This window comes from Strix uralensis, chromosome 26 (genome assembly GCF_047716275.1).
Source record: "Strix uralensis isolate ZFMK-TIS-50842 chromosome 26, bStrUra1, whole genome shotgun sequence".
NCBI lineage: Eukaryota > Metazoa > Chordata > Aves > Strigiformes > Strigidae > Strix > Strix uralensis.
In genome coordinates this window covers 2,627,687-2,903,255 of record NC_133997.1, presented here as the reverse complement: position 1 = coordinate 2,903,255, position 275,569 = coordinate 2,627,687, and the positions used below count along the sequence as shown (strand labels likewise).

At 53.1% G+C, this 275,569-nt stretch overlaps 14 protein-coding genes across 27 annotated transcripts; 7 read left to right on the top strand and 7 right to left on the bottom strand.

Moving 5' to 3' along the window:
- The first annotated feature begins 89,719 nt into the window (after positions 1-89,719).
- On the top strand, positions 89,720-106,823 carry THY1 (Thy-1 cell surface antigen). 2 transcript variants are annotated; one of them, XM_074851020.1, is made up of 4 exons: positions 89,720-89,740; positions 103,416-103,497; positions 103,631-103,966; positions 104,630-106,823. In XM_074851020.1, exons 1-4 carry the CDS (start codon positions 89,738-89,740, stop codon positions 104,740-104,742), a joined length of 534 nt encoding a protein of 177 aa, XP_074707121.1. In that variant the 5' UTR covers positions 89,720-89,737; the 3' UTR covers positions 104,743-106,823. The 2 variants fall into 2 exon arrangements, with proteins under 2 accessions (XP_074707121.1, XP_074707122.1); XM_074851021.1 differs by lacking the exon at positions 89,720-89,740 and adding an exon at positions 100,978-101,074.
- Positions 106,824-108,312: 1,489 nt separating this feature from the next.
- USP2 (ubiquitin specific peptidase 2) lies at positions 108,313-123,909 on the top strand. 2 transcript variants are annotated; one of them, XM_074851095.1, is made up of 13 exons: positions 108,313-108,594; positions 112,963-113,732; positions 121,099-121,149; positions 121,443-121,566; positions 121,883-121,994; positions 122,075-122,185; positions 122,352-122,416; positions 122,510-122,613; positions 122,687-122,767; positions 122,922-123,000; positions 123,113-123,220; positions 123,441-123,561; positions 123,679-123,909. In XM_074851095.1, exons 2-13 carry the CDS (start codon positions 113,004-113,006, stop codon positions 123,764-123,766), a joined length of 1,773 nt encoding a protein of 590 aa, XP_074707196.1. In that variant the 5' UTR covers positions 108,313-108,594; positions 112,963-113,003; the 3' UTR covers positions 123,767-123,909. The 2 variants fall into 2 exon arrangements, with proteins under 2 accessions (XP_074707196.1, XP_074707197.1); XM_074851096.1 differs by lacking the exons at positions 108,313-108,594; positions 112,963-113,732 and adding an exon at positions 118,292-118,684.
- A 2,125-nt stretch (positions 123,910-126,034) lies between these two features.
- MFRP (membrane frizzled-related protein) lies at positions 126,035-130,695 on the top strand. 2 transcript variants are annotated; one of them, XM_074850997.1, is made up of 13 exons: positions 126,035-126,149; positions 126,252-126,363; positions 126,609-126,737; positions 127,079-127,240; positions 127,321-127,564; positions 127,658-127,788; positions 127,947-128,072; positions 128,213-128,289; positions 128,434-128,582; positions 128,775-128,905; positions 129,415-129,549; positions 129,693-129,820; positions 129,899-130,695. In XM_074850997.1, the coding sequence occupies exons 1-13, from the start codon at positions 126,096-126,098 to the stop codon at positions 130,121-130,123; spliced, it is 1,803 nt and encodes a 600-aa protein (XP_074707098.1). In that variant the 5' UTR covers positions 126,035-126,095; the 3' UTR covers positions 130,124-130,695. The 2 variants fall into 2 exon arrangements, with proteins under 2 accessions (XP_074707098.1, XP_074707099.1); XM_074850998.1 differs by lacking the exon at positions 126,252-126,363 and having other exon boundaries at positions 126,085-126,149.
- Positions 130,696-132,203: 1,508 nt separating this feature from the next.
- On the top strand, positions 132,204-135,105 carry C1QTNF5 (C1q and TNF related 5). The gene is made up of 3 exons (XM_074894954.1): positions 132,204-132,303; positions 133,166-133,398; positions 134,008-135,105. The coding sequence occupies exons 2-3, from the start codon at positions 133,185-133,187 to the stop codon at positions 134,523-134,525; spliced, it is 732 nt and encodes a 243-aa protein (XP_074751055.1). The 5' UTR covers positions 132,204-132,303; positions 133,166-133,184; the 3' UTR covers positions 134,526-135,105.
- A 6,092-nt stretch (positions 135,106-141,197) lies between these two features.
- RNF26 (ring finger protein 26) lies at positions 141,198-145,081 on the bottom strand. Its single transcript, XM_074851062.1, has one exon. The coding sequence runs from the start codon at positions 144,987-144,989 to the stop codon at positions 143,562-143,564; it is 1,428 nt and encodes a 475-aa protein (XP_074707163.1). The 5' UTR covers positions 144,990-145,081; the 3' UTR covers positions 141,198-143,561.
- Positions 145,082-155,120: 10,039 nt separating this feature from the next.
- Positions 155,121-166,382, top strand: MCAM (melanoma cell adhesion molecule). 2 transcript variants are annotated; one of them, XM_074851073.1, is made up of 15 exons: positions 155,121-155,230; positions 159,747-159,874; positions 159,985-160,195; positions 160,299-160,369; positions 160,473-160,560; positions 160,760-160,939; positions 161,023-161,150; positions 161,314-161,476; positions 161,566-161,687; positions 162,006-162,144; positions 162,261-162,382; positions 162,470-162,605; positions 163,345-163,489; positions 163,936-164,053; positions 164,958-166,382. In XM_074851073.1, the coding sequence occupies exons 1-15, from the start codon at positions 155,161-155,163 to the stop codon at positions 164,985-164,987; spliced, it is 1,851 nt and encodes a 616-aa protein (XP_074707174.1). In that variant the 5' UTR covers positions 155,121-155,160; the 3' UTR covers positions 164,988-166,382. The 2 variants fall into 2 exon arrangements, with proteins under 2 accessions (XP_074707174.1, XP_074707175.1); XM_074851074.1 differs by lacking the exon at positions 163,936-164,053.
- A 4,522-nt stretch (positions 166,383-170,904) lies between these two features.
- On the bottom strand, positions 170,905-215,208 carry CBL (Cbl proto-oncogene). Of its 2 annotated transcripts, XM_074851243.1 has the most exons (16): positions 214,995-215,208; positions 207,288-207,535; positions 190,687-190,833; positions 189,195-189,351; positions 187,532-187,653; positions 186,359-186,496; positions 185,476-185,563; positions 184,799-184,930; positions 184,180-184,383; positions 182,545-182,676; positions 181,088-181,465; positions 180,040-180,134; positions 179,363-179,518; positions 178,763-178,866; positions 178,115-178,297; positions 170,905-175,557 (listed from the first exon to the last, which is right to left on the bottom strand). In XM_074851243.1, exons 1-16 carry the CDS (start codon positions 215,139-215,141, stop codon positions 175,277-175,279), a joined length of 2,712 nt encoding a protein of 903 aa, XP_074707344.1. In that variant the 5' UTR covers positions 215,142-215,208; the 3' UTR covers positions 170,905-175,276. The 2 variants fall into 2 exon arrangements, with proteins under 2 accessions (XP_074707344.1, XP_074707345.1); XM_074851244.1 differs by lacking the exons at positions 207,288-207,535; positions 214,995-215,208 and adding an exon at positions 198,078-200,088.
- A 4,129-nt stretch (positions 215,209-219,337) lies between these two features.
- On the top strand, positions 219,338-222,276 carry DRC12 (dynein regulatory complex subunit 12 homolog). Its single transcript, XM_074851036.1, has 7 exons — positions 219,338-219,410; positions 219,926-219,969; positions 220,086-220,104; positions 220,743-220,862; positions 221,489-221,581; positions 221,940-222,070; positions 222,148-222,276. The coding sequence occupies exons 1-7, from the start codon at positions 219,338-219,340 to the stop codon at positions 222,274-222,276; spliced, it is 609 nt and encodes a 202-aa protein (XP_074707137.1).
- A 391-nt stretch (positions 222,277-222,667) lies between these two features.
- On the bottom strand, positions 222,668-227,504 carry NHERF4 (NHERF family PDZ scaffold protein 4). Its single transcript, XM_074894782.1, has 10 exons — positions 227,325-227,504; positions 226,003-226,030; positions 225,600-225,664; positions 225,177-225,388; positions 224,834-225,020; positions 224,609-224,745; positions 224,329-224,533; positions 223,972-224,168; positions 223,623-223,793; positions 222,668-223,370 (listed from the first exon to the last, which is right to left on the bottom strand). Exons 1-10 carry the CDS (start codon positions 227,365-227,367, stop codon positions 223,326-223,328), a joined length of 1,290 nt encoding a protein of 429 aa, XP_074750883.1. The 5' UTR covers positions 227,368-227,504; the 3' UTR covers positions 222,668-223,325.
- NLRX1 (NLR family member X1) lies at positions 227,093-234,805 on the bottom strand. Of its 5 annotated transcripts, XM_074894774.1 has the most exons (11): positions 234,518-234,639; positions 233,987-234,112; positions 233,337-233,481; positions 232,709-232,836; positions 232,460-232,520; positions 231,938-232,035; positions 231,111-231,727; positions 229,229-230,643; positions 228,303-228,389; positions 227,943-228,194; positions 227,093-227,789 (listed from the first exon to the last, which is right to left on the bottom strand). In XM_074894774.1, exons 4-11 carry the CDS (start codon positions 232,827-232,829, stop codon positions 227,471-227,473), a joined length of 2,970 nt encoding a protein of 989 aa, XP_074750875.1. In that variant the 5' UTR covers positions 232,830-232,836; positions 233,337-233,481; positions 233,987-234,112; positions 234,518-234,639; the 3' UTR covers positions 227,093-227,470. The 5 variants fall into 5 exon arrangements, with proteins under 5 accessions (XP_074750875.1, XP_074750877.1, XP_074750876.1 ...); XM_074894776.1 differs by lacking the exons at positions 233,987-234,112; positions 234,518-234,639 and adding an exon at positions 234,648-234,787; XM_074894775.1 differs by lacking the exon at positions 233,337-233,481.
- Positions 234,806-237,872: 3,067 nt separating this feature from the next.
- Positions 237,873-249,767, bottom strand: ABCG4 (ATP binding cassette subfamily G member 4). 3 transcript variants are annotated; one of them, XM_074894779.1, is made up of 15 exons: positions 249,298-249,767; positions 247,425-247,662; positions 244,835-244,952; positions 244,618-244,750; positions 244,309-244,359; positions 243,980-244,125; positions 243,524-243,647; positions 243,162-243,276; positions 242,727-242,866; positions 242,297-242,395; positions 241,934-242,102; positions 241,279-241,379; positions 240,924-241,082; positions 240,641-240,759; positions 237,873-240,529 (listed from the first exon to the last, which is right to left on the bottom strand). In XM_074894779.1, exons 2-15 carry the CDS (start codon positions 247,651-247,653, stop codon positions 240,304-240,306), a joined length of 1,929 nt encoding a protein of 642 aa, XP_074750880.1. In that variant the 5' UTR covers positions 247,654-247,662; positions 249,298-249,767; the 3' UTR covers positions 237,873-240,303. The 3 variants fall into 3 exon arrangements, with proteins under 3 accessions (XP_074750880.1, XP_074750882.1, XP_074750881.1); XM_074894781.1 differs by lacking the exon at positions 249,298-249,767 and adding an exon at positions 248,727-248,932; XM_074894780.1 differs by lacking the exon at positions 249,298-249,767 and adding an exon at positions 248,430-248,445.
- Positions 249,768-250,438: 671 nt separating this feature from the next.
- On the bottom strand, positions 250,439-254,053 carry LOC141954915 (complement receptor type 2-like). 3 transcript variants are annotated; one of them, XM_074894964.1, is made up of 5 exons: positions 252,572-254,053; positions 252,099-252,233; positions 251,637-251,804; positions 251,241-251,474; positions 250,439-251,144 (listed from the first exon to the last, which is right to left on the bottom strand). In XM_074894964.1, the coding sequence occupies exons 1-5, from the start codon at positions 252,633-252,635 to the stop codon at positions 251,131-251,133; spliced, it is 615 nt and encodes a 204-aa protein (XP_074751065.1). In that variant the 5' UTR covers positions 252,636-254,053; the 3' UTR covers positions 250,439-251,130. The 3 variants fall into 3 exon arrangements, with proteins under 3 accessions (XP_074751065.1, XP_074751066.1, XP_074751067.1); XM_074894965.1 differs by having other exon boundaries at positions 251,271-251,474; XM_074894966.1 differs by lacking the exon at positions 252,099-252,233.
- Positions 254,054-254,140: 87 nt separating this feature from the next.
- HINFP (histone H4 transcription factor) lies at positions 254,141-259,578 on the bottom strand. The gene is made up of 9 exons (XM_074894963.1): positions 259,178-259,578; positions 258,715-258,941; positions 258,393-258,504; positions 257,748-257,900; positions 257,076-257,153; positions 256,865-256,985; positions 256,613-256,751; positions 256,190-256,314; positions 254,141-255,483 (listed from the first exon to the last, which is right to left on the bottom strand). Exons 1-9 carry the CDS (start codon positions 259,338-259,340, stop codon positions 254,961-254,963), a joined length of 1,641 nt encoding a protein of 546 aa, XP_074751064.1. The 5' UTR covers positions 259,341-259,578; the 3' UTR covers positions 254,141-254,960.
- Positions 259,579-261,734: 2,156 nt separating this feature from the next.
- On the top strand, positions 261,735-271,890 carry POU2AF2 (POU class 2 homeobox associating factor 2). The gene is made up of 10 exons (XM_074851035.1): positions 261,735-261,756; positions 262,060-262,138; positions 262,686-262,738; positions 263,622-263,672; positions 264,426-264,529; positions 264,916-264,968; positions 265,400-265,559; positions 269,810-269,855; positions 270,600-270,898; positions 271,489-271,890. Exons 1-10 carry the CDS (start codon positions 261,735-261,737, stop codon positions 271,888-271,890), a joined length of 1,269 nt encoding a protein of 422 aa, XP_074707136.1.
- The last annotated feature ends 3,679 nt before the right edge of the window (positions 271,891-275,569 follow it).

Genomic DNA, 275,569 nt, shown 5'->3' with positions numbered 1-275,569 from the left:
CCACAAACACCCCCAAGTCCTTCTCCTTGGGGCTGCTCTCCAGCCACTCCTCGCCCAGCCTGTGTTTGTGCTTGGGATTGCCCCAGCCCATGGGCAGGACCTTGCACTTGGCCTTGTTGAACTCCATGAGGTTTGCACAGTCCCACCTCTCCAGCCTGTCCAGGTCCCTCTGGATGGATCCCTTCCCTCAGCGTGTCAGCCTCACCACACAGCTCGGTGTCGTTGGTGAACTTGCTGGGGGTGCACTCAGTCCCACTGTCCATGTCACCAACAAAGGTGTTAAACAACACCAGTCCCAACACTGACCCTTAAGGAACGTCCTTATTTACAAACCCTGCTCGGGCACATGCTCCCCTGAATGGTAAAATACTTCTTCACTTAGGGATCTTCAGGAACACGGAGATGAGTCAAATCCAGATGTGAAACCAATATGCGTAAATTAAAGGGGGTAGCTGTTCTTATGCAGGAGTGAAGTGGGTGAAGATACACAAAGCTGAGCTCCCCCTTGTCTTTTGCACAAGATGCACTTTGTGGAAGCAGGGAGAGCACAGCTTTGTGTCTCTGCTGCAGCAAAGCCATGTGTATTGGGAGAAAAGCAAACGGAGTGCAGCACAGAAAGGGAAGATTCTAGCAGCCCTCCTCTGCTTCTCCTTAGCACAAATAGAGGCCTCAGAATCTGCCTTAGGGAGAGGGTGAAGGAATGAGAGGCAGAGATGGCGATCTTGGAACAATAGTGGTTATTTATAAGGCTTTTTTTGTGCATTGCAGATTATAGCCAAGAGGCATCTGCCTGAGGTCTGAATTAGTCAGAATGGGGTTGGGAGGGGAGGTGGGCAGCTGCCTGAAATCACCAGTCTCCAAGTCACTATTTTTTTCTCCTCGGGGTAGCTGGCATTGTCAATGATGGTTTAACCTACTTACAATATTAATCCCTGTAATAAAGGCATTTTTAAAAATCTCATAGCCCAAATGCGTGGAGAGGTATGGGAGCTGCTGTGCGGGAAGGCTCTCTGTGTGGCTTGCCAGTGGTGAGCCAGCTATTTGCTGTCATTTCGCTAATACACTCCCGGCCCACTACCCCCTACAAGGCAAGAGATTTCCTTTCCAGGAAGGGACTTGGCAGGGACTGTCCCTTACCCCCAAAAAAAGATCTCTTCCCTGTGGATTAAGGCATTTCACATCTGGAGTGATATTAGATCATCTAGGTTTCCGATGCATTCTGAAAAATCAAATGCCTCTAATCCTGCCCACCATCTGGCCCAAACCCCTCACCAGCTGGTAGGTTCCCCTTTGCACACCCAGCCGTCTCTGTGCCAAGATGCATGCCCCGCTGTCACAGGGACTGTAGCTGCGTACAACAACGTGTCTGAGGCAGGAGCTGTTGGCGCCAATGCAGGCAGATGCAGTTGCAAAGGTGTTGCAAAGGAGCCCAGCTGCTCTGCAGGTTCATCAGCCTGACCATGAGGCAAGTCCCTGAGGCGGGCAGGTTCCTGAGCAAGCAGAAACCATTCTGCCCCTGGGACCGAGAGCAGTAAAGCTGCATCAACACAGCAGCAGTACTAAGTTCTCTGGGACAGCTACACTGCTTTGGGACCAAGCTCTACAAACATTCGGGTGGTTGCAGACCTGAGCAGGTTTTGCCAGTGCCATCCTGAGTAGAAGGAGCAAAGCCTGCAAGTCTCCCAGCTGTCTGAATTGCACAGAGATCCTTTAGAGGCCATGGATAGAGACGGCCTTGCTATTTCCCCCCCCTCCCTCTGCTTTCAAGACTTTTCCTTCTGCAGAACATGAATGTCCAGCAGCCTGTAGCTCTCCGTCACACTTCCTAACTCCACTTAATGAGGTACAGACCTCACTGTTTCTCTGACTCCAGCTTTGATAAGGTCTTGGCTAAATCCTTCCCTGCTCACGCGCTTGAGAATATGTGGTTGCTGAACTCAGCTCGGTGTGGTGGCTGGCACGTTGGCCGGCCAGGCGAGGAGGTGTCAGAACGAGTGGGCTGGAAACTGCTCTCCCAGAGCTTTTCCCCAGGCTCTGGGTAACGTGGGGAGACAAGAGCTTTTTGTGTATTTACCAGATATCTGCTTACTGAGTCACTGAGAACAGCTTGACACGAGTTGTACTGGATGTGCACTGAACAGCGGGATAGAAAAATAGGGCTGGCAGCGAATGGCAAAGAAAGATAGCAAGATTGTGCATGGCTGTAGGTAGGTAGTCAGGGGAAGGACTGTGGTCTGTATTATTTCCTCCATCTGCCTGCTTGCATGAGCTCCCTGTGCCTCAGCATGCCATTAAGAGCAGTATTGACAGTGCTTCCTGGGTCTCACATAGACTTCTCCCCGGGGTTGCCTCAGCTGGCAGGGACACCCTAAAGCACTAAGGTGGAGTTGCCATTTCCTGTAAGTGACATTGTTACTGGATAGATTTACCCCCTTATGTCTGGGTCCACGGTGCTGGGGACTTTGCACACAGCGAGTTGGGAAGGACAGGGCTCACGCAGAAGCCAAGAGGCTGTGGGGAAAATCTCGTTTATCCCTGTGTGCTGGGTGAAACTTTGACGTACAAAACCATCATGAAGGCAACAGCTTTAGGCTGGAACGCCAGACAGATAAAGTCCCCTCAGCCAAGAGACAATGGCAGCCGAGGGGCTGTGCCTGGTCTCCTCCCCAGACAGATCATTTCCATACTGAGTAGTGTTATTCATGAGGGTGCCTGGGGGCCCCAGTGGTGCTCAGAGATTTTTATAGAGCTGCAAATCCCAGCTGCTCCAACCAGGGAATAAACAGCTGTGAGTGCGAGAGATTTACCAGTGCCGGGGCTGTGGAGCAGCAGCTTGCAGAGCTTCCATGGGATTAATGGAGAGGAAGGTGACTGCATCTGTACGGATGAGTCCTGGGAGGGAATGAGAGCCTGTCTTTAACATCCTGTGGCTTGTTGTGGTCATTTGTTCTTCCACCATGGAGAGAGGCAGGAAGGAGGGCTGAGGTGCAGGCTGGAAGGTACTCGGAGGTATAAGCGATGGTTTAGAGCTTGCACCCTTGGCTGGAGGTACTCTACCCAGCAGCATGCTTGGTTGCAGAGCTGAGCTAGATTTAGCTGATTGCTGCCTTCTCACAAAGCAAGTATGGCTTCCAGAGGAATGACTGGACACTTGTCACAGGCACTGTCCTGACTGTGGAGAAGGATAGTCTAGCAGGTAGCACAGGACCTGGCAGACAGGGTCTTCTGTGTGGTACCCGTGAGGGATGGAGGATGACCTACTGGTTCGGACAGGAGAGGAGGAGCCTTCATCTCCATCACTGGTGAGGGATGCTGAAGTACAAAGCAATTGTTTTCTTACTCTGGAGGGCCATGAGGAAGAGTTTTTTTTGAAGTCTATGTGGGTGGGAAACAGTAGCTCTGGCCAGTCCAGCTAATGGTGTCAGTCCTCTAAGCAGGGAAGAGAAGAGAGGGCAGAGTGCAGTATGTGTGCGTGATAAGCAGTCGCTTTGTGAACGCTATGGAGCCTGCTCAGGCTAATGCAGGGTTTTTATTCTAAACCATCCATGAAACATAGCTTGAAAATCGCACTTGCTATTGCTACCTCAGCCACTACAATCAAAACTGAAGAAATATGCAGCTCAGAGAGCTGTGAGAAGCAGCTAAAAATAAGGCAGGTCAAAAGGGAAAATGAGGGAGAGCAGAGCTGAGCAGCAGAGTGACTGCTTCAGCAACAGAGCAGGGCAGCATGCCCCTGCTGCCAGGGATAGGGCTAGCAGGTGTAAAGTGGCTCCCTAGGTCTGGGGAGCCGGAGAGGGCTAATCCCCTCCCTGCTGCATCGTCTCAGCATCAGAGGGAAAAAGAGTTATAATCAGGTCCAAAATAAGAGGCAAGAGCAAATATGCCTTTACTTGCATGGTGAGAGAACAATTTTTGGGATCCTGTTAATCCTATGTAGATCACATTAACACTCATAAAATACTTAGAGAGTTCTCTCTGTAAAAATGTCAACATTTATTAAGTGCTGTAGTACAAGCAGCTGGATCTCATCATTGTCTTTTTGTCTGGGATTTTGGAGGGGAGAGGGGAGGTGTTTGCTTTTAACGTTATTTTGCGGAGACACGATTGTGTCCAAAAAGGGTGAGATATGGTGACTCTAGAAATGTCTAGACTTGTAACGGGATCTTCCACATGCTGTTGTTACCTGAATTTCTTGCAGCCAGGAGGTTTTATATCCAGACTGTGCTCTCAGCTTTGCCATATGTGTCTCCTTACTCCCTTTCTTTTCATCCCAGTCAGCTGCAGTGCGCACTGCTGAGCTACTGTGAGCTGTAGCTGCCCTCCATGGAGTCAGTGTGCAGGGTCTGTCTAGTGACCAAGGAGTTCATACCTTTGCCTCCTGGATGCACTGTGCCAAATCCAGTGTCTGTGGGAAGGGCCAAGGAAAATGAACAGCCTTAGAGACTAACTCTCTGGCCCTGCAACTGCAGGGAGAGTTGTCAGGTTCAGATCTGAATCCATCTTCTGGAAGACAGTTGCAGGATGAATTACTCCCAGCTCTGCCCTCAGTCTGGAGAGAGAGATAACAGACTGGTTTTGTGTCACAGACCACATGGCCTGCCTTTCCATCCTTTGCATCCCTAGGTTCCTTCTATTTATACAACCTCACTGGCTACCAGGCAGATCTGAGGTATTAAAAAACAGTACCTAAAGAAATCCAGGAAAGACTTTGCTATCTCAGGCTCACAGCAGAACAAGATATGAAGCTGAAGGAGCATCTATCACCTCACACAGGACCCAAAGCATCCCCCCGAAGAGCAGTGCATACTGAGCATCTGACAAGCAGCAGCCGTGGTCATAGCCACCCTCTACCGAGACTTATCTAAGGTGAAGCAAAACATCTGTGGCACAGCAAGAATGTTGCATGTCTTTCACTCACTTTTCACATGCTGGGCTACAGCTTTCTCTTCATAGGATGGCCCAACTAACAGCATGCAGCTACAAGGACTTCTGAAAAATACAGCTGAAGTAGATATGGTGGTCATATACCCCAGCACCTATGGGGTAAAGGCATGATGGATGTTGTTGATCTTCCTGTGCAACACTGAATTGCCTTTTTAGATGGGAGTTATCAATTGTGCTGCCATAGCAACCCCAGAAGTCACCTAGAGGACAGCCTGTCTGGGAGAGCAGAGATGGTTTATGTATAAGATTAGGGGGAGTCAGGGTTTCTGGGACTCTGGGCCCAGGTTGGAGGGTGTGAGACTCCAAGGGCCGTAGCAGGGGCAGGTTGGGTTTCCCCAGGCAATGTGCCACTGACCCCAAGGCTCTTTCCTCATCAGAACAGAGTAATCAGCCCTGAAAATGGGTGCCGGTGTTTAATGTCACAATGCAGGTGCTTCCCCAACATCTTTTCTACATGACCTCCCTCGTGCACAAACCTGTGTAGAGCTAATAACACTGAGACCCACTATCCCTTTTGAAGCCTGCCAAAGGGCTCAAGAGTCGTAGGAGGGGACAGAAAAGCAATTGCCTTTTCTCACACGTACCATATGTGGTGTGATTTCATAAGCTCTCTTTCCTTAGAAAACCAGGCTAAAACCGGTATACTTCAACCATTTTGATTCTTTTCTATAAATGTTTTCAAAACCAGAAGTTTAGCAAAACTGCCCTTTTCAATGCAAAGGGCTTCAATTTAGCTGAATTGTTATTCAACCAAAGATTTCACTGAAAAATTCCCAGACGGTTGTATTCAGCAGCTCAGAAAAAACAGGGTTTCCTTCCTTCTTTCTAACGTTCGTATACAATACTGCACATTTTAAGCATGTTTCTGTCTGTCCCTAAGCTGATGTTGGCTTCTTATTCCTACCAAGTCTTTTAAGTGTATCAATTTTGTTGAAAGACATTGTCAAACCTGCATCTGTGTTTGCATCTAAGATGCTAGCTCTGAAAAGCACATTTTGTTTTCAGTCTGACCCACTGAACACTGATTTCAAGCAACAATTTCTTTTGCTTTCCCATCATCTCCGCGACGCCCTCCTTTTTGTTTGGAGTTTATGGTCACTGACTCTGGATTGTGCCATTATTTGTCTTTGTTCCGTGTTTTAACCTTTGTTAGAGACTCAGCCATTGTGCAATTTCTGTTCAGTGACCTAAAATACCCTAATTCAGTTGGCATTTTGATCATGGATTCCTGACGAACAATCCATTATATGCAATGTTTCTTTCCCTTTCTGTTTTCATCATTTCCTCACTCTTTCACTCCCTCCTACCTTTAAAAAGGTCTCATGTGTGTTTCCTTACCCTCTTCACTCTCCACTCTCCCTCTCCTTAGGTTGTCTTTCACTCACTGTTTCTCTCTGTCTTTCTTTCTTCCAAATCAGCTTCTGCTCTCACCCCTGCTTCTCTCTAAATCCCTGCCCCATGTCATGTCACCAAGAGGTACTGCAATGAAAGAAGGCATCTGTTCATCCTCTCAGGATGAGTCTGATAAGGAAACTGCTTTTCTGCTGAGGCTGGAAAATTTGCCAGAGCAAGAAATGTTGGTGGATGAGATAATGACCATAAAAACAAGCTTTGGGGACTAAAGCCCATGTATCTCCTGAGGACCAGCAGCAAGTGCATGCATGTGGTCTTCACCATCACAAGAGGGAGTTGCTACTGCTCGTTTGCATGTTGTTACCAGAGACTGAGACAAAGGAGACTGACTAAGCAGCATTCTGGCTAGCTCCTGGCACTGGAGCCCTTCTCTGGATTGCCACTTTATAGCAGTAAAGGGAGGAACGTGTATAGTGCATCACATCTTTCCAACCCCATTTCAGGATCCACTCCCAGCACAGTCTGGAAGGAGCAAACTCAGCCTTGCTGTGCTCAGCTAGTGCTCCTGCCCCTAAGGACAAAGAGCTCTTCATTTCCTTGCCTGCCTGTCCCAGGATCCCTGGTGGCTGAGATCAGCTGTGATGTTCAACAGCCATGACAACATCGGGCAGTGTTGTTTTGGAGTCTGTATGCTCAGAGCAGAATATCTCCCTCTCCCCTCCCCCTGTCCCCATTGGCTTTGATTTACTCTCTGATGTATTCCTCACTCAGGAGACCCCAGCTGGGAGCTGCTCGTGGGGGAACGTGCTCACATTTCCTCTGGCCACAGGGACATGAATATTGCAAGGCCTGGGAGACAGCGGCCGAACCAGGAGGGCTGTTTATGCTAATTTCCATCTGTAACACAATGCCTAACAACATCAGGCTCCTTGTCGCTGGTGCAGATAAGTCACGAGATGTTGGTCTTGATCAGGCAGCATGGAAAACACCTTAACTATGGGACAGCATCAGGCCTAGATGGGAAGATGGATGGAAACTCAGTGCCTTGCTTTTTCAGTCTGGCAAAAGCAAAAGGAACCAGTGTTGTTCAATGGTTGGACTGGATGAACTTCAAGGTCTTTTCCAACCTAGACAATTCTGTGATTCTGTGTTGTTCATCTTCTGCAACGTGGCCTGAGATCTGCGGTGCAATTGCTCGAGATAATTAGTTTATAGAGGAGGTAAAACAGGTAAATAATTTAGAAATGGGTGGGGTCCTCTAATTACGATAGCTGTTTGCTTGCCTTTGTATGGTTAGGGCCGTGTTCACCAACCCTAATGGGGCAGCAGCCCCGTACATGCCCGCGAGGGCTTGCCACGTGTCAGGTGGTTGGCAGCCCTGTGTCTGTGCAGCCCCCTACTTTCTCCCCTACTTGCATCCAGGCAGCCAGCTAAAATAAGGAGCCTGGGGAGTCACACTCAGCCGCGGTGCAAGCCCGGGAATGCTCCAGTTCTGCAGAAGCCACATTTTGTCCAGCATGCACACGCTCAGGGGGAAAGACATGGGCAGAAAAAGGCCCGGTGGCTCTTTTGGCAGCTCCTGAATCTCTCCTTTTCTATCACCGCGGTGGCATTGTAATGAGAACATGAAAGAGGAAGATAACACTGAAGGGAAGAAAATAAGGCCTGTTTTTTTCTCTCTCTCTCTCTCCTGTTTAGAACGAAAGGCAAACTGTGGCACGCAGGCCTATCAGATCTGTCAGCACAACAACTGGCAATGGGAGGGAAGGGGGAAATGCTATTGTACGCACCATTCTGCTTGGCGGACTCCTCTTGCTGGCTCGGGGAAGGAGAGAGAAAACAGAGGGAAAACAAGATGCGGGTGTTCAACGGGGAGCCAGAGACATTTGTTATCAAAATGGAAATGCGCCTCTTTGTTGATGAAGGTGTATCTGCTTCCCATTGTCTCTCGTGCCAGCCCAGCGAAAGGCTCCTTTGATGGCTCCGTGTTTGTGCACCGGCTATGAAATTGCTTTAGAAGACAAAGGGAGTGCGTGCTTATTGGTAATGAAAAGGAGGTGAGGGCTACGTTTCTCTAACCCCGGCTCACCACACGACTGCAATTTCCCCAGGAGCAGCTGTCAAAGGCTTGCAGAGAAAATTGGAAGGCTGAGACTGGCTGGGGGGCCAGTGATGAACAGGGAGAGTTGCTGCTCTTTTGCAGGGCTAATGTGGCCATCTGCTCTGATTTAACGGGCCTGCTCCAGTCCAAGCGTCTCAGAGCCCTCCAGGCCACTTGTTCCCTCCTCCCCAGTACACTGGCTTGCATTAGCAGTGAGGACAGGGTGGGGGGCACACGCTGCCTGCCAAATAGTGCCACTGTCCAGGCAATGAGATGGGACCTTCCCTGGCTGGGGAAAGGAGAGGGGGAATCCATAGCTGGAAGAGCCTGAGGGTGGTACATCTCTCCCCTTTCTTCTCGCCCTGTTGATCAGCAGTGATCTTAGCCGGGGAGTGCACCAGGGATAGAAGTGCACATAAAACAGCATCAAAAGTGCAGGGATAACACCCTCAGGAAACACACCAGGTAGTGTAACGCCACCCAGCAAAGCCATCAAAGTTTCAGTACCCAAGGCAAAAATCCCTCACAGCCGAGCTCAGCCAGTCGCTCCATCAGGCAGCAGCAGCACTGCTCTGTTATCCAGCCACTGCGGGGTCCACTCCTCTGGCACTGCTGCACGCCTGTCCTCACAAACACAGCTGAATGTGCCCAAATGTGGTTTGCACCTGGACTGCTCTCTATTTACCGGCTTCTCACACTCAGTTTCTTGCACACATCTCCAAGCCCACCTGTGTTGTATGATGCTTGCACCGCCCCTACTCCCTCCACTGCCCATCCTGCCTTTCCACCTCCGTTCTGCTCCGCTCTCACACACAACCTGGGGCCAGGTGTGGCTGTGTGTGTGCAAATACTGTATCACTGCACACACACACACTTGCTCATTAACTAATAGTGGCTTTAATAGGAATGTGTTTCTTTCTTCACCTCTCCTTTCTCGGATGGAAAGTTTAATCGCACAGTCATGCTCAGCCAGCCTCGCTCCTTTATCTGTGCAATAAAGAAATGGTTTATGGCAGATCGACGCCTCGGACCAAGCTGCCAATTTCACACAGGCCCTTATCAGCGCTCACACATGGTGTAAGGCCGTCGGAAATTAGACGCGGGATTCGCATGTCTAACAAGCGGGGTTAAATGCTTTTTTTTTCCCCCCTGCTTTTCCCCTCGACTGCTCCTTCTTCCCCCCTCCCTCCTTCTTCTCACTGGTTACAACACTGACAATGGCTTTAAAAGGACAGTCTTGCCTGGCTCCTGGTAAAAAGATGTTAATTTATTGTAGTCTGTTCTTTATTTGATTATTGGTTTATTAAAACCGCCCGAGGTGATAGCATTTCTTCTAGAACAAATCCTCTGCTCTCTTCTTTAATCTGTTACCAGTTCTATTGGCAAGACAAAGGCAAGTGGCTATGGCTTGTTTGGGGGATCATGTCCCCTTCCAGCAGGAGGAGAGGCAAGAGGAGATGGGAGCACAGCTGGGTTTCAGTGGTGCAGCCAAGCCACAGTCCCATGCCCTCCAACACAGAGGAGCTGTCTGCCAGGAAGGGGTATCTCTGAAAGCAGATGTAGTTGTCAGGTTCTCTTCTGTCTTGGACATACTCGATTTCCATTTGTTGAGCTCACCTGAACCCTGAAGAGCTCTTCTGCAGCGTGTACTGAGTGCCTGGGGATGCACTCTAGTGCAGCCCCGACTCTCAGCCCTGCCTAGCTGGGACCCTCCGCCTTCTGCACAACAAAGGGCCACTACGCCCCCGTTGCACTCTCCTTTGCTCCAGCTCCTTCAGTCCAATCTTGGTGCACCCCCAGCACCACTTCCCTGCTCCAACAGGCCTCTCCTGTCCTGTGAGTCCCCTAGGATGGGAGTCCTCCTCGACCCTGCTCTCTCCTGCTCCTTGGCAGCATTCCTTCTGTCCTCAAATTCAAGTGCCCAACACCCAGTTACACTCCTTAATCCAGAATTTTGCTGGAAGTCACCACAGGTGTACTATTGCTGTCCAACTGCAGGAAAAGATGTGACTGACTTTTCTGAGGCCGTCCACACAGCAACAAAGTACATTTGTATTCAGAGAGCCAACCCTCCTGTGTTTGCACTCAGGGATGGAGTTATTGCAGCAAACTCCTGCAGGAAGCACTGCCTGGTGCAGCGCCAGCCCTGCCGAAGCTGCATCCAGCCTTGCCTCTTCCCCACACCTCTGCCAACCCCTGCAAAGCATCAGCCCCCTTCATCCCTCTCAGCAGCTGCAAATGCCTGTTCCCCTTCTCCTGATCTGCCCTCCAGCTCAGCCACAAATATACAGGAATATTTTTACAGTGACAGTAGCTTGTTATAGACTGCAGTGCCTGCCACATAAAAGTCAGCAGCAACATAGAGGAGCGATTAATGATAATGGTTGACATTTTATACAGAGCCTTCCAGCCTAAGTGTTGCAGGGTACTTAGCAGGTTGCATCAAAATACAGCCCCTTGTTTCTTCCAGAACCAGAAAAATAGTCCCCTGGGGAGTGCAACATGAAAGCTGGGTTAATGGCATGTGGCAAGTGTTGTCCAGGAACCTGGGTGGGCAGGCAGAGGGGAAGGTTGACTCCCTTCCTTCTGAACTGGAACAGGGCATCCAAATCTTTCAAATAGCTTCCAAAAGCCTCACTTGCATGTCTAACAATGACCAGATTTCAGTGGTTTTTTTTAAGACACTACTATTGTAATTCCTGGAGGCTTTGAGGCAAGGCTTGGGGCAGATTCACATGTGCCTGAGGGGAGAAATAGCCCCCTACACTATTGCTGGACCTGCAACTTGAAGTCCAGGATGTGGGACAGGAGAGGTGGAAGCCTTCCAAGACCTGCTGAACTCCCTCCTCTTCTACCCTAGCTGCCTGCAGGCCTTTTGAAAAGAAAGCTGCCTTTAGCACTGATGATTGTTGCAGGACAGGGCATCTGTGGCTTGAATTGAGGCAGGTTTCATCCTTCCTGGGGAATCTGCATATTGCCAAGGCTAATGTCTCCCACACTCAGTGATGTTTCTGAAACATCTTCATCACAACCGAGGCCTGTCTCGGCTGACCTGTAATTTAATTTTCTTCCTTTCTGTCGTAGACACATACAGCTGGGAGGGACCTCAGGAGAACATTGCATCCCTCCCTCTTTCACTGAAGCAGAATCATATAGATCCAGAATGTCCTTGCCAGATGCTGGCAAATCCCACCTTTATAATCTCTGAGGGAGGAGATTCAATGACTCTCACACATAACTTGCTCCCATGCCTCACTCCTCTCATAATTAGAAAGCTTTTCCTTATACCTCACCTGAATTGTCTTATTGCATTTTTTCCTCTCCTATTCACTACAAATAAGGAAAAAGCTTTTAAAAAGTTAAACAAACAAACAAACAAACAAACAAAACCCCCAAGCAGTTTTCCTGCCTACCTTGCTCAGTAAGAACTTCTGACATGAGCCATAGGGAATGAGCCCCACCCAGAACTTAATTTTTTGTTCCCAAGCAGGAGGCACTTCAGATTAAGGCCTGAGACCTGGAGAAAATTGATTTGCACAAGTAAGAGGCATTTATGCAATATGTTGATTATAAACCAGCACCCCAGGATTCGTACTCCCACAATGAATGTGGTGCCTCAGGGCATTAAGCTCTTGACTCACATGTCAGTGTTACAGGCAGAGATGGCTGAATAATTAATCAATAATCCTAAAAATTTGGCTTCCATTCCTGTCTGTGAGCTCTCTGCATGAAGATGTCTCTCCCAGAATCTGTTAATTAGGTGAGGTTACTCATAAAAATGACAGAGGGACTCTGGGTGTGAAACCCTGGTCCTAGTGGAAGTTTTGAATTTGCTTTGCTTTGCAGCAGGAATTAGTTGCAAAAATTCATGACTTGAAACGAGAGCTGTTTCAGATTGGCTATGCTGCTCACATGGCTTTGTGTCTGTCTCCTGAGTAGCTGAACTCAACCCCTGGAATGAGTTTCCAGGGTGCATAAGAATATCACATTTGATTTCCATTAATGTGCTATAACGTTGCTTAAAATTCACTTCTCTCGGTCAGACTGATCTATCTATCTATCTGTCTATCTGGATAATATTTCTAGAGCACCTATCACTGCACCATCTAATTATTAATTCGTCCACTAGAGTGTTTGCTGCAAGCTCACATCAAAGGCACGTAGATACAACTAGAGTAAATCATTGGAAAACGCAGACAGATACTGTCTGAAACCTGCTGGCCAAGACATTTCCCTATATTTAATCCCAGTTTTCCAGGCCCCTTTAAACTGCCAAACAACATTCACAAATCCAGAAAGAAGTGGGGGGGGGGGAGGGGGTTGGGGGCGCGGATGAAAATAGATGAAAGTTTACATTTGCTCAGGAGTGACAAAGTTCCACTGGGAATGGCAAAATCTGATGTAAGGGAGAAGAGTATGATTATTATTTGTACTGCAGGAGAGGCTGGGACCCCCCGGCCAAGTGTCAGGACACTGCCTACAAGCAGCCAAGGAAAGACTAGAATGGCTCGACAGCAGCTTTCCAGTAGGCAGGAGGCGGTGATAATACCGTGAGACGGGGCACAAAATCACATTTTGAGAAATATAAAGGAAACCAGTACAGAGAAAGAATTACTGGGATTGTTTAGGGAATGGCAGGCCTTGAAGAGAAGGGGCTGGCATTTTTGTCTAACAAAAGTGGAGGCTGAAAGGGATTCTGATGTCTGTGGCTAAAAACAGCAGAGGAAAAAGGAGGGAACTTCAGTCCTCCAGCCCAACAGTAACAAAGAAGGGGGCGAACAGTGAAAAACATTTGTGGCTACAGTTAGGCCAGAAAGAAGGAGGTTCTTTGCCATCAGGGCAACCAGACCCACTGGTATTCGCGAAGTCAAACAGTAACCAAACTGAAGATGCTCTCCATGCTAGAGGAGGTCACGGCCCACGGAGAGGACCAAACTGGTTGCACCAGCTGTAGGCCAGTGGCACAGGGGCTGCCTGCATCCCCGGCCACTCATTCCCCAGCCGTGCTGGAGCACTCCTCATCTGCACCAGGCTGATGCTGGCCAGCCAGCCAGCATCCAGTACCAGTCTCCTTTAGCCCACCAGCACCAAACCTCAGCCTGCGCTTTGCTTCGGCACACAGACTTTTACGGAAGTGGAAGAAATAAGCGCAAATTTCCCCGTCAATAATCCCATGGACCTTAAACCTTCCCCAGCTCGAAGGGAGGGAAAAACAAAGCACACTGCTGTCGGCAAACGTGACATGAATGAGGCGTGCTCCCCTCACCCTGGTTCCCCGCCGTCCCCACCAGGTGACACTTCATGTGGGAGGATAAATATAAATAAAGAGAAGGAAGCTGAAGCATTTTGATGACTCATGTAATATTCATTTTGAATTAATTTGTACATGATTCTATAAAAAAGATACATTCCATAAGATTATTTTTGCGAGCTCTAATTTGCTGCTGGCAAGGAGCAGCGTTTGGGTCTTTTATGGGTATTAGTTCCATAGTGTATAGCAGGAGGCAGAGGAAGTTTAATTATGATTCACTGAGCCACATTGTGGGTATGTTTTAAAGCCACTTAATTAGTGTAGAAATATACAGCTGTAATTATCCTGAAATATGGCCTAATTAACCTATGGAAAACCCATACACACGGCTCAGGAAACTTGGAAGCATTAATAGTCTATTAATATACCGGAGCTGACAGCCCATCATGCTCACATTTGGGAACAGGAAGGCAGAACCTCCTTAAGCGTGATCTCCCATTGAGAATAGCTACCTGTGGAAGGTAAGCTCTGACCTTCCCCTGTGCTGGGAAGGGCAGTGGCAGGTCTGGTGCACCTCCCACCACAATCTGTGGTTTTGAGCTGGAGTGAAGTTGCTGTGGTCCGACTCTTCTTCTGCTTGTCCCAGCCCCTCTCCTCCGTTCTGTCCTGTTCTTCAATCCTGAAGTGCACCTCCCTACGTCTTCTGTCCCACATCCCTCCCACTCGCTGCAGCCCTCACTACACATTTGTGGAGGCTCAGGAAACACACAGGTTGTCCTCAGCCACTTGAGCCCTGCTCTGTCATTTCCCCCTCTCTAGAACTAGAAACCATTAAATGCTGCAATGGACCGTTCTCTCGTGGATGAATTCCCAGCCCTGGAACAGAAAGTAGATGATCAGGGAGATAGCTAAAGCATAGCTAAAGCGAAAATGTGATGGCAAAAGGTCTTGTGTTTATTCCTGGATGTAAAAGCTGATAAAAACAGGAAGAACCAATTATCACTTCAAAGACACCTTGATGTCACAGGGTTTCCCAAAACATCTTGCAGACCCAAGAAATCAGGTTTGCGTTTTGCCCTTGGAACACTGCATATAGGAGCCTTTACAAAGCAGAACAGCAAATTAATGCCCTGTCCCTTGGCCCCATCACTTTATAAATGAGGAAACCGATGCACACACCTAGAAATTAAATTCCCTGACTTTGCTTTCCTTATGCCCTGCTCTAACAATCAGCTCATGCTGCCTCTTAACTGGGAAAACATCCTGATTTTAATAGAGCTTCATGTTTCGGGAAGGGGCATTTACTTCCACTCGAGCTAAAGAAGCAGCAGAAAGACAATCTCTGAATTGGCAGGGATGGCTGATGGGGGCTGAAAGGAGTGAGGTGGAGAGAGAAGACAGGAAGGCAGCAGCTGGTGTGGGGTTCTTCTTTAGGCAGAGCACATAACCAAATATTCAAGCAGCATCTTCATCCTTTGGTGATCAAAGCAACAGAAATTGAATCCGGCTGTAATCATCCAAAGGGTAGTTTGCTTAAAATTCCCCTAATTATGGAAGTGCAGAAAATTACTGCTCCATGATGATCTGAATAGGAAATTGAAGGCTCCCACAACCCAACTACTGCCACTGCAGCTTAAAGAAAAACGACAAGCGAAGTTCAGAGAAAAGAAGAGACAAAGAAATAGATGTGAAAGTGGCAGGATGTGTGAGCAGGGGACCAGGGAGAGGAGAGGAAGACTTAGAAAGAAAGGTAATTCTCTCTCCCACTGCCGGGGAGGCCACCAGTTTTGGAGAACTGTGAGCTAAAGAGAGCACTGAGAGAAATACAGGCCTCACTAAGCTGGCCCTTCCACTTTGCCAGCAATTCCACTGTGACACACTGGACACTGAACCACAAGAAATATTTTATCCAGAGCCTCTGGTTGAAACTCAGAGGACTCTTCTAAATACCATTCTGTCTGATATGTGAGGGTGGGGGATCTCTGTATATAAATAATCTGAATTATTGCATCCCAGAGTGTTCTTCCAGTGGCAGTTTCTCATGGCAGATGACAGCAGGTACGCAGAAGGCTCAGCCACCCAGCTGAGCCACTTAGGAACAAAGGGCTGGAAGAGAGTATTTTGTGTTAAGAAGAGATTTTGTCTTTAAATAATACCTATCCCTTAGGGTGGTTCTCACACCTGCTCAGAGAAAACCCTCCCCTCATCCTCTTCAGACAAGCTGCTGTGATGGGTGGACCCCAGATCAGCCCCTCCCTGCTACCAGGCGGGGCGGTCTGAGTAAAGCTGTACAGGGCTTGTGGGTACCTTCCTCCATCTGCTGCGGCTGAGTCTGCCCAAGGCTCCTGTTACCCAGCGACGTCTTAAGGGGACATTCTGTTTTCTGTGGTTCTTCTGTTCTATTTCAGCAGGCAGCATCCTTCAGTGTCTCTGGGGTCCCTCCTCTGGACAAACATTTGCTGCACTGTGGTTCCCTCAGAGAGACTCAGAGCACACTTACCCGCTCCAGATGTTTCATATCAGGTGTGAGAGAGAAGCTGGCTCCGTCTCTCTCAGGAGCACACACAGTCTGTGATTAAGCAGAACATTTTGCTTACTTAATATCTGTGTCACTTCAAAAGGCCTATGTTCACTTAGAATGAATGAGATCAACAGTGCAGTGCAGAGTGTGTGCTTTCCCCAGTCACAGGTGGCTGTTTTGGCTCCAGCTTCCTTCTCCCAGAAATGTGTGCTACGGTACATCAAAAGCTATTTACAGGAGTCAAATAATCCTCCAGGGAATACCACACCCGCTAGAAACCAGTGCTGGGGCGGGAAGACACCACAGACAAGTGTAATTCATCCCACCAGCATGTTTCTACTCAAATAAATCCTCCACTTCTTTTAAAATAAACAACAACAAAAAATAACCAGTGACCCCAAAATGTGTATTTTTGCAACTCCATCTGCAGAGGTGTGGCGCCCGTGAGCAATCTTCAGCTGAGGACGTAGTACCTGTGATCACAGGAGAGTTCAGGTGGGAAGAGACACCAGGGGGTCTCTAGCCCAACCTCCTGCTCCAAGCAGGGCTACCTGTGAGTTCAGAGCAGGTCACTCAGCACTTGATCCACTTTGGTCCTGAAAACTTCCAAGGATGGAGATGGCACAGCCTGGGCAATGATGATAATGAGTGGCTTATGGGCTTAGCAAACATCAGTGGAAGAGGAGGAAAAAACTGAGACTTGGGGAACAATATGGCAGAGCAACAGAGGGGCTTTTGCAGGAGAATGTTTTGTTCTCCTTCAGTCATAAACACTGGCTCCCCTTTGCCGTCACAGTCACTAACTCCAGCAATAACATGAGAGAGTTGTCTGCCTTCCCAAGGTACCCCCAGCGCCGAGCCAGCTTGCCAGCCGGCCGTGAGTCTCAGGTCTGTCTTTGCACACATCCTGGCTCCAGTCTGAACGGAGGTGCCTGCAGATCCTGGTAATAACATGGGACATTAGTCTGCTGATGACTTTGCATAACAAGAGGATTGCAATTAACGTGATGATCCTTTCTTGTGTTTGAGCACGTTGGCATGGGTCATGAAGTTGGTGTAGCAAAATGATCTAACGGGAGTTATTTATCTAGCTGTAAAGGGGCTGTGTTCCTGCAGAAGCAAGAACGCCAGTGTCAGGTAGCTGCTTACGTCCACACGTGTCAGTCATTGCTTGCCTCTGCTCGGGTGGCACCGAGGGGACACCTCACGCTTACAGGTACCTGTGCCTGGGGTCTGACAGTGACCCCGTGCCCAGGGGAGGGCTGGCGTCCCCAGCTTGAAACACACCCCGAAGCCTGCCAATACTCTCATGTCCTGTGCTCCCTGCCTGGAAAAGCCAGATCGCTGCCTTTTGCAGAAATGTCTGGCCCTGACAGTTGAGTTCAAGGGATAGATCTATTTCGATGCTTCAGGTTAGAGAGGAGAGAGACCCGGGGCAGTTAGAAGACCGTGCGTTAGGCTCTTGGCTGTGCTCCAGCTCCTCCTGGCCAACTCCAGACGCCATGTCCTAGGCCACTGAACCGCAAACACCCATACCACGCTCTCACCCATGGAGGCATTCCCCTTCTTTCCCTTCTCTCTGAAAGTGCCAGTATTGATTTCCCAAGGCAACACATCCCGTAAAAGCCTCTCAAGTCTATGTCTGAACAAATCAACATCTGCTCCAGTCGTTATCTGTGCAAAGACCTGCATGCCCAGGCACACACAAGCAGCAGACTGCGTTTGATGATCTGCCATCTTCCTGCGATGGGAATAGATGTCTCTCCACTCTCTTTGCCTCCACCTCTCCTGCTGCTGCTGTAATCACTGGCCAGTAACAAATGAGAGGGATTTATGATTACTCTGCGGTTAACCAGCTTATGGTAATTAATGGAGAAGCACCTGAAAGTTTGCTGGCAAGTCCCCAGCGATCCCACTGCGTTGGAGGAGAAGTGAGGGCCTGTAAGAGAGAGAGAGAGGCTCTCTCACTTGGACAGCTTCGTGAGAGATGCATCTCTCCCTGGTTAAATTAATTTTCTCTGATGAAGTGATAGGCTGATGAAGTGATGAAGTGATCAGGAGGGTTCTTTCATTAGAGATGTGTGGCAGGGAGCTTGCATGGTTGAGAGGGCTTCCACTCTCGCCTCACTCCCTGTAAAAGCGCTACAGGGTCCCAGTCCTGGATCATCTGCAGGGGTTGGGATGGCAGCCCTGTTTTGGGGCACATGCCAGTGGGAGGGACAGAGTGTCCCTATGGGATTCAAGCTTTGCTGATAGGGCCTCCCTGTCCTGTCCTACCTTGACAAAGTGCCCGTCACAGTGCTCTTTATCTAAGCGATGTCAGGACATATGTTTTCAGCCTGTTTGCCACCACATTTCCTAAGGCCTCTCCACGTTGTCCTACAGAGAAACGCCTCCAAAACCAAACCCCCTTTTCCTCTGTCAGCACCAACCAGCACTCAGGCTTGCTCCACCACTCCAGCTGGCTGGTTCCCAGCATCTACCCGCAGCAGCCCAGCTGGAAGAGCGGCGCAAATGTGGGAGAAGGGCAGCACCTCTGGAAACCTTCCCACCAGCGCTCATGCAGACACACAGCTGGTTGATTCTGGTCCATTCAGGCCAATCTCTCACAATCCCATTTGGATGCAGAACAGTATGGTGCCAGCTGTACGTAGTGAGGGTGGATTTCAGCCAGAAAGTCTCAGCCTGTTATGGACAGCCGTGGGACTTGAGCTGCAACACAGAGCTTTCCCCTTCCACTGAGCAGGAATAATGGTCTCCCTCAGGCTGTGCATCTCCCACCCTGCAAGCTGTGCTAGAGTAAGTCCAAAGGGCTGAGCAGACCAGTTGCACACACACTACTGGAGGGAACAGACTGAAATGGGACCGGTCCTACCCTTCTTTGCATTCCTGTGCTGTCCTGATGGGAGCCAGACCACAGCCAGTATGGACAAGGGGTGCACCCCGGGAGTTTGGGGTGCAGAGAGGGTGCCCCAGGTGTTGCTTTGGAGGGCGGAAACCATGAGGACTGGATTCCATGAATGTGGAGTCTAAAGCCTAGGCTCAGGGAGGCAGAAGGTCGGGAGCTTGCAAGCATCTCACACCAACTTGTTTCCTATCAGACTTCACCCACTTTTTCAGATTACACGAAGTCTTCCATTCTCTCCCCTCCTCCCCGTCAGAGCTTTATTAAAGTCCTGTGTCATTCCTGTCACTTGAAAGGACCATCCTTCCCATTCCCTTTTCCCTGCAAGCGTTATTAACAATTCTAAGCAAGCTTTCCCAAAAATGAAGTTTCAATCTCTGCAGCATCTTTTTGGGGTCCTTAAACACTTATAAGAAGCAAGTAAAGTATTAACCGTGTGAGAACTGCTCTTTCTCAAAGAGGATGTAAAGCTCTGCAATGGAGCAGAGTCTGGATGTCCAAATTAGCTATCCTCCCTCGCACTTCAGATGTAACATGCACAGTCAGTGTCTCTTTTGTATGTATCTCATTGTAAAGCCAGATGAATACAGGGGTTTAAAGGCACTTATCACATGCTGTGCACAGTACTATCTTTCTATTTCTTCAGCCTGGGTTTTTTTGCCCCTCAAGCTGTGCATTTCATAGTCAACTTCCAACACCATTTGTACCTTGTTTTGCATAACTCTAAATCATTTCATTAATGAAAATACCAAGCCATTATAAAACAAATATACAAAATATGAACTGCTAATCTTTCCCTTATATTGCAAGGATTAAATAAACAGAAATATCAGCAGAAAGTATTCTAGACACGTTGGACTGCCATAAAATTTAGTAGGTGAACAGTTAATTTACATATTCCCAAAATGCAATAGGGTGACACTTTTGAAATTAAAAACTGATGATACAAATGGCATTTAAAGTTCATTTAATATTATTTGTTAAAATTCCACTGACAAATCTGTCATATGTATAGCAGATCCTATTACGAGAAGAAGAAAAAAAAAGCAATTGAAATCAAAACCCACCCCAACACTGAAGGGTCTATTAAGGCAGTAGATGAGAATTTGCATTATCAAATAATCCTAACAGGAGATTTTGTAAATGGAAATGTAAACTGTAGAGGGTTTTAAATGTTAATTTATACCAGTAACTAGTTTTATAAACAGACTTGACTATGTTTCTACTAGAGACAATATGAAAATGTATCCCTGGGGGATTGGGAGTACCCAAACAGCAGCAGTTGTATTTCTGAATAACAAATCTGCAACCACCTGGGATTAGGTTGAAGAACTGCAGTTGAACAGATCGTGCAGTGCATGGTCTGTCAGTACAGCGGGTCTATCACTGGCCCTGCTTTTTGCTTCCTCTGTGACTCTGAGGATGGCCCTTTCCCACCCATTTCTGTCCTGTAGGTCTTGCTTCCCACAGGTCTGTACAGCACCACTCACAGGAAAAGCTCCGTCTCAGGCTATCTTGTCCCTACAATAATACTCTCAACCCTTCAATGATGCTACAGCAGCAAATTCTCTTTCTCCCTGATTTAATGCCCGGCATGGGAGCTCATCCATTGTAAGGAGCCCTATCCTGCAGGGCCTGCAGTTGTGTCTCCCAAAAAATCCCCCTGGGCCTCTGGATCCTAAAAACCAGGCAAATTGTGAATCTCTACTGCCAGGTAGCAATATGGAGCTAGTGATCCCCATGCTGACGTAGGAAATGGCTGCAGAACATCAAAAGGGAAATCATGCCTTGGCCTGAAGCTTGGAAAATTATTCCCACTGTCCAAAAAGACGCAGAGGAAGACCCTTTCTGTACAAAATGAAGCATCCTGATTTAAATGCCAGATGGCTCATGCACCATCTAAAAGAATCTAGGTATTTGGATTTCTTTTTGTTTGTTTGTTTATTTCCCCCTTACATAAATATGGAAGGAAAGCATTGCAGGTGAAATGGTGCATGGAAATTAATCTGGTTCATAGTCCTCATAAATATTAACAGGCTGGTAAATATGTAACCTATTTCTTTTTGCCTCTGCTCTCATCTCTTCCAAGTTATTTTCACCAGGGAAGGTTAAGTAGTTGGGGCGGTTGTGTTGGTAAATGACACCATGGCAGAAGGGAAGGTTTTCATCCAGACCCAGTACCTGCAGTGGCGTGATCAAAGCAGTGCTACCTACGTGAAAAGTGATTCTGCACCATCACAGGGCTCCTCATTGTGTGGCTGCAGAGCGTGGCCTGAGGAAGGTTCTGCCCCACCAGCTTCGTTGGCCACAGGGGTAAATTAATGCACCAAGGGGCGATGCAGCTCACCCCCAAGTCTGGCGGCGACAGGTCCTGGTGCTCTGACCTTGCCAGCAGCCAGGACATGCTCTGGATCTGCCCTGAGGCATCTCAGAAATAAACTCCCCAGGGCTGGTCCAGTATTGGTCTAAAGCAGCGTTCCCACCCCGTGCCCCACAAGGCATTCACCTCCCTGCTTCTCCCTCCATGTCCCACCTTGTGCCTGGAGCTGCACAGAGAGGAGGGCTCACAGCCAGTCCACCTGCACTTCCCAGACAGTATTTGATTGTGAGGAAAGCAAGTTCAAATGCCTGGTTTTCTCCTCCCCTTCCATCACAGCTCAAACCATGAGCCTCCAGTCCCTTGCTGCCAGAAAAAGAAATACCAACAGTCTTGGTTTCTTTCTTTAATTCAAGAGAGCATCTATCTGTTCTCTCCCCTTCCAACAATTTCACCAGATAAACAACTGAGTAAGAAATTAATAGACACTTTCGTTTGCACTGTAATAAAGTGTGTGCATGTGAAGGTGAAACAGTGGAGGAAAACTTTAATCCACAGATTAAAGCAACAGGCCTTGTCTCTAACGAATTCGCTTAGGGCCTTGGAGGATAGTGATACATGCCTTGAGCTAGATGAGAGCTTTGTGCCAGAGAGTGACTTGAGTGAAAAGGGCTCTGTGGCATGAAATGCAGAAGTAGGTTTATAGCACTAGGATTTATCTGTGACTCTGAGCACTCACAATATTACTAATATGACTATTAGAAAAGCAAATGGATTGAACCATTAGGCCATATAATCCCTCAGAGTCTGGCTGCAGCTATAAAAAGTGAGTATTTATGAGCAGGGCTCTTAAGTGAACTCAGGCGATGGATGCCCTGAGTGGGACCAGGGAGAGATGGGGACAGGGAAGGGTCAGTGCTCCTCCCTGAGCAGCAAAGGAGGGGTGAGAAGAAGAACATTCTCCTCGGTGAGGAAAGGGTCTGCTGAGTCCCTCCGACCTGCAGGGGCTTAGAGGTGAGCAGCTGTGCACAGCACCGTGAAACTGGCTGCTTTCTCTGCTTAGCCACGCTCCTTGGAGAGCATGCTAGTGTCACTTCCAACCTCTGCTGCAAAAAGCTGCTGAGGCTGGAGAAACTTGCAGGGTTTCCATTTCATGCTAAGCTTCTGGGTCACAGGGGGACATTCTCCTCACGTGGTCCCAGTCGTGACCAGGGAGGGGGATCCTGCAGCACCCCGCAGCCAGCATACGAGTCTTATGCAGCTTCTCAGGAGAGAAGTGCCTGCACTGCTGCTGTACTAGGTGCACCCCTTTGGCAACTACTGGTGTCAGGGGAAGCAAATCAGCACGACAGAAAGCTTGTTCTCACTTGTCCCTGGGCCACAGCTCTCCTGAGCTAAGCCAGTGCTTTCCTCAAGGCTAATTCCATGCCTCAAACTGCAAGCTGTTTGGAGTTCCCCTTGCTCCACACACCTCCCTGCTAGTGCCCATCTGTGCCACTCTGCAACATGGAGCAAAAACCCCCACATTTCAAGAAGACGAATGTCTTTTCCAAGGCACCCTGCCTCCTCAGATAGCCCAGGGCTGATGCAGTCAGAGAGCTGGCAGCTGGGCTTGCTTATTGAACAAAGCAAACCCTCTGCCAGGGAGCCTGAGTTGCCTCCTGTCACGTGCAAACCAGCACGGAAAGATCTGTCAGACCTCCAGATACGGGCAAGGTCCTTCCCCATCAGTCTGATCCTCTCGCAGCAGAGATTAAACACCACGGAGGTGCAAATTGCAGGACCCCTTCCCCCAAGCTTCTCAGTCTCCGTCCTGCCTTGCTATTGGTGCAGCAACTCCTTCTATTGCCTCTAAAGACACCTGTCCCTCCAGCAGTGGCACCGAGGCTGTGCAAAGCCTTGTGATGCTGACAAGCAGTATGTGACTAGCAAAAAGATCTGAAGCAGCAGGCTTGATAGCATCTCTTCTTTCCAATTCCTGCGGGTCTGGGCCAGGCCGTGATGTGGTGTCCTCCACACCAAGCACCAGCAGAAAAACACCTGTGTGGTTTATGAGCCAAAAGAGAGAGCAAGGGAGGCAGAGACTTACAGAGACACGCACTTTCAGGAAAGGATTGTTTCTCTAGTAATTAACACTTGTGTCTTGCTGGTTTTATTTCATGTGACCATATTTTTCCATGCAACAGTGCAAATGATGTAGGTTTCAAAGCAATCATGCCATTTTCTGTTAGCTGATCTTTTAATGCCTAGATTTGTGAAAGATGGCACCCTATATTTTTGTGTTTACATGGATCATTGCTGAATTGGAACTTATCCTGCTTTCATGAAAGGATTCCTCCCTTTTTGGCAGAGAAAATTAGTTTGTTTTCAAATCTAGCCTATGTGAAAGATCACGTGGCCATGAAGAAAATCTTGAATCAGTTCCAAATGGTGAATATCATGAAGGCAGATTTGTACCAAAACCTCTAACACTTGCAGTTTCAGATATTTTCAGCAGGGAAAACCCTCGGCTTGGCGAAATTTCACAGAGAAGACATATTTCACTGGCATGAGTTTTCCTGAAAGACAAAATTGTGAATCATATACAAAAGAAGAAGAAGAAGGAAAAAAGCTGCTGAGACTTTATACAATATTGCCATATTTACATCCTTGAGCAGCTTCCCTGAAAAGCAGCCATCACTGGAGAGGAGCAGAGTGGAGCGCCAAAAGTCTACAGAAATACATCAGGTAAGGATGCAGATGGGTACTTGGAAAGTTATTCAAAATGAGGGAAGTAGAGGAGGAAGATGAAAATGGTGGCAGAATTGGACCGTGGACCTAGATTTTGTACAAGCTACCAGGTGTAATCAGATATCGGAGATAACATCTCTCTGAAATCAAACCACTCATCTTTCTCAGTGGAGATGGATTCCACAACCCAGCAGCTGTTCTCTGCCCCCGCCGTGTGACACAACCTCGATTCTGTCCCTCCATGCCCCCACATTTCCTTTAATCACTCTTGGGCAATCCATTCCCTTTCTGTTCTGAAGCTGCCGGGCCTCTTCAGAAGCGTGGAGCTTGGGCAGTAATTGTTCTGTCGCAGACTGACATCTCCAGAGAGGCAGCTCAGGTCTTAGCAACAGAAAATCCAGAGGCAAAGCTGGAAAGCTATTAATGTTTAACACACAGGGAAGCTGCTGTCTGTCAGATGCTCCGATCACCCTGAACTTGGCAGGCAGAACGTGTTAGCACATCTGAAGCTGCTGAAGGATTTTATCAGCCTGACAGGACAAGGCATACCCGTCTCCCCTTCTGCGGAATATCTAGCACAGACATAAAGAAGGGACCCTATGGAACAGACACAACCAGGCCCACATGTAGCTTTGACACATCAGCTCCCGGCAGCCTCAGGGGAGGACTGAGTTTGCATGGAAGGTTTGAGATGGAGAGAGATCTTTTGGCCAGGCCCAGCTGGGTCTGCGGCACGTGGCAAAATACAGGACAAAATGCTCCTCGCTGCTCCCAGTGATGGTGTTCCCAGCAGAGTCAGGCTGGGACCAGTCCTGAAGGGAGATCAGGGGACTTACTTGTGACCCAAGACTGAGACAATGACAGAAGAAAGTTTCCCAACTCGAATGAATTGAATTTGCTTTGTTAGCGCAGGCAAAACTGTGGATTTGAGCCTGGGGTGAACGGCTCCTGCTTCTGAAATAGCCATGGGACAACGGGAGGAGTCTGAGGAGGGTCCTGGTCCCTTTCTTAGGGCACAATCAGGACAGCATGAGCTGCAGTGCTGAACGACCAGCTGCTTGCAGCAGACCTGCTATTTTCAGGAGCAGCTCGAGGCTACTTCACCTGGCTCAGAAGAAGGACTGGCATGGGACACAAAGTCTGGGCCTCTTGAGGAGAATCTAGCCTAGAAGAAATACAAAAACCTTAAAATTAAACCGCCTAAAAAGCCCTCCTGCATTATCCTCGTGTTTGAGTACTTAGCCTCAGTCACATACTGAGCTTCCAGTCTTTTCTTTATTTCTGATCCTGTTAAGTTTCCCATGGAGGAAGAGTTTTTCTGACCCCTGAAGACCTCAGTTAAGCCTGCTGACAACAAGTTGGCTTTTCTTAGTTTCTTTTGCAGCTCCTTAGATATAATCTGTTGACCCCCACCAATCTTCAAAATGCAGGTTGAAAACCACTGACCTGTAGCGTTTTGGTGTCTGCCACCTCAGCAACTAGCTTAAAACTGCTTCCCAACACTAGGGGACTGAAAAATGTGTTATGGATCCAGATTCCTGTATAGTATTACCCACCATGTGTGAAAGTGGTTCAGACAAAAAACAGGGAGTCGGAAGGCTGAGACCTGGATTTGGTGGTGCTGATGGCTCTCTGATGACTGTCTAAACAACCCCGTTTAGCTGTGGGGATGGTGGCTGTGTCTGTATCTGAGGAAGATCATGCTGTTGTGCCTCAGAAAAGTGTTTTATGAGCTCTGCTGGAAGATAGTCTAGTGCTAGGCTAGTGCAGAGTGATTGTTTTGATAGCGCCCTGTCTCGATGGAAAACCTTGTGTTTTTCCATGTAGGAGGAAATATTTCTCTAGTAGCCCACAAAATAACACGTTACTTCACCCCCTGACTTTTGACGCCCATCAAAATGTGCACGAGCAGAGGTACAATCAGCACCAGCTCCTTCAGGCGTTCACTGCACGAGGCGGGGCTCTCACAGGACTCACTGCCATCACCCATAGCTGTCCCTTCCTCCCAGCACACCTGGCTCCTGCCACCTCCCACCCCGCCTCGCTGCAGCAGAGGGAAGGAGACATCTGGAGAGGTTGGGGGGCAGGTTGGGACTGTTGGAGCACAGTCGGGTGCAATAGTGGTGTAGGTACAAGATGTGTACCTAACCTCTCCTCTTTTGACTCCACTCCAGGCCACCCCTTTGCTACGCCCACCAGCCTCTGTTAGGTAGAGCCAGGAAAGGCCCCCTTCCCTTTCTCCAGCTTCTGGTCCCTCCCCCACCTCTGCTGCCTTTGATCCTCCTTGCTTTCAATTTGCAAATCTTCCCATGTTCTCCCTGCCTCCTGCCAGGAAAGCCTGAAACCTTTGAACCTAAGGCAGATTGCGTCCAGCCAGCCTGTACTTGAGTCCCCCTTACCTTGTGGAATAACTATTGCAGCTGCAAATATGCTCCCTGCTCTGCTATACCTGGGAAAGTTTTCCGACTGTGTTCAGGGTCTAACAGGTGCCAGCAGACCCATTCTGGCATGCCCTCCAGCCGCCCTTGGTCAGTGCCTAGCTCTCCTCACCTCTCTGCCTGAACCAGCAAGTTCTCCAATTCCTCACCCCTAAAGCAGTTTTTTGATGCATCATCTGACGATGGAAACACTGAAGAGAGTGCACAGGGTGGTTGGGATCAAGGCTTTGCTTCAACCACTGGTTCCTTTTGTGAGCCTGGAAACATACCTACTCATAAACTCAGGTGAATGTGCCTTTCCAGCTCCGTAGCAGGTAAGGAGGAACTGTATTTTGTTGCACCTGGTGCAGTTGGAAATGTAGTTTTTAGTTGCTCTGGTGAGTGCTTTCAGGCATTTGCTAGCTCAGGAGAGAATCCAGGAAATGAAGTTAAAAGGTTAAGTCATCACTATGGAGACAGAGGCTGTGAATACTCTGTTATCAGCCAGAGGATCCCTAAAACTGCTACAGAAATGGGGCTGCATATTGCACAAGCCCCTTGCAGACTATCTTCTAGAATATCTGAAACACTGCTCAAACCACACTTAGAGCTGGCACTTCTCAAGACCCAAGCTGCGTGATGCCTCTGGTGTAGCTTTTCCAGATTCTATGGGCCAGGCCATTCTGGGAGACACGAATGTAGCAGAGCTATCCTGCCTCCACAAAGTTTTAAGCATCCAAACTTCTGGCAAGAGAGGGTGCAAAATAAAAGGGGCTGGGCAGGGGCTGTGAAGTGCACAGACCTTCCCCTAGACTGCACCTCCTCTCTTGGCTCCACGAACACAGATGCCGGGCCAGAAGGAACCATTGATCGGCATGACTAATGGGGACTTTAAGGAGGAAAGTGTGCCAGATCAATATGCAATCCACAGTACATGAATCACTCCAGCTTTTCCAATTTATTCAGCTCCAAATCAAATGAACGAACAAAAGATAAATATATAGCCATGGGGAGGATGGGGATGGGGGGGTGAGGAAGGCAGGTGGGGAGGCAGACTCTCATAAGGAATAATTAACTAGCTTTTATCATTCTAACAAAGCATTAAGCCAGTAAATCTATGAAAATGGGAATACTCCAGAGAGTCGTTACTGGCATAAAGGAGAGATTCCAGAGTCCTGCTTCTCTCCTCCACGTTGTTTGGGTTGAGGAGGGGGAAGGCAGAGCTGCCCATGGGGCCTGACACAGCCCCTACAGCCAACCAGGACTGCAGCGTCCCTGCCTTTCCAAGCGGCCGGTATGCTGAAGCTTCAGCCTCCCCACTGCACTCTCAGACCTCCTGCAGGTTGGGGGAAAGCATCTTGCTGGTCAGAGGTGCATAAAAACTGGGTTGGTTTAAATCAGTAGAGGAGAAATGGGAGAAAACACATATTCTGGAAATGAGACAGAGAAACCGATTATTTCCGCTTTGGGTCAACTTGGAAGTTCCTTATGTTCAAGTCAGAATATTTAAGTTGGCTTTGGGGACTACCCTGTGAATGGTTTACCCTTTTCCTCTGCCACTTTCGTTGGGGTGAAGGCTATTATTAGATGACAAAATGTGGTTTTAAAATCAGAGACAGTAAAGTTTTGTCTGATAGAAGTAAATGCCAGTTCAGTCTTTTACAAAAGAAAGAATGTAATGCTTAAATATGTAGACGTGCCACATGGTTTCATTACCCCCCAGACCTTCATTTTAGGCATTAATTTGATATTTCCTCAAAAACAATAAAATTGCTGAGAGATCACATGCCCCTGCAAGTTATTTTCCAGCTTGTCCCTCTCCATGTGCCCCCATCTTACCCTTCTCCTGACTTGGCCAGGGCTGAGGTTCAGCTTCACTCCCGCCTCTTCTCTGGCTGCAGTGCTGGGCCAGGGAGGCTCACGGAAACAGAGACCCACTCTCATCACAACCAGGCTGTGGTGGGGCTTTCCCAGAAAAGCAGCAGGACAACATGGCCTAAAACTCCCAGCAGCTGAAATTAGCTGCTTCTGTGCAATAGTGTCTCCTTGCCATTGCCTGTGCTCATCTCTCTTTGCAGCATCCCCTCCTTCTTTTTGTCTTATGCCCCCCCCGCCAAGTGCCATAGGACCTGAACCACATCTCTTTTTCAGTCTCAGAGCAGTGGTCAGGAGGTTTGTCCAACACATGTTTCCCATAAGCAGGGACCACTCTCAAGAAACTCGGCTGAACATCCCTTGTCTCTCTGACCTGTTTTCTTCTCACTGTCCATCACTAACCATCCAGGCAGGTGACTACACTTGCTTTCCTCATACCACCCTTCCCAGGCCTTCCCATCCCCCTGTGCTGTGGGGTTTCTCAGCAGAGATCTCTGGCTTTGTAAAAATGAATGCTGTTCCACTGCTCCAGCCTCCTGATTAATTACTTATGCAACAGGATTTGCTCTGCTTATTATCAGCTTCATTAACAGAATAGTGATGGGGACGGGGATACCTTCAAGGAGGGGAGCCAGGCATCCCAGGCAACAAATTTTATTTGGTTTAGTATGGTAATATTTGGATGAAGCTTGTGTTAGCTTCTTTCAGGCTCTGCCAATATCTTCTGTTCCTTCTCCTCTATTTCTATTCCGGCTTCAGGTAGTTCCTCCCCTCATGGGTCCTGTGGCACTGCTTCACCCAGAACTGGTGGTAACCCCCCACACCTTCTGTGGCTGTACCTTCATCCCATGGCTTCCACTACCTCTCACACCTTCCACTCTTCCCTCATGCACCCTCAGCCTCACAGCAGCTCTCTCCCACCCATTGTGAGTTTCCTGCCTCTGCTGCGTGCAGTTTTCACACACCTCTGATGAGATGTCCTGCTCAGGAGCACAAGTGACTCCTGCAGAAGAAAGAAATGAGGTTGCAAAGGAGAGGGGGAAGGGAAGACAAAGAGCAGGAAAAAAAACCTCACAGTTTCTGAAAAATATTGGGTTTTGATTCTGAGCACTTTCTCTCCCCCAGGCCCACATAGGCAGAAAAGTAAGTTTAATTAAAACTGCAATAATTCTTCTCATATTGAGCCGATGGGCCTCCTGGAGCCATCTGTCTCTGACAAAACCATGTGTGTGATGTGGTGTTCCTTCTGTTCCAACCAACAACCAGCATTACAGAGCTATGAAATAAAGTTTTTCTCATCATGAGGTAGGAAGCAGCCCCATCCCACACAGCAGAGACAGTGCCCAGCCCGGCATGGCCGGCACGGTGAGAGAGACTCCTCCTAGAGCTGGGCACTGGGCACAGAGACTGCAGGGTCCCCGCATAGCCAAGTACTGCAGACATACCCCTTGGTGTGCTCCTGTCGCACCATGCAGAGAGAAAAAAGGATGAGGCGGGAAACAATTTTTTTTTACTGACAGAAATCAATCTCAGATTGAGGAAAGAAGTCAATGTATTGTCAATTTTCCCAAGAAGACCAGTAGAAATACAGTTTAGATTGGGTCACTCCACAGTTTACTCCAATAACTTTAGATTGTTCCATTTTGATTTTGAGCTTTTGGGTATTTTAAAACATACAAGTTTAAACTTCAAGTAAAATGGTAAATTCCAACTAAGACTCTCCCAGACTTTGTGCCTTGATTATATGAGACTAGAGTGCCTTGACAATTTTCAAACTATGTTTGTCCAACCCGGAAAATTCATCATGAATGCTTCCAAATCTTGAATAGTTCTGTTGCAGCAAATCAGCACTTTCCAGTGAAGGACAAAAATGCATCTCTGAAAAAATTGCCAGTGTGTCTGCCTGTCAGAGGCAATCTCATGCTCACCATTCTCCTTCCACTTCTCTCATTCCCTCTTAATCACCCCTCGTCCCCAACCGTAGCACATAACAACTTCCGTACAAACACACAGTTCGCTGTGTGCCCGGCTAAAGAGAGACTGTATTTGGAGAGCTGGAATGGGAAGGGCAGAAAAGCCATTGTTTGCTCTAAAGGCTCAGCCTAAAGTCACGGGGACAATCACAGGTGCAACTCGGCCTTCCCTAATGGCTGTGAGATCCAGTTGTTTTTTCTAGGCTCCCCTCCTGTACAGAAGGAGTTCCTCCCTTTCCCAATGCCTCAGGGTGTCACTCACTGGCATATCCCCTCTCGCTTGCTGTCCTCTTTACTATTCCTGCTGGGAACTTCTGTGCTGCCCAGCAACGTGCTGAGGAGGGAAGAGGGGCTTTGTTGCCATGTCAAGATTTTTAATTTCCCCATGCAGCGATGGTATCATGGCCCTGACAATGTACTAAACACATGTCTTATCTCTCTGCCCGTGGAAAAGCAATATCAATTTTGTGGCGTTAAGGGCTGGAGCAAGAACAATGCACTGTGCATTGTTAAACAAGCCACCAGCCCTGTGCTGTACAAGCGGAACAAGTGTAATCGGTGATACAGACTTTCAACATAATTACAGCTCACTAGTAAGCACAAAAACCTTCCCTGTCCTCCCCCCCTCGCCTTGAGTATTCTATATTGCAACAGCCCTTGAGATTAGCCTCACACCTTGCTAGAGGGAGACTCTCCCTTTGCCACCTCTGCACTTCAGTCAACCACACGTTCAAGCGAAGCTCATGCCAAATTTCAGATGTAGTTTGTTCATGAGTCCCCCTGTGACATCCCTCCCCGCAGGATGTGTGCTAGTGAGCCAGCAACCCTAATCACGTCAGTATGCTTTGGCATCTCTGGAAGGATCCATGTGAAACAGGTTGCCCATCTCCAGTTCCACTAGCCAGGACACACAGCCTGGGAAAGGCACAGGGCCCTCCAGCTATCAGTTTTCCTCTCCATCTTCACACCGTGGTGGTGCACACTTAGGGCAGCCACCCTGCCTGCACGCATGTCAGCAAAGCCTCTGATCTGGTTTTGGCAGCAGAGTGTTTGAAAGGGAGGCCTTGAAGACTGAACTCTGCTCTGACAAATAGCAACAGGCATGAATGTATTAAACCTGTGCACCTGGTGCTGCCCCCATCACCTATTTGATGCACGAAGGCCCCCAGCAGAGCAAAGCCCTTAAGCATGTGTTGAGCTTCAAACACTCAAGTTGTCCTACTGAGTTCATTGGGAACGAGGCCAGTGGGAGCCGGGCCCTGGTGAGAACTGTCAATCTGAGCCTGTTGTTTGAGCACTGCGTTTACTTAGTGCTGGTGTTAGAGTTTAAAGGGATAAATTTCTGCCAGGCAAAAGCCCAGCATGAAACAGGTTTTATCATTAAACATCCCTCCAGCAGAAAAATATGACTTCTGTCACACCAGAGCCCCTCCAGTAGCCCCCAGATTGTGCTGGGGATACACCACTCTTGCACAGGTTGCAAACTGCCTTCACAATAGGGAGCCCTAAAGAAGCCATGCTTCTGTCTATCTCCACCTCGGAGCCTCGCAGTCCTTCATAGATCCTCACAGTGAGGTGATGAGATCTGACATACGATGAGCCAATGCACAGGAGGAAACGACCGTGGCTGTTAGTTAAAGCATGCTACCGTGGCTTTAACACAGCAAGGAGCTGTGTGCAGCAGGCTGATCTTGCTGAGGGAACCGAGGATGTTGATGAGGAGAGCCTGGAAGAGTCTATAGGATTTGTTCTAGTGTCTCACTCCCTCACCAACTGGTCTCACCGTTTGAGATTGGCACTGCAAACTCCCATCCCACTGAGCAACCCATAGAACCACATTGTCACCCTGTCTTCAACTGGTTTGAAGTGGGGAAGGGTCATTGCCTGGACTCTCAATGACAGCACAAGGCACCCTGTGTGTTCCCCCAGAGCTCTCCCACCGAGACAGAGAGGGAACTGCCCCCATCCTCCCACCTGTATGTGCTCTTTTTTTAAAAAGGCAGATCGTAATGCTCTGAAGTCTAATTGCTTCTCTTAGCAGACAGATTCACATAATGACTATAGTGTTTTGAAATGTTGAATAGCAGCTGTGTATCGGTAATATCTCTGGAGCAAGGTCAACTGCTCTGCAGTAAAACTCTATCCTGCCTTTCATATCCTATCAGCACAATCAGCGAATTGGACTCCTCTCCGAATACTAAATGCAGCAGCAAACTCCAGAATGAGCTTCCTTTGAGAGTGATGGGCTCTGCTTTGTGAGCCACGACTGGATGCATGTTCTGGATGCTGCCTTGCTGCGGCTGCTGCCTTCCCCAGTCCCTGCTCAGGTTGTTTCCAGCCCCTGTTATTGCCAGGTCAGCAACATGCTCAATAGCAGCACTGACCAATACGGCCAGGTGGGCTGAAAGCTCACAGTGACCCAAAGATGTACAGGAATTGATGGCAAAGCCCATCTCCCCACAGCTCTTTACCCTGGTCCCCGAAACCACAATCCCCCTCCATCCATAACCTCTCCAAGCCTTGGGTCTGCTACCACCTTCCCAGACAGCAGCAGCCATGGCCCACCTGAATCTGCCTTTTTTTGTCACCCTTGATTGCAGAGAGGGTCCCTCTGTTCCCTGCTGCTGCTCGCCATGGCAGACAGTGAACAAACACTGCAAGGTCTGCAAGGGACAGACATGCAAAACTGCACCTTTTCTCGAGGTGAAGGTTAATGGAGCAGGCAGGGGAGAGTACACGAAGCTAGAGGAAAGCCCAGCTTTTCTGCTAGAGCCCTGTGCGTAATGCAACGCTTCCAGTACTCATAGTGCTTGAGAGGAAGAACACTCCTAGGAGAGAGTCTGACCCAGGCTGGCAAACTTCTTTCCCTGTTCACCACTGCGGAGGCCAGATGTGGCCAGCTGAAGTGTGCCTGAGCCTGTCAAACCAATCTTTTCCCTTGACACGATGGGTACCTTTAGCTTCTGCTTTCATGTCTCTTTAAAAAGGAAAGGAAAACAGGAGAAAAATCAGTTTCAATAGGTTTTCATTTCCTCCTCCCCCCTTCTCAGACAGATATTCATAAAACCCGTGCCTGTTTTCCCATGGCTAATTAGCAGTGCAGATAATAAGCTGGTTTCATGGAGTTAGCATGCATCAATGTCTCTGTTAACTGGGTTAATTACACAGTGGATGGGCATTTGTTTCCTGTGAAGACAGACTGATGATGAGAACGTGTCTTGGTTTCCCAGCAGACACCGCAGTGCTTGGGAACATGCAGCACTGAATAGACTGACCGTGTCTGATGGGAGGATCTGCAGACTTCACCAGTGGTGTTCCTGGGTCTCAGTGTGTGGTGGGGGGTTGTTAATCAGTCTGCCTAAGAAAATCATGATCTGTCTTTCACTTGTGATCTGGAAAATGGGCTCCAAACACCGAGCACTTGTTCATGCTTCCTGCCAGTATCCATGGGCAAGGAGGGGGAGAGGATGAGAGAAAGGGGAGGCCAGATCTGCTCAGTGGCACTGAACCACCAAGATCCCAACAAGCAGAGAACTTGTTCAGCAGAGCCAGGGGAATACACTTTCTCTCCTTTCTGTGCCAGTATTTTGTCCCACATGCTTCTAGAGATACGCAGCAAACCACTGATCTGCAGCCAACAAGCTGAACACCATCTCAGCTTGCTCCATTCAGCCGGTCCTGCTGGGTCTCGGAGCTGCTCTTGGGGGCAGCGAATGGTGCAACAGGACAAGGAGAGGAGCAAAGTAGTGTGAATATAATTGCTCTCCGGAGCAGAAGCACCCTGAGCAAAATACCCCTCATCAAAGAGCGAGGCCTGCAGGTCTGCGTGAGTATTTCGCCAGGAGAGCTCCCATCAGAGTCCCTCTCTGCCAGGAGACACCCACCAGCTTGGGGCACGCAGAGCACACGGCTGTCAGCGCAGACTCCAGCAGCCGAGGAGATGGGCAGAGCTGTGCCTGCAGCATTGGTGCAGCCAGCACCTCCATGGCACAAGACACCTCCAGGTCAGGCGCTGGGCGTTTTGCAGAGTTTGAGCAGGGAACTGGAGGCACCATTGCTGAAATCAAACCCGCACCTTCCCAGCCACAAGTCACCCACTGTCCCTGCTGCTCCGTGCAGTATTTTAACATTCAGCCTTGCTTTTCCCATTCCCTCTTATCTCTGACAGCTGGATGATGCCTGTGAACCCCAGCACCATCGCAGCAATGCTGTGTGCTGCTTCTCCACACGGGCCAGTCCTGGGGAGTGAGGGGGGGCCAAGGAGCTCACTGGAGCCATGCCATTGCCATCCCAACCCCATCCCCTCTCTGCTGCATCCTGCAGGGTGTCCTGCCTCCCTGACTTGCTCTGGAAGGTTCTCCTCCCTTTCTGGGAGATGGACAAGGGTTACAGCAATAACATCTCTGATGGGGAGTGGGGAGGGAAGGCAGAAAGGCCTGCATTTTCCCTTCAGAGGATGCATATAGTTAGTTCAGCTAGGGAAGAAAATTCCCACCCTGGGCCCCAGAGGCAAGCTCTAGGCGTGAGCTAAGGGATGGAGCTACACTGGGTAGAAATCCGTTTCATTTCTCCAGTACCTATGGCAAGGCAGTGCAGTGTGCCTGAGTCCCGGCTGCACTCATTCCCCAATTGCGGTCCGACCTCCAACAAGAGGAAGTGATACAAATAAAACTGAAAAGCATTTCTGTATGTCATGGGGCTGGATAACTACATAGGAAGAAAATCTGGGTTCATTCTTAAAATGCCCCGGGAGATTGTTTGTCTGCATGCTTGGGTTTACCTGCACATACCCACACAAGACAGTGCAGCGCGCACATACATGGAGAGAGACCAAAAGCAAGTGTGACTACATGGACAACCTTCAAAGGGTTAAGAGCAACATCTCTGTTGGCAGAGGAGAGAACAGAGAGATGAATTCACAGGCTCCAGAGCAATTTCAGAATCCACTCAAGCTTCATGCCACTCTGTGAAATCTCAGTGCACCTCAACTAGATCAGAAATTGGTTTACATTCCCTTCTATGTGTTTATGAGTTTATAAAAGCTGATTTATTTTATTCCATTGCTACTCCAGGATATTATAGCAAAGGCATCTATTGGGAGAAGAGCTAGGATTCATTATAAAGTTGCTTAAACAAAGTCACTGCTATCAGAATTGCTGGATCGGATAGTATTATATTTTATTGCACTGCAAGGAAATACCTTGGCAGCAATGCTAACTTTGGCCCAGCATCTGATGGGGGATGGTGGAACTGTGGTCAGATGCAGTCAGTAGAAAAATTACTTTTCACTTCTCAGAGGACACAATTTCACCTGGAGGGTTTCATTTCTTACTAGGTTCCACACTTGCACGATGGCTGCGATTCCCCTTTTTCTATCACTGTTGGAGAAAAGACGCCAGGCTAAACGGATGCTGGGTCTGTCCCAAACAACTAGACTTATTTTAACCATAATGTGTAGGCAGGTGTTATAGGTGCAAAGACATTGGCCTTCCTGTAGCACTTTGCATTCTCTCTAACCCTGTGCCAGGCCCTGCATGTGTTAGGCTCTGCACAGGCAGGGCAGCAGCAACACTTGTGGCACAGCACACGAGCTGCTTCTCTCTGAAAGATTAAGGAACCGTCCCTTCTGCTGTGACCCGTGAGCTTCTGTTGAAAACAGCATCTTTCGTTCTTCCTTCCATCTCTTCAGTCTCCCCAGTCTCAACCTCTTGGCCTCCTTTCTGCTCCCTCTTTCCCAAATGCTTTTCTCACGGCAGTCTTGCCTTGCTCAATCAAGAGGTTCACAAGCAAAACCCAATTGTAAAACAATTTGACAGCAATTTTGCAGCTGCCTCATGATAAGAGGCAGAGCTGGTATCAGGGATGTTTGTTTTAGAACCACGATACACAGAAATAATTATCTCAGCTCATGAAGAGAGAGAGAGAAGGAAAAAGAGAAAAAACGTACGCAGCACATGCCCAGATGGTCTGGCTGGGTCCTGCCTGGATCTCTGAGTCTCCATCCAATCATCTTGCCTGCTGGTGTTTTCCCCAGGACACATCTGGAGAAAGTTTTCCCTTAAGAAACAGATGCTATAAACTACCCCATGCACAAGTTCTCTACACTGGTTTGCCTGCTGCACAGATGTGGCCCAATAACTTCTTTGACACTAGACCAGCTTCACTCAGCTGATCTAAGTGATGTATTTACACCCTCGGATCAGAAGGAGGTGAATTAGAAAAAAGTGGTATTACATCCACCCATCGTTGTGGTTCATTACTCACTGGATAATTCCCCCAGTTATTCTTTATGTTTGTTAGCATATCTGAGCTCTCTGGGGAGGGACTGTGTGCTTCATGCCTGTGCAGTGCATAGCACAACTAGTCTCTGGTCTCAGCTTGCTTCAGTTGATGCTACAATAATAGAACTGAGTCATTAAAAACTGCCGTGACATATTGAAAACTTTGAAACTAAAATAAAAATAACACTCTTCTCCCCCAAAGCTAAACCCAAATGCAGCCACTTCTAAAACTTTCACTATAACTTTCCGATCCAGATCTGAAAATTGCCTGTCAAATCAAGCCAACAAATCACAGCATTGCCCTTCCTCCGCTAATTCTGTGCCAAGATCAGCATTCCTGCCCGAGCTGCAGAAGGAACTGAATGAATAAACAGTGTTTGCCTTCAAACTCTGCACCTTTTCCTCCAAAGATGACAGCAGATAATCGCACACACTCTTGATTTAATAGCTGATTCTGGAGAAGATTAAAGCTGAAAGGAATAGGCCACATATGAGGAACTTTTAGCCGTAGCTGGGCAGCCTTACAAGAGCAGCCACGCAGTCTGAAAGAGCGGACAGAGGTTTCCTCTGTCACCTGAGAAAAAGTGCTTTCTTATAGGAGGTATGTCTCAAAACCCTAAGGAAGCAAAAGAAGAAGAAATTCCCTGGACCAGAGGCCAGCAAATGACCGAGCCCTCTAAGTCCCCACAACGCAACAGTCTTCAGCATAAGGCATGCCCCAAATGCCTGGACACACAGCTCCAGAGACACTGTCGTGCCTTAACACGCCCTGCTTCAGAAGTACTCGCAGATCAACTTCCAGTTCAGAAATGTGCAGGTGGTAAACAGCCCATGCCAGGGAGCAGCTTTCTCCCACAAAAACCCAACACAAGAGCTGTTCTCCTTATTTTTTTTTTTTTTTTCTGAATCTGAATTCCACAGGCATTCCCACTTAGCAGTATTTACTTGTGCCTGGTCACTGCCCAGTTACTTTCAATGATCTAAGAGGCCTTCCCCAAATGTCCAAGGCAGAGCTCTACACAAAAGGAGGATGTGGTGTAGAATGCACTTAAGGATGAAATGCAACCTGGAAGCTGGTAGCACAGTCCCTTAAAAAGCAGTGGGGTGGTATCACTTGCATGAGAAATTCTGCCCTTCCTAAGGAGAAGTGATTGAAATCTTAGAAATAGTAAAATTGGGTTGGGTAGATGGAATTACTAATAGAATCTCAGCAGTCAGGAAAGTGAGCTGTTCCTCACACAGCTCCCTCAAAAACTCTTCCCCAGCATCTGACTGGGGAATGTGCCACCTTCATTTGTATGCAGCCCATGGACTTCAGTCAAATACCTTGCGCAGTCTTTCATTATTGCTGTTATACTTGGGGATGAATTCAAACAACTCCAGTTGGCAACTGTGAGCAGAAAGCCAGACAGAAAAGGAGAAGCACATACCTGTCTAGGGACTGACCTCCTCCCTCCCCAAGCTGTCTGACACTGGAAGTGGCCCTGACAGAGGAACATCCTGAGCAGAGCCCCAGTTACAGGCAGGACCAGCAGATTACCTGCCCATCCCTACAGGATAACAGCAGCCCTGACAGTGCCCTGTGGTGTTGGAAAGGAGAGAGCCATCCAGGCACATTCAGGATTCCTAAAATACAAAATCTAGCCCTACTTGTAGTAACTCTGGAAATTAGCACAGATGCTTCAGAGCTGGTCCTAAGTCTGGACTTTTCCTCAGAAATGAGACATTCTACCTGCCTCAAATCATGGCTTGCTAAAGGTCATCCTCAGATGGAGGATATTATTCAGATTGCTCTTTGGGCAAAATCCTGATTTAAGAAGTCCAGACCCTCGACTGGCAAAAAAAAAAAAAAGCCAGAGTGGACGCCAGTACTCTGTTAGTGGCACGTTGAATGGAGTCCTGTGTTGGGTTTGAGTTGGGTGGGCACTGCGTCTGGGTTCCCCAGCACCTCCCTGATCCTCTTGTTGGGTCAAATGGTTTCTGCAGCTTTTTGAAACTCCAAATCCCTACAGACAACTCCTCCTGAAGAGACAGAATATGCCTAAACTCACTATCCAAGTGCCTGTTCCAAGCCCTGAGCTGTAATACAAAAAAGACAAACTGTCCACCTATTAGCACCACATCAATATCATTTAAAGCCCCATTCTGAGGAGGGCCTGGCAGCCCTATTAATGCATTTAATTTCCCTGCGTCTCTGAATGGACATAAATAATTGTGCAGTGCTGGCCCTTCCCGCTCCATCCTCTCCAGCCAGATGGATTATCTCTTGTTCTTTCCCTAGATTTGGCTTCAGGATGCAAACACCATTTATGGTCACTGATTGTTCAAAAGGCCAAGTGTATAATGTACCATAAAATGAGATTTTAATACTCAGTGGGAGATTAGAGCAGCTCTGTTTTGTTAAAGCAGCCTGTGTTCCCACACTTCAATGATCCACCAGCTCCTATAGCTTGCCATTGGGTTCAGGAGAACCTGGTGTGGGGAGAACACACACGGACTCAGATGGATTTAGCTTAAATGATTCTGTCTTCTGTGGTTGCTTTTACCACTTTGTCTTCAGATTTTTGCCTTGCAAGGCTGCTCTTGATGCTAATGCTTTGGAGATGGAAGAGTTACAGGGGGGGATTTGGGAGTAGCCAGCAGGTCAGGTCCCAGCTCAGGGGAAGAGGAGGGTGTGTGGTTCATGGGTGCAGGGTGGTACTCTGGTGCCTGGAGGCCATTGCTTTAGCCCTGCATGCGGCTTGCATATGGGCTTGCCCATGGGCAAGAGGTGGTTCAGTGACCCCCAGCAGAGAGATGTGCCAGTGGAGGCCTTGTCCTGGACAGGCCAGCTTTCTCCTGGCCATTTCTGCAGAGGAGAGGCACTGGTGGAAGCTCTACGAATAGGGATGGCAGGCTCAGCACCTCACAGCTCTGGAACATCTTTCCCATGAAACAAAGCTGAAGGATCAGTATTACTCTCTGTGTAACCCAAAGGTTGGGAAATTAGCAAAGCCGAGTCTGGGGAACAGACTGCAAGCAAGGGAGAGAAAAATCTATCATGAATTAATCACAATAGGGCATCTTTCCTTAGACTTCTATAAAACTCCAGTGTGATAATTTAGCGGTGAGAATATCCTCTAATGAGCTTCGAGGAAACTGCAGTCATCTTAATGGGCTTCTTAATGAAGAATCATTTAGGTTTTTATTAACACTGAGGAAAAACACACGGTGTTTGGTAGCTATTCGGAGCTGGATGAACATGAGTAATTGCTTCAAATGTTCAAACACAAGCGCTCTAATGGGCCCCTATTTGGTGCTTGAAGGGATATCACAATTTTGGTCTTCAGGAAGTATATCCAGAAAGATTTTATTTTGGTTCCTAAAAAGAATTTCCAGCACATCAAGCTCTGTGGCAAATGCCATCAGCACCATACGGTTCCCAGATGTTCTCACAACTAAGACAGTTTGAAGATCCAGTGGAAACTACCGGTGGATCTCAGCTTTCAGTCTTGTACTGGGTTTGCTTTAGGTTCAGTCAATCAATGCTCACTGACAACAGTGTGTGCCAAGTCATTCCAATTTCTCATTCTGCTCCTACCTGTTATTTTCCATTTTAATCCTTTCACACAACATCTAGTCAAATAATCCCGACACAACATCTAGTCAAATGAAGGAAAGTATCCCTTTGGCTTCAAAGGGCTGTGGCCCAGCCTCATAATCAACAGAGGCTGTGAAGTCTCTGATTTTTGTCATTCCTGATTCTACTTCAGATTCTAAAACTTCATGTATGATGTAAGCTGTCTGTTGACAACAAGGGAAAAAGCAAGATCACAACACACCAGTTGAGATGGACTGGGAGAACTGGGAGAGGAGGAGGGAACTTGTTGTCATTTTCGATCACAATTTACCTAGCTAATGGGCAATCTATTCTGTGGGCATCACAAGTCTAATATCAGCAAAGAAGTTTGAGTTAATAAAGCCAAGAGTTTCATGCTCTGCGCAGTCATGTGGGGTTTGTTCATTGTCTCACACAGTTGCAGCCCTCAAAGACACGTGGCTCATCTTGCCTGTAAACCTCAGTTCCAAATGTCAGCAGCTCATGGGAAATCTGTCTTTACAGTAATGAGAATGGCTTCAGATAATTACATCTAAGGGTATAGCAGTCACGCAGTTATACAAGCACAGATACTGCAAGAGGCAAAAGAGGTGCTAAGACAGGGAGTAGAAGAGGTTATTTTTTTCTTTCCTTTGGCCTAGATTCGCGGCAGAAGTTTTCTCCCAACGTTCTCGGATCACCTTCCTCCAGCCCTATTCACTGTATTTCCTACGACTGGTGTGAGCACCAGGCATCTTCTTGCCTCTGCACAGCCCAATGCCTTCACCTCCATCAGCAAGGATGACTGGTGAGCATTGCTATGACGGGCACTGAAGCCACCCTCCAAACTCTGCTCTTTTCCTGTAACACTGTCACATCAGTATGGTCCTGGCCAGGGAAAGGCTGCCTGGGCTCCCATCCCTCTGATTTGAGTGCCATGCTGATGAGACAGGGGAGCAGAATAATGTTTCCTGACTCCCACCCCCTACCTGGTTAGATGGAGCAGAGCTCAGGAGAAATTACAGCTGCCTTCCCCCTCACCCTGATCATTCCTGCAGTCACTCTCTCTCCCATGAAGGCCATTCAGGTGGGCTGGATCAGCCTCAGGAGGTGTTTATCCTTTCCTCTGTATTGCAGAGGAAGGAAGGGGACAACACTCCTAACATGGCACCTGATAAATGAATCGGACCTTTCCTCACCATCTGCCTCTGTTTCCCCAGCCTGGCTGTTCACATCACAAGCTGTAAGAGACAGGGATCCTCTGTCATGTGGCCCTGGTGCTGCTGAGCCTTGAGCTGGAAGCTCCAGCTCCCTTCCTTGCACCGTTAACAACTGGGTCAATAGCCACGTGCAGGGGTTCTGGCCCTGGCCCCCCTGCATACACCAATCTCCCCCTAGTCTGAGTGAGAGGCTTTGCCTAATCATAAGCTTCGCAAGGGACATCCGAATTTGTCCCTAAGAGACCAGCAGACAGGAAAGACAGAAATAACCATGAAATTACTGTCTTAATCTATCTGCTGCTTACTGCGCAATCAGAAGGCCAGCAGTTACCATACAATTATGGAGTTAATTAAATGGGTATCTGTGCTCTTAAACATAAAACACTACCAGGAGGTACCTGCTGCATGTTGGATTTCAGAGAAATAAACAAGGCTAAAGAAGGGGGAACAGAAACAAGCTATTTTAGATTAAGGAGGAGGAAGGAAAGGGTGTTCATCATTTTCTTTTCTGATGTTCCAGTTTGCTAGATGCCAGAACTTGAACTCTTGTTTAAACAAGATCTTGTTTTTCCGAGATCTGTGCCTCAGCTCAGTGGAAGCAGCAAGGGAGGGCTTTTGCCAAATTCAATAGAATTAGTCAATAATATTTTATTAATACAGAGGCCATATCACAAGCTTTTAAGTGTGGACACAGTAATCACAATTTATTTTCAAGCTAGATTTATTGTCCCCTGTACAGCTGGCAGTAAAATAAATGGTAATATTACCATTATAATTAATCTCTAACCTTGAAATTTTAGTAATGGCTGAGAAAAGGAAGCTATTATTAAGGAGGAACATTCGAGGGGGGGGGGGGGGTATTAGATACAGGTGGATTTATTCAACTCCCAATTAAAAGACTAACACTTCTGTTACTCTATCAATCAGCTTTGATTTGCCAGCATCTTTCTCTAGTTTTACTGCAAGCAGAAATTAGGTTCCTCTGTTTCTAATGGAGCCAACACCAGATTAAAAGTGTATTTACCCAAGTAGTTCTTGAGTGATTTGGGCTTCATTTGAATGGCTCCTAATTTAGACCAATTTGAGGATAGCGTTTCCAGCAGTTTGTTTGGATTCTCCTTTGAGATAGCCCAGCATGACCAGCTCCCATCCCTTTGTGATCTGATCCACTCAGTTTATGTACAAATCATCCTGGGGTCATCAGTCGAATTTCTCCTTAAAATGATGACTTAAGGACTTTCTGATCTGAGGTCCTAAAACTTTCACCCTTGAGCATTCCTTGAACCTGAATAAGAGAGCACAACTTTCTGGTAGCCTCTGAGCATTTTTGAACCAAGCTGTGCAGGTCTCAGCCCAGCAAGTGACTGTCCATTCTTTAGGATCTGCTACCTCTGTGGAATAAATTGACCGCTTTCTCAGTCAAGGAAAAACTGAGCATGTGAGGGGCTGAATTCCCTCTTATTAACAAGTCAAAGCTGCAGTGAAAAGCAGGAGCTTCTTACCCTCACTGCCTGGTGTTTCTGCCTGTTTATCTACTTCCATTGCTTTCACACCTCCCCAGTGCTCTAACAGGCTTTTCCTTCCTCCCAGCAGAGTTTCCTGGGCTTCTCCATAAAACTACATGTAATTCTTGTCAGTGCTTGCAGAAGTTATTCCCAAAGGACAAGTAAATTACTTGCAATTTCTCTCCCTCCTATAACATTTCTTCCTCTCGCTTGCGATAAGGAGTCTACAAGCTAGCACTTTCCAGCATTCAAGCATCCCATCTCCAAACACACTGTAAGTTAACATGCAAGTCTAAAACTGGCAGGTTCCTACCACAGAGGGGCTGTGGATCTTGCATGGCTGATTACCACCCCTTTTGTCTGCTTCAAGGGCCCTCCTCAACAAATTAACAATTACCATTTAGCAAAGGTAAGCTCAGGAGATTTTCCAGCCACGGGAGATCCATCTGCTGCACTACAGCCTGTGGGTAAACTACATAATGCAATCAAGTCTGTGTCTACTACACAGAGAGGTCTAACAGGCTGAGATTAGTGCAGATTAAAGAAATCTTTTAAAAAAATCATACCTGATCTCCTGAAAAACAGGGTGAAAAAAAATCATGAGCTGTCCAAGGCACATGGTAAGGTTTGAATTATGCTCTATGCCGGAAAGAGAACTTGGAGTCTTGAGAGTGATAGAGACAGTTTTTAGATTAGGCGACTAGACGTTATTCAAACTTCCACCTTCTCTATTGCTAATTAATCTGGACTCCCACTCCTATACTGAGATTCAGTGTGAAATTTTCTCTCTGCTCCTCCTTGAGTTTCCAAGGGAGATTCCCCCATCCACTGGGGTGCAATAACTTGATTCATTTTTGGCTCACTTTCCTGTCACGCTTAAGTGATGGACAATGTGTCTGGAAGCCAGTATCGAATAATAACATTAACTCTGTTTCTAGCAAACAGGCTAAACTTAAGAGAATGTTGCCAAAGAAACCCTGAGGAAGAGAAAGTGATGAAAATATAAATGATCAGAAAGAGATAAGAGACAAAGAATCTAAACCTGTCCAGGGAGAGAGGAAATGAAAGCGGAAAAGTGGTATTCAGTGGGTTTAAATCAATTCACTGATTATCACAGATTGACACCAGCTGAAGATCTGCTTCCCTGGACACTGCTGGGAGGAGCTCAGCCCTAACACTCTGCAGGCAGAACCCTACAAGCTTTTTCCAGCACAAAGATTTTGGAACCTGAGTTTGTTGTTGCACTCTTGCATCAGCATGTGTTGATCTCTAATGCAGTCCCTTTGTATCCCCTCTTCAGATGCAGGCAAAAGAGGAAGGAACAGAATTTGGAAAGGCCCAGATGATTTTTGGTCCTGTGCTCTCCCAGTTTACAGGCTGTAGTGCCAGTTTACATCCGAGACACACACTCTTCCCTCTTTCCCTAATAAACACACGCAGCACAATGTTATCAGTGCAAGACCAGTGCTCGGTTTACTTCACCCTGGCATTTCAGTGTCCTCTATAAAAGTTCTTCCTCAGGATGATCCAACTTGCAGCCTTCGTTCCTGGGCTCACCCTTGCCTCTCCTGCATCTAGGACCCGACACTAAGTGTCCCCTCTTTCTCAGCGCAGTCTCTTTGCTCAGTTTGGTCAGTCCATCCTGGAGGATGGCTCAGATGTGGTTATGATCAGATTTGCAAACATACGTGTGTGCTTGTGCAATTAAAAGTTTCCCTTAGAAGCACTTTCCTTAGTCATGGACAGGTTCCCCCATCCTAGAAGGGAGAATTTATGGAATTTGGAAAAGTTGTTTTAAATTATTCAATATAAATGTAAATAGGAGAAAGGGTTCCTCTGAATAAATTGTGTTATTTATGCTTAGCCCTGGAAAAATGGGCAGCAGGTTAGGATGTGCTTGCAAATCGAAGGCATTTGTTTTCCTGGTGGTTGATGCAAATAACATAAATATGCTTTACATTTTAGAAGGAAGCTTATGAAATATTAAAGCCAAATTCCCAGGTCCATCTCCTGTTGAAATGGAGTGCTCTTGAGGGACACTCGAGGATATTGTGGTGGTAGAGCACAGGAAGGCTGAGGTGTGTGTGTGTACAAGACAGAGAAAGCGAAGTATGGAAAGGGATGGCTGGGAAGACAGTTGTGTTTATACAAAGGAAGCGATGGCTAGGGGGATGGATGGATGGATGGATGGATGGATGGATGGATGGATGGATGGATGAAAAGAGAAAGGAGTGTGTGAAACATTTTTGTCTCCCAGGAGGGTCTCCCCCTCTCCCATTCCCCATGTATGTGCATGGTGGGGTCTATGTCTGTGTGTTGGGGGGTGGGTTCTCCCAAGGGACAATAACAAAAAAGGAGCAGCACACGGAAGTCCCTTGAATTATTCAGTACTCATAAATTAGCACTCGTTGTTGCTTCTTTGTCTGGAGGACATGTTTTCATTTCAGGGGAGAGCTGAAGAGATGGCATACGACCATGAGCCCTGACAGTGTGCATGTCATTCAGGCAGGATACCGAGAACTGGGCAGGAAAAGAGAACTGAGAACACAGCTTTTCACATTTCACCATATTTCCATAGCATGAGACTTATTTCTTCTCATCTAGAGTATCCAATTCACCACAAACAAGTAAAAAGTGAAGGGCAACTCTCTAGCAAAGAGTGGGAAAAACAGATGTTCTGTTTCTCTGAGCTCCACATATCCTTCACACCCTGCACATCTCTTCCTTCACACTGTAAAGTCCCACAGCCCCAGGGATGTCCTGCAATATTCCAGAGACTCCTTACCGCATACCAGGAATGAAGCAGTTCAAGAGGCTATTTTCCTACCCCATAACCAGGAACAGCCCATTGCAGCGTTAGTTCACTACAGCAAAGGCACATTCCTGGGTGCTACACAATGCTTTGTCTCATCTTTAACATATGAGCTCTAAGAAGCCCTACACCACATGCCAACAGATGCAGAAGCTGTGCCTCTCTGCTGTGCTGCCCAGGAGGGATTTCTGGAGTTCCTGAGCCGGCTGACCAGGAGCAAGGCCAAGAGACTCACATGAGCACCACTGCCTTCACTTTAGCAGTCCTGCCATGCCTTCAGGCTCTCCCGTAACTCCAGGGCAGAGCTTCGGTTCTTAGAGTCCCCCCGGGCAGGTTTCCGCAGAGCTCTGCCCAGGCTCTGAGGAAACAATGCAACAGTCCCTACATGGCTAACTGCGCCGTCTCCTACCTTCCCTCCTCGCAAAGGCATCTATCATCACCTACCAGCAAGTCAAACAGGGCACAGAGGGAGAGGGGTATCTTCTGGCAGACATTTACATGGGGGCATTTTGCAGCACTGGCTCTAGAGCACCAGAAACTGCCCTACCTCATCTTCCTGCTGACTGTTAAAAACTCCACTCTAAGGAAAGCAGGATTGCTACCTCACTGCTTTCAAGGTTGAGGCCTTCAAACGCGGGGAACTATTTCACACAGCAGACTCTTGCAAAGCTGTTTTAAGAGAACACCCCTTCTACCCTTTTGTATTTCTCCATCGCGTGGTCCTCTCGCAGAGCAGAGCTGGTAAGAGGAGGGCTTGCCTTACTATCATGGCCACCACCCCCTGCTGAACTGCTGCAAGAGGACAGGATGGAAAAGGCAGAGTTTATAATCACAGGATGAATAACACCATTGGTGGCTGCATCCCAGCCATACACCAGAGCCCTTTCCTCCCCTCTGCTCAAAGATGGACACGGCCCCATCCGCCTTCTCCTAACACTTAATCAGAGAGCCTGCGTGAGCAGAGGTGATAGACCACCTGCCAATTAAATCTGTGGCTAGTGACCAACAGGGTGGCAGTTGTCAGGGCTTGTTGCAGGGAAAGGAGGGTAATTATCAGCTGTAGTAGGGAGCAGAGGCAATCGCCTGGTTTGGTGCTGTTTGATTAGCAGGCTGCACTGCCTCTGAAGAGCAGGCCCATGAAAAATGCAGGAGAGTGGATGTGTGCGCGACTCAGTAAACATCATTACTGCAACAGGAGAGGGGAAAGGCCTGTTTGTGCAAGAGGCTGCAAGCTGCCCTGCCAGAGCAAAGCAACTAGCAGTGATTCAGAGAGCAGTGACACCAAGGAGCATGGGGGAAAGGCTCGGGGAAACAGGCAGCCCCTGGCTGTTTGAAGCATCCCATTGTATTGCTCCAGCTTGTACCCATAATGGAGGGTTGGATTATATGGGACAGACACATGTGCATGGGGAGAGATATAGCTATATATGTGTAGTATACACGTGTGTGCTGCACACTGGCAGACTCTAAGGCCTGCATGGACTTCTCCTATACATAAGCCAGCCAGTGGTCTGTGAGTGAAATGCATATGATGCAGGTCTCTGTCTTTAGTGGCCCCAGACAGTGGAAGCTGGCTGTCCCCAACAGGCATCTGACACATGGGAGCAAGGAATAGATATTAGCCATGGCACTACCCTGCAGCTGAGGCAGAAGGCCATACACACACTTCTTTAACATGCTTTAAGCAAACAATCCAGCTTCTATTTTGTCTGATTTATTTTCTTCCTTCCCTCTTGAGATAGACAGCATGGCCACTTCAGATATTTCTGGGGCTAAATAAGGAATACAGTAAGAAGCAAGCAAAATCAGGGTTTAAAACATCTGCCTCCCTAGGCTGGATAGGTCCAAGGAATCTGAAAACTCCAGGCATTCCTTTGAAAGACAGGTTATGATTTCCATCATTACAGTAAAAGCAGGATGTTCTTTAGCAGGTCACCTTTCTGCCAGGAGATCCGATTTCCAGAGTTTTTACATTTCTGAAACACTTTCTATTTTTGATTGAATGCACTTCTCATCTATAGCACTGCCAGTGCCAACCCTGAAGACAGCAGAAAGGAGGGAAAGAAAAAAGGGCATTATTTAACTTCTGATTAGGGAGTCTGTCAGTCTAAATAGGGACCTGCAACTTGTAGTGAACATTTTTATAACATACAGCACTTCTGCAGCATTTTAAGTAGGACCCCAAAAAAAGACATCAGTTTGAACTCCTTGACTTGATGACTGATTGGGTCATTGCCTGTGTCTGGAAGCTGTATTTGTATTTACCAACAGAGTTTGAGATTCCAGCAATGCAATCATTTGCTTGAGTTCCCCAGGCAATGGTGTATAATACGTGGCTGTAAACAGTAATGGATATAGAAGTATTAGTGTGGAGTCTAACTAGCAGAGAAAACACACAGCAACCAGCGGAGCTCCAGGAAGGGCGGTGAATCCCAGCAGGACGTGCTGCTTCCTTGCAGAGGAGCAAAGGGGAGGACTCACCTGGAATCGTAGCTGCCCTCTGTCAGAACAGCACAGCTGGGCATGTACATGTTTATGTGCAGGCTGCCTGGCCAGTGCTAGCCTGGTGGCAGCTCAGTGGGAGACTGGCAACACTTCCACCAAGGTTCAAGAGCACTCTGTCTGCAGAGACTGAGCGTGTTTGCCTCGCCTGTGGGACACATCCCAGCACTGTGCTGGCTGACCAGTGAGTACTGGCACAACCAGAGGCACATCCTTCATTATGGAAAGGTAAACAGCCTTGTGGACCAGAAGTACCACAATAAAAACAATCCCTCAACACACACCCGCTTTAGAGCCTGACTAACGAGGCTCCTTCCCCAGCATGAGGGATGGCCAACAATTCACCCACCCAGCTCTCATTTCCATGCTCCTTTCCTCCCTTGTTGTGATCTGCAGCTGGAGCAAAGGTTGTCCAGAAATCACCCAGCCCTCAGGCATGAGGTGTCCCCCTTATTCCTGTAGAAGAGCACATGTCTCTTGCCATCCTCCATCCTTGCAGTGTGCAGCCACAGTTCCCTACCATGAGGCACACTCTGTAAATTCCGGGTTAACCTTAGTGAAAACAAAACGCCTGATAAAATGAAAAAGGAAACCTCAAAGAAATTGTAATGGCTTCTTGTACCCTGCACTTAGAGCAGGAAAGCACGTATTTCCACCTGGGGGGAAAGGGCTTTTTCCCCCCGCCCCTCTCCCTTTTTTCTTTAGGGTGGAGCAGCACCCTAAGTCATGCAGCCCTGTCTGCATGCCTGGGATATGCTGTACCAGCCCCAGTGCATGGCTGGATGCTAGCAGTGGATCACGCAGGCTCCTCCTGCCAGCTGGATGCTGGTGTTGCCACCGGCTCAGCACCAATTATTTATGAAAGGAAATAGAAACAAAACTGCTTGACATTTGAAAAGAAATCATTACCACGCACTTGTGGCGAATCAGAACTGGAGTGTTTTAAAGTTCCGTCATCCCAGCGCTTAATTAGAGACCAGGCAGCTTATGTTTAGCTCTCATGAAAAATTTAACCCCCAGATGCTTTGCCTGATTCCTGCCAAACCCTGCTTCTGGCCCACCCCCTTCCACTTCATCAGGGTGCTGGGCTCATCCCCTCTGCCCAGACATCGACCCTAGCTGGAAGCAGCCTTGGGACTGCTCAGGATAAGTTGTTTCAGCAGAGCTCCTGACTCTGCACGGATGATTCGGCAGTTGAATCCATTAGGACAGGACCTTGGTACCATCTCTGGGAATTTCAGCAAAGCCATTGGAGCCTTTCCCTTTCTCCCCATGCCAGGAGAACACTTGGGGCGCTGGCTCTGTGGAGTCATCGTCTTCCCCAGGGCAGGATCAGCTTTGGCTAAACCTGGCCCGTTTTATTCCTTGTTTTAACAACACACACCTCCATGGATAGCTGAGCAAGAGAGACTTTTTTTCCTCTCCCTGAAAGGCCTTAGTGGTTGCATGGGGTAGTAATTAGAGCCTAGTCCCCATTTCAGGGGTCTGGTCTCAGCTGCTCTGCTCCCTCTGGATGACACTGCTCGCCTCCATCCCTCATCTATAAAATGGGTGTAGCAGGTGTAGTATGAAGATAAATAGACTGAGTAGCACAAACTGCTCAGATAATGGGATCTATATAAGCTTCCACAGTAAATGATCATTGTAGCTACAGCTGAATTTCCTTAATCTAGACAAGCCCCTGCTCTCCCGTCCTTCAACTAGCAGTTTAATTTGCATTAAAAAAATCTTTCCAAGATGATGTGGATTACACTTTTTTCCCCTCCATGCTTTACAAGATATAAACATTGCATCGTCTTTTTTAAATGTAGCCTCTGGGTAGGGATTCCTGTGAAATTGAGAGGCAGGCCATTTTTCAGATAAATGATTTATACAGAAGATGCTATGGATGACCTGACACTGACCTGTTTGAATTAATTCCAGCATTTGAGCTTCCATTTCTATTAAAACTCCATTTACCAGGGAAGTGAAAAGGTAATTATCGTCCCCAGCTTTAAATCACTCTGCTGCTGAATTATTAAAGGGAAGAATTAAAAATAATCAGGCTTTTTCATTATACTTCATAGAGAGGAAATTAAAGGTGTAAGAATGTATTTTTTGCTTGAATTTAAGTATTCATTTCTGAGATTTATGTAGAAATTGAAATTATTCTCTCTGCGTGCCCAGCTCATTCTCTTTATGAAAGACACACAGACACACGCATGGGGGGAAGGAAAAAAGTAAAAAAACCTCTTGTAGAATTAAAAAAAAGAATAGAAAGAAGAAGGAATTTAACATGAAAAAGTATAGGAGAGTGTTTTGCATTTTAATACCCTTTTTTCTGCACAATTACACCTCTGAGTGATCCAGCAGAGGGAGATTAAGCTGCTACTAATTTCAGATATACAGTTGTAAAATGCTAGGTTAGTTCTTATCAGGAGAGGTAAGAAAATCTAATGCTGTCAGGCAGTAGGAGATAGCTGATTGCTTCTGATGTCTGGAAACTCACAGGAGAAGCGTTACAGCAGGGACTGACACTGGATCACAGCATTACGGTAACATGCCTCCTCCCAGGGAAAGGTACCAGCTACTTTACACAAAACCACAGAATTTTCCTCACTTAATAAATCCTAGCCCTCTTGCCAAGTAGGCAATGGTTTGTACCTTTGCAGACCGAAACTAGGACAGAGATAGTTGATCAGGTGGATGGATACACACAATAAGATCTGCCATACCTCTGGAAGTGCTCAGTACCTCCAAAACCAGGTTGTTTTACATGAGTCTTGGTCAGTATTTCACCTCACTTCATATCTTGAGGCAGCGAGCTCTAAGGATAGAGCACGCCTACAAGCTCGCCATGCTACAGCGTGGTTGTAGCTATTCCTTCGTGCCAGTTTAATAGCACTTTGCCATGCCCTGAAGCAGAAAGACCCTTCTTAAAGGATTTTTCTCCTGTGAATTCAGTGGGAACAAGCCTAGCAGATGATAAATCTGGTCTCAAAGCATGAACAAGCATCTTTGGGGCCGGTGTAATCTTTGGGGAGATCCACTCATATGTGTGGAAATAGGAAAAGTTGCAGCCCAGAAGGGAAAACCCCTTTGTTCCATTCCAGAGTCAAAAGCAAGTCCCAAAACACTGGGCTCCTTGCATGATTGCCTGGGCCACCACCTCCTGCTACAGATACAGCCACCCCCTCTCTGCAGCCTCACACGGTCTCTCCTGCAGCGCATGGAGGCAATACCACTGCTTAGCTCCATGCTGCCCAGTCCAGAGGAGTCAGTATGGGACACCAGGCCAACCAGGTGCAACATCAAGGTGACAGGAATATTTATTTAATACTGGTTACTATCACCACTTCAGTCAGTCACTGGCCATCAGAGGTAACAAGAAAAAAGTCAAGCTACAACCTTTTGTACCATCTGTCAGCAGGGTCACTGGATGTAAGTGCATTATCAGGCCAGTATTAACTGTGTTAGAGTCTGTGAAAGAGATACAGTAGTAATGAGGTACATTTGGGCCAGAAGAATCTTTGTGCAAAGTCATTTGGGAGTTGGTTACAAATGACAGAAGCAGGACTTAAAGGTCCTACCCAATACACATCACCAGGAGCGTTTGCAGTGGGTGCTTGGATGCTTCCATTCCACAGCAGAGGTGGGGCTTCCCAACCTGAACAGGGTCAACCAGCTAAACGTGGTCCTGCATCAGCTCCCACTTCAGGTATTTTCCTGGGACTCCCTTTCCCCAGTTCTTCAGGGATGAGTCTTGCCAAGATCAGCGTTACAGATACGCTAAGGTGCAAGCATATGCCTTGGGTAAGATCCCAGCGACAGTGGAAAAAGGCAAAGGGAAGTCCACAGCAAATAGCCAAAGCGAGAGATAAGCTTTTTCCCCTGCCCCTTACATTTATACAAAGTGGTCGCTCTCTTTTCCCCCCCAGCCATGCTCTCCTGTACTTTAGAGCTCACACCTATCCAGTTCCCCGAAAAAGGAAGGAAACCATAGATGGTGCCTGCATTTCACCACTACCACAAGACTGAACCAGGGAATCTAGGCCAGTCAACATCTGTCCCTGGTAAAGTAATCAGAAAAGTTGATATATGATTCAATTGATAAAGAATTAAAGGACAGAAATATAATTAACATCAGTCAACATGGTTTTATGGAAAATAGGTCTTGTCAGACAAATCTGATTTCATTCTTTGATGAGATTACAAGTTTGGTTGATAAGGGTAACTGCAAAGATGTAATATATTTAGCTCTTGTAAGATGTTTGACTTTGTATCTCACAACCTTCTGATTAAAAAATTAGTGCTATATGATATCAGTAAAGCACGTGTTAAATGGATTAAGAATCAGCTTTCTGGCAGTTCCTCAGAAAGGGGCTGTCAATGGAGGAGTATCACTGAACGAGGGAGAGGGGCACAAGTGGTGCTTTAACACACTTCTAGGCTTGGACTCAATTTTCCTCAATAATCTTGATATGAAGAATTAAATTAATACTAATGAAATCTGCAGAACGCCCAAAGATCTAAGGAGAGGTATATGACAATAAAGGGAGAAAATTGCTCAGGAAGAGATCTGGATCACTTGGGAAGCTGGGCCTATTCCAGCTTCACAGGACAAGGTCTGTGGCTCCAGAGCAAGCAGGGACAGGAGGCAGATGAGTAACTCAGCAGCTGGTGCCCGCTGTTCCTGGCTGCACAAACAGCAGCGGAGCAGAAGGGCTATTCCTCCACTGGATACAGCTCGGACGAGAGCAATCAAACACTGCTTCCCACCCTGCTCTCCAAAGGATGCTGCAAACCTGGAGCCACACAAATGGCCTGCCTGGGAGAACATGTAGGCTAGCAAGCATCCATATAGCAGGAATTCACTGAAGCAGGGCTGGTGTCTGGACAACTGCTTTCCCCGGTGAAGACCAAAGGCAGATGCAGAGCATGGCGAGAGCACTGATCCATTGCTCCCTGGAGGGTGACATAAAGAGCTCAATCCGTTTAGTTTATCAAACAGAGATTGAGAAGTTACTTGACTAGAACAGATAAAAACCTTTGTGGGGAGACAATAGCAGGTAATAAAGACCTCATTAATCTGGAGGAAAAAAAAAAAGACATAAGAACAACCCAATGACTGCAAGATGAAGCCAAAGAGATTCAAATGAGAAATTATGCCCAAATATCTGACTACAAGGTGATTAAACACTAATAAACTGCTAGGGGAATAGCACATTCTGAAGCTCCAGACACATTTAGTGTTTTATGAAAGGGTTGCTTTAACCAACAACAAAAATCATCAGTGGGCACACCTTTTGCTAGAATGAAAACAGAGAATTAGAAAGAGCTTCTTCAAGTGCTCCCTTCCTTTAATGCCACCTAGGGAAAAATTGCTGGACATAGCTCTGCTATCAAGCTATCCTGACTGTCCACGCACTTATCTGTCCCCTTTCCAAGCTGCACAACCCCATCCTTGGGGAGGGAATTGAGAGTCAGACCATCCCCTAGACATGCACACACACACTGTGACCCTTCTCAGACTCTCCTTCAATCCCACCGACTTTAACCCAGAACCAAGATAACCCTCAACTTGATAACCCTGGCTATACTGCCCTTCTGCTCAGTATCAATCCTTAAAAGCTCCTGGTCTCCAGCAGTCTTACCTTTTTACCATATTCTGCACAGAACTTATACTACCAGATCTCCTGGGCAATGAATTTATTATCCCTTTAACTGCCTGAAAAGAACTTACAGCCCTTATAATAATACTTTACATGTCTCCAGGGTTTTCCCTTTAAGGATCTCAAAGAGCCGTGCAAATAACTATTATTCCTTATGTTCCCACACGTGGTATTCCCTTCCATCACACAGATATGGAAATAGAGGCTGAGATGACATGATTTGCTCTGTGTCATACACAGTGTCAGGGAAAAGCGGGCAGGAGGATTAGCTGCCAGCACTCTTCGCCAGATTGCGTGGCCTCTCCAAGAAGCTGCAATGAACTTGCAAAAACCTGCTGTTGGCTGAGATGTTCAAGGCAGCCCACAAGAAAGATGGGAGTCTGGGGGAGATATTAACATTACAGGGCTTAAGAGTAAGCTTAGTTTTTTCTGCATTAACAGAAATAACAGAACACAACTGCCCTTTGAAGAGTCCTCTCTCTCCACTCACTGTAGCAGGAATTTAGTCTCTACTGTGTCTGAAGTCAGATAATGCAAATAATCACACAGCAGCACCTTATATTACTAATTTGACCAATGCACTGTCACTGCTGCCACCAACTCAAACTCTCTGACAAGTCTTATCTCTCTTACTCTCTATGAAACCAAAACCACATAGACATGTCATGTACTGTCCCACATGGCACTTATCTGGAGTGTCATTTTAGGCCAGACACATCAGAATCCACACACACATCCTTCACACCAAAGCGTAAGCTTTGCTTTCTGATACTAGGCTGCATCATGCAGATGAGGACACGGTGACATTTTCCATGCTTGCTGTACTGCTTTTTCCTCCAACATCCATACATCCATCAGTTGGGAAGAAATTTTGGTTAAAAAAATAGGTAGAGATGCCTTTCTATAAAGCAGAAACATAGTTTTGACATTGTTAGAAAGGAACGCCTTCATTTTTCATTTTAAGACCTGCCATGTCAGAACATGGCTTTTATACCATTATCTTTTCAAGGCACAATTGAAAAGAAATATTGCAGTTGGTTCAAAACAATGTTTCTTTCAAAAAATTGTATTTCACAGGAAAGACTAACATTGGATTCTAATTCAGAACAGAAAGTAGACATCCTCATCCCCTTTGGATGGATATTGCAGACAGAGGAATAGACAGACAAGTTAGCAAATAGGTGAATAGGTAAACAAGAGATGGATGGGTATTGTAGATGGATGAATAGATAAATACGTAACTAGAAGAGGCAGAGGTAAGCAGGTGGATGCTCAGATGAACATACAGCAACTGTGAGCGGAAGGCTGGACACAGAGTCAGAAAGATCAGCAGGTAGTTTCTTGGGGATGCTCACTTGGGCTTTGCGTCCCCAAGTGTAGCCGTTGCTGTTGGCACCAACTGCCCTTGTGGAACCAGCACAGGCTCTTGTGCTGCTGCAGCAGCTCCTCGTTCCTTGTCTCTCTGGTTTTGGTATCCACCAGCTGTTTTACATTTCCCTGCTGTGTGCATTGGGTTGATTTCGACTCTTCTCCCTCAGGGTTCCAAGAAACCATTCTCACTAGCATTTCTCTTTTGTGCTCCTGCTCCTTCCACCCCCGCTACCACCTCCTGTTCTCCAGTCACTTCACACCACAGCCTGATTAGCGTAAATACTGCCACCAAAACAGAAACTGCCTGAACAGACACCTTTCCATTTATCTCCCCTCCCTTCCCACCACGTGAGTCTGTAATGAATTAGGAGAAAATGCTGCTGTGAGGTGTCAGAACAATTTCTATTAAACATAATTTTCTAATGAAAAGGTTATAAGCAACTGTGTCGGAGCTAATCAAAATTCAATCCCCCAGCCACTGCGCAGCACAGTCCTCTTCCAGCAAGTCTAACTTGGATGGTTGCAAGCCCACTACAGCATGTCGAAGTGGGGTCCCCATGCCAGAGCTTGCTTTTGCAATGCCATCCTTTGGCATTAAGTAGGAGTTAAGCACCTCCAGCTCTGGTGAGGGAGAAACTAGTGAAATTGTTGCAGTTTCCAGTGACTTGCAAATTGATCCTCTCCTGGCTTCTCACCAGAGCACGGCCTGCTCTCCAGCCCCTGGACCAGAAAAGGAGTTTGCTCTTTAGCTAGCCAGCAAGTCATCTTCTCTCAGGGACAACTTTTTCCTTGCCTCCAGCACTGCCGGAAATTCACCCCTCTCTTTAATTACTGTCCCTCCTTCCCTCCCACCCTTCCTCTCATCTGTGTCTTTCCCAAGCCACTAGAGAGGATTGGAGACAGGATTACTTATTGATAGCAACAGCCACCATCCTAAATCCAGTCAGGGATGGTGGCTAATCCCTTTAATGAGTTGCTTTAGCTCTGGCAGCTGAGCTAACCTGCATGTTAACTCACCAGCTCTCCTCTCCTCCCCCACAAGCTCTTGCCTTCACCTCCTCCCAGAGAGACACAGCTACTGATCAGAGGTTGCAGACCAAGAGATTGCCCTCAGCAGTGGGAAAGAAGCCCTAAGGTATTTTGTTATTCCTTTAGCACTGAGGAAACAGTCTCCGAGATCCCCAAGCACACTACATGTGTCAGGCAATCTCTCTAGCACCCCAGAGCTGGAATAATGGCCTGAGCCCATCAGCACCATGAAGGTTACATGTGTGATGGGACAGGGGTAAAGAAATGCTTTCCACCAGCAAAACAGGGGAGACATTTGTAAAACTCAAAACACTCACCACCAAAACAGAAGCATCAATACACAGGTCACAGCTTGATCTGACACTTCCTTCAGTGCTGAGCTCCCCTCTGGGCATCTCAGGGCCCAGTCTCAGATCACACAGTGACTGTGCTCCCAGGCAGAGGAACTTCTTTGGCAAACACAAGGCAGCATCTTCCCCACAGCAAACAGAAATAGGGGTGGAATGACCCTGGGCTATTTATGCACATTAAGCTAAACTGAAGTGCTCTCTCTAAATCAGGCTTTGTGCAAGGGCTAAAACCTCTCACTGATTCAGTCTGTCATTCAATCCCAAGGCTCACTGGAGCTAACTGCCCTTCCTTCACTACAGCAGGTGCCTGCTGGGCTGGGAAGGGCTTTGGGCTGGTGTAGGAGAGCAGAGCACCCCAGCCCAGCCCCACCACTCCGTGGGCAGTGCCAAAGTACCGCTTCTGCTGTCTCTGAAAGGGGATGCTTTCATCAAGTCCTCACTAACCTGCTATTGTTCACAGTTCGGAGTCATTCAGTACAGCACAGACAGAAAACCCATCTCCCCTGCAGCACTCATGTTAAGATAGGATGGGAGAGGTGGGAAGATCCACTTACCTCTCCATGGAGTACATTTGGGAAATGCTACTACAGCACCCAAGGAGACAGGCTGGAAAGGTGTTGCCCGTTTCCTACCCAGCTTGCATTTCCCTGCCAGCAAGGATGACCAGGACACATTCTTCTCTCAGTCTCAAGGCAAAATTGTCTGCATGGGTAATACATGGCAGACAGCATTACAGTGGCCTCATCCAGCCTCTAAGGCTGGTTCTTTATCATTTTGCACAGGTGCTACATTTTGCAATGGTGCAAAAGAACAGTGTAAGTCAGGGAGGCATCAATAAGGGAGGATTACTGCTTCAGGAGCCTCTGACTGCCCCACATTGGCAGGTTTAATTGCTTTCACAGGGACCAGGCCAAATCAGACTCAAATTCTGAGCATCAAGGCATACAAGCAGTCATTGATTAAACTTGTTTCTCCCCTGCTCTGGTCATAGCACTGCTACAGTGTTAGTGAGCAGGACGCCTACCCACAAGGTCTGATGCTTTGTATTTCCCCCTCTGTTTTTTAGAGGGAGTCCTCACTCCGATAGAAAGGCACTAGTCAAACTTGACTAAAAGTATTACAGCGCGATCCTACCTGCTTCCCATTTGCTCCACAAGAACGGCCCTGTGGCTGGCAGCACATCCCTCTTGTCCTTCATTTACAGGTGTTTATGCTCACAGCCACAGCTTGGAATAAAGCTGCTGCCAGTGCTGCACTGCCTTTCCTTCTAATGAGGTCTTCCCTCTCTGCAGAACACGTGCCGGCTGGATTTTTCCCTCGGTTTCCTTATTAAGATAAAGCTGTCATCAGCTTCCCCATTCCACTGGTTTGTTGGGACTTTCAAAGCCTGGAACTGTATTAAATATTCAGTCTACTCCTTTGGGCTATATTTCAGAGCCTGTATCCCTCCCTTTAATTGCTCCGTCAAGAATAGATGAAAGTTTGATATTGAGGCTTTGACTGGGACCAACTCAAACACTTTGGGCTCTGCTGATTTATTTATTTAAAGAGAAAATATCTGGATTATTCTGCTTAAATTAGGCCCTATGCAATTGCTAAAGACCTCTTTTTCATTTGTTCTTTCACTCATTCATGCATCCTTCCATTAATTCGCTCTTTTCCCTGCTATTTTTGGTTATGCTAAATTATATGCATGCTCTTTCCTTTATCCCTTTCTTTCTGTCTCTCTTCTGTCACCAAGTGTACATCTCCTCAAACACCTTTTCTAGAACAGCACTGTGCCCTATACTCTCACGGGAAGGCAGATGGAGATTTCCATCCAAGAAGATACCTCCCTGGGGCATTGCTCCACCAGCAAGGTAGCAGAAATCAGAATTTGGAGAGAACTTGGCTGGCAAAGAAGAAACAACCACAGCATCCTCTGCATAGCTTCAAAAGCTGGTTCTGATTTATATGCACCCAACAGAAGCTCATTAATCTGCACCCCATCAATTCACTACCTGGCCCACCTTGCCTAACAGGCTGAGCTCTCAGCCATGTCTCCAGGGCCCTTCCCCTCTTTTTACCTCTCCTGAGCATCCTTGTTCTTGCTCTGAATACTGCTTACTTCCCCCACAGGCAGGCAGAGGCCAGCTTTGCCTGTCTCCCCAGCACAAGGAGGCAGTTTTCCATGCATAAATTCAGCTCCCTCCTTCTATTGCAGGCTGCAGATGGAAGGAGACTTTGTTTGGGGCTTTTTCCTTTGCTTTGTCCTTATCTAACCATAGTTAAATCTCAGCTGCTTTTCACTGAAGTCTGGAGTCTGTGGGTGAGCACATCTGTGCCGGGATCAGGGGAACAAGGTCAGCCCCAATCACAGGGTGGCATGCAGCAGCCACTCCAGCTGCACTGCCCTCCTGGTTCCTTTGATGTAATTAACATCCCTTTGTTATTGTCTGCAATCACGTCTGTCTCTGCTTTAATCATCATCTCCCAGCAATGAGCATTCCTTCTCATTAGGGTCTTAAAAACCTCCATTATAAACATGTAAATGGGATGCAGTGAGGAGGGAAATATTTTACTACTCCAATTTCCTGTTGTACCACTGCCAGCAAGTCGTGATATTATTACTAAGCGTCTCCAATCAGCACCAGCATCTACAGAACCAGACCTACATTGTACTTGCAACCAGCATCTAACAACACACTAGTGCCCATTGGTATCAAGGTTTCCAGCCTTCAATGGAAAATGGAGATTTTTTCCTTTGAGGAAAGGGTGGCGATGAGGCAGTAGACTCTGAAAGCAAAGGAGAACCTGATCCACTCTCTTGAGATCCAGCTTTCAATTGGCAGCACATTCTCAAGGTAAAACCAGCAAACTGCCCCATCTTTATAATACAGAAAGTAACATCTCAGTCTCTGGCAACATCATTTAAGGCTTTTGACTTCTTCAGACTTTCCTGCGTTGGTACCAGCTGAGCAGGTCTCCTGACCTGCTGGTATGCCCAGACTAGCCACAGGCACTCATTGCATGGACCGTTTGCTTCTGCCAACTTCCTTCTCAGCTAACTGCAGAGCTGCTCGAGTTCCCCCTTCTCACTTTCAGCAGCAGCAGCAAGCAAGAGTCTAAGCACCAGCTTTGCAAGAAGAGCTCTGTCCAAGCATTTTCTCCCCTTCTTTCAGAAAGGGCAAGGTCTTACGTTCCAGAGGGACACTGACCTCCCCTTCCCCTCTTCACACATTCCTGTCCAGCAGGCATTTCACACAAGACCTGTCTCCCCAGAAGCGCTTCAGCAGCAGCATGCCAGCCAGATACTACCCAGGCCCCTTTCAACCCAATAACATTTACAATGCAAATATCAGTTCTGTTTGCAAGCATACCAGGCTTAGAGGAAAGTGCACGGGAGAACTTGTCCATCTGCAAAAAGATGCTGGGAAGCGCGTCAAGCCAGATGCTGGTCACAGAGGTGAGAGGCTCTGTTCCACTCTACAGCAGCTCCCACAGAAGCAGATCTCCCGGGGAGCCTCTCCTACTCTTTACAAAAGGCCTTTTGCCAGGCAGCCACTGCTCGGGCCACATGTGGAGAACACAGTAGCTGTAGCACCTCTTCCACCACCGTAACCTCTAGGCTGCCTGGCCCTGCTCTGTTCTCAGAGGTCGGTCAGGGCCTGCCTGCCACAGTGGTAGGTCAGCTCTCCATCGCTCGAGGCCCAGACACCATCTCCCATTGCACAGAGGCCCTAGAGGCTTTGCACACAGCTGTCTTGCTCCTCTGGCAAAACTTCTGTGCCAAGCCCTCCCAGTTCCTCTAAGAGCACCCTTAAGCAGTTGAAGCTTCAGGATTCAACCTTCCTATGCCTGAAGCCCATGTTACAATTTTTTGTCCTTTTCCCTCTTCTCTTTTTTGTTTGTAGTAGGGTACAAGGGATACTTGATCTGATCTCTCCAGACAGGTTTTCTGCCTTATGTATACTAAGGCCTCTGCAAGCAGAACCCCCTGAATACATATAAAATATTTCTCACCCAAGGTGCCTAACAAACCCCTAAAGGCAGAAATTGCAGCCAAGGTGCAGAGAAGAGATAGCAAATCAGGCACTACAGTGCTTTCAACTCCAATCTCCTTGTCCTACCTCCTGATAAAATGTTGCTGAGACTTCTTCCATCTCTCAGTTCCTCTCTAGCACATGGATTTGGCACCCATGAACTTTTTAATTTCATAAACCACCAGTGCTTTGCCTTCCCTTTTGCACCCCTGTGCCTTCTTGGAGCTCTCTAAGCCAGGTGCAACCACCTGATAATTCCCTGTAATGTGATCACATCCGCTGGAGTAGGGCCTCTGTGCCAGAACTGAACTGTGCTGAACTATAGCCTCAACTCAAGAAGACCACTGCTAGAAAAAGAGCAGGGCAGCTGGGAACTCAAACTCCCCTCAGCTTTAAGTACATCACACAAACCACTTTATTTTGTTGAACCCCAACACCGCTCCTCACATTAACATCTGCAGCATCCTCCTTTATAACAAAACACACCAAGGCTACTCACCTTCATTTCCCAGGCTTCATGCATCTCATCTCCAATAGGAATAATCCAAAAATGACAGAGCCTTCGCTTTCTGATGAGTGGTTTATATCCTCTGTGCACCTGAGGAAAGGGCACACACTACTGGTGCCTCAGTTAAAAAAAAATCCCCCACACCTTTTTGCTCTCAAGTCATCAAGACAAGAACAAGGTGACTGTGCTCACCCAGTTAAAGGGGTAAAGGCAGGAAAGTTAAAAGAGGTTAAACGGACATACAAACACTCTCAGTCTTTTGTGCAAGACCCTGTGCTTAGGGGCAACCCCATCAGATTTAATCCTCTTTAAGAAATGCACTGGTTTTTCTCCTGAACCTTTCTGTGCGTTCCCTTGGAGACAAGCCCTGAAAGCTTCTCTAACAGCCCTAACTGAGTGCTCACGTTTACTGCCTTAGCTGATGTCTGCTCTGACCAGGCCTTAGCTTTCCTTCGCCCAAGCTGTGGATGGACAGGGCAGCATAAAACAAGGCAATTGCCTTCTGCAGCAGAAATACCCCTATACCAGCTGTATTAAATTTTAATAAGTTGCTTAAAATTGTACTAAGTTGTAGCGGCTAAAATAATTCACATATCACAATGTTCTTTCTTTCTGCAGGGCAGGGGCTGTTTATTTTCTTTAATATCTCTTTCTCTCTCTTTTTCTCTCTTCTTACAGTAATACATACTCATACAATAGTACATACTTTTGCTTTCATCCAAGCTCTTACTTCATAATAAGCAAATCAGCAACCAGACAGTCATCAATACTCTTCTCCCACAAACAGTTCCATACCACACAGGCAGTCTCGGTGCTGCCATCTTCTTCACACTAGCACAGCTCAGTATCTCTCTTCCAAGGTCTGCTTCTCCTCCAAGCCTTGCTGCTTCTCTGGGCCTCTCCGGGCCTACACAGATCTCCCAAGGCCTGCTTCTCCTCCAAGCCTTGCTGCTTCTCCAGGCCTACACAGATCTCCCAAGGCCTGCTTCTCCTCCAAGCCTTGCTGCTTCTCCAGACCTACACAGATCTCCCAAGGCCTGCTTCTCCTCCAAGGCTTGCTGCTTCTCCAGGCCTATGCAGATCTCCCAAGGCCTGCTTCTCCACCATCACCAAGCTCGCTCTCTGACTGAGATGCGCTCTCTGACTGAGCTGCACTGTCTCACTGAGCTCTCTCTCCAAGCTGACCGGCCGATGTCCATTTGGCTCTTAAGTACTGAATCTCCCACAGGTGCACAGAGCTGACACTCCCACAACCAGCAGCTTCCATCTTGTTTCATATGCTCCATCCCACTCGTCCTTGTACCAAGCTACTGCCACGGCTCGTCAGAGCATCGCTGTCGAGGGCAAAAGTGTAACTTGGATGTGCACTGACTGCTCAGGAGCCCAGACACTGGACCCACTTGCAGGGAATGTTTTGTAGTGAAGTGGAATTTATAGGCAAACACATCCACATGTCCAGAGACCCACTGCAAAACTGACTCATCCATCCTCTTCCAAACACTGCTCAGCCAGAATTTAATACTTACACTTTCCTATTTATGTCCCCATCCTGTGGTCTCAAAGCGTAACCAGCCTTTTTGCAATGAGTTCCCATTGACTTCAGGGGAAAATCCATGCCTGCTTTTAAACACAGGAACAACCTTCCTAGCTGTCTTCCCCAAATAACTTCCCTTTCTCAATCAGATATTGAAGCTCTATGCAACATAATGAAGCACATCTCACTCCTCATTGACGCTCACTGAGCTGCTAAAAGGTTAGTTTAAAAACAATGGAGGCCCAGTGTGTGGTGCTGGCAGAGTAGTAGCTCTCTCTTCCTCTGGCTTCAGCTCAGGCTAGGGCAGGGGTTATGAGTTATGATCCAGCATTAGGAATATTTAAAAATGAGAAGATTTGAACCAGTTGTAGAAATAAGGCATCAAAATTACAGTGCTAATAAGGGTTTTAAGGGAGGCTTGCTCTTAAATGGTCATGAATGAATGGGGAGTGAATGAGGGCGGAGTAGATAGATGTGTAGATGAGTGGGAATTAATAGTTGTAAAGATGAAATTTGGCTTTCTGTTGTGGTTAGGACTGGGATATGACAAGACTGCCATCAAAGTCTGGATGATTTCAGCCTTTGCTCTGTATGACTAGCCAATATTCTAAATTCCCCTTTGTCTCACTTATTTGGGAGAAGATGCATCTATGGATGCAGAGATTAAAATGGCTTTTTTCCTTGTCAGTTTGGGTGCTGATTTTAATCAGGGTTTTTTTTTTTTTTCTTTTCACAGCTCCGTTTCTAAAGAAAAAGAACAGCTCAGAGAGAAATTGGAGCTGCTCCCAGGACAAATGGGCCTGACTGGCAGTGCATAAAATTACCACTGTCTCTTCACCTTGCTTTCTGCAATCCCTTTATTAACTAACTGAATCTGCAGTCATTCTCTCTTTCCTAGCTCATTCATTCTCTTTCTTTCTCCCTCTCTCTACTCCCAGCTAAAAGGTTCATTATCACATGCACGTGGACTAGTAATGCACCCATATCATGGAGGAGTGCAATTACATGTCCTACAAACGTCACTAACCCAAGCTGGCGGCAGGAGGCCAGTCTGGCCCTGTGGGAAATGCTGGGTCTGGACCTGGGAGCTGCTTTCTCCAGTGCTGCAGGTGCTGCTGTGGCAGAGAGGTGCTGCGATTCCCTGTGCATGGTGTTATGCATCTGGCTGGGTCTAAGGGCAATTTATTTCTAGGATAAAGAGGAATCCTGCCCTCCCATGACTCTGACAATGGGAAGCAGGAAGAGGAAATTAATGTAAGTATGACAAAAGACTCAGAATTTTGCCTCTAGCTGGGCCACAAGCCAATGAGAAAGCCCACAAGCTGCTGGTAGGGTGTAGCAAGCTCCTTGCTCCTGCCCTTTGCAGCTACCAGTGAACCTGCCTTCCGTGAACTGTTGTCTCACCCCTTCTCAGAGCCGTCACAGAGCCCTGCCATCACCTGTCCTCATGACTGAAAATGCCACAATTAACAGCCAACCTCCATAAGTGTAAACAGGCCAGTGTGACTTTGGCCTCTGCATGGTTTTTTTCTGGGGCAGGGCTGAGGCATATCAGAAACCACGTTGGGGTGATTACACCCAGCAAACTGTGGGACTCCACTGTGCAGTGCTGTCAAGCCGGTTCTCACTTCAGCTCCTAAAAAAAGGATTCAGACACAACCTCCAGCTGTCAATCAAAGCACACATCCAGGTTGAAGTTCCAGGAGGGTAATTAATTTCCATCCAAAGATCGGAGGAGGAGTGTATTTGTTTAATGAACGCATTAACAATTTGTTCTTCTGCTCCGTATGTGTTCTGGCATTTTATTAAGACTTTTTTTTTTTACTGGGGGTGGGGAACAAAGACTAATAAAATGTGTTAATGACAAATACCAACTGCGTGAAGAGAACACATAAAAGGGACAAGATGATTTGTGGGCTGGATTGAAAGAGACTCTGTACTCAGTCCACAAACTGGGATGAGGAAGAGCTGACATCATGCTCACTTGAAAAAGGTGGTGGGTTTCTGGCACTTTTAAATCTTGTTTACTATGTCTATCTGTGGTGTGATTGTGTCTGAAGGAGTCCAGCCCTCTCCCAGTAGGTGCTGTCTGCCACCTTACCTGTTCTGCAAGACACCTTCCTTTCACTCATGCTGCCTCCAGATCCCTACAAACCTCACAGAAGTGCCCATGACCCTCAGGAGAACCATTATCCCACCTATGGGCAGCTGGGACCCCCCAGGTTACCAGCACTGTGGCTTTGTCCTTGGCACAATAAAGGAAAGACTGCACAGGGCTCCTCACCCCGCTGCCCCTCAAGTGTTGCTGTAGCGGTTGGGTGCCAAGGGTGCAGCAGAGCCCAAGGGTGCAGGTGCTGTCAGGTGCTGAAACCTGCCACCGGACAGCCCTGCAGTTCCCACGGCTGCTTCAGCAAACCTTCCCTGACCTCCTCATCACCTCCCTGGAGCTCTCTTCCTGGCTCCCACACCCTCATGCTGCCAGGGAAAGGTCCCAGCTACCTCAAACTACACCCAGCCATGTTGATCCTTCACTATTGTGACCAGAGCCGGAGAAAAATCCTACTTCTGGAAAGCTGCTGGAAAATTGCTCTCTGCCTTGCTATGGAGACTCTGTCTTCATTGCTCCAGCTTGCTGCTAGGCCATGTTTCCCTGTCCTGATCAGCTCGGTGGATGGGATCTAACACCAAGAGTGTGGATGGGGATCCCATCTTGAGCATCTCATCTGATTGTTCCCAAGACATGACAAGAAGGGACAAGCTCAAGAAAAACTCTTGAACAAAGCCCAGCTTTGTCTGGTGAGGTGTTGTGTCTTCTTGCATGGGGTGCCCAACTGGTCCCCGTGCCTAGCGGTTTGCAGCGTGGGCAAGGCACACAACAGCTGTCTTTTCATCATCATCTTTGCAAGGCACCCAATGCCACCAGTTGCGTGATAACACAGAACAAAATGCAGAAATTAGCCACAAGGACACCCTGTCTCAGAACAAGTGAGGAAAACAAGTGGAAGCAATTAGCAAAGAGCTGGGGTAAACTGAACAATTTTATTTTCATTTTCTAAAGAAATCTATTTCCTCATTTGGCCCTGGCACCTTTCTGTCCTCCCTGGACAAGCTTCAAGTGGAGAGAAGGGACCAGCCCCATGTTTTCTCATTTGGAGACTCTTTTCCTCAGAACTTGCCCTGGACTTAGCTGCTTGCTTTCTCCACAGGACTGTGCAGGGAAGGATGTAGCCATGGGTGGAGGCAATGGAAGGGGTACCCAGGTCTGGCCACCTTCTTCCTGCTCTATCCCTTGTGTCACAAACCTTTTCTTTCCACGTGACTCCATCCAGCAATGACTCCTTTCAGTATGTGGCTGGCTTTCTAAGCTGTCTGCTCTCCCCATCCCTGCTTGCTTGTGCATTCAAGTATGGTGCTCCAGGGCAGTCTTGTTCTCTCGGCCACTAGACTACATCCAGGGTAAATTATAATTTTTTATTTTCTTAATATTTTGTAGCTGACACGACAATAAATAACTAAAATATCCATGCCTTCGTTGCAGCAAATATTGTTTTACAGGAGATGAAGGCAGATATGACCCTCGATATACTGCCCTTCACTGTAGTATTTTCTCTTCTATTTTTTGAAGTTTTCTAGAACCATTTGTACTTTTCTGTATGTCACTTTAAAATCAGAAAGAGCTTTAAGAAGAAAATTGCATTTTTCTCTCATTGCAGAGTCTTAGCTTTCTTATTACTCTTCTCTTTGATTTTTCTTTTTCCCAAAGTAAATAAACAACAGACTTTTTTATACAGCACTCTCAAAAGGTTATATTCTGGTCATTTCTCATGTTTTTTTTCCAGTGTGCAGTGACAATTATTACAAAAAAATAACCTTTTTTTCCAGCCAAGACCTAGAATGGGAGCAGTCATGTAAACCACAGTTTCTAAAGGATGAAGCAAGCTGGTTGGATCCACCTGTTACAGAAATCCTGGGAGCCCCAGTGACCTTGGGTGCACTAAGCAGATTTGCACTGGCTGAAGAGATCTTGTGTTCTTTAACTTCTGCATCCCCTGACACCCCCAGCACTTTCTTAACTTGTACCTGGTACACACAGAAGCTACTAAGAAACAGTGTGCACATAACACCTACCTTTCTAGCACTTCTCACTGTTTGGAGGTGTTACCATCTTCCTCAGTGGTCGTTCAGCCGGACCCTTGTCCATATCAGCAGCAGGATGTTGCTGCAGGTTGCTGACCAGAGAGATCAGCCTCAGAAAAAGGAGGGCTGGGGTGTCACTGCCCCTGTGCTCAGTCTCCTCGTGCCTCAGCTGGCAGGACACCTGGGGAGCGAGCCGGCGTTTCTCCTGCTGATCCTGCAGAGAAGCTGGTCGCAGCAGCAGGCAACCTGTCATTTTCTCAGCATAATCCAAAGCAGGATGAGACCTAGAGAGCAGCTCATCTTTCCTGTCTGGAGGCAGCCCAAAGTCCTGTCTAAAGGAAAGATTGTCCCTTTGGTATCCTCCCCTCATCTCTCATTTCCTCTAAGTTGCTCCTTCCATCTGTTCACACATACAGGGGTTTTATTTTAACTGGAAGTTCTTCACTGTTAAAGGAAGGAGTCTGCCCCATGATACATGTAGCACGGCCCAGGCAACACCTCTGCTTTGATTAATGACTCCTGCAGATTCTAAGTGTGTCCCCATCTGTCATCAGCTCCATCTTCTCACAATGAAAACAGATCACCCAGCTGCATTTAATCACTCAGAACCAAAACAAGTGGTGCAAAGCAGAAAGGCTGGTCAGGAGGCAAAGCACTGCTCAGCAGCATTCTCTCACCGTGCTTTGTGCCTTGGGATCCACTGAGAACGCGGACAGAAGGGTTTCAGGGACAAAATGCTATTCAATGAGCTCTTTTCTGCCTGCTCTAAAGAATGCCAAGCAGGGGAAAGCAGGGCACGGAATAGCAACAGGTCAGGGTACAGCTTGTCCACTTAAAAACCACTTGGTTTTCAAAGGAAGAAACATCAAAAATCTGTCTTGCTCACTTGGCGATGTCAGTTCCCAAAGGAGACAGGAGAAAACATTTTCTTACATGACTACAGGTGTCCACATCGTGAATTCAGATGAAAACAAAGTGTGGTCATACAGGACAGTGACTGTTCATGTGTGGACACTTCTGTCCTCTCCCAGTACAAGAGGAAGATGTTCCTTTCAAAGTGGGAGAAGGTGGCCAGCAAACAGGGGCTCTTGGTTCTGCACTAAAGGGTGGTCAGAGTTTGTCAAAAGCAATTCACCAGGAATCACACTGTGAAGACAAGCTCTGAAGTCTTTCTTGCTTTCTCTCGGTCTGGTCTGAGTTTCTAATGATCGCCCCATTACTGCTGGTGACAGGCTTGTGATAACATTGCCATTTCATTAGCTGAGTATTGTTCAGGAGATTGATGGCTGGCAAGCTAAGAAAAATTGCATCTCCCTCTGCAGCCGCCTGTCCCATAGACAGCATTCATCACAGAGAGAAGGGAAGTGAAGAAAAACATACAGGGGTAGGAACCAGATGCATTGGCATCCCACCGAAGTCAAATGTCTATCTGCAAGCATGTGTGAGGATCCTGGAGTCCAGGCATCTTCCCTTCACAGCTCCAACCCCAGGAGAACGTCTTCCAGAGAAAGTAGAGAAGACATGAGTGCCAGAACCACCCTCCCCAGCCTGAGCTCACAGAGCTTGTCCCAGAGGCCTCACCTTTCCTCTGTGCTCAAGAATTATAATTAAACAGACAGTTCCAAAGGAAAGCAAATATTGACATTAAGCAAGAAAGTAAATGCCATTTTGCTCCTGGGTGCTTGAAGAGCGTAGAGAAGAGACAATGTAGAGCAGAAGGAAATGAGGCTCTGGAAAGTTTTAGAGAGACTTAGGCCTGCTCCCCAGCCCCTCTCAACATTTACACACTCTCCTTTTGCTGGAAGAGTGAGCTGGGGCTTTCTGATGGAGACAACAAGACTGCAGATGCAAAGGAAGGCAGCAAAGGTAGAAAACAAGCAGAGAAAAGGATGAAAGTAATACCAAAAAGATGTTTGCACGGTTGTGTCTAACACTCCATCTTTCTTGACTGGCTTTTGCAAGTTTCTTCTAATATTGCTGACTGGTTCTCAGGCTGGATGAAGCCAGCTGTCCGATTTCCAGAAGAATTTCTCCCATGCTAAGCACCTCCCTCCATGCTTTCAACACCTCTACTGAGCTGAGAGGGGGTCTATGTGATTTCCTACTAGTATTTGCATGGTGTGTGATCCTAGGAATCTTGCATCTCTTTGTCACTATTGCTGAGGACAAGTTTTCCTAGGTCACTCATTGCCCAGCAGTACGTTGTTCTGCAACCAGGACGTTTCCTGGCTGCTAGGAGGGGCACACTCTAGTGCCATGTGTTTGTGACAAATAACCCCAGCTCATATTAAAGCTGCAACCTATCCTGCCACTTCTGGAATATCATCCCAGTTTTGTCTGGCCCTTTCCATCCTTTTGAAGGCAGTTTCTGACGTGGGAGGCCTCAGAGAGCTCCTGACGCGATGAATAAAAACCACCTCGCAACTGTACACAAAAAATTAAAACCTCATTTGTGTCTGCTGAGCGAACAAACCACAGCTAATTAAATCCCATAACAATAGGACATTATACAAATGAGTACCGCCTCCTTAAAAGCACAGCTGGGGACAAGTACAGTTATTCGTGCTGTGCCCCTCCAGAGTCACGGGCTGACAAGCCTTTCATGGCCAGGCTGTGCAGCAAAAGCGGGAGCTCACTCGTGCCCTGACAGATGAGCCAAGAAAGATTTTATTTTTTTTTTTGCCAGGGAGCAAACACACAGAGACACACACAGATAAACAGCATGAATGCTCTCCCGCTGCCTCCCTGGGGAGCACTTGAGCTCTCAGCAGTGGCTCCTGCTGAGGGACGGGGAGCTCCCTTCGTGCTCACAGGAGGCTCTGATGGCAGCACCTCATGCCATGGCAGCACGGCAAGACCTGAACCACGGGGAGCGGAGGCCCAGGCAGGGCACAGTCGCACTGCTGAGCACGGCCATGGGCTCTGTCCTGCTCTCTGTCTCATATAAAGCGCAGAAGCCTGACATGGAGAATTTATTATTGTCTAACATCTGTGCCAGTGCAACCATATCCATCTCCAAGGCTTAAATATCCTCTTTTGCTATTGTATAGGAACTCCTCACTAGCTTCACACATCCTTATCACACGCCTAGAGGAGGGGGGGCATGAGTTGCTTTTCTCCCTGTTTTCCAGACAGGGAGATGAGAAGCAGAGAGAAATCTAAATGACAAAACCAGGGCCAAAAACCAAATCTGCATCAGTGCCAACATCTGCATCCAAATCTGATGCTCCATGACTGCCCCCTACCAGCCTTCTTCCTTCACGCCCTGTGCCATCAGCCTGGCTGGGCCAGCATCCAGCATAGGACGCTGTGCCCCTACCCAAAGACCTTGGCTTGAGCACAGCCATGCCCCACACAGAGGGAAAGGTCCCCACCCTGCTGGGGACCAGAGTACTAGGTGTCTCACAATTGAGGCCCCACTTTCCATACTGTTTATTTTTCAACCTATTATCTGGTGTAATGTGCAAAATGTGTAACCTGCCTGCTCACAGCACTGGCTTTGCAGTGAACGGTATTTAAAAGTCTAAGGGTGGAATGGAAAAAGACCTGCTTTGTAATAAAAGGATGAAGTTCATTCAGCTGAGCTCAGTCTGAACTCCTTGAGCAGGAGGAGGACAAGGGCTCCTTCACTATCTACACCCATACAAGCTCAGCCTTTGTGATCTTTTTTGTAATACCAGTTAACTTTCATTTCTGAACAAAATGGTGTCTTCTAATGTAAAGTGGCAATTTTTTTCCATTTTGGAAATGCTGAAATGTGATGATTCGCCTGTATCTTTCATTCTCTCCCACAGATACATTTGTTATCACATTTCTTGTAAGAATTGACTTATTTACAAAAGTGTTTTCTGCAAAGAATTTCAGTTTCATTAAAGCAGTTTTCTGATGAGGTAGCAGATAATCAGAGAATATCTGACCTTACCTAGTTATAGTTCATCTTCCATCATTAGAACTGAGGAGTTTTTCTGACAGTCTGCCAGCTGCAGAAGTGTTGGATTTCTATGTTAACCATGATCCTGGACCAGGCATGTCGGGGAATCGATCAGGGAGACAGAACCCCGGTCTAGGACAGGCAGGAAGCAATGAGAAATTTAGCTCCTTTCACCCTGACTCTCCTCTGCTGGCGGTGTTGGCAGCATCACTTCTCTCATTTTGCAGTGGCTTGCATGAGACTTTTTGATCCCTGGGGGAACAAATGTCACTCCTTTCAAGCCTGTAGTTTGAAAGAGTCTAGAAGCGCAAAGAGAAAATTAAAACAGAATACAAGACTTCATCTGGTTCTGATGCGAAGTCAAACCAAGCCACTAATGCTTTTTAGTTTCTATCAGCAACTGTGACTTTGGCCACAGCCCCCTGAAACAAAATCCACAAGCCCTGAAGCCCAGGTGAGTGTGTTACCAGTGTACCTGCTCCATAGAAGTCCTGGAATACGCTGAGGCATAAATGCTGGGCCTTCTAATACTGCCCCTTGTATCCACACGGTGCCTTCCCTTAATGCTTTCCCTAGGACCATTCCTAAAGCCAGAAGTCTGGCAAAAAAGGAGAGGAACAAAACTGAGGAACCAAGTGAATGCAGAAGGCAACCAACAATGGCTGCGGGGAGATGAGGGAGGCAGAGGCTCAAATGTCTGAATTTACTCTCAGCACCACCTGCTCTGCATTGGCTCACGTTGGAAGGGGATGTTTCGTGTAGTTTTGCTTTGAGGACTCAGGGAGTGTTGGTAGGTTTTTAAGGTTTTCATCCTGATTTTACACCAGTTCTGCAGTTTCCAGACTGGCTGATTTGTGGCAGAATCCCCAGTGGCCATGCAGAACTGTCTCTCCTCCCCCAACTTCTCTTGCTCCTGAGGGCAACTTAACTAACTCACCTGAAAGAATATTTATTTGGCAGTAAAAGCCACAAATAAAACACAGCTGCCTAATGAAGACAGCTTGGTAAGTCTGGTCCATTTTTAATTTTAATGTTGCATGCAATCTCCATTCTCGTCTATGGACTTGTCAGTGGTTTTACAACTTCTGATTATACGAGTGCAGCAGGCGGAGACAGCTCAGTGGAAGAGCTGGGAGAACAGCATTAACAAGTGCCTCTGGGGAATCCAGCCAAAGAAGCCAAGGATTTGTCTACACCGTCATTGCAATGACGGAAAGCAGAGGCTGAGCAAGCACTCTGTTGTGGTGTCCTTTTCACAACCTACCTGTCTACTTATTTATAGGTAGTCAAGTAGCTCTGGGCCCTAAACATAAGGCAAGAGGAGACTTCTGCTTCACCATCAGTGGAGAGAGAGGGACACTTCACCATGTTTTACAGAAGGGCAACTGTTAGAGAAGTAAAATGGATACTGGGGATTTGCCTGTGGGTACAGGGCAGAGGGGCAGTAGCAGACCTTAGGGTCAAGTCTGTAGCCACATTTGCAATCTTGGGCTATCCACCACTGCCTGACTCCCCATCCTCAAGGCTATCTCTGCCAGTGAAGGGTCCCATCAATAACAAGTGAGCCAGCCTCCTCTCCAGAGCACTGTCCTGTCAATAAAGCCCTCCAAACTCATTCACCTCCTTCCATTAGACAGGCTTGGTGCTAAACAGCTTACAGATCGGAGAGTAAATCTATTCAGAGGCTAAGGATTTTCTGACAGAAAGATGGATACAGAGAAAGCAGTTTCCTTCCCTGCATGAAGAGAGGCAAGCAGAAAAGGGCATGCACATAAAAGCTCAGCACTGTTCCCCTTCAGAGCCCCATGACCTCAGCCATCCTGCATGGCTTGCTCTCCTGCCTGCAGAAACCCCAGGCTCACTGCTTCCATCGTGCCATGAAGGATGCTCTCCTCCACCGCTCAGCGAGCACACCGGCCTTTCTGCTGCCCTGCTGCAGGGGGCACTGAGAGATGCCTGGAGAGCACAGAGGCTGTTGAGGTTAACGCCACCGTGAGCTGAGGGAGTTGAATGCTGTCTCACAGCTGGAGACTTGGAATGGAAAGGAAATGTGAGCTTGGCTCCATGGACAGTTTTGCCAACCCAGGGTTAGGGTTGAAGCAGTCAGCAGAGCAGCACGTGGAACTCCATTACTCTCCTGGATGTTGTGACGGTCAGCAGGAGCAGTCTCAGCCCTGAAAGGTTTCCACTCCTCATAGCCAAGGCAGGAGGTATCCCAGCTTTTATGGATAGGAGAATTGGGACCCGGAGGAATTAAACAACAGACTTATAGGGAGTCTATGGCAGATCTCAGAGTCCTTCATCACTTTGCCCCTCCCAGGACTCAGAACAAGGTTCAGTCAAAGCTGCACCCTTTCTCTTTACGATGGTGTACATCAGAAGCGACTCCCCTGGAAGTACACTGTCCTTACCTGCCTAGCAGCCTGCTATAAGGTGGTGAGCTGTGGGGCTGCACTCATAGCCTGGCCTCACAGGCAGGCATGAGTTGGGAAGGTGGTCAGAGAAGATGCTTCAGACCCTTCAGTCCCCCAGCTCTGGGCTTGCAGGCTCTTCCCTGATGCTGGGCCCCTTTTTTTCCTGGGGAAATGGTACTGCAGCGCAAAGAGTGTTTGGATAAGGTCCACAGACATCAACCCCCAGGGAGAATGGAGTGGTCTCATTCCCCTGGCTCCCCTCCAGGGACCAGCATGTCAGCCACACAAGATGTTTCTTGCATGAAGTGCAGAAACTGCCACCAGATGTGGAGCTGGTGAAAACTAGCCCAGCCATTGACAAATCTTTCTCTGGAGACAGCTGACTCAGATGCTGCTCTGCCTCCCAGGCGTCTCCTGTCGCGTAGGCCCTGTCACTCCCGTGTCTCAGAATTAGCCAGGAGGGTTTTCTGCCATCTAGGTTTGACCTTCTAAGGATGTTCAGCATCTTTCAGCATCTGGCCCATTAGGGATGTGACATGCTTCACAGATGTGCAGGACAGCAGGCACAGACTTTGCAGAGCAATGGAGACCTCATTCCTCCTTCTTGCTCACCATGTCTTTCCAGGGACTGAAGACACACAGTCTGCCTGACTCCTTCAGGTCTCAGCAGGGATTCTGGGGCAACACACAGCAGCATACCCAGGTGACCATGATGCTTTTCCTAAAGGAAGAGACATTGTCTCACATTCCCAGCCAAATGATGCTCTCCAACCTTCATGCTAATTATTCATGACTCTCCAGTCTGGTCCTGCCTGAGGAGGGGTGGTGGAGAGGATAGCTTTGGCTCTGCTCTTGCAGGACAGAAACACCTGCAGTCCATCCTGCTTCTAGCTGCCAGCATGCTGTTAGGAAGCATCTTTCTGCTGCTGCCACCCACTGCTCTGCAACCAGACCCCTGGCAGGAGTCTCTGTGGGATTACAGACATTCAGCTACAAAGCCCAGTAAACCTGCCACTGCCCGCAAAGGGGAATCTGAGTCTTCCTTCTGTCCCTTGACACATTTATCTGTTTCCAGCCACACGGGAAATTCCTGTGCACTTCAGGGGCTCTCACCAACCTGGGCTGCAGTTTGGCTTTGTACCAATACCTGAAGCTACCCTGCTGGCTGGGTTTCCCAAGGGGCAAGGAAGAGGCTTGTCTGTCTTTACAGGTAATTAAATCTGGATTAAAACAAGATCTTACTGGAATCCAGCCTGGGGGAAATTGTAAAGAGCTTCATGGAGGTGAAGCTCTACAACTAGAGCTCAGGCAGTGTGGTGCCCTTTCTCTGTCTCCTGAAAGCAAGGGGGTAGTGAAAAACCCACAGAAGCTGGTTTGGGAACCTGTCCATAGCCAAAGAACAGCTTGACTGCTCCAGCACAACCCTGCCCATCACATGCAGCGCTCTGTTCTACCTACAGGAATGCAGGTAGCCATAAGTGAGCCCTGACTCATGTAAAACCAAGCTGAGTCCCTAATTCGCCCTAAAATTTCACATTATTGCTTTGTGGGGTTCCCAGGAGCACTGCATGGTACTCTCTCCTGCTGGGCAGCTTCAGAGCTTGCTCAGCTGCCTCCCAGCACTGCCATGTCCCCAGCACTCCCGCTGCTGAGGGTTGGTCAGGCTGCACCCCGCTCTGCAGGAACAAAGGACTGCCTCGCTGAACCTCAGACTCTTTGAGGAGGGGACCAGGCTGGATTGAAGTGGTCTTCAACTGGAAGGACTGGTTTGCAGCTTCCTCCTGCAAAGTATAACTGAGCCCACTGCTGCCTCGCACGCACTTCTGTCACCAGCTCCTCCTCCTCCAGCCTGCTGGGCACTTTCCATGGTGTGTCCTTGCCACCAAGCAGACATCAGGGCTCGCGTTCCCTGCTGGATTCCCACAGTACCCCTGCCCATGTGCTTCCTCCCGGCTGCTGCATAATGGGCCTGAAAACACAGAACCAATATGCAAATCTGACATTTAATTTGGACATGAGAGTTTAATGAGACTGTGGAGATTCTGCCACTCGCAGCCTCCACATCCTGCAACCTGCAGGATTTAACATTCCTTTAATTGAACACGTCCCCACCACACATGTACGAATGCATGCTCACGTGCACGCACTCTCCAACACAATCCACCCTTTGCAGAACAGTTGCTCCCAACTCCCCTCTCTGTCCGTGCCTCCTCCCAGGCTCCTGTGGCCACAGGGCAAATATGGGGACTGTGACTCTCCAGTAGCCACATCTGGTCTTTCCAAAAGCATCTCAGTTCAGAGGAGACACATATTTTCCTACCCCAATTTTGAGACTTCTTTTAAGATGGTGCTTTGGTTTAGTGACTCCTAAAGAACTTGGCTCTGCTGCCAGAGGGCTGGGGGCATACAGTTCATGAGCTACTGTGCTATCTTGCTCTGCAAGAGAAGGACGATATACCAAGAACTGGATCTGCTGACTGCTGGCGTGAAGACGGAAGGGCACAGATCACGCCTTGCGAAGCTTCTCCTCCCATCCCACAAGACCTGCAAAGTATTTCCCTGCCAGAACAAGCACTTCATTCAGGGAGAACGTATCCCATCCACTAGCCCCCATGACAAAGATACCTTGCTGGTGGGAAGAGGGTCAACTCTCCACTTTAACAGCTCCATACCAGCCTCGTCCCTGAGCATCTGTCTGAGCAAAGGTAGGATGGGCATCCCTACAGCCCCCTGTTTGCCAAACCCTGTCCTCTTCTGCAAGGTGGGAAAGGAAGAAAAACACATCCTCCCCGATTCACGGGCTCACTCTGACCTGAAAGGCACTCCTAGAAACTAGAGCTAAACTGTAACAAATTGAACCATAATTAATCTGCCTCCTCGACTGCAACAGCCTGACATCAGCGTGTTGGTGAGAGTCCCAAATACAATGTGCATCGGGTACACTAGTCCCGAAGAGGGTAACTGGGAATGAGCTCTCAGGCCCTCTGAAGAATCCTTAAAACTCCCAGTGAAGAAGAACACAAATAATCAAATAACAAATCCCAAGCAAACGCAGGAACTCCTACATCCAGCAAGGAGATGCTCCTTTGTGCCACCTGCCTGAATGCAAAGGCTTCCACCAGCTCTCAGCACAGAAACTTCACTGTCTTTTTATTTGAAGAGGATTACGGAGCTGCCATTCAGTAAATGAAGTGCCACTCCAAACGGCTGCACTGTGGCATGCCCTTATTCAGACAGAGAACCTTGCTGGGGCCACAGAAGCTGCAGGCAAGGGCTGCCCCTGGCCTTGGAGCTCTGCAGAGATAAGTAATGCCTGAGAGTGCATGCACAGGAGCCAGGGGACGAGTGAAAAAGCAGGAGGAGAACTTCTTTTCATCATTTCCGCTGCTCCCCTGACAGCTACAGCCAGGTTTTTCTTTTCCAGCAGCCTCTTTCCTCCCAGGTTGCAGCCACAGCACTGAACTGCTCCTCTGGCAACTGAAATATAGGTCCCATTTTCCCTGCTTTCCTGGGAGGGGGCAGAAGAGTACATGTCACTTCCCTTCCCTACTGCTTTATATCAAAACAAATTGTTCCCAGAACCCATTATAGCCACAGTAATCACGACACCCTTTGCATAGGGCTGATTACCCAGCATCACAGATGACAAAGAAAGTGAGATGCAAGCCCCAGCTCTAAGTGTGCCACATTTAATTGCTGGGGAATGTGAGCTGGGGAGAAGCTGTACAGCTGGTGAAGAGACAGGGAGACCCAATCTGGGGCTGGAAGAGGGGAAATGTGAGCTGATCCAGGGCAGAAGATCAGTGGGAAGAGGCAGGTATGTGGGACATGAGCTCTCTTCAGCACGAGCAGGCTCCGGGATGAAATATTAATGCCAGCATCCTGAGAAGGCAGCAAGCAGCAGTGTCTGCGCCGCTTGGCCATGAATAAAAGATGGTCCTGAAAATGGGGAAGAGCAGCAAATTAATTACTCTAAGCAAAAGTCTCTGCACTCCCATTAACGAACAAGCCTGGAATCCTCCCACATGCAGCTCAGTTTGGGGAACACACAGAGGCACAGAGGGAAAAAGGACAGCAGAAGCAGGGTCTTCTCCTGGTGACCTGGGGTCTCCCATTGTCCAGCAGTGCCTTTAACCTCAAGCTGAGGTCCAGGTTCAGGTCCCCATCACGTCTAGCCTGCCAGCTTTGAGAGTTCAGCCTCTGCGAGCTCAGACTCCTCTTCTGTGCTCTGGCTCCCTCAGGTTTTAACTCCAAGCCCACGCAGGCTCCTTCTCGGATCGCTGTCTCTGCAGCGACCCTGAAAAACGGTCATCGTTTCCTCTTCACTCACCTCCCTCCTTTCCCTGGGCCAAACTCCCCATGACCGAGGTCAGGGGGTCCCTCTGGACACAGGACTCGTGGGCCCCAAGACCCCGCCAAGGATGCAGGGCTGGTGAAGGAGGAATGGGAAGGAGCAGCCGCAGCTGAGATGGTGCCAGGTAAGGGGTGCGGTGGAAGCTGCACCTGGGGTCCCAGCCCAAACACCAAACGTGGCTGGCAGGAGAAGATAGAGGTGCCACAAAGCTGCTATATCACCCCAAGCAGGAGCCAACACATTGCACCAAGAGAGGCTGAAGGAAGGCTGCAGATTCCTAACCCTGCACTCCGAGAGCTGCGCAGGCTGAAATAGCCCAGCTCTGAGCCAAACCCTGGGGCCCAGCCAGCTGCTCCCAGGCGAGCTAGCAGGAGGACAGGGCTCTCTCCTGCAGGAGGGCTCAGAGTTGCTCCTGCCTGCAAGAGAAGACAGTCTGGTTTCTCTTCATTCAGAGCTGGGAATTTTCTGGGTGCTGCTCAGTGGCTGCCCTGCCCCAGGCTAATTCTTTATGCTGCGCCAGTTGACTGGAAACAGAGCAGTGGGGGCTGCTGCAGGTGGAGAGCCACCCTCGGCACCAAGAGACAACTGATCTCCTCTTCTGAAGCTTTGCCCATAAATTATAGATTTTAAGCAGTGTTTGTTTAAAATATTCAGTTTGCCACTTAAAAAAGAATACTCATACACACCAGGAATGGGGAGAAGGACGGGGGTGAGGGCTGCATTCCCACTTGGAGGAGGGGGAGGGAAGCAGACAGGAGGGAGGTGTTTCCCTGACTAATAAGCCAGCATCCCTCCCGGAGGATGTGCAGTCCGACACGTGAGCCACCTGCACTGCAGCTTTGCCTGCCTCTCCCTCCAGCACACAGCTCAGGCCCAGCAAAGGTCCACAGGAGCAACAACCTGTGCTTTTTCCACCCCGTATACCAGCGTGCAGGTCACCCCACAGGCTTCCCTTCGAGCCTGCAGGACAGCACTGCGTTCACAAAGTCAGGGCAAAGGCAGCTCAGGTGCTCTGAGGACAGGAAGGAGGGGAGGTGGTAGGAAAACATCCCTCTACGCACACCTCCCCTTACCTAAAAGCACAATCATTGCTTTGATTAAAAATCCAGCTCTTCAGCTGACATGGCCAAGGGGCCTCTGTAAAAGGTGAGATGCAGGGAGCAGTAGCCGAGATATTTCTCATCAATGAAAAATGCTCTTCGTCTCTGCTCTGGGCGCATCCCAGCCCTGCCAGTCACCAGAGCCTACATTGCCGCCCGATGGTGAAGAAGAGGCAGGGCCCTGCTGCAGTATAAAGGGATTTCTCCTCTAGGTTGCAGCACTTCTCAGGCTGAGGCAGGCTCTCACTATCTTCTGGGATGGATTTCACATGGAAGAGACTGCAGATAGCATTGGTGAAGAGACACAACCTTACAGGAGATGACTAAAGACATACCTCAGCTTTTCCTGCCCCTCGAAGCTCGCTCGTGCTCAGGTACATCTTGCAGTGGGGTTCAGGCAGCAGCAGTCCAGCTGCAGAGAGATGTTCAGGAAGGCACAGATCTCCTCCCAACAAACCCAGATACACCAAAGGGCTGCTGCTGTGCACACCCACTGCCCAGCTCCTTCTGTAAAAGCATTGGAGGAATTCTCAGAAAGACAAAGGTTTTCACTGCTGTGTGCTCAGTGCTTGCTGTTTGTCAAGACCTCTGCCAGAAAAACCAAAGTGGCTGGAGGCAAACGAGACAGTTACAGCCAGGGTACCTAGAAATGCCATCACCTGTACTGTGTCGTAGCAGCATCTGTGGGGAACCTGACCCACAGCCTTGGCCTTGCAGCACCAAGTGCTGTGGAGAGTTTTAGGAAAACCCAGCCTAGCTGAGGTCAGTAGCAGGTGAGCAGCCATGCAGGGGCTGGACCTTGCTCAGAGAAGAAAGACAAAGTTCACCTTTAATAAAAGGAACGCAGCCCAGGGTCAGGCAGAGCTAGTGGAAGGGGCTGCAGCTTCAAATCCCGGCTACCCCATATCTTACATGATTTTATCAGGGTCACACCCAGCTGGGAGCTGGCTCTCCTGAGTCTCCAGTCAGTAGCTCTGGGGGATCTCCCTGTGATCTGATGATGGCCGGCTGCCAGGACCACCAGCCCAGGGGCACTCTGCCTTTCCTTCCTGCCACCTGGCTGATGCTCCAGGCCCAGCCCTCCTCCTGGCACCTCATGTGTGTGCACGCGCCCGGTCTGCAGACACATCTTTAAGCAAAGATACCTCCTTCTAAAGGGCCCTCCCAGGCTCACCCCAGCCTGCAGGTAACCTAAGGCATGTCCTGGGGCTCATCCTGTCCAGGGAATACTAAGTGCCTGCCTGGGAAAGCAGGGAGAGGTGTCCAGGATGCTCCTAGTCCTGGCAAGGGGCAGCTGGGTGTTTCAGTCAGCAGGCTCAGGGAGTCTGCAGCTGAACCAGCCTCGCCCGCAGCTTAAGCACACTTCGGGCGGGCTTCACCTTGCTCCCTCCTTAGCTGCAGAGGGGGAACAAAACATTCTGTGCCCCCAACAGGAAGAGAATAGCTTGGTACCTGGTCACATTTCCCGTGTGGCAGAGACAGAGGAAGAGAGCACAGCAAACCCTCAAAAAAACCAGGCAAAACTTCTCCACATACCTGCTGCCTCCAAGGGTGCTCAAGGGCTGAGCCTCCTGCAGTCTCTCCTCCTGTAGCACTCGGAGGGTGCTGCAGGGCTGGAGATCTTTGTTCAGCCTGGTCTGCTCACCAGCATGCCCCTTCTGGCCCGGGAATTTTGTTCTAGTAGGAAACAACCAAATAAAGCTCACCAAGCCCAGCCTGGAGCTCAGCATCGTGGCAACTGCAGATACTGAGGGTCCCTTTGAGCTTCCATACAACCCAGGGGTTTCCCCAGTGCACAGGGGCTTGAATTTGTTCCCCTCCTGTCTGTCCCCCAGCCAGGCATCGTCATCCCCTGGCCAGCCACAACCCATTTGCCAGTAAATAGCAAAGAGCCATGGTTAGCTGGGGTCTCCCAGCTGGAACATTTTTGCCAGTAGCCAGCTCTGACCTGCTCAGTCCCAAAACAGGGACTCAGGACTCCTTGTTTTCCCAACAAGCAATAAAAATGCACCGGTAAGGCCAGGGAAGGACTGATGCTGAATGAAAGTCTACTGGACACTTTCAGAGATTCAGAGGAAAGGCATGAAAAAAGCCCATGGATCAAAGAGTCAACAATCACCCACTGATCGTTTTTACTAGACTGGCTGCTCCTTGCAGCAATGCCTGCCTTCAGGTATGCCCAGCACCTAGACCAGGCCAGGGCTACTCATGCTGCCAGTGTACACAAGGACCGGGAACACCAGCCCTGCTGCTGCAGCCCACATGTCCAGCAGCGGAGGGTGAGCCCCTTCAGCCTCTCCGCACTGCCTGCCTCCCCACAGTGCTGAAAGACCCAACAGCCCCTGGCCAAGCCTGAGCCCAGGTCCCCTCCGTGACCCTGGCAGGGCCATATTTCTTGCTATCCCCCCCAGGAGACACTGACCATTCTGGCAAGCTCTACACTCTATTTTTAATAAATTAGCCCTGAACTCCATTTGTGTGGATAAATATAGCATCAACCACTCTGCCAAGCCATTTTTCTCTTGGTTAACACATTCATCCAAGCTGCTCTATTTGTCTTTCCTCCACAGACTCATATTCTTCTAGATTCATTTTGTCAAACAAATTGCACAAGCTGGACTGCCCATTTACCCAGTGCTGTTTGATTACAGGGGATATTTATGAAACAGCAAGACATATGGCATTAAGCTTCTTAATAATAATAATAATGAGAGAAGGGAAGGGGGAAAGCACTAGAAGAGAGGAGGGGGAAAATGTTTTTTATTACAGACAAAAACTCCTGCCACGGTTGATAAATTCCAGACACTTTTTCCAGTCACTCTTGTGTTGCTGGCATGATGAATGGCACAGGCACCAGCACACAGCTCAGCTGCAGGAACGTGGCTATGGGCTGCAAGGAAAGGAGGAAAGGAGGGAAATGCTGGAGCACACATGTGGTGCGGCTGGCTGATGTGTGCAGGGGTCACTGGCCAGCGGTCACCAGGCCGTTCACTTCCCAGATTGGAATCCCACTGGTTGCAGCAATACACCCAGCCAGCCCACTGCCCTGCCTGCCATCAGCACTGTGCCTGGAGTCCCTCACGCTGCAGGCTCAGAGGAGCCTTGGAGGCAGTGCGAGGGCAGGTGACGTGGCCACCCAGCATCTTGCCAGTCCCCTGCCAGCATTGCTCCTCCCAAAGCCCAGCTGCTAAGATCAAGTGATTATTGGAGAATCCTGTGTTTGGGGAGCAAGTTATCCTCTAACTCTGTGGTTGCAAAGCAGAGCCTGAAGAAAAGGACATAGCACAGAGAAGCAAAGACCTCGAACTCCTTACTACTGAGCACTCAAATCTTGTAAAAACTGCATCTACAGCCTAGTGAGAATTTAGGTCAGGTCCTCTCCTTCTCCTACATTGTTCCCATGCTGAATAGCATCCATATATGCAGCTAGTTTTTTCTACTGCAACCTGTATAATTTCCAGGTAGTCTCAGACTGCCCAAGATATTTAATTTCTGTATAACTAAACTGCTTTTGAACCCGTTTCCTCCTCTTCTCTCTGATTTAGTCACTTATTCCTGAGAAATTTGGGACCACTCCACTCACCACAAGCAGAGCCCAGTTAGGTCTCTGAACTCATCCTCCTCTGACCCGGCCATCCTGGCTCTAATGACAGCTTACTGCAATTCAATCAAAACCTCTTTCAAAGGAAGATGCTTGATTAAAGGCCTGGGAGACCTTGGAAGTAGAGTCATTCCTGCAGGAGGAACGTAATTAACTTTTTTAACCAGCGGGCACTGATCTCAAGGTCTGGAGAACAGAGCCAGCAGCAAACTCACTGCCACGGATACGCAGAAGAGCCCCACCGCGTTACCGGAGACCCCAGGGACAGTGCTGAGAACTGGACTCAGTACACACCAACCTGCAGAGCTGCTGCATCATCTCATCCTTCTCCCTGGTGGGAGCAGTCTGGGCCATTCACCTGGGGCAGAGACACCTTGTGCTTTTCCCCCCTCACCTCTGAGCTGAGTAAAGCTCCTGGTCTTCCCTTCTCACCCTCTCCCAAAAAGGAAAACACACCAAGTTTGCAATCAGAGACAGCATCGATCCTGGAGATAATTCCTTAGCGGCCCAGACTCCCCTCACTGTCTTACAGGGAAGACCCTGGCAATGGGATAAACAAGTTCAAACACAGAGACTAAAAGGCTTTCCCCTGGCAGATGCGAATGGCTTCCGCTTTCTTGTTCATCAGCTGGCACAGACCTGGGGATGCCAGGCAGGCAGTGTTAATCAGGCCTCGTTTGCGATTACAATGAACTCTTGCATTTCATGGCCTGCATCCTAAACCTGCTTTCTAATTCCCCAAGGGAGAGGGATTTACACTTTCAATTTTATGTCTAGTTAATTAATGGTCCATTACTGTCAAAAGGATCCGTAGCTAGAAGTTAAATCCTACAGGATTTACAGTAAGGAAGAACCAAAGGCTGCAGAAGAAAACGTGCCAGAGCCCAGGGAACAGAGGGGTGTTTGCAGGTCCTCAGCACGGTGACATTAGTGACCGGACACTGGCCCGGTGACAAGGTTCACCCCATCACTCCCTGCTGGCTGCTTCTCCCTTATATACTGTACCAAGTTTCTGCCTCAAGTATCTCCTTGGAGAAAGTTTACCAGCAGGCTGCCAGGAGCAAAGGAATTCAAGTAAATCCCCCAGCTTGCAGCAAGCAGGGATCTGAATTGCCAGCCACAGAGAGAGGTCCCCCTGTCCATATCGAGTCAGGTACCAGGCCCCCATCCTCCAGCAGCATCCACCACTGAGACCGAGTTCAGCTGGGGCAAAGAGGCACCATACTGGCTCTGCATATCTCCTCCCTGCCCCCATCTTGCAAATTCTAGGCAACCCCAAGTCTGCAGAAGACAGCGTGACCTTACTTGAGCACAGTCTGTTAGGGACTCTGCTTCCCTGCCCCTAAAATTGGAGTAACGCTACTCCGATACTGCTGGAAACTAGAAGGGCGGAGAAAGGCAATGCCATAGTACACACAGAGTACAAAATAGATCTTGATGGGACCTCCAGATTCCAAGCTACCTCTCAGGCAGGATTCTGCTTGTTACCAACATAGTTCCTCCTTAGTCTCCCTGATGGAAAAACACAGAACTTGAGCATGGCGTACTGCAGCCCTCACCTTCCCAACATGATTCTCCAGAGCCTCTCCAGGGGGAGGTCAGGTCCTGTTTCCCCCACCCCAGGGCCACCAGCCAATATTACAGAGTGACCTTGAAAGCTACTATATTTCTACAATGCCTCAAGTAGGAGGCAAAACTAGAAGGTGTTTACCACACTCCAGCATCACTTAGGTGAAGGTAGGCCATTGCATCCCATTAAATCGCATGGGAAATCAGGTGTCCAACATTTTGTTAAATTAATGCCACTCACTGAAGGATCCCAAGCTCTGCTGCAGGTAGAAAATGATGTGGCTACCTCTGAAGTGGGACACTGTCGCTATCCCATAGCACAGAGAAGCAGTCCTTGCTGCAGGTAGCCAGAGGCTCAGAACTAAAACAGTAGCTTTGGCAAGACTGGAACGGGTTTGTCTTGTTCGCGTTGAATTCCTCCCCTCCCCATCAAGAGACACTGAAAGGTCTCCACTTCCTTAGCAAGATAAAGGCTTCTGTGAAGTATACACAAGCCTGCCAATAGCCGAAAATGTCTGCCTGCTTCTGATCCCATCCCCTGAGATGCATGGTGTTGCTGCTGTCAGAGCAGAGGTATTAAAGCAGCTACACTGAAAGGTCTGTCAACATTACAGAGCTTGCTGTGCAGAGGTTTATAACCTGTCCATAAAAACTCACTCCAGGCTGAAGCAGGGCAAACAAGGTCCCCATGCCCCTCAAGCAGGGAAGTGTTATTTTCTTTTTATTTTGCAAACAAGGAAACAATTTTTTTCTGTTGCCTGAAGTTTTTCTGAGTTGTAAATGGTGCCCAAGAGAATTTAGCTAGATGGGGACAGGAAAATACTTAAGTGATCAAAGAACAGTTACTGATTGCGTTTAGCAAGAGCCTGGAAATTATTTTATAGGTTAAGGTAGCTTGAGCTGCAGCCAGCACAGTGCAACTCTGAGGTCTACAGCCATCCAGGCAGATTCAGAGTCCTCCTTCAGCCTGGTCCATACCTGCAGGAGGACACATTAGGCCTGGAAGACAATCCAGAAAAGCCCCCAGTTCTAAGCCCCTCACTCCCTCACCACTGAACATAGGTATGCCAGCAATGTTTCTGCCTCTGGAAAGCCTGGGACAGAGAAGGTAGACTTTAACACTGTTTAGAGACAGTAGCAGAGTGGCTTTCCAGCAGTTCTCCCCCTGCCAGCTCTTCCCACTGAAGTCTGCCTCGCCCCCTTGATGCAACCATACAGCTTCATGGAACCCATTGCACGCACCATACACGTCATTGCCAGCATTCAGAAGCTGTACTGCTATTACTTTTAATCACTTCATCGAGTAAGATTCTAAGACATCAGCATTTTTTAACTTCTTCCTGCACGGCTAGGAGCACTCCTCCCCACTGAAGCACTGCCTCAGTGACCGAGGCCTGGTAGCATCTACGTGAAACAGAGCTGTAGAGCTCATGACAAGATAAGTCCTGGCTTGTGTCAGAAATAGCATGGCCAGCAGGGACAGGGAAGGGATCTTGCCCCTGTACTTGGCACTGGTGAGGCCGTCCCTCGATGACTGTATTCAGTTTTGGGCCCCTCACTACAAAAAGGCCATTGAATGACTCAAGTGTGTCCAGAGAAGGGCAACAGAGCTGGTGCAGGGTCTGGAGCACAGGTCTGATGGGGAGCGGCTGAGGGAACTGGGGGGGTTTAGTCTGGAGAAGAGGAGGCTGAGGGGAGACCTCATGGCCCTCTACAACTCCCTGAAAGGAGGGTGCAGAGAGCTGGGGATGAGCCTCTTTAACCAAGTAATAAGTGATGGGACAAGAGGGAATGGCCTCAAGTTGCGCCAGGGAAGGTTTAGACTGGATATTAGGAAGCATTTCTTTACAGAACGGGTAGTCAGGCATTGGAATGGGCTGCCCAGGGAGGTGGTGGAGTTCCCATCCCTGGAGGTGTTTAAGAGTCGGGTTGACATAGCACTGAGGGATCTGGTGTAGTTGAGGACTGTCAATGTTAGGCTAATGGTTGGACTAGATGATCTTCAAGGTCTTTTCCAACCTAGACGATTCTGTGATTCTGTGTGAGTCCATAAAGCTCACTTTCATCCCTCCTATCTACCCTACCAGGGAAAACAAGACTAAACCCTGAAAACCCAAGGTTCATTAAAAAAACCCAAACCCCCCCCTACCAATGGACTGCATTCCATAAACAAAACATAGGATTTTTAGCCTCTACAACGCATTTCTTCCTACATGTAAGAACAGACCACTGCAGGACCTTAGGATCCAGCCTGCTCCGCCCCAAGTAGCCTCACGAGGGTTGGGGAAAACAGCAGCACTGCCTGGGTTCCCACAAGCAGACTCCAGCAAAAGGCAATGCTACCCTCTGGTGCTCCCTAGCAGAATAACCAGCCTGCCCACGACTCCCCGGAGCTAACACAGGGGCTGCAGACCAGGGATACCAACACCATCCTGCTTCCCCCACATCCCTCCGCACAGGCCATTTACCTGTATCATGCAGCTTTATCACCAAGAGAGCCATCACACCCTAGGCTCCCTAAAATACTACACTAGAAAGGGCTGAACGATGATACTGACTGACCCCCCCGCTCACCCCAGTGACACAGACCGCTTTACCATGGAAGGACATTAAATAAATGTAGCAAGGTGCAAGGGGCTGTGCTCACACTCACCTGGGCAGGTCAGGGAGCTGTTTTCTTCCCCTACCCCTGTTAACGCTGTTTCTAACTCCTTTCAGCTGGTTTCAGTGTAAATTCCCTCACATATCTCCACGGCAAAAGCAATTAATATAGTATTAAGGGGAATGGAGGAAGAAGCTAGCTCTATCAAACCATTGCTTTGCATGAGGAGGACACATGGAGACTTCAGCGCAGTCTTTGTTGGCCTTTCACACTTGATTAATTCGTGTTTATAAGGCTTTGCTTCATTTGAATGGAGCTTTTTGTGATTTATTTCTAATATATTTTCAGAAATGTAGCCCCGGCTTGCCAGCGCAGACAGGAATTGCATTAAAATATCTGTGGGTTGGTTCCTAGCATTTATTTACTATTCTTGTAGTAAACAGCAGATTACAATGTTTGTGATGCTTAATAAATCCCCTTTTTGTTAAGTGTATGTTTGTATGTAAGTAGAGCTTTCCCCTGTGTCTGTGTGCATGCATGATTATAATAGCAATGTTGTCCTCTGACAGTACATGTTTTTCATCTAATTCTTTCCCTACCTTTCTCATTTTGCCCATCTCTTTGTCCCCACCTCGGATTTTCACCAACAGAACTTTCCGTTTTTTCCTTTGGTTGCAAATAACTTGCTCTTTGGGGGTTACTAAGGTGTGGCCTCAGAAACACCTATAAGTATTTCTTTCAGGTTAAGAAATAGCAAGAAAGAAAACGTGTCTTATTGACTAAGATGCACAGAAACGCCCATATTTCCCCTGGGTAACAGCTGCGTAGATTCCAGTGACATGTATTTGGAGGAATATGTTTTCTCTATTATTTCCTAGCCTTAGCCTAGATTGTGGTCATGATCCTAAATACTGCTTTTTGAAGTATCTTGCCCAACACACTTTTTGCCTGAAATCTGAATCTCTTCAAAACAGAGATTCACAGCTTTAAATAAATAAATAAATAAATAAATCACACAAAAAAATCTGTCCCATGGAAAGGGTAAAATGACATACCATGCTATGACTGACTCATCACAAACCCCCTCCACTGCTCACATAGCAAAGAACAATGTAAATAAACATAGTTTATGTTTATATGTAAATGAACATAGTAAAAAAAGTATGTAAATAAATATCATTAAAAAAAGTCAAATGATTGACTTTATCCTTAAAAAGCTGAGAAACATACTTGTTCCAAAGGTTGCTAAACCAGCATATAACCCTAAATAGCGATTTAATAATCTCCTGTTTATAAGCTTGTTTTATAAGCTTTATAATCTCATGTTTTATAATCTGGTGTCAGAAAGCTCAGTTTTAGCAATCTAGGAAAATATTGTGATACTCACACTGGCCAGTGCTTTGTATCCAGGAATTTCAAGGCAATGAAACGCACAAATCCGGTTGCAGGGAGAGGAAGGATGCATGCTTAAGAAGCAGAGCTAGAAAGGGATAGCATAAATCTTCTTTTCCACATTTTTTTTCCTATCATTGCACAGGAAGGGTAGAGAAGGGGGGTTTCTTGATAAGTTGGCTTTTGAAAAACACCAAGGAGACCACTGGAAAAAGAGTAATAACTTCCTGGTTGTACACTATACAGCAACAGTATTTTTGCATGTAAAGGGCCTCAAATATTTTGTTTGGAGTTCAAATCCAGAATGATATAAATGCAAGGGTTAATGGATTTGCTCAAGAAATCAAGCTGTGCTGCACCTGTGTGCTGTGAATTGCCCCTCAGGTGCTGCCAATGAGGGCTCCAGCCCCCAGCACCCCAGGAATGCAGCTGGGATCCCTATAGGTAGCTTCCCAGCAGTGGGTGGGGGTTTCTGCTTGTGCTGCTGTCTGGTGTGAGGGAGCTGAGAGGTGCTGGAAGGGTCCTCAGTATGTTTGTGATTAAAATTTTAGGAAAAAAGCAGGTAAATACAGATATTTGGCTGGGTCTAAATGTTTTCAGAAACAGTAGAAGTTCCTAAAATATCTTTTAGGATTGTGGGCTTCATGATGGAGCCTACATTTTACTTAAGTGGTTACCTAGGGTGGGTAGGATATTCATCATGTTTTTGTAGCTCTGAGTTAACAGTTACAGTGCTGAGGGAGGGCTAGTGGGGCTGGGTGGTCCTGGAAGTGCTGTAATGCCAGCGGGAGCTGTGCCTGAGCAGGAGAGTGAGGGAGCGCACAGAAGATGTGTAAGGGGATGGGGCTGCAGCCTGGGTGATGTGGTGCCTGCTGTTGCAAACCAGATGGCTTGGTGCCTGGGGAACTGTGGGTGCTTCAAAAGGACTATAGAGGGTTGCTGTTCAGGACTGACTTTAGGATGTCTTTGCAGAGCCCTGTCTCCTCTTTCTAGCTCTGGAGATCTTTGGGGGGCCCTGGGGAAGGCTAGGGGATTGCTGAAGGGAGGCTGGTCTACCCTATAATTGAACATAACAACAGACTGTGATGATGAATCTTCCCTGTGCTTGGTGAGACTGGGGGGGGTAGCTGCTCTGAGTTTGTGTGGCGTGCTGGTAGCCTGCTTTCTGGACCAGATTTGTCAGGCGATATAAATGGTCTTGGGGGTGCAGAGTCTAATCTGAGACTGGGGGGAGGCACTCTGCAGCACCAAGATGACCCTTGGGTGGTTAAGCCTGTGTTAGTGGTGGGCTTTGGCCTTTATTTAGACTAATTGCCAGTGTGCTTACTCTGGGATAAACACTTGTGGAACCTTTCCCAGTGGTTTGACCCTGGAGGCTTGAGTAGGTGTGTGGGGGGTGAGCTTCTTCCCTTCCTGGGGGCTCTCTGCTGGCACTGTCTGTGCCTCCCCGAGCAGTGATGGAGCTGTAAGGGGCTCCCAGTGCTGAGCAGTGGGTGGGAGGCTGGTCCTAGTCCAACCCTGTCCCGGTTTTGTCTGGGATAGTGTTAATTTTTCTTCTTAGTAGCTAGCGTAGTGATGTGGTTTGTATTCAGTAAGGGATTTGGTATGAGAAGAATGTTGAAAGCACACTGATATTTTCAGTGGTTGCTAAGAAATCAAGGACTCCGACTTCCCATGTCCTGACAGGGTGCAAGTAGCTGGGAGGGAGCACTGCCAGAGCAACAGACCCAAAGAGGTCGGTGCAATATTCCATATCATAAAATGTCATGCTCAGTGTATAGAGGAGGGTCGGCCGGGAAGTGGAAGCTCTTGTTTCCAGGACTGTGGATTTGAGATCTTGGCTTCCCTGGGATTGCTAGCTGGGAACAGGCTGGGCATCAGCTGGCAGATGGTGAGCAATCGCACTGTGCATTACCTGTTTGTATTTTCTGTTCTTATTATTATATTTTATTTCAATTATTAAACTGTGTTTATCTCAACCTACAAGGCCCCTTACCTTTCCCCCTCTAATTCTCCCCTCCACTGCCTGGGCAGGGAAGGGTGAGTGAGTGGCTGCGTGGTATTTGGCTGCTGGCTGGGTTTAAACCATGACAGCCTTGGGATGTGGGCTGGGAGCTTTCCAGGCAGCCTGCCTGGCCAAAGGCCTTTTCAACCGCTGCAGACACGGGTATCTCTTGTGGGGCCCACTGGACACAAAATAATGCCATGAGAAACCTAGAAAAAGAACTGGAGAGAGACAGCTGCTCTGCCAGACCCAGCATTGTGTGTCACCACTGGTATCTGTGCATTGCCTGCTGTAAAGCTGTCCCCTGCCTTGAGACTGTTCCCTTTCAACAAAATTTCTGGTACCTTTTTAGAGTACAGCTGTAGCAGACTGCTGTTTTGCATTGATTGGTGCTGGATCCACATGTTGCTGGATCACCTGGCAATGAAAGCATCACCCAGACCAAGGCACAGAGAGATTTTAGTCTCATTTGCTGGCACATGCAGAGCTGTTTGTGCTGGCTGTGTCAGCTGCAGGAGCACAGATGATAGCCTATCTGGCTTATCCTGCTAGGACAAAGCTTCCTCCTTCAAAAAAACCCAAACATAATACCAGAACACACCTGGATCAGCAGAGTGAACTTACACTGATTCAGCATTTCATGTCGGCACAGTACCTCCAACCTGGTAGCAGGCACCCAAGGCCTTGATGTGAGCTTCCAGTTCCACTAAACATCAGCTCTTTAACTCCTGAGTGCCAAGACCCTCTAGAGAAGATAATTCATGAATCTGCTATGGGGGTCCTGCTTTGCCTTGCTCAGGAGTTCTTCTTGAGTATTGGAAACAGAAGCCTCAAGTCCCCTGGAGTTGAGATAATGGGATGGCTCAGCACCTCACCTATATATAATCCTGGTCTATATATAATCCTGGCCTGCCCTTTGCCTATGGTTGTCAGCCTGGTCTTCAAAGCCTCTGTGCAAACTGTTTTCCCACCTGCTGTGCTGAGAGAAATGATGGAGTAGCGGGACTTGAATGCTACCCTGTTATTCAAAGTACACTGACTCATTGCTCAAAGTTTTCCTTTCTGTAGCTGCCTGAGCAAGCTGAAGGGTATGGCCTGGCTCGGTTTTATAGGCAGAGAACCCTTGGCCCTGGTGCCTCTGCTGACTCAAGGCTGCTGGTTTGTCTCTGGCAGTTTTCCCCACCCCTAAAATGACTGCAGTGGTTGCCCAGGCTGGTGGGATCCCTGGGGGATACCCACAGGGTTCCAATCTGACCCAGGACTTTGTTTAAAGGAAAAATGTACATTTTCCTGCTAACCACAAGAACCTCTTTGCAGGTAGAAAGATCAGAGAGATCTATAAAAGCAATGCTTAAAAATGCATGGAGAACCAGCCTTATTTCCTTCACTTTTATAGCTCTTTCTGACCAGTGCAAAGTAGCATACTCCCTTCGGAATCATTACTGGCAGGGGAATGATACTGCCAAAGCATTTGTTCTGGGAAAACTGGAGCATAAATGTGGAAAACATTAAAATGGATGTGTTTATGTGAAAATCATCTTAAGTGGGGGCATATGGTTGAAAACTTTGGGAAATCACATCAGGGCACATAATGCTTATTTTGAGGGTTTTTTTTTTAAATAAAGGAAATGAGAGGGCGTCTGGTGTGAAGCTGAGCACTAGAGTAGCCCATGGGCTGGCTGGAGCGAAACAGGAGGACTGCACCAGCATCTGGCTGGGAAGGGCAGGTGGGAAGGAGATGAGGTGCCTGGGCCCGGATGCTGGGGAGGAAGAGATCATGCAGGCATGAGGGCAGTGGGGGGCAGAGCAGGGACGGATGGTGTGCCATGGTGCAGGATGGCAGAGCAGGGATGGATGGTGTGCTATGGTGCAGGGGGGCAGAGCAGGGATGGATGGTGTGCCACGGTGCAGGGGGGCAGAGCAGGGATGGATGGTGTGCTATGGTGCAGGGGGGCAGAGCAGGGATGGATGGTGTGCTATGGTGCAGGGGGCAGAGCAGGGATGGATGGTGTGCTATGGTGCAGGGGGGCAGAGCAGGGATGGATGGTGTGCCACGGTGCAGGGGGGCAGAGCAGGGATGGATGGTGTGCTATGGTGCAGGGGGGCAGAGCAGGGATGGATGGTGTGCCATGGTGCAGGGGGCAGAGCAGGCAGGGTGTGCTGCTGGCGAGGAGTTGTGGTGTGAACACAGAGCTGGCCTGGGCAGGAGAGCCAGCGGGTGCCACGTGTGCTGCCGAGGGGGCTGCGAGCATCCCGGGGTGGGGGGGCCCTGCATGCCACTAAGGGGGCTGCAAGCATGCCAAGGGTCGCAAAGGGGTGTCGGGTGACCTGGGGGTTGCAAAGGGGGTGTCAGGTGTCCCGCGGGTCTCCGACAGGGCTGCACAGATACGCAACAGTGGGGAAGGGTGTATATCCCCACACGATGGAGGAATTTTTCTCTGTGGGAACTGGTTTTAGGCTGTTTGCCATCTTCTAGATCAGAGATTTGGTGGTGGTGGCTTTGTGCCTCACTATGTTTGTTTCATTGCACAGGAGAGAGAGCATCTGGACCCCAGGATCCGACATTGTCCTTTCTGTCCAGGAACAGCATCTGTGACTTCCCTTTTTCCCGTTACTCAGTGTTCTGGGTCCTCAATAAAATGCTTTTTCAAACTCTGCATTATACTCACAGCAATTTTCACACCCAATTTTTTTGTTACTCACGCTCATAAGAGTTTTTTTACCTTTGCAACAGCAGTTGCAGTTTGGCCAAAACCAGGACAGTGTTTGTCCTCGGTGCTTCCGTGTGGAGCCTTGGGTATCATGAGGTGGCGTCCAGATAAGTGACGCTGCAATACCACAGTGGACATCATCTGGGGCAGAGCTCTGGGACAGCTGGCGGGTGTCCGGAGGCGCTGCAGTCCCTGCCTGACTGGTGTGCAGGGCCCAGCCCCACTTGCCCAGCCACTGGGCACCCTGTCTGGCCTGGAAGTGGGACTCCCTGGGCAGAGTTTGTGTACCCGCTGGAGCAGAGGATTTGCTTGAACAAGAGGATGCCCAAATTCCTTTCAAATTAAAAAAAAAAAAAAAGGGGGAGCATGGCTCTACTGCTGCACTTGGGGTTATTTATGCATGTGTTCTATTCTGCACTTGCTTGTAAATAGCTCTCAAAGCCTGTCATCACAAAAATACTAGAGCAGAGAGGTGAGCGGTGAAAGGAGGGAGGGTTTGTGAGGCTGCGTGGCGGTACGGCAGTATTTTGGGGGTCTGGAGTGGCTGCTTGCAGAGCTTGGCTGAACACACTAGAAGGCAGGTGAGGTTCTGCAACTCTGACTGTGCCACAGCCTGTTGCCAGGTGGTTTGTTTACAGAAAAAGATAAAGCTCTGCACTTAACATACAGGATATTGTTAAGCTGTTAGAAGCAATACACAGATTGATAAACCATGTAAATTATCTTAAAAGAATAGGAGAGTAAGTTAATTGTAATCAAGTGCTGGCTGGCAGGATCCCAGACTCCATTAGGAATAAATGTTTAGCCAGGTGGTGTGTGTAGCTTCTGATTTGGAACACGCTCAAGCTATCTGAAGCCTCACGGAGAGATTCCTTCCAGTAACCAGAGGCAGGGCGGTGTTTACTTTTTGCAGTAAAGACTTTTTAAAAGTTGCAGAGGTTTATGGTACGTGGCTATACAGTTTTTCAGCTGTCAGTCCCAGAGGAAAGGGCCTCTAACAGAGCAGCTAAGCTTGTCCCAGCATCTGGTGTCCCTGGAAAATATGAAGGGTTTGGAACAAACCCACTGTTTCATGAGAGTGACAGCTTTGATGTGAAACTCCTGGGGGGCAGAGGTTTTGGTGTCACTTAAAAGAGTCGATTGGCAGCTGTTGAAATGCTGAGGTGGGATCTCACCAAGAGCAGTTAGCGCAGAACGGACAGCACGGCTGTGGTACCTTCGCTTTCCTCCATGGGGGCCTCACCAGTGACATCCTCCTTTCAAGCTGTTTTGGTTTGATGCTTGTGGTTACGGAGCAGACAGTACTTCCCATTTTTGCTGTTGTCCCTCAAAGTGAGAAGAGTGTTGTTCTGTTTCTTGTCGTGTACGTTGTGCTACCAGGCCAAACTTAAGTGTACTAGATATGGAAGGGCCTCAGCTTGTTCAGTTACCGATGCTTTAGATAAAGCAGTAATAGCTCAGAAAGATGACGAGATAGTGATGGGGAGCTAATCTTCTTTCCAACACACAAACCAAAACTGCATTTAAGGTTTATCTTCCTACGGAAATGACGGTGATAGGGTGAAACTTACAGTTAAGAAAGATTTTGCTGCAAACTTATGCTTGCAAATGACAAAGTGCACTCAATACAAAAGGCAGTCCTCAGATTTGACTAGGGAGGAAATGTGTTTTATGGACGTTTTTCAGAAGAATTCGAAGTTGACCTTGGAGTTGGTTTCCTAAGTTTAAGGTTACCAACAGCTTTGTATGAATTAGGCTTATGCTAAATCTCCAACTAAACTTTCCCCAACACTTCTTGATATTGATAATTCATCTCCAGAGACTGGAGTTCTTTCAGTACAGAAAATGTTCTCAAAAGGATACTTTTTGAGGACAACTGAGGCCTCTTTAACACTGTTCATCACAACACTGGAGTTCCAGCCCTGGAACTCTCAGACCAGTCTCTGGTCTGAGAGGCAAACTCATTTATCCTGCTTTATCACCTTAGAGGCAAAGCAAGTCTGTAGCTGGGCAAAATCTTGCACTTCCTTCCACTTCTCTCCCATTGGTTAAGTGCTTAACTATGGTTAACTATAGTGGTTAACTATGAAGGCTGAGCTGCTCCTGGCCCGTGGGGCCAGAGCTCTGGCTGAGTGTTGCTTTTCCTTGGCAGGGCCCCCCTTTTGAGCAAATTTGGGCTCCCTAGAAGTGCTCGTCTTTGGTGCTCCAAAGGTGCAGAAACACCTGGGGAGGTTTCCACAAGAGCTGTTGCATTGTGAGGCAAGAGGCTCATGCTGGGCTGAGGCTGGGCCCTCTTGCCTGCTTTGACTGACAGTAGGATGGAAAAAGCCCAAGACAACAGCATTTTCAGACATTTGATATTGTAACACTGTTGGAAACAATCTTCTGTGCTATAGCATAAATGAAGTGATTGTGACTGTGCTGGAGGGCCTCCCACTGCTGCCATGCTGCTTGTATATTGAAGAGCACTCACACCAGCATAGTTCTTTAGTGAGTGCCTGGGTAACTCCTCCACTGCTACAATCAAGTTTTTTTTTTTTTCCCCTTTCATTTCTAACTTTTACCCATGGTTTTAAGTTTAGTTTTACAAAAGCTCATTGACTCCTTTTGACTTTGCTGTCTTTTTTCACAATCTGTCTCCTAGAGACTAGTACTTATAATCAGAGGGTTGGCCTGGACAAAAAAAAAGAAAGCAATTTCTTCAGGACATGTTTTTCTGTGGCAAAACTGAGATATGAAGCAACCCACATCCTGTCCCTGAAGGAGACTGTAGAAGAGGTGGTGATGGGGGACTCGGGCATCCCAGCTCTGCCGCAAGAGCCCAGAAACACAAGGTTCTCCAGCCTCCTAAGCAAACAGAAGCAGACAACAATGGGTAAAAAGCTGCCTGGGAAGTGTTTGAAAATCTCCCTCTGCTCCAAACAATTTGTCATTATGGACTGGGAGGAATCGCTGAGTGACTAAGTACAGCACAAGTCTGGTTGCACGGCCAGATGTGGCTGGAGGGATGCTGATGTTTGTGGCTGGGTGCCGAGAAGAAAGGTAACGCAGAGCGCAGGGCTTGCAGAGTGCCTCCCAGGAGAGCCAGCACCAGGTCTGGGCAGACGCTTGGGTGTCCTTGGGGCAGAAGGGGTAAGGAGGCACAACAGCAGCGCCGGCTCGCTGGCTCCTATGGGCTGCAGAGAAGGCAGGGAGCAGGGGGAAGCCCTTCCTCGCTCAGCCGGGTACACGCTCCCATTGTCCTTGCTAACAATGGGGGAGATGAGCGGGCTCTGGAGCTGATGACACAAACCCAAGTGCGGGCAGCAGCTGGCTGGCTGCTAAAGGGAAGCACTGTGTGTGCTGCAGCAACAGCCCCTGCCCTTCCAGTGCTGCCGGGGGGAGAGCCAGGCCTCCTGACAGTCTGCAGCCTGCAGAACCGAGCTCTGTTCTGTGCCTGGAAGGGGCAAACCTGCCTGCCTGCCTTCAACCTGCCTCCCTCCAGAGTGAGGAGCTTCCCGGCTGGCTTGGAGCACAGCGGGGATGCTGCAGGCAGCTGCTTCCAGTAGCTCTTCTCTGGAACTATCTGCGGGAACCTGTGTGGTGAGAATTAACCACTCTGACCCAATGGTTTCTTCATAAATAAAGAACGCTAATAAACAGTTTCCTTTCCTTAAGGCCCAGCAGGTAGGAGGAGAAAATTCAGGGAAGCTATTTCCATTTTCTGTAGCTTGCATTATTCATCTCTCCTGAGACAGAGAGGAGAAAGCTAGGCTGGGGATGGGAAGCAGAAGCAGCACTGTGCTCTACGCCTCTCTCTCTGTCCAGCATCTTCCTAGGAGGTCCCTAAGAGCTCCTCCTTTCCCACACAAGTACATTTCCCCAAAACAAGTGGGTTTAAAGTTGCTCCGGGAATCAGCTGGCTGTCTGGGGCTTCTAACGCTGCACAACCTGGCATCAGCCCCCACAGGTACACCCCTTGATTGCCATCTTAAGGGGGGGCAGGCAGTTGTGGTGTGTCACAGGGTAAGGTGTTCAGCAGGTGGAGGAGTTTCACCCCCTGAAGTGGCATCTTTTCCCAGTTCCACCTCTCTGTCTGTGTTAACTCTCATACAAAGAGCCCATGGGATGCAGCACCCTTGCAAAGAGGTTGAATACAGGCCCTCTGGCCACTCACCCTGCAGGTAAGAGACATAGATCTGCAAACTCTGAGCTAGAAGTTATCCGCCAAACCTGCCTGATTCCATTGGCAGAGATGTTTCTCCTTCCCCCAGAGACAAGTCTCCCTCTAAGCTCAATCAGGTTTTGCAGGGCATGGTGCAGAAAGCAGCTCTCCCATCCCAGCAGCTGTGTGGGAAAAAACCTAGCCCCTGCCAAGCGCCAGCAGGATGCATTGCTGGCTGCAATGGGAGGCAGTGAGGAGGAGGCTGGAGCAGGCAGCCAAGCACTGCTCCCACTCAGTCTGGGGAGCAGATGGAACAAGCTGAGAGCTCCATGCCTCAGTCAACCCCCTCTTCCAGGCTGAATTGGCTCCTAGTGTCCTGGCTGGCTCCCACAAGGATTTCTAAGTCTCTTGCAGGAAGATTTTAGTGGCCCTGGGCAGGAAGGGCTAGAGGCTGATGGAGATGGTCACCCATTCCTCCAGCTGGACACCAGACTGCAAGGAGAATTGCTCTGCTCTAGTTGGGCAGGAGAGCTGCACTGCTGGGATCCTGCCTGGTGTCTCCCAGATCCCAGTAGGGTGGAAAGGCAGCAGTGCCAGATGAGACAGGGATTTACTATGGGGGATCCTACACCATAGTGAATACTCACCGCTGGCAGCCTCCCTTAAAGACAAGCCACTGCAACAGGCAGGAGGGGACAACATCCCCATTTGGGGACATTCTCACGTGACTGGGTGTGAGCACAGAGCCAGGACTTTCTGCTAGCCAGAGCGTGCAGGAAAACAGAACAGAGGGAAGGGAGGGGTGTCAGTGCAGGGACTGGAGCTGATTCCTCATGGGCACTTCCTAGCCCTGGATCACTCTCTGTTAGACTGAGGTCTTCAGTCTCTGGGGCTTCTCTGTACCCGGGAAGCAGCCATAAAACAGGCAGAGACTACCAAGAAGGAGCTCTGCACACTGCAGGCAAACCACCCTGGCAAAGCTGGGGCTTTGTGCCAGCCAGCCGTCTCCTTTGCTAGGCTAACATGGCTGCTCGAAGCACGGCAGAGCCCAGGGCAGTGTTGCAGCAGTAGCCCTGCCTGCCCCTGTTTTCCATGGCTGTGTGCTGCGTGCAGGAACGAGGGGAGCACAGTCTCCTCCAGCCCTGCTCTGTGCAGCAGTGCCACAAAGCCCAGGGGCGTCATATCTGGGCCATGCTACATATAGCATCCGCGGGGCCTCACTGGGCTCCCGAGGGCCATTCTGTCTCTCCAGTCAAGGGCAAAGCTCTTCTGCAGCCTCCCTTTGTTGTCCCTCAAAGAAGGGGTGGGAAGGGCCTGGGTTTGGCTTAGTGCGGTGAGAAGCACAATTCCTTTGCAGCCCTCCTGTCAGCTGGAGCTCTGGGGCCTGGCCCGCCTGCCAGGCAGAGTGGGGACGTGCAAGGGCAGGCGCTGCACTGCGAGGCAGGTGAGCGTTTCCATCAGTCAAGCCTAGAGCTTCGATCTCTGCCAGATCTGCCAGATCAATAGCACTGATTCTCGGATGCCCTCCCTTACCCCTCCATCCCGTAACTCCCCAGCTCTAATGGCCCTGCAGAGGATGCCAGGTGTCTCTCCCCAGGAGCGCTGCCCCTGGCCCTGTTGGCCTGGCCCTCACCCCTCCCCTCCCCAGCAATTAGCAGTGGGGCAGCAAATGGTTGCGGGTAGGGACGGGCTGTGTGGGCATCCTGCTGGAATGTTTTGAGCAGGACCCAGAGTGTAGTGCTGTGCAGTGATTCATGAGCAGGAGGGAGAGGGAGAGACGCTTGCCCTCCTTCCCGTGTTTGGGGGTAGGCTGAGGGCAGGGGAGAGCTGTTCCTCTTGGGAAGGATGTGCACCCACTTTTCTCCTAGAAGAAGGGCGTCCCCTGCAGCAGGATGTCCTTGGGGCAAGGCCAGGTTTTAACTGCTGCAGCAGCACCAGACACCCGAGTCATGGTCCCCCTCAGTGCCTCTGTCCCCAACCTGCCTCCTGCTGCTACTGGGAATGGTCCTTGAGCTACCGGGAGCAGTGATGCCTCTAACACACTCCAGCAGAGCAGAAGGACTCCCCACATACCCCGTCTTTCTCTCCAGACAGGAGATAGGGGCAGTTTGGCTGGTCTGAGCTCCTAGGAAAGCTGTCTGTGCCCTGCCTCTGCCTGCTTGTCTGTCTGTCCTGCTGCATCGACCCATGCCTGCTGGTATCTACGCTGCTGTGCTGCACTGTGTCTGGCTGGCTACTGCCTTGCCCCTGTTTATGCCTGGCTGACTGTCTCTGTCTGACACCTGCCACTGCAAACGCTGCCTGCCCCCCTCTCCATTTGTCTGTCTGTCTGTCATCATTAGATTTTCTCCTCCCCACCCTTCTCTTTTCCTTTGGCCACTATCTGGAGGCCTCTGCATTGAGTGTGACTTGGGGACTGATTTTCTCTGGTTTATGGATAGCAGCCAGACTGCAATCTGCAGTGAAGGGACTATCCAGCTGGAGAACCTCTGCAAGGAGCCTCCTGCAAACACCTAGGCAGGATGCTGGCTGCCAGCACTGCCCAAAAACTGCACAATCACGCCTGCCTCCACAGCACCGCCAGCCAGAGATTTAAAGGAAGCTGAAATCTCTTGCAATGGGACTTGGGCAACTGCAAGCCTCCAAAAGCCTTTGAGCTTGAATTCCCTGGCTGCCTGCACTCACATAGCTGGGGGTGGAGGTGTGGAGATGTGGGGCTAGATGTAAAAGGGACCGGTGTGTGTGCGCACGTGTGTGTGCGTGGTTACGTGTGCTGCTCCACATCACAGCTGTGTTTGTGCTTGCGTTTTTCGCACCCTGATAATGTGGCAACACTCCTCTTATGTTTGTCTGTTTGCACGGTATCGATCTGCTTCCAGTCGTGTTAGTGGTGGCTTTCTGTGTCAGTTTGCCATGCCTTTAACCCCACCCGTGGCCAGCACTGTGTGTCTGCACCATCCTGGGTCACCAGCGTAGCTGTGGTGCTGTGCACGTGCAGCTGAGTATGATCCCTCAGCCAGGGACTGTTTGACACCCAGCTGCCACAGCAGGTAGGGTCAGGCCTTTGCCCTCCTCGCGGCAGCACGCTGCTGTACGCTCCTGGGCATCACGGGCCCCCTGGCCAGCCTGGGTGTCTGGCCCCATTTGGGGCAGCACGCCTGGAGCCCACGTAGTGAACAAGCAGCCGGAGCCAAAATTTTGTAGAATTAGCAAAACCCCACTGCACAGCCAGCTTGCAAAACCTCAGCACTCGAATGGCACCTGGGATCAGGTTCTGCTGGAGCAGAATATGACTTTTCAGATCAACTTTCACAGTGCCAGCCCTTTTTGCAGAGCCCAGCTGGGGGTGAGGACAAGGCAGGCCATCCTGCATGCCTTTGCTCCTCCCTGGGGTGCCTTGGGACCCAAACTCCTGGGAGAGCAGCTCCCTGCTGCTGCCCTCCTCTCCTGTCCTCTCCGCCTTGCCCAAGAGCAGGGAAGAGGTCTTCTGCCAGGCCGCTTTCTGGGTCCGAAGACATTCAGCCTGTGCACCCGCAGCCCTGCTTAGCCCCTTCCCAGCCGTGCAGTGACAGGAGCTGTGGGGAGCACGCCCCTGTCTGCATCTTCATTGCTACCAGTCCCGGGCCTAAAACTGAAGGCTTGTGGCCAGTGGCATCACAGACAGAGCTTCAGCTGTGTCCCCCGCCGTTCCCACCACCGTTTCCCAGGTGGAGGAGACCTGTGTCACATGGGTCTTTGGTGACTTGGTGCAGGCTGGCCTCCTCGGGCACCTGAGCTCTACCCATCTGGGGAGGGGGAATACCTCCCCCCTCCTCAGCAAAGCTCTTCTTGCCACCCCCGAAGCACCCCCCTTTCGCAGCCAAACGACTCCCACGTTGCTGGGGAGGATGAGGGTTGGCAGCTCTTCTGCGAAATGTGATGTTCCCATGGCGATGGGGATCTGCCGCCCTTTCTAATCTGCGGAAAGAGGGGAACGGGGGGAAGGGGGGGGGGGGGCGCCCAACGGGACCTCCCGCACCAGTGCGTGCCCCGCCCGGGCCAGGGCTGGGGGTCCCCCCCTTGCCCCCCCCCGCCCCGGGGCTTCCTTCCTCCCCGCCCGGCGCCGCGGCCCGAGCCCCTCGGGGCGGGGGTGGGGGGCGGGGGGGGGGCGGGCAGACCCGCAGAGGCAGGGCCCCCCCCGCCGCCCCCCCCGCGCCGCAGGGCCGGGGGCCGAGCCTGCGTGACGCCGCCCGGCCCTGATTTGCTGGGGCCGCCCGCCCGGCCCTTCCCAAACTGCGGGAGCGCCGCGCCGCCCCCAGCCCCGCCGGGCAGCAGCGCCGGGCAGCAGCGGCGGCAGCGCCGGGCAGCACCGGACAGCGCCGGCAGGTAGGCACGGCCCCCCCCGGACACCCCCCGGCCCCGCCACCCCCGCCGGCGGCACGGAGAGGGGTCGGCGGCCCCCCCGGAGTGCGGCGCAGCCCCTCGCTGCCGGCCCCGCGGCGGGATGCTCTGCCCGCCCCAGGATGCCGGGGAGGATGCAGCGGGCGGCGGCCACCGAGGGAGACGCTCTCAGGTTTTTTCGCAGTGGTACCGGTGCCCCCCCCCCCCCCCCCCCCCCCGCCTCCCCTCCCCGCTCCCGGGATCGGGACTGCGGCAATCCGCTGTGGGCACGCCTGCCACCACACGCGTGCCCGCTCCCTACGCGGGGGGAGCCCCACTGGCGCCCCGACCCCTCCTGCCCCTCGCGTCGCCCACCTCGCCCTTCGCTGGCACCCACGCACACGCCCTGCACAGCCGGGAGCCCCCCGGCACCTCCCTTGGTGCTGGCAGCCCCCCCAGAGCACCGCCAGCTCCCCAGGCTCTTGTGTTCTCTCAGCCCATCAGTCCGGCTCTCCTCCTCCCCGGCACCCCCACCCACCCCACCCCTATCCCCACAGCCCGTTTGTCACCCTCGGCTTGTCGCGATGGTGGGCACAGAGGTACCACCGTGGCATGGCCCCGAGCAGGTGGTAGAGACCTCTCCGGAAAGCTTTGCCCCGCAAGAACTGGGGTCACTACTGCTGCCGTCCTCGTGGGCCCCGTCCCCCCACAAAGCCCCTGGGATCACGCAGGAGCGAGAGTCTTCTGCCTAGCGCAGCTCCCGGCACCGCTGTCAGGGGGAGAGGAGGGGTACAAGGGATCCAAGGGCTCATGAACCCAGAGCCTAGAAGATCTGAGTGCTCTTGCACATAGACGGGAGGAAATCCCCTCTCTGGGAGCTTCTTTGCACTGATTTTCTGGAGGAAAGCCTGGCTGTGACCTAGATAGTGTCCCAGGACATTCAAAGAGGAGCGGGTCGAGGCTGAGAAATGACAAGGGATGGGGCCAGTTTCTAGGAACCCAGAGGAAACTCGGGTAGTCTCCTCCATCATGCCTTTGCCCCCATTTGCAACCTCTTGGTTGTCAAGACCAAACAGAAGGGAATTTTTCTTCCTGGCCGGGGTTTGGGGTTGCAGACATAGGGATCTTTCACAGCTTCAGAGTGAGCAAATGGTTTTGGTATTTCCTCTTAGAATGTTATACGAAAGACCCAAAAAATGCTAAAAACAAAAATCCAGCTGACTGCAGTGCAGGCAGTTCCTAGCTCTTCCCTGGATGCTTAGCCAAACTCAGAGGGAGCAAACTGGGGGTCTGCCATCCCCTCTGCCAGCCTGGAATCCCGAAGGGGTGTTAATTCACCTCTCCCTCTTGGACCTGGCCCCACATCCCCAGCCCGGAGGACCGACTGCAGGGCGCTCAGTGTGTCCTTCAGCCCCGGCGTCTGCTTTGCTGCTCCCCCACCCTCTCCCTCCATTCCGCATGTCTGCGGCTGGATTCCCCATGCGGCTGTTTGGCTGGGCTGCAAACCTTTAATTCATTCCTCTCAGCTGGATTGGACTGTCAGCAGCCCTGGGGTTTTGATGGCACATCTGTGGGCCCCTTACCCACACAGACCAGGAGGCAGCCTGAAGAAAGACAGATGCCGGGCCAGGGACCTGGAGGGTGGACTCTGCCACCCCAAAACCCTTCCACACTGGCCAGGCAGGCTCGGCTCAGCCCCCGGAGACTTGGTGCCATCCTTCAGCAGTCTTGGCTCCCTGTCCAGCTGCCGTGTCCCTCCTTCTCACTGCTCTTGGCCCCTTTCCCTCACTGCATCGCAATGAGTCATCTTTGCTGAGCTCACCCGCTGGAGCCGCAGCGGGGCTGGCCGGCCCGGAGCCCGCCGGCGCCGAGGGAGGGTCGCTCACCTGGCAGCACGCTTGCCCGGAGCTGCAGCCCCCTGCCCACGATGTGCAGGCACCGGCGCACATCCTGATTTCTCCTGCCTGTCCCTTGACTGGGCACCCAGCCTGGGCACGGAGCAGAAGGAGGGGAAGGCAGCACACGCAGGCCTCGCTGCAGGCAGCTGCAGGTCTGTGCCACACTCATTTAATGTCGGGGGAGCGGGGTGGGGGGAGAAATCCAGACAGGGAAAAGGGAGTGTTGCCTGGGGATACGGAAAAGTGATGCTGGCCAGACACACAGTGCCCGATTCCCTAGCTCATTGTGGGGCCAGACCGTCCCTGTGCAGTGAATCAGACATCATGATGAGGAGCAGGCTACAGAGCATCATTTGTGTGAGAAGAGGCAGCCTGCCCACCTGTGCCACGTGTGCCCAAGTCTGCACCACCGAGTGCCAGGCTAACTGCCTCTCTCTCTCCCTGCCCAGGCTCCCCTCCCAGTGACAGCCACCGCCAGGCACCTCAGCGGAGAGATGAACCCCACCGTCGGCATCACTGTCATCCTGACAGGTACAGCCGGCAGATGCGCATCCCCTCCCCGCCCTCCAGTGAGCTCGGCCCAGAGCAGCCAGGCAAGGGCCAGGAGGCTGCATGGCCATCCCCAGTGCTCACTCTTCCCTCTCCAACCTCTTGCCTCTCACAGTCCTCCAGGCCGCCCACTGCCAGATGGTCAAGGACCTGAGTGCCTGCCTGCTGGGCCAGAGCCTCCGGGTGGACTGCCGTTATGAGAACAAAACCAGCAACCCCCTGACCTACGAGTTCAGCATCACCAAGGACAACAGGAAGCACGTCATCCACAGCACCATGAGCGTCTCCGAGAACATCTACCGGAGCCGAGCCAACGTCACCATGCACAAGAACCTGGTGTGCCTCTACCTGCAGAGCTTCACCACCAGCGATGAGGGTGTCTACATGTGCGAGCTGAAGGCCGCCAGCGACTACACCAGCAACCAGAAAAAGAACATCACTGTCATCAAAGGTGAGACGGGCAGCAGCGCCTGGCCTCAGTCCCTCCTTCCCATCTGCTCCTTGACTTAGCAGGGCCAGCAGAGAAAACCACAACCCCCTGTGGTATCCCCAAACCCTCCCCGAGCCCCGTAAATGCTTCCCAAGCTTTACATGCCCTTCCTACTACAAGCAGAAAGCCCCAGAGATGGCCTCAGTCTGCCCCACCTCAGACTGCTTACCCCTGCCTTTCTCGGGCCCCACCTCGGTGTTGTCCCTTAGATGATGCTTCATAGTCAGTCCCAGCAGATGGGATGAGCCTGCTGGTGAAGACTGAAGAGGTCTGTGGTCCAGAGCAGGAGCGCAGTGGGGATTTGCCATACGTATATCCCACAGGAGCAGTCCTCCAGTTCCAGAGCCCTTCGTCTTACCTGGTGCCCATCCCCTTGCCACCTCAGTCAGGCACCGTCAGGGTTATGCTTCCCAGGGTCTCTGTGCCCCCAAAAGCTTTGCCGCTACATGGGCACAAGGTGGGAGGGGAAACAGGCAAGGGGCCAGGATGAGACTTGCTGCATTTCTGTGGCAGAGAAAAGGCAAGAAGCTGAGTCCCAGTACCCCTTATAACACCCAGCCTGATCCTGTTCCCAAGGGATTTCAATGCAGCTCTTCTCTCCCTCCCCGTTCCCTCTCCTCACAGACAAACTGGAGAAATGCGCCGGCTTCAGCCTCTTGATCCAGAACACTTCGTGGCTCCTGCTGCTTCTCCTTTCCCTGCCTCTCCTGCAAGCTGTGGACTTCGTGTCCCTGTGAAAGGAAAAGCACACACACACGCACGCACACACGCACGCACGCACACACCGAGTACCCCAGCAAACCCGCCTCCCCCGCCAGAACACAGCCCTTGGAAAGAGAAGCTGAATCATTTGGAACAAGTGAAACCTCTCTGTGTTATCTCTATATAGCCGTATATCTAACGCTAACCACCATCCTGTGCCAAGACCCACCATCACACGCACACATGCCCTGCTCCGAAGCATGGTGGCTCTGCTAGGCAGCATTGCTTCTCCCATCACACCTCCCCGCTCAGTAGGCTGGCTGGTTTGCTCTTGCTGGGAGCACTGGAGCCTCAGCCCCGCACAGCCCGCTGCTCCCGTCCCTTTAACTTTTGGGGTTTGCCTGTTCTCAACTGAGGGAAGACAGCTGGATTGGCAGGTAAGAGAGACAGACGATGCGAGAGCGTGCGGAGGGGTCCCCGTGCTGGGTGCTGTGCCCACAGCCCCTGGAGGAAACGGGGCCCCCCCGGTGTCCCCAACCCACCCTGCCCGCTAGCCAAGTGACTCACTGATTTCTCAGCCTGCTTCTGTCACCCTCAGTCACCCTGAGCTGTCGCAATTGCAAGGGGGCACGAGGTGAGTCCTGTCTCAGAGCAAGCTGGGAAGAGACGGGGAACAGGGGAGGCATGGGGTGATGCTGGGCCTGGCTAGGCTGGGCGGAGAGAGGGAAGGGGGTCTAGGAGACACCCATCAAATGCCCCTGCCTCCTTAGGGCTCTTCTGGGGCCCTGCGAGGGGGCTCACTGCAAACGGGCTTTGGCAACAAGTGTTTCCTAATCTGTTTCTAACAGCTGAGCTGGAAGAGAGGCCTCCTCCAGACATCATCTGGTACCTTTGGGCTGCTCGAGCCCAAGACACCACTTGCTCTCCCCAGGGACCAGCCCTTAGCTGTGACGAGAGAATTTCTGCCAGCACCCGCTCGCAGTGGAGGCAAGCAGAGCCTCTCTGAGCTAGCCACAGCCCTGCCTTCGCCCCTGCTCCCCTCCCCGAGGCCCCTGGAGCTGGATCCAGTCAGGCTCGTGGGGAGGGGACTCCCCTCCAGGAGCATGACCCCAAAGTCTCCACAGGGACTCCTTTGCACCATCACCCTGTCTTCCCTGAGGGAACATCTGGGGACCCTGGTTCCTTCCTCATGGCACACGTCCCAGTGCCTGGCCCTGGGCAGGCTCAACAGCCTTCCTCCAGCGCAGTCTTCCTCCAGTCCCACCGTGCTGCTGGGAAGAGCCCATGTGCTCCCTCCCTTCTCCCTGTTCCCTTTCAGCATTTCCCTGTCTCCACTTCAGAGCAGAAAAGGGCTTAAGGGCAGCCCAGCTCTTGGCCACTGCCTCAGTAAGGCCAGGACCTTCCCAGGGGTCAGCAAGAGCAGGAGAGGGATGCTGAGCGCAGCCCGCATCTGCCAGCCCAGGCCTGCCCTGATGCCCCACGGGACCCCAAGGAGCCAGTGGGCTCCCCAAAACCCCTGCCCTGGCCTCCCCAAAACCTGGCACCTCCCAGGCAAGGAGCAGCCCAGTTCCTGGGGAGAGAGACCGGAGGGCTGCCCCGCTGCACCCACACGCAGGGGCAGGCAGGGGCGCAGGACAAGATGCAGACAGGAGCATCGGGGTCCGTGGGGTGCACCCCAGCCCCACTGAGCTACCCGTGCAGCCACAGCTGTGCCACCACGGCTGAGAACAATTCACAGCAGCTGCTCCCCACTCCTTGTTGTTCTCCAGACACTGCGAGCTGCCTCCTACCCCCGTGCCTGTTCCCTGCCCGTCCCTGCCTGCTTGCTTGCTGTCTAGTGCTGCTGAGGCCGTGCCTAGCTGAGGTCTGGCTGTGCCCAGCTCCCTGGGCTTGCTGGTGAGTGCCAGAGCAGGCGCAGAGCCCAGCCGGCAGAGCGCGGATGCGTCTCGAGTCTCATTTTTTTGTGAACATTTGTAGTTGTTTCCACAGCTTATCGTAAAAGAAATTCTGTTAAGGGGGAAAGAAAAAGAACCCTACGAAAAGCAACAACAAAAACCCCCTATCCTCCAGGAGTGTTCCTCTGTCTGCACAATAAAACCCTGGGTTGTGTGTTGGAGCCACAGCCACCTGTGTGTGCGGCGGCGGGGCGAGGGACCGTGGCAGGGCTGGGCTCCAGCCTGCAGCGAGGGCAGGGACAGCCTGTGTCCTCAGCCTCCCAGCTTGGGGGGACACTCTTCCCGGGCAGCCCTCACCATGTCTCCCTCCAGGTCTCCAGCAGCCCGAGCCCTGCGGGAGAGAAGCAGGCAGTTGCCTTCCTTGCCAGGAGGGCAACCTCCTCCTGCCCCGCTGGAGCCCGTGCCTCTGTGCGCAGGCCCTTTGCCCCTGTTCCTATCCCCCCTGCTCCATCCCAGAGCCACCCCCCTCGCCCCATTGTGAGCTCAGGGCCAGGGCTGCCCACCGTGCTGGCAGGGAGGTAAAGCGGGGTAGGTACGAGGGGGGACTGCGGGGCTGGTCCTGGCCCAGCCATCCTCCGGGGAGGGAATTGCCACAGCTGGGAGCGCGTGTGGGAGCGGGGCTGGGTGTTCACGCGTGTCCCGAAGTTGCTGGCCCTGGGGCAGTGTGCCTGTCATGCCAGGGTCGTGCCTGTGTGATGCCTGGGGGGCTGCCAAGGGCCCCCACATCCTCTTGAGCAGCTGCAGCAGCCGTGCACTGCTCCCTGCCCGGGTGAAGATGCTGCCCTGGGATCCAGGGGCTGTGGGGCACGCTCACCCTCGGGTTTGGGAGCAGGGCCCTGCCACCACCCCTAGCACCACTGGTGACCCCATAGCAGCCTCCCAGAGTGACACCCAGACACATCCCTCGCGTGGCCCTCCCTCTTTAAGGGCTGGAGCCAGGCAGGAGGGAGGAAAATGCCACCATAATTGCATCCCTCCTAATTATCCTCAGCAGGTGCTCACTGAGTCACAGCCGCCCAGGTGCCGGCACACCGTGAGGCCACCCTGGGTGGGTCAGGCGTCCGGGAGTGGTGCTGGGTGGGTGCCCCGGTGTCCCTGTGGAGCCACGAGGGCTGGGTGCTCCTGTGCCCCCACCACCACGCCGTCTGCCCCGTGCCCACCTTGGCTGCAGGCTTAGGGGGCTCTTCTCCCTGCAGCTTGCCCCAAGGTGGGGCAAAACCCAGACCACCTCCTCCCCTCCCCTTGATGCTCTGCTCCAGACCTTACTGGCAGCCACGGCCACCCCCTTTTTCTGCCTCCCTGACCCCCACACCAAGTTGTGTCCCACCCCACTCCCTCTCTTAACCCTCCATCCATCCTCTCCCTCCTGGACCTCCACCTCCCTCCCCAAATCTCTCCCCTCCCCACAGTTACCTTCAGTCATCTGTCTTCATTCCCACAGCCCCACCTGCCTCCGTAGCCTCCCCTCCCAGTGCCCCTTGTGCCATGGGCCACCAGCCCCCTCAGGTTCGTGTCCCCTTTAAGTCTTCTTGAAGCTGGAATGCGAGAGGAGCATTTCAGCGCCCTGTGAGGTCAGATAAAGACACTATATTTATCTAGCCGGTAACCTGAGCCGTGAATTTCTGTGGTGGCGTTTTTACGGGGCCCCACAGCCCTCCAGTTCGGCCCCCTCCGGCCATTGCGTCCGCTCCCTGTGGGGTGGAGGAGCTGAGCTGTGGGGTGGCCCGTCCCCTGCCAAGGGCTCAGGTGCTGCCAGCCCCTCCGCAGCGCCCACTCTCCTCCGGCCCCAGGGGAAGCGCCCCGAGGAGGCAGGATCAGCTCCCCGCGCTCAGCCCTGCGGCCATCACCCCATGACCAGCCACTCGGCCCCCACCATGCCGGCCTCATGCCCCTGACCAGCCACCGGCCGCCCACCCCACCGACCTGACACAGGTGAGTGAAGGGGGTGCTGTGGGGACACCAGCTCTGGGGAGGGGACTGCGGCATCAGAGACTGAGAGGCACCAGCAAAACTACCCCCCTCTTCCTTCGGCTGGGTAGAACCACAGGGGAGAGGTTTGCAGTCTCTACACCTCCAGAGAGCGGGTTCAGAGCTCACGCACAAAAATTTGGCAGCTCTCCGACAGTGAGCCACGCTCCCCGGCACCCTCCTCGTCCCCCAGCATGGGCAGAGCCACATGCCCAGGGAAATCCCTGGGGTCCCTTCTTTTTTTCCACCTGCAGACCTCAAAGCAATAACATGCCCTGGGTATTACGTCAAGGTTCCCCGTGGGTTTGGGGTTTTACTTCCTGGGGGGTGGCCCGGGAGCGATGAGTAGCAGGTTCTGCAGCCGGGTGGGTATGTGTCAGCAACTCAGAGCGAGTCCAGGGCGATGACTCCCAGGCAGCACATGTGGTGTGAGTTTGGAGGGTTCTCAGGCTCAGTGGCTGGGAGGGGAAGGGCCCTGTCCAGGCTGGCCCCAGCTTCACGTGTGACCTTGGGCAGGTAACATCACTCTGGGGTGTGTGAGTGGTGGGGGGGGCAGTGCTGGAACCAAGGTGTCTTCTTCCCAGGTACTGGAGCAGGGCTGCGAGAAGGGCTGCCAGCAGCACCCCGGGGCACTGGGGTCTCTATCTGCTGACTGGGGACACCCCTGGGTGACTCTAGTCCCTTGCAGGGAGCAAAGACTGCAGCATATTGACCCAGGGCTGCTCGAGGCCACCCTTCCTAGAGGGAAATGCAGACACCCAGAGGGCCTTGTCCCCCTCGGGGAATGGGCAGGAGGCTGTGCTACCCCTCAGGCACTGCCAGGTGGACACAGAGCACCCCCCAAACCACCTGAAGGATGGAGCAGGCAAGGTGCTTTGCACAGGGTCCCCCTTGTGCTTCTGCTGTTGACGAGGGCTGGGAGCTCCCACGTAACCTCCAGGCTGGGACATTGTGTCTCAGGGGACAGGGGACACAGCTCCAAGCCTGCGTAAGCGAGAAGCAGCTGTGCCGTAACACCTTGGATGGAGCCAGTGCTGCGTAAGCTGAGCCCGCTCTGGGGCTCCGTGGCTGCTGAGGGGGACGGCTGCCACCGGCCCCGAGCAGGAGGGTTCCGGCAGAGGACAGCGCCTGGAGAAGGAGCAGGGTCTCTGCTCCTCTGCCTCCAGGCTGAAGAGTTTGCCTCCCAGCTTTGCGCTGAGCCTCCCACCGGGAAGGCTGCCGGGATGCCAGGGCAGGACTTCCCCACAGCCCGAACAGCCCCGCGGTGCCCCAGCTCTCGGGTCCCTGGCACTGGCTGCCTGGCCATGTGATGGCTGACCGGACATTCCTGTGCCTCAGCTTCCCCTGACACCCCGGGATGACGATGAGGGTGCAGGAGGCCTGACTCAGCCATGCCAGCCCCAGGGTTTTGCCAGGCAGCAGGAAAGCTCAGCACTATTATGGGCAGGGAGGGGCCAGGCAGGCCAGGAAGCAATGGGAGGAACCGGGGTTTTCTCACACCCCCTCAGCTCCTCTGGCTCCTGGCATGCTCTGCACTCCCGCAGCCCTGAGGTCCGCTCTGATGTGACATGGGGACACCGCAGCGCAGGCAGTCCTAGCAGATGTGGCAGTCCTCCGTGGTAAGACCTCTCTTCCCACAGCACCGATGGGTTAGCTGCTGTGTCTGGGGCAGGTTCCCCCTCCGGGGCCCCACATCCCTCCATCGGCTCCCCTGCATCCCCAGGGCACGTGCTGCCCTGTGGAGACCTGTCCTGCTGCCAGAAACCACCTGCAGCTCTCCCGCTCCCACGCCGGTGGCGCTCCTGGGGACAGAGGCCCGTGGGGGGCGGCTGCTGGTGCCAGTGGTGGCGCAGCACAGTGGGAGGGCACAGGTGCTGCTGGTAGTGGGCGATGGTGGCACAGGATGCCATCGGAGAGCACAGGTGCTGCTGGCAGTGTGTGACAGCATGGGGCTGTCCCGGCACTGAGGCACCTGTCCCAGGCCCAGATCATCTCTGCTGGCTCAGGGGACAGGGAGCAGGGGCAGCCCAGAGAGGGTCCCTGTGCCAGGCTGCTGCATGTCCCAGCCAGGCAGGCAGCCAGGCATGTGCTCCCTGGGAGCCGAGGGGCTCCGTCCCTCTCACTCCGGTGCCTGTAAGGGGTGCCAGTCCCTTGGCCAGGGTCCCATGTCCTTCCGAGCAAAATACCTCTCTGTGCATGTCAAATCCCAGCTGGCAGAACCACTCCTGGGCCCTCCCAGTGCTGGCAAGGGCAGCCACAGCCTGGCCGGGAAGTTTTGTGGAGTCCTTGCCTGGGAGCAGATTATTCACCCCTCAGCCTCCGTTCCCAAACAGGTCTGTGCGCTCCACCTTGCTCTTGCTTGTAAATAGTTTTCGCTCCACTGTGGGATGGTTGTTCCCTGGGCAATAACAACAGCATGCAGCCAGGATGCAGCCAGCTGGCCGGAAAGCCAGGCTGCTAGCCAGCAGGCCATGGTGGCTGGATGGGGCTTCTCACCACCGTCTCCTAAAAGCAGTCCCGGGGCATTTCCATGCCGGGGTTAGATGGGCAGGGGCGGCTGGGGGAGCTGACACTGCAGCCACCTCACCCCCCACCCCAGGCTCTGTGGAGCCAGAAGGGCTCGTCCCTGCGATGCACAGCTCCCTTCTGCCACTCTGGTTTCATGGGGATCGCTTTCGGCTGCCTGCCATGGAAAATGCAGGGCACGCGCGCCGTGGCCGCGGCAGGGAGGCTCGGCATGGCTCCTGTCCCCAGGGTGACGCTTGCAGAGGGCTCCCCTGGGCAGGGGGTCCCACTGGGGGCAGGTATGCCTGGGGACTCCTGGGCTCTGAGCAGGAGCCTGGGTTCCCCCCAAGGTCAGGCAGGGAGTGATGCTGCACTGCTCCCAGTGCCCGTCCCCAAGCCCGGACGCACCATGTGTGCTGCCAGGGCTGCGCGAGGGCCGGGCCAGCCGCCGTCTCCGTCACCTTCTGGCTTGGAGCCGGGCCAGAGCCCGCCCCGGCTGGGCTGGGAAAAGCCTCTGAATCAGGGTCATCTCCCGGGTGACTGGAGACTCTGGGAGCCACATGAGCCACTGTCCTGCCGGGGAAGGGACACCAGGCACCTGGGGAGCCAAGTGCCAGCGACGCCAGGACAGAGGAGCTCCGCTGGGGTCCTGCCCGCTCCAGTGCCAGCCACAGCCCCAGGACAGGTAGGGGACGAGCCATCAACCTGCAAGTGTGGGTGCCGAGAGCAAACTTCCCTCCGGGTCCGGACAGCCCGTGTTTGCAGGCACTGGAGGCTGCTGGCTGCCACGCTGCCCTGTCCCAGCTCCGGGCTGGCTCTGCGTGTGCTCTGGGCGCCTCCGTCCTTGTGCACCGTATGCTCCTCTCCTGCCTGTGAGGGTGCCATGGGGCAGGAGCCACCAGCTCCCTGTGGGGACCGAGTGCTGGGCTGTCACCCACCCGTACAGGCTGGCTCTGCCCAGCTGGTGGGGGCACAGCAGCCGCCTCACCGGGAGGACGCGTGTCGGCTTGAATAACCGATGGGAGGCTAGCAGGGTGCAGCCGCGGCAGGGAGACGGGCAGGCTGCTTGGGTGGCCAGGCCCCTGCAGTGAGGGGATCCCTGCCTGTGCCCACAGCCCCCCAAGGCCCCTGGGTGGTCGTGGCTGCACCAAGGTCTGCAGTGGCCTGGTGCCAGGCACCAAGCAGGGATGGATGACAAGGATTCCTGTGCTGACTTCCTGGCCTTGCCTCAGTTTCCCTCTCAGCCAAACAGGGTGTGTGTTAGCAGCCAGCTGGAAATGCCAGCCCCCTGCCAAGCCCCAGCACTCACTCTGAATAACCAGGGGAAGGTGCTGGGCTGGCTGGACCACTCCATCCTGTCTGGCTATCTCAGCCAGGTCTAAGCATCATGACTGTGACCAGGCAGCTGCCTCCCATCTGGAGGAGCACTGGGGGCACCTCTCCAGCCCCAAGAGTAGGACAGCCACAGGATGGTGGGGTAAGGATGGCAGGGCTGGGGCAGAGGTGACCGCTGCAGTCCCTGGGCTTCAGTGACTGTGGGTGCCAGGACGCTGGGTGCCTCTGGCTGTGCCCTGGGGCTCCCTTCTGTGGTATGAGGTGCCTGAAGGCATATGGATGGCAGTGCCAGCTGGGCCCTGCTGTCCCAGGCTCTCCAGGAGGGCTGGCAGGTGACAGGAGCTATGGCCACACTGCACCCCACATCCCCCCCTGCATCCTTCATCCCCTGGGTCTCCAGACAAGGCAGGACCCAGAGAGCTACTGGTGGTGGGTACCCCATTGTGCTGACCGTGGCCTGTGGAAGCTGACCCCTGGGCTCTTCTCTTGCAGTCGATGCCTCCAAGAGAGCCCACTGAGTCCCAGCCTCCAGCATGTCCCAGCTTTCCTCCACCCTAAAGCGGTACGTTGACTCATCCCGCTATGCCGAGACCACTTACAGCAAGGTGCCCAGCGGTTACAGCTCCTATACCTCCTATGGATCCACCTTGGCCACATCCTATGCAGACAGCGACAAAATCGGCTTCAAAAGCAGCTACCTGGCCTCCCCCCGGTACCACCACACGGGGCTGTCCCCAAGCAGTGGCTATGACAGCAGCCGGCTGCCCCTGTACCCTGACTCCAGCATCCGCCTGAGCCCCACGTACATCCGCGCCCAGCCCCGGCTGCCTGGCAGTGGGCTGAGCGGGGGTGCGTGCTACACCTTCGCAGGGGCCCCCAGCAGCCCTCCTGGCTACCTGCCTGCCACAGCGCCTCTCAGTCGTCACAAATCCATCAGCCACTCGGACCTGGCACGGGAGTTTTCGGGGCTCCACGCCTCAGACAGCGCCTACGCACCCATCCCCGGCCCCCTCAGCACCCGGGGCCGCCAGGAGCTCGGCACCCTGCAGGGTCTCTACCAGGCTGCCACACGCTCCGACTACGTCCGTGGCTACCTGGAGAGCTACGGGAGAAAAAGTGGCCACGGCAGCCTCCCCACGGGCCCCCTCAGCCCCTCACAGGCCATCCTTGGCTCTGCCCTGCCACCCTCGGGCACGCGCTGTGCCAGCCAGCCCTGCGAGAGGAATGATGGCTACTGCGACATGCCCGCCCAGGACCCCACGGTACGTGGCGCCTGCTGGGGGTGGGGGGCAAAGCTGTGCAGCAGGGGGGTACATGGTCCATGCCGGCTTGTGCTGAGCCGGGGAGCTTGAGGCACCTTGCGCGCTTTCCCTGGGAATCTCGGTGCGCTGCTCCGTGCCTCAGTTTCTGCGGGGCTGCTGCTGACCCTTCGAGCCGCCCTTGCTGGCACAGCAGTCCTGGGCCAGAGCTGCTGAGACAGCCGAGCGCGGGCAGGTGGGTGTCCTCCGAGGGGCTGTGCTCCTCACTGCCGGCACGCTGGGAGCACAGCTCGGGTCCCCACAGGAGCCTTGCGGCTAAGGGTGCCCCTGTGCTGGCAGAGGCGTGTGCGCGGCACCTTTCTGCATGTGGGCGTGACAGCAGGTGATGGCACACGCAGGCGAACTCACACCCCCGTGCGTGCAAAGCTGTGTGCACCGTGTCCCCACACAGCTCACTGTGCCCACACCCCCTGCCCACCGCTCCCTCCCAGTGCAGGGCCAAGGAGGGTTTCCTGCTGCCTCATTCCAGCGGGAGAAGGTGACGTGACTGGGCTGGGCACTCATCCTGCTGGAGACACCCAGCTGGGAAGGCTGGTTTGGCTGGTGCTGGCTCTGGCACAGTGAGTTGGTGCCCAGCTGCCAGTCAGGTTTTTCACTGGTGCTCTGTGATGCCTGATCCCTGGCACAGTCTGTTGCTGCCATCTCGGGCCCCAGTGCCCCAGCCCCAGCGTGGGCCGTGGCAGCCAGGGAAGCAGCAGTTTCTCCAAGGCAGTGGCTGCTCTGTACAGCGTCACACGTGGTGGCAGGCACTCGGTGCCCCAGGTATCAATCGGTGCTGCACCATCCCCAGAGCCTCAGCCCGGGCTGGGAGCAGGCATCACACACGCAGCCCGGCTCGGGTGCGCAGGGGAGCAGCCTGGTAATTTTCCACTCAGGTTTCCTTCCAAGAGCTGGTCAGGCTCTGCCCGCATTGTCTCCCGCTCTCTTTCCAGTCAGCCTTCATTCACCCATGGTGGAGGCTGGTTGGCCCCGGCACAGGGTCTGACCTGCCCTTTGCTTCCCTGCGGCTCTGTCCCACCATCGTCCACCAAACCGGGAGGATAAAGGCTGGGGGATTCTTTTCTGCTTCCCTGTGAGTAGGAGAGGAAGCTCTTTCCCTCTCCAGCCAGTGCCCCCACATCCCTCCCTGTGCCCAAGGGCCTGAGAAAAGGACCGTGGGAGCAGCCTGGAGGTCTGGCCCATGCACTTGGCCTGGGGAGGCACAGCTGGAAGCATGGGGCAGGGAGGAGAGGTGGCCGCCTGTCCACCACGTGCCCACAGCTGGGGCTCAGCGGGAAAGGTCTCCCCCTTTTCCTTCTGGAGCCGTCCATCCCATTCCTGGCAGGGCTGGGTCCCCTCTTCCCTCTCCCTGGCACTCACCGGGGTTTTAAACACCCACCTGAGCCCCCAGGCACAGGAGCAGGGGCAGTGGAGGGGGTGTAGGATCAAAGCCCGCTGCCAGCAGCTTACCTGCCCCTTCCCAGCACCCTCCAAGCTGCACCACATGCAGCACCAGCAGTACCCTGCCCTGCTGTGGGACCCCCAGTGCTCAACCTGGCCCCCAGCCCTGGAGCAAGGGAGCAGGTTGGGGGGCCGGGAGAAGTGGAGGAGCTGTGGAAGGGAATTCCTGCCTCCCCCTCCCACACCAGGCCCTGGTGGGGGGGACCAAGGGGGGACCCAGCAGCCTCCACCAGTCACGGGCACTCACTAAAGCCCTCACCACCACTGCTAGGGCAGGGGTCCCCACCCCACGTGCCCACACACTGCTCCAATGTGGGTGCCACCCTGCTGCCATGGGATGGCCATGGGACAGCAGAGGCTGTGCTACTCCCAAACTGCAGCCTCGTGAAGGCAGCCAGGGGCTTTCCAGCCAGGGCTGACGGTGGGTGAAGGTGAGCAGGGCTTGGCAGCTGCCACAGGGTTCTGGGGCGGGCACCTGTGCTGGGGCAGCGGGGCGGCTGGATCGGTGACACTGGCTTAGGTTTCCTTGGTGCTTTGATGGGCACACCTGCTATTTTCCACTCCTGTGCTTTTTTTCTTCACTTTCCCAAGCTGGGAAGCAAATGTACCGATCGTAAAACAGACTCGGGTGCCTGCGGTCGTGCCAAGTGCCGGAAACAAGCGCATGTTGCAGCCCCGGCACTGCCATCGGTTCTGCCCCATTACCCATCCCTGAGGGCAGTGCCAGCAGCACCCGCTCCCACCGGAGCCAGGGCATGGCGGGGCTGACTCAGTGCCTCCTCCCACCCCTTCTTCCCCAGCCGCCTCCTGCCTCAGCACCACACAAACCACCATCCAGAGGAGTTTGCAGCCAGGAGGTGAGCGTGCCACAGTTGTTCCTACCCACACCATCACTTTGTGCCTCAGTTTACCATCCCGCAGGGCAAAGGGAGGCACATGCAGCTGCAGCGAGCGGCTGTGCCTGTCGAGCCACTGGCTCCAAGCAGGGCCATGCTGGCTCCCAGGAAGGGCAAGCTGGCGAGGGGCAGGACTGGAGCTGTGCCGCCCCATTAACCACCCTGGGTGAACATAGGGTCAAAAGGCCAGAGCCACCCACAAAACCGCCAGCAGCTCTCCGCAGTCCCATCCTGAGCAGCTGACGTCTCTGGCCTGCAGCCAGTCCTGGCCCTGCCTGCCTTCACGGTGCCAAGCGGACCTGTGGCAACCTCTGCCCATGACAGAAGGTCACCACTGCAAAGGGGACAGCTGATGGCAGGGAGCTGGCTCTCATGATGCCATCCCGCCAGGTGTCCCCTTCTCTCTCCTGCTCCAGCCTTGCCCTGAGAGCCTGTGTGCCACTCTGGCTGGAGGGGAATTTTTGTCCTTGGCCCAGGGCGCTCGATGTCACCAGGGCACAAGGTTTGGCACGGGATGTGGCTGAACACCACCCCTCTTGCCATGAAACCGGCTCTGCCAGCACGGTGCATCCCCAGGGAGAGTGCTGCACCAGCACCCTGCACTGTGCTTGGGGCAGGCTCTGCACCAGGGCGAATCCTGCCCCCAACCACCCACCGGGCCACAGGGCAGGGTGGCGGGAGCCCCCGCTGGCATGTGCAGCACTGGTGCAGTGGGACCCACACTGGGGACCCATGCCACAGCCCCAAGGCCCAGGACGTGACCTGCAGGGGCTGCGGGAGGGCGTTGCAGGGCACCCACACCGTCTGCGTGAGGCTAGTGGGGTGCGCACCCCCGTGTGAACACTGTGTCCCTGCGTGTGTACAGTATACACACCGCAGGCTGTGTATATATATACACATGCGCGCACATGCAGGCGGGGATTACGACAAGCATCTTGCTGTGATGCAAAAAGCCCTGGCCCTGCAGATGAATAACGCTGCAAGATGCCTCCTCAGATATTTTTGCTGGTGCCAAAAATAGTCTCCCTCCCTCCCCCCCCCAGTCAGCCCCTCCACTGGCTGTGCCGAGCTTGCGCCGCGGACAGGGGAGGCTGCATCTGCAGCAATTAGGATTCAAACAGCAGCCACTGGCTCTGGCTGGGGGTGTATTGGTGGGGGCTGGCATGGGAGGAAGGCAGCCTCTGCTCAGTGCCTGCAGCCCCCTTGGTGAGGCTGCAGGCTGTGGCTGTCCTCGGAGCAGCTTGACTATGCTCCCTGCCTCAGTCGCCCATGGAAATTTCCCTGAGCGGGCGGGTAAGACACCTGGGCACGCACAGCCTCCGTCTCTCGCCCTGCTGCGGTCAGAGGGGTGAAGCAGCGGGAGACGCAGGACAGCCGGGCTCCCTGCCAGCCTCCGCATCTGCCCTTGCTGCAGGAGAAGAGCTGGACCCCTGCCTGCGCCGTGCCTCAGTTTACCCAGCGCTCAGGGGGGAGACACCAGATGGGGTCTTTGCTCCACACAGGATTTAGGGGGGACTTTTTCCCCAGCAGAGGAGGCGAGACACTGAAATACCCTCTGAGCTCCCTGCCAATGCATCCCCCAAAGAAGGGGGCACACACTGTCTGCTGTTGCTTGGTTCCCCCAAAATGGCACTGCCTGGCAGCCCAGCACTGGCCCTGCAGGGAAGGCGCAGGCCAGGGAGCCCCCCAAGCCCCTCAGACATCCCTCAGCCCCCCTCTGGGCACAGGCACCCCATGCACCCCCATGCTGTGGGAGTGCCCCAGTTTTGCCGAGCCAGTTTTGGCAAGTGACCCCGGCTGGGGCAGACCCGCTCTCTGCCAAGTGCCGCGCAGCTCTCGGGCCAGCGCCGTGCTGGCAGCACCGCGTGCCCGGAGCAGGGGGGAGCGCTGGGGGAGCAGACACGCACTCCGTGCCCTATTGCCCCCGTGACGTCGGGGGCTGGGGACCCCGCTGCCGAGAGCCGCCGGGCTGCGGCATGCCGGCGGGTGGAAGGGGCAGAGGGCTGCAGCGGGGTGCTGCCCGGACCCTTCCCAGAGGCCCCGCGGTGCCGGGGCCCTGCCGCCACCATGGCTCGCCATGCCGGGAGCGTGGCCCACGGGCACAGCCGCCCCTCGCGGGCCCCCTTGGCTCCCAGCTCGCTGTACCACGCGGTGCGGCGGGGGCTGGCCGTCACGGAGCCCGGCTGCCGCCTCTCCACCCATTTGATGTCAGAGCTGCTCAGGTGCCGTCAGCCCCAGAGCCGGCACCGGCTCCGGCACCGCACGCCCGAGCACGGCGGGGCTCCGGCGAGGCCAGACACCTGACCCCGTGCCTCAGGCCTCAGCTGGCCCGAGGAGAGGGGTGCCCACCCGGCACCCCCTGCCAGCCCCCCACCCGCCACTGGCCCTCGCGGTCTCGCTGTGCCCACGAGGGCCACCATGAGGGACTCCTACACAGTGACGCTGCCCGAGGAGCCCCCCGCGCTCCCCGACCTTCACAAGGACCTGCGTCCACGCGCCTCCATGCCAGGGTCCCTGCTGGTCTCCACCTTCGTCGGGCTCGTCCTCAACAAGACCAAGGTACGAGCCCCGCGGCTGCCTGCAGCCCCTGCCCGCCGGCTTGAGGGCAGAGAAGGGGGCAAGGGGAGGGGACGGCCCCTGCCCTTGCCGGGGAGCATGGGGTACCCCTTGCTGGAGGATGGGGTGCCTGGGGGTGGGTGCCCATCCTGGCTGGCTGCGGGGCCAGGGTGCCCCCGTGTCCTGCCGGAGGGGCAGGGAGCAGGTGAAAGCACGTGTCAGGTCGCCTGGGTCCCTCTCCCAGCCCTGGCCCTGCGGTGACCTTGGCCAAGTCCCCATGCCCCAGCCTACCCACTGCAAGGAAGGGGCTCCTGGCCATGCTAGCCCCTTGGCAGTGTCACTGGGCTGAGCTTGGCTGTCCCCGGAGCCACAATGCTGGGGCAGATCTCCCCCTGCGGGGATGGCAGAGGCAAGGGGCAGAGAGGGCAGGGTCTGGGCACTTATGTAAGTCTGGCTGCTCCCACTCTCCTGCTGGCCCAACAGGCGTTTGGCGTCCAGACCCAGATGGGGCAGGACAGTCCGGGTCTTGTCCCTTGTCACTATCCCCTGTCCCCAGTCCCCCTCCTGCAGTGCGGTCTCAGGGGCTCCCCAGCTGCCGCCGCGTGAGCCAGCTCTTCTTCGCCACCTCTGAGCAGCGCCGTGTCCTAGATAAAGCCTGGACGGGCGAGGGGGATTAGCTGGAGTTGAGTCACCCAGGGGAGGGAAAACCGGGGGGGGGGGGGGGGGGGGTGGGAAATAAGACCTCAGTGCACACAGGCTTGTGTCATGGTATGGGAGCACCTGGGCACCCCCCCAGCCCCAGCCCTCCCCTGGAGTTGCTCCCAGCTCTGGGAAGGCAGCCTAGGACCTGGCCTGGCCAGGCAGTGGGTGAATGCCAGGTCCGTGGGGAGGTTTGCACCCACACTGGCAGGACACTCTGGTCCCTCCTGGCACACAGCGGGAGCTGCCCAGGCAGGGCAACTGGACGAGCAGCGTCCTGATGGGGATGGCTGGAGCGCATTGGGGCAGCTCCCAGGAGTTGCTGCTATCCCCCCTGGCACTGTGATCTTCCCTGCAATAGGTGTGGGGACATGGGCAGCAAGCCCTTGGGGGGTCGGCCCCTTCAAGAGATGTAGGCTGTTGGGACGCAGACCCACCTCCCCTGCTGCCTGCTTGGCCCAGTCTGCTCAGGGAGCAGAGCCAGGCCAGCTCCTTCAGCCGTGCTGTGGCACTGACCCGCTGCAGCCTGCTGGCACCCCTTGCCTGGCTGAGCCTGCCCCCCGGCCTGGGGATCCCTGCCCAGGGATGAGTGGGGGGGTTGCCTGGCAATTTTTGCACAGCCACCCCCCAGCACTGAGCACCAGGGCTGGGAACACCCCTTGCGCTGGGCACTGCGGGGGCACTCGTGTGACACACGGGGTACCCGGTCAGTCCGGCAGAGCCACGTGCACCCACACAGGGCGGCCAAGTCCCTGCTACTGCTGGTCCTCCCTGCGGTGGGTGATGCCTGCACCGTCGCTAAGGAGCACGTGTAACTGGATCTGGGTTATTTTGGGCTGCTGTCAGGGCTGGGTGCTCAGCACCTCCCACACACACACCAGCTGCTGCTATTTCAGAGCTGCTGGGCCCCCTCCCCTCCTCTCCTCCTCCCCCTCCTCAGGCCTGGGGTGGGCAGCTGGGGTGTTTGCCTGAGGATCCTTAAAACCTGGTCACCTGGGGGGGGCACGATCAGCAGTCTGACCCTGCAAGCCCTATTGGCCCCCAACCCAGCTCCAGGCACAGCTCTGGGGAGGTTTGTTGCACCACTACCCTCTGTGCTGGGCTCACGTGCAGGGCTGGGAGCAGGGTCCCTGGGCTCCCACCAGCACCCAGGCTGACTGCTGCAGGGCTGGGCTTGCGCTTTCCCAGGTGGACTTTATCCTCCAAAACAGCTGTGCCAAGCTCTGGGCTGCAGTCCTGGAGGGAGCACCCAGCATGGACAAGGCAGGCAGCAGCGGGGCACCGTGCATCTCCGGCAGACTTGGGGCACTGCCACCCCCCCCAGCTGCCCAGGGCACGGGGCTGGCAAAGGGAGGCAGCCGGGGTGGCTGGCCTGGCCTGCAGCCCAGGGCATGGGGCAGCAGTGTCACCAGGCAGGGAGAACTTTGAGCCCTGAGCGTTGACCTGGGCCAGGGAGCCAAGCAGCAGCAGCCAGGCACGCAGGATGGGGCAGGCCGGCCGTGGCTTCTTGCCGGGTCCTCGGCCACGGTACAGCCGGTGCAGAGAGCAGCTGTGGTGCTGGCTCGGCCCGAGATGCCCACGGGTGGATGGGGCCTCTGCTTGCACTTTGAGGGTCTGCTCCACGTGGGTGCCCGTGGCACCGCGGCCTCACTGGGCTGCCCGCAGGCACGGCCAGCCTGCGTTGGGCACTGGGTCAGCCCTGTTCCCTCTCTCTGCAGAGCTCCAAGGCAGTGCAGGGGCTGACCGGCCTGCGAAACCTCGGCAATACGGTGAGTGCTTACCCGGGCACCTGGCTGTGTGGCCGCAGCTCACACCGTGCTCTTCTATGGGCACATCTATGGGGCAGTGGGGAGCCCTGTACCTTCGCCTTGCCTCCAGCACCCACGCTCTCACCCCAGCAGCTCCCTGCACCCCCTTCCCGACAGTGCTGGCTGAGAAAGACGTTCCTGTGCTCTGCACTGCTTCATCCCTATCCTCTACCCACCCGCCCCGAGTGTCCCCCTGCCACCGCCTGCCTCCCTCTGCCTCCCGTTGCCATGGTTTTCTCTTCTGCCTCCCCCAGTGCTTCATGAACTCCATCCTGCAGTGCCTGAGCAACACCAAGGAGCTACGGGATTACTGCTTGCAGAACCACTACCTGCGGGACCTCAACAACAACAGCCGCATGCGCACCGCGCTCATGTCAGGTAACTGTCAGGCACCACCCCCTGGCTCCGCACCCTGAGGGGTGTCCTTGCAGCATGTCCTTGCTCCCCTGAGCCACCCAGGTCCTGGGGGACCCCCACCCAGAGGTCGGTGCTTCTCCCCAGCCTTGCTGGGGCAGGCAGTGTGCTGTGGGTGCCCAGGCAGTGGGAGGATCGGGTCCCCTCTCCAGAGGGGATGAGGATGGCCACAGGGATCTCAGAGTGGGGTGCTGAGCAATCCCCTGGAGGGCACTGCAGTGCCATGCCACCAGAGCTGGCCAGGGCCGGCTGCACTGCTGACCTGCCTCTCTACCCACAGAGTTTGCAAAGCTGATTCAGCTCCTCTGGACCTCATCCCCCAACGACAGCGTGAGCCCCTCCGAGTTCAAGACGCAGATCCAGAGATATGCCCCTCGCTTTGTCGGCTACAAGTAAGGGGTGTTGGTGCGGGGATGGCAGGGGGGAGCTGAGCCCCTGATGCCACTCACTGGCCGTGCCCTGTGTCTTGCAGCCAGCAGGACGCACAGGAGTTCCTGCGGTTCCTCCTCGACGGGCTGCACAGTGAGGTGAACCGTGTGCTGGTGCGGCCACGGGCCAGCACAGACACCCTGGACCACCTCCCGTAAGTGCTGCCTGGGCTGAGGCAGTGGACGAGCCCCATGGACGAACTCGCTGCCTGCGAGCTCGGCCCAGGGACAGTGACCACGCAGGTCCCTCTGGGCTGGGTTGCAGGGACTGACATCCCCAAGGCCATACTTAGTGCCACTCTGCCTCCCCATCTTTTGCAGCGATGACGAGAAGAGCCGCCAGATGTGGAGGAGGTACCAGGAGAGGGAGGACAGCCGCATTGGCGGTGAGCAGGGCCGTGGGGAGAGGAGGGCAGGGCTGGGCTGGGAGCGGGGCTGGGAACTGAGGGTCTCACCCTGCTTTGTCCCATCCCCATCAGACCTCTTTGTTGGGCAGCTGAAGAGTTCACTGACCTGCAGTGAGTGTGGCTACTGCTCCACAGCCTTCGACCCCTTCTGGGACCTGTCCCTGCCCATCCCCAAGGTAAGTGGTCCCCACCCACCCCTGTCCCCCTGCCCCACACACCCTGTCCCTGACGCACGCTGTGCTCCTGCAGAAAGGCTATGGGGAGGTGACTCTCATGGACTGCCTACGGCTCTTCACCAAAGAGGACGTGCTGGACGGGGATGAGAAACCGGTATGGGGCATGTGGCACAGGGGGAGGTGGGCTTGCCTTGGTGCAGGCTGGGCCCCTTTCCCTCCATGCCTGTGTTGCCAGGACTGTGGACTCAGTGCCTGGTGGGGCTGGTCTCTGCCCTCACCCTCCTGCTTGTGCTATTTGTCCCCCACAGACATGTTGTCGCTGCAAAGCCAGGACGAGGTGCACAAAGAAATTTAGCATCCAGAAGTTTCCCAAAATTCTGGTGCTTCGTATCCTTCAGGTGGAGGGACAGGCACAGGGAGTGCTGGGGGGGGTGTGGGGGGGAGGCAGTTCCTCACAGGCTCCCCTTTGTCCCTTGGCACCTTGACATGACTCCCCCAGACCTGAAGCGCTTCTCAGAAGCCAGGATACGAACGAGCAAGCTCACCACCTTCGTCAACTTCCAGCTGAAGGACCTGGACCTCCGGGAGTTTGCCTCACAGAGCTGCAGTGAGTGCCGGGCCCTGCACAGCACTAGCCCAGCCCTGGGCTCCTGGCAGCTCCCAGCTGGGTCCCATCATGCCCCGCAGGGGGCTGCAGCCTGCGGTGGGGGGTGGGAGCTGCAGACATCCAGGGTGCCGATCCCTCCTGGCCCCAGCTGTGTGCTGGCATGTTGGGGGGCAGCGGGGCAGCAGCTGGCACAGCTGAGCACCACCCTTGCTGCCCACAGACCACGCCGTTTACAACCTCTACGCCGTCTCCAACCACTCGGGCACCACCATGGGGGGACACTACACTGCTTACTGCAAGAGCCCCGTCTCCAGCGAGTGGCACAGTTTCAATGACTCCCGGTGAGGCTGCACGTGGGACAGGGGTGGCTGTGGGGTCGGGGTGAGCAGGGCCCTCCTGCCCAGGGCATACTGGTGCCTCGTTCCTATTGCTCACAGCACATCTCCCCATCTCTGCAGTGTTACCCCGATGTCATCCAGCCACGTCCGCAGCAGTGATGCCTACCTGCTCTTCTATGAGCTGGCCAGCCCGTCCTCCCGCATGTAGCCAGCCCTGCCTCCCCGGGGACCCCCTGTGCCACCCCTCAGAGCCAGCCCCTCTGGGTTTTGGCCATTGGCCCCCCAGGTGCAAGAGGGAGGTGAAGAGGAGAGACCTCAAGGTGACTGCAGTGGGCGGCTGGGGGCAGCCAGGAGCAGACCCCGGGCAAAGACACCCCAGCTCTGAACTGAGGAGGACAGCCCACGGCAGGGCAGGGCCCAGGCAGCTCAGGCACCTCCTGGTCACTGGCATTTGGTTTTTACCTTGGGGTACGTTTTAATTTCTTTCTCTCTTTTTTTTTTTTTTTTTTTTTTTTTTTTGGTGTGTAATAAAAATACTGAGCAAGGGACTCTGTGGACATGGGGCTGCCTGCCCCATTGACTCAGCCAGGACCTCTGCTCCCCTGGGGGAGCACCCGGAGCTGGGAACCCAGGAGAGCCTCCCGCATCCCTCCTGACCTCTTGGCACTCCCGTTATGCTTGGCCGTCCCAGAGGATTCGTGAACTGCTCCCGGCCTCCTCCTGGCACTTCTGAACCTCCTCGCAAAGGACCCCAGCCCTTCAGTTGCCTCTGTCCCATCTCAGGCAGCATGTCCCCACCAGCTGCCCTATACACACTCCTCAAAGCAGCCTGATTTCAGGCCCAGACTCACGGACAGGAGGGAGAAAAACATTTTGTGGAATTTATATGTATTTATAGTGGACTTCACTCAACCTGGAGCACCCCCCCGCTTCCTAGCTCTCCAGGGACTTGTGCCGGGGGATGCTTTGGGTAGGTTTTTACCTGCCTCCTCATACAACGGTGCCTTAAACCATTTAGGGGAGCAGGAGGCCATTGAGGTTGCACAGGAACGTCCGTCCTGCGGAGGAGAGGAAGGGGAGGACAGTGGCTTTCTGGGACCATCTGCAATTGGGGCTTTCTTCTCCCTGCAATCAGGAGCCCCCCTCGGTGCCCAGGGATGTGCGTCCCCACTCGCCCTGCTGCTCTGTCCTCCAGCTAGCAAACGTCAGTGGCCTTTTTAGCCTTTTCTCTAATTTATTCTCCTCCCCATCCTGCCTTCCCTGAGGTGCAGCAAGGAGGAGACATGGGCCTGACCCAGCACAATCCCAGCCCCAGCCTGCAAGGCAGCTACATCCATCCCAGCAACTCATCCCGCTTCGCCCTCGCTGGCCCTGCGGGCACAAGCTGAACACTCTTGCACCATGAGCATCCCGCCCAGCGCGGGGCATCCCAGCGGGGCTTGGGGGAGGGCAGGCCAGGATGGAGGGGCTGCCCACGGCAGGTACCGGACTGGGGCAGCGTTGCTGCTTGGCAGGTGGCTTGTTTACTGTGTAAGCAAGATGGGCGGGAAGTGTCTCGTACAAGGGAGACTCGTGCAGGAATAAATTTGAGCTTGAACAGAGCGCTGCGTACATGTGCTTGTCTCTGGGTGGGCAGGACGAAGGACTGTGGCTCCAGCAGCAGGAGGGAAACCGCCACCAGTGCCAGAGCAGCCTGCCCGGGCCGTGCTCCAGTGGCCCAGGAGCACCCATGCCCTGGGGCTTGCCTGGAGCAAGGGAGTCGTGGGTGCCCGCGGCAGTCCCTCTCCTCCAGCCACCCGCGATGCCCGGAGGCAGAGGGAGCCTTTCCTCCTACTCCAGCCCTGCTGGGCTCCCCAGTGCCCATGCTCTTCCCCCAAAGCCCCTGAACAATGGCCCCTTTCTCCCCTGCTTAGGGTTGGAGACGGGCACTGAGGCATTAAGGGGCAGCAGGAATGCAGGTGGCGGGGCTCAGGCGCCCAGTGCCAGGGAGGCGCGAGGGAAGGAGGGACACGTTCAGCCTGGGCTGCCCAGCACAGCCCCTTCCATGCCGCTCTGCACTGGCAGGGAGCACGGCAGCAGCCGGCAAACCAACGGTGCCTCCGTGCACCCAAAGGCAGGATCCCCGGCAGGACGGACTCTCAGAGGGGTGGGTGCGAGCACACCTTCCCCTTTAAGACGCTGGTTCTCCGTGCCAGAGCCTGACCTCGGCATCCTCAGCTGATCTGGATTAACGGGACGAGGGGGAAGGGGCCTGCAGAGGGGACTGGGGCTGTCGGCCTCCCAGGGCTCCCCGCACTTGCAGCGCGGCGGGCATGGCCCTCAGGGTTCTGTGGGGTCTGGTGCTGGCGTGGCACATGTAGGCACAGCTGGCACTGCCACCACCTCTGCCCCGGTGCGTGGAGCGGGGGTCCCCACACTGCTCCGGGGCCAATGGGGGCAGCCGGGGAGGAGCGGGCAGGGGGGCAGGCAGCTGTGCTGGGGGGCAGAGCACGCTGGGGAGGCTTTTAGCCAGGCTGCGCTGGGAATCGCCGACCGCCATGAAAGACTTCACCGAAATCACACTTTGCCCTGAGGCTCTGGACCACAGCAAGGTAGGGATGGGGGTGTGGGTGCCACCTAGGGTCCCCACCTAGCCACCCGCGGGTCCCCACAGCGTGCTCCCTGTGGTGCCACCTGCGCTCGCTCTCCCGCAGACTGAGTTCTGCAACCCTGTCTTCGAGGGCGAGGAGCCCCGGGCAGCACCAAGCGCCGAGCACCCATCAGATGAGGACAGGACCAGCCCCGTATCGCCCCGGGACGGCCTCGGTACCAGCCTGGGGGTTTGTACAACACCCCTGTCCATGGGGCCACCAGGAGCAGCTGTGGGTCTGGGAGCAGGGTGGTGGGTCAAGTTCCCTGCTCTGGGACTGCTTAGGGGACTCACTAGCACCCTGGGGACAAGAGGTCAGGACGCGCCCAGCCAGGGCTCAGCCAGCGGGGCAGGAAGGTGGCCGCGTGGGGGTATGGCTAGCAGCACCCCGGCTCTGCCCGCTTTCCTCGCCTTCCCGCAGGCCGGCAGCTCTGGGGCCAGGCAGACTGGCGGTACCGTGCTGACTGCAAGTTCACCTGGCTCTGCGTGGCTCTGATGAGCGCTGTCCTCCTCTTCCTCATCGCCCTCCTGATGGGCATCGTCATCCATCGTGAGTGCCAGAGCAGGGAGGGCTGGGGGACGGGCTGCAGTTGTGGGGTAGGGGACACAGATCTGGCTCAGAGTGGGAGAGGGGCACAGAGAGGGCATCCATCCTACACAGGACCTGCCAGGGTCTGCCTGTCGTGGGGAGAGCAAAGGGGATCTTCCTGGGAGGTGGCAAGGTCACTGGGCCCTGTGAGAGCTGTGTGGGGTCCCCTGGGACCTGCACCCACGTGGGGTAGGGTGGGAGCACAGGACATGGGGCTGGGTGGGCTTCCTAAGCCCCTTGCCTGCACTGCAGCCATTTCTCTCTGCTGGGGCTGAGCTGTCCCTGTTCTTCCCTGGGCACAGAGCTGACGTCCCCGCAGCCACCCAGCACCCCAGCCACAGCCCTGCCTGCCCATGGCGCTGCCGCCACCACTGCAGCACCCACCCGAGGGGACCCCCCCGCCTCCAAAACAGCTGCCACCCCAACCCAGAGCTGGCTGCCCACAGCCAGCACTGCAGCACCAGGTAAGTCCCGTGCAGGGCGGTGTGCCGGGATGACGGTGCCCTGCAGCACTAGCTCATGCCCACGCTGTTGCCCCACCCAGCCTGTGGCGGGACCCTGAGTGGCGCCGAGGGCTCCTTCAGCTCTCCCAACTACCCCGGTCCCTACCCACCTGACGCACTCTGCATCTGGCGCATCGAGGTGGGCCCTGGCCTCGCCATCCAGCTGAAGATGGAGACGTTCAGCGTGGAGGGCACTGCCTCCTGCCTCTTCGACCGCGTGGAGCTCTATGAAGAGCAGGGGACCAGCGGCATGGATCCTGCCCCGGCTCGGGGGGGCCCCACCAGGTAGCGCCCCTCGTACCCAGGGAGCGTGGCAGTGCAGTGGGGAGGGGGCAGCATCACCAGGGCGAGCTGCATTGCCCCTTGTTGTGCCCCCAGGTTTTGTGGCAACGTGGCTCCCCCGACCTTCAACACCAACTCCAACCATCTGCGTGTCACCTTTGTGTCCGACAGCAGCGTGGGCGCCCCAGGCTTCAGCGCCCACTACCGTGCCGTGGCCCCCAGTGAGAGTGAGTACCCCCGCCCCCGGGGCACTGCCAGGACTCCTCGCTGCGGACAGGCAGCGGGTAGCACCAGGGGGTCTCCCATAACGCCAGGGACATTGGGGTAGGGGAAGGTGCCCAGTGGGATGCCACCGCCAGCCTGGCCATCTCTGCCTGCACTGCAGAGAGCTGTGCCTGGGATGAGCATGTGTGTGACCAGGGGCTCTGCCTCCACCTGGGCTTCATCTGCGATGGCTTCCATGACTGCACGGACAAGAGCGATGAGGCCAACTGCAGCCTGAAACACAAAGGTGGGTCAGCCCACAGCCCCCATGGCACCCAGCCAGAGGGCACGGCTAATGGGCAGTGGGAGGGAGGAGCAGGGGAGAGGGGAGACGGAGTGAGGGGAGTGGGACAGGGAGCGAAGCTGCATGTGTGTGTGTTCCTCCAGAGTGCGGGGGTCCACTGACTGCCTTAGAGGGGCATTTCTCCACCCCGAGCCATCCCCAGCCGTACCCACACCAGCAGGTGAGAGAAAGGATCTGGCGGGATGGAGGTGGGAGCAGGGTGAGGGTGAGGGCAGGCAGGGAGGAAGGCAACCTCCCACCTGGGAGAGCTGGGGGTGCCCCTGCCCAGCTTCACGGGTGTCGCTGGCTGCCCCCTGCCCTGCAGCTGTGCCTCTGGCAGATCTCAGTGCCCGTGGGCCATGTCATCGACCTGCACTTCCACAACTTCAGCCTGGAGTCACATGAGGACTGCAGCTTCGACTTCGTGGAGGTGCATGACAGCGCAGGCACGGGGGTCGCCAGCCTCATGGGCAGGTACAGGCACCCCCCGATATCTCCAGTCCTGCTGCACCAGCCTGGGTGCACTGGGCTCCCGTGGCTCAGCTGGGGAAACTGAGGCACAGGGCAGGCTGGTGAGGAGGAGACACTGGAGAACAGAGTTTGGGGAGGTGATGGTTGGCCCCACTGCCCACCCTGACCCCATCCCTCACTCCACAACCCCGGCAGGTTCTGTGGCCACCAGCTGCCACCCACCCTGACCTCCTCACGCCATGTCATGACCATTCTCTTCGTGGCAGACGAGGGAGTAGCAGACGATGGGTTCTTCGCCACCTACCAAGCCCGCAATGCCACAGAGAGTAGGTAGCCAAGTAGGGGCACAGGCTGCCCAGAGGGGCTGTGCAGTCACCATCCCTGGGGCTCTTCAAGGCAGACTGGCTAAATCCCTGGAAAGAACTGCTCTCACCCCACAGCTGACCCTGCTTGGAGCAGGAGGTTGGGCTACAGGCCCCTGGGGCCCTTTCTCACCTGAATTACCCTGTAGCCTTAGTGATCTTCGCCATGGGAATGTGGCCTGGAGGGACTCACCTGCACACAGGCACCATCCATCACCTGAGGGCTGCCCCCAAACGACCCAGGGAATTTGGGTCCTTGCTAAGCTGGGCAGCGATGGTTACCTATGGGCCATGGCTGCAGGTGGCAGCGCTCTGTGACCACTCACCTGGATGTCCCCTGGCCAGTGACCAAGAGCGGAGACGGGGGTGGTCAGTGTGGGAACAGGCTGACTCCTAACCATGGTCAGCCTGTTTTCTGCCCATGCCCATGCCTGAGCCCATGCCCTTCTGCACTGGCCCCTCTCACCATACAGAGACCTGCAGCCCCTCAGAGTTCTCCTGTGGAAATGGTGAGTGCCAGGCACTGGAGTCTGTGTGTGACGGCTGGCATGACTGCCCCGATGGTACTGACGAGCTGAACTGCACTGGGGTCTCCTACCCAGCCTTCGGTGAGTGCCATCCCTGGGTGCTCCACTCAGCCCCCCCTGAGCCCACCTGGCCCAGGAGACCCACTGGCAGCTGCCACATGGCTAACATCTGCCCGAGGCACGCACTGCTGCTATAAAAAGTGAAGCACCTCATCCTGGGGCAGGGTCTGTCTGTGAGCCTGTGGAAGTGGAGATGTGCCTGGGGCTGGGCTACAATGCCACCTCCTTCCCCAACATCTGGCTGGCCATCCCGGACCAGGAGGGAGCCGCTGAGGTGCTGCAGGACTACCAGGTAAGCTGCCCGGGAGCTGCACACAGGTCTGCCCGCACCACGCCACACCGTGCCAGGCTCACCACCACTCTTCCACAGACGCTGATGGAACTCGCCTGCTACCAGCACCTCCGCCTCCTCATCTGCAGCCTCTTCGTGCCCAAGTGCATCCCGGATGGTGGTGTCCTGCAGCCCTGCCGAGCCGTGTGCCTGGCTGCTGAGCTGCAGTGCCAGCAGTCCCTCGGCCTCCTCGGCATCCTCTGGCCCATCAACTGCAATATCCTGCCCGACTCCAATGACCCCGTAGAGTGTTTCCAGCCCTGACCCAGCAAGAGGATCAGGGGCTGAAGCAGCCCACCCAGAGCTGCCCCCCCACCCCAGATGTCCCTCCCATCATCCTCCTGTTGCAAATACCCAGCTGCTGGGGTGGCCCCCATCAGCAGCACCCCATTGCCTGGCTCCTCACCTGCCCTGGGGTCAGCCCCTCTACTTGGCGCTCAGCTCAGTGCCTGGATGCCATGGGCTTGCCCACAGGACCAAGTCCCTAGAGAGCAGGTGCCCCTTCCCATCCTTGCTACAGGGAAAGGCTTGTGCTGGAGGGGCTGTGCCCACAGGTTGGAGCTGTGCTGGGGACACCATGGAAAGTCCCCCTGCCAAGCAGCAGGATGGTAGCAAGAAGGTTGGCGCTGCCTCCCCATCCTCAGCCGACCCCAGGCGTGTTGGCCAGAGCTGTGCATGGTTCCCAGCCCACTTCTGTCTTTCAGCCTCTCCAGGCTGTGCACAGCCTCTTTCCCACAGTCCTCAGGCAGCTGCTAGCCTAGCAGGGGAAGGGTTAACTCTCCCCAAATGGAGCAAGGCTGCGCCAAAGTGAGCCAGGCTGCAGGCCTGCCCAGGGCTGCCCAGGTCCCACAGCCCCAAAGCCAGCAGAATAAACAGTGTGAGGAGCTGACAAACTCGATGGAGCAGGCAGCTCATTTGGGGAGGGTCTGTGTGTGGGTCTTCCCAGATCCTAGGGAAAACTGAGGCATGGGCCAAGGGAGGGAAGACAGGACTCGGGGGGGATCTGAGCTGGAATGGAGGGGCACAGGGGAGACTGCCTGTGTGCAGCAGGGACTGAGCTGCTGGCTGTGCCCTCAATAGGCTGGGGGGGCTCGCAGGGGCCCAGGGGGATGGATGGGTCTCAGAGGGAGTCAGGCTGGCAGCCCCATGGTGCAGGGGCATAGCAGGGCTGTGGCCCTGCTGCCTGAGCTGGCCGTGCTGGCTTCAGGCCACCCCAATGGTCACAGGCCTGGCAACACCCCGTGGCCACAAACCAGCTCCCAGCTGGCCAAAACCAACAGCTTCTTCACACCTTGGGAGAGAGGAGGCAGGCGGCTCCCTGCCAGCACCCAGCCTGGCCCTGGGCATCCGGGACAGGAAGGCTCAGCCAGCAATGTCACCCACACCGCTGAGGGCACTGGCACAGGGAGGAGAAAGCCAGCAGCACCAGCATGCTGCCCGCTGCCCACACCCACCCTGAGCCCAGGGGAAAGTCCCCTGCCCGGCTGGGGTTACTGGGAGCAAGGCCCACTCAGACCAGCACCACTCTGCCCTTGCAGCCAGTATGGCACCGCTGTGCCCACACAGCCACCCCTTCTCCCGGGGTTGAGCCCACCCAGCTCCCTCGCTCCTCGCACGTCCCAGCTGCTGGAAGCTGGCTGCAGGGCACAGGGACTCCCCCCGGCCACGGGACCGCCCCACCGCTCGGCGTCTGACGGTGTCCCTTGGACGCACTCAGTGCTGGAGCGAGTTAAAGGCAAGCTGGGAGTGCCTTCGAAAGCCTCGCTGCGTGCTCCGCGGTCCCCAGGGCTAGCCCTGCTTCCTGGCACGGCCGCGGTGCTGCTCTGCCTGCGCTTCCACCTGCCTGGCACCCCCCAGCTGGCTCCTGCAGCTCCCCACGGGTGCTCCCGGGGTGACGCTGCCAGCCTGTGTGCGCCCTGCCGTCCCCCTTGCCTCAGCCCTGCTGCCAGCGACAGCCCCGAGGCTGCCAGTCAGGGGACCCCCCACACCCCGAGGGCTCCTTCTTCCTTCTGCTGCCCCAACCCTGCCTGTCTTTGCTGGCTTTCCCTCCCTTGGCCTTTCTCTTGTCCCGCTTTCACTCTGCTGCCTGTTTCCTCTTGTTTCCCTTCCCTCCGTCCTGCCGCCCGGTGCCCAGATGTGTTCAGCCAAGAGAGTTTGCAGCCCATGTCCCCTTGCCGGGCTGTCTGTCTCGCTCTCCCTTCCCCCTGCTTAGAGCACTTCTGACACCATGGGATTATTTTTCTTTTTCCCCTTGTCTTGTAGCTTTTGGCTCCCAAGGCCCTTGATTTCCTTTGGAGTTTGGGAGGAGAGACGTGAGGAGGAGGGGGGGGGGTGGAGAGGCTGCCTTTCCTAGGGCCTTCGTCAGAGCGAAGTGGTCAGGAAGAGCCGCAGCCCTTCCACGCCGGAGAGCAGCGAGGCGCCGGGGCAGGAGCCGTGGGATCGCAGTGAGTGGGGCTACCCAGCTCTGTCCGCCCCGCGCCGGGGGCGAGCTGGGACTCGCTGGGGTCCTGGCTCCGGTGCCTGGGCGGAGGAGAGACACTTTTCTCCTCCTTTTCCTCTTTGTTGCAGCCGTCGCGTCCAGGAGGGGGAAGAGAGCAGATTTCCCAGGGCAAGGCCACGGGGAGGGGGCCAGCGCGGGCCGTGGGGCTCCGCTCTCGCTGCGCTGGTGTGGGGAGGGCTGGGGGCAGCCCGGGCAGCAGGGTGGCCCCCAGCACCGCGGTGGTCCGGCACGGCCCGGGGATGCTGCAGCCCCCGGCAGCCAGCCGGGCACGGAGCAGAGCTGCCGGCAGCAGGGATGCTGCCAAGGGCTGGGCCGCGATGCAGCCCCACGCTCCCCGAGCTGCTGCCCCGCCACGCACCGCCCGGATGCAACGAGCCCACCCCACGGCTCGCAGCTCGCCCGCTGCCCTCCAGCTGACACCCCAGCCGGCACCCCCACGCACACCCGTAGCCACGCATGCCGATGCCCCAAATGCCCCCCAACCCAGAGCTCCTGTCTCCCACGCGTGCCGCAGCTCTCGCCCCAGCTGGCTGGCCCCCGCACCCCCATGGGCTGTCCCGTGGCAGGGCACGCCGGGGGGCTGCGGGACGATGTGGTGGTACTGCCGGCGATGGGGATGCTGCGGCAGGTGCAGCCGGCCATCAGGCCTTGCTGTGGGGAGCGGCTAAAAAGGCAAACGGGAAAGAAGGGAGGAACACTCCCCTGCTGACTTCCCACACTCACTCCCTGCCAAGCCCCGCAAGCTCATTTCCCAGCCCTCTTCACTGAGCTCCCCAGAGCCATTACCCTTCTCTGCCCCCTTCCAGCCACTCCACGGCAGACAAGATGAAGCAGCTCTTCCTCCTCTTCTTCCTCGGGCTCATCACCGGCTCCTTGCAGATCGAAGACAACAAGATCCCTGGGCTGTGCTCAGGGCAGCCAGGCATCCCAGGGACCCCAGGCCTGCACGGGGGCCAGGGTCTGCCAGGCAGAGACGGACGAGACGGCCGGGACGGGGCGATGGGGATGCCGGGGGAGAAGGGCGAGATGGGCCCTCCGGGTAAGAAAGAAGACATCCTGGCTGGGGAGGGGGACCTGCTCTGCCCTGCCTCTGGGGAATGCCCTCATGCCAGGGGTTGAGCCCTGGATGCTGGCACAGAGCCACATTGCCAAACTGAGAACAAATCCTGCAGATGTGCCCCATTTATGCCACCACCACCCCGCCCGTCCTGCCTGTGGCGACCCTGTGCTCCTGCAACAGGCAGCAGCTCCTCATCAATGGCAAAGCTGTGTTTCTCCCCATCCCCACTGCTATCCCTCTCTTCGCCCAGCCCCCGCTTTGGGAGGGCCCACCAAGCTGACCCTGAATATGGCTGCATCACCCCTGCCCTGGCTCCCGGGCTGGGGTTTCTCCCAGTCTGGGAGCGTTTCTCCAACTCTCTGTTGCCGCTGTGCCTGCTTACCCCACGCGCCTAGCCCTCCCTGCTTGAGCTGCTTCCCCAGGCAGAGCGCTGGCCACGGCGGCTATTCGCCATCCGCATCCTGGGGGAATCTGGTAACACTGGTGGGATTGGGGCTGGGCAGGGGGGCTGGGGGAGCTCCGAGGGCAGGGGGCAATGCTGGTGGCGGTGGCTTAGAGGTAACCCTGTCCTCCTCCTGCCTGCCCCAGGAGCGCCCGGTCCCCGTGGGGAGGTGGGCAGCCCCGGCGTGGACGGCATGCACGGTGAGAAGGGGGCGCAGGGTGAGTGCGCGGTGGCCCCCCGCTCGGCCTTCAGCGCCAAGCGCTCCGAGTCGCGCAGCCCACCGCTGGCGGACCAGCCCATCCGCTTCGACGTGGTGCTCATCAACGAGCAGGGCCACTACGACCCCACCACGGGCAAATTCACCTGTGAGGTGCCCGGCCTCTACTACTTCGCTGTCCATGCCACTGTCTACCGTGCCAGCCTCCAGTTCGACATCATGAAGAATGGCCAGTCCATCGCCTCCTTCTTCCAGTACTACGGGAACTGGCCCAAGCCCACCTCGCTCTCGGGGGGGGCCCTGGTCCGCCTGGAGCCCGAGGACGAGGTGTGGGTGCAGGTGGGCGTGGGGGACTACATCGGCTTCTACGCCAGCGTCAAGACGGACAGCACCTTCACCGGCTTCCTGGTCTACTCCTACTGGCAAAACTCCGCCGTCTTCGCCTGAGCCTGCCCTCGGCTGTGGCCGGGGCCGGGGCGCACGCCCCTTCCCAGCCACCAGCACCCCAGGGAGGGCAGTGCCGGGGTGCGGCCGCGTGGGAGCCAGGACACCAGGACCCCCGCCCCGCTCCGCTGCTGCTGCCCAGCGCAGGGCAGGAATGCAGCCTCTCTGCCGCCCCAGGGGTGGTGGGGAGCATCCCTTCAGCAGCGCTGCCTAAGAGCTAAGTATTATCTCAGGCACCCAGCTTTGGGGTAAGAGGCCTGCGCCAGGGAGCTGCAATAACCTGGTTGTCATATGTTATTCGCCATAGCCACCTCGGCACGCAGCGTAGCCCCGCCGGCACGGGCATGGCACCCCAGCCCGTGCTGCCAGCTTCTCCCCACGCACAGAGCGAGCCCGGGCTGCCTGGCCGCTGGCACGGCAAGGGGCCCGTCCCGCCGCGGCCCTGGCATGCCCCAGGGCTAGCAGTCACCCTTCCCATCACTCCTGCTCCCTGCCCTCCGGCCGCCCCGGTGCCTCCCCCTCCTCCTTCACCCTCAGTAAAGGGGTCCTCGACCGTACCCTCAATAAAGGGCTCCCTCAGCCACGCGTGTGCCTGCTGCCTGTGCGCCCGTGCCTGCGCGCCAGGTCCTCGCCGGCTCGCTCGGGTGCCGGCACCCCTCTGGGACCCTGCTCCCGGCGGGCAGGGCTGCCTGGGTGCTGGGGGTCCGCGGGAGCAGCTCGGGGTGCCGGCGCTGCCCTGCCCGGGGCGGGGGGGGGGGTCCCGGGCCGGGGGCCGGGAGGGGCCGGTGCTGGGCCACCGCCCGCGGCAGCAGGGCCAGCGGTAGCCACTAGATGGAAGCATCGGCGTCCCTTAGCGAGGGCACCCGTAGCTGCGACAGTCTTCCCCAAAGCCTCGGGAGGGGACACACGCACACACCCCCAGGGACAACCCTCGCCCCCAGGGGCCCTGGCTCCCTGCGGCGCGACGGCGAGGACTGACGCCTTGCTGGGCGAGGGCCACCCCGCTGGAAGCGGGCTTGCCCCGAGGGGAGGCAGAGACCCTGGCCCGGAGGTGGGGAGCGAAGGCGGGGGGGTTGGGGGGGGCTTGCGGGTCCCCCTTCCTGCCTGCCCCACGCCCCAGTGTGAACGCGGTGACCCGCCTCTGAGAAAGGGCCCTATTTTTAGCAGGGGAATGAAGAGCTTCCTCATTCCTGCCCAAAATAGGTCCCTGCGGGGACCAGCCAGGGAGGGGGCTTTTGGCCAGGGGCCCAACTCCTTCACAGGCCCTGCTGCGGGCGCAGGCTGGGGACGGCTGCTCTGCCCGGCCGTGGGGTGGCAGCTGGGCTGGGCTCCTTTCCTGGCCATGCCAGCAGGACCTGGCAGGCACTCACCAGCCCAGGACGCCCTCACACAGCCGGACAGCCACCTCTGCCCCGGCCCAGCTGCCCCCCAAGCCGTGCTGCATGGACCCACCACGGCTACGGCCACGGCCCTCCAGCATGAACAAACCCTGCGGCCCTGCTCACCTGCCCTGGCTGGGAGCTGGGGCAGGCTGGCAGCAGCCCTGGGGTCAGCCTGCATGCCCCTGGAGAGGGCCAGCACCACCCCCAAAGGGGGCTGCCCACAGCCCCACAGCTCCCCACCCCAGGACTGGAGACCTGGGACCGAGGGCACGTCACTCTGCAACCTGCCTGGCTGTGCGGGACTGGGGGGGATGCACAGTCCAGCAGTGCCAAGGGCCACCCCCTTGTGCCATAATGGCCTGTGGAGGTGCTGGGACCAGGGGTGAAGCCTCGCTCGCCCCTGGGGTGCTGAGGGGCTCTGTGAGCCGTCTGGCAGGCTCCTCTTCCCAGCCCCAGCTGCAGGATTGGGTTACAGAGGAAGCGTCTGTTTGGGTTGACGAAGGCCTTTTCTGTAAGTAGAGCCGCCCAGGGGCAAACAATGCCGCAGAGCAGATCGATGGCCGGCTGTCTGTTCTGGAAGGAGGAAAATGACTGTTCTTGAGACGAGGCCAGGGGAAGTGTGTGGGGGCTGGGAGCATCCTCTGGTCCCTATCACGATGTGGGGGAGCACAGCTAACAGAGGCAGCCACAGACATAGCACTTGGCACAGCAGTTTATGGGCTCTGCTTTCTTTGAGATGCTCTCGGTCTTCTGGACGCTGTCTGGGATCATTGGGGGACTGCTGAGAAACATGGGGGTGCCTGGTGCTGCCTGGGGAGGATGAGGAAGAGGATGAGGAAAGGCTAAGAGAAAGGAAAGAGAGCCACAGGAAACCTTGATTTCTGGCAAGTTTCTAGTAAGCTCCAGCTGCTTCTGATGAGCTTTACCAGCTGCCCCCGAGGAAGGAGTGCTTGAAGCCCCTGTTCCAGCTGAGCCCAGGTTAGGGAGGGGCCACCACCCCATAGCCAATGCAAGGGCGAAGCCTATATAAGAGCCAGGCTCAGCTCCCAGGTACTGTAGTGCAGCTGAGAGAGGCAGCAGTTTGTGCAGAAAGGTGGGTTGTTTGGGGGTTTTTGGGTTGTGGTTTTTTTTTTTAAAAAAAGAAAGTGCTAGCACCTCTTCTCAGAGCAGCACGCACATCCTCAGCACACCAAGGTCACAATCCCCAGCAGCCATTGGAGCAACCCTTCCTGCAATGCTGGAGGACACAGCCTGGCCAGCCCTGAGCTGCAGAGGGTGCCTGGGGCCTCTTGCTGGGGCTGGTGCACCTGGCTGCAGCCTGCAAGAGGTGTCTGGTTGTGCACGTCTTGGAGCTGTGCTGCCAAATGGGCAGCTGCTGGAGGAGGTCAGCAGGCTGCGTGGCATTGGAGAGGGCATGAAAGAGATCATCTCTGAGACCCTAGAGCTACAAGAGCCCAGATCTTCAACTATGGTGGTAGAGCATGGACCTGCAAAGTTCAAAAGTGGAAATGCCCTTGATGGTGAAAGTTGTCCTAGTGGCTCCTGGCACCTCCTGCTCCACCCAAACGCTTGCAGTTCAGCACCTTCATGGCTGATGAGGTGTGGGGAGCACTCTCCAGACATCTTCAGGTGACCTCTGCCAGCAGGCCAGTTGACCTGGTAAGGAGAACTTTAAACTGGGAATGGCAGGGGAGGGGACAATCCTTGCTTGGGTGGGGATATGGTGGATGGGGTGGGTAAATAAAGGGCTTGGGGGGTGTGAACAGCAGGGCCTCTGTTACCAGCAAAACAGGACTGAAGTGGGGTCACTTCAGCATAGGGGCACAGATAGGACAGTGCCCACAGGATGATGTTGTGGGCAAGGTCTCATGGCCTGCTGGGAAGTGGGCGTGTGTGGGGGCCAGTAATGCAGGCAGGATGGGGTGCAGCCTGGAGGAACTAGCAGGCTGTGAGCACTTGCAGGGCTGCTGCCTCTTTGGGATGATGGGTCAGGATTAGCAGGCAGCCGTATGGGTGTCCACTACATGCCACCCGATCAGGACACAGCTTGCCTTCTTCAGGCATGTGGAAGAAGCCCCATGTTGGCAGGCCCTGGTCCTTATGGGGAGCTGGGAATGCCCCTGATATCTGCTGGAGGCACAAGCAGCGTGGGAGGCTTCTGGAGCACATTGACAACACCTTGCTGGCATGGGTGATTGAGGACAGGTGGTCTGCTGGGCCCCACAGACAGGAAGGACTGGCCAAGGGAAGCTCAGGATCCTGAGAGAAGAAGAAAAGACAAAAGCAGGACCCCAACCCTGGATTTCAGGAGAGCAGACACTGGCCTCTGCAGAGATCTGTTTGGGAGAATCCCATGTCCTCAAGAGAAGAGATGTCCAAGAGGACCAAGGATCAGCTCCTCCAGACTCAAGTGGTCCATCCCAATGAGCAGAATTGGAGGTGGCAGGTTATCTGTGTTGACCTAGGAGGAATAAGGAGACTGAGCGTGCAGAGTTGGGGCTAGGGCTAGTTCAGCAAAAGGAAATGCCAGCTCCTGCACCGGGGGAGGAATGACCCCACACACCAGCAACTGCTGGTGGCTGGAAAGCAGATTTCCAGAGAAGGTCCTTGGGATCCTGGTGGACAAGTTTACTACAAGCCAGCAGTGTGCCACCAGCCTTCTGGGCTGCATTAGGAGAAGCATTGCCAGCAGCTCAAGGGAGGTGATTCTTCCCCTCTACTCAGCTCTGGTCAGCCACAGCTGCAGTTCTAGGTCCAGCGCTGGGCTCCCCAGAGGTGGACATACTGGAGAGAGTCCAGCAAAGGGCTGTCCATCTTCTACTGTGAGGGTGATCAAACTCTGGCACAGGCTACTCAGAGATAGTAGAGTCCCCATCCATGGAGATATTCAAAACCTGACTGACCACATTCCTGTGCAACTTGCTCTAGCTGCCCTTGCCTAAGCAGGGGGCTGGACTGGATGGTCTCAAGGTCCCTGCCAGCCTCAGCCACTCTGTGTCTCTGAGGCCTCACCACACTCGGCACGGCAGCTCTGAGGCGCTGGGATTGCTGCCACGTACAGGGAGCCGCTGTGGCTCCCTGTGCTGACCCACTAATGAGGGAGCAAAGCTGGTGTCGAGGAACAGCCCAAAGAACCCCCGCGGTTCGGCTGCTGATCATCACCTGCTCCCTCCCTGTCGGCCTGGTATCATTAGCTGCTCATGCTGCTGCGCATCTGCAGCGAGTGGCTGTCGTGCCAGCCCCCTGCTGTCAGGCAGACGATGGCTGTTGTCCCCAGGCCGGGACTAGACTAGCGGCTCATTAGGGCTGGGATGTTGCAGCTGGGCTGACAAAGGGATCCCAGGGATTTTCCCAGGGCAAGCTGTCAGCCCCCACCACCCCAGTGCTCCTAAACTGAAGTAACTCGACAGCATCATGGTCTTCCCTCCTTGGGCATTTTGATGGGCTGAGACCAGCCCACTTGGCTCATGTGTGAATCTCCCAAGCGAGTCTCCCTCCTCTGGAGCAGGGAGTACCCCCAGGGACTCCAGATCTCATGCCCTGGCCTGGTCTGTGAGCATGGCTGCTGGACACCCTCCCCAGGCAGCGCAGCCCTGCACCAAAAGCCACGGTGCCAGAGCAGAGCCCCTGCACATCGTCCATTAGCCGGGAGGTGGTTGCATTTTCCTCCCATAATTGCTTGCTGCTTGGCCAGTGAGTGAGCCAAGTGCATGCAGGATGGCTCCCGGGGGAAGACTGTGTCCTTCACATCCTGTCCTAGCTTGGCAGGCTCGGCCGCAGTGGCCTGAGGCAGCTGAACACCCTCTCTGTCCCCCACTGGGGCTGGCTGAGGGGATGGGGGGCTGGGAGCACCCTGCGCATGAAGGGGATGACAGACGTTCCCCTGATGGCCCAGTCGTCCTGCCCTGGGGCAGCTCTGCAGCCTCCCCGAGTGCCCAGCCTGCCTCGGCTCACGTACCCTGGGAGCAAGAGAGGAAGACTGAGCAGTGCCTCAGTTTCCCCAGTTGTCACCCATCTGCAGCCAGACCCCCACAGGGCTCGGGCAGACTGCTGGCGTGGCCCTCCTTTCCGTGTGTGTGCTGTGCCTGGCAGAGCTCTGCTTCTGCAGCAGATGTCCGTCTCTTTCTGGCCTCTCAGCAGTCCCCCTCTCCCTGCTGTGGTGTTCATCCTAGTTAAAATTAGCTAGTTTGCTGGCATGGCCCTGCCAAGGCAGGTGAGTTCGGGGCAGGGTGAGCCAGAACTCCTGGGGTCTCTGCCCATCAGGGTCCCGGAACATTTTTCTAAACAATTTACAAGGATGCTGGAGAAGCAGAGGGTGCTTAAAAGCACATGGCAACCTGCCAAGAACTCAGGCTGTGGCCAGGGAGTAACTCATTGTGCAGCAAATGCATCTGCTCACCAGTAGCCCAGCGCAGCTGAGCCTGCCATGGCCTTTCTGCAAGGCAAGACCAAGCCCGGTGCTGCCTGCTGCTCCACAACTCCCAGTGCTTTGGGAGCTGCCTCCATCCCTGGGACAGGCAGGCTTGGAGGACATGGAGGTGTGAAGGACAGATGGCAGCAGGGATTACACATCCCTGTGCATGTTCCTGCCAGCCTGGGAAATCCCAGCCCCTCTGCTTTGGGCTGCTCAGGCCCTGGGGAGCTCCAGCTCTGGAGAACCTGTGCACCAATCCTTCACTCCAGGGAGGAACTGCTCCTGAAAAGAGACGAAACAGTGTGTACGAGCCCCTCCGCAAAGCAGCTACTGCTTCTCTCCTTGCTAAACAGCTCCAAGTGACCTGAACGAGGAGAGAAGATGCCCACCAGGCCTGGGCCCCCGCCAGAGAGAGCCACCCTAGCTGCTCTGCCCACTCCTGGGCCCAGAAGAGGCTGCAGCACCACACACCTCTCCAGGCAAGATGCAGACATTAGCGCCGCTGCCTTGCGAGCTGCGCGCTTTCCCCCCCTGCACAGGCGTAGCCACAACCACCTCCTCTCGCTGCGGGTTGGCAGAGCAGGGGCTGGAGGATGCCAGCCTGGGAAAGCCCACCTGCCGTGTCTTCAGGTGCAGAGTCATCTCCTGGGTGCCACCCTTCTCCTGTGCAGCAGCCTGGCTCTGGGGTACCCCACAGCACTGCCCTTCTGGGTGCAAGCACCCCCAGAGAAGTACCCCTGAGCTTGCTGGTGGCGTTAGCCCTGCAGCTCTGACCTGTGGTGGGGAGTGATGGGCTTCCTCTGGAGCCCAGGGGTGAGCAGAGAGGAGACCCCATCCTCCCCAAAGAAAACCATTCCCAAGAATGAGGCAGCAGGCAGCTTTTGGTAAAGGAGATTTTAATCTGCTCGCTGTCTAGTCCATAGTGCAAAGAGTTAAACTTAAGGCAAAGCTTTCTCTTTTTTCTTTTTTGTTTAATAAACAGGCAGCAAACAAACAGGCCCTAAAACAATAAGCGTGACTGCTGTAATAGAAAAAGGGTTTGAGGGGAGAGACTGCAGTCCTGGGGAGGTGTCCTTCCCCCACGCTGTAATTCGCGTAGGAAACACCACAGGCCAAGATCTGTGAGCTGGTCCCCACCAACCAGCACAGCTGCAGCTAGAAGCATGGCCAGGCTCCCCCTCCCAGGTGTCTCCAGAGCCACAGCCAGGGAAGGGTGCAGCTCTTCCACCTCTGCAAGTGCCCGGGACAAGCTGGACCCTGGGGAAGGCAGCCTGGGGGGCTGCGCTTGCTGCCCGGCAAGGGCTTGGCTACTCAGCTGCGAGTGTCACTGGCTGCAGCCACGGGAGAGGTGGGTGGAGAGAGCAAACGTTAACACGGGCGATGTGTGTCTGGGGAGGCACAGGGACAAGAGGCTGAGCAACGGTGCTTGTGCCAGGAGCTCTGCACCTCTGCCAAGTGAGGTGGAAGCAGGTGACAGCCCTGGGGCCAGGCCCTTTGAACCCATTGGTGCTCAGGAGCCCAGCTTGGCCCAGGAGTCCCTCCAGCCCCAGCACACACAGGGGCAACTGGGTGCCTCCCAGAGCAAAGCTGCTCTCTAACAAGATAATATCTTGCCGCAGCTCGTGTTTACAGCACAGAGGCGTCTCCCAGCATGGCCTGGCCTCTCTGCTGCCTCCGTTTTGGCTTAAATCACTAATCAAGAAGGAGAATAGAGACGGAAGACCATGCCAGCCGCCCTCAGGCTCTTGGCTTGCGGTCCAGGAGTCAAGACTCTTTCCACTCTGGCTCCAGCCAAAATTGGCTGTGGTGCATGGCTGACCTCAGGCAAGCAGCTGGAAAAGGGAAAGCTTTTTAGTGCAGGGCCCTCTTGCAGCCCAGCAATTTCTTGGAATGGTGCTGGTTGACCAAGCTAGGATGAGCCATCTCAGGCCTCCCAGTCAGGATCAGATGCTCTCGTTAGACCTCAGGGGACACTTTTAAATAAAACTAGCTACATTTCTGACAGACAGTAAGACGCAACAGCAGTGTAACCCTGCCCTAATCAAAGACAGCCATGGTCCTGGTACTGCTCCATGCACACAAGTGCAGATCTGCAGCACGGATATGCAGAACTTGTGCCTGGAGCTGGAATGTCTCAGTGGGCTCCCAGGAGCTTTGGGGTGGCCCCTCTCCTCCCAAAGATTACTCCCTCTAGCCAGCCCAGCCTGGGAAGCAGCAGGCAAGCACTGGTGTGAACCACCCGGTTCCATGGCACTCTGAGCCTGAAGAAAATGTGTATTATCTAGAGAGGATTCTCCAGCATTGGCTCTGACGTGTGCTGCTGCTGTCAGGGCTGTGAGTACTGGCTGGCCAGCCAGCCAGCCACCCCTCAGGTTCCCCAAGCAGCACCAACACCCCTGCAGAAAGAGTAACTCCCTCTGGCCTCCTCATGCAAATAACCTGATGTGTGCTTGCTAGTCTTGCATAGGTGATGCGTGGAAAGCAGCAGCAACACTGAGCTCTGCAGTCAGCTGGCCTGCAGGAAGCCCACACTCATCATGGCTCCTCATTGTCCTGGCAAGAGGAATAGGAAGCTCCAAAACCAAAGCCATGGTGGCTGGGATACTGAAGTACCTGAGAAACCCTGCTCTTCTCCAGCTGAGAGCCAGGCTCAGCCCTCTGGTAACAAAGCCTGAAACTCTCAAGTGTGCTCATTACTCTCCTAGGGCCTTGCAAAAGAGGCACACTTCTCCCTTCCCAAGGAGCTCCCCCATTTAGATGGTGGGAGGAGGAACAGGCCTGAATGCAGTCTGCCAGGTAGTTTTCTGGTCAGACCTTGAGAAAAACCCTCCCTTGCCTTGCACCAGCCTCTATGATTCCCAGGAGGGCACAGCCTTTAATGTTTCCATCAGCTTTGGCTAGGAGGGACCAGGGCAACTTTCTGCACTCTGCTTTGGATCTCAGACTGCTGCAGGCTTGAGGCAACAGGTCCCGAAACAGCAAAAGTTGTCAACAAAAAAAAAGTAACACACTCAGCCTGCTGCAGAGGTCAGTTATTGTGCTTGCTAGCAAGAGCTACAATCTTGTTACGTAGCAAATGTGGCTAGCAGACACCCCCAACAGCCTTTTGCCTTTTCAGCACCATTCTTAGTTCTTTGGAAGCTGCACGAAGGCAGCCCTGGGAAGTTCTGCTTCCTGGCAAGAGGCAGACAGGGGTGCCCTTGACCTCCTGGGACACTGACCCAAGCCACCCGCCCCATGGGCTCACAAGTACACATTGAGCGTCTGGAGGATCATCTGGCGGCACAGCGGGCAGTTGCGCTGGTAGATGGCCTGCTGCAGGAGGACTTCCGTGCACTCCTGACACAGGCACAGGTGCCTGCAGGGCAGAAGCAGGACTGTCTTGGTTTGGTCTTGACAGATGACACATTTCTTACGTTCCTCTTGCTCTTTCAGGAGCATCCAGGGGTCGTTATCCAGAGTGCCCTCACCATCCCCAGCTGCTGCGTTCAGCTGCTGCCTCCTTGGAGCTTTCCCCCAGGAGGTGCTCGGTTCCTCCCTGGGTGGCTGGTGACGCTGTCCTGCCACGGCACTTCGACTCAGAGCAGGACGCGCTTGTGGTATCTGCTCAGCATTCAGCCAGTCCTCGTGCTCGACTGGCTGCTGGCCAACCCCTGCCAGCATCAGCCTGCCGGGGGCTGCGGGTCTCAGGGCGGGCACAGCTGCCCCTCGCTGGTTGCTCTCCCGGTTCGTCGTTCTACCTCCTCGGCTCCAGTTGGTCACCTGCAGACTCCAGTCCACCAACCTGCGCCAGGCCTGGGAGGTCATGGCCATACCCAGCGTCAGCACTGCCACCTGATAGAGCCGCCACACATCCCGCTGCAGGCGGTGGTAGGAAGGCAGCGTGTTGAAGTAGCTCAGCACGTAGCCTGTCAGCGTCCACAGCAGCCCAGGGTTGAAGACAAAGATGCCGACAACAATAATGAGGAGGAGCAAGCCCAGGCCGTAAATATTCACAAAGAAGATGCTGATGAAGAGCTCGAGGACGGAGGCCAGGAGCTCGAAGGCCAACTGGCAGGGCGACCACAGCAGGATGGACACAGCGATGGCACCGCTGGAGACGTGCGCGAGGAAAGCAGCCAGCAGGTCCGTGACTCTGAGGAAGGGGCCGGCGACGGAGTCCCACAGGGCCGCGAGCAGGGTGAAGAGGTTCTGCGTGCCGATGAGGCACACGTTGACGAGGCTGTTGACGAGGTAGGCCAGCAGGCTGGTGGCGATGGCCAGCCCCTCGCAGAGCTGCCTGGCCAGGGCCTGGCCGCAGCCCAGCAGGCCGCAGAGCCCGCGGTGCAGCAACTCCTTGCCCCGCAGCGCCAGGTGCGAGAGGAGGTGCCCCGCCACCTTGAGCCCCTCCAGGCCGCAGCAGCAGCCGCGCAGCAGCCCGGCCAGCCCCTGCAGGGCGCCCAGCGCCAGCCCGCAGGCCGCCCGGGCCAGCGAGGCCAGCGAGAGCAGCAGCCCGTCCCAGCAGGCCAGCGCCGCGGCGGCGGCGGCCGCGGGGAGGCTGCAGGCCGCGGCGAGCAGCCAGAACAGCGCCGACACCAACGAGGACACCAGGAAGAAGTTCACGTCCAGCACCAGGACCAGCAGGTCCAGAGCCACCCGCAGGCCGCGGAGCAGCGCGAACAGCAGGTCCATGGCTGCGGGCAGCAGCCGGGCGCCCCTGCGGGGCCCGTACGGCGGCCGTCAGCCGCGGCCCGCTCGCGGCCCCCCGGCGCTGGGCGCCGCCATCTTGGCCCGGGCTGCCGCGCGACGCCGGGCCAATCGGCGGCGAGGGCCACGCCTCTCCCCGCAGCCCATTGGGCGGTTCGGAGGACGCGGCGGGGGCGCGGCCGGACGGGGCGCTTCCGGTTGGCTGTCGCCACCGGGACGGGCCCCGCCCCCTGCGCGCAGTTAAAGGGCCAGCGGCGGTCGTTTAAGCGTGGCGGCGCCGCGAGCGCAGGGCCGCTCTCAGCGGGGCGGGTGGACCCGCGACACGGCACCCACGGCACACGGGAAGGCTCTGGGGCATGAGAGTGGCTCCCTCACCCTGGTTCCAGCGCGGGGGGCACCCAAAACCCACAGAGTCCCTGGGGCCACACACGTGATGAGCTTGTGCCAGCCTCAGCCCTGGTGCAGGGAAGGTTTGTGCTCTCAGCGGGGTCCCCGGGGTGCAGGTGTCTGGGACAGGGTCAGCCCAGGGCAGCGCTGCTCTCTCCCCACCCGGCAGTTTCCTGCAGGAAGTCCCAGAATAAACCCATGGCCGTGGCCTGGCCCAAGGTTACAGCCCCAGAGCAGCTCCTGCCGGCTCTCAGGCAGGGCGTGGGGCTGACGGTGTCTCTGGCCTTCGCTCAGCCAGTGATGACAAGCTGTGTGATCCAGCGATGACAAGCTCAAGAAAATCCAGCCCTGGAGCCCAAGGCTTTTTAAGGAAGGGGAGAGCAAGCGGAGTGGATGACCCATGGGAAAGACATCTGCAGCCCCAGGAGGCACCGGCCAGTGCAGGGCCAAGGAGGGAAGCCCTGCACCCTGGGGCAGCAAGGGAGGAGCCCTGAGGCAGCAGGACGCTGCGGTTCCTTTCCTGCAGCTGCCAGCCCCTTCCCCTGCATGTTCCCCCCGTAACACCCTGAGCCAGGGCAGGAGCTGGGAGAGGGGCCGTGTCCTGGCACGCTCTGCGTGGGCCAGTGCTGCTCGGTGCCATCCAGCTCTCCTCCAGCCGCAGCACCCCCTGAGCTGTGTTAAGGGAGAAGCCGCTGTCCGAGCATTCACACACCAAACAAGGAGTCTCACACACATCACCCGCGTCTTTAGCTGCCAGGAACGGAGTCTCTTTGTAGCGGGCGACTCCACTGAAGGGTGGTCCTTCCGACTCCTGGCACACACACACACTCCCGCTCCAGCGCTTCCTCTTCCCGCAGGCTCGACCCTAGGTTTCCCGAAGCAGAGTCTCTAATCAAGGCCTTCAAAATAAAAGCGTAATTTATTCTGTCCACGGTGCACAAATTTAGGCAGCTCGAGCTGGGTGCCTCTGGAGAGGGATCCCAAACACTAAAATCCCTGGGCAATTATACCCTTACAACCTAAGTTTCTGCCCCTCACACGACAGTCCAGTCCAATAGTAATATTCAAGTCTGGGGTCTTCTTATTTTTCATTGAATCGGTTTTCTTGTCTCTAGGGGGGTTCATTCTTTTCCTATTTCTGGGGCTGTAGTTTAGGCTAGTGGTTATTACATCTGATTTCGGGCTCAAACTCGTTCTGGGCTTTTCCAAATTTTCTTATCCCTCCAATCAGAAAACCGGTCAACATTAAGCAAGAGCATTAAGCAAGCTGTAAGTTCTGCTTTATCATGAATGACTACTTTTAGGCAGTCAAACAAAGCCCTTAAAGCCTTTAAAACATATTAACAGCCTCTACATTCCTGTGCTATTACAGCCTCACAATCTTATGCCATCATTGCCATGTGCTGTTCACATCTCGTTTGGGTCTAGTCCACATGCTCATGTAGCTCAGCTTTGCCACCCTCCACAACAGCTGTCGGGATGGCAGATCCATGCGTATCTGTCTGTCTGTCCATGCCTGGGGTCTGTCCTGCCCGCTGGCTCCCTCGCCGGCCCCGGCCCCTCCCCGCCTGGCCGGTTGTGGCTGTGGGGTCCCTCGCAGCAGTGGGTGCCTGGATCCCACTGGCAGCGTGTGCGCCCGTGCCCACGTGACAGAGGCAGGATGCTTTCAGCATTTATGGTAATGTTTGGATTTCTCATTGCTTTACCAAACAGGAGAAGGAAAAAAAAAGAGCCGAGCCAAGGACTGGGTGTGCTCCACTCATTCCCTGCCTTCAGCCGCTCACCTGCTTCCCCCTCCCTGCTCCCAGCGCCTGCCCATGCCCCTGCTGTGCCCGGGGCACTGTGCCCCGGTGGGCTCCCCGCTGCAGGGCTTCAGAGGTGCAGGCGCTGCAGGGTTTAGAGGTCACGGCTTCGTTAGCAGGGCTTCTCCATCATTGCTCCGGGGGGCAGAGGGGAGCCCGTGCCTGCTCTCCCCTGCTGTAGGGTGTTTGGCTCCGCAGCATCCAGACCTGCTGGAGAGAGGTGCAGGGCTCAGGCACCCCGGCACGGGGCAAGGAGGGGTGCAGGGGGCTGGGAGCACCCAGGGGATCTGCTCAAGCTGGAAAGCTGATTTGGCTGGAGCAGAGTAGAGCAGGGCTCCCAGTGGAAGGGCTGCGAGGCTGGCATGTAGGGACAGAAAATGCCTTCCCGGGGCCCTGTGGGGGAGACAGAGGCCCCTGTCAGGGTGCAGGGCAACTGGGCCACAGCCAGAACCCCTCCTTGCAGGGAGGGTCCCCCCAGCTGTCCCTGCACTTGCTGGAGGTCTGGGCATGATGCCACTGCGCTCCCAGCTGTGCCCGTAGCAGCTGCCAGCAACAGGACAGGATGGGCCCCACTTGTGAGCGCCCCCCTCCCCTTGTCAGCCTCTCAGTGCTCCTTTGGCACAGGGTAGACAGGGCTGTGCTGTAAACTGGGCTGTGCTGGTGCTAACTGGGGCCACCACAGCTCACCCTGAGGGTGCAGGAGCCCAGGATGACTCCAGCCCTGCCTGGAAACCCACTGCTGGCCAGGGCCTGTGCAGGGCACCGGCTGCGCTGGCACCGAGCCAGGCTGCGGGGCTGATGCTGCATCATGCCTCTGAGGTGCCTTCCTGGTGCTGAGCTCACCGCAGCTGGGCAGCTGCCCCGCTTTTCGGGGAAACAGAGCAGCCAGAGGAAGCCAGCTATAGGGCTGCCTCAGCTCTCATAGCCGCTGTGTCCTTGCGGCTTTTAGCTGGAAGCAGAGGAAGGGAGGGAGCAACTGGGGGCTGGGTGTCACGGTGCTTGAGGAGCTCTCTGGAGCCCAATGTGCTTGGGGGCGGATCAGGACCTTGTGCTCGGGGGTCCAGGCTGTGCAGAGTCTGGGGCCAGGCTAGCAGTGCTGGGGCTGCCTCACATCGCACCCTGGGCAGGTCCCAGCAGACTGGCTGGGAACAGGCTGTGGGTGGCAAAGGAATGGGAAAAATGAGGCAGACAAAGGGCTGGCAGCACAGCCTGCAGCCGCAGAGTTGGGAGACAGTGCTGAGGACCACCACGGCTCCCTCCAGGCCTGCCTTCGCAGGGGGACATGCAGCTTCCCCAGTCTCAGCATCTTCCCCTGCCTCCCTAGGCCCTTGCAGCATGGGCACATCCTGCCCTGCCGCTGCTGCCCCGAGGCAGGAAGGATGTTTCTGGGGTGTGGGTCCTGCTGGCATCACACCAGCGCTCCCAGCACACTTACGGCTGGCCGGGCAGCTGGGACCATCCCCAGGGTGTCCTCGCCTGCGGACCCGCAGCCGTGCGGCAGCCCCAGCACCTGGGAGGAGCCAGCCAGCACAGTCCTCCTGGGTGCTGCCAGCAGCTTTACCTCGGCTCCCCTCAAGATGCCTTCGCCAAGGGCTGGGCAGAATGCCTTAGTGTGGCAGCAGGTGCCTGCAGCCCCTTGCTCGCAGGCCAGGCTGGAACAATAGCTCATTCTGGTGCATCTGCTCCAGGAAAGTCCCCTGTCCCCACTCAGGCTCAGCTCCAGGATTGCGTGGCTCGCTCTTCCTCTGGCCTTCAGCTAGCCTAGGAAGTGATGGTATCCCCCACCACACATGTCCCTGCCATTAGGGAGCGACAGCCAGCATCTGCCCTGTGCGCTGCATGGCTGAGGCTGCTGGGGAGAGCCTGCGGGAAGGCTTGGGAGCTGGAGGGTGCCCGTCTGCCCCCGGTGACCCCAGCAGTGGGCACCTTCCCTGCCTTTGTTTGTCCTGCAGACTGGTGGAAGAATGGGAGCACGAGGGCTGCCCGCTGTGTTTCTGCAGGGCTGTGTGGCTCCCCACAAAGGGAGTTGGGATATCTCTCTCCCCTTGGAGCCCAGCCAAACAGCCCTGGGAAAAGCAAGTCCTCTTCCATGGGAAAGTCCTGCAAGGAGAAATCCCTGCTCAGCCTGTCCAGTCCCACAGTTCCCCTGGGCCCTGGTGCTCCGGCATGTCCCCGATGCTGAGCAGCATGCAGGGCCAGTGGCGTGGGGAGGTGGCATGGGGACTGTACCCTGCTCGCTGCCTTCTCCCAGGCAGCCCTTGTCTGTCCTCATCCCTATTCCATGTGTCCTCACAGCAGCAGGGAGCCTTCCCCAAAGCCCTCCAAAGGGATCCTCCATGACCCAAGGGTGTGAGTGGGGCTCCCCCAGAGCTAGGGCTGGCCTCACCACCTGCCTGGGGCTAATCTCTCATCACACTCTCTTGCAGTTGCTCCTAATGACCTGTCCTGGGGGACCCCCGAGCCCTGCAGACAAAGCCAGGATGAGGACTTCACTGCCTGGGGCTGCAGGCAAGTATAAGGGGTGATGCTGGGCCCTCATGGTGGCTTCTCCTCCCTTCCACGGCAGTGCGGAGCACACAGCTCACCAACACCACAGCGAGCTGGCGAAGCTGGGTGATGTGAAGCCCAGGGAAGGGGCATTCCCCCTTCACTGGCGAAAGCAGAGGTGACTAACGAGCGTGCCTGGGACCCCCGCCCGCCGCGCCCTAGGCCCCGCAGCCCATGCCGCGGGGTTGCCGCGTGGGCGCTGGCGGCAGCTGCTCCTCCCGGGCGTCCCGCTGCCGGACCCCCACCGGCCGGGCACATAATCCGCCCCATTGTGTGGGCGAGTGCCCGGCCCCAGCCCATCTGGCACCAAGACAATGGGGCCTTTTTCCAGCTCTTCCGAAGGAAAAGGCCGGTTTATAAATAGCCATCCCAGGGCTCCCAGGTTCCCCCTGCTGCTCTGTCAGCGCCCATCCTGCCCAGCCCCAGCCCAAAGCCTGCTCTTTGCACCAGGGCAGCAGTGCACCGGGGCTGGGAGAGGAGCCTGGGGCACATACGTGACTGGCTCATCCTGGCTGTGCACGTGCGAGCGAGAGGGCAGTATGTGGCTGTTTGCACGCTGCACCTGCTCCAGGCTGTGGGGAGCCTGTACCCCTGGGATGTCGAGCGACAGGCCAGCCCTGGGCAGAGGGCTCCTTTCCCCTGCGCCTTGGCAGTGGCTGTCAGCTGGCTAAGGTTTCCCCGGGAGTTCTCCCTCCCCCAGCTGTCCTTGTCCCTCTGCTCTGCACACAGAGAGGGTTGGACTCCCAGGGCAGGGCGCACGGGGAGGGCTGCACGGCTCCTCAGCCTTCCTCGCCACGCCTGCACTGCTCCCTGCGGAGCGTGGCCAAGCCCATGTCGCTTGCATACCACAAGCCAGCCAGGGCAGGGGAGCTGGAACCCTGGGGTTCCTGGCTCCATGCTCTGACAGCGGCACCATCACTGGGGCAGTTACTGGGGGCTGTGCTTTGGATGGTGTGGGGCTGGGCGACCCTTGCCAGCTTGGCTCCTCTTTGGGGCTTTGCCACTGCTCTGCATCCACCAAGCCCCCAGCCATCTCCATGCAGCTGCCCTGGGAGATCGTGCTGCTCCAGCGCAGAAATCCAGATGTCACCTTCCTTCCCCTCTTCCGCTCACAGCCTTCCTTCCTCCTACCGCCCAGCTCCTTGCCAGGCTTCCACTCCCGGCCCCTCCTAAACAAAGGCCCCGTAGCCATGGTTAATAATCCCCACATAAAGGCCCTGCAGAAGAGGAGAGGAAGGAGAAAGGAGACACAAAGAAGCCGCTGGGAGCCCAGCCGAGGAAGCAAGGGGGGGGCGGTGGGGGGTGGGGGGTGGAAGAAGGCATTTTCCTGAGCTGTAGGACAGGGGTGTCGATGAGGGCTCCCAAAGGTGGACAGAGATGGGGTGGAGGTACCCCAAGGCAGGTTTGCCCTCATGGCACATCTGATACCCCATCCCTTGTGGTCTTTCGTGGCCTTCCACCCAGGGAATGGGGAGCCAGAGGTCAAACAGCCCTGGCAGGTCCCTGTACTTACTCCAGACCGCATTGCATGAGCCCTAAAGCACCCTAAAATGCAGCACCAGAGGCTGGTGGGGAGGTGCCCCGGGGGTTTCTGCCCGGAGGAAGTGAGCCTCAGCACTGCCATGCCCCTGCAGCCGGGAAGTGGCAGGCCATTCCCGGGCAGTGTGGGAAAGCATGACTCTGGCCCACATCCCGTCCCTTCCCAGGGGAGCGGGGCCCCTCTCGGCCCTGACGGTGTTGTGTGAAGAGGTGCAGGCCTGGGCGGACGCGGCAGCTGCCTTCCGCCCTGCACGTCTGCCTTTCATCTACCTCGGAGCCGTGCAGGGAGCCAGCGCCAGCCAACAGCTCATCGCTCACCGGCACTGGCGGGGGGCTCACTGGGAGGCAGCCAGCACCCAGAGCACCCCGGGCACCCCGCAGACCCCTCCTGAGCCACACGGGCTGCTCTGGGCCCCATCAGCATGGTCAGGGGCTGCAGGGGCTGGGGAAGGCACGGGGCTCCCCGTCCCCACCTGGGGCATGCCAAGCAGCATGTCGGGGCAGGCACAGAGGGAGAGCAGGGTTCTGACTGCCGGCATGGCCCACACTGGGGCCAGCTCCCTCCGGCAGCATCGGCCAGACCCAGCCGAGCCCCAGAGGTCTTGCTGGGAGGGCAGGGAAAGGTGGAAGGAGCTGAGGTGCGTGCTGGGACACAGCCTTTGCTCAGCCCCAGGCCCCATGCCTGGCTCTGCACACCGGCCATCACTCCCTCCGGCTGTGGCGAGCCAGGCTCAGTGGGAGCCAGAGGAGAAAGCCAAATGCAATTACTTCCAAATCGTGCCTGCAACCTGTGATGCTCAGATAATGCCAGGGTAATTGTCCCTGCCCTGGGCAGGCTGCACCCGCGCACCCACGAGCTGTCCTGCAGCCCCCGGGTTTCCCAGCAGAGAGAAGCAGCTGTCCGGCAGCTCTGCCAGGGGCCAGCAAGCCCCACAGCTCCAGGGGCAAAGCCGCCTGCCTGGGCACAGCCTTTCACCCGGGACGTGGCAGCAGGGTGGGAGGAGAGTGCTGGGAGCCGTGGGGGTCCGGACACCCGTGTTCCCTCAGCTGCCAGAGAGTGAGAGCTGCTCCATGCCTCAGTTGGGGCCGGACCCCTGCGCCCTGACCTTCCCACCCTGGCTGCGTGCGTGGGACCGCGACACGGGAGCTAATCCGCACTGTTTGTTTGCGTAGCAGTGAATGGGGGCCGAAGCCAAGTGCATTAAGCAAGCAAATAAATAAGAACGCGTGAGATAAGGCGTCAGAGAGAGAAGATGAAGGTAGCCGGCCTGCTGTGCTCCCCACGCAGAGACCCCGAGCCCACCATGTGCTGCACACAGCGTGGCGGGGCGATTTCATGCCAGCTGTGAGGGCAGCAGGGTCTTGCTTTCAAATCCTGCCCTTCTTCCCCAGAACCATTAGTTTGGTAGGGGAAAAAAACTGTTTTCTTCAAAGTTAAATGGTCCGAAAAGCAGAAGCCTGACCAACTGGAGGCACGGCTGTTGCAGTAACGTTGGAAGGCTGTTTCAGGGTGGCATGGTCCCTGCCACAGCAGTTGGCCAGCCTCTTTTCTCCAGGGAGCAGCATTGCCCTTTCCAACTGCTGGGAATTTTCTGCAGAGGTTTTAGTAGCAACATTTTGCTTTATTTTTAACACAGAATAAAAGTTAGCACCAGCAGTGTGTCATCTGGGTTGTCCCACCTGTTTGTTTGACTTGGTGAATGCTTTCCTGCGGGAAAGTGGGACCCCCTCGGGCCCTCTTTCCTCACAGGGTGGCATTTACAGGGCTTAAATCATGATATTTTGTGCGAAATGGAACATGGCTTTCCCTCTTCCAAGGGGAGCAGAGCTTGAGGCTCCTCTGGTGCTGCATCCTGCCCTTTGGAGGGAGAGGAAAGTGTGAGCACGTTGTTGGGAGGTCCCCAAGGCCTGGGCACTGGCTTGGGGGGTGGCTGTTGCCACTGCAGACAGGGAGCTCCGGCCAGCGTTGGCTGTGAGAGCATCCCCACACTGCAGCCGTGGGGCCGGTGAGCAGCTCGCGAGCAGCCTGAGCGTGATGGCACAGCTCCCTTGCACTTGTTCCTCCCAGCGAACGTGCCGCCCGGGAGGAGGCCTCTCCTCTGCGGCAGCAACGCAAGGGCTATGAGCCTTATCACTGCCCAGCATTGCCATTTTAAGCAACTAATCTCGTGGGGAAAAAATTTAATCATTTCCGATGAATCATCAGGTCTATTTGGCTGAGAAAGTGTTGGGAGGGGGGGCTGGCCAGGCATGCAGACAAGGCAGGAGGAGGGCATGGGAAGGGCCACTGCATGGCACCAGTGGGGGAGCGAGGCTGGGGGCCAGCACAGGGTTGCTGGAGGGGCTGGCGGTATGAGAGGTGCTCGGGGATTCCTGGGAGGAATATTGTGGCCCAGGGGAAACTGCAGCCCAGGGGAACCTGCAGCCCGACCCCAGGGTGGTTGGAGAGATGCAGCCCATGCTGCCCAGGGCCTGGAGCACAGCTCACACTGCAGGAAAAGCAAGTGGAGGAGAGAAGAGGATATGCAAAGGTTCAGAGCCCCTGGGTTGAGAGCCGGAGGAGAGTGCTCTCTCTGCTCCTGCCAGATGTTGGGGCAGCCCTGGGCCTGCTGTCAGGTGGGGTGAATGTGAGTCAGCAAGCTTCAGGAGTCCTGTGTGGATGGGGAGCAAGAGTGTGGGAGGCAGAAGAAGGGCTTTGAAGGAGAAGAAAACTCCGGTGCTTTGTCCTCCAACGCAGCCCCTTTAGCTCTGATTGACCTGGGGGGGAACTGAGGCACAGAGTCAGGCAGCGACTGGGCAGGGGCACTGGACCCAGTGTCCTACGTGGTTGGCTGTGGGCAACTCGCAGCACCTGGGGAGGTTTGTTGTGCTCCCCCAGGCCGGTGCGGGTGCCTGTCTCAGGGCTGCAGGAGGAGTCGGGCTGTGTTTGGGGCTGGGCGCTTACCCCTGGATAATAGCACCCTTGTGCAGCCCTGAGAGCCCCTCCGCCCCCGGGCTGGCCTCCGGCCAGGCACGCTGCCCTGGCCACCGCAGCTAACGGTTTTTCCACAGCCACCCTGCTCAGCAGCTGCGCGGGGGCTCAGGCCGCGGCTCGCTGGGCACCGCCGGGCAGGACTGTGCCGGGGGGCCCTGCCGCGGGGACGGGGCTTCGCAGAGAGCGTGGCTGCGGGGCAGGGGACAGCGAGCGCGGGGAGACCGAGGCAGAGCAGGGCCTGGGCCGCAGACCCTGCGGGCCTCGGAGACCTGCCTGGGACGGCACAACCCTCGTGCCCCTGCTGCTCGCCGAGGACCCCGCTGTGCCCAGGTGTCTCTCCGAGCGCAGGCGATGGCGACGAGCAGTTTGGCCCCCTGTTTTTGAGTCCGCCCGCGTGGGTCCAACGACAACCCAGAAGCTGTGGCTGGGCTTTGGGGCAGTGTGGGGCTGAGCAGGGGTGCGGGTCAGCTCTGCCCCGAAGCACTGCCAGCCGGATCCGCTGACGCCTGGGACTCCCGGGGACTGTCCCCCTTTCCCGCATTCCCCAAGCCCCTATGGAAACCGGCCCGACCCTGCCCCTCTCCCCCTCCGCGGGCTGTGCTGGTGCTCCCCACCCCAGCGCCCCGCAGTCTGCCCCGAGCAGCCCGAGCAAGCCCGGGCAGGCGGGACGCGGCGGGCTGCGAGCAGAGCTGGGACGGGCCCCTCCAGCAGAGCTGGAAATGCCTGAAAACGGGGGTGGGGTGGGGGTGTGGATCTGCTCGGGGGTTGCTGCCGCTGGGGGGTGATAAGCGGCCGCGGGCGGTGGGCAGGCACGGCGCCTTCCTCCTCCTCCTCCTCCTCCTCCACCGCCGCCTGACGTCAGCCCACGGCCCCGCTCAGTCGCGGGCGGCCGGCGGCGGCGGCGGGCATGGCTGGGGGGCGGCGGGCGGCCGGGCTGGCCCTGGGCTGGGGCTACTGCTGCCTCCTGCTCTGCTGCGGTGAGTGGTGCGGGGCGGCCGGGGCCGGGGGCACCTGCGGGGCGGCCGGGCGGGGGCCGCGGATACCCCGGTGCCGCTGGCCGGGGGGGGCCGGGCTGCAGCCACCGCTCCGGCGGCGGGAGCGGGCGGTGCTGGGGTCCCCCCCCCCGCCGCGCTCCGAGGGGGCTGCAGCCCCCGCGGGTGTGTGTCCTCGTCCGCGGGCCCCGCGGTGGGTCTGGGCGTGGGGGGAGCCGGGAGTGCTCCATTCCGTTCTCGGGACCCCTTTGCTCCCCCCACGCCTAAGGCAAGGCAGGGTGAGGGGTGGCCTCCGCGTCCCCGGGGCGGTGGCCAGGGCAGGTGGCCGGCGCAGGGCGGGCTCCCGGGGCCGCGCTCCGTGGGGCGGAGGCGAGGGCGAGCGGGGCAGGGTGCCGGGGTGCCCCACGTGTGTTCAGTGTGCGGCGGCGTGAATCGGTGGCGTTATTAGGCAGCATCCACCCCTTTCCTTCTAAGGAGTTTTTCCCTGAGCGCTGTGTTTCTCTTGGCTTTTTTCACACTTTCTTTTTTTATCCTCTTTCCAGTCCATTTTCACCCTCGGGGCGGGGGGCAGGGCTGCGTTTCCTGCCCTGCCCTGCTCCCCGCAGCACGCCCTCCCCTCGCCGGGGGCCAGGGAGCGGTCCCGGTGCGCTGGCTGCTCCCTGCCGCCTTCTCGCCTTGTCCCTGCCCGGCCACGCTGCGGAGGTGGCCCCAGGCGCCGGGGAAGCGGCTGTGGCCAAGGCGTTGGCTCGGCGGGCGAGCTGACCGCCAAAGGCAGGCTGCTGCTTCCCCCCCCCGGCCCGTGCTGGGATCCCCTTCCCCACGGCACATGTGCCGAGCGGGGCGGTTATTGGTTGGCAGCATCGGTGTGTTTGCGAGCCCAGCCACGGCGAAAGGCTTGATGCTTCCCAGAAGCGTGAGGGGCCACGGCCAAGCCATTCGCAGACGGGCGGGGGGCTGAGCCCGTACTGGGGCTGCCAGTGCCACCCTGGCCCCTTCTGCGCTGCCACCTCCGGCTGTTACAGGGGTTTCCCGGGGTGTTGTCACCTGGCTGCAGGGCTGGGGTTGTGAGGCTTTCCTCTGCTGGTGCACGTGGCCGGGGGCGGTGGGGTTGGTTTGGGGGTGCAAGGTGCTGGTCGCTGCTGCAGCAGGGCTTTGGCTCCCTCCCCATCCCCAGCGCAGCGAGGGCTGGGCTGGGGCGGAGGCTGTTGGGCGCTGGCGGCGGTGCTGGGGCTCTGCACCCTGTGTCTTCTCTCCAGGGAGAAGGAGGGGTGCAGGTGATCCTGCTCCACGGAAGCTGGGGCACCCCGGCTCAGGGATCTGTGCAGGACGGGCAGCCTTGCCAGGGCAGAGGAAGGCAGCATGTGTGCATGTGCTGGGAGCAGGCAGGATCTGGCCACAGCTCGTTTCCCCAAGAGGGGAGCAAAAACTCACAGAAACCTCAGGCATCTCACGTGCGGCTCCAGACCCCTGGGGTGCCCCTGGGGTGCCCCTTCTTGCTGCTCTGCGCTGGGGGCTCTGCGCTGCCAACGCAGCCGCGCTGCTCCCCGTCTCCCCACACACCTCGGCTCTGCAGGAGGCTGGCGGAGGGGCTGTGCTATTCCCCACCCCCTTCCCCGGCTCTAAAAGCAAATCTTTGTTCTTGTGGAGCCCTGGCTGCCGGCCGGCTGTCCGCCAGCCAGATGGAAAGGCACGGGGGCTCTCCTCCCTTCCCTGCTTGCTTGCTGCAGACGTCCTTTCCAGATCTCTAGGTCTCCCGCTGGAGCTGTGCCAGGCGCTTGGGTGTGCGGTGCAGGCTGGAGCTCAGCTCTGCAGCTGGGCTGCTCCACGCTTGGCCGATGGGTCTCCAGCCCTGCCCAGGTTCCCTCACCTAACCGGTGTCTGCAGCTGTGCCGGGCACAAGGAGGATCTCCACGTCCCCCGAGCCTGCTACGCCTGGGTGCCTGTGCCCAGGGCCTCTCCAGCCTGCCCGCGCAGGTACCTGGCAGGCTGTGGGGTCCTGGAGCTGCAGGAGGAAGCCTTGTGTCCCCAGGGTTGTGGGGGGCCTTGTGTCCCCCAGCTAGCTGCACTTGTGGTGTTGCTGGGTGCTCCTTCCAGCCCGAGGGAGGGCCAGTATCCAGCCTGCCCCAGAGGAGGTGGGGGGCAGTGAGCCCTTATTCCAGGCAGGGTGGGGGCTGCGGCGTCCATGTCCACCTCCTCAAGGGCAGTGAATGGGTGGGAGGGACGTGTGCCTCATGCCAGCCCCAGATGCCAGCCATTCTCCAGCTCTGAGCTCATGGTTTCGGCTGCTTCGCTGCCTGGATGAGGGCTCTCATGCCGAGCAGGTCAGCGAGCGGGTCAGCGGGGCGGGCCAGCAGCCCTCCCTCTCCAGGGGCTGGCGCTGCCCAGGGCCCATGCCCAAGGTCTAAAAATGATGTGGGTTTGGGGAAAGCCTGGCCTGGCTGCCTGCAGCCCAGAAGTGTCAGGGCTTAAGGGAGCATGCAGGGGGGGCAACTGGGGTGCCCCAGGCTCGTGCAAGTCTGCGGGTGCCTGGCTGTGCCAGGCAGCCAGGTCGTGACCATGAAGGTGGGCAAGTACCTCCAGTACAAAAGTTATCTTTTCCTATGTGTGCTCGATCCAGTTTCCTGACCACAGTGCAATGCTTATCTCTGGGGCTTTCACCTGTTTTTCTAGCACCTCCTTTCCTGTGCAGTGCTTTGCTCGTCCCCCTTTGCTTAGTGCCAGCTGTGCTGTGCTGATGGGATGGGTGAGGCCCAAAAGCTGGCTGTTGGAGTGTCCTCAGGTGGCTAGTCCTGTAAGCCAGGGCATTTGCTGTGGTAAAAGGGCTCCTGGCTGCATTTTGGGGCTCTGCTACCACATACCCACTCCAGACAAAGAGTATTTTGTGGGCACAGCAATGCCCTTTGAAGTTGCCTCACTTGTGAGGCTCCGTGGCTGTTACCGAGCGGGGCTGTCAGGGGAGCTGTTGACACAGCTGGCTTCCTCCAGCCTCTTATCTCCAGCTCCCGTACCTGGGCTGGGCCGTGGGTGCCGAGCCGGCTGGCCCTGTTGCTGCAGGGCTGCGTGCCAGCCCAGGGCATGCAGACCCCCCTTGCTTTGGCACCCGCAGGGCTGGTGGCGATGACACTCCCAGCTTTGCTGTGATGCAGCCCTTGTCTCTGCTATGCCCGGCTGGGGCTGCTCTGCCCTCAGCCCCTTGGGAAGCTGCCCTGTTCCTTGTCCTGGATCGATAGCCATTACCTTCCCCTGATGCTCTGGAGTGTGGCCAGGAGCTCCATTACTGCTGTGGGCAAGCAGGCGGCTGGGCTGGGAAGGAAGGTGGAGTGCCGGGGTGGGCAGGCTCTGCTCACCGGGGGTGTGGGTCCCTGGTGCCACCCGTGCTATGGGTGGGCAGCGCTGCGTTTGCTTTATGGGCAGGGAGCAGAGGAGCAGCGAGGCGCTCGCCTTGGGTACGCTGCAGGGGTGGATGCTCCGACTGCTGGGTTCTGGGTTCCTGCCTAGGTGGCAGGGTCGAAACTTGGGCAGGGACCCGGGAGTCCCGTCTGTGCCACAGCTGTGGTGGGGGGGGCGGGGCACGCTGCCTCCCTGACGGGCCCTGTTGCCTTGGAGGGGGAAAGGGAGCAGCAGGCAGCCACAGCTGGCTGGGACACCCCTCCTGAGCTGCTGCTCTGCATGCCCCGTTCCGCTGCAGAGGAACACAGCGCCTCGTTCATGCCCCAGCTCCCGGGGCCGCTGCGGGGGCTGTACAGGCTGACGTCAGGGCTCTGATCCCAGGCCACAGGAAGGTGCAGCCTTTGTGCTACCAACTTCAGTCTCCAGCACCCGGCCCCTTCCCCTGCCTCTGCTAACCTCCTGACACCTCCTTGCCTGGCTCTTGGGGCCAGTAAGGTGCGTGATGGGCACTGGTCTGGGATGCTGGCTCGGACTGGGGGAGTAGATGTGTGCTCCAGGGTGTGAGGGGGATCAGCGCTGCCCCAGGCTCAGATTAAGGCAGCCAGCAAGGCGATCTGCTCACTTGTGGGCTGTGGAGACACAGCCCCTTCCCATCCCCAGGCAGGGTGCAGCCACTCTCTGCCTTGGTGGTGTGGGGGGTTGGTTGGGGGCTCAGAGGTCCTGCTGCCCATTTCAGCAAGGCTGGGGTGCCGTGGGGAGGGCAGATCTGCAACAGCAGGGGGGTGGGTGGTTGTCTCTGCATGTTCTGGGGAGACCAGTGGTGTGAGCATGGCGTGCCTCAAGCCCTCTCTGTGAACAGGGTTGGTGACCTGAGCCCATGGGCTCTCAGTGGATGCAGGAGACAGTGTGGCAGCGGGAGCGGGGCCGTGCTCCTGACTGGCATTCCCGCTGGTCTGGCACACGGTGCCTGGGGGTCGCTGGCACAGGACATGGCTCTGCCCCACACCCTTTGGGGGGTGGAGATGGGGACAGGCCTGGGCTCAGCTCTCTCACTGGCTCAGACACGGGGGCTTCCCCGTGCTTCCCGCCCCTGACAGCCTCTGTCCCACAGCTGCAGCCAGCAAGCTGGAGGTCTCCATGCCAGCAGTGGTCGAAGTGGAGAGAGGGGGCACGGCCAGGATCGAGTGCAACTTCTACATCCCTGGAAATGATTCCTATACCTATATCCAGTGGTTCTACGTGAGTGCTGGCCTGGGAGAGGAGCAGTGGGCGGTGGGCTGGAGTGGCAGCTAGCCCGGGGCTTTCTCCTGGGCTCCCGGTCAGCCCAGCCTCGGCCCCTCACCTTGCAGATCGAACGCAACAACCGGGTGCAGCTGTGCCACATCATGGGCAGCGAGATCCTGGAGGAGAACACGGACTACAAGGGACGTCTGCGGGTGGGGAAGGACAACGCCCTCTCCATCAGCAGGGTGACGATGCAGGACACCAGGACCTTCATTTGCCAGGTTGAGGCAGGCAGCCATGGCATGGGCGAGAACCGCACGGAGCTCCGCGTCTACAGTGAGTGATGGGGCAGGAGGGCAGCACGGTCATGCATCTGCTCTGCGGGGCTGGTGGGGGATCCCATCCCTCCTAATACACGTGGGGTGGCTTCTCTTTCCAGAGGTCCCTGAGGCCCCCGAGATCACAGCCATCTCAGGAGGCGTCTCTGTGCAGAGCAGTGAGATCCCGCAGGTGAGGAGAGGCCCCACATGGAGGAGGGGGAGACTCCCAGCCACGCAGGCTCCCCTCTCCCCTTGGGGGCACCCCGTGCTCAAGGCGCTCTCTGCCGCTGCAGATTGCCCAGTGCGTGAGCAGGAACAGCTTCCCGCTCCCCAACATCACATGGTACAAGAATGGGGAGCAGCTGCAGCTGGAGGAGAAGAGTAAGTGGGACGGGGATGGGGTTAGGGAACCACACCTGCCTGCTCGGGAGAGGGGCCAGGGCATCTGTGCTATCCAGGGCCTCATCGGCTGGGGACTGGCAGCCCGTGGCCACCCAAAGGAGCCCTGTGCCCCCAAGGGAGCCCTCCGCTCTCCCACGGCCTCCCCATGGGCTGGGAACAGTGGCTCTGTCCCCTGTAGAGGTGAAGATCCTGTCCACGGTGACCCGCGAGTCGAGTGGGCTGTACACGGTGGGCAGCACCCTCTTTGCCCGTGTAACCCGGGAGGACCGCAAGTCCTTCTACCACTGCACCGTGCACTACTGGCTGCAGGGACAGAGGCACGCCGTGGAGTCGCGGCGAGTCAACGTCACCGTTTTCTGTGAGTCAGGGGCTTGGGACTGTGCCTGGTGCCGCGTGGCGGGGCTCTGCACCAGCCCTCCTCACTCCCTCCTCCTCCCCCAGACCCTGCGCAGCACGTGAAGCTGCAGGTCATGCCGTCCTCGGCCCTGGTGAAGGAAGGGGACAATGTGAAGCTGGTCTGTGAGGCCGACGGGAACCCAGCACCCGTCTTCAGCTTCTATAAGAGAGAGGTGAGGCCAGAGGGGGCCTGGGCACCTCTCCCTTGGCAGACATCTCGTGTCCTGGCTGCTCCTTGTTCCCTGCCCAGAGAGCCCTGCGGAGTGGGATGCAGCAGCTGGGGTGGAGGGTGCCTGTGTGGGGCTAAGGGCTCTGCTTTCTCCCCACTGCTTGCAGCTGGATGACAGCTGGCAGGACCTGTCATCGCTGGCAGACTCCAACAGTGGGGTGCTGAACCTGCATGATGTCAGGAAGAGCAGCAGTGGCCTATACAGATGCCAGACCCTGGACTTGGATGATATGAGGCAGCTAGAGAAGGATGTGGAGCTTGTTGTGAACTGTAAGGCAGGGGGACGGGACCCTGTGGACGTCGTGGTGGGTGCCTCATCCCTCCTGCTCACCCTGCCCTGGTCTCCATCCCTCTCTTAGACATTGAAGGGGTCCATGTGAAGATGGAGCCGTCCTCACCCCTTCAGGAAGGGGATAGCGTGAGGCTGAGCTGTGATGCCCATAGCCCTGTGGCCCTGGACTACCAGTGGAGGGATGAGAAGGTGAGCAGGCGTTCGGGTACTGTCGCACTCGGGCTTGGTGAGCCTGGCCTTTGCAGCAAACTGGGAAGAGCCAGGAGCTTGCTCCATCTCTCCTGAGAGGCCAGGGGTAGGATTCCCCCTTCCATGGACCTGCACTGTCCATCTTTACCTCTTGACCTCCTGGCCAGTACTGCAGGGAGGTTCTGTGCTTGCAGGCTCCCTCGCTGTGTGTAGGAGGGAGGGCTGAGCCTCTTTGGGACAGCTGCAGAGCCTGGGGAGCTGGGCGCAGAAGGGCCTGGTGCTCGGGGCTCATTGCCTGGGGGCATCCCTTCCCAACAGGGCAAGAAGGTTGCGGAAGGGAACCAGCTCTTCCTGAGCAACCTCACCTTCGAAACAGCCAGCAACTTCAGCTGCAAGGTGATCGCACCAAGTGTGCCGGGGCTGGAGCAGAGCAAGGAGGTGGCTGTGGCCGTTCAGGGTAAGAACCGATGTGCGTGTGCAGACGTGCTGCTCTGCCAGAGTGAGTCCCGTTCCGCCCAGCGTCGGCCCTGGTCCCCCCGAGAGCCACGGGTGCTTGATGTGCCGTCCCCACAGGGAAGCCACGGATCGTCGCCATCAGCTCCCCGCTGTACGTGCGGCAGGATGAGGTGGTGAACCTGACCTGCAAGGCCATTGCTTTCCCCAGGCCTTCTCTCCACTGGAATGTCAACGGAACGGTGAGACCTGGGGAGGGTGCTGGGTCCAGGCTGTGGTCTCTCGGAGGGTCTGCGTGCTGACGTCTTTGCTGCCTTCCCCCCTCGCAGGCTCATGAGTATGTTGAAAATCAGCACATCGCCAGCAACCTGACGGTGCGCGTGAACCACGACCTGCTGCGGGCAGGAGCCATGTGCAGGGTCTCCAACGCACTGGGTGCCAGCGAGAAGCACATCCAGCTGCTGGGTGAGTCTCGGGCACGGCCTTCTGTCCCAGGAACCAAGAGAAGTATTTGGTCCCCCTCGCACAGGCGCCCTGTGTGCCGTGCTGCTGTGGCGTGGCTGAGCTCTGTCTCTTTCCCTTCCTGCTCTACCAGTGGAGTCCGTCAGAAAAGGTCAGTCTCTGCACCACGCTGGGAGCGTGTGTCCGTCAGCCCAGGCTCTGGCCGAGCATGCCACAGATGGGAGCCACGCTCACCTCTGGCCTGGGGAGGGAGCCTTGACTGCTGGCTCTTGCACTGCATCTCTTGCTGCTCCTCTCCCTGCCAAGCCGCGTGGGGAACGGCGGCTCTGCTCCACCTGTTCTCCGCAGTGGTGTGGAAGCTGCCCGCTTGTCCTCAGCCTGTAGCCCAGCGAGGCCATCAAGTGCAGCTTCCTGCAGCCCAGGGCTGCTGGGCGAGGAAGCAAAGGAATGGCCTGATGTCTTGCAGGAAACCTTGTAAGCCATCCTCCTATGGCATGCAGGGGCATGGCAGCCGGCAGCGGAATGCGAAGTGTAGTTGTACAGAAACCGCCCTAGTGGAGCGTTTTTGTACTGACACCTGCATCCTGCAGGGAGCTGGAGAAGCACCGGCAACTGGAGTCCCCGCGGTGCCTTCTTGGGGAAAGGGGTCCTTTCCTTATCCCCAAGGGCGTGCAGTAATGCAGAAGCTGAAGAGCATCAGGGTGGGACAGTGATTAACTTCTTCCTCTCCTGTTGTGTTTAGATCAAAAGACACCGGAGGAGAGCAAAGGGGTGATCATTGTGGCGATCATCGTCTGCATCCTCGTGGTGGCAGTGCTGGGGTCTGTCATCTACTTCCTGCACAAGAAGGGCAAGATCCCCTGTGGCCGCGCTGGGAAACAGGACATGTAAGCACTGCTGCCTGCCCTCCCGGGGAGCCCGTGGGGCCAGAGGCGCTTGCCATCACTCATGCTTCCCATCTCATTGCACCAGCCGCTCCCTGCCCAGTGCGGGGGGAGGTGATAGCGCAGCCTCGGGGGCACCGCGCTGGGGTCTCGGCAGCGCTTCCAGCTTCCCACAGCCTGGGGTCTGCACTGCTCACCCCGTCTGCGCAGGGAGGTGATGAGGAGGACAGCAGAGTGGTAGCTCAGCCAAGCGACCCCTCCCCAGGGAGGGGCTGGGTAGCCCAAAGCCTTCTGTGAGCCAGAGCCTCTTTCACCCCCGGCCTTTCTCTGCCCCGGCCCCACTCCAGAGCATCCCCTGATGGAGCCCCAGGGCTTGGCCTCACTCAACCTTCCATGTGCCCTCTTTGGTATCGCAAACGTGTCTCAAAGTTGTCACCTCCCTCCCCTAGCACAAAGCCAGAGGCTCGTAAAGACAAGATTGTAGTTGAAGTTAAGTCAGATAAACTTTCCGAAGAGGCGGGGCTTCTGCAGGGTGCCAACGGCGAGAAGAGACCTGCCGCTGACCAGGTAGGACAGAGCGTCGTGCACTGCCCTTCCCCAGGGCCAGGGCTGCTCCCAGGGCTGGGAGCGGAGGCGAGGACTGTATGGGGGTGCATCGAGGTAATGCTTTTCTCCTCTCTGCGAGCTCCTCTCCCAGCACTCCCCACCCTGCATGGGCCTCCATCATCTATCATCAGCGCTCGAGAGGGGCCGTGGGAGGGAGGGGAGGTGACAAAGCCACGGCTCTCTGCACCAAGGACGTCGGAGCAGCCTTCGCCTGTGAACGTGCAGCTCTGCTCCGTGCCAGCCCCTGGCACCTCTTGGGAGCGTGCTGCCTGCTGCCCGGCCTGCTTGGCTCTGCCTCCTTCCCTGCTCCCTGGAGCCGGAGCCGGGCTCCCCGGTGGGGCTCTGGGGGAAGGAGCTACATAAACATCTCTGGCCAGGAGTCAGAGTGGAAGTTGGAGAACTGGGCCCTGCTCTGGCATCTCTGAGCCAAAGCTCTCAGTGCAGGGTGAGGTGAGCTTCCCGGGCAGCGTGTTTTCCTTTCCTCTGGGGTCGAGAGCCTCCGTGGGCTTGAGCGACTGTTCACAGTATCAGTGCCGGACCATCGCCGTGCTAAGGCAGGGCTTGCCACGCTTGTGCATCCTGCGGAGCCACAGGATGCGGCACCTGAGCCCACTGCAGATTTATTTGCCTTGGGCCAAGAGATAACCCCACCCTGGTCCTGTTGAGGTGCAGCTCCTGCTCACCGCCCCTTGCCCTGGGGCAGATGTTCAGCCACCGTGGGGTGGCCCGGGCTGGTGGCTCTGCCCCATCGCACTGCTGTCTGTCACACAGACATGTGCAGCAGAGCGCCTGGTTTTGTGTTTGCCCCTAACTGCTTTTTTTTTTTTTCCCCCCTCCCCTCTCTCTCTGTTTTGGCTGACTGAAGAGCGAGAAATACATCGATCTGAGAAAATAGAGGGAATCTACTAAGTGCTTTCTTCCTTCAAACCTTTCCTGCTCTTGGATTGCCTTGTCCCACCTCTGCTCCAGTACCTGGGGAGCTCGGCCAGAGACAATTACTGCGTCGCAGTGCTAAGCCCCAGTGCGTGGGGGGCACCCCCCGACTCGCCTGTCTTTACCTCAACCGTGGGCTTGCAGGTTGTCGACTTAGCAGCAGCAAAGCTGGACTTGCTTACTACTACAGAGAAGCCAACAGCAATATTAGAAAGAAATATCCCATTAAGCTACCTGGTGGAAGGATTTGAGGCTTTTTCTGGAAATCTCTCCTGTATGTGTGTGGGAAGGTTTTGATGCATTTTAACCCAAGCTTGCTGAGAAAAGCTGGTGAAATTTTGCTTTTACTTTTGGGATGTCCCAGGCACCTTAGATGTAGCGGTGTGCAGGTTAGACGAGCGAAGAATGGAAGTGGTATGTGTTAGAGCGGTGTTTGCCAGCTGCTGGGGAGGTGTTAGTGCTTTGCTTTTCCTTTGAACTGTTCTTGTCTCGTTGGTTCAGCCCAGCGTGTCCCAGCAGTGCTGCGCGCGTCGGGAGCTCCACGATGGGCAGCTGTGATCCTACGGGAGGCGAGTACCTGGCAGAGCAAGGACGGGGGTGCCCATCTCTCCGGCACATGCCAGACCAAGGGCTTAGGTTCTCTGGTTTGTAGTGTAGCCTTGCTGACGTGAGGGGGAGGGCTTCCCTCTCCACAGGGAATTGGGTTGCTTTTAGGGGGGCTGCAGGCTGCTGCCCACAGCAGGTCCCAGAGGCTCCCCCCACCCCTCCCAATTTAAAACTAAGGAATATTAGGCCAGGGCCAGTCAGTGATGTCTCAGGGTTTTTTGTGCTGAACGATTACCAGCCCCAGGTAAAAATGGTTTATTTCTGTGCTTCGGTGGCACCCCTGGCCCCACAGCCAGGCTGGTGCTCCAGCAGCCGAGTGGTGGAGCGGGGAGATGGGCAAGCAGCCTGGCTCTGTCTGCCCTGCGCCTGCAAACACGGCTCGCTCTCCTGCCTCTTCCTAGAGAGATTCCGCTCTCTGCAGCCCCTCCAAGTCACGTACTCGCAGCGCTGTGCTGTCCACAAGCCTGTCTCCCCCCAGCCCTTCAGCAAGGGGCTGAGGCTAACCCTGGGTGGCAGGAGAGGTGTCCCCTTGCGCACCCCCAGCATCCTCTGCCGGTACCGGGGAGCCGTGCAGCAGCCAGCACCCTGACAAGCGGTGAGCTATACTCGTGAGCTACAAGTGGTGTTGAAGCAACAGCTTTGGTTTATATATATTTTTGTCGGATTGTGTGTAAATTTCCAGAAGTTTTGTCTGATACTTGCAAGGTTTTTTTTTTATATATGTGAAAATAAAGTACAAAGTTCCAAGCCAGGTTCCGGGTTTGTTCCCACTAGCAGCGGCCCCGCCGTCCCTGCTTGCTTCCGAGGCTCCCTTCCCCAGGAGCAGGTTACCATGCGCGCGCCCACCTTTAAGTTTGCTTCCCCAACAGCAGGACTGTCACCTCGGAAACGGGCTTAAAATCGGCAGAGGAGTGTTGGCTCCAACCCAGGTCAAAGCTCACGTGCTGCCGTGGCCCCGCTTTTGCCAAAAAGAGCCCTTGGCTTCCTGTGTGAGGCCAGCAGAGCAGTGTTGGCTACAACACTAATAAATCCACTGATGTATTCTAACAAATACTCCTAGAATTACATTGTAGTATATTATTATATATTGTAATATATTTGTAATTCTAATATATTTGTAATATATTACTAGTGGTGGTAGATGCTACAAGATAACACTGTCAGGAGAATTTAATAATCCCATCAGTAGAATCTATTATATAAGTGTATTAATAGCTAATATAGTTACTAATAACTGCTCATGGATCAGTCTGTCACTAGATTCTGATAGATAATAGGACGCTATAGTAGGTAATTGTGTTGAGCTGCTATAGATACTAATAGCTAGTAATGGATTTTTCCCTTATTCTGACAGATTATAGCAGTTATATACTAAGAGATAATTCTTATTGATATATTCTAATACATTTTAATTGGTAAGTGTATTAAGAGCTACTCTAGATACTAATTACAAATAGGTAGTTAATTTATTAGATGCTAATAGTAGTAGCTTTTAATAGGTAATTGCAGTTATACAGAGATGAATAGATAATTCTGTTAAATTCTTGTGGTCTATGGGACAGAACTAGGTGTGCTAATAGTAAATTTCATTCATGAATTCTAACAATTCTAATATAGAATTATCAATAGTAGTTATTAATGCAATTATCTAAGTAGATTCTGTTATAGGTTCTATTGTATTTCTAGCTAATCTAGATACTGATAACTACTTCATGAATAACAGTGAAAGCTACAGCGGTGGATTTCACCAGCTATTGTAGGTACTAAAATCCACACGTGCATTCTGATAAATTATGATAGAAAACTTTAAGACCAGCTGCTCTAACCACCACTCAGAGATAATTGTTGTTAGATTCTAATACTGTATAGCTTGAAACAGCTGTTTGTATTACTCCCTACTCTAGGTACTAGTACATCAATAACTCATCAAAACCCATCACTAACTGCAGTATTAGAATCTACCACGTTCTAACAGCGAATTGTTTCACTAGTTATGACAGATGCCAACCACCACTAATCCATAAATCCAGTTACCTGGTCCCCTACCACCACTGTGCTCACACTGAGGGTAGATGGTAATAAACACTAAGGGACAACTCCATTGTTACACGGGGGTGGTAGAATGCACCAGGCTCTATAAGGCCTTCAGGAGGTGGCAACGACCACACGTCTGGTATTAAGACCTTGTTCCAGTGATGGACGACACCCCAGGCCCCTGCCTGCCCCAGCTGCTGCCTCCGACTCTATTTAACCTGACTGATACTGCTGATACCACGAACCCCCCCATATTATTTAACCCTCTTATCGTCCTTTGATGCCTGTGTCCTCATTTCACCCCACGAAGTTTTGAAGGGTTCACCTAACCTCAGCTGCCCCCTGTGTCCTCAGTTGTCCTCATTTGACCCCTGTGTCCTCATTTGACCCCACAGTGATGTCTTTGGGGGGTTCACTCGACCTCAAGTGACCCCGTGTCCTCATTTGACCCCAATTAACCTCATTTGACCCCACGGTGACGTTTTCAGGGATTCACTTGAACTCAGTTGACCCCTGTGTCCTCATTTGACCTCCGTGTCCTCATTTGACCCCACAGTGAAGTTATGAGGGGTTCACTCAACCTCAATTGACCCTGTGTCCTCAATTGACCCTGTGTCCTCATTTGACCCCAATTAACCTCATTTGACCCCCACAGTGAAGTTTTGAGGGGTTCATTCGACCTCATTTGAACCTTGTGTCCTCATTTGACCCCAATTAACAACATGGTAACATTTTGAGGGGTTCACTTGACCTCAGATGACCCCTGTGTCCTCAAATGACCTCTGTGTCCTCATTTGACCCCACGGTGAAGTTTTCAGGGATTTACTTGAACTCAGTTGACCCCTGTGTCCCCATTTGACCCCACAATGATGTCTTTGAGGGGTTCACTTGACCTCAAGTGACCCCGTGTCCTCATTTGACCCCAATTAACCTCATTTGGCACCACAGTGAATTTTGAGGGGCTCACTCGACCTCATTTGACCCTTGTGTCCTCATTTGACCCCCGTGTCCTCTTTTGACCCCAATTAACACCATGGTGACATTTTGAGGGGTTCACTTGACCTCAGTTGACCCCCGTGTCCTCAACTGACCCCTGTGTCCTCATTTGACCCCACAGTGACGTTTTCAGGGATTCACTTGAACTCAGTTGACCCCTGTGTCCTCATTTGACCCCTGTGTCCTCATTTGACCCCACAATGATGTCTTTGAGGGGTTCACTTGACCTCAAGTGACCCCGTGTCCTCATTTGACCCCAATTAACCTCATTTGACCCCACAGTGAAGTTTTGAGGGGTTCACTCGACCTCATTTGACCCTTGTGTCCTCATTTGACCCCCGTGTCCTTGTTTGACCCCAATTAACAACATGGTGACATTTTGAGGGGTTCACTTGACCTCAGTTGACCCCCGTGTCCTCAACTGACCCCTGTGTCCTCATTTGACCCCACGGTGACGTTTTCAGGGATTCACTTGAACTCAGTTGACCCCTGTGTCCTCATTTGACCCCTGTGTCCTCATTTGACCCCACAGTGAAGTTTTCAGGGATTCATTTGAACTCAGTTGACCCCTGTGTCCTCATTTGACCCCTGTGTCCTCATTTGACCCCACAATGATGTCTTTGAGGGGTTTACTCGACCTCAAGTGACCCCGTGTCCTCATTTGACCCAATTAACCTCATTTGACCCCTACAGTGAAGTTTTGAGGGGTTCACTCGACCTCATTTGACCCTTGTGTCCTCATTTGACCCCTGTGTCCTCGTTTGACCCCAATTAACACCATGGTGACATTTTGAGGGGTTCACTTGACCTCATTTGACCCCTGTGTCCTCGTTTGACCCCTGTGTCCTCATTTGACCCCACAGTGACGTTTTCAGGGATTCACTTGAACTCAGTTGACCCCTGTGTCCTCATTTGACCCCACAATGATGTCTCTGAGGGGTTCACTTGACCTCAAGTGACCCCGTGTCCTCATTTGACCCCAATTAACCTCATTTGACACCACAGTGAAGTTTTGAGGGGTTCACTCGACCTCATTTGACCCTTGTGTCCTCATTTGACCCCCGTGTCCTCGTTTGACCCCAATTAACACCATGGTGACATTTTGAGGGGTTCGCTTCACCTCAGTTGACCCTTGTGCCCTCATTTGACTCCCCCATGTCCTCATTTGACCCCAATTTTCCTCATTTGACCCCACAGTGAAGTTTTGAGGGCTTCACTCAACCTGTTGCCCCTGTGTCCTCATTTGACCCCCATGTCCTCCTTTGCCCCCAATGATCCTCCTCTGATCCCACAGTGCCATCTCTGAGGGCATTCACTCGACCTCAGTCGACCGCGGTGTGAGGTGTTCGGGGGTTCCCCTGACCCCATCTGACCTGCGTGACCTTCTGTGGTCCCAGGTGCCGGCAGTTGCCCCCGCCTGGCCCAGGGCACAGCTGGGCCAGCCTCTCCCCGTTTGTGGCCCTTTCCCTTCCTGCTCTGGCGCTGGGGGGCGCTGCGGGTGGCTGACAGCGTCAGACCCTCCCTGGGGCTGGTCCTGTCACCCCCTCGCACGGGCCCCCCCAGTCTCACAAACTCCATCAGGGCACGCTGGGCTCCAGCGGCCTCTCACAGCCTGCACAGCATCCATCGGACCACACGGTAGTAAAGTGTGTCATACTACCTACATATCTGTAATTTTGGCTTTATTATGTATAATTTCTATTTCATATATACATTCTATAGTAACATCTATAATTCTAAAAATGTTATGCAATAATTATAAAAGCCTTTTAGAGTGCATAGAAGTACTAACAGAGGCTGTGAGAGCAGCGTGGGAGTGATGCTTCAGGAGGTACGAGAGCCCAGCAGAGGCTGCAGAAGGAGGTTCCTGTGGCCTCCCCCAGACTGCTCCTGTGTGGCAACAAACCCGGTAACGTCCTTCTCAGACTCTAATGGGGCCTGATGGGTTACAGACTCTATTAATTGATTCCATTAGTATACGTTAGCTCTATCAATAAACTTGTTAGTATAAACTCTGTATAAATCTTTCCTGCCCCCTGTTCGTTAGTATTTGCGAAATGAATTTGAATTTAAGAGAGAACTGAGATAACAGTTAAATAGCTACAAAGTCAGCCGCAGTCTGCAGGAGATCCAGGAGACGAACTGAACATCTCCGACTTGGGCACCCTGAACAAGGTGACAGACCAGCTTGAGCGGGACATTCCCTTTGCAGCACTCACAGAACCAACACAACACAGACCATATGCTACAACAAAGGAAATTTTATTTAAAAATAAAACTTTGTTTTGTTTTCTTTTTACTGACACGGGTGAATGAAATCCCAAACAAAGAAGCTCTTAGTGGGCAGCATACAAGAATGGAAACAATTAATAAATAACATTAGTATAACCTCTAAACATTAACAATGCATTTGCAAACAAAATGAGGACTTTAAACCAAGTGAACCTTAAAGCTCAGCTACTCTCTGTAAGAATATTTACCTTCTGTTTTTCCTTATTCTTTACAGATCTGAAAGGATTAAATACTGCTATTATATTTTTATATTAATGACACTATTATACTTTTTTAAAATATTTTGTGAAAATCTCAACATTTTTAACACTGATATTATACAAATTGGTATTTGTCATTCAAGAGAAAGAACTACTGTTCCTCCCCCACTGGGAATTTCAAAAAAGATTTCTATTAGGAACTTTAAAAATAAGTGTCCTTATTCCCCACTAATTTTTAAAGTGGCACCTTTAAGAAAGTGCCCTGGGAGTTGCATTTTTTCTTGCTCAACTGAAAAAAACATTTACAGTAATGACCCTGCCTCAGGATTAGCTACAGTAATGTAATGGGTCTAGTGCAGGAAGCAACATGCTGTACTGGGAGCCTGGCTGGCTCCCCCACGGCGAGGGCTCGCCAAGGGCAGGCAGGAAAGCTGCGCAGAGCGAAAGCAAGTCCGCTGGTTCCCCGCAGAGACACTCCACGCCTCAAGCTGCAGCACCTGTGACACACACGCAAGGGCAGCGCAGCAGACAGGTTTTCCCACAGCCCTGGCAGGATACGTCTCATTGCAGAGTCCCATTCAGCTACGGTGGCACCGACCACACGAAGTCAGCCCGACACCCTCTTCAGAACAGACGAGACCCGCCTGCTTTCCACAGCTACCTGCTGCTCGCTGCGCACACGCTTCCCGCCCAACTCTGGCCGTACAAAGTGTTTTCGGCTTGCTTTGTGTCCAGGGTTGACAGGTAGGGGGAAACCAGCATTTTTAATGAGGAGAACTCTTATTTTGTTACAAGCAAAACCAATCCTGTCCTACAATTCTACTGTCTTCACACCAAGCTTAGTACAGCACCAGGCAGACAAGTCACTGTTAGTAACGGGTAAAGTAGGAAACCTCCACAGTTGAAATGCTACAGAACACAGTGTCATAGTTGACGTGACAATTGCCCATCTTTCTTGCCCCTTCCTTCTACCCCTTTCAAAGCAGTCTCACGCTCAAAGGCATCTTTACAGCTTGTCTAGTTCGGGCTCTTCCTTTAAACAGAGGGATGGATACTCAGATCCAGCCTAGTGATGCAGCATTCCCTTAAGAAAGGCACTAGACATTTGGGTTGGGTTTGTTTCTCTTTTTAAAGTAGCATCATAAAGTTAACTTCTTAATAGAGATCAAGAGGTAAAGGGAAAAAAGAGAAATCAATCTTCGGCTTACCTTTCTCTGAAAGAACAACAAGAAAAACACACTGTACAGTGCCTGGATTGACTTCACAGAGCACAGCCATAAGACATGGTCAGGACTCTGCTGCACTTCAGTGGTACTAGCAAATGCTTACATGTCTAAGGAAGAAAAGCCAAGACTTAAGTTTCTTAAATCAGTTTGAGACACAGTGCACAGAAAGGACACATGCAGAAAAATTAGTGATACATGCCACAAAGATTGCTCTCTCTAATCTCTAATACCTGGAACAATACCCAGAGGAACGTCTCTCAGCAGATAAACCCCGAAGACAGGCCTGCAACAGCTCTGCTGGGCATGATTTAATTGAACATTGCAACAAGCCTGTAATAAAGGGCTTGCATGGGACAGGGCATCAGTACTCTGATCACACACACTGTGCAAGACAAGAGTTAAGGCTTTCTAGCTGGACTTGGCTCTGACACAGCCTTGGCAGTGGCAAGAGTCACACGCCACACTTGAACACACTTGCGCTGAGTTTACACAGCAAGTCAGAAACAAAGTGGCTCCAAACCCAACACGGAGCTAGTGGCAGCACTGGAGAGAATATGAAAAGGAGAGAAAAAAAATCATAGTGCTCCCTCGCAGAAGGGTTTTTACCTGGTTCTCCAGGACGAAGCCAGGGGATAAGTCCCATACGCTAGGACTGGTTGCTCAGGCTCACAAGCGTAAGATGCAGATCTACTGAGAGAACAACCAGAGCTGCCCCTCACTCCTGCCCCTGCAGCACCAGCACTGGGTTTGCTTTTCTCGAAGCTCCCACAGGCAGCCTGACCAAGGCTGCCATGCATAAACTGGCAGAGCACTTCACACAGAAAGAGCAGGACTGGCTCACTACACCGCTGACTGCTGCACATGTGGGCAGAACAACAGCTCTTCTGCCCTGAATGCAATATGCACTGACATCCCCTTCTCTGCAACTCAGCACCCCGACCAAGGCCGGCTCCTGCTCTTGGCTGTGCCTGACCTCTCTCGGCACCACTGCAGAGCACCGTGCCCACTGACATAAATCTCATCGGTGTGCTGCACTGGCACGTTTCAGCCCTGGCCCCACAACAGCAACGGTGGTGATGGCCTGCAAGTATTGCAGGAGATCTCATGGTTTCAGAGAACATCTTCTTTACTACAGAAAGGAGGGGAGTAAAGAGAGATAGTCCATGCTTTTAAACTGCCTGGAACCCATGGCGTCGATTTAGAAAGCTGTAGACTTAGAGAGAAACCCATACTTTACAGAAAACAAACATTTTATGCTTAGTTCCCTTTGCTAATACTTGCTAAGTCCTCTCCGCCAACTGCGAGCTCTTTCTCTGAGATCTGGGCCCAGCTACGAGATTCTTTAAAAGGCTAAACTGCATCCAACTGCCATAATCACTCCAACAATATTTCAAGTTGCAACCCCTTGCCTAGTGACTACTGCTGCCCTTAGAGAGATGCAGATAATGCTGGACATGCTTCAAAAGGCTAACAGTGTACACAGAGCACTTGTTCGTCTGTCAGGCCATGATCTGTGCATCCCTACTCGATTTAAACCGTCTCAAAAGGAACCACACGTCTCTCGCACATCAAGCAGATACGAACAGAGTTAAGTAACTGAGTATGCAAGTCAGTTTTTTTCAAAGTAACAGCTGAGTACTGACTTTTAAAGCCACGTGATCGTTTTACAAATACAGAAGTTTCCCAGATCTGTTTTAACACAAGCTCTGGCAACACCTTAGAGTAATGGAAATGGAGAAAAAGAGACCCCATGTTGTTTTGATAGCCATGCAGAGAACTGCTGCATTTCTTTTACTGCAAAGCAGGTAAGATACCAGCGAATACATCAGCTGCATCTACCAATTCCACAAAACAGCCTGGCACAAAGACAGCTGGCTCCTGCAAAAGCTCTCTGAAGGAGATGATGGAATGTGTGTGAAGGCCACTAGTCTGCAACAGCCACCATGCAATTAAGATAAATAAAACATCATATTTACCAGGTGCAACATTCCTAGAGAAAGAGCACATGGGAGTGTCCAGTGACGGCTGCCCGAGCCCAGCAGGGCCACAATCAAGTCTGAGCATCGAAGCACAAAATGCTCAAGGCTAAAAAAGGAGAAGCAGCAGCCAGTTCTTTGCTCTCACTCAAATTCTTCCCACCCTCTCCCACCCCTCAAAAACACGCAAAACTTTCAGGACATCTAGCTGCCCGGAATCTGGTGCTGCCAGTGCTGCCGGCAAGAGGACATATAGGAGGAATCCAACTCCCAGCACTGTCAAGACCAAAATGTCTGACAGAAGCTAGTCACGCGATCTCCAGGCAAAAAGGGAGGACTTGAATCGTAAGCAACAAATGCTATTATTACAGGCGAGAGGGAAACACCATGGCAAACAGGAAGCAATCGAAAGATTCTTCCAAGGTCTCCTATTTATTCCCAGCAGAAAGTGACCTCCCAGCTGCTCTAAAAAGCCTGAGCCAGACACATAGCAGCGAACAGATCCAAACCTAGTACCATGAACCACAGGACACACCACACTGACCTCGAGACTTTGTTTCTCAGAGCATTCACTTAGAATTCACAGCACAAACACTCCCCCCAGCCTCCAGGGCATCAGCTCGGGGATCCCTTGTTGCGATACCTTTCTCTACCAACACCCTGGAAATAAATCTGTTCTCTCAAACAAGAGGTAGGGGTAAAGGACTCCAAGACATACACTGTATAAAACACCATTCTGCTCCATTTCATCCCACTGCTTTGAAATCTGGAACCACAAAAACCTGATAACTGATTCTCTTAAGAGGCAGGACTGACCTCAGCACGAAGTCTCTAAAGGAACCCCTTCCCCTTTGGTGCATAGCTGGGCTATGGCTGCCCAGGCAGTTGGTCCACAGAAGTTGTAGGTGTGGAGGTAATGTGCTATGTGGCCACATGCGCAGGGGAGGAAATGGAAACAAACTCCCGGAGAATATTCTTGGCCATTTCAATATTGTTATGTGCAATGACCAGTGCTTTCTGAATGTCCTGATATGAGTAGCCTTGGCTCATTAGATTCTCGATCTCACTGGAGAGTTGCAGTGACGCACTGGTCCCGCTGCTGGCTCCGCCTGTTTGGCAGCTCCCTGCTTTCCGCTCAGAATTTATTCTCCGTGGTAGCGGCTTTGGCGGCCTTTCTGGAACTTGAGAGCCATCTGAAAAACCTGGAAGGAGAAACAAATGCATCACTTCAAAAAAGGACATGTGATTCTCGCTTGGAACAAAGCAGGAATGCCATTAGACTGATAAATGGCACTTCAAAAACATGCCACTGAAAGCTACTCCACTTTCCCCAACCAGCCTATCCTCTCACACAACAGGATGGATTAGTTCAGCTTCCCCTCTCATCTGCAAAAACAGCTATGGAGTTTTTTTCTTAGGGGGCCCCATCAGGCTAATTTATTAAGATAAGACCATGTAAATAAAAAAAACTGACCAGGGATGCATGTGTGTGTGTGAGCAGAGCTCAGATATCAGCCTTAGAACAAGAAGCAGAGACCTGCTGGGAAAAAATGACATAGAGAATACGCAACTTTACCAAACATCCCATTTCCGTCTCGAATCTGACAGCAATCCCCAGTTTAACTGTCCAGATGCTGATCTCTCCTCACGGAACTTTGTCCGCATTGCAGCATGCTGAGGGAGTGTATGCACAAAACCAGATCTATCAGTTACAACTCATCCACCACAATTGCTCCAGCAACTGAATTACGTTCTCTGAAGGTCTGCTGCTCTTGCTCTGCCAGCCCACCAGCAGGCCAGGGCCATCTACAAGAGCTCCTGCTGAAGCTCACCCTCTCTAATGGCTGGCAGCTATGGCAGATCAGTATGCTCAGCCTGTTCTGCCTTTCCTCTCAGTCATTCAGATGTGTTACTTGTCAGTAGACACATCACGCACTACTCCTGGGAAGAAAAAATAGCCAATACACCAAACAAGACACCAAACACTCCAAGGACCTAGCTAATGCCTCGGAGAAAAACCACATTGCTTAATGTGTTAATCCAACATCTGAATTTTTGAGTACTAACCTCCCGTATCATTGCAGAAAGCACTTTTTCCTACTTTGAAAATCACAGGAAACTTTTCTGCATGAGTATCTGACACCACCTTAAAGAAAGTTTTACTTGTCTTCTGGAGAAACCCCTCAAGGCACTCAAGATAGAGTCTTCTGGCAGCAGAACTGGTGCCATAAGACCATAAGACTAAGAATGTCCAACCAATCCCTTTTTAAGAGTGGGCACTGCAGCACTGGTCAGAAATGAAGCAGTCATTGTGGAGCCCTTCTGAAAAACTCGTACCGAAAGCACTGAGATAGAGAAGGCTCTTCAGGAAACAAATTCATTGAAGCTTTCTCACCAACCACAATGCAGTTCAACTCCCTCATCTTCAAAGTACAAGCTTCTTGTACATAAAAAGCTCTTTGTACGTTTGAGAAAAAGGACTACCCACTTCTCTCCCCCAAATTGTCTTTTGAATTAGCTGTTTCAGCTTGAACTGGACCAAATTTCAGAGACCATGGGTCAATTTGAGAGGACAACTACAGTATTTTTGGTAAATGATTAAGAAACTAAACTGTAGGGCACAACGCATGAGAACATAAATCTGCCAAAATGTATCCCATGCTAGTCAGGCTTGCTTAACACCAGGCTTCAGCAGCAGACAATACCCAGTGTCTCAGAAAACTGAATATGCTTCCCAGAGCAGTAACAATCAGCATTTCCACAGCATTTTTCATTAGCAGATCTCCTAAAACTATGAAGCAGGACAATAGCGTTGTTATTTCAGGGCTGTAGAGACAAAGAAGCGTCAATGATTAAGCTCAGTACTCTGTCTGGGAGGAGGACATGAGCTCCCTCTGTCCCTTCTTATCCCTGTCGGCCACATGCTACAGACACAGTGACAGACTTAAGAAGTGAGGCGGGGAGCAGGGAGGAGTGGCAAAAGCTAATAAACTTCTCTGCACCAGTGAACTCTTCTCTGTGCTGAAGAAGGGCAAGCTCAGGGAAGGGGAAGTGGTGAAGCAGGTGAACAGAAGACTCACTAGGGCAAGTGGTGCTGGAGGCCCCCAACAGGAAGAGTTTCAGAGCTTTCTTTAGAGCTGCTGGACAGTTGTAGGGAATAAGTCAAGTATTATTCAGAAAGGCTCTTGGAGAGGTGAGGCTTTTAGTTTTTCCCTCGAATAACGTGCCTTGCAGCCAGGACAAGATGTCCTCTACTCCCCAGGGACAAAAAGCTGACCTTGCTGAGCCACTAGGTCCCTGCTCCAAGGAAGCGACAGCATCCAACAGTACACTTGTGCCATCTGCTGGCAACGACGGCAGCCGAGACAGAGACAGCCAGACAGAAGCTGTGCAAGGCCCGCCATCTTATCGTCACCTGGAGCAGTGATCAGCAGTAACATTCTGCAGTTCTCTTTTATGCCCTGGTACAAAAGGTATGCCACGCCCTGTAGGGAACCGTGGCTTAAGAAACATCCTTTAAGCTGAGGAAAGGTTTTCCGAACTGTGATTTAAGTATTATTTGCTAGCTCAGTGATTAAATGACCAAGGCAGTGCATTCCAAGTTGCAAACCAAACTGAACCTAAGAACCTGTGTAATTCTGCCTTGAAATCTGATTTTACAGCTTACATACAAAACCTTGAGCAAGTGACAGAAGTTTCAAACATGCATAGCAAGCCATCAGTACCCCTAAAAGATGAAGAGTACGGGTGTTCTCTAACCTGTTACAGGGTCATTTTCCAAAGACATTCGGCTGAAGGCAGGTGTGGCATTGGAGATATCAGACAGTGTGCGACGAGCAATAGCAACTGGTAGCGGTGGTTTGGGGATATCGTAGCCATCTTCCTCATTTTCTGACTCTTCAGGGCCGTTGCTGGCAGTGGCTGCTGCCAGATCCCCTTCATCTAGAATAAGAGGCACATGCTGAGCTCTGGGACTGAAGAGAGCCTCTCTCAAGGCAGACTCTGTTCCCCTCTAGTCCACAAACACTGACAGGCCACACAGCTAAGGTTTTGCTGCCAAAACCCCACATTCAATGGAAGCTCTTTCCAGAAGGTAGTATTAGATTAAAAATACTTATAATAGATGTGGGCTGACAACTGCTGCCTAGGAAAAAAGATAATCTTCAAAACAGCAATTTTTTTAACAACTGTTGAGCATTTTTATAGTACATTCCAACTAGGCCTCTCAACAACATCCCCACATGCAGTCTGTGGTACACAGACCCAGACGTTTCCACATACATTCTAGCTATTTTAACAGCGAAAGCAAATAACATTTAGTTTAGCCTAAGATGCTGTTTCAACTGCGACTGGGATCAATTCACCGTACCCCAGTTTCTCAGTTGCTTTTTTAGCACACCTACTCACCAGAAGTGTTGACAGTCTCGAAAGCAGAGGATGCTGCTTGGGAGTGAATGTTGTACATTGCTTCATACGTACAGCCATCCGTCTGCTGGTCGCAGTCTAAAACTCTGAGGGAGAGAACACATATGTCCCTTCAGACAAGTGACAGTGGTCAACCACCACCACCTAGTCCCTGTGACTGAGATTCTGCACAGATCCCTGCTTCAAAGTGAAGTCACCGCTGTTCTGTGAAAGAGTGTTTGTTCCAGAAAATCTCTAGAAATGTATATATTGCAACAGAGCATATCAGCTTAAAAGAGTTTAATCGATACCACCAGAACCCAAACTTTTAATAGAATTTTGAATTTCAGTTGCTGCTGCTCTCAAAAGGTTACCAGCAGAAACAGGGGGGAGTGGTTATCTGACTCCTTTAATACTGTGTAAGGATTCTGCAAAAGAGCCGTAGTCGCATTTCATTTACAGTAAGCTACGTTAGTCTAGATTCTGCTGAACATCTCTGAGGGATTTCAGCAAACTGAGCAAGCAAAATCTCCATCCTAGCGAACAAATATGCTTTCCCAGAGCTGTGAGGAGGAAGCACAGTACATACAAACACAATCTCACCGTAAACTCTGAGTCATTTCCAAAGGCATTTTGATCTCTGGTTTTTGTACAGCAGGACCTGGAGGCACCACAGGCAGAGAAGATGGTGACATGTATTCAGTGTCTTCATCGCTTTCAGACTGTTCCCCAGGAGGCAGTTTTGGTACAGGCAGTGGTCTGGAGGCAGAAGAAACAAGATATAAACATTAGAAAAACATTTACACCAAATCTAATTAATATCAAAGTGGCCTTTAATCCACAGCAGAAGTAACAAGGAGCCATCTTATAGTGATTCTGTCTAAAGAAATAACCTGGCTTTCTGGATTCTCAGTAGTCCAGCTACAAGGTCACACTGGCACAAAGTCATTATGCAAAAGGAAGCTGACAATATCATACACATTATACAAAACCTACTTCACACAAAGACCAACTCAGAAGTGAATTCATAAAAGAGCTAATAGCAACTGTAGCCTGTTTCCTATAGCCACAGCCAAGGGTAACTACCAGCACTACCCACAGATCTTTGGGATGCTGATTTCATCTACTTTCTCCAGGTTGTGTATTTTGATTCTGTCAGAGATTAAAACTAAGGCTGACAGAGTAGTGTCAAATTCTGTCCCTGACATCAGCATGGAGAGCACCCTATGATTACTATTCTGTAAGTTACAAAAGAGCACTTTTGCTAGAAAACAACACACCTGGCAGCTAAGGAATAGATCGCATTGGCAGATGAAGAGGGTTTAATCTTGGGGTGTTCACACTCTGGGGTTGTTGGTGGACCACTGTTCAAGCTCTGAAAGAAAAAAAATCCAAACTGGGAATCAGAAACACTACATATAGCAGGGCAGTTGCAAAGCTGTCAGCCAGTCACTCAACACATCCTCTGGGGAAATGAAGCATCTTCATTTGTTCCAAAGCATTTACCGACACCTTAGAAATCCAGTCGTTCTATGACAGTTTTCCCTCAGTGAGGGCACAAGTAGGGTTTTTCTCCTGTGGTCAACTGACCGTTTACACAAAAACTGCTGGAATTTTGTACCTTTTGAGACTCCAATGGCTTTGGCAAATTCAGCTGAAAATAGGCCAAAAGGCCAAAACGTGGGACAAGAGGAAAAGGATAGAGACAAGCACACACATACAGAGACAGAACGACAACTGGGCAAGTGTCATTTTCTTAGACAATCTGGCTAGAAATGTACTTGCTTTCAATTTTAGAAAGCTGGAGGTTTTAAAAGGAAAAATTAGAGGAATGGAATCAAAGAAAGCAAAACTGCCTGGGATTTCTTTTAGAGAACAATATGTTGGACTACTAAATTACACATCATGACATTGGCAATAGTAACAGATCCAAATTTAACTCAGATTTTATTGTGTTAAACTAACCATAGCTACTGTGTATACGTTTTACAGGACTGAAAACTGAGACGAGTAAATTACACTTTTGCAGCATACCAGCTCCCAATACAAAACATTCTTCTCAGTTTTTCAAAATTGAAAGGTGAACAGTGACCATGAAATCGTGGCTCATGACTGCTCACACTGGGATTTCAGCCTTGCTCCCAAGAGACACAAAAGCCCTTCCCTAAGAAGTCCTCCCATTACTCTCCCTTGCCGAGCACTCACCAGTTCCCTTCCATCTCTCCCGTGGCACAAGATCGCCCTAGTCAGATATAAACTATGAGAAGAGGACACCTTGGAAGATTTAATTCCTCACAGATTACCTCCATCTCCGATAGGCCTACTCACCACTGGGTTGTCCAGGCTGAGCGTGCTCCCAAGCCGATGGCTGTCAGCCCTGGAGTCCATCTGAGAGGGCAAGGAAAAGGGAAGCGAGTGCCTGTTTGACAGTTCTCTCCCAGCCCAAGGGTCACCAGGGCTAAGAGCTACAGATGGGGCTTTGGGAATGGGCCTGGATGGCCACAGATCCGCCTGACGGTTGGAGGGCACAGGGGGTGGTTTGTCTCTCGAAGGACAATCTCCTGGTGTGCAGGGCAGAGGACGTCTCTGCGGTCGACTTTCAGTCCCAATGGAATGTGGCCTGTCCGGAGGTGGTGGTGGCGGGAGATCTCTGAGCGTGGGTGGGATTGGCAAAGGTTTATCCTTGTGAAGAGTACCAGGTGCAGCCTGGAAAGCAGAAGAATGTAAAATATTGCTTAACAAAGGTAGTCTAGCCACAAAAATAAAAAGGAGGGAGGCAGGTGGCAGAAGGGTGAGTTTTGGGTTTTGCTTTATCTATTTCTACAAGAAATTATCTCAAAGGATGTGGAGATAACTCTCCACGTGTCCACAAGTTAACCTTCCAGAGGTACCTTCTCTACAGGCTTGAAGAGATAGCACGGTAACTACATGCAGCTACAGCTAGGGCACTAAACACCCCAGATTTTTCTTGAAGAAAAAACCCAAAAGCTTACAGCAGCATTAGATTGGATTCCAAACAAGGGATAGCCATCATGTATAAAAAAGATTCAATTGTGGGTTATTTATACAAGTTAACATTCATCTGTCAGCACTGAATATTCATAGAAATGGATATTTTCTTCTGTCTGAATTTTCAAACATAATTTCATTACTTCATCCAAACCAGCTGAAGAATTGCTGCCATGTCTCAACAGCCAATGACCAAATACCATCAAGATCACACTGCTGCCTTCTGCTAGTCCATCAGAAAACCAGTTAATCTCTCCCAGTCACACATATGTCATTCCTTCCTTAGTTTTCTATCTGAAAAAATTGCTTGATGGAAGAATTTGTGAAGAAAAGTTGGGACAGAAATATGACACCTTCCCACATCTAGCCTGCTAGCTAGAACAAAACAAAAGTCCATAAAGGCGGCTCCAAAGGGCACAGGCAGCAGTGGCTGAGGCTGAAAACCAGTGAAGATAGGTAATAACAACAACAGTAACTTGGTAGTTCAACAGGAGGACCACCAGTCACCCTAAGTGTAGAAAAGACAGGCCCTTTAAACAGCAAGAAGGGACTGTCCTAGCATGGATTCCAGAGGGTAGCACTTGTTTTCAGGACAGACTGGGCTTTTGTGGGGAATGGAAGGAAAGTGGCCTGACAGGACTACAGAAAAGGAAGAAGAAAGTCTGGTGTGAAAGTACTTAGGGATATCACAGGGAACACGCAGTGTTCACCAGAATGCTCTTCTTCTTGCCTGCCCCACCAAAACCACAGCTGAAGGGGCAAACAGGGTGTTTGACCTTTGAAGAGGTCCCAGGACTGGAAGCCCCAGGCGGATTGGACACTCGCTGCTGCAAGAGATCCAGTCGCGGCGGCACAGGAGGAAGCGTGGCCTGTGGAGCTACTGAGAATGGAGAAGGAGGACGCTCAACCTGAAAAAGAAAAGAATGGGAAAATCAACAAATGACAAAATCCAGAAGAACTCCTTTTCTCTAGAGAGGCTTTCACGCTCTCTGACTTGTACTGGCTTCAATATTGCTGCTGTGTTACATTACTACGTCACTATATTAGTAACAATCATACACCAGTAAACGAAGGCAATTTCACAGCACAACTTGCAGCAAGCCTTGAAGATCACCAGTGGTCTTAGCTGTGGCACACAACTAAAAATGCACACTTAGCAATGGCACAATAAAAGACAAACTGGTTTGCAGGAGTACCAAACCTGCCTTACTGGGCCCTCAGCAAAAGCAACCTTTTTTTTTTTTTCCGACACTAGAGGGCATACTGTGCTGCAAAACCTACTTACTGCAGGCACCACTGTGCAAACTACCTCGACTACAGTGTCATGGCTGTTCCAGCAGTCACTAGTGTGCACTAAACCCTCCATTTTTGTCCCTGGAAAGCTGTTTTTCCACTTCACAGATCAGAACAGTGCCTGTTCTTCTGTTTTTCATACAGTTTATTTCACAAGCAAGGCTTTGAAAAGCTTTAGGCAGGTTTGAACTCCCTAATGCCAACAGAGTACTAGCCTACTGCAAACCATGGCAGGATGTCACACTGAGGAAACTGCTTTGCTTCCCCAAGCTACGTATACAAAAACTACCTCCAGGAATAAGGTTTACTGTTTAGTACACTATTTTACAGGGTTGAAGCTAAAGAGAAATACGACCATAAGTAAACCAGTGTAGAGAGTCTTTCTGACCAGGAAAGGCAGCTTATTTTAGTGAATTCAACCATTAAAAATTAGCCAAATTCAAACACACTTCCCTATGCAGTAAAACACCAGATGTGCGAGAGCAGCAACAAGCTTTTAGAAAAAAACATGCAGGGATCCATAAAGAACGCCTGTCTTGTACACATCTCCTGGAAGGAAGTAGCACTAATAGCAGAGAGTTATCACAGCTTTATTATACAAATTTATCAGACACCATATAAAAAGATGACAGTCAAATTGACTTCCTCAGCAAAATAGCCTGCCCTCTACCCAGCCAGTCATCAGGACCTTGTGAAGACGGTGTCTGGCTGGCTGTATTCATCACTGGGGAAAATGGATGAATTTTTGCTGATATGGGTGAACTATGGCTAATAAAAGCGGCATTGCTAAGCATGCAGAGAAGTGTTATAAACCTAGATCTTACATTCCAATAGGTCAAGCCAGCCTTTTCACCTTTCTAAGGATTCTTTCAAGACAACACACAAAAGATCAAAGATTTCAAAGTGTGATCAACACCGCTTAATAGAACTGACAGTTTGAACTGAACTGACAAAACTGAACCTAAACCCCTGCTTTCCATCCTGAGTAAAACCTTTTCTGTTATAAGGCCTGACAACCCTCCCATGCACAAATCACTAAGACCACAGAAAACTGATGGAGAACATTCAGTCCTTGTACATATTGCCACATTTACTACCACATGCTCTGGTGAGCTTACTTTGGTACCAGCGAGTTCTTTCATCATGAAGAGGGAATCATCAGCTCTGTCGTCATCATCATCATCATAATTGGGTGAGGGAGTTCCTTCTGCCCCTTGCCGTGCTAACCCTCCTCCTCCTCTGGGGTCGAATGGGTCTACTACAATTGGCTCCGTGCCTTTGATTTCACAGCGGCAAAATGGACAACCCTGGCCTTCTGATTCCTTCAGGGAAGAGAAGAAATCTGTTACCACAGCCACTCTGATGCAGAAATTAAACACACAGTTAATATACAAAGAGGTTTAAAATTGCTTTCAACTAAGAGGAAGACAGAAAGGCAAACTGGGCTACAAATATGGAGTATTTTCTCTCTGAAGTAGAAACACAGCTTCTTAGCAAGTCCTCGCACTTCTTGCCTATTCCCAGCTTAAGAGCTCAGGCATCTCATCAGCTTCGCCCCGCGCTGGTGAAGCTGGTACTGATGCACTGCTGTTACTGAACTATGAGCTTATGTCCCCAGTTGTGCTATCTTATCTCCATACCTGAAGGAAACTGAATAGTTTTGAGAAGAGAATATACCGCTCCTGTGAAAGACCAATGAGCTTCACTCAGGGAGATTAACAAGAGGCAATGCCTCACCTGCCACGCAGTGAGACAGGACGTGCACATCAGATGGCCACATGGTTCAATCTTCACATCCTTGTCATTTTCAGCACATATTTTACACAGCTGAAACGTGGAGCCCATCTCACAGTACAATTCATATTGTTCCTTGGGGAAAGACAGACAGACATGGTTGATAACTGTACAATAACAAGCATCCTTAGTCATAGCTACAAGGAACTCAACACAAGATTTGCAGGGGAAAAAAAAAATTCCGAACACAGTGCAAAGGAGAACAGAAGTCTGCAAAGATTTCACTATAATTTTACGTACTAGATACATCTGTCAGGCTCTGAAAAAAGTGGACTTCAAGTTATCCCAGATTTTCATTTAGGTGTCCCAAGGACAGCCTAGGAAAGCAAGGCTCAGGACATGTTGAATGGCACAAAAGCATGAATATTTGACAGAACATTCTAAAAAAAAAAAATCATCTTAAAATCTGTCAGCCCTGCATTTATCTAACCTTTGCAGTCTCTTCTCCCCATCCCTACAATTCAAAGATTTCTGCAACTCCTGTAAAATACAATACATCAGCCTTAAAAACAAGTCTTGGGGATACCAAATATGAGAATTGTATCAACAGCTAAGGAGGCTAGAAATTAGGAAGAAAGCTAGCAAGTTTGGCATAGAATGGCATAGAATACTCTGCTCACCTGTGTAACTTTAATGTGGTCCTGAGGTGTGGGCTCACACAAGCCAGTCAAGTCAGGATTCTGATTCCGGCCATCGGGAAATAAATAACTGTAAGCAGTTGGGGAAAAAAAAGATCTCTCTCTATGTGCATATACACATGTGCATACACACACACGCACACACATATAAGGTTTGTTTTGGGGATGGTAGAGGAAAGAAAGGATGAGGGTGAGAAGTGAGGGGTGGGAATTCAAGGTATTCTGAACTCAAAAGAAGTTTTGGAAGAATTTTACTATCGGACAAAAACCAAACATGTCATTCTTAAAAATAAAAAGAAGCTTGTTTTCCCTCCTGGCAGCAATTTTTATTTTAAACAGGATGTAACAGGATCTTAAATCATCCTATAGTGAAACTGCAATATCCAGAGTAAGAAAACTGGCGCCATAATATCAGTTGCAGTGGCTCAAATTAAGGACTCGACTGGAAAAGAATCTATGACAAGGCAAACTCTGACGCACACTTATCGTCGGCGGCTGCAAAGGACAGTATAGCTCTCCAGTGCAAAAAACAGCCATCTGAGCATTCTCGAGTGTCAGAACAGTTAAGCATATGAATTACTCCACTGACATCAACGGGACTATTCACATGATTGAACTGTTTTGCTGAATCAAGGTCTAAATAAAAGGGAAGAGCTCAGCGATATCCAAAAGGGGCTCAGTGATGTCAACAGTGATTGCTTGACCTCTGCAACATGCCTCCTCTCCTGTGAAGTAGATAATGTGTGATGAACCCAGAGGGTATGTTTTCCCATTCAACTGACTTTAAGACCTCACCACAGGATTAAGATTTATAAAACAAACAGTGAAAAAGGGCAAGAAACTTAATTTTGATAAAGTTACTTACAAGCCTTCCCTGAAGCCATCAATCAGTGCTTGAAAAAGAGGTTTGTTGTGGGGGATTGTCTGAAGAATGTTCCCATCTGCAGTGACATAGCCAATGGCCCACTGACCGAGTCGTGTACAACTCAATCGGAAAATATAACTAAAAACACACAAAGGAAAGGAAACTTCAGTTTGGACAGAAACAGACAGAAAAGATTAAATGTCAAGTAGGCAGCCTTTGTCTGGCTCTATCAAGACAGCAAATAAAAACGGGTAGGAATAACCTGATGGTTCCTCAATTTACCCCCAGGAAGATCAAAGGATAACCCTGCAATCTGATACGAAGTGAGAAAAGCATCCAAGCACTGGCCTCCAGGTGAAATTAAACCCAAGGTGAAATTAAACCCAGAATCCAGAGCACGAAAAGTTAGCATCCTTAAAACCATTCGTTTCAAATCGACTTTAAAAAACCCCAACAAACAACAAAACCAACAATCAGACTACACAAGGTTTCCATTTTTAAAACCAGCACAGAACTAACCACATAGTAACAACCTCCAGGAATGAACGCTTGGCCCTTCCTGCATAAAGAGAAATCTGTTAGCCCTGTTGCACTGGGCCAAGTTCTACCCACAACATTAGGTAGCCCAAAACTGCTCAGGTCCACGGCCCCCCCAGAAGCACGTGTTGCCTCCCACAGCCTCTGAAGTGTGCTCAGCCTGCAGCATTACCTTGCAGCCTGCTCTGCCTACCACGCTGCTTTCTGCCAGAGCAAATACTGGTCAGGTGCTTGGCCTGTCTGGAGTTGGCTTCACATGTACACACTGCTTCTGGGGGCTGCAACCCGTTCAGCTCCCCTGGTTTTATGCATATACATCAGAACGTAATGGGACAGATAGATACATTCCCTTATTCACGGTCCTGAACAGTCCACCATTTAGGCTCACTCTGGCAGGGTCTGCCTCTGCATTCTGCTCATGCCTGAGGGAGCTGTTGTGACAACTGGGGGAGTGGGCAGGAGCAAAATCACCACACGGAGGATAATCTCCAAATACAGGGCTAGCTAGGGTTTTTCACAGTTTACATTTCCGAGGAAGGAGGACAAAAGCAAAATAAAACCAATCTCCTCAGACAGAGCAGTAATCAGAGATGTTAGCAAGAACGATCACAAAAGCCACTGCTGTCAAGCACTAACCTGCCAGGTTTGTGAATGAATTTCTGAAGCCGGGCTTTCACCTCATCATACGTTAGGAATGCCATATAACCAGGATGAGTCACCGCTAGGCTATTCCAGTTCCTGAGCAAAGACGACCATGGCTATAGAAACAACAAAGAAATATATTAACCACGCACTTCTAAAAGGGATCAACACATACAGTATTCCTTAATCAAATGGATCAGTTCTTCAGTTAAAGAAGCAGGTTTCTTATCCACCATGAAGCCAGCAGAGGAACTAGAAGTCACATTCTCATACAGCAGCCCTAGCATTTGAGTTTCCTTCACTGGTGATAAAAACATCACCTAAGCCAGACCTTAATCAAAAGTCCTTTAATAAACGCTAAGGGAGAAGCCACTGAGGTCACAAAAAGACAGCTCAAGAACAGCTGCCAATTTATACTGCTTCTGCAGAGAAAATGACTCATTCCTGAGATAGGGATAAAGACAGGAGTTTAATAAGATTATGCACAGAACCAGAAACCATGACTAGTCTGATCTCTAATTCCCACTTCCTATAGGGCCTCAGGAAAGTGACCTCCCCTCTCTGTCTCAGTTTCACTGTGCTTGTGACTGTTCCTTAACCACCTCACCTCACTTGGGTGTGGCAAAGATTACTGGCTAGTCCAAGATTTGAACAAATAAACCAGCACATACATGTTAAATATTCCTTAACATGATGCACAAAAAATCATTACAATCGTTCGAAAGCTCTCAATCCCAAGAAGAGCTTGGCTGTCTAAATCTCATCCAATTTTTCCAAATTTCTCAATTTGTCTAAAAGAAGATATTAGCTCTCCCTAAGAACTTTGCACCTCTTGGAAATTGCAGCAACTCGTAACTTGCTCTTTATGTACTATAGTTGGAAAAAGTACTGAATGAGATCAGCTACATTGCAACACCGAACATGGGAATTTTTCATCTAGACATATCTTAATTACAACCCACCCTATCACATGGGAAAAGGCAAGTCAGAGCCAAAGAAGTAAGTGTTTGTTCTTGTAAACAGCCAATTGCACCATCAGAAGCTGTGTTTTTGAGTTTAGCACTATTAAAGACTGTGGGTTAGAATTTTACCTATTATTAGTATCACTTCAGTAATATAGGTATTTCTCATGCACAGAACACAGACATGTCCACAACATTCTGGCTGTGTCAGATCAAAAGCTAGGAAGCCCAAATTTCCACGCTCATGCTCCATCCTGAACAACCACCCCACCCGCTCCCCCCCCCCGCCCTCCACCTCCTCCGGAAAATAGATCTGACAAGAAAGAAAAGGACAAGGAAAGACAGAGTGATAAACTAAGCTTCACATTTCCTGGCTTACAGAAGTTGTGTCAGAACGTCAGTCTAAAAGCGACCTTTGAAAGGGAAAAACTGATTCATGAGAGGATACTGAATGTACCTTACAGCTGCAGTATATATTTAGACAATTTTTATTTCTACAACCAGAAGTATCACACACACAATATAGGGTCCTAAGTATTACTAGAGCAGTTTATGGGATGAAGGGCAAGACGACCAAATCCCTTACAGAATAAATAATGTCATTTTAGTGTGTAAAATATAGTTTGTCCTGGGAAAAGAGTCTAACCGGAAGCACCGAGACACATTCCAAGTGATACACGTTCCTCAATTCTTACCTGAAAAAGTCGTGTGAAAATATCAAATTCAAATACTGAAATGTAGTCATTGCACGTCAAGTCAATCGTTGACTTCAGAGCCATGGCTTCCAGCCCTGAACTGATTGGATGCACTTCATGCAAGGCCTGACGGAAGCTCTTCCAAGGAACGATAGTCCTGGGGAAAACCAAACCATCTGTAAATGTGGTATGCCTGAAGACCACCACCATGTACATACCTTACACATTTTTTGGGGTGAGTATTCACCTCACGATAATGGAAGAGAGGAAAATCAAAATTAGCCACAAGAGATTTATTCATGTTATGCAAGGACAGGATTTCTTGGTATTGCAGGAAATTAGCAGTCAAATGAACTTCAGACAATTTTCTCTGCATATGCAAAATTTTGGAATCTGAAGTCCAGCTCTGCTTTCTCCTTTCCCTTTTTCTGCAGCCTTATCATGTCAAAGCTTGTATGTACCCTGGGCTGTATACAACACCATCGCTTGAAAAGAATTTCATAATGTCGCAGCTGGTAGAGAAGGAGTTAACAATAAGTCTTTTAGTACAGGTCTAGATAGTTAAAAAAAAGCTGCAAACAATTCTCTAAAGAAGGATTAACTGGAGAAGTAAGATAATCAGAAGCCAAAACAGAGGCTCCTGTTTAAAGGAGTATTTTCCTTCTTTTAAAATACCGAGTGGAACAGAAACATAGAAAGAACATGCCCAGCTTCAGACAACCGTGTTATTCATGAGTAAATATATTATTGCTTTTTGTTCTGACAGCTACTAATTAAACTTTTTATGTGAAGTACCTTAGTTAGAAAGCAGTACCCAATTCCATTAACTCTAATCCTCAAACCTTGCTACGGACACCTCTGCAGTTCATTTAGTCAGTGTTTTATTAGATACAAAAATTAAAACTGATGTTTCAACAGTTTGCACGCAAATATACATTGCACTTCACTTTCTCCTTCATTCTATCTTAACAAAGCCATTAGGCAAATTGACAAAAGTTCAGAGAAGCCAGAAGAAAGGTGACTTAAGTGATTGGAAAGACTAATTGGAAGGAAAATTAAAATAATTTAATATAATAGCTTAGCTAAAGGACAACTAATATTGGGGGCATGCTAACCTCTGGAAGAGGAAAGCAGATTATTTTGCACAGTTTGTGGAGCTTACATACAAATTAAGGAATTAAGTAGAGGAAAATTTAAGCCGAATAATCAAGGGAAACTCTGTGACAGTACAAGAGTCTCCAAGGGAAAGTGGGGAAAGACCCATCACTTGACACATTTAAAACGAGACAGGACAAAGAACTGGGAAATACAGTGTAGGAACAACCCTGCATCTCACCCCAGAGAGTGGACCAAATGACTAGTAGGTCTCTCCCCTCATTCATTTTTAACCTGACAAAGACCTTTCTGAACTGCAAAACAGAATTTTAAAAAATACAGTGCTGTGTGCAATTTGTTCCCTCATCTCTGGTTTGAAGCATAGTTAGAAACTTACTTTTCACCAAAAGCCTTTCTCCAAAATTCTGCAGCATCTGCCTTGGTGATCCGGAACGTGTCTCCTTGGAAAAGGCCATTTGGGAAAATACCTTTGAGTTCTGCCAGCATATGGCTGAATATCAGGGACAACTTTGTCAGGTTACGCCTACAAAGGACCACAAAACCAAAAGTTTCTTTTAGAAAAGACAGATGTGGTTTAGCACTCTGAACAAAACAGAAATCGTACCTATTGCAATTCAAGAAGTATCCCAGCCTAGAAAACTCTTATTTGGGACCACCTTTCAAGCTTTACCCAGCATTCAGAACACATCCATCGCACGGTACTTATCAGCAAGGTCAAGACATCTTCCACATGACTAACTTTGCATAATCTCTTTGAGGTGGGCAGGTTCTTTCCAAGGCAACCCCCCCCCAAGGAAATACATCCCCAGAAAATGTCCAAAACCAATATTCCGACCTTACCTATTAAGTAACAGCATAACCAGAGCCAAAACCTCATCAGACTCCTTTGCTCTTGGGTCTGAAAAGTCCTTAAGAGAGCACATAAAACTACAACGGCCCTAGACCATGTAAGCTGAATGTCTTTCCAAGTCTCCAGAGGGTCCCAACACAGCAGATTCACTCAGAGATCGTCTAGCCAATAATACCAGGCCCAGCTCCCAAGGGAAGGTCAAAACACCTGCACGTTTTTTCTAAAATGGTCATAACTTACATGCAAAAGCTTGATGGTCAAGGTGCTCAACCATATTGTGTTGAGTAATTATCCAACTTGCATTACAAATTAGTAGCCCAAGTACCTTCTCTACCTGATAACATTCGTGTATCAGGAGTGCTCTAGTCTCTCAGGGTTTCTAAACTGGAGAGGGAAAGTTGGAGAAGAAGAGAAAAGATATTCTCTGTTTTGGATTTAGTCAACGTGCAAAAGATTTCCAGAAACAGAAGACAGGAGGACTTCAGCCCAGCAGAGAGGACACAGCAGCACAAGGAGCATTTTGGGTTACATGCTTCACAAGAAAGTAGCACTGGATTGGCATCAAATTCCAGCAGTACAAACTGCAGCCCAGGACTGCTTTTTCCCTCCTTGTAGTCTTAGTGACTATATTAAGGAGGTAAGCTCTATGCTGTAACTGTGCGATGCAGAAATAGAGTTAGCTTGGGTACCTTAAAGCATCAGTGCCTGGAGCAGTACAGGAATATCAAAGTAACAGTATTCCTACTTAGGAGTTAAACAGTAGCATTATTACACACTAGAGAGGTCGTGTTCTACTCATAGATGAAAAAAAAAAAAATCTATTCACTAGTGGCACCTCTTTCTCTCATTCCTTTATCCAAATAAAGGATGACTCTCTTCTCCTCCACTCCATTACATTCTCCAGATGCTAGGAAAATGGAGTTCCTGAAAAGAGACAAGGATATTTCTAGGCCAGAGGCTTTTTTTCACTCCCACATCACATGCTTGAAGGTAAAAGAAGGAACTAGTATCATGTGGGAAAGGACAACTTCTAAGTTATGCCCAACTGACCAGAGCTGGTCAGAAGACTACATCAACCACCAAGGCACTGCACAGACTCAGTTATGACACTGAGCAACAAGTTATTTTGCGGACTGCAAAACACTGAACTATTTAGAGAGGGGCTAGAAGCATCCCCAGTCACACAGTATTTTCTTAATGCCTTGTTTTCCAAGCTCCCTCACTAAGGATGCTATTACCGTAGCGTGCATCTCCCTGAAGACAGCTGTGTTTGGCAGCAAACTACACTCGCCCCGGGTTTCAGCCCTTCACTAATTTCTAGTATTCTGGTTGGATTGTTTCCAATTACTTAATCTTGGACATTTTTCAGATACCACTTGCTCCAGCCATGCTATTCCTAGCTGAAGTACTTACCCTGTTAATCTGCCTGATTGCAGAACTGACTCCAGCTAAAGGAGATAGGTTTTGCTGCTTTTGCAGAAGCCTTTAGGCTTTCTGCAAAAATTCTCTGGACATTTAGGCTTGGGTGTTCTAGCTTCATGTCATACTTTTTAAGAGTCTAAACTCAACTGCAGGTGACCTACTTTACTTGACATATATTCTACCATTTACTCAGCTGCACATGAGCCCTTTAGCCATGATACAGTCCGGGTAGACTAGAAGGTATACAGGACTCAAAACTATGAATCTTCTTTGACACTAGTTCTCCTCTCTTACCCTTATTTATTCAACTACATTTTAATTTGTGCCTCAGCAATGAAAGCTGCTCAAAGGGTTTATAGAAGGTGCCAGCTACACAGCAAGGGATTCTGGCTTTTGTCATTTCATACACATCCAATAACAACAGGTGCTCAAGATTAACATAAGTAAAACCACCCAGATGCTCTTCTATAGGCTGCTCTATTCAGCAGCTCTCTACTGGATGCATTACACATTCAAACTGTATATTTTAAAGCAGTTATATGATTTGGTTGTTTGCTTCTATAAACAGACTGAAAAGCTTTGTTGTTCACCATCTTTGTCTGTTAACTGGCCTCCATAGAGAGGGGCTGTCAGAAAGTCCCCTTGCCCTGCTGCTGTATCACAATTTCCAGTCAGCCTGCTTGTGCAGTTCTGTTATACCTTTGGAGTGCTACTGGAATTCCTCACCTTCTGCTATTAGAAAGGTTTATAGAGCATGTCTTTAAAAAAAAACCTATACAGGATACCGCATGTAGAAAAAACTAAGCTGTATCAGAACAGCAAAGTAATGGCTTCCTATGGGATCACAGTCACATTTATGAAGCTCGGTGGCTCAGGACCTAGATGTGTGGATACACGAAGAAGCTGCAGTAGTACAAAGCATTACCTTATCAGAAGCATCTGTTTATTTATCTCCCCACCTCCTTGTCCCGTATAATGTTAAGTAATTCAAAATTGCATGTTCCTCTTTCCAGCAGCAGATAAACGACTTGCCATTTACCAGGGAAAGGTTCAGATTCTGAGGCACAGCCACTGGCTAATCCTACAGAAAAGATGATTTAATTGTACACTCACACCCCAGCTCCCTCCCTCCCGAGGGCAGGTTCCCACACCACGTCCCTGCAAAATCTCTGGTTGACAAACACTAGGAAAAATTGCAAACCAGCAGTTCTAGCTGTGGAGCTTGTTCCCCAAGTCATGTTCTGAAAGTCCTCACTTCCATAAAATGACAGAAAAGAGGACAGTTTATAGCAGTGCAAGGAAAAAACACAAACACCACGCTATTATGAATCATTTAATCCATCTAAAACTCAAGCAAAAAAGAAGATAGTATTTGTTTTTATTAAGTTTATAAAAATGGAGGCTTGAGCAAAAATTGCTTTTTGTTACACTAATATGGAAGTAACTGGTAGGAATTAAATTCTGAATAATTTCCTCAAGGGGTTAGCATGCAATATTTGTGTGCAATCTCACACAGGCAAAGTGGCATCTCACAGCAATGCATTAATGCTCCGTGACTACAAAGTCAGCAATCCTAAAGCTGTTAAGGTATATGGCACAAGCTAGCACTCGACACCTGAAAAATCATGTCCTATTTGTGAAAAAAAAAATCTAAGTATATTTGGTAGACAGAAGGGAAGTCATTTCAGGCATACACTCTTCTATTGCTGCCCACGACAGTGTGACAATTTGGGTATGATCATGCAAGCACACTTACACATTTCTGACCCTCGAATAAGAAGGTAAGAGAACAAGTGCATGGTTTAAACAAAGCAACAGTTAACTTCTGCCCGAGCGCCCGCTCCCTTAGCTGAGTTTCAGGAAGTGCTCGCGCCCAGCTGAGCACATCATTTCAGCAAGAGAATTTCTACAGGCTTGAAGAGGGATAAACAAATGATTTTACAGACACACATTGAGGGACTGTTTCCAAAAGAGTTTCTAATATCTGAACGTTTTCAATTCTTAAGGTTATCATCATTTTTTCGAAATATTCAGCTGTATCTCAGGTAAGTGACAGAAAAACACAGGAAGTGAATATAAATTGCAGAATATTTTATGTTAGTAACTAGCTTGTATACAGCAACTAGTTACCAATCCTGTGCTAAAAGGACAAACAGTTTTTTCAAGAGTGCACTCCTTTATTTTAACAAGTTATACATTTGTAAATTAATACAGACCAAATAAATGCTTGCAATTACAGTGAACATTTTTATTAGCTTATCAAAGCTTAGTGATTATGACTGTATTTTATTTTTAGTTACATCAGCAACTGTCCTCATCTTCATTGCTTCAACTAAACAGAAGCCAGTGTTCTCCCAGCAAAAGCGTAATATTTTCAAAGGACACTTAAGTGACTGAGACCAGAGATTCACAAACACTTTTGGCTATAGACCTCCAGCAGTCTTCTGTGTTTCTTATAAACTATGATGGCCCTCTTTCCAACTTTTAGCTAAACACAGGAACGAACACAAATACTGTTACCGAGAGTTGCACCAGAGGCATGCCAGCCACAGTTTGGGAATCACTAATTCAGGCACCTAAACCCCATTGACAGTCAGTGGAATTTAAACACTTGTCATATCAGCACTTCTGAAAACATTACCCAGGGACCACAGGCCACATCAGTTGGCTCTCCTCACTGTTTGCAGCTGAGCTGAGAGCAACACCTGTACCAGCTTCAAAGAACCACAGGACGTTTCTCTTTGGTGGTTACATCCAGAGACAGAGCAACAGCTACAGTTCAGGTGGGATGTCGTGTTCCTGTGAGTGCTTTCACACATGTGTGCGAAGTATGCAGCTTGGTATTGTTAGATAGTGAATCAATAACTGTAAAAGTGGAAGCTTACAAAGCCAAATATTTTTCCACTCTATACAGGAAGCAAATATTTTACTAAGACACATCTGCAGTTCTAGCATGCAGGCATTATCCCTTCCATACAATGTTAACGGAGAGCTATTTCTTTAATAACCCAGAAAGAAACATCACTGGAGCCTGTTTAGCTGCAATTACACTTGACTGGAAAATTGCGCTACCTTGACACTGACAGGGCTCCAAAGATGCAGGTCTCAAGCAACCATTTTGGGGAACAAAAAATCAGCATGAAGCAAGACTGTTTCTTCAGTTACCCAAGTGCTCATTAATCAGCTGGTTCCCCAAGGCCAGGCCAGGCCTGCCGGCGGCTCTGCAAGCTGAACAGGCATGTTCCTTCATCCTCCCTCCTCCGTGCCCCCTCTGCTGTGGTTGTGCTACTTCCTTCCTGCTTCATGACTGTTTTTGCTCCACGCATCTTAGCGGAAGTCAAAAGGTCGAGCAGGCACTTCCATTTGCTGCACAGTTCTTCGCTGCAGCCCCTCCACGGGCCGGCCCCCAGCTGGGTTTTCTGGTGCTGTTGCCTCCCCCAGACCTATCACAGATTTTTCTTTTCCAGTTTCCTGTTTGCTGGACAAAAGCGTTTTTCCACCATGTAGGCTCAGCCTTGCAAAAAGCATTAACGGCAGACGAGTGTTTTAATGAGAGCCTTGCCTCTTTCAGCTACGTGGACACCATTAGTTAAATTAATTCACGTTACAAAGTCATACAGCACCTAATGTGCTTCATGACTAGAATGCCTTCTCACCTCAAGGCAATGTTAATGTAGTACTACCATTTCTGCCACTGCCAGCTAGAATTTTTTCATTTTATTACAGTATTTCTCAACTACTTCACAGCTAACCAACTGACACAGTGTAATTTTGTTCCTCACACGCAACAAAGAGACTGCTCCACTGGCTGATTTAGTCACAATGTTGTGCTCACATGCCACAATTTGACATTGATTGTCACGTCTGTAAAGCTCGTTCTGTTGAAAGCATGCTACAAACACGGCTGTGCGGAGGAATCAAGAGCCGTAACACAGGACAACCAACTACAAAATGCTTCGCTTCTCTGAAGTTATTGTGCATATTTCTTACATACCACCGAATTTTCAACAGGATTTTTGTATTTGCACTCTCACTGACTTCAGTTACACTTGTGAACGCTGGGTTTTCACAAGTAACGTTCAGCCTCTCTAAGAATAGGCTGTGTTTAACAAAGACTCTTCATGGGAAGCTAAGACAAACACAGCCACACCTCCGCCTTGGCCCCAAAACAAAATTAAGCTGAACGTGACTCAACTGACTTCATTTCAACACATTTTCAAGAAAATGCTTTATTTCATAAAATCAGCACCAAACCAGCTAAAATCACACATCAACAATGAAGATTCAAGAAATCAGGGGACCTAAGTTACTGCAAAACCGTATTGTTCAAAACTCAGGAGAAGGCACTCTTGGGGCATGACCCAAAAGTGCATCTCCACAAGAAATGCAATCTCAGTACACTGGAAGAATTACTTCAAAGCATTTTTTAAAAAGTATACCTATTTATTCTAACGGAAGATTAAGGGAAAAAGCATTACAGGGGATGTGGTAGCATCTGACACCTTAGCACTAAACTCATTGACTGAAAGCTCCCAGAACAGATGACGTGGTTTCTAATTGCTTCTGTCCTCACAGAATTGCACAACTAACCCGTTCACCCAGGCCAACTCAGATGCACCACACTTCCTTTCTTCAGAAACTGTGCGTTTATTTAGTGAAAGAATTACAAATTGATGGCTTGGAAACGAGACCATGGCTCAGTTAAACTGAGGGAAAACACACTCTAAATCACTGTACTATTATTCAGTACTACTGCTGAAAACTTGTATTTTTTTTTTTTAAAACAACTCACAGTCCAAAACAGTTTCTGTGGTATCGCAGTTTCACGTCTCCAATGACTCTCCATGTAAGTTTGATATGCAGAGCTGCAAGCACAGTATAATTATTTCACTAGTTGAGCAATTAATGCTTGCTTTTCTGTAAACCACACCTCAACAACCCTACTGATGGATAAGACTTCCTTCCAGATTTTTATATTCTTCTGAATATGAGATCATATTAAATTTCCTGAGGGGGAAAAAAAAAAAAAAAGTTTTTTTACCTCATTTTACAGGTGAGACAGCTGAAGGGCAGAAAGAGCAAGTGCTGGAAATTAGAATTACAATTAGGGAATTTCTAATTCCTTATCACGTGCTCATTATTGCAGAATAGTATCCACTTACTAAGTACTACTGCAAGAAACCATAACTAAGGAAATACAAGTTTCCTGCCCTCTCGCTTCTGGGGTTACTTTGGAATTACACACTTACCACCAGATTATGTTTAGGTGACAGGGTTAGCATCCACTACAGGTAAATGCAAGCTCCTGTACTTAAGAAAAAAAGAAACACCCCAAAACCACAGTTCTTGGGCTCTGCAAACAGCCAAATTTATTTTTTTTTTCTTCTCCTTTTTTACATCTTACAATTCGGTATATAGATTTAACAGCTAAAAAAACCCAACAACCGCCTCTTTTAACAAGCTCTTTTAAGGAGTCTCCAACATCTAAAACGTACCTTTCAGAAACCACAATGGTGAGAGGTTATCACATGACACATTTTTCAGATGTTACAAACTATGCACCAGACAGGAGCAGTTCAACCCAATTTCAGCATAGGTGCCTGCTCCTGGTTCCAGAAAGAACAACTGTATCCTACTACCACACCAGCAAGAAGTTTTCTGCACGCTCTTCATGTTAACGTAAAACTCCAGCCTACGCATAAAAGGAGTAAGTGGAAATGCTTGAGGTGATCCCAAGATGTCTTTTATAACTCTGAGACAGCTTCAGAGTCCTCTACACACAGTAATCACTTTTAAAAATAGAAACAGCGGAACTACTTTCAACAAAACTTGCAACACAGGAAGTGAATGAAATTCCATTTAACTATTAGTGGCTCAATCACCTTACAAAGTTATGCTGGGCCACTGCTCTGTCACATTTACAGTATTTCCACAGGACAACTAATCTAGCAGACTCACAGCAAACCAGACATTTTAGAATCAGCAATTAATTGCTTGTACTATAGAATTTTACAGCATCAGCTAATGCTATACTGGTTTTGTAGACAAGCTCATCCTGGTACCCTTTGGAAAAAAGGAAATAAACAGGTTTATCACCTCTTGTTAATACAAGGTTTGGCTCCAAACACACTTTTCCATTTAAAGAACTACAGGTTTCACTGTTTCATTCTTTGCAGAGCTATAAAACCAGCTGGTTAGTCCTGCAACTTCAAAACTTCACTTACTAAAAGCGCAAAATGGGAATGGGAACACATAAACCACAGGATTAGGTATTTGTGTCCATTCTAGGTCTAATCCCAGTTCCATCACATACTCTCAACAGCAGGCTTGAATAACCCCCATGCAGGGTAGCACTACTTACTGCTTCTCACTGCATCAGTGGATGCCACGGGTGCCAGTGTGCCTGGCTAAGGCTGTCAGCTCATGCCCAGAACACACCTCCAACTGCATCTGGAAGCTGAACTGCCAAATTCGTAAGGCATTGCACCTGAGCTGGCCCCCACAAAGCCAAACCAGAAATGACTGCAACCACTACATTAGACTCTTACTCTGTTTAATATCTGCAACAAATCTGTGTACAACCGTTGCGACTGCTGTGAAGCTTCCCCTCTACTCCCTCCCCCTTTTTTACTAATTATGTCTACAGCCAAAAATGCAATAGTTAACTAGTGAAAGGCATTCTCTGCACACAATATTTCTCTCTGTTCTAATTTTTTTTAAATTGTACCAGTTGTAGCTTTAAAGAAGCAAGAAATTCTATAGGCTAATTCCTTTATCAGTACTTTCATATTGAAATGAACAGAAATATTACACAAAACATACATGTTTCCTTACAGCCTTCTGAATCCTGGCACTTTTCAACTTAGATACGCTTAAATACCTTGAGTTCGGTGAGTAGAGCATGGCAGTTTAAAGTGTCACACAAAATATATTGTGGGCCACAAATGACCAGAAAACTTTGGCATACTCATATTGTTATGCAAATGGAGGCAACTGACCTGAAGCAGAAAGGCCAACAGTCCAGTGTGCTGACCAGGAGCACCAACCTACTGACCTTTAAAGGATCTGGACTTACTATTCTAGGCACAAATGCTAGTGTTGTATTTTTAACAAGCTAGATTTCTTTCAATGTTAAGAAGCTAAAAATCCACTTATTTTTCTGGATTTAAATATTATAGATAGCACTTTAAAGAGCAAGTTCATTGGATATAATTAATGGTTTTTAAAGAGCTCAACATCTACTCAGAGGACTGCCAAGATAAAGGATAACCTCTCACCTAGGTAACAGATTAATTATTTTACCAGATTCAAGGAACTACACAGCAGAACTTGCTGCTCAGAGCAACACTACTTGTTATACTTGTATTTGGGCTCTCTGCACTGGAGTCAAAATTTATATTTCAGGGGCTACTTGCTACAGTTAAAGGGTAAAACAAAGCACAAAAGCCGTCTTTCCAAATCAAGGAAGACTTTGTATCTCACGCTTGATCTTCAGCCACCTTCAAAACTGTCCTGAGTATCACGACGCCACCGAGGGATTCCTTGGCAGAAGGGTCTGTAAGCTCCATTGCTTCATTCCCAACTCGCATCCTGTCAAAATACTAAACCCAAGATACTTTGCAACGTACGTACTCCAGTATAACCTACAACCCTGGCATACGTTTGTTTTTCAAGCTTCAGACTCTAGATTGCAGCAAATGGCAGTACTTGCCCACAGCTGGCCTGCTGAGTAGTCTGACAGCAGATCTCCATTTTTCCCCTCACACCATTCTCACTTACCATGACCAATTTATCCTCTATAGTAATGTTACAGCCCTTTCTACAAGTGGGTGGCAGCCAGCGAGTCACATTACCTGAGCCAGCCGTGGGTGGCACATAACTGCGTGCCATCTGATCCACCTTCCGGAGATGGAAACAGGGCAAAGCCAGCAAGTTCACAAAGAACACCACCAAAGGCATTGCTTCAAATCGCTGGGCAGCAGCTGGCCTAATTTATTCAGTACCTTCTAAGCAAGGTACACGGTTTTTTTGACACTGTCTTATAGTTCAGAAGAGCTTTCACGCACCAAAACACAACCTATTTTCTGGCTAAGAGGGCCATGACTGCAGACTACTTCAAATCAACAGAAATCTGAAACATGGTATCTCAGCCCTGAATACACAAGCCAAGCACCCAAGAAACACAAAGGGGTTGTCAAGTAGCACTAACACATTTTTGCCAGCATTGAGAAATCTATCCACATTTCAAATGATGATAATCACAAACTAAATAACACGCTTGCACTTCCATCCACAACATCAAGTTCACAGAGTTAGTCTTCCATAAAACTCTACAATTTTACAGGCTCTGAGAGCAAAGATTAATAAAAATCTTACGTCCTTATTATGCAATAATCTGAAATCTTACATTTGTCCATAAATTGATTTTCAAGACAGTGGTCACATTTTTGCCGGAAAGAAAACTAAAATAAATGCAAGCTTATGCCAATTATGCTGAGTGTTACTTAAGTTCCACAACTCTCACCTAAACTAGCAATTTAAAGCCAAATTAAAAAGAAATAATTCACACTCCTCTCTCCAACAACATTTAAATGATAATGAATTTCTTCTTGGGTAATAAGCAGTTAGTTAGTGTTCATATGCTGGAGCCTGGCAAGGAAACCTTTCTTGTGGGCAGCTTTGGAGCCTGTTCTTTTCTTTAAGATGCTCTAATTTAAATGCAGATGTAGACTTCACACTAGTGGGTTTTGTTAAAAAAAAAAAAAGTCTTAGCTGTATTAGAAGGAAGTGACAGAAAGAGGACTCACACACACCATGCACCATTTAAGTTCCACATTTTATACTATCTCTTTTTCACTGGACAGGACTGTGTGCAAGCATTCTAAAATATGAGATTAGAGCACTAACACACACACATCCCCCATCCCCAGAGAGCTTTTCTGGTTCATGGCTTCGCACAAGTGTTTTCCAACTTTTTCCTCTATAAAATCCGACTTTTTTTTTTTTTTCCCAAGTCATTCTTCATGAGTTTCCTTCCCCTTTAGAGATATACATGGTCGTTTCCAGTAGACACTAAATTTTGGTAGCTTTTTCCTGTGTAAATTAGTAAGTCTTCACTTTGGAGCTAGAGAAAAATATGAAATCCTGCTGAGCCAGCATCCCATAAAGCTATTGTCAGAAACACGACAGTTCAATATGGACTAGCTTCCCAAACCTTTTCTTGCAATTCCACGTTATATGGAGAGGGTTTATGATATTCTCTGCCTAACCCCATTTTCTCCTCTACAGATACGTTAATCTGTTAATCCAGTTTGTTAACATTTTGTTTTCCAAAGTATGCAAGCTGAACAAGTAAATTAACTTGTGCTGTTTCTCAAACATCCAGTCCACATCCTGAGTAATTACTTCTCCTCAGCCTTTCACCTAACCCCCACCCTCCAGCTTACATAACTGCAATCTAGTGTGGAAACATTTGCAGTGGTCTGGTTTTATTTAGCGAATAAATTTTCTGAGTTTTCCCTCATAACAGACTGTTAACATAATCAGTAAATTTGATTCACTGGTGAAAAATGAACTTCTCAGCCTAATTCAGACTTTCCCAACTAACAGACAATTCCTATGCCTGTCTACTGATCAGCAAGCTATTCTTCTGTCCTGCCATGGTACGTCTGATCTATTTAGACAACTGCAAAAAAGCTGCTGCAATAAGTTAGTTATGTAGTGGGGAAAGCTGATGAATGACAGCTCCTCCATGCAAGTAAGAGGTCTGGAGAAGTAAAAGCTTTCTGCAGTAGAAACAAAAACTATTCCTACCTAACCACTGAGCCTCTAAATTAAACTGAAATCAAGAGCTTAGGCAAGTTCAGCATGTTCAGAGCAGTTATGGCATCATCATTAATGGCACTATCAATCAATGGAACCATCACATCGCAGGAAAAAATATGTATGTTTAACCAGCTTTTGTTATCACTGGTTAAGAAGTAAACTCAAGAAATTCACAATATTTACAGGTTCAGAGAAGTCACATATTTACCACTGTAGGCAGCACAGCAAGCTACTCGGTGCTAAACAGGTGTGCCTCTCTCCTTTGCATATAGACCTGCTAAATACCCTCCACAGCACTTCTTTTATTGCACTGTTTCAGCTATATAGGCTACAAAGTTCACCTCCCGGTGGTTTTTTGTTCTGTTTTTAAAACTTCAAGTGACAAGTCTTAAAACGCCTTTTGCATTAGAAAGCACAGTGGATTTATAAAGAACAGGAACCAACAGCTTTGGAAATGTGTATAGCCTCAAGAACACCTGCTAATTACTGCAGCACAGCCAACCAATTATTGAATGACTTACCTTTACCTTGCTGCAAGCATATGACAAAATATCCAGTGATTAACTCTTGAAATAATATTTGATTCCAATATCAAAGCCTGCAGATGTTACCATTTTATTTTACCAGATCACAAAATACATGTTTTAGAGACAAACCTACCTATTAGCAAGGACAACCTAAATAAGCTCCTAAACTGTCAAAACTCAGAGGAATAATACATTATCTCCACTAAAAAAAACCCCACACCTACTCAGAAGTCACCAAGTTGAATTTCATCTACTTGCTGAAACTCAGTCTTTAAACAGTAACTAGAAGTTACTGCATGTACTTATTAGTCAGGAAGTGCATACTTTAAAAGCACCCTCAATAGCATTAATTTTTAAACAGATATGGAAGTGAACTAAAGCAGAATTTAAACAGCATCTTTAAAGCTCTCCTAATGAGTTCTCTTCGCAAAAATCGCAGTATGATTTTATGCAAGAGTAACAATTTCATCTGAATGACTACCAAAACCACAGCGTTTCAGAGACAAACCAGCCGTTAGAGTCCTAAGAAAGGAAGCCATTGGGTGTTCACAGCGTTGGACGTCACACGAACTGTGGTGTTCGCCACAACAGGAGGATGCTTTCAGCAGGCTGACGGTTAAGGTATGACACAGGAGAGCTGCGTTCACTTTTAACAGCTCTGTGACTGCAACTAGTTTAAAACTGAAGGAACAAACACTCACCCACATCCGTAAGCACTGCGAGTGTTTGCACACTCTTTTCTAACACTGTTCACAGCACCTCTGCTCCTCTACGGTAGCTTGAAAGTCAGAGAATGCATCAAGGCGTGTGCTCTCTTCACAAACACGCCTTTAAATGTTCAATAAGCAACTGCAATCTTGTTTTGTACTACTGGATTTTAAACTGCCTGCCTTACAGCAAACACCAAATAGCATCCATATTATACTCCCACACAGTCTACTCTAAACATACACACAACACTGTACCAAACCACTCTAGATGACACACATTTGTGGCTATTACGAACTCTCAAAGCAGCACAAGCAGCTACAAGACACGGCGCTCTCCGCAGCTGTGCTCCGATTCTGCCTCAGTCCACCCTGGATGAACACACTGGAGAATCTCTAAAAAGTTTGAGAGGAAATACACAAAGAGGAATTTGGAAATAATAAAAATAGAAGGTTGATGCTCAAGTGATCAAGACAATTCTGATCCTACAATCTGAGAGCGACTTCAGTCATTTCTAATTCCTGGTCTGTTTGCTAGTAGCAAACACCTGCAGAGCTTTCACGCTAGTTATGCAAATGTCAAAATAGTGTATTTGCTCTACATCAAGAGACATTTGGGGGAGGAAAACAAGAGCATACAGAACAGGAAACAAAATGAATGCTAAATCTGGAAGACAGGAAGAAGGAAGCTTCAAGGACAACAGGAAAAAAAAAAGGCAGAAAAAGTCAAGACAAAAGGATTATTCAGTACACCAGATTAGATTTTTAAAGGCATGTTTCCAAAACACTGCAGACTAACATTAGCCACAAACTTGCATGAGATCAAGAGCAAACCAGATTTTTTTATATATACATACATATACACACACTGCCATGAGCATATTTCCAGTGAGTACCAGATTCAGGTTATATTTGTTTGCTTCACACGCTGCTGACAATCTCCCAGAAAGCTTCTCCCACACTTCAAATATTTGAATTCATTAATTCTTACAAAAGAAAAAATTCATCTTTTTCTTCAACTCCTAAAAAGGTGGGAAAATTTCTTAGGTTTATTCACCTTGAATTACTATATACATTTTAAATCAAAAGGTACATTTCTAGCAAAAACTCATTTAACTAAATTCCAGATGAAACAAAGAGCACTTGAAGTGATCAGGTCCCAAAAGCTCACACAACCACAAAGTCTGACACTGGAAGTGCAGCATTTAACAGCGTTAGTTCAGCATTAGCTGCACTAAAAGTGTCATTCTTTGTGCAGATCTCTCTTGAACTGATACACAAATCATACACACCGAGTACTCTAACCTCTTTCTTTTCTATGCCAAATCAGAGAACTGAGAAAGTCACCATGCTCATTACCAGCACCAGGAAAAGAGTGTCTGATATTTCCCCTTTATGATACAACAGTAACTGCTGCTTCCTGGGCCGACTGAAACGCAATGGAAGATGTAACGAAACTAGCCGGGATGCGACTCTGCTTTTATGCTTATATTTACAAGTCTCACCACAGCTGCTTCCCTGGTAAGCTGTTTATTCATAAATGGTACAATTAGCAATTCCCCAAAGACTCCCATCATCGCTGCGATAAAGCAAGCCTCTACTGGAATCCTGTTTCTGAAGTTCACATCTAACAACATGGATTTCCCTCATCCCCTTCTGTCAATTAGTTCGACTACAAACTGACTAGGATGATTAACTTTCTGGAATTATTTCTTTGCTTCTCTGAAAAAACATGGGACTGGAGGTCCCTTGTTGGACTTTTGATTGACATAGCTATCATTTACTCATCAGATGTTCCGTATTTATCACGGACAGATGACAATACATGCACAGTTAACCGGAAAAATACCACAGAAACTCTAAAGGGTTTCATATACCCTTTTAAGCCTACTTCTGGTGGCAACAGTAAGTGTTCTAGAAAATAACATCAACTCTATTATATGGGAGCAACACACAAAATTATTTTCAAGATATTTTAAGAGCAACCCGCTGCACTGTAAAAATCACTGTCTTGAATGATAATCCATGTGGTTAATATCTCCAAGGGTGATACAAGAAAATGACCAGTTCCAGCAGAAAACTCAAGAGATTTTAATCAATTTATTCACAGCAAAACGTGCTTTTCATACTATTGGTCATTTTGATCCGACTGAAGGCTAAAAAAGAGCAATTTTCTATTAAGTATCACGTCATCCTCAAAACATATCAGGCTAATGAACTCTTTTCTCCCCTTACTTGTCACATCCATTATTGTCTCTAACAGTTTCGGAAAATTCCAGCTAGCAGCATCTCCCAAACCCCACTTCTCACCTGCAACGAGTCAATTCTGCCTATAATAACCACATTCTCTCAAGGTCGGGGGATGCAGATATAATATCACATCTATCTTTTGAGTTCGCGCATTACATCGAACCCAATTCCTGAAGGCCTCATACAGATAACCAAACATTTAAAAGCAGCAAGCGTACCACATGAAGATGTCATATTTACACTCCCCAAATCCTGTCTCAGACTCTAAGAGCAAGTCTTATCATCTCACAAAGAAACAACGCTAAACAACAATCCAGAAAGAAACTTCCATTTCTTAATTCATTCTTCAACACTGTTGGTGAAAAATAAAACAGCATTAAAAACGCCTTCTGGAGCCACTATCATAGTCTTCTGTTGAAGTTGAATACTACAGAATATGCCTCAGAGTTCAATGTAATACCAGAAACATGTGCCAGCACTTCTCCACACACCCACACCCCTCCCCGAGTAATTCAAGCAAGTAGTTGCCGGGGGTGTTAACCACATATTCTCCCCATAGCAATTATGTTCAGCCACTGAGTGGTTATCACTTTTTTCCACTGATTTCTTCCTTTTTTTTTCTTTTTTTTTTTTCTTTTTTAAATTCAGCACCTACTCCAAAATCCTGAAATGAGTTTAAGGTTACAAATGTATGCTTTGTCTATCTCTGTTAGAGCTGCTGCTAACAGACATTAGGAATTACTGTTCACCTTGAAGATGTCCCTTGATCTCAGCTATGCCTTCTGAACAGAACAAAAGAAGAGTTCACAAGTGTGGCACCCTGATCTACCTTAAATATGAAGTTTCCAATGTATGAAAGTTATGGGGTTTTAGTAAGATGTTTTATTTCCACAAAATGAGGTTACTTCCCCCCCCCCCCCCCCCCCCGAAATACTGAGCAGTTTGTTTCCAGAGAAAGGAAGAGTTCTGTAAAGCCTAAGGACCAATTACAACAAGTTTTAGTCTGTTTTGCTATGTAACAAAATACTCTATTGTTTCCCAAAATTGCGAGAAAAGTCATTCTGAACCTTACCATCCTCTCTCACAAGGCATTTTCTATGTGAGAATGCAAAGGACTGCAAAATCTTTTCATAGCAGACTTTATTGTTTATATTAACCTAGCATACCTGAACTATACAACAACTAAGGCTCTGTAGGCTCTGAACGCTTACTCTGCTCTTAGATTTCAATGTATCCAAGTATAGTTTACTTGAAACTCTACACTTACAACTTTTAAATCTCTTCAAAGTCTGTTTCCATGTACAGACAACATATCAACCAGCAGACATTTGTTCAAGCTCTCCTTCACTAAAGCAAAATTATATCATAAATATTTGAAAACATTTCTCCCCGTTACCTAGGCTGAGAGTTCTCCTCATACATCCGCTCTTTCCCTTCCTTGAAAAGGCTGATGGTCTGCTTCGTTTTCTTCATCAAGTTCTCCATGAACACGCGGAAATACTCGTTTTCTCCTAGGGTCTCCATCTTCCCCTCATAGCGCGATAGGATGGTCCGTAGGTGCTGGTAGGTATCGGGTAGCAGATCTAGGATATAGGGTGGGCTGTTCTTCAATGCCAGTTTTGGGTTCTGACACAAACGCACCACCTATGGTTAATGAAGAAAATACCATTTTGAAAACTTAAAAATACCAACTTGTGATCAGTAACTTAAACACAGTTCAGTGTTACTTACAAACACAATACAACGAAACGGTCGCTCTCAACAAACCGCATTTGTTACTCAAGTCCAGATAGGGAGCCCAGCCACCGTAAAAGAACTGAGTTTATGGACCAAACCGCACGTGGACTGACAAAACTCCCAATATAAATACGATTATATTTCATGAGGCTGCGTTTCACCCCAAGCGCATTTTCAAAAACAAAGTTCAAGAAAATTCAACACGGAGTTTGTAAATGCCAAGGATGTAACTTAACCACATGTGTCCAGTACCTCCTGACACGTTTCAGACTCTGAACATGCCCACAGGCAGACCTTTACCCATCTAGCTGCCCTGATTTTGGCTGCAAATGTGACTTTTCACACTGACCCATATATTTGGGACGACAAATATGCCCACAGAGGAAGTGCCACTGTTACAGATATGACTGATACCAGTAAGTGTTCCCAGGCTGAAAGTTTTCTGAAGGCAACAGTGGTGGAAGAATCTCCTTTTCTTCCTCCTTGAATACATACAGCAAGTAAGAGGAACAACAGCTTTTATGGATAATGACGACCATCAAGAAAGAAAGCAAAGGAATTTTTCCATGCAAGAACAAGAAATAAGCTGTAGCATAATAGATACAGTAGGAGAAGTCTGGATAAAAGTTTAGTTCACAAGAACTTGTGTCCCCAGTTATGCATCAACTTTGCTTCTAACTTCTCTTAGATGAATCTCATAGCAAAACTAGATTCTTCACAAGAAGAATCTTCCAAGCCACATGTGATCTTATTTGTATTTTTAGCAGCGAGGTCACATATTCTCAAAGTTAAGAGCTTGACCCTATCAACCCAAAATTTTGCCATCTACAGTGAATTCATTGGATCATCGATAAAATAATTTTAGGTACTTTTGCATCATGTAGTTAAGGCACAAGTAGAATATGCCCGTTCAGAATTCACAAGCAATACAACTATTATACCTGTACACAAACAAACCACGATGCAAGCTGAACTTAATATAGGTCTTTAACATAGAGGAACATAGAGCTTACATGCCAAAAGCTCACGATAATAAGTCTATGTGACAGGGGAGGATAAAGGAAGCCACTTCACCATCCACCATACCCAAAATTTTCCGTTATCTAGACTGAGAGAATGATGGGGAGAGTTAACGGCAAAGTGGCAATTCGAAAAAATGGCAGTGCCCAATCAGTTATAAAGAGAGCTGAAACTTTATAGTGATGCCAGTTTCAGATGAAGTTTAAAAGCTAAGAACCAGCAGCTGGTGTAGTCTTACTGCTGTCTTGCTGGCTAACAGCTTCTGTCTTCTGCAATTTACATCAAACTTGAGAGGAAGGCCAGTACCAAACTCCTAAAGTTCTTCACTACCGTGAATGTTTATCTGACTGCTTAATACCCTGGGTACAAGGGTATTACAGGTACTAAACAATGTAGTGCTGCAGAACAGAAAGCTTAAGGGAAGTGGATAGCAAAAGATAAAGGAAAATTTAACATCCTTTTGCAGTACATCATTTCCATAAAATCTTGTGAAACCTTCAAGACGAATTGACACAATACCTGCTTCCCTTAAACACTTAAAAGTTGATGGTAAATGAAGTAATTTATTCTGAAACAGTGCTTTAGTATTTAACTTTGCCATTCAGGGTATATGCAAAAAGCAACCTTGTCAAGTGAAGTGACACCTCCAATTATATCTGACTTACACTAGTGCCTCTAGTAAGAGCTGACTGAGAAGACTCAATTTCAGTGAAGAGAAAGGCATCCAGTGTATCACTGCTCAAACAGAAGAATCTGACAGCCATTAAAAGAATTACATGCCTAAAAAAAGCCTCTGTAGGAATACATGGGAAAAAAAAAAAACACCAAAATTTTCCCTCCATTTTGAAGAGGCTGCCAAGGATTAGGAGGTCTAGATGAGGAGATGGATGGTCAGACAACTGATTTATCCAACTGATGCTGATGCCTCAACTGCTGCTTCCTTGGAGCCTGTGAACATTGTACAGTGAACCATATCAACAAATTGAGTCAACACATTTGCCCCCTGAATAAAACTAGTTTCACTACAGGGCATGAAGAGGTTCTAAACATGCTTCTCGGACACAGCTGAATTGTGCTATGGATAGCAGTATCTTTTCTTCAACAGAAATTGTTTATTACACAGTGGGTTTAAGATTTCCCCACAGCAGAAGCAAGTTCTGCAAACCACCCATTCTCATAGCCTCTATAAAACATTTCCCAAGAAGTGACTTGCAAAGATACCTCAAATAGTTAACAGAAGGGCCAAAACTGCTGTGATTTTATTATCAAATGAGCTTCTTTATTTACCAAGTAGACCAAAATTAGCCAAGATAAGTATTTAAACAAATGCTACATAACTAGGAACCATTGCCTCTTGAGCAAACTCGGTCGTTTTATAACACAGCAGCAACAAAAACAGTTGCATTTTGCTTGTTTCTCTACGTGTGCACTTGCAGCATCATGACAACATCAAAAGGAATGTTCCCAGCCCTGGGAACAGCCGCCCCTCAGCCAGCTACCCTGCCTTCCACTGGGACCAGCAACGTGGAAGGAAACAGAGCAAAAAGCAGCAAATAATTTCAATCAGGTGCGATAGCAACAAGCACAAGCAATTCATATTTTTAAACTACCATTCAAACTCGTATAAGTTTGTCTGGCTTATGCTTTGTTCTCTCAGAACAAGCCTTTTACAGAGACATTTTTGCGGCTTCAGAAACACCAGTAAAGCATTTCAAGTTTAGCATGAAGATTCTAAGAGATTGGTCTGTGAAGAACCTAAAAATTGACTTCCATCAATTTACATTTTTCAAACTCAAGAGGAGAGAAAAAAATAATTAAAAAATCAGTCTCCCTCCTCAGTTTTGAAAAAAGACTCTTATCTATCCAGTCAAAGAAAAAAAATCTCATATAGATTTTCTAGGCCTGGAACTGAGTCTTTTCCCTCAAGATTTTGCAGCCTGCCTTGACTGATCTCTGGATTTACAGTATTTCTCTTCAGCACTGCTTCATTAGACTTGCACAAATAAAGGAACTGGGTAACTAGCGCAGGAAAGCAGTAACACTATACACAGAGCACTGTCACAGGCACAACGTATAGATAACCTGAGCAACACAGCAAGAACCGTGAATTTTTTTAAATATCGCCAGCAGGTTGCATAGTTAAATTAAGTACATGTTAGTAGAAGCAAGGAAGAAGCATTCAGGAAAAATGAGATACCTACGCAAAGGCACTCACTTAACAAGACACAGCATTTGTTAGGAAGGGCAGAGTGCTGTGTAACAGAGGACACAAACCTCTACAAATCGTGGCCACTCAAGACAGACTCACCAGCTGCCACACTAGCAGGTAGTGTCCTCCAACACACCCTTAATCCCCCTCTCTGCTCCTGTCTGCCCATCCCATCCTCCCGATTCATTACTTTCCCACTTTGCTCATCTCCAGCCCTCCCCACAAAAACTCTAGCACCAGCCTGTTTGCTGCACCCATCAATACAGCACCCCGTTTCTTGTTCTGGCAGGAAGTCCCCAGCACAGACACTACTCACCTGCTTGCCTCAGTCGGCAGCAGTGTCACAGAGTTCCAGGCCTGACAAGCCCCCAGGCGCTACTGTGCCAGGTAACAGTTTTTCCCTTCCAGCTCAGACCCCTCCAAAGCTCTTTCCTCCCTTTCAGAGCTAAATAGCTAACTTCTGTATTGAAATCACATCTCATATCATCTTAAGCTAACAGCAAAAGAAAACCTACTCAAACTTCTCTTATCTCCTGCTGAATTTGTATTTGGCCTCTCTTCTACCTACAATAAAGGTGACCTACAGTGGCATTCCTCTATATCAGTTTTAAAAACTGAATGGCATCAGCACGCTGTTTGAAGAAGCTTCATCTCAAAGCTCTCTTCCTCCTCCACATCCTACTAAATGTACTCTACCATTCTTCTGCTACATCTCTTACACCTCATTCTGAGCAGTTCATGACTACACCACCTATTCTTCAAATACCACCCACAGCAATGAACTCAAGTGGTCTGCATTATCTGCTGCCCAGACTACATTCGCAAGAGCTGATTCGTAATCTCATCCTTTTGCGTAAAAAAATACGAATTGTTTTCACGAGCCAATAATCCAACATACGCTTTCTTATACTAAGTATTGCTTTATTTGCTGAAGACCACTAGTGATAAGATGAGCAAGCATGATAAAAACAAATTAACAGCAGTTCCTCCCACGTGAACCAATCTAATACACTTTACTAGGTTCACGACACCGTAAGGAAATTGCTACGTTGCTTACTATGCTGTTTGTCACTGCAGGCTTGCAGGCTCACAAGATGTCTTAACAGTTGCACATTCAGCTTCCAAAGACATATTCAACCTCTATTCCACAGATAAATGCGTAAACGTCACCCAAGTCAGCTGAAGGTGAACATCCTGCTGCACAGTGATGGAAAGGGCTATTTTATGTCCATGCTATAAGTGACCACATGCAACTGCCGGAGGAACAGTTAGTGCTGACAAAAATTAGAACTTCAAGTGAAAGGATCTGAAAGACAGGAATACGTCAGGCAGCTTATGGAGAACATTATGGGGAAAATATTTGGACAAGAATCAACTTGCATAGGAAATTCATCAGTCACATCCGAAAACAGGGACGCACAAACGCTTTGACAACACCAGCTAATTATGCAGAGTAACGAATCGGGTCGCAAATGTACTGTACGCACACAGATACAGCACACGTTTCTGAGAGGCAAACGCATCATCTATTAAACATGCACGCAACTATTTTTTTAAATCTGCACCTGTAATTTCATTTACTTGGCCCAGAAAACATGTTCAACACCTTCCATTCATATAGCCCTTCTCACCACTAGTTTCACAAGCATTGTGTTTGCCTGGCAATTTGCTACACTACTAAAAAGACTTTTAATTCAGATGTGTTCTCATAAGCGTACATAAGTACAACTAAAGTGTAACTGAAGTCTGAAAGGCTTTTCACAGCCAAATCTTTCCTCCTGTACAAATCAGACTGAAGAACTAACTCTAAGACTTTAAAAATTAAGCCTACACCTAAGAGCTTTCGGATGCTGCCTACAAGCAAAACTGTGAAGTCAAGGCACATTTAAAAGAGGTTACTGTAACAGTAGCCTCGGCTTTTCTGTCCGTGATATCACAGCGGAGAGGGTATATGGCCAAAGACTGGCTATGCAGATCTGAAGGTGTGAAAGTATCCCCCCTCCACCCCAAAACATCCCACTGCAATTCTAAATGTCAAGGTAATCAAAGACTTTTCTTTCAGGCCAACCTCTTCCTTTGAGCAGGCCAGGTTATGAGGTCAAACGCAGGCTGACATTCACTTCTAGAGCCCATGCACAAGAATGAAGACGTGCATTCTTACAAGCTGTATCTGCAAGTTAAACTTATTTCTAAGACGATCACGTTTCCATGCTCAAACTATCTTTCCCACACTAGCACTTACGCTTGCCCTCAATGTTTGTAAGAAAGCCACTGGCACTTTTCAAAAGACTTTTTTCTTTATCCCAATCTCTCTCTGTAGAAGGTGATCAAAGCTCATCACAAGCACAGCAAGGCACAGCTATAAACCACGTCTTTTGTTGAGCCAGCCAACACAAAGTGATTTCTTGGCATGAACATAATTTAGTATGTCTTTAAAAAAGTCATCTACTCTGCCTGCTTTAGCATTTACTGCAGGAGTTTCAGACACTGCATGCATAAACAATGCAGGGAAAAGAGAAAGAAAAGTTGAAATGCATAAGCCTGCAGGGCAATTGGATGAGGTATGCCCATCAGCCCTGCTTGCTCTGCTCCCAGAGGGGAGGAAGGTGGCAAGGTGACGTTCCCCAAGGACTGCAGGCAACTTCAGCGATGCCCTTACTCTGCACTACTTTTAGGGCCCTGAACCCAGCATTACTAAATGCACTTCACATTTTAGACTCCAACATGTCAAGCCTAGCCTCGATTCTCAGGGCTGAACGGTAATAACATCGCAGGATCAATCAAAATCCCAAAAAAATGTCAGAAGGTTTATTTTAGGCCCACTTGTGGATATCTATGCTCACTTACGGGGACATTCTATACATAACACTAGCATTCACTAACAACTCACCAGGATTTCTCAAAACAATGGATTTGCTAACACACCTTAGCCAGGCTAGTAAACCAATTGCCATACCCCATCACACCACCAGGCCAAAAGGTCTGGTGTCCTGTCCCCAGCAATAGCCATTTCCTGGCATTTTAAAGGGTGGAGGAGGGGAGAGCCTTAATGACCCCACAGTGCAGTGCCCCACATAAAGGCATGGAACTGTAAGACGGCCTTTCCAGCTCCCACACCACAGGTTTCTGGTGTTTCACATTAGATTTCATACTTTTTATTTTTGTGTAACTACAAACTACATTTATTGCAGAGGGTTTTATTCAGACTTTCAGGCTTTTTACCAGGCTCCCAGTTTTAAAGAAAAGGCTTTGTACTGAGCTCGGTTAACATGCCCCTATTCCTTCAAAAAAAGAATAATCTGGACTGCCACAAAGCAGAAGCTCAGCCTCACCATCCAGTACCTACACACCAGGCCCTATCACAGGGCGAGGCTTACCTTCTGACAAGCAAACCCTAGATTCCTCCCTCGTGCAGTTATACACAGATAAGACTTACTGCTGACACCACCGGGATGCACCTGCAGCTCCCCACCAAGCCCTACCCTTACCCAGCCTCGCCCCCCACCAGCACCAGCAGTGCCCCCCTCCCCCCAGCATCTACAAAAATACGACGGCACAAATCCCAGATCCTCTTGAGCAGATCTGCATCCTCCGCCCCAAACCTTCCCCTCTTTCTCCACACAGAGCCCTGCACGCAGCTCATCCCTTGCAGAGCTGCTGCTCTCCCTCCACACCTTCAAATCTTCACATCCCACTCCCATCCTGCCTCCGGCCTCTCCTCCGCCGCACATCTCCCCACCAGCTCCCACATCCTCCCCCCCCAAAGCGCTGCACCCTATCCTGCACCCACACAGCCCTCGACCCCCCCCCAAACGTTTCACCCCAGCCCCACCCCGAGCCATACAGCTCCCTCTCCCTCAGCCAAACCCTGCAGCTCCTGGCTTACCCGACCCCCCAGCGCCCCCTCTGCCCCCAGAGCCCCCCCAGCACCCCAAACCCTTCAGCCCAGCCCTATATGCCCTACCCCAACCCCCACCCAGCCTCCCCAAGTGCTTCAGCCCAGCCCAGCCCCAGCCTGAAGCCCTTTGCCCCAGCCTCGACACCCAGCGCCCGCTTCCGCCCCAGCCCGACCCTCCAGTGCCGCCCCACAGCCCTCTCCGCCTGCCCAGGGCGGCCCGACGCCCCCGCCGGGCCCACCTTGTCCATGAGCTTCCAGCACTTCTCCACCATCTTCTTGTCCACGGCGCCGGGCTGGTGCGGGCCCAGGTGGTGGTGGTGCGGCTGAAAGGCGTCCTTCATGAGCCCGATCAGCCCCCCGGGGCCCTTCTTCAGCGGCGCCGACATGAGGGCGGCGCGGGGGCGGGGGGGCGGCCGCGAGCGAGCCCACACCCGCGCCCGGCCCGTCGCCCCCCGTCCGGCACCGGGCCGCGGCCCTGCAGGGCAGCCGAGCGTGGGGGGCGCTCCCGCGGGCCGGGCCGGGCAGGGCCGGGCCGGGCAGGCGGCGGCAGCGGGAGCCGCGGGCGGTGGCGGCGGCGGCGGGGGCGCCCGGCTCTAGCGCCGCTCCGCCCTCCGCCCCGGCCACGCCGCGCACTGATTGGCTGGCTGCCCCCCCCGCGCGCCCGGGACCGCCCCCTGCGCCGAGGAGGAGCCGGCACCGATTGGCCGGGAGGGGAGGGGGGGCGGGGCGGAGAGGGGTGAGCGGCGGCCCGTCCGCCAGGCCCCGCCCCTCTGCCGTGGGGCAGGCGCACGGCGGCGGGCGAGGGCGGCGCGGCGGCCATGTTTGGTGCGGGCGGGAGGGCCGGGGCGGGGCGGGGTCGCCATGGGAACGGCAGGGCCGCGCCCGGGCCGCGCTGTCCCTGTCCCGCCGCCCCCGGGGCGCGGAGCGCGGCGGGACGGACCCGCGGCCGGCGGCGGTTCCTTCCCCGGGCGCGCTGCGCGGCAGGCTGCGCCGGTTTCGGCGCTTGCAAAACAGGATCGTTTCCCCTTTCCAGCAGCCGGGTTCCCTTTTCTGCGAACGGCCGGTGTCCAGCCCCAAAACGGGGAAGCGGCTCCGGGGACCGCGCGGCGCCCCTGCGCGGCGGCCTCTGCCCCCACCCGAAACGTCCTCGGCCTGAGGGGGCGTCACTCGCCCCGGCCGTGGGAAATAGCAGCCGGCCTTCGGCCTGCTCGGCGGGCTGAGCCCGGCCCGGGCACCCCGAGCGTGAGGCCTCGGCCCCAGGGCTGCAGCCAGCGCTGCGGGGAAACCGGCCCCGAGCCAGCCCCGGCGAGAGCGCGACCGCACCCCCGAGGGTGCTGCGCGGGATGCAGGGTGCGGGATGCAGGGGGCAGGGTGTGGGATGGAGGGTGTGGGATGGAGGGTGCAGGGTGCGGGATGCAGGGGGCAGGATGCAGGGGGCAGGATGAAGGGTGAAGGATGCAGGGTGCGGGATGGAGGGGGCAGGATGGAGGGTGCGGGATGCAGGGTGCGGGATGGAGGGTGAAGGATGCAGGGTGTGGGATGGAGGGTGAAGGATGCAGGGTGTGGGATGGAGGGTGAAGGATGCAGGGTGTGGGATGAAGGATGCAGGGGGCAGGACGGAGGGTGCCGCAGCGCCCTGGCACTGGCCCTGCTGCAGGGGCAGGGCCCTCTCTCATGGCACCGCTGCCCTGCGCTGCGGGGGCTGCTGTCCCCGTTACCTCAGCCCGGCTCCAACAGGTCCCCAGGGGAAGGAGCACGGACACCCGGGGGGGTAAGAGCAGACAGAACTGGGAGAGAAAAGGAGACCAGAGAGTAGGTCAATCTTTTGGTAGAACTGAGAACGCCAAACCTTCAGAAATTACGACATAGGCTTGAAAGTAAGTTCAGTTCTGTTTCTTTGCTGCCTTCAGATCCTCTTTTCAGTCTCCTTTCCCAGGCAGAAAAACACTTCCTTTGCAAAAAAACAGCTGAGGCTGGTACAGCACAGCATCAGTCTCACGACACAGGCTTCAAGGAGGAAAGTACGCAAAACAAAACCACAAATGCTGCAGTTTGGCCAGCCTCACTTCGGGGAGTGTGAGTGCCCAGACTGGGCTCAGGCCTAGAGGTTGGACAGCACAGCCTCAGCCTCTGGGGTTCACACAGGAGAGGAACCCCACGACAGAGCTCACCCCTTTGTTTCCCCTGCGACACTCACGCACCCACTCTTGCATGGGAGCCAGGACCTCTGAGGTGCCAGACGTGCAAAGCCACAGCAGCACGGAAAAGCCACTGCCCTGGTACACCACCTGCCACAGGAGGGACATGCCCTGCTCTGCTGCTGCTGCGCAGCCTCTGCCAGCCCAGGGCACGGCCGCAGGGCTCCGCGCTCAGGCTGCGGTGCTGCTAACAGGGAGGCTGTGCATGCCGTCCCTCCCATCCCCGCCCCGGCTGCACACGCACATCGTACATCAGCCTGCTGGTGTCACGGCAAAGCGCTGTGCTGCCCCACACCACCCCAGCTCCAGCGCTGCTTTCTTCCACAAGTCACTGCCCAGGACCAGGCCTGGCTGTTGGCTGACGGCTCATGATGAGTTCCTGCGTGGCACATGGCTTGATGAGGCATCAGATGGGCAGGACAGGAGGAGGCAGCATGCAGCACTAGATATAGCAAGGGAGCACTGCATAGGTTGGTTGTAAAACTCTCTGTCTTGATTTTACTGCCTTTGGTAAAGCTTGGTAAATATTTCTGGGACAGGCAGCTCCTTGTCTGGCTTTAATTACCTGGGCAAATTTTCCTAAGGATTATATTGACCTCAAATATGTCAACATTTATTGAGGCTGTGTTCCTGAGGCTTTTCCCATTAGATGCTAATGGATTCTGGCTAATAGTCAAGCCGGATTGACCACCGGAGGGTGCCCTGGCCAGCTCCAGGATACCACAACTACCTGGGGAGAGGGCTGGGGAGGGTTATACCAACTTTGTGAAGCCAAATACAAAAATCACCATGGCCCCAATCCAAAGAGATCAGGGAACACGCTTGAGCAATTGCATTCCTAACTATCTGCTTCTCTGGGCATGATTCACTCCAAGTCGCGGCTGTATTTACGTGTGAGACTTCAAGCAAAGGTTGCTTTCGCTTGGGACTGTTCCCTCCCTGCGGGAAAGAGGAGTCTAGCATCCATGCTCAGCACAGTGGTCACTCGCCACCACTGTGCCAGAAAGCCACGTCACGCTGGTTGTTTTGAAATAGCTTCCCCCAGCCTGGCGGCTGGCAGCCAAGAGTGCCTCCAGGTGCCTGGGCGCCTCTGGCCTCCGCTGTGCATCTCGTGTGGTTGTGGTTGAGAGCAGCGTCTCGGTCCCTTGCTGGTCGTGCCACCCAAGGCTGGACATCGGCGTGTGCCCCCCACTGCCTGCCAGCCCGCTGCCAGGCCTGCAGACGCACGGACACCCCTCCGATTGCTCAGCTCTGCGTGGCTGGGCGGTGGTTTCGGTTGTGCGTGCATGGGTGTGCACCAGGTGCACGCCAGCTTCTCTGACTGCACGTCTGCATAGGGGAATGGCCCCCACTGTTGTCCTTGGCCCCAGCCCAGCTGCCCTGGCTCTCCACACCCAGTCTGCCGCCGTGCCAGCTCCTCCGGCAGCACCGCGTGTCCCTGCTGCGCGTCCCCGGGCTGCCCTGGCAGCGGATGGCCCCGCAGCCTCCCCACATACCATCTCCCTGCTCCCGCTGCCCGCCTGGCTCCTGCTGCCCTGGCCACGCAGCAAGGTCTGCATCCAGCTGAAGAACTGCAGGCACCCAGGAAACACCTGCTCGCTCCCAGGTATTTGGGGTTAATTGCATCCTGAGCAGAAGCAGCAGTTTAAAATCCTCTCCCTTCCTTCCTCTCCTGTTTTATAAAGAAGATCCAAAGACGGCTGCAGTCCCCAGGGCAAAACTGGCAGCGCTGAGCAGGAGGGTGTGCCAGAGAGGAGAGCCAGGGCAGGAAGGGAGGAAGACGCCGGGCTCATTTCAAGCTGTGACCTGGGAGAGTTGCCCTCCCCACCAGGTCCCCATTTCCCCACAGCTCAGCTGGATCCATGCTGGGGCTGCTCTGGGACTGCCACTCTGGGACATGAGTGGGACAGGGTTCAGCCCACCTAATCGGAGCCATGTCCTACAGTCCTGCAGCCAAACATGACCAGTTCAGTGCTGGGGAGCGGGGCCAGCTTTGGACCAATCCAGCGCTGCGCTGGGCACAGGGTGCGTTCGATCCACGCCTCTGTCACGGGAATGAGATGCTCACCTGCTGCAAGGTGGAGGTGGGTTTTGGGCCAGATCACAACCTGCCTGCGTTGCAGATAGTTGCTACAATAGCAGGGATTATCTTGAAGGCATCTTGAGCAACTGAGGTCTATGCTAGCAGCCAGGACAGGTGCTGGCAGGACAGCCATCCTGGCAGAGACATGGCAGCTCCATGACACTGGGTCTTGCTTCCTAGGGAAGGAGAGGTCTTTTCTTCCATGTGCTAGGAAGGCGCAATGCCTCCGCTTTCTCCCCAAAAAGTCCAGCGCATGATCACCTGTTGCTGAGAGGGAGCACTGGTATCACTTTGCAGGAGGATGCCTCTGAAGAACAAAGGGAAAGGGAAAAAAGGAGTGAAGCAGCAGCAGCAGCAGAAGAGAAATATATCAGGTAAGTCTAGGGTCTTGTCTCCCTACAGCAAGCAGGAATGTGCCTCTCCTGCCCCAGCGAGGGCAGCATCGTGGGGGCTGCGGAAGCGGGAGCTGGGAGCACCAGGGCGAAGGATTGTTCTGGGGCCCTGTGGGCCCGTCTGGCTGCTGCTTTCGCGTCTCCCCCAGCCCTGCTCACCCTACACCAGGGCAGCAGCACAGTTAGGCCTGATGGATACAGGAGACAGGGGGGTCCAGGGCCCTGCCCAAAGCACCCTGCACCCTCCAACCCAGCAGGATCCAGGGGGGGAGGTCAAAGAGAGTGGCTCTGCCAGGCCCCAGCCTCTCCTACATGCCTCTGAAAGTGCAAGCATGCACCAGGCTGGGGCGGGGTTTCGGAAGGAGTCCCCAAGGCTCTATGCACCGTGTCTACGGCCCCGTCTTCACTGCAAAATCCCAGCCCTCAGTCCCAAATGAGCACACATCTCTCCAGGGCAGCTGCTTCAAGTAAAACCTGCTACACCCTGTGTCTGACAGGTGCCTGCACAAATACTGCCCTGGTGCTGGTGTTTGAGCCGGAGGTAGGTCTCAGCCAAGATTTCCTGGGGCAAACATCCCAAGGCAGGCCTCCCTTGGTCTAAGCCCCTTTTAAAGACCTGCTCTTGACTGTCCCTTCCTTCTCCCCCTCTGGCTGCAGAAAGCCAAGCTGAGCACAAGTACGGGAAAGCAGCACTGGATGTTGACATGCCGAAAGAGCACCTGGGTAAGGTTGGGAGAAGCCAGGGGCTGGGGCAAGCGAGGGATGACTGCTGCCCTGCATGCACTTCCGAGGGATTAGCCCTTCCCAGTGGCAAATCATGTCAGAGGAGGGCATACGGCCTCCCTTGCATGTGGGCTCCAGCCCCAGGGACTGCCTGTGCTGTCCCAAGAGTCCCTGGCATGCAGCCCATCAGTGCTTGGAGAGGCCAGAGAAAGAGAGGAACAATGATGAAAGCAGATGGGAAGTGGTAGGGATGCTGTGGTGGGGCACCCCCCTGGAAATGCTTCCCGAGCACAACCCTGGGCTGAAACAAAGGGGAAGTTTCTTGCTATGAGATTCACCCTGGTTCAGGCAAGGCTTGGGGCCAGGCAGGGGCTCAGAAGGTGATCACATCCCCTTGGCTTTGCGAGCAGAGAAAGGCTAGGAATAAGTCACTGCTGGACCAAGGTACCAAGGAGGTACCGGGCATGGAATGACCATCCAGTATGGTTTGGATGGTGCCCTTTGCCTGTGCTTAGGCCAGGGTTGTGGTGTGGGTCACCTGTCAGGAAGCGTGTTGTCCCCATGGCAGTCCTGTGCATCTCTGACTCGCAGTTCCCTGGAGGGACGTGATCTGGCAGGCAAAAGCTGACAATGAAGGGCTCAAGCGGAGGCTGTGGGACCTGGAAAAGGCGCTGGAGCAGGCCCAGGAAGACAAGCGAGACATTCGTGAAGGTGAGGGCAGAGGTGGGAGGGGGCAGTGGGGTAGATGCAGGGACCCCACACCTTGGTGCTGCTGGGGGAAGCAAGCCAAGCTTACCTCCCCTCTCCCTTTGGCTTTGAGCGCTCAGCACCAAACCACCCTGCTCCCTCCCATGCTGTCAGCACGCAAAGACTCTGGACGTGGACTCGTTGCACCCCAGATGCCTGTACTCAGCACAGGCAAGGGAGACCACAGAGGCAGAGACTTCCCTGTCTGCAAAACTCATTGCTTCGCCATTTCCGTTAGCGCTCAAGAAGGGGCTGATTTTAGCAGAGGTAAAACCTCAGCCAGAGGTTTGCGGTCTTTGCCACATGCAAAACTCCGTGCTCAGTTTTGCTCTCCCACGCTCAACAGAGAGATAAAACTTTCCCTCCAGGGTTCCCTCCTGCCCCCGCCAGTGTTGTCACAGCTCTGCCAAGCAGGGAGAGGGTGCATGCGTGGCTGCTTCTGACGTATCACCCTGCAAGGGGAGCCCTCAGGTCAGGCCTCGCTGGAGCCCCTGCCTGGTCACAGGTGCTGGGATCTGAGCACAGGGACCTCCTGCTCATCCCTCCTACAGTCACCACGTTTGTCCCCTTCTCCCCTCCCTGGCTCCCAGAAATGACCCGGCAATACCAGGAGCTGCAGAAGCAGACAGCAGCCCACAGCCAGCGCTTGGAGGCGAAGGTGAAGAGCCTGCAGGAGCAGCTCGGTACAGCCCCTCGGCACGCCTGCCCCTTGCTGGTGGGTGGGGATGGGGTTCGCTCCAGGGCAGCAAAGTGCTCTTGGGAGGAGCGAGGGGAGATGGGAGTCCTTCACCCTGTGCTGTCAACAGCTGAAGGCAAAGCCTGACCCCATTCCTAGTGCATCCCTGACCTTGAGAGATACTGACTGCAAAGGGGATACTGTGATTCCACCCCTGTCCCAGAGCCCTGTGCCACCCCAGGGGTGAGGGGATCGGGCAGGCGCTGTGCCACACACTGCCCACACCCTCCCCTGCACTGGTCACACAGTGCCAGGCTCCTGTGCCCACGTGCTGTGTTCCCTTCCTCTGTCCCTGCACCCCACAGCTGCCAGGCTCCAGGAAAGCCAGCAGACCCAGGAGACTGCCACCCGGGCACTAGCAGAGAAGGACAGGACCATCACCCAGCTGCAGGGCAGGCTCGATGCCATGGAGAGGGAGTGTGAGAAGATCCTCCATGTGAGTGGGGACGTGGCTATGGGGTGGCTCCTCCTGGCAGGGCAGTTCTTCCTCCTCACTCTCCTCTTTCCCACCAGGGTAGCCTGGACCTTGTACTGGCCAAGATGGCAGAGGCGAGCCAGCACTGGGAAGAGCTAGGAACAACCATTGCCATGAAGCACAAGGAGCGCCTACAGGAGTTTGGCCTCAACCCCCTGGAGATATAGTGCCCTGAGGCTCCCAGGGTGGGACAGGCTCTCAGCCCCTACCTCCCTATCAGCACACTTGGAGAGCTCCCCGCATCCTCTGCCCAGCACCCCAGCTGCCCCAGACTAGGTAAGAGAAGATCACAGAATCATTCAGGTTGGAAAAGACCCTTTGGATCATCGAGTCCAACCCTCAGCCCGACTCTACAAAGTTCTGCCTACACCATATCCCCCAGCATCTCATCTAAACGACCCTTAAACACATCCAGGGATGGTGACTCCACCACCTCCCTGGGCAGCCTATTCCACTGTCTAACCACTCTTTCTGTGAAAATTTTTTTTCCTAATGTCCAGTCTGAATGTACTGCTGAGTCACAGTCCTCCCTGTAACATTACCCACGTGAACAGCAGCGTGGATTTGTCTTTTATTCACACCCCAAATGGGTGACAGATGAACAGTGCTGTGATGGGTGGTGGACGCTCGCTGCCCACAAGTTCACAGGGAGGATGAGAGGAGGAGTGCAAGAGAGATGTCCATGCAGGGGCAGACCTGAGCCCACAGCCTGAGAGGTAGGGGGTTCCTCCAGCGCCCCGTCGGCATCCGCTGCTCCCTTTCCCCTTCACACAGCAGTCTGAAGGCCAGCCCTGGGCTGAGCCAAGCCTCAGGCTCCCCAGTCCCCTGGGTCATGGTGTAGAGGGCAGTGCCTTGGCTCTCCTGGGAGATCCCAGAGCCTGGAGCTGGGCAAGGGCTTCAGTGCAATGTCCTTAGATACCCCTGGATGCAGCTGGGCAGGCAAAGACACAGGTCTGTCTTCAGGTTACAAGAAGCCACTGCTTTGGTTAATAAAAGCTTGGAGTCAGTCTCAGTCAGTGGAGATGGGTCTCTGGAAGGTGCGATGCTGTGAGCCCCGTTGTGGGCATGGAGACACAACAGCTGTGCATGCAACGGCCGTGCTGAGCAGCGCTGTGCTCTCCAGGGAGCCAGGCAGGGAGCACTGTTGAGCTGGAGGTGGTCTGGGTCAAGGTGCTGTGTGGAGGAGCCTGGCCAGAGGCAGGGTGCTCCTGGGCCTCTAGAACGCCTGGCGCAGCCTCCTCTGCTCCTCCTGGCGTGGGCTCTGCAGGGACACAGTGGGGGCATTGTGGGCAGCACGCATCTACCCACCCCGCCACGTTCCACCCTTGCCCCATCGGCAGGTTGAGGGGTATTTCTGCCTGGCCCCTGTGGCCAGGGGACCACGCAGCCCCCTCCTGCCAGTGTCACAGGTGCCAGGGAAATATTGGGACAGGCAGGGCAGGAGGGTGCCAGGACTCAGAGCAGTGCCGGGCTGTGATCAGCACTGCTGAGAGAGCCTGGCAAGAAGGGTTACCTGTGTGATCCCGATACTGTTGGCAGCAGCTACCAGCCAGAAGCCAGGTCCCTTTGGTCCCACCTCAATGTGACAGAGTCCAGGGGAGCCACTGGGAGAGGGCAGGGAGGGTGTGTGGGAGCCTAAGGCAGGGTCACTATCCTCAAAGAATAGCAGAGGGGACAGCCCGATCTGGAAGAGCAGAAGAGGGATAGCTGTACAGCTCCTGGCGCTCCATGGCAAGCCAGGTCCCCTGGGGACGCCCTCACTGTGCAGGCCTGGTGACAAGACACCCATCCCATCATCCAGCCTCGCAGCACCCCAGAGCTCCCCAGCCAGGGCGAGACCACACCGAGTCCCCAAAACCTACCGACTGGTAGAACTCATCGCCAGCGGGGTCAATGACCAGCAGCGTGACCTGGTCATCATGGGCACGGATCCTGAGCACTGTCTGCTGGTGGTCCAGCCCCTCGATGCTCTCACCATTCACAGCCAGGAGACGGTCCCCTTCCTTCATCCCTGCCTGCTCGGCCGGCAGCCCCTCATCCACGTCCCACAGGAACTGGCCTGCCACAGCAGGACAGAGGGAGGGAGGGTGGGGAGATGCTCACAGAGGCATTCAGCCAGAGGGGAACTGGCACCGCTGAGCCCTGTGCGCAGGTGGGGATATTCCTGACCCTCAGACATGCCTTGCTCAGGTACAGACTGCCCCCCTCAGCGCCCTCACCTGTGGCCCCTGAGCTGCAGTCATCCTCCTTGAGCAGAAACCCGTAGCCAGCTGGACCCTTCACCATGTGCAGCTCCCGGACCTTGAAGGGGAGCCAGGAGGTGTCCGCCAAGGCAGCCATGACCCGCAGGCCCCGCAGGCGGTAAAACTCCTCCACAGCACTGGTTGCCACCAGCAGCGTCACCTTGCTGCCGCTCTGCTTAAGCTGGATGGGAAACACAGGGCGCTCAGTGATGTTGCTGGCCCTGGTCCCCCACCCACCCGCGCCGGGAGCACGCACCTTTCTGGCGAGCTGCGCGTGCGAGTAGCTCCTCACGCTGGCCCCATTCAGCTCCAGGAGCCAGGAGCCTGGTGGCACCCCTGCTCTCTCCGCTGGCCCATCCTGCTGCACTGACAGCTGGAAGGTGCCCTTCGTGCCTGCAGAGAGGGGAAGAGGCAGTCTGGCATGAGTGGGGGTGCTGTGTCAGGGAGGCTGGCGGCACTGGCATCCCACTGCCTGCTTTACCTTCTGGACCTGACACGCCGAAGCCGAAACCGCTTTTGTCCCGCATGATGTGGCAGAGACGTGGGCGGATGTCAGCTGGTAGCATCTGGGACAGGTCCCTGCCCAGGGCTTTGGCTGCTTCGTAGGAGTCACCGTCCAGCACCGCCAGTAGGACCTGGTTCCCGCTGGCCTTGATCTTCTGCACCACCTGGAAGGACTGAGGCTGTGAACCCTAGGCAGGGCACCCCTCCAACCACAGCCTGTGGGATCAGGGCCCCAGGGGGCAGCAGGGTCCTGCACCCTCTGTGCCCCTGGCCCAGGAGGACTCGAATGTTCCCACAGCCCCAGGGTGCTCCCAGCTTACCCTGCGGTGGTCCATGTGGTCCACAAAGTGGCCATTGACCTGAAGGAGCCGGTCCCCATCCTGCAGCCCCCTGCGCTGGGCCAGACCCCCCAGCTCGACCTGCCGGATGACGTGGCCCTGGCAGCCCAGTTCCTCATGGAGGCAGAAGCCGAAGGTCTCTGTGTTGCCCTTGCTCAGGAGATAGAAGCGGGGCTCCCCCACACCCTCGCCATCTGCATGGGGACACAGCCCGTGAGCAGGACCCTGCAGGGATCCTAACACGAGTTCTCTACCCCATCCTGGGCTGGGGTCTCCCCATCCCCGCTGCCTCATGTGTTCACCTCCTCACAGCTCCCCGGCATGACAGCCCAGGACCCCAGTGATGCCCAGCTGCCAGAACCCCATGCTGACACAAGGATGCCCTGGAGAGATAAGGGTATTTACCCGTGTCCTCAGTCAGAGACAAGGCAGGGTTGTCGATCCCATCTTTGGGGTTAAATTCAAATTTTCTGAAATTATAAAGGGCAGGAGAGGCCACGTTAGTGCACCAGCACAGCCTTCCCCCTGCCCTCCCCAGGTGAGCCCCATTCCTCCCAGAGAGGGCCAGCTGGGGCCACAGCTCCAGTGCCTCCTCTTCCTTGGGGAAAGCCCAGGAGGGGATCTCCCTCTTGGACTGTCCCCCACATCTCTCCTGAGCTAACAACTCAGGGAAGTCCTTGCTGGGGCAGGCAGCTGGGATTGGCAGCCGTAACTCCCACCACCTCAGCTGAGGATGTGCCCTAGCACAGCTTGGTTGTGGGGCCACAAGCCCCAGGAAGTCCCTGGCCAGGGGGAGCTCAGCACTTACACGATGGACTTCTTGTCACCCTCGAGCCCTGCAGAAGGAGAGGAGAGGTCAGTGCAGGAGGCGGCGGGCCGGGAGCAGACCCCACGCTCTCAAGCACTCAGGGCTTGCTCACCCGCAGGCTGAGCATGCCACGCCAGGTGAGGGGGTTTGCTGAGTCCATGCAGCCCCGCAGCCACAGCCTGTGCCTGGGCAGAGCTCAGCCCTTGGCCCTGCCACCAGTGTCCTCTTGCATTTCAAAGCAGTGGGACAGCTGCTGCTTGGGTCCAACGGGTACCCGCTGCTGCCGAGGCCAGCAAGGTCCTGCAGCACCAGGGGCAAAGTAGGGCCAGGCGGCAGTATGCAGATGAAGGGTAGTCCCTGAGGTTTACAGGGCTTTTGAGAGACTGATGAGAGGGCTCACCAGGGCCCCCAGAAAGCTGGCTGGAGCCTGGAGATGGAGATAGAGGCCTTTCCCTGAGCACCTCTCCATAAAACCCCTCCCCACCTCTTCTAGCACAAGGACCCCCAAACCCAAGTGCCCCCACAACGTCCATCTGCATTTTCCTGGATGCCTCTAGCTCCTTTCCATGGCCTGCCTGGGCTCTGACATTGCCTTGCTCCGTGCTGTGTGTGGTGAAGGGTCTCCACAGGACGAAGCCCCACTGCCCCAGCACGTACCTTTTGTTTGCTTCATGGCTGCAGGGAATGCGAGAGGGAGCAAGGTACAGGGTGAAGTGGCAGGGAAGCCGGTGTCCCCGCCTCTTCCAAGACGCCCCAGGTTTAATAGTTAAACAGTCCCCACGTCTCCTCTGCCCTCCCAGCCCCAGGGCACTGCCAGCCCTCGCCCAGCTGGGACCAGGGCCTGGGACACCCAGCTTGGGAAGATCCTGGTGTCTCAGCTTCCAGTCGCCCCCAAAGGCAGCCCACAGCGGGGAAGACCTACTGGTTTGGCATGGTTGGAGCAGAAGTGGGCTGCCCCATCCTAGCCTCGTGAGATGGGAAGGGCCAGAGCCCTCCACTCCAACTGCTGGAGGGACGGCTGCACCAGCACCTTCCGCATTCCTCCCCAGGAAGAGCCCGGAGAGGAGATCAAGTCTTGGCACTAGCATGCTTCAGTGGAAACAAAGCGGTGCACTTTAATGCTACCAAAGGTTTCACGAGCAAGCCTGAGTCCCACCCCTCTGCCACAGATGTGGCTTGTGGCCAGGCCAGCAGTGGCTCCAGCGCAGGGCCTGGGTCTCTACAAGCCCAGAAGAACAAGTTCCATTTGCTCCTGGCCTGGTTTCTGTACAGTTCTCCCATACTTCAGCCTTGCCCGCAGATGACGGCTGAGCCCCACATACCCAGCACCTTTGACAGCCTTGGAAGCACCCAGCCACTGGGCATCGCCACACAGGTAAGGGCACGGGGGATGTGCTGCTGGGGCACACTCCAGTGCTTCCTCCCCAGTAGCACTGCTCCTTCCCTGGCCGGGTGGATGGACAGCAGCTTAGAGGGTCCCGTGCTGTAGTTCCCCCAGCATCTTCTTGACCTCACTCTCAACTCGTAGGAACTTGGCTTTCCTCCAGGGGTTGGCAGTCTGTCTCCGGCTGCTCTCCAGGTCCTGCAGGATGAGGGTGAGGTGCTGTCGAACCCGCTCGCGGTCCCAGAAAGGCAGGTTCCTCTGCACCACGTTCAGGATATGGGACCAGTAGTCGGAGACATCGGTGCCTGCTGTAAGGAAGACCAGTGCCCTGACGCCATCCCGGTCCATGCGCAGGCTGTGAAGTGCCCGCTTGCCCTCCTCACTGATGTCATTGAAGTACAGACTGCAGGTTGAGAGAAAAGGAGCAGAAGACACTGTGAGGGCTGGGGGGCAGGACGCAGGGGCAGACGGGGCTCCCTGCTCACTGCCACAGGGAGGGCCACTGGGTCAGAGGCATCGCCTGCAAGAGGGAAGAGATGGGACAGAGCGAACTCACTGCACTTTGTCCAGCGTCGCGTGCCTTTTGGCCACCTCCACCACCTGCAAGGCAGCTGCGTCCGTCAGGGAGTTGTAGCCCAGGTTCAGCTCCTGGAGGTGCTTGTTCTCAGCCAGGTGCTGAGCAATGACCTCGGTGCCCCGGTCCCCCAGCGCAGTGTGCAGCAGGGACAAATGGGTCAGCGAGCGGTTGCCTGCTAGTGCCTCAGCCAGGTATTGTGCCCCCTGCTCGCCCACGGGGTTATTTGCCAGCCTGTGGACACAGGAGCTTGACAATGCCAAGGCTGGGCGGGGGGCCCAGGGCCAAGGGACACGCTGGGCAGCAGAGACAGTTTCATGCAGGGCCAGAGGCAGTACTCACCGCAGGTTGCTCACCACGCACTTGTCATGCAGGAGCAGGTCGCGGATTTCCTTGCAGGCGTCAGAGCCCAGGCTGTTGAGCTGCAGACTGATGCAGAGAGAGACACGGGGGTGGCAGGGCCACAATGGCTGTTACCTGTGGGGCTGGCAACCCTGCTCTCTCCATCTTCCCTGGCCCTCCCCATCACCATGCTACCTGGGCTCCCCAGACAAGGCCACACAAGGCTTCCTCTCCAAAAGGGAGCTCACTGAAACCACACCAGAGCTTGGGTAGCATCAGCCAGCAGAGCCAGTGCCAGCAGGAGCAAGGCGGGGGGTGCAGGGTCCGCAGAGGGTGGGTGAAGGGCTGAGGAGGGATCAGGACCCCACCGAGCCCTCCCGAGCATCTGGAGGAAGGCAGTGCTGCACAGCCCCGCTGCACAGCCGGGTCCATCTCTGCCGAGCACGGCTCGCCACCCCCTGGGCGACAGGAAGACTGCAGTGCCACAAACGGGCTGGAACGGAGCCCAGCCCTGTGCGCAGCCCACGCTCCCTCGGGCCGCGAATCTGCTGCCCGTTAGCAGCGGCAGAGCTACCCGGGGATGCGGGGTGGCTGCAGGGGACCAAGCAATGGGAGGGACCTGGGTTTGCCAGGGGAGCTGGCAGCCCAGCCTGTGGCACCAGCTGCAGAGAACGGCCCAAAGGGTCCTCGGGGAGGGTGTGTCGGGACTGCAAATCCCAGCACGCAGTGCCCAGCGAGGCCGCTCGAGGAGTGTTGCATGTTGGAAGCTGTAGTCCCCCAGGCCCGCACCGAGAATCACCAAGGGCATGCAGGCCCTTCTCTACCTTTGCCACGCTCCAGCTCCTGGTGTATCCCTGGGATGGGCAGAGGTGAGGGAAAGCCCAATTTCTGAGCACTGTCCAAGGGCAGAAGAAGGTGGTACTTACTGGAGAGCTTTGCATCGCAGCAGGACAGGGAAGAGGATCTTCAAGCTGCTTGTGTCAAGGTTGCAGGAGGTCAGGTTCAGCTCCTCCACCTCATGGCACGTGGTGCCCATGACAGACGCCAGGACACAGCACTTGAGAGGGGTCATCTTGACGGATGAGAGGTTCACAGTCCGGAGGGAGCGGATGGCCTCAGCTGTAAAGCGCTCGTTCTGGAACTCATGCAGGAAGAAGAGGTAGTCCATCAGCTCAGAGGGGGGTAGCCCCTTTCGGCTGTTCCTGATGACTGTCTTCTTCATGGCCTTGGCGATCTCAAAGGCTGCCAGGTTCTTGATGGAGCAGCCCAGCTGCTCAAGGATGGCACGGTTACGGCGGGACAGTATCCCACCCATGAAGATGGGAAAGAGCTCAAAGACCTCATCGTCAGGGGCCTCATCAGGGTGGCGCATGGGGCCCTCCACGCCCAGGATGCTGGAATTGATCTGGTCCAAGACATCATCGTTGTAGTAGTCCTCCTCTTTGAACAGCTCCTCTGCCATGGTGTGGGCAATAGCATCCCGGTCCTTACCACTCAGCCGGGAAAAGTAGCGAGGGAAGATTTTGAGCAGGTTGAAGAGCACTGGCAGGAAGCGCAAGGGCAACACCTTGGAGATGATGTTCAGAACAACAGCGACATCTTCACTCACCTTCCCAATGACCTCTGACAGCTCTTTCCCCACTCTCTGTGCCAGGGTCTTCTTCTCACCCAGCACCACATGCAGGGCTGCCAGGTACTCCTGCATTGCAGGGATGGTGAAGACAAAGGTGTGCTCTTTGCCTGGCTGCACACATGGAGTGAGGAAGAAGCGGAATACGTCTCTGCGGAAGACCTCCAGGAGGTTGAGCTCGCTTTCAGTCTTCATCTCCACCTCAAAGCACTGCTGCAGGTCATCCTCTGAGAAGCAGGTCTTGCGGGACATCACTCCTTCATAGGCCAGCTTGCCCACCGTCTTGGCCACATACTTCATCATGGAGATGTTGGTGGGGTCAGTGCTGTCCAGCACCTCCCCACTGAAGTTGAGCCTCAGGAAGCTGGTGTAGATGCCAGTCAGAGTCTGGCTGGGAGGCACCGTCCTGGTGAAGTAGAGGAAGTGCAGCGTGGTGCACACCAGCCAGCAGTAAGAAGGCAAGAAGCAAGCAGCAGCTATTTGGTCATGGCGCTCCAAGTTCCTTGACAACATCTCCACCAAGTTTTCCTTCTCGCCTGAACTGCTACCTGCACTGCCCTCCCCACTGCAGCCAGGCTGGCTGAGACGCATCTGGAAGTACAGCTTCTGCAGGTTGGTGTCAGAGAAGCCACAGATCTCAGCATAGCGGCCCACATACTTGCCGGGGATCCGGCGCACCGCTGATGGGCGCGTGGTGACGATGATGCTGGCCTGGAAGCAGAGGGCTGGGTGAGTTTGGAGGTGTTCCCTCTGTGACTTTGATCTAAGCTCAGCAGGGTCCCAAGTGCATAACCCACATGTAGGTGCACAAGGATCACATCACCCAGCGGCTGGGGTTCAAGAAGCTGCTGCCCAAAGGGCGCTGGTTCACATCTGGCCCAGGCAGAGGGGACAGAAGAGCTTTCCCCATCCCCTGCTAGACATATATTGAGTCTGGAAGACCACAGCCCAGCAGACTGCCTTCTTTGCCTTACCAGGCCTCCCCAAAGATCCCAGAGATACAAACCAGTAATAGTGACATGAGACCACCTTGGTGAGTCCCTGCAGGAATGGAGGCTGCCTGTTCACTCACAGCCAAGCTGGACTACAAGCGATTAGCATGATGGCCATGCCTGCAACGCCCCAGGGCTCACGCCCAGCCCTTCTCCAGCATGAAGGAGCTGGAGGGAGACACTGACCTCTGGCAGGAGGTATTTTCGCAGCAGGTTGACCACGATGGCAGAGGGAGGCACAGGCTCATTGGGGTCACAACACAGCTCCGTTCCAGCCAGCCGGAAGTCCAAGTTGAGGCGCTCCAGGCCATTGAGGATGAAAAGCACCTTGAGGTTGGAAGCGCCCAGCATAGGCACCACGTCCCGGAGGTGCTGGTACTTCTTGGTTATGAGGCGCCGCAGGGAGATGGGGGCATGACTATGGGACAGGTCCTCGCAGGAGAAGGGGATGACCAGCTCAAAGCGGGGTAGGCGACCATGGCACCAGTCCACCACCATCTTCTTGATGAGGGTGCTCTTCCCTGTGCCCACAGTGCCATACAGCACCACGTTCTTCACCTGCCGCCCACAGGCATCCACATCAAAAAGGTTCTGGAGGCTGATAACCTGGCTGCAGGGCTGCTGGAGCTGGTTCTGGATGGTTAGGTCAGGCGAGGGCTTCAGGACCTCCTCCAGGGAGCTCTCTCGGATCACTGGGTCCACGTGGACTGCGTCCAGCGAGAAGGAAGGGCCGAACTGCCTCTCTTCATTGGGCTGGTGGCTGAACCATGCAGACAGGCTCTTCTGGTGTTTCTTGATGGCATCTGGGAAGAGGAAGGTGCTCAACAAGACAAAGGCTTCTCACTGACAGGGGAATGGGGAAGTTGCTTGCCCCAAGCCACTGCGGTGAGGTGGCTGCAGAGAGGAGGACAGATCGCAGTTCTTGGTAACCCTCACACTGCCCAGGACAGCAGCTGCCCCCAACCTGCTGTCTAGGACCCTCTATCCTCTTCAGCACAGGGCTGCAAGCTTACCAGAAGTAGCCACATTCCTCAGATGGGACAGGCCGTGGCGAGAGGAGCTGGGCTGGGCAGAGCGCTCCTGGGACCCTCCCTGGTAGCGAGCACAGCCCCTGCAAGAGAAGGGAGAGTGTCATGAGGAGGGCAGGAGCCAGCAGCTCCAAGCCCTTCCTGGGGCAGGGGCGTCAGACCACAAGTGAATGCTGTGGGAAGTGCTGGGTAGAGCCAGCTGACCCCTTCCTTCCCCTGCACCAAGAGAGACCACAGGGCCGGGGGCCAGGGCAGGGCTGGGAATTGGAGGCAGGTCAGCAAGCCACACGCTGTGCATCCCCAGCAAACCTGTGGCAAAGCAGAGAATTCGGGCTGAATTCAGAGCAGACAGGGAGTTGCGTCTGGGTCATTTTCTAGGTGGAGGCAAAGCAGTGTCTCTGCCCACAGAGCCCCGATGGTCCCAAGGCAGCCAGCTCAACCACCCGGGTCCTGTGGCAAACAGCCACAGGGCAGAATGGGCCAGGCCCCAGCTGCGTGACACTGTACCTGTGGAGGGAGATGCCACTTGCACAAAGGATCTTCCTGAGGAAGTAGCTGCCTGCAGTGCCTTGAGGGGAAGAACACACACGTCAGGGATGTCCTTCTCCAGCCCAGCAGAAATAACACCACTGAGCTCATTGGCTTCACGCCTTGCTGGTGTGACCCACAGACTGCACAGGCTCCAGCTTGGGAGGGACGTCCACAAGGGACAGGGCTTCCCTGAGGTCAGATCCACAGGCACAGAGCCCAGCTCACCTGGCACTGGAGCAGCACACAGATACACACTTTGGGTCCCCCTGCTCCCTGGCAGGGATCGACGCAGATGTGTCCAACTGCCCCAGGACAGGCAGCTCTGGCATTGCATGGCCCGCAACATCCTCTGCCTGAAAGAGAGGGGACAGCCCATGAGGCAGGCTGGGTGCCTGGACCTGCCAGTTTCCTGCCCCAGTCCAGTCTGCAGCCTGAGGCTGTACCTACCCCCACCCCAGCCCAGGGATGCCTGAATCAGGAATGACCCACTCCAACATCTGACCCTGCAAACCCACCGACCATGGGAGCAGCGGTGGGCTGGCTGGGAGGGTGGCTGGGGCAGAGCTGAGCTGGCAGAAGCACATCCCACCTCACACTCCACATCCAGCACCATTCACAGGCATCACATCAGCTGGGTTGCAGCCAAGAGGGCAGCAAAGCAGGGCCCCAAGGAGGTACTCACACTGCCAGGCAAGCCTGCCTGCCCCCCACACCCGTCACCAACCCCCAGGGCCTCAGTTGGGACCATCCAGCTAATTCACTGGGGGCACAAGGAACAGGGGATAATCTCCCTGTTGGCAGCTAAAAGTCACTGGCCTAGACTTGGCTGTAACAGTATAGCTATAACAATTACCATAAGTGAGAGAACAGAAGTGCTGGGGAGAGGTCAGGCTTCCTCCTCCCAGGCTTAAGGGCTTGACATTTTAGGGCTTTACATTAGAACAAACCAACTGCCCTCCCCAAACTGCCACGAAATCCTGTAAAACAAGGTGGTGGGGCTGGGAGAGAGGAGACAGCAGGGAAGGGCTTAGGAAAGGCAGAAAATAAAGGTGATCCCATATCCACATGCATGGTGGCTTCCCCCAGTCCGGCCCTGGCGTGCCCTGGGGCTGCCCTGTGGTGGCTGGCCCTGCCAAGCTGTGCTGTCGCGCGGCGGGCAGCCCTTGCTGCGTCCTTGGCAGCTGCTGAGGCCTCTCGCTGGGCCTGCCAGGCGCAGGAGGCTGCAGCACGCAGGGGCGCTGAGCACAGCCTCCGCCGATGCAAAGCAGCCAGGGAGGCTGCAGCCAGCGGTAGCTGGGGCACAGGCTGGCAGGGGGCTGCGGGGGCTCAGCAGGTCCAGCCTGGCACAGAGCAATTTTTCCCAGGCAAAGCTCCTGTCTCCAGAGGTGGACGAGGGGCTCAGCAGCTGTCCCGCAGGGGCCTGGCTCTGCAGGGCAGAGTGGGGTGGGGGGGTCAGCTCTGCTCCCCAGGGCCGTGGCGCAGCAGTGCCCTGCCCAGCCTTACCTGCCCCGACACGGTCCAGTCTGGCAGAACCGGCTGTGCCGGCGCTGGTTCAGGCTCCCGCCCCGGCTCAGCAGGATGATCCTTCAGGAGCACAGCCTGCACTTACAGCCCCAACGTCCTGAGAAACTGAGGCACAGGGTGGGGGAAGGGTGTAAGTAAACCCCAGCAGATAGGAAGGGACAGCGTGCAAATCTCTCTGTATTTGGCCTCCCCCAGGAGACGGCGAGCAGGGCGAGAGCTTGCTTACACCTCCCACAGCCCAGGCTCTTTGCAGTCCGTCATCATGTTACCTAGATGGAGAAACTGAGGCATGGGGGGGTGGGGGCAGTGGAGCTGACCTTGAACCTGGGTGTCTTGGCCTCGAGAACTTTGCAGAAAGAGAACCCCGATGTGTCCCATGCCTGGCTCCTGGCTCCTTCCCGTAACCCTCCACCGCCCAGGGCAGAGGTCCCCGCGCCGCCCACCCGCTGCAGCCCCCCTTCAGGGAGCCCTGGTGCACGCCTGGCCCACACGCCCTCACTCTCTGGTTACCTCCCGTCTCCCTGCTTCCGTGTCCGGTGGCCGAGGCCCCGGCGGCACAGGGACCTGGAGCCTAGAGCAACGGTGAGACTGGCGCTGAGCAAGGCGAGAGCGATGGCCGTGCCAGAAGTGGCGGCTTTACCTCCAGCAGGACTCCTGGCCAGCGAGGCTGAGCCCACGGCTCCCCGCACTTGTGCTGCCAGGTGTTGAACCCGTGGGGACTGCGGAGGAGAGTCTGGTGCTGCTCAGCTGCCTCCTTCCATCCCCGTCCCAGGAAGAGGCTTCTCTCTGGAGGCGGCTGTTTTGCAGCTGCAACTTCCTGCGACGCCGTCCTGTCTCGTCCTGCCCTGCGCAAGTGGCTGCCAGCTCCGCTGAGCGGCGCGGGGAGAGCGGCCACGGCCCCTCTTTTCGGACACAGCACACCACAAGGAAAAACACCTGTTCCCCCAAACACAGGGACACACACAGTATGAGGGGGTGGTCCTGGGGTCTTACCAGCAGTGCTGCAAGTGGGGGTTTCCTCTGGACACATCTGGTGGCTCTGCATCCCCAGCTGGTGCCCAGATGCGTGACAGGAGCCCACAAGGACAAGACTCACTCCGGAGCGAAATCCCCCCCGTGCTCAGCTGCCACCGCCTCACACAGAGCGCGCTGCAGGGAGCAGGACAATAGCAGTCCCACAGAGAAAAGAGCCTGGAGAAAGTGCCTGTCCCCAGCAATGTGTGCAGCCACCTGCCCGCATGCTCCCCCCCCCAGCACCCCTCTCCACACCCTGACACAGGGATGTCTGTCGGTGTACCTGTGTGCACACATCTCCCCTAACATGCGTGCCCTCTGGCTGCTCAGGGAGGGGAGGCATCCAGGCAGTACACTATAAATATAAGTTTTATTGATGTGTGAAATCCAACAAGTACAGCTGGCATCTCAGAAAGACTGAAATAAGCCGCAACATCTCTGCCTGCTCAACAGCTCCTGGGGCCCTCTGGACACTGGTGAGCACCAGCAGCAAGCTGGGACTCGGACACCCTGTTCCTGCGGGGCACTTACCTGTGTGTGCGGCACAGCCCGGAGAGCCAGCAGGGCCCTGCCAGCAGCCCCATGCTCCCCCCAGAGCCCGGGAGAGCTCTGCCTCCGCCCTGCCTGGTTCCTGCCAGGTTGCAGCTGTGGGCAGTGATGCCCTGGCCCCGCTTCGCAGCCTCCTCCTGGCAAGGTAGAAGAACCCAGGCAAATGCCACCCACACGTGGCTACCACAGCAGAGCTACGGCTGTGCGAGCCGACTCCCTCGGCCTTTGAGCCACTATCTGCGTCATATTTTGGCAAACAGTCCCAGGAAAAAAGCAGCTCACCTCTGGTGATGTGGAAGCATGGGTTTCAATAGCTGCACCTCTGCATGGTGCACCCCTGCCCTGTATCACACATGCACCCCCCACTGTACAACCTCCTCTGCACACACAGAGATGGTGAAGGCTGGAAAACCACCGGGCCCAGCACAGCAGGGATACACACAGAGATCCCAGACACCCACAGGCTGCCTGCGGCACCAGGAGTTTCTGTGGCAGAGGGACAGGACAAATAGTGTCCACACACAGTGAGAAGGAAACACTGTTTTATTGCCTGATTTTGAGAGGGGCAAAACCCTGGGAGAAGCCCCATCCCCGCCCTGTTCTAGCCCTCTCCCCTCCAGCAAACCCTAGCACCAGCTGAGTGATGATGCATTTGCTCTTCTTGTGCGTGTGACAAAGGTGGCCTGGACGTGCGTGGAGGTGAGAGGCCATACACCTGCTTGCCTGCCTGCATTCACAGCACGCATGAGGGACAGGCAGTACCTGATACAACTGTGCCTGTGGGCTTAAGGAGCCAGGCTAAGGGGCTGAAGCAGTTTTAGATGGGTTGAGACTCAACTGGTGCTCCCAGAGAGCTGAAGCCATGGCCTGAACCACATCCTCATCCATTCAAAGTGCATTGCAAGGGAAGGCAGGGGGCGGGAGGGGAGAGGAGGTGTGGGGGAAGAAGCCTGCTCTCCTCCATCACACTCCTCCTGATTATCCAGACGCGTTCCCTGGTGGGATTCCTGCAGCCAGAAGCACCCACAGCCCCACTCCCCTGCTCTGATAAAGTGCATCCTCGCTGCTGTGTGCCAGCCTGGCACATGGGTGCTCCTCACCCACTCAGGACAAAGCAAGACCCAGCCTGGGCACCCCCGGCCCCACACTACAAAACAACCAGTGTTATTGCCAAGGGGTCCCACCCCAGCCCGGCTCAGTGCCTATCTTGCCCTGAAGAGACTGTCCTGGAGAGATGCCTGGTAGTCAGTGGGCTGGAGCAGCCGAGCCTTGCTCCACTAAGGGCTCCCCAGAGCAGGGTTGCTGCACTTCATCCCTCTGCCATGCCAGGGCAGAGACAACCCCTCTTGCCCTGCTCCTGCAGGGCAGGGGACCACCTGGGAGGGGAGGGGCAATAAATCCTGAGTGCTTGGCCCAGCCACGCCAGCCTGCAGGGCTCAGTGAAAACGTGCTCAGTCCTTCGCATTTCTCTGTGCCTTCCACCGTCTCTGGTATTGTCCTTGCCGAGAGGAAAGGGCAACGGATAACCCCGTTTGGGCACCTCAGCTCAGTTCACTCCTCTGGCACTGTGTGCCTGGGGCAGGGTCTGCCAGACCCAGGCCCTCTGTGCCGCAGGGTGCCCAGATCCCTCCCTCATCACAGCCCCTTTGTACCAACACATTCACTTGCTGGCCCCACTGGGAGTGCCGGTGCCCTCCTCTGGGCCACCTCCCGCTGCCCTGACCCTGAGGACAAGGGGCACCTGCCCCCTAACCCCCACTCCCCAGTGCCCTTGCCCAGCTCAGGGACACAGCCGTCCTCCATCTCCAGGGCTTGCCCTGGCCCTCTGCCCTGCAGGGGCTGTGTACCTGGTCACCTGAGACTCTGGAGCCCACACACTCACTGGCGCAGGATGCCCAGGCTGTGCTGAACTGTCCTGGAGATCCCGGGGTGCTGCCAACTGCCCCATCCCAGACAGGCTGGTCCGAGCATCCACCTGTGGAGCCACCTGCCCCAGCAGTCTCCCTCCAGCCACACCAAGCTCGGGCAGTCTGTCCCATGGGGTTTCTCTGCAAGCAGCAGAGGCTGGCCAGCCAAGGCTCCTGTCGCAGCATTCCTGGGGCAGGGGGGACATGGGCAGTGGCAGTCATGGGTGCCTGCTGGTAACCCCCTCTGCTCCACACATGGGCCATCACTAGTCCGTCTCGTCCTGGTCCTTCTGGGAGTGGCGGTGGTGCTGGCTGCGATGGCACAGGGCTGTCCCAGGAGGCACCGTGGGCTGGGTGCAGGCAGCAGCAGGACACAGCGCTGGGGACAGGAGAGCCCCCGCTGCCAGGAAGCGGGCAGGAGGCAGGAGCTCCGCAAAGCTCCACCACTGGCACCTCCTGCCATCTTGGTATCCAACCAGGGAAAAACCCTCAGCCCAGCAGCGCACACTAGGCAAGGCTTAACTAGCCACAGCCCAAGGGCAGGACAGAAGTGGGGCATTGGTCCCATCAGCCCCACAGACAGCGAGATGGAGAAGGGTGACAGCCCAAGCTCCACCATCCCCCCGGCTCTCTGCCCATCCATCCGCCTCGTGACAGAGCAGACACAGGGACCATTCCCCACTCAACCATGTCCCTGTGGCTGCAATTGGCAGCGTCGTGCCCAGGAGGCTGCAGCCCCCCAAACTGGCACTGCTCCATTGCAGACTGTGGCACAGGGCTGGCAGTGAAGATAGATCCAGGAGCGAAGTGGAATTTTTAGGGATGGCTGGCGGTAAGTCAGGCAAGAGTCCCTGGGAAAAACGTCAGTGCTCTTCATGAAAAGGGCATCAGCGCACGTCCTGCTTCCAGACCCTCTGTGCAGGAGAGCCCCATGGCTACAAGCTCCTCGCAGCAATGCTGTCCAGGCAGGGGAAACCCGACCTTGCTGAGAGCCCAGCATCAGTGCTGCCACACGTCCGCCGTCCACCTGCACGCCAGCCAGACCCTGCTGTGCAGAGCAGTCCCAACACGAGCCAGTAAAGCAAAGAACAGTCTCAAGGATTTTGCTGAAATCTGGCATCTGCCCTGCAATCCCCTGCTGCTGAGATAGAGTGCCAGCAGCAGCATCCCACTTGAACCAGGGCCCAGCATGCCAGGATGGGGCAGAGCTGCCTTCCCCGTGTCCATGCTCACTAAAAAGCAGTGGGTTCCCATGAGCATGGGTGACCAGTGCAGCCCCACGTCACCAGTGCCAGCACACCCCAGCGATAGGCCTGTGCTACGTAGCTAAGCAGCATGCTGTGTTCCCAGCACAGCAGCATGTGCAGATCTGCCCCACCAGCTCTGGTTTCAGCTCTGTTCCTTTGGAGAGCCAGCGAAGTGCCGAAACGCCTTCCCTCTGCAGGGGGTATGGAGAGGCAGGTGACTTCGGAGGAGCCACCAGAGACACTTGCCAAAAGGGACATTTTCCCGATACCAGTCACAAAGTGCAAAGCCCTTCCCAGCGTCAGGGTCACCCAACGCAAACAAACCGCTCCGAGATCTCACCTGCTTTCCAGTTCTGGCACTGGAGGGACCCCTCCTGCAGGGTGTCACCCTGGGAGGTTTGCACTGTGACAAGGCCAGGCGTCCCTGGGGCTGGCATCCCCTCCTGGCAGAGCCGGTGCTGAGCAAGGCTCGTCCTCCCTGTTCTGCTGAGACAGCCACAGTTGTGCGGGGGGAAGAGGGGTGAGGAACACGACGGTGCAAGGGAAGGGCTCAGGGCCAGCTCTTCCGCAGTAGAGGTTCCAGCGATAGCACGTCTGAGCCCAGCCTCGCTTTTCAGCCGCCTGGCACTGACAGGGTGTGGGAACATAAATCCTCCCAGCTCCATGCAGCACTTGAAGGGACCAGTCACTTCTCTCCATGTTGGTTGATTTTATGCTCTTGGTTCAGACCCCAAAGACAACAGGGACTAAATGTGAGACTCCCTAAGGTCTGAGAATACTGTCCCATTCCCACAGACCCTGCCACATCCCAGGTTTGAAGATCCCATCTCTGAGGATGGCATCCGAGCAGAAGTCTGAGACAGAGCCCCAAGTCCTTCTCTGCCTGCTGGCTCCCTTTCCCCTCCATGAGACTGGGAAGCAGTGGGGTTTATACAAAAAAGAAAGAAAAGAAAAAAATAAAAAAGAGGGAGGATTTGTGCAGAAACAAAAAGGGGATGTAGCAGTTTCTGTGGCTATGGTGACAGGAAATACTAAGACCTTGTGCAACTTGGCCTACTGCATCTTTGGGCTCTTCCTACCACTGACACACATGCTGCTGGCCAGCATGAGCAACAGGGCTACGTGCTGCACTAAGGACCCCATGCTCTGCAGGTGCCTCCTCCCAGCTTCAGCCCAGGGCACTGCTCCCCTCCTGCACAGAGCAGCCGGCTCCTCTCGGCCTTGCTCAGCAGACAGCCACCTCTGTGGGACTGTCCCCGGTGTCCCAATGTGTTTAGCAGACAAGGGCAGTGCCGAGCAGGGGCGACAAGAGGGGACCCAAGCTTCATGGGGTTTGTCAGTCCTGGGGGAGAGAGTGGCACATGCCAGGGCTGTACAAAACTTTTGCAATGAAGAGTGTGTGGAAAGGTTAAAACAGTTCCGAGATGTCTCAAAACCCTTCTCGACTGAGCCAGGCCTCGTTGGCACCTACCAATGCCTCCACCGTGGTCCATGACCTGCTAGGAGCACTGTGTCCATCTGCAGAACGTCTCTCACAGCAGGCCAGGCCCGGGAATGGCACCGGGACCCCATAGCCCCTTTATCTCTCTGATTTGACTTTGTACCTGAGGACCAGGTAAGCCAGGAGCCGCAGGATGACGAAGAAGATGCCCAGGATGAGGAAGTCCAGGTAGAGCTTGGCCTCCTCCACATCTAGCTCTTGCAGGATCTTGATGGGTTTTTGGAAAGGGCAGAAGTCCTCGAGGCACTCCAGGTCCTCACGCTCCATGGCATAGATGGTGAGAATGACGCCCTCGAAGCCGTACCTAGGACAGAGCACACTGTGAGAGTCACTGCGTGCCCCAGGCAGCCCCACTCTCTCCCCAGCCCATGGGAGCCCAGGGCAGGGAGCTTCTGGCCGGTGCGCACAGTCCCACCTGACATAGGAGACGTAGGAGCTCCATTGCAGGTAGGTGGGGATGGTCTTGAAGCTGACAAAGAAGCCCGAGAAGAGCAGGACAGGGATGGCAGTGACGGGTCCCACAAAGGTGGCCACCTGGGGAGCAGAGGCCACTGGGTGTCATGTCCCTGTCCACAGGCACACCGCCTGTGGCACTCACACGCCTGCCTATGGCAACGCTTCCCTCCACCCCTCCTTGTTTTGGGACTCCCTGCAACTCTTCTCTCCAAATAACAGGCAAAGCCAGGGCCTCATCCAACCTGGAGGGAAGTGGAAGCAGCTCCGATGAGAAGCCCGAGGGACTGGGCCACCAGGGCTGTGGCAGTGGCCAGGGCAGAGAAGAGGAGGAAGCGCGTGGCTTCGGGTGGCTGGCCCGTCATCCAGTACACGATGCTGCAGTACGCGATGGGGCAGATCACCTGCAGAGGGGGCAAGCAAAGAGACCGCTCTGCTGGACCCACGGCCGTTCTCGCCCCTCAGACCCTCCCGGGGGGATGGAGGGCTGCGGGGACCCCTCAAAGGCCAGCCCAGGGTATTGGGGTAGCCGGGCAATTGGCTGTGCCAAGGAAGGACAGTCAGCATCAGGTCCACGCTTTAGTCCAGCCACAAGCTCACCTGGAAGGGCACGTCTGCCATGGTCTTTGCCAGGTAATAGGCTTTCAGGCTGTACCAGTAGTTCAAGTGCTCTCGCAGGAACACAGACATCTCCTGGGGGACTGCATGGAAACAAAGAGTCAGCAGCCAGCAGTGCCCTGGCCTGGGCTGCTCCAGCCCCCACTCCCACCTGCCCTGGTGCAGGCAGATGTGATGCTGCCCTGGCACAGCGCACCAGGCAGCCTCCTGCCTGTGCCACGAGCGGGCGCTCAAATCTTCACCAGGGAAAAGAATCAGTGACCAATGCAGGAACTTTCTGCATGGAAAAGTCAGCTTGGCTGGGGCTTTTTAGGCAAACTTTTCAAGGAAGTGAAAGAGAGATGAAGCAGCTGAAAATGCAGCTTTGCAGACATTTTCTCAGCAAAAAAATTTCCAACTTTGAGCTGACAAGTACGTTATAGACAAACATCAAATAAAGGGCAAAACCGCAATACATCCAAACAGAAATTTTTCTCCTCTTTTTTTCCCCTCTTCTTTCTTATTTCCCTCCTTTTGCCCAATTCATCTGGCTCCACCACACACCGCCCAGCAGACACACTCCCACACAGCTGGAGCACCCTCCTCTGCCCCAAGGGTTAGGAGCAGTGAGTGGGTGCTGGGGGAAGGAGCTCCTTACAGGTGAGGATGGTGGGCATCAGCGCGGCAAACATGAGGAAGAGCATGGAGAAGAAGAGAAAGCCAGTGTTGTTGAAGACTTTGCCCGCATCGTTGCCGATGTGCAGGTAGAGCAGCCCGATCAGCACTCCGATGCAGATGTGGGACATGAACCGCAGGTGGGTCAGCACCTGCAGGCAGAGGGTACGGGGGCTCAGCGAGGCAGGGCTGCATCCCATGAGCAGCCCAGGGGGGCAGAGGACAGCCTGCCTGCTCCTCAAGGGTGAGGCCCACTGCAGCCCCCAATCAACTCCTGTCTCTGCCTGCCCCCAGTGACCAACAGGCCCCATCCCATCAGCCCTGGCCCAGCCTCCCCTGCCCTCACCGTGTCCCTTAGGATGCAGATAAAGGTTCTCTTGAAGAGGATGCAGAACTGAGTTGAAGTGCTGGTGGCAAACGTGTGGCTCTCGATGTGGTCCACATCCTGCAAGACCACAGGCAAGTTAGGGACACGGGTCAAGTTCACATGGGTTCCCTACTAGGATGGCACCCAAACGCTCCCAGGGTGCCCCTTGTGAGCAACCCTGGTGAGAACAGGCACTGCCAGCTGCAAGCACAGAGCTGTTGCTCAGGACAAGCAGAGGCTGGCTGAACACCTCCATGCTCCCCACCGTGTTCAAGGGGCTCTAGGCATCACAGAGCGCTCTAGGATATCTGTGCACCGTGGGTCAGAGGTGACTGAGGTGTCTCTGGGCAGGCACCCTGTTACCTGCTGCTCCCCATCACTGCAGGAGGCTCTTGTCATCCCCACTTACCGTCACACAGTGTGCCGGGCACGATGGATCCGTCTTGTCGGGGCTGCTCTTCTTCTCAGCCATGGTGCACATGCCATTCTGGACAGCGCGGAACAGGACAGGGTTGAGGTCCCCGTACTCTCCAGAGGCCACCTCAATAACTGTGGAGAAGGACAGGACCCCCAAGGGGCGCTGAGCCAGCTCTTGCCATCTCTTTGCCCAAACCACGTCCCCGTGGGGCAGAGGGGTGGGAGCCCAGCACAACCCCCATCCTGCGATGCTGCACCACACAGCAGCACTGCCCAGCCAGCACCACTTAACGGGAAGAGTATGGGCAGCCCTGCTCCCTGGGCAACCCAGGGGAACACCGGGCAGCCCCTAGGGCTTGGGGACTGCGTTTGGACCTTGCCACCCTCTGCTCCCCACCACAGCCCCAGCTAGGGCAGAAGCACTCACTGAAGTCAGCAGGGTTGTGGTATGTGGGGCAGTGGAGGCCCAGACCCTTCAGGTAGGGGATGAGGTTGGTCACGATGCCTTTGAAGATGCACTGGCCCTGGCTCAGGATGTACAGCTGCAAGAAAAAGCCAGGATATAGCAGGTGCAGAGCAGCCAGGGGCACTGTCGCCTGCTTCTACCCACCTCCCCGCCCTAGGGTAACACAGGGCACCCTTGCCAGACCCTGGCCATCAGGGCTGTGTGCCACACAAGCCACAGGTCAAATGCCTGCAGCCCATCCCTCCCCTGGCCTCTCTCCTGGGTCGTGGGGGCAGCATGACCCTGCACCCCTGAAGAATCCTGTGTCCTAGCCCAGCCCAAACCTTGTCAAACATCTCAAAGAGCTTGGCGCTGGGCTGGTGGATGGTGCAGATGATGGTGCGTCCACCCTGAGCCAGGGACCGCATCAGGGAAACCACCTGGAAGCAGGAAGCACTGTCCAGACCGCTGTGGCCACGCAGGATGGGGTGGAGGAGAAAGAGACAGCAGAGAGAGAAGGGGAGAGTTGAGAGGGGGGAGAAGTACATCCTAAAGATGCCCCCGCCTGCCTCCCCTTGTGCACACCCTCCTCTCAGACCGATGGAGAAGAGCACCCCTTTGCAGTCCCAGCCCTGCCACACCCCAGCCCCCTCAGAGCCCTGGTGGGCACAGCCACATCCCACCCTCAGGCCTCGCAGCCCTGCTGTGCTCCAGAGGGTGCCGGCCACCCTGCTGTCCCCTGGCAGGGGAAGCCCAGCTGGGCAGGTGGTGCTGGGGAGCCCCAGCCCCTGCGGCCTCACCTCGTGGGCTCATCGAAGAACATGACCGGAGGGTTGTTCACCAGCTCCAGGGCGATGGCCAGGCGCTTGCGCTGGCCCCCCGACAGCGAGATGGTGCGGGTGTAGGAGCACTCCAACAGCCCCAGGGCCGTCAGGATCTCATTCACCTGTGAGACAGCTTCATTCACCATGGGCTCCCATGGACCCTCACCCCATCCCTGTCACCGCCCTTCAGACCTCCATCACTGGAAGCCCCTCGGCATCCCTGGTCCCCTCAGGGCTCTCCCTTCCCTACTGTCCCTGTCTCAGGAAGAGATCAGGGGCCTGGGCCCACCTTCCTCTGCACTTACCAGCTCCTTCTTCACCTCCTGCTTCTCACTCAGCTTCAGGTTAGCAGAGACCTGCAGGGAGAGGATGGGCAGGGAGAAACGACTGTTAGATGTAGGGAACAGAATCGGCTGCACCATGGCCCCGTTCCTGCCCCACCGAGGGCTGAGAGCAGGGGCTCAGGGTGAAGGGAGCAAGAACAGCAGGATTTTGTTCCTGTGTCCCAGAGCCCTTGGAAATGACTGATGTCAGTGCGGGCTCAGTGCCCAAGAACACAGTCCACATGATACCCCACAGAGCTCAGCAGGCTGCCTGGCTCCCACATCACTCACCATCATAGCCTCCAGCACAGTGAGGTGCGGCAGGAGCATGTCGTCCTGCATGATGTAGCAGGACATCTTGCGGAAGGTGCGCAGGTCCCGTGGCCGGCCATTCACCAGGATCTGTCCCTTCATGCCAGTCTCCCTGCAGGAAAGAGGTGTGTGGGGAATGTAGCACAGGGCCACTGGCCCCGCACCCTCAGACCCACTGGCTTCCCCCCAGCCTCACCTGTAGCCAGCTAGGATGTTCATGAGTGTGGACTTCCCAGCACCCGAGGGTCCCATGATCCCAATGAGCTCCCGCTGGCAGAACTTCCCTGACAGGCATTTGAGGAGAGTCTTGTACCCTGGAGGGAGAGAGCAGAACGAGTTCAGCTTTCCAGAGCTGCAGCGCTACAGGCACTGCGATGCCATCCCAGCCCCTGAGGAACCTCAGGACCTTCATGCCTTGTGCCAGGGACTGCATGAGCCTGGAGACTGTCTCCATCAGCATCCCCAGGGCTATAGGCACAGCAGCTGTCATTTCCAGCATGATCTCTAACCCTGGTCCTTGGCTGACCCCACTGACTTCCAGCACCAAAGAGGAACATGCCCTGGATCATGGCAAAGACCAGGGAAATACCTGGGTCAGAGCACATAGCTGCTGAGGAAGACTACCAGCCTGTGACATTGGTCCTGGACATGTTGTCAGATCCCAGTCCCTAGGGCCAGTGGAGAGGGGCGGCAAGAAGCAGGGTAGCATGGGGCAGGCAGGGTCCCCAAGCTCACTGGATGCCTGGCTGTTGCCTTCATTGGCATTCATGCTGTGACACCCGGCAGCAGATAGTGCTAATCAGACCTGGAATTATCTCTGCTTTAAACGCAGCTGATTAGCATTTTCTGGCAGAAGGAACACGATGTGTCGGGAGTAGGGAACAGGCACAGCCTCAAGCTCTCAGGAGCTGCCCCCAAAACACAGCTCTGGCAGGAGAAAAATGGTATACAGGGTGCTAGGACCATGCTAAACCATGCACCAAGTCTAAGCATCTGCTGGAAATATGCCCCCCCTGCACCCCGTGGTGGCAGCTGGTGTTGGGCAAGGGCAACACATCCATCCCCTGCCCACCGGCTGGGGCAAGGCTCAGTGCCAGACCCGCTCACGGTCCCTGTACTGCACGAGGCAGGGGGGACCAGCCCCTCTGGCTTGTCCATCACCACAAGCTCCGGGTTCCTCCTCTGCACCCCTCAGGGTCAGGTGCCCTGCACCCAGGAGCAGGCCCCACGGGCAGAGGGACAGCGAGGGCCGGGAGGGGAGGGCAGGGGGATGTGCATGATGGCAGCAGAGCGAGCATGCCCAGCAGCCCCCCCCGTCGCATCCCAGCACCACGCACACAGCTCCGGCACCGCGCATGCTGCTCACGTCGGCGCCACTGCAGCTTGCGCAGCGGTTACTTGCGTTCATTGACTGCCAGTAACCTCCTGCTTCAGCAGAGTGAGGCAGCCTGGCCGGATCCCGGGGGCTGCGGCCAAAGGCACCGGGAGCTCCCCGCCCCAGCTCCTTCACCTGTGCCCAGTCCGGGAGAGAGGAGAGTCCCTCCTACTGCCACCCCAGGATCCCAGCACCTCTCGGCATGCTCCTATCAGGTCCAGCTGCCCCAGCCTTTCCCACTCCCCCCCTGCAGGGCACTGGCCCACCGGCAAGCAGCTCGTCCCCAGGACTTCTGGGTGCTGCTGCATACTCTGCCCTGGGAAGCCCAACTTGTGCCATGGCTCCTCCTGGGATGCTTCCTCAGCATCCCTGACAAACTGGCAGACCTCATCCTGGAAGATGTCAGGATGTCTGGATGTCCCGTCTTTCAGTGCCTCAGTTTCCCTAGCCGCAGAGCCCTGGGGACAGGGTCAGAGGCCTCATTTAGCACTCCTGGCTGGCAGGACACCCTGCTGAGCAGCCCTGCACCCTCGGTCTGCTCACCCCAGGCCCCTGCACGTCCCTGCCTGCCTTCAGCTTCTGCAGATCAGCTCCCCCTCCATCTCATGGGGCTGCCTGATTGGCATCCCATTAACTGAGAGAGCTAATTAAAGCAGACTACCACCCACCAGTCACCATCTGCCTCCCCTCTCCCCTCCCTGAGCTCTCGGCCAGAGTCGCGCACAGGAAAGGGGACCATGGCCTCAGCTGCGCAGGGAGCTGCTGGAGAGGAAATCCCCTGCAAACCACACACATTCTCCTTGCCAGGCTCTGAGCTGGGGCACCCCTTGGGGTCTCCTGCTGTCAGCATGTCACACACAGCCATCACACCCCAAACCACCGTGCTGGGGAAACTCAGCCATTCTGGCTGCCCCGAACCAGGAAATCCGCCCCATCTCCCGCATGCGGCCCTGGCCAGAGGCGTACCTGGGCCACAGTCTGCTTTCCTCCGGCATCGCACAGCAGAGGCATACAGTAATTGCTGCGGGACACGAGCCTCTCCTCCGCCCATAGGCACCCGGCACGCACAGCCAGCCCAGCATGGCTGCAAACAGCACTGGCGCCCAGCCAGCCCGACCACCCAGCCAGCCCCCACTGCCGAAGGGGACAGCAGGGCAAGCGGCTCCAGCATCTCCTGCTGTGGCTCCCTGGGCGCAGCCCCGCTGCCACACGCTGAGGGAAGCTCCCGCCGGCAGGCAGAGAGCTGAGGCACTCTGGGCTTGCAGAGCCTGGGGCTGCCTGGAGCAGGAATTGGCAGAGAAGCAATAAATCCAGCAGAGGCAGGTGCTGGGGACCGGGGTGAGATCAAGGCATACAGACGCGATAGCCCCGCAGGCCCCCTCCCTGCCCTTCCCCAGCCATCAGCTCCTACCTCTCTTCCTCCACCAGGAGCCTTCACGCACCGAGTAGGACAGGTCAATGAACTCAATGTTGACGGCCGAACGCTTCGGGAGGTGGGAAAACCTCTGGGCCTCAGTGATGTGGTTCTCCACCTTCTTCAAGTGGGTGGTGAGGAGTGGGGCATCTGGGGGGCTGGCGTGGCACACCGTGTCCTCCAGGGCAATGGAGACACACGCGGGATCGATACCTTTCTCCGCCATCCTGCTGCTCTGTGGGAAACACACAGGGATCAACTCACAGTGGGCCCCCCTCTCAGGGCCAGGGACTGTAGGGGCACGGGACCAGCCCGCAGCAAGTCCTCTCACATCCTTTCCTGATGGCTCCAGACCTCACTGCCCCCTCTGCCCTGTGATACACTGCCCAGCCATGGTCTGGCACCCACAGCTGGATGGAAAGACGGACCTGGCCAGAGCAGCTGAGCCTGCACCGAGGGGCTCACAGCAAGGAGCAGCTGATCAGCTCCACAGTCAATAATTCATGCACCTCCTCGGCTGGGTCCAGCTCTGGCAGCAGAGCTGGCAGGCTGTTCAGCACCCCTGGCCCCACTGCTGCTGGGCTCCCTGCACTGTTCCTTTCTGCCACAGTGGGCACAGGATGGGATGCTGAAGAGCTGATGTTCTGTCCTCGATGGGGAACACCCAGCTGTGTCTGGATGTCCCCAAGGGCTTACCAGGAACCACCTCTGCCTGGCCAGGGCTTGTGGGATACCGATATGGGGTCTCAAGCAACAGACTGTTTCAGCCAGTTTCTTGGACAAAGCTTGCCATGTCTCACCCGGGCTCCTGGGGCAGAGCTGGTGCCCGTGGTCCCCACGGGCTTGCTGAGACAGACTTAATAGACCAGGGAGGGGGCCCTGCTAGTGGCAGTCCTTCTCTGCCTCCCTTGGCTCACTTCACCTTCCTAGCTCTTGCCAGCACAGCCTCAGAGACCAGGCCAGTACTTAACTGGGGCCATTGCATGATGCTAACACACACACCTGCCCAAACGCTTTCTTGCTGGGCAGTGTCTCCTGCAGTCCTCCCCACAGCTGGTGCACCTCAGCCAAGCTCCTCATGTCTCTGCTTGGCTTAAGGACTCTGCGGTGCTGGGGGGATGTTAAGCCAAGCAGGGTGGGGAGCAGGCTAACCCCAGGTCCCACTGCGGCACCAAAGACTGGGAGGGGATTGGGGATCCCCACAGCACCGGCAAGAGGAGGCTGAGCTGTGCCTGAGCAGGCTGAGCCCAGCACCCATCTTGCCTCCAAGGCCGGGGTCCTAATGCTTTGCTAACCTACATTTTGCTGAGGCGCAGGCTGCAGGCAGCTCCCCGCTACAGCTGCAATGCACACACAGTCCCCTGAAAGGCAAAGCCGGCCTCGCAAGGAGCTGCGCCGAGATCTTCCCAGCCCTCTCCCCGCTGCGGACAGATCCCTCTCGGGGCTGGAGGACAGCCAGCCCCAGCCCTGGGGAAGAAGGGCTGGGAAGGATCTGCGGGATCACAGCACTCGGATCCCGCTCTCGGCAGCCGGGAGCTCTGGGACACGCTCGGCACAGCGACCCCGCCGTGGCGAGCGGCCCCAGGGTGCGGGCCAGCGGGACCGGGGGGGGGAGGCACCAGGCACAAAGCGCCCTCGGGCTCACCTTGACTCCTTCGGCTGGGCGTTACAAGGAGCGCTAAATCCCGCAAGCAGCTCTCCGCGGCTTAGCCCATCCCCGAGGCGAGGGGTGGGGAAGGCGGCTGTGCCGAGGATGTTCTTCCTTCATCCCGGCTCCCCGTCGATCCCCCCTCCATCCCCGGTCACCCCCAGCCCCCCCCCAGGCCGGGCAGGGGCTCCTGCAGGCTCTCCCCCCGCTCCCCAGGCTCACCTGGCAGGCTGCGGGCTGGCGGCTCCTCTCCCCGCCGGCAGCGGCCGTGCCCCCCCCGCCGCCGCCCTGCGCCCAGCGCCCGGCCGTGCCGCCGCCGCAGCGCCCTCGGCCGCTCCCTCCTCCTCCTCCTCCTCCTCTTCCTCCGCAGACAAAGGGGCGATGCCCGCGGCGGGGGCTGGGGGTCGGCGCCGGGCAGGGAGAAGGCTCGGTGACAGCCGGCCGGTCCTCAGCGCCGGGACCCGGGCTGGGCGCTGCCCCTGCGGGTCCCCAGCCGGGGTCTCCTCCCCATCCCTCCGCAGGGCTGGGCTGGGCTGGGCTGGGCGGGCAGGGGCGGGGGGGTCCCCGACCCCAGCCCAGCAGTGGCTAGCAGCCCCCCGGGCCCGGCTGCTCGGCGATGCCCTTCTCCGCCAGCTTTGTCCCTGCTGCTGCCGCTGCCTGTCGGGGCGTCAGGATGGGCTGCCCAGGCAGGCAGGCAGCCCTGCCAGGCAGCGAAAAATCCTCTTAAAGGGACCGGCCTTATTTCCTCTCCCCGCAAGCCAGAAGGCCCTGAGCATCCCCAGCGCACAAGCCTGGGGTTTGCCCGCCCTGTCTCTGCAGCCGCCTCCAGCACCCCTCCCCACTGCCTGCTCCTGTTCACACACGGGGCAGAGCCCACCGCAGCTCCCTCCATTGCCACCTCAGCCCAAAACCCCGTGAGCAGGCACAGCTCACCCCCTAAGTCCCCCAACACCCCCTAAGTTCGCTCCTGCCCAAGACGCTTCTGCCCCTGCTCAGCCCTGCACGGACAAGGGACAGGGGCCGCACCATCGTGCAGCCGCCCCAATGACAGCACAACCTGGGTGAAACTGGGGCTGCAATGCAGAGCAGTGCCTGGGAAGCCCACCCCAGGCATCAAGAGCCAGGGCAGGTGGGGTTACCGCTGGCCACAAAGGGCCTTGACAGGAGGGTGCCTCCCACCCAGGGCTTCACCCCCAGCACACGCCGCCCGCTCCAGCTCCTCATGCGGGACCTGCCATCCCCCTGCACCTCCGCCCTCCGCAGCACCACGCCTGGCTCCATCCTCGCTGTTACTCACACCTCTCACCCACCACAGCATTTAAACATGAAAGACATATGGAAATGAGTGGCACTAACAAAAGTATTAATTAAAAAACCATCTGTTGAACCAAGGAGAGCTTTCCCCTCCCACAGCCAAGCTTGGGCTGGGCAGTGATTTGGCTCCTTGGCAAAGCAGGATCCAGCCAGAGGAGAGACTGTGGGGCAGGGCAGCCCACAGGCTGGGCAGGGGGAGGGCACAAGGAGGTAGTCATGGAGCCAGGCTCCACAAAGAAGTCTTAAGTCATCTCCTCATGGAGCAAAAGGCATGTTGGACCCATCCAGTTTGCATTCAGCACGCTGACTCCCATCCTCAGGGCACTCACCGTTAGCAGGTCTCAGCCCAGGCCCCCTCCGTGCAGGGCAAAACAGCCCTGCTGCCCTGCAGGTGGGCACAAGCAGGGCCTGGGAGCGAACTCCCTTGATGCTAAAGCCCCTTCCTTCTCAACTGCCCAAGGCTGGGTCTGCAGCCCCTGAGACCAAGCTGGTGGCCGTACAGCAACCAGCAGCTGCTGCAGCATCCTGCTGCGGAGTCATTTCAAGATGGAAGGCCAGCAGGGATGGGAGTCCAGTGCCCAGAAGGGCTTGGTGGTCAGTGCCATGGGCACATTCAGCATCCATCTGGTCCCTTATGGAAGGAGGGCAGTGATGGAGACACATGGCGAAGGGAAGCAGACATCCAGGTTGGAAGCCTCCCTCGGCAGGGGGCCAGTGGCCACAGCCCCAGACGGCCCAGCTCTACCCAGAGGAAGCTGTAAGGAGAGCAAGAGCAGCAGATTTTGAGCTGTTTGGCAGTCCCCAGCTCTCAGTGTCAACCCTTCCCAAAAAACAGTGAGACAGACCCTTACCAAAGGTGGGCGGCTGCGACCAGGACTCACCGCATGGGACATGGCAGTCACACTCGCAGATGTTGCAGCGCTGGGACCAGTGGGCCCAGCCTGAGGGCTTGGTGACACAGGCTGAGATCTTGATGCAGCCATGGTTGAGGAAAGGTCCCAGGTAGGCCTGGGTGCTGCAAGATGAAGAGCACCTCCCAGTAATGTCCTGCTCGCTGATCTCGATACGACCTCGCAGGCAGACCCCTGCAAAGAGCAGGGCCAGAGCATATCACAGAGTGCCCACCAGCCCTCCCACATCACGCTGGGGGAAAAGAGGGATTGGAAACATGTCTGCAGCCCTGCTGCCTGCTCCCCATACAGGCAGGGTGCCCTCTCAGGCTCAGCATGACACCCAGCGGTACTCACGGAGGCAGGTGGGCTTGGGGGTCCAGTGGCCATCAGACTGGCAGGCGCTGGCCGGGTCCCCCAGGAGCAGGAATCCAGGCTGGCAGCTGTACCGCACCACCGAGCCAACCCACCAGTCATTGCCGTACACCACCGAGTTCAAGTCTGCTTCGGGTCGCCCGCAGTTCACTGGGGACAGGGAGGTTCCTGAGGGCAGCGCAGGGCTGGCACCCTATGCAGCCTGCTCTGCAGAACATCAGCCCAAGCGGATGCACCCAGACAAGGTTGCGGGTCCTGGGCGAAGAAAAGGATGCTGGGCAGGATCTGCGGGTGCCCCAGGCTGCGTCCTCTAGTGGCCCGAGGACCGGGCTGCTGGAGAGACTCCACACACGTGTGTGGGGCACAAAACCCACCCTCCCCAGGCTGGCTGTGCCAAGCCCTGCAGCCATCCAGGGCCCCCCCATCTCCCTGCTCTGGCTGTACCTCTGCAGAAGGACTTGTAGCCCAGCCAGCAGCAGCTGCCATTCCCACACTGGCTCCTCTTCAGCTCCTTGTGCTTCCCCTTGCAGACCCCGAAGCAGATGGGTGCTGTGCCAGACCAGTAAGTATCCGGGTCTCCTGGTGCCGCAGGGAGCAAGGCAGAGCAGGATAGGGCTAGGGCCGGGGGCCGAGGACCACCCTTCCTGCCAGCTCCCTAGCCCTCAGAGACCCACAGGGAGGTGGCACAAACCCAGCAAAGGCTTGTCCCAGCCCGCCCCCCAACCCCTGCTGTGGTCAGCAGTGCATCCACTTCCACCTCCAGCATTTCTGCAAGCCAGCTCCAGCTTCCACCGTGCCACACCTCGGCATGGGGACGTGACAAAGTTCTTGCTCCCGGCTGGGGAAGACCAGTCCAGCCAGGTGCCAGCAGCTCTGGGGCACTCTGAAAGCCTCTCTTCCCCTAAACACCCTGTTACCTTCTGGGTCCTCGCAGGAGACCAGCATGGCCAGCGCAGCAAGGAAGAGGAGGCCCAGTCCCATAGCGCACACTCTGCCCTCCTCCCCTTGCCCCTCAGATCAAAGGCCCCTTTCTGCTTGCCCAAGAGAAAGTGAACTTGGTTTCCATACACACAGGACGAGCTGCTGTAGGACATGGGGGACGGGAGGAGACATTCCCTTTAATGCCAATCCGCTCCACAGCAGATAATCTCTGGCAGATTACCCTCCCTGGACCCAGTGTTTAAAGGGACAACTCCTCCCAGCCACCACAGCCTTGCCTCCGCTCCCAACACCTAGCACTCACATCCTGCAGGAGCACCGTAGTCCAAGATAACGCAGGCGCAGCCATGGCTTTGGCAGCAGAGCCCCCAGGCCTGCACGTTGGAACGAGGGCCAAGCTGCAAGTGCTGCGAATACAAACCTGGCAGGAGGCCCTTCTCTCGAAGGTATCCTCGGCCCAGCTCTGCCAAGCACCAGGGAGCGAGGGCCAGGCAGGGGCCGGGAAGGCTGGGCAAGGCCCGGCCACATGCCAGCAGCCCAGGAATGCTCTCCCCAGAGCAGCGTCCTCCTGCAGCGCATGCTGTCAGGGCTGCTGGGAGAGCCAGCTGCCTCCTACCCTGCCTCGCCCCGAGCACAGGGTGCCCAGCACACGACCCTACCTGTGTTTCACTCGCCCACGGGAGGCACTCTGCGTGCACGCCCCTGGAGAGAGCAGCATTGGGGCGCAGGGGTGCACATTGCCCATCACACTGATCCAGCAGCAGGAGACCTTCCCACACGGCCTGTAGCTGGCAGCTCTGCCCACTTCATCCCCACTCCTTACCCAGCCTGTGTACTGCAACTGCAGAGCACGCTGCCCCGCACCCAGGCTGCTCTCATCACCCCATCCCAAGGGCACAGCCACGAATCACACCCTCTGTGTTTGTAATTAGAAAGTGAGCAGGTGGCCAAGGGTTTAGTATAAAGTGATTTCCTCCATTAACCTGGAATTCCAACAGCTTTTGCTGAACTGCTTGAGAAAGGAAGCGAGGAGTAAAAAGTCAGTGTCCAGCCCAGGAGATCAGCAGGGCACCTCCCTGCCTCCATCTGGGCACAGCACTTCCACACACAGGGCAGTGTGGGCCCAAGTGTCACTCCAGGGACACCAGCTTCACCCTGTCCCCATCCAAATCACTTGACAAAGGGTAAACTGGCTCTGCTCACAAGCCCAGGCTACTCTCTATAGTCAAAAAATGACATTGCAGGCAGCTGACATTCACGCCCTGAAGGAGGCAGCAAAAATCAAACTCACATCAGGACAGCAGGGAACAAGAGTGCCAGAGCTAAACCTGGCCTTCCAGTGCCACCTCTGGGGACGTGGAACAACACACGCTCTGAGGCACTCGCCAGCTGCACCAAGTGGCAGCACAGAGGACATGTCAAGAGACCCTGGCAGCTCTTCAGTGCTCACCTCCCACAGTGCAGGCTCTAGGCAACTCGGCCTCATCCTCTCACCACAACGTGCCACAGCTGGCAGGGATGGGGCTGAAACAGACACCAGACACTGGTTGGCCTGGCAGTCTGACTTTTATTTGTATCGCCAAAGTACACTTTGCCCAACCAGGAGCCCAAACCCCAATATGGGGAGGAAACCCAGGGAAGGACAAAAGCAGTAAGGAGCTCCCAATCCCCCAGTGCTGCAGGGTAGCAATAGCCTCAAAGGACAGCACCTTCAGCCCTCTCCTCCCAGAGATCAGTGCAGTGTAACAGGGTCAGTGGTGCACCCACCACCAACAGCACCAGCTGAATGACCCAGGAAAGATGATGCACAGGGAAGTGCCGATGAAGGCAGAAGTAGAGCGTGCCATCCCTTAGAGAACAAAGTATGGATGCAGCCCCTGCTGAGGGCCACACATCTTCCCCGGGAAGAGGCTTCAGCTGCAGTGTCTGCTCAGCACGCCCTCCTGCCTGGGGAGATCCTAGCTGAGGACCAGGCTCTGCCAGCGCTGACAACCGAGCTGCGCAGCAGCAGCAGGGACCACGTCACCAGTGAGTCACCAGGAGGGGAAGGCCTGTGTCAGGCTAAGGCCAAACCTCCTGGAAGGGTGAGAGAGGCTTGCTAGTCCCTAATCCCCAAAAGGAGGAGATAGACAGCTCTTCCCAGCTCAGATCACTTGATCTACAACTGAGAGAGACCTGTCCTTCCCCTCTCCCCACGCTAACCAGAACTGGCAGCCAGTGAGGCTGGGGCAGCAGAGTGGGAAGCCAGCCAGCTGCAGGTAGGTGAAGACAAGCTCAGCCCTCTCTCCCAAGCACTTATCATCCTCCCCCACCAGCACATCCCATGGAGGCCCAAGTTTTCCTCATGCAGAGAGGCGGGTGAGCACCTCACACAATCTGGATGCCCAGCTCCTCAGCCGTCTTCTGCAGACGATCCATGACATTCTCCTCCAGCTCCATAGCCAGCCCGCTGGGTGCTGCCACCTGCTCCTCGGAGGATGTGCTGGCCATGACATAGTACACAGTCTCACTCTCCCCATGCTCATTGGTCCGGTTCACCACACGGATGATGGGGTTGGCCAGGGTGCCAGGTTCTTGCTCCGACGACAGCGCTGCTCCTGGGAAGGCACTCGGCCGTGCTGGCTCAGGGTTGTCAGCAGAGCAAGGGGCCGGGCGCAGCGGGGCCACTTGCAGTTCAGCGATACTGTTCTCCACCAGTGGAGCCTCTGCCGGGGCCTCCAGAATGATGCCCTGCAGGTTGCCCTCACCCTCAGACAGCACCACACACTCAGCTGAGCCATCCAGTGCCTCCCCTTGCTTCTCTCCATCCTTCAGTAGCTGCTCTGTCAGCTCCACGCTCTCATAACGCACCAGCTGCAGCCTCATGTAGCCATCCTCATGTTCCTTGTACCTGAGCAGAGATAGGCAGGGGTGACGGAGCCAGTCACACTGCGGCCCCTTCCCTAGAGATGGGTAGCAGCCTGAAGCAGCAGCCAAGAGGGACCACATTCTAGGTTCCAAGGCCCAGTGCTACATAGATGACACTGGGCAAGTAAGATAAAAACCCTTCAGCCCTGCCCCTAAAAGCACATCCATGTGGCAGCTTCTGAGCTTTCCAATAAGCCTCTTACCTCCCAAGCCCATCTCCTTCCACCACTCTGTTTCACTGGGAGCATCTGAAGTCCATCCTCTTCTCCTACCAGCTTTTAGGCTCTGGAAACTCTTTGGAGCTTCCTCGAGAGGATGCAGCAGAGGCATCTCTCAAGACGCTAATCTGCAGCAGCTCTTCCTAGAGTGGGACACCTGGACCTGGCCCCTGCCAAGCTCAGAAGCGTCCCACCAGATGCAGCTGTGACAGCATCGCTTCTGCCCTTGCCCCTAAACCTCTGACCCACTGCCAGAGCTGCCACCCTGCGTTGCTGTCACTGTGCCAGATCCCACAGAATGCTTGCTGCCCAGTGCCTCCCAGCCACTGGGAAATAGGTCTTGAGCACATTACAGGCAAACATCAGAGCCCAAGCACTGCCAGGTCTCTGCTCCAGCAAGACACAGGATGCAGCTGCAGCTAGTCTCTTGCACTAGGGAGGAGGTAGTGAGGAGCTAAGGATGGGCGGTACCTGAAGCGAGGATGGCCCGAGGGCCATTTGAACTGGTGTTTCTTCCTGAGGTGGACAGTGAGGTTGTTTCCACGTGTGAAGCACTTGTCACAGACATGGCACTTGTACCGGGGCTCTGAGTCACCCTGAAGGGCAGAGAGAGGGATGTGAATACCCCATGTGCCTGATCAGAGGGCCTGGTACCCACGCATGTGCATGGAAGGAAGAATCAGGTTCTCTGAGAAGACTGACATGACGTATCATTGCAGCAGTGCGAGAGGAATGCAATTCAACTTCACATTCCTACAGCCCTGGTCAGCCTGAGACACATTACATGACTTTAGCTTTTTTCCCACATGCTTCCGTACAGCATGTTGCACTTAGCAGTTCTCAGCCTCACTGGGAGACAGTACACAGCAGAATAGCCCTCTGCTCCCTTCCCACCTCATGGACTTTCCGGTAGTGCAGTTTGATGGAGCAGAGGGAACGTGCAGTGAAGCTGCAAGCCTCAAACTCGCAGCGATAGGCTGGCTCCTTGCTGTGCGTGTCCAGATGCTTCCTCAAGTCAATGAGATTCTTGCAGCTAAAAGGAAATTATAAGGGAACAAAGCTGAAGACTGTGTAGCACACACACGTACGTGCCTCTGGGTGCTCCTCTGTCACCAGTCTGGAAAAACAGAAAGCCCTGGTCCTCACCTGTAGTCACAGTAGTCACACTTGAACGGTCGCTCCTCGCTGTGCCGAAAACGAATGTGATTGCGCAGGGAGGAGGGCAGCGGGCAGGTCATGTCACACAGAGGGCACTTGTAATGGTTCACTGTGCGAAAGAATGGGTGGAAAACATTACCACAAAGCACGGGAGAGCACGCACTCTTCAGAGCCTCAGTTGGGAGAAGCCTTTACTCACCATGGTTCCTCATATGGTCACGGAGCAGCCTCTCTGTGGCAAACCTCTTGGAGCAGTGAGAACACTGAAACCTCTGCTCTGCAGCATTGGGGCCAGGGAGAAAGAGGAAGGGGTGATGAGAAAAGAGATTAAAGCAAAGAGAGCAGCACAAAGAGCAGCAAGTGAGAAAAAGAGGTAGTTACAGTGGAACTGGAAACCCTTCTCTCCAGGCAGAGATAGCAGACACTGACTACAAAGGCAAACAAAAACCAAACCGCTTGCAAAGTGCAGTCTGCATCCCCTTCGCAGAGCCTCCTCGTGCTGCCAGTGCAGGAACTGGGGAGCCACCACACACATCGCCAGCACAGCGCAGGGGAACTCAACAAGCAAATCCCAGTCCTGCTGCAAGTGCCCAGCTGCTGCCTTTGACTTCAGTCCTGGGTCCCCACAGGAGGAACAGCTCTGGCTGCAGTAGTGAGAGCCTGTGCAGCCTTGTCAGCCTCCAATCCCCTGCCTCTGCCAGACACTTCTCAGAGATTCATCAGTGTCGGAGTTCCCAGCCACCAGGGAAGCCAGGCTGTTTCCAAGCACGCCCATGCCCTTTGCTCACAGAGAACAGGAGCTCTAGCAAACCAAAAGGCTCAGCCAAAGGACTGATCACAACCCGCTCCTCCCCGGCCCACAGGAGCTTACGGTCCAACGCAGTCTGACGGCGGATATGGTCAAAGAACTTGGTGTTGTTGGCGAACATCCCCCCACAGGTAGGACAGGCCACCACTTTCTCCTGCGTGTGGCTGCGCAAGTGCTCCCGCAGTTTGCAGCGCCCCTTGAAGGTGCAATCGCAGTCTAAACAGAAACAACATTATGCCATTAAGATCCTTCACACATGGGCCACAATCCACAATGTGACTGAATGGCAGGCTTCTTGCTTCTGTTTTGACTAACAAGGATGAACTCCCTGCTCCAAAAAGCCCACAGAGCAGGGCCACAGCAGGATGAAATCACCAGTGTACAACTGGCCTGGGCACCCCCACCACAGCAAGCAGCTAAGGCAATTGCAAAAACACAAGAGAGAAAAATTATTGAAAACGATAAACTGGAGCCTTTTCTTCTAGGTACTAATTAAATATAAACAAAAAGCTCAATATTAAGCACTCAACTGGATCCCCTGAAGGAAATTCTACAGGAACATTTCACTGTTAGGACCATACACACATATTGTTGAAGTTCAAGAGGCTCCCTGACACCCTGCCAAGGAGCGCAGAGTTCTCCCATACAACAAATGCAATCCAGCCCTTGGCAAAGCTCTCTAGAGGGGCCTGGCGTGCACGCACTAACCTTTCCAGCCACAGACAACCACATGGTTTTCCTTCCCTGCTGCCTTGTACTCTGAACAGAAACTGTGATCCTCCACGTGCCGATAGAACCACTCAGGATTATCAAATGATCGCTGTTGGGGAGCAAGGACAGACAGAACAGGGTGAAGAGATCAGCACGAGCTGGCTTCAGCCAGAGCACAACAGACGCTTTCACCCAGGTACAAACGCAGCCACCAGGCAGGCACACAGGTGAGCTGCAGGACGAAAGCAGCTCTCCTTCCCCTGGCTGCCACATCACAGAGAACACACAGGAAAGCAAAACTTGGGTCCCCTGTTCTCACCTCACAGTACTCCCACAGACACAGAAAGTTCTCCTGGATCTCAGGGATGATGTTGCGGCTCTGGAAGTCCAGCTGGCAATGGCTCACATCCGACTGGCTCTGCAGGGCCCGCAGCCCCCACTGCTTCAGCTTGGTGTGGTAGCAGTGGAAATAGACGTGGCGAATGAGGTCAGCGGAGCTCTCTGGGGAACAGAAACCGCATTCCTGCCACAAACACGTGTATTCCTCTGCAACACAAACAGCAGATATACAGGCCATAATGGTCTGATGGAAACTCTCCAAGTAAAGCTCAGGCTCTCGAAGACAGAGAACCACCACGGCTTTTTTTTTTTTTTTTTCAAGAGATTCCAGTCCTGCAACAGGCAGCGCTGCTCTGCTCAGAGAGAGAATTCTGTCACAACAAAACACCTCAGGGAAGAGAGAGGGCTCGTGAGCCACAGCAGCGGAGGCTGCCGCTCCTTACCGAGAGGGTCCATCTCGTCGCGGTGTTCCCCGGGAAGGTGCTGCCGCAGGTGCTGGGCCACATGCTCGCAAAACTCCTCCATCTTCGAGGCCACGTAGGTGCACGACTCCCACTCGCACTGCAGCACCAAGGCGCCCTTACCGGCGGCCTTGGCGGGCGGCATGGCCGGGGACGCCGAGGGCTCCCCTCACCGCCGCGGTCACCCCGACACCGGCCCAGGCGCCGCCCGGCTGACTCGGGGTGGCGGGGGGGGCGGGCAGGGTCGGCCCCGCAGTCCCGAAGCCGGGGCTGAGCCACCGCGGCGGAGCCGCCGAGCCCAGCCGCCCCGAAGCGGCGCGGCGCCGGGCAGACGGCGGGGAGCGCGGGGAGCGCCCGGCCCTGCCCCGCCGGGGGGCGCCGGAACCCCGCGGCCCGCGCCCGCCCGCCCCCGCCCGGCCCCGGCCAATCCCCGCGCAGGAGCCCGCGGCCGCGCGCAGCGCCAGGCCGGGCCCGCCGGGAAGCGGCGCCCGCTCCCAAAGGTTCCGGGGTCGCGGGGGGCTGAGCCGCCAGGCAGATCCTTTTTGGGACCCCCGCGGGAATAACGCGCCTTTGGTCCCGGGAGAGCCCGTATCCCGGGAGCCGGCACCGCTTTGGTCATGCTGAGATTTGGCAGGGACCCGGCTTTGCGGGAGCAGAGCGGGAAGAGCGGCCCCGGCCTCGCTGCCACCGCACACGTTCATTCCTGGTGCCTCCAGAACCCTCAGAGGCCTGGCAGGCAGCACCCCCGCAGCTGGGCACCCCCCCCAGCTAGGCACCCCATCCACACAAAACCCCTCAGTCCCCGCTGTGAGACAATGCAGCATATTCTCCTTACTCAGTAACAAGGAGACAGAATCACAGAATCATCTCGGTTGGAAAGGACCTTGAAGATCATCCAGTCCAACCGTTAACCCAGCACTGACAGATCCCAACTCCACCAGATCCCTCAGCGCTATATTGACCCGACTCTTCTACCCCTCCAGGGATGGGGACTCCCCCGCTGCCCTGGGCAGCCCATTCCAACACTCAACAACCCCTTCTGCAAAGAAATGCTTCCTAATATCCAGTCTAAACCTTCTCTGGCACAACTTGAGGCCATTCCCTCTTGTCCTATCGCTTATTACTTGGTTAAAGAGACTCATCCCCAGCTCTCTGCACCCTCCTTTCAGGTAGTTGTAGAGGGCGATGAGGTCTCCAAAATGACAGCTTGATTTAAACAAATACACATTGACTATTACATCTGCCGTTCCTGGCTTTTGTAACACAAAACAGAGACGCAACTCTCAGAAAGTTTGCTTTGGCACAGGCAAACGCCGTGCTAAAACCAAATGGGACTGTATAAAATGTGCCACAAAGCGTGCCTTGCCAACGTGCAATCGCTTCTGTGACTCCTGTCGTGCACACCAGCTCTACCCTCTGATGTGAATGGAAAGTACGTGCCCAAATCCACTAAATTATATAGAAAATCTGGGTCTGATGCTTTTTCAAATGAAAATGTAAGGTAAGAGATGGATCTTATCTAGAAGCAGGCTGGCTGAGTTTTTATCTTTGTTTATTTGTTTTCTGCAGGATCTGTTGTTCTCAGTGTGATTATTTGTAATCAGTACAGAAAACACCTGGACTGGCTAGACAGTGCAAAGCTATTAGCTTGATTGGGGCTGGGATTTAACTGGTATACCCTAACCAAAGTGTATAATGATCCAGTACAGGAGACAAAACTATCTGGGAAACCTGCCAGGAGGCAGGTGGCAAACTAAGCCTATTGCTGACAAAGCAAAGATACCCTCTTCTGTTGTGACTTCACATCTGCCCACGCTTCCCCGACCCACCTGCTGCTTCCTGCCCTTTCTAGTACCTGTCGGCCAAATCCAAGACACCTGTGGGTACCAGGAAGGGGTGGCCAGGAATGGACGGGCCAAAATAAGACTTGTCTTATATAAGAGGGTGTATGTACGTGGTGAAAGACTCTATACAGGAGCTCAAGTCTTCCGTGAGCTTGGTTGTGTGATGTCCTACTGGTCCTGAGCTCCGTGTCTGAGCTGGCAGAATACCCGAGTCTTTCTGCAAGTTAAGAATGTTGGGAATTATTCAGGATGTTATTTCAGCTCTGCCTTCTCCACTTGCCTCAATGGCCTGAGCAGATGCAGCCTTTGCCAGCTGCTGCTCTTTGTATTTTATTTTTCTTCTGAAGGAAAAGAATAATTACACTTAAAAAACCAATAACCTTCCCCAGGAAGGCAGTTCACATAACAGGACAAATTCATCTCTGGGCCAATGCTGGGGAAAGCGCATGGAATTACAAAGAGGGACAGATCTTACCTAATAGATGCTCAAGCTGGCAGCAGACTCCACAAGAGGAGAAATATTTAATTATGAGGAGTGTATTGGCGCCAGCCTTGTCCTGCTCATGTAAGATGAGCACAGCAGTGCCGCACACCAGCCCACTCTGCTTGTACACAAAACACTCCAGAGATCACCTGCCTCTCCACAGCCTGTCCTCACCGTATCGATAGGTTGTGCTAGCCACGTTGCAGGGAAAATGGCGCTTACAGCAAATGCAGGTATGTCTCAGAACTAGGATATAAGCTACGGTGCTTAAAGAAGAATTTAAAGGCTTAACTCTGCTTCTTGGTTCAGATATTGCAGAAACAGACTTGCTACCATTTGGTAGCTGGGAATAGAGGAATGGCTATAGCAGGCCTGGCCAAAGGTCCCTTTAATCTGTGTCCAGCAGCAGTGTAAGAACAGATCCTTTCCTGGCTGTTGTTTCCCCTCCTGGCACCTCCCTGGAGACTAACCTCAGACCTTCAGAAAGGGGACCTCTTGCTTGATAACAGAGAGTCAAACCCTGGCTTCCCCTCCAGGAGTATGCAGGTTTGCTAAAGGATGTTCCTGCAGGTCCTATGAGCTGTCCCTGGCTGAGAGTTACCCCTCTCCCCGAAGGTGCTAGTGGTTGCCATGCAAAGCCTCCTGGGTTTACAGTGTCCAGAGATCCAGTTTTAATTGTGTAATGCACAGCCTGGCCTGTGGGGTCCCAGAGAGACAGTACTACTCCCCGAGGAAGGTCTGCTGTGTGCATCTTCAACAGCACATGGGTATCTCACACTTACACAAAAGAAGAGGCTCTTGTCCCAAGCCTTGTTTTTCCAGCCAGGTTCCTCACCTGTAAGGAGATGGGTCATCACTTACCAGACTTTCACTTTAACTCAAGATTTTTCCATTGGTAAACAGCTCAGTTTTCATCCATGAAATGTCAGCTCAGACAGGAAAGAGACTCTTCGGGAATGATCCACACTGACCATGCAAATCGGAGTGAAACACACGTCGAGAGATTTGCATTTAAGCAAATCCCAAACAAGGTATCGTGGAGACATCACTAAATTGTAGAAAACATATTTCCGTCAGGCTCAGCTGAAACTTTACCAGTGGAGTATGAGCACTGACTTCACTCTGCGCTGGGAAGCTCATGACGGACGGCCCTTCTCCGAAGTCCTGCAGAATCTGAGAGCTGGGAGTTGTCAGCTGTGACGACAATGGAAACAGGTGAGTTTCAGCACCTTGACTTTTCACAAGCATAATGATGCATCTTCGTGGAAATATCAGGGAAAGAACATACCGTGCTGTCCTTGGGCTCATATTAAAAAAAAAAAAAAAAAAAGAGAGAGAGAAATAAGAATTGTCTAAAATCCATGAGTGGCATCTTTAATGTCCCAAGAATTTAATAGTATCTATTAGCATGTTCTGCCTTCTCTAGGCTGAATTTATATTCCTTCACAATGCAGTACTTTTCCAAAAGGCAGTTAGATCAAAGTGATGTGAAATATGATTCCATTTGCTTGAAAATTATATAAACTCAGGCCTAAATTAGCATTCCCTTCCCCAGTGCTGCCAATAGCAAATTTATCTGGAGTTTTAATAGCTTAGCATCAGATCCTGCTGAATAACTCACTGAAAGCAAGAGGTTTAGTTCTGTGCGACTGGACTGCCAAGTCAAAAACAGGGTTAAAGGACAGAGCCATTACACTGCTTGCTTACAAGAATTTGAGCAGAGAAATAACTGTGAGTATATGAGTGAAGCAACTTCAATAGTACAATAATGTAAAAGTAAGGAGGTGTGGAAGTGTTTTTCTAATGTCTTTGGACCATAGTCAAGAAGTTAGGAAAACAGGACTGCTGAAGTGCAGAGCATCAGAAACTTGCTAGAAACGGTCACAAAGCAGCAAGGTCAGTTAACACAAAGAGGTTGTAGGATTTGGCAATATCAGACTGCAGAATAAAAGAATAAAAGCTGCTCACAGCTTTTCCAGTGAGGCTGTTTTAGAAATATCCCCATTCTGAAAATTAAATATAAGACTGCCTCCTTAGCTCTGGTCCTCCTCAAAAAGTTCTGTCCTGAATTAAGGCCTGAATCTTCAACTGCATGCAGCTAGCAAAAGCTGCACGAGTTATCACACGTGTCAAATCGTGATGGAGCTCAGTAAGCTGTGCTGTATGTTTGAGGCTTTTCTATCAAACTGCAATGCTGTATCTTCAAAGGAACTCTCATGCAAAGATGCACAGTTTCCGATACAGAAAGTATAGCTGTTTCTGCCAGTTATACCTGCTCTGCCACAGCTTTTGAGTTCCAGCTACCTGTGCACACCAGGTACCTGTGCTTCCAACTGCTCTCAGTAAAAACAGCCCTGAGAAGGGACCACAGGAGGGAGATTTCTTCCTTGGGCCATGGAAAAGAGCCAGCCCCAGTGTACAGGTTCCTCTCAGCTGCAAGGGTTGATATCCATTTCTGGCTGTGTCCTGGCTTGACCACGGATACTCACTGGTTGATATGCAAGACTCAGCATTCACCTCTATTTTGACTATTTTGATCATGAGCTGTTTGGAGCACTGTCTCTTGCAATGTGTGTGCCTTGTGCCCAGTGTTGGCTGAACTGGTTAGCACTCAAACACAAAAAACAAGTTGCAGTTGCCCAAAACTGCAACTGCTACGGCCTAACAGAAAACATTTGGAGTAACTCCAAGCCAGCGCTGAGATTCTGTGTTGTTTAAACTCTCTACTCTTCCCTTTTTAAGCTCTCCATGTGTGTGTGCACCTGGGGACACAATGCCACACAAATGAAAGTGATAAATGGAGCCACAGGACACATCCTGAAAAGCAGAAGGGCAAAATGATAAATCACAGTTTTAGAGATCAAACACATCAGCTGTGGAATGGCTGTTTGGTTTCCCTCAGGAGAACACGACTGCATGTTTTCCAAGGGATTAGCTTCAAAGTTAAGTTCTTCTCTGGAAAATGTCAATAAAAGCCCATATGGACACTCCTCCCTGGCTCCACAGGTGCGAGCTCTCTGTTCAGGCACAGCCCGCTAGCCCGGATAAAAGAGCTGTCCCTGGTATTGTACCTCATACCTCTCTGCCCTCACTTGTGCCAAAACGCCTGTACACAAGGCAGATCTCACAAAGCTTTAACCAGGCAGAGGAAGAGGATAGATGTCTCACCAAAAGTCACGCAGACCCCATGGACAGGTTGTGCTGTATTCCAGGCAGGTCAAGAAAACAGAGCCAGGCCAACCATCAGCCTCTTGGATGACATGGCTGAGACACTGTAGCCCTCTATGTCCTCCTCAATAACCTTGATAAAACAACAGAGTCCCCAAGTACCTGTCTGTATTTGCTGTAGATACAAAGCAGACTGAGCAGTCGGCTCCTTTGCCTTTCCTGAGATCCACACTGTGATCCACGTCACCGTTCAGAGGAGCCACTCCAACCAGCTGGGGTATTTCCATCTTTGCTGCACTGAGATCAAATCTCACAGAGCCATGATGTGCTGAAAGCCAGCAACTCCAGAAAAGCAAGGAGGGGCTAAACTACAGCATCTCTGCTGAAAGCAATAGGGGCTTTCAAATCAAATTTTGCTGACCCAAAGGGGAAATATAGGATCCCCCAGAGCTCTCTTTGGAAAAACAAAAGCCAAAAACCATCAGCCAGCCATATCCGGCACAGAGGGAGCTGCGTGGAAACCACATGGCACCCAGTGCTGAAATAGAGGGTAGGGCACCTCAATCTTTGTTCTCTGCAGATGAGCAACCCTTGCCGTTGGGCTCCTAAGGGATGATTCTGTATCAATAATAGCAGTCTTATATGCTTCCTTCCTAACTTGGTGTACAAAGGCGACAAATCTGTTTCTTCTGTAACAACGTCTTCCAGCTGCTCTGTGCTTTCACTGAACTCCTCTAATGCTCGTTTCATTCCCTCAGTCCCTACAGATTTTGGCAAACGGGTATACCAAGGAGTGCGAGTGAAACACACAGTCAAAGATCTTCTTGCTGAAAAACGATCCAGGCAGAGCAGTGGCTCCCGCTTCAGCGTAAGTCACTTCCCACCCGCACCCTTTTTTTTTTTTTAAAACCAGAAAAGTCATGTCATGTAATCCTCTGATTTAAGAGCATTTATGTTGAATTCAGGGCACTGCTAGTATTGACAGGGAATAGCAAAAACATTTGCAACCCTAGTGTTTTCCCCAAAAGATCACAGATGGCTCCTTCATTTTTACATCAGTGAACCTTTGAGAGATTAAAGTCCTTTCTTTTTAAGCAAATCAGTAATGCTAAATTTCTCATTCTTTTCACACCCTGCATATGACACCTTTCCAAGTTAACTTCCTTTTTCACTAGCTACACTTCAACAACTCACTGCCGCAAAAATAGATGTTCTTCCCTGGGTGTTGTGCTCCTTCCAGCTCCTCTCTGGCATACTAGAGTGCCGGGGAGATGCAGTGATGTTATGGTCTGGAAAGGGGCCAAGCATCAGTCTGTAAAGGATGATTTCTTCTTAAAGTGGTTCTATGGCAACAGGAAACCTAGATCAAATTATAGTACACTACATTGTTTTTTCTCAATTACTAGCCAGAAAAGCAATGCTGTCCCCAGAAGAGGCGACAATGTTGCAGGTGCTAGCATCTGGCATTCAGTGGCACAGCAAGCCATTCCCTGTGTGCTCTCAAGACTCATCTTTACCAAGCAGCAGCACTTCAATTCCACGTTGATTGGGAGCAATGGGGCCACTGACAGATGAGGAGATGCCGTCAAGTTGCTGAAACTGTGTCCTGGAAGGAAAGGGTGGGAGCAGAGACCCGAATTACTGACAGCAGAAGACACAGATTAGGAGTTTTGATGCTCTTTCCCATTTGCTCTTTTCCATTTGAGCCATTTGCCTCAGGCTTTTTGCCTTTAGCAAAACAAAGAGACCTCAAGGGGACTTGCAAGTCTTTTTCTCGCTGTTACTTTCGTGCATGTTAACTCTGTGTAACAAAACAGGCAGAAAACCAGCATGGGCATTGCCAAACAAAGCAAGATCTAGCCATAGGTATCTTCACAGCCTTCAGCTAATGCAGAAAGGCAGAGACTCCCTGAGCCATGGACAGTCACTGGGAAACACATGCTCCCACCAGGCAGGCATTTAGGAAGACAGCTTTGGGGAACAGCAGGAAGCAACTGCTGTGTTTGCACTCATGGAGAAAACAGATCCTGATTGATGACTATCATGCTTTACCTGCTCCCTTTCTGGAGGCGGCAGCTTCAACGGCTGCTATCAAAAGCCCCAGGAACTGTAAAACACTTGCTGCTTGCTTTATTGCCCTTTGCTTTGTATTCCAAAGCTTAGCAGTTGTGTGTCTATCTAATGCAAAATCAGCCCTGTTGCTAATTCCCTATGAGAGACGAAAAATTATTGTGCAGGGCAAACATCCGTATTTGCTTGAACATATCATGAAAAGAACAGCTGTAAGTGCAGCTCTGTTTATCTGACATAATATAATCCAGAATCAAAGCAAACGGCAGATAACTGAACACCCCTTTGTATATTTATGATGCAGTGTAATTTAGCTGCATCTTTTGTTTGAACATGATCTTTGCTCCAAAATCAGTAAGCCTTTGTCGTGCAAGGAGGGGTCTATGGAGGAGATCTGTGTTGCTAAGGAAAGGTCATTGCTCATCAGAGGTGAGTTGCTGGGCTGTTTACTGAGGCAGTAGAACAGCAACAATTTCATGACAGCCAGGCCCTGCACACATCAAATGCTAGGAAACTAGTGTGTACTGTGATGAAAACCACACAATTTGGGCTTCTGAGTTTCCACTAACTGCAGGAAAAAGGGCTTGGTCCTGGGCTTTAGGGAGGGTCTGACTTTTTTCCTTTGGCTCATCCACCACATAGGCAGGCATGAACCAGCAGTTACCCTCTGCATGACAAAAGGTCTACCCTCTTTTCTCAGGTGGGGAAACTGGTAGGTATACAGATGAAGCACTATGCCCAGCAGCACTCGGAGGCCAGCGACAGATCATTCAGCAAACCTGCTGTCAGCAAACCAGTGAGGTGCCCTACCCAGACTAAGCTTTGCTTTTTTTGTTATTAATTTTTATTACTTCAGCTGCTGTACTACAGATTGGGCCCAGAGACCAGATACACTGAAGCCAAAGTATGGTCAAAGGGCACCATACGTCCCCATTGCAGGACCAGGTCAGCATTTTGACCTGGATCCTTACATTTAGTCCCCCAAGGCAGCCTTGTAGCTGAACAACACTCCTGGGTTACCAAGGCAGTGAAGCAACACAGCTCTCTGGAGTACCCCCAGTCAGTATCTTTGTCCAGTCACGTGTGAGGCAGGCTGAGACCAAGCTTATCAACAGCTGAATATGCTGTGGGCTCAAGTGATGCTAAACAGACACACTGATGTGTTGCAGAAGATCCAGACCCCAGTCCCACAGCACCGAAAGGAAGTAATGCAGGGAGGAAATGAACTAATGGGCTTCAATTAAGCTGAGCCATTCATCGCCTGATAAGGAGCCAGCAGGCAAATGAAATGTAGGTCTCTGCAAGTATGCGGGTGCCTGCTACGATGAAGGCCAAAGATGGGCTGCTGCAGAGGCTCTTGCAATTGAATCAAGGCAGGTGAAGCCCTTACAGCTAACAGCTCTGTGGCTATCCATCATAGGTGCGTGCAAGAAGACCTGCTGCCTCTGATAGTCAGGTAGTTTCAGTGACTGTTGAACGGGCAGGATTAAAGATGAACTTAGATGCACTGGTAATTTGAAATGTTCCATACTAGAGGCTGGCAGCTGTGCCCAGGGACCTTCCTGTCCCTCCAGCAAAGCATTCCAGCTCTCATCACTGCAGCCCTTTGACCTGTAGGCAGCATCTGTGCTACCTGCACCTCCTAACTCCAATTTTTCCTCAAACACAGTGTTAGGGGTGCCAGATGACAGTACCAGACTACTTCCTGGTGGGGTGTTAAGGCTGAGGTCTAATGCAGAGGCCTGCACCATTATTTTCAATGAGATTCCTCCTCAGTGGATGCAGACACAAGCTGGCTGCAGGATACGATGGCCGTGGGCAAGGCAGAGGAGGTGGTGGGGAAAAACCCTGAAGCAGGAAAAGGTATTACTGAAGCGACATGGATGCTGAGAGAGGAGTGTCTGCTGAGACCAGATTTGCATGTGGAAGCTTTAGCTTTGCAGGACAGTGTGCATTACCAGCTATGAACCTCACTGAGGTCTGCAGCCAAAAATGGCCCAGCTGGAGACAGGTGCAAGCCCTGGCCCTGACCCTGCAACGTGAACACTCTCATCTGCCCGCAAGCCAAAGGGCTCCTTCCTGACACCTCCTATCAGCCCTGCAGCCCGTGTGACTTGTGTGGGCTCAGAGCTCATTTTCATGATGGAGCAGGGAGCAGCTGCAAACCTCCCTCAGCAGTAAAAGGAAGTCCTACCACTGGCAAATTTAATTCAAATCTAAACCTCTAAATTTGGTTGCTTGCTATGGCAGGAACCTCCTGTTTGCACTATGCAAACTGGAAATAGCATGCCACCATCACTGGCCAGGGCAACAGCACAGCTGAAGTAAATGCAGCCATGGGCACTGTATTTCTGCTCTATGGGTTTAGAGGTCTGGAGACAGACCTCAATGAAACTCCATGTACGAGCTCTGCTCCCGAGGAGCAGATGCCTTCACCACAGTGCTTTGTAAGGAATTAGCCACCATGAGCACCAGGGTCACTCAGGGCTAATTCTCCCTTACCTAGGGACCAAGAGGAGATTGTTACTATCAGTATTGCTGTAGCACCCAAATAGGAGCTAGAAACAACTGCCTGAAACACACAGCCTGCTTCTTCTGCTAGGAGGTGCCAGCTAAAGCAGCTCTGGGGCAGGTAGACGCAGCACAGGAGAGCTGGGCTAGAACATGGACAGTGCAGAATCTGCCCGTTTTGACCAGCCAAGGGCTTAGATACCAGATTATTGAGACCTGTTTTGTGCCAACACCAAAACGACAGCTCAGCATTATGCCTGCATTAAGGGACCCTGCAGTACGTGAGAAAGAAGCCAGTTATCTTGATATTTCTACTATTACCAGCTCTGCACAAGACCTTCAAAATCTCTTCTTAGCCTACATCTGCTAATACCTCAGAGGCCTCAGGCTTGAAATCTTGTAGTTAATCTCTTCAAACTGATAGCACCAAGACTCAAATAATGCATCTGAATTATGCCAGCGCCTTCCCAAATTACATGCTTAGAGAGCTGCCTTGCTTTGGAAAGGCATTTTTTAACACATCTTTATCTTTTGCAGGGCGGCAGCACCACCACATCACAGTCACCATTTGTCCAAATGCCAGGTGAGGTTTTCCTCCACCGATAAATACCTTCCATGCAGGTTGAACAGTTGACACTGCTCCTGTCTCTTCTCCTCCAAAGGACATGAAGTGAGCAAAGGAGCACTGGAACAGGGCCACACCTCAGAGAAAGCCCAGGAGGAAAGTAATTGAAAGAGTCAAAACAGGAATGGTGATAATAAAAGAAAGGCCCCTGTAATCTTGTATGAAATTCCCAAAGAGGGGAGAGGTAATTAAAGCAGTTCCCACCTCTTTTGATAGAGGTGCCACACAGAACCCCTTCTTTTCCCTCTGCATCTTCCATTTTTCCCTAGAGGTGAAGAGAGTAAGTATGAAACCAGGAGCTGACCTGTTTTGTCCCTTGAACTCTTGGGTAGGAAAAGGGGAGTGAGGCTGGAACAAAGGCAGGTGATTTTGCAGCTGTAACCCCATCCTCTTCCCCAAGGTCCATAGCAGAGCAAGAAAAAAAAGCAAAGGCCGGCAAAGCTAACCTCAATCCCCCTGGCCTCGTACTTGAAGCTTCCCAAAACACATTTGGTTTGCTGCAGATAAAGGTCATCAGCTGGATCAGGGCAGTCCGAGGTGCTAAAACACACCTGTTTCCAGACAGGATTGACTCCTGCCCTGGGTGATGCTAGAGAGAAAAGGGCTCTACCTTGCACCTGCAGAAGTGCCCATAGCTCCATGGCTCCTCAGGTACTGCTGCTATGGTTTACCTTTAGCCAACCTTTTTTCTGACCACCACAGGCTCGCCTACCACGGCTGGTTACTACAGCGTCAGGAGATCCTTTGCAACTGAGTTGGATTTCCACAACACAAAGCCGTTTGTCAGTGATGTCTACTCGTCCCCTCTAGGGTCCAAGACCTTCTCGTGTGACTCCTCTGCCACTCAGGGCTACCCGGCACTTCTAGACCCGTATCTCACTGACCAACATGGAGATTACCGTGCTACTCCCCTCACAGCTGGTACCAGCTCCTTCTTCAGCCCTTCTTCTGTGCCCCCTCTTCTGCCATCCTTCCCTAATGACACAGCGCACTTCCTACTAGTGAGTCTATGGTTCTCAGTCACCCAATGAAAGATTACCCAATTTAAAGCTGGGGTTAGGTCAGGGGGACTCGTGTGGGAAGGATGTGGCTGCTACAGGAGGCAGCCATAACAGAGCACACAGCAGATGGGGCAGGGCTGACGGGGGATGTTTTTCCTCTTTGTGGCCATTCTCTGTCTAACTGTCCCCTCTTCCTGTTGGAGACCAGCTCCTCAATTAACAACCTTCCCTGCTCACCAAAACAACTACTCCATTAAGCTCCCTAAATTTCTAAAAACATCCTTTGTTGACTCCAGGCTGTCGCCTTCTGCTTCCCAGGAGCCAGCTCTGTTCATACCCCCAAGTCAGAGCTCCTGGGCCCTGCAGGGTCAGGGCTGGTCCATCCCACCAGGAGCCTGTTCCAGGCCTTGCCCACTACTGACAGCACAGATGTGTCCTTTCAACAGTTTTAACAGCAAATACCGCTCCAGAGCCACATAAACCCTTGTGAGCGTCCCCAGCTAGGCTCTGGGGATAGAGATGCCATTACCTCCAGGACAAGCTTTTATTCTTAAGGGTCTTTCTTGCCTTCTCTCCCCACTTCCATGCAGAGAGAGCCCTGGGAGCAGACCTCACCTGACAGTCTCAGTCAGTCGGACGGTGGGTGCTCAGACCCTCTGCAAGCACTGCCTGCCAGTGCCAGCTGCCTCTCTTCACATGAGTCCGGAGGTGTTTCCCCATACCGAAGCTCAGGTTGGACCCCAGCCATCCCCGGAGCCCAGCCCTACACTCTGCATCCTCTTGAAGATGTCCACTACTCCCCCAGCTATGCAGCCTCCTCACCCTACTCCTTTTCACCATTCATGACTGTGGCAAATGAGCTTACCTCCAGGATGAGCCACCTCTCACCAGAGCAGTCCTTGGAGACACCGGCCCTTCACGATAACTCTGCCTGGGCAAAAGAGGATGGAAGTCCCATCTGGGGGACTTATGAAGGCCGGAGAACTTATTGATGACAGATGAGAGCTTGAGGAAAAGAAAAACGGACCATTATTGAAGCAAATTAATTACTTGTACGCTTTTTTGTAAAGCTGGTCCTTCAAACAGAGGATACTAACAACATGCAACGCTTATGCTTTGTTTAGAAATACAATCACTTGGATATACCACATTTAGCTTATAGCGGTACCTTCTAAGACTGTATGAAGGTCATTGCTCACAGTCCCACTGTGCTACAAGTAAAATACACAGCCTGAAAAATATCTGAACTCTGTGGGCCTTTCCTACAAACAAGGACCTCAGGTACTTATTTTCAGATGCTGAGAAAACAGGTTGCTCTGAACCTTTAACTACATCTACAGAGCAATGTTACCAGAAGAGATTTGGGAAGGCTGGGGAGCCAAGGCAGGGGCACAGGGTCTGTATAATGCTATCTGATTGCCTATCAGCATAAAGGTACATCCCTAGTGCTAGCATGCTGTGAACATGGCATTGTCTGGGGCAACAGTTACAGAGCAGCAAAGGCAGGGCACGTTTGAGCCCGCAGCACAGAAGGCTACAACCAAATAATGCTCACCACGCCACACCAGGGCCTGGCAGACAGCTTAGGGGCAGCATCCTGCCTGCTGATCTGCGCACGAGGAAGCCTAACCATCCCTCCCACCTGCAATGCACAAAACACATCCTCCCCAATTTCCCTCTTGCCCTGAAGAGCTGTTCCCCCTCCGCCTCTGCCAGATCAATACAAGTGGCGTGACCCGAAGCCTGGCATCAGTGGGCGTAAGGCTGACTGCTCCCAGCCCCTCGCCAGGATCCCCCACTGGGGCTGTCGCTGGGAACTGATGTGAAGTCCCAGCGCCAGGCCGGGGCCCACAGCCACTAGAGGTAGCTCTGCACACACAGACACACACGGGAGTCCCGTGCAACCCTCCCAGATGCGGCCAATCCCGCCCGCTGCGTCCACACCCGGCAGAGGCCACCCGCTCTGCCGCATCTCGTCCCCCAGAAGCAGCAATAAAAGCCTTGCTGAGGAGGAACAGGAGCTTTCCAGGCCCTGAGAGCGTGTGGTGATGAGGTGCTTTAAGGCCCTCCTTACCTTTTCTTCTCAAATCCTGGGGCTGATGGAGCATTTAGAGCCTTCTCAGCACCCTCCAGGGATCATAAATGGCACTGGGGTCACAGGATCGGTCCCAGAGCATCACTTCGTGCCACGCTGCCTGCAGGCACCTCTCTGCAGGGAAACGTGGACTGGGGACACAGCACTGCACCTAGAAACAGGCAGCAATATCAGGCCCCTGTAAGCAACACTGCAGAGAGCTGCCAAGGGGGCCAGGCCAGTTCTCTACACAAAGCCCTTTCTTTCACAGGTATACCACGTAGCATCATCCCTGGCACCCCTCGCCCTGTAGCCCAGGAATGCCCCTGCACCTCGGCGTGCCCACAGCAAGCGGCACAAGCCCCTTGCTCAGCCCACACCTGGCAGACAACACCCGATTCTGTTGCTGTGCGCGTCCCTGGCTGTTCAGGCACCCGCAAACCATCCGGGGTAAGTTCTGGCATCAAAGGACAGAACGAGTGCTCCCAGGGATCTCGGCAGCTGCCCCCAAAGGGAAGGCTCTGCGCAGGCTGCCCTGAGACAGACCTCTCAGCCTGGCCCCTCGCAGCACAGCTGAGAAGCAGCCGCAAGAGCCAGAGCACCAGCAGCCCTGGTGCAATGTGCTCGGCAGAGCCCATTTATGTCTTCAGGGGCTCAGCGCAGCCCCTGCTCCTACGCCACGAGGGCCCACAGCCCGCTGCAGCAGCGGGCAGCCTGTGGGTCTTGCTGCGCTGCCAGGGCTGTGGCCCTGACCCCAGAGAGTCAGGGAAAGCTCAGCTCAGGGAAAGAGCCAGCAGCCCAGGCTCCTCCTCACACGTGCTAAGCACAGGTGAGGTGAGCCCGGCTGCCTCCCCGTTTGGTCTGTGGGCACCACAGGCTTCGGCAAGCAGCAGGTGTGGAGCATCCCGGGGCAGCACCCACTCAGCCAGAGCTGCCCCCCTGACCATAAGCCAGGGCAAGGCAAGGAGCCCCAGAGCATCTGGGGGTGTGTGCAGGTCTCCTTCCCCTGCACCCAGCCCCTGGGCCCCCAAACCTGAGGCCGCCACAAGCCCACAGCCTTGCTCCACACCACAGCTGACAACAGGCTGAATCACTGTCTGTGGCTGCCGTTTGACGAAGTAGCAAAGCAGTCACCATCAGCTATCTCGTGGACAGGGACACCAGGGTCAGTCTGGCTGTATTCCTGTCAGGCTCTGAGGGAGAAGCAGGGACAGAAAGTTTTTGAGCTGTCTTGGAAGTGTTTGACCCACTCTGGCATTCAGCTCTTAAACAAGCGGGGTCTCTGTGAGCCTGGAAATGCTCCAAAACACAGGACATGCAGGAACACCCCAAATACAGGTGCTGCATGTTTCCTTAAGGCATACAGCTCAGTCACAGCCTGTATGCTCTGCTCTAAGGTCTCTGGTTACAGAGGTAAACATTACCCTGGCTCCCGGGAGTGCCAGCTCCCCCGCGTAGCGCAGCGCCCGCAGCTTCGCCAGGCTCTACCCACCCACCGCTGATGCTTCAGCAGGAACCAGCCGCAGCAATGCCAGGGCGTCAGGTCTCAAACCACTTACCACGGGCAGGCTGTGCACTCCCCTGAACCTCTCCTCTGCAACTCCCCCAGCACAGCACGCTCTTTTTTGCTGCATCGCGGAGGGGGATGAGGGCTCCTCTCCAGAGGGGCCTGTGGGAAGTGTCCCTGCAGAGATGGCCAGAGCAAGGCTTGGCCTACCAGGAGCTGCACGGGCACATTTCAGCGCAAGAAATAGCATCACCGCTGCAACCACTCCCCACAGAAATCAAGTGTATTTGTTCAACTTAAAGAAAAAGATTCAGCTGCAACAATTACCAAACTGAACTGCTAGTAGATTTTTAACAGCCTGGCCTGCTTTCTGCCTCACCCAAATATTCCCAAGGCATGGCAGAGACTGCAGTGCCCAAGGAAAGTTTAAATGCAACCTAAAAAACCCAGCTACATCAGTACCTTATAGCGACGAAGGGCTATCCAAAAACTGGTCATCCTACCACATACTGAAACCCTACCACTTGCAGCACACAGTGCAGGCCAGCGCTGAAGCACGTAAAAAGAAAGAGGCCAATTTGTGCAGCAAGAACCAATAGCCTGAATTAGGGGAAAACGCAGATAAACTCCAATATAAGCCCAGCATCTGGGCAGAGGGAAGGGAGTGCTGTAGAAGGAAGTGGGGTTCAGGTAGCTTCAGCTACCTGGGTGCCCAGGACAGCCTCTTTGTTATGCCACACCCACCCACTGCCATTTTGGCCCCAAAACCTTAGTATTCAGCCTTAAAACGTGAAAAAATATGCAAAAAGCAGCTCAGTCCCTTGCAGAGTTCTCTCTGCAGGTAGCAATTGAAATATGAGAGGGCTGGAGCCCAGCCTGTGTGTCTGAGGGGAAAATACTGAGCTAGTTTTGAGGCATCTGCTTCATTTGGGGAAAGATGGACAAAACCCGGTATATATCCCAAAAGCAAAGGGTGGGGAGGGTGGCCCCACCAAATCTTATTCCCCCAGACCCTCTGCTAGATGGGGATGTGCTCAGTTTCACAGAAAGATAGCCCATTTTGTGGAGCCTTTGAATATTCAAATTGAAA

Excerpts from the sequence above, each read along its gene's own strand:
- THY1 (XM_074851020.1), top strand. Across the intron at positions 103,498-103,630 it reads CATCACTGTCATCCTGACAG|TCCTCCAGGCCGCCCACTGC; the intron begins GTACAGCCGGCA and ends TGCCTCTCACAG. Across the intron at positions 103,967-104,629 it reads GAACATCACTGTCATCAAAG|ACAAACTGGAGAAATGCGCC; the intron begins GTGAGACGGGCA and ends CTCTCCTCACAG.
- USP2 (XM_074851095.1), top strand. The coding sequence starts at position 113,004 with ATGTCCCAGCTTTCCTCCACCCTAAAGCGGTACGTTGACTCATCCCGC. Across the intron at positions 113,733-121,098 it reads TGCCCGCCCAGGACCCCACG|AGCTCCAAGGCAGTGCAGGG; the intron begins GTACGTGGCGCC and ends CTCTCTCTGCAG. Across the intron at positions 122,614-122,686 it reads TGTCCCTGCCCATCCCCAAG|AAAGGCTATGGGGAGGTGAC; the intron begins GTAAGTGGTCCC and ends GTGCTCCTGCAG.
- MFRP (XM_074850997.1), top strand. The coding sequence starts at position 126,096 with ATGAAAGACTTCACCGAAATCACACTTTGCCCTGAGGCTCTGGACCAC. Across the intron at positions 127,241-127,320 it reads AGCCAGCACTGCAGCACCAG|CCTGTGGCGGGACCCTGAGT; the intron begins GTAAGTCCCGTG and ends TGCCCCACCCAG. Across the intron at positions 127,565-127,657 it reads GCTCGGGGGGGCCCCACCAG|GTTTTGTGGCAACGTGGCTC; the intron begins GTAGCGCCCCTC and ends TTGTGCCCCCAG.
- C1QTNF5 (XM_074894954.1), top strand. The coding sequence starts at position 133,185 with ATGAAGCAGCTCTTCCTCCTCTTCTTCCTCGGGCTCATCACCGGCTCC. Across the intron at positions 133,399-134,007 it reads GGGCGAGATGGGCCCTCCGG|GAGCGCCCGGTCCCCGTGGG; the intron begins GTAAGAAAGAAG and ends TGCCTGCCCCAG.
- RNF26 (XM_074851062.1), bottom strand. The coding sequence starts at position 144,989 with ATGGACCTGCTGTTCGCGCTGCTCCGCGGCCTGCGGGTGGCTCTGGAC.
- MCAM (XM_074851073.1), top strand. The coding sequence starts at position 155,161 with ATGGCTGGGGGGCGGCGGGCGGCCGGGCTGGCCCTGGGCTGGGGCTAC. Across the intron at positions 160,196-160,298 it reads CACGGAGCTCCGCGTCTACA|AGGTCCCTGAGGCCCCCGAG; the intron begins GTGAGTGATGGG and ends TTCTCTTTCCAG. Across the intron at positions 160,940-161,022 it reads AGTCAACGTCACCGTTTTCT|ACCCTGCGCAGCACGTGAAG; the intron begins GTGAGTCAGGGG and ends CTCCTCCCCCAG.
- CBL (XM_074851243.1), bottom strand. The coding sequence starts at position 215,141 with ATGTCGGCGCCGCTGAAGAAGGGCCCCGGGGGGCTGATCGGGCTCATG. Across the intron at positions 185,564-186,358 it reads GATGGCTTCAGGGAAGGCTT|TTATTTATTTCCCGATGGCC; the intron begins GTAAGTAACTTT and ends AACTGCTTACAG. Across the intron at positions 179,519-180,039 it reads ATCTATTCCTTAGCTGCCAG|ACCACTGCCTGTACCAAAAC; the intron begins GTGTGTTGTTTT and ends TTCTGCCTCCAG.
- DRC12 (XM_074851036.1), top strand. The coding sequence starts at position 219,338 with ATGCCTCTGAAGAACAAAGGGAAAGGGAAAAAAGGAGTGAAGCAGCAG. Across the intron at positions 220,863-221,488 it reads CAAGCGAGACATTCGTGAAG|AAATGACCCGGCAATACCAG; the intron begins GTGAGGGCAGAG and ends CCTGGCTCCCAG. Across the intron at positions 222,071-222,147 it reads AGTGTGAGAAGATCCTCCAT|GGTAGCCTGGACCTTGTACT; the intron begins GTGAGTGGGGAC and ends CTTTCCCACCAG.
- NHERF4 (XM_074894782.1), bottom strand. The coding sequence starts at position 227,367 with ATGCCCAGTGGCTGGGTGCTTCCAAGGCTGTCAAAGGTGCTGG. Across the intron at positions 225,021-225,176 it reads ACCACATGGACCACCGCAGG|GTGGTGCAGAAGATCAAGGC; the intron begins GTAAGCTGGGAG and ends CAGTCCTTCCAG. Across the intron at positions 224,746-224,833 it reads CGGCGTGTCAGGTCCAGAAG|GCACGAAGGGCACCTTCCAG; the intron begins GTAAAGCAGGCA and ends CCCTCTCTGCAG.
- NLRX1 (XM_074894778.1), bottom strand. The coding sequence starts at position 232,829 with ATGTTGCGGGCCATGCAATGCCAGAGCTGCCTGTCCTGGGGCAGTTGG. Across the intron at positions 232,521-232,708 it reads GTGTGCTGCTCCAGTGCCAG|GCACTGCAGGCAGCTACTTC; the intron begins GTGAGCTGGGCT and ends CTTCCCCTCAAG. Across the intron at positions 228,195-228,302 it reads TGCGTGGTGAGCAACCTGCG|GCTGGCAAATAACCCCGTGG; the intron begins GTGAGTACTGCC and ends CTGTGTCCACAG.
- ABCG4 (XM_074894779.1), bottom strand. The coding sequence starts at position 247,653 with ATGGCGGAGAAAGGTATCGATCCCGCGTGTGTCTCCATTGCCCTGGAG. Across the intron at positions 243,277-243,523 it reads TCTTTGAGATGTTTGACAAG|CTGTACATCCTGAGCCAGGG; the intron begins GTTTGGGCTGGG and ends TTTTTCTTGCAG. Across the intron at positions 242,867-243,161 it reads CCACAACCCTGCTGACTTCA|TTATTGAGGTGGCCTCTGGA; the intron begins GTGAGTGCTTCT and ends CCTTCTCCACAG.
- LOC141954915 (XM_074894964.1), bottom strand. The coding sequence starts at position 252,635 with ATGGGACTGGGCCTCCTCTTCCTTGCTGCGCTGGCCATGCTGGTCTCC. Across the intron at positions 252,234-252,571 it reads CTCCTGCGAGGACCCAGAAG|GAGACCCGGATACTTACTGG; the intron begins GTAACAGGGTGT and ends CTGCGGCACCAG. Across the intron at positions 251,805-252,098 it reads CTACAAGTCCTTCTGCAGAG|TGAACTGCGGGCGACCCGAA; the intron begins GTACAGCCAGAG and ends CCCTGTCCCCAG.
- HINFP (XM_074894963.1), bottom strand. The coding sequence starts at position 259,340 with ATGCCGCCCGCCAAGGCCGCCGGTAAGGGCGCCTTGGTGCTGCAGTGC. Across the intron at positions 257,901-258,392 it reads GGTTGTCTGTGGCTGGAAAG|ACTGCGATTGCACCTTCAAG; the intron begins GTTAGTGCGTGC and ends GTTTCTGTTTAG. Across the intron at positions 256,986-257,075 it reads TGACCATATGAGGAACCATG|TGAACCATTACAAGTGCCCT; the intron begins GTGAGTAAAGGC and ends TCTTTCGCACAG.
- POU2AF2 (XM_074851035.1), top strand. The coding sequence starts at position 261,735 with ATGGCGCTTACAGCAAATGCAG. Across the intron at positions 262,739-263,621 it reads TGTGACGACAATGGAAACAG|CTAGCAAAAGCTGCACGAGT; the intron begins GTGAGTTTCAGC and ends AACTGCATGCAG. Across the intron at positions 264,969-265,399 it reads AGCCACTCCAACCAGCTGGG|CTGCTCTGTGCTTTCACTGA; the intron begins GTATTTCCATCT and ends AACGTCTTCCAG.